Genomic DNA, 288358 nt, shown 5'->3' with positions numbered 1-288358 from the left:
TGTCATGGACAGATACTTCTGCAACTGGCAGATTAGTAAGGCTGTGGTCAAGTATGTATTTTCCTCTTGTTGGTTCTTTCCCCTCCTACTGCAGAACCAGTCGAGCAGTTATATCCTTTGGGACCCGGCCAGCTCGATCAGTAATTCTGTCGCTGAGATACTCTTGGTGGTGAACATTGAAATCCCCCACCCAGAGTAGATCTTGCGTCCGTGCTACCCTCAGTGCTTCCTCCAAGTGTTGGTCTGCATGGAGGAGTACTGATTCATCAGTTGGGAGAGGCTGGTACATGGTAATCAGCAGGAGGTTTCCTTTCCCATGTGCAAACTAATGCCATGAGACTTCATGGGATACGGAGTCACTGTTGAGGACTCCAAGAGCAATTCCCTTCCAACTGTATCCCACTGTGCCACCACTTCTGCTGTGTCCGTCCTGCTGATGAGACAGGAGATATTCGGGGTAGGTAATGGGGTGTCTGCGATATAGTTATACTCACAGAATCATACCTTACAGACAATGTCAGGCTGTTGATTGAAGAGTCTGTTTATTTCTATACACCATTTCCTGCCAGCTGTCCCATTCTGGAAACATAGCCATATATTAGCCCCCAATCCACTCATTTGATTTTGCAAATTGGGCTTGGAGCTTTATCAAAATCTTTCTAAAAATCAACATGTTTTACATCATTGCTTCTCTTTCATTTGTCTCCCATTCTGTTTCTCAAACATAATTCCCATTTCATAAATCTATGTTAGTGTTGCCTATGACCAATACTTTCAGCCACAATAATTTCTCCTCAACCATTTACTTACTATGTTCTATGTTCAATGTAGTCTATCATTTTCCTCCACCAGACTTGGTTTTCCTTGTATTGTTTGAAAGTTCTGTGAAGACAGAACTGAAGTAGTGGCTTCATAGTTCTGCCAATTCCCTGTTTCCCATTCTACTTTCTCTGGTTTCAAACTGTAGGGAAACTGCACTTGTTTTCTCATATTTTTCACATTGACATAATTTAACCAGCTATTACAGTTCACTCTTTTAACCCTTGTGAATACACTCTTCAGAAAGCCATCAATTCCTGCCTTACACTGCTCAATAATTGACCTTCCACACCATACACTCACAGGAGCGTAGACTCTATGCCAACAGAAATGCAACATGATCGATATTAGTCCCACTTTCCTACACCAGGCCCATAGCCTGGAATGTTATGACACTTCCAAGTGCTCATCCAAGTACTTTTTAATGATTGTGAGGTTACCCGTGATAATTCCCCTCTCAGGAAGTAATCCCAGAACCCCACATCTTCGAGGTGAAAAAATATTTAAATCCTCTCTGAACCTCAAACTTTTCTCTTTAAAAGTCTGCTCATTTGTTAATGACCCTCTGACTAAAAGGAACAGCTGCTGTCTATCCACCCTGTCCATGTCCCTCATAATCTTATCCTCCTGAATCACGGACCCCTCAGCTTTCTCTGCTCCAAAGTAAACAACCTGAGCTTATCCAGCCTCTCTCCATAGCTGATAAACTCCATCCCAGGGAACATCCTGGTGAATCACCTCTGCACTCTCTCCAGTACAATCACATCCTTCCTGGAATATGGCTCCCGGAGCTACATACAGTACTCCATTTTGGCCTAACCAAAGCCCTGTATTGCTCTTATAATCTACATCCTGATTAGGAAATGCTACACCCAAGGTCCAATTCTTAACTTGTACATTAACCTGTCCAGTCACATTCAGGGATGTGTGAAGAAGCACAATCTGACCTTCCCAATGTGCTGCCATTCATTGAGTACTCCCCTGTCTGATTCCTTCTCCCAAAGTGCATCACCTCATATTTATCAGGGTTACATTCTATCAGCCATTGATCAGCCCATCTGACCAATCATCTGCATCTTCCTGTAACTTAAGGCCTTCCTCCTCACTGAGAACCACCCAGCCAATCTTTATGTCAAACATACACTTACTTATCACACCTCCCCCACTCTCCACCTATCCCCCTCCACATTCACATCTGTTTTTTTTATGAATAACACAAACAATAAGCGACACAGCACTGATCCCTGTGGTACACCAGGGGACACTGGTCTCCAGTTACACAAACAGCCTTCTCCCACCACCCTCTGCCTCCTGACACGAAGACAATTCTCCTTGTAACCTGTCAAGGTCTCCTTCATATTGTCAGATTTTACATTATTTCTCAGTATCCCAGCTGGAAATTTGTCAAAGGCCTTCCTTCAAAACTAAACAATTGACCTCCTCAAACTAATTCAATCAAATCCATTGGATGTGACTTCCTTCTGATAAAGTCATGATAATTATCCCTGATCAAACCTTGCGACTCTGATTGGAGTTCAATTTTCTCCTTCCCGATTTTAACCAGTAGTTTCCTTAACAATGATCTAATACTCACTCATCTATAGTTCCCTGGTCTATCTCTCCCACCCTTACTGTGAAGTGGAATCGTATTAGCAGTTCTCCAGTTCTCCGGCACCTCCCCCATGGTCAGATTCTAATTAAAATATTCTATCAGGGTCATTCCTCCCTTGACACCAACAGCCGCCTCTGATACAACTCTTTCAGACATGGAGATTGGTCCAAATTTGCACAGAACAAAGCCTCAAATCCCTGCTCGTATTTTACATCAATCTGTTCAAGAGCTTTCCAGTCCATCTTCTTGAATTCTGTACCTGCATCCTCCTTCTCCCAAGTAAAATAGATGTGAAGGTCTCATGTAACAATCCATCAATGTTCTCCAGCTTGACACACAGATTGCCCCTTTGGTTTCTAATGGACACTAACTGTTTGCTGATTATTCTGTTCTACTTGTCCTTGGAGAATATCGTGGGATTCTCCCAGATCTCGCCTACTTGTACGTCCTCATGTCCCTCTGTTATTCAGTCCTTTCGATGTTTCTAAGATTCACTACGATCACCTCTCATGTTTCGAAACTCGAGATTACAGGCTGAGTTACCCCGTCAGACAACCTTGCCAACTTAGGGGTTAATGTGGAGAATACCTTTTGCAGTTCCTCTGTAGTCAGTATATTCTTTCTTAGATTGGAACTCCGAACGATACACAATAGTCTAAGTTTAGTCTCACCATTGCTCGATGCAACTGGTGCACGACATCCTCTACCTTCCAATTACATTCACATGAATGTAAACCTAATTTTTACTTTCCCATTTGCATATGATCTTCCTAATACCTCTCGGTTTATCTTTTCTTATGAGCTCAGTGTATGAGTTCTTTAAAAAAGCTCATGAATATTCAACTATACATTATCCATTGGTTCTTCATTGCCTATGTCCACAAGAATCATCTTCAAACCATTCCAAAAAAATGTTTGCCACTTCTGGTTTTCCTTCCATCGGTACATTCTCACACTCCCCATTTATGTTATTACCTTCTAAATATCTAGTAGCATGTTCTTTGTAATCGAGTCCAACAGATACCTGACTGCGGATGACAGGTTAACTAGTCTGTAGATTGCAATTCTCCAAATTCATCCTTTCTTAAACTGTTGGATAATATTTATAACCTTTGCCTTATCCAGATTGGCTAAATGCCTTTCGGGAATGTGTCGGAAAATAAAGTGAAAATCCGCGATGCAATCAACATGTCTATTGCTGCTTCCTCTGAAATTCTTGTATGAAGTACGTCTAGTCTGTCAGATTTATAAATACACAATCCAGCTTTCTTTTCAAAGATGACCTCAATACTGATAAGAATGATCTTAGACTTTACTTACACAAGTCCCACAGTCACTTGGTATTTCTGGAAGAATTTCTGGACATTCTTCCATGAAGATAGACACAAAGAAACTGTTTCTTTTCCCTGCGATCTCTCTGTTCTCTGCAAAAAAATTACCCTGGACGCACACCAACTATTCCACATTTGAACTTGTTTCTATTTTTTTCATACATTTATAGACGCTTTTTAGCAGTCTTTATGTTTTCCTTTCGTTTGCACGTTTTTTCTCTTTCTGATTTTCTTCTCAGTTTCTTGGTCATCCTTTGCTGGGTCCTACATTTCTCTGAATCCACTGGCCTACTGCAACACCTGGCATTTTTCCAAGCTGCCTCCTTTCATCTAGTAGGTAGATGAAGGTGGGGTTGAAAGTGATAGTCGGAGAGGAGGGTGGCCCAGATTGATAGAAAGGAAGGTGGACACTTAGGAACATTCAAAAGGGCGGTGCTGACTTGGAATTTTGGAGTGAGATAAGGTGGGATTAGGGGAAATGGGGAAATCCACTATGATCCCCTGTGGTTGGAGGGTCCCAAGGCAGATGAGGAGGGTTTCTTCCTCCAGGCTTCTGGTGGTTCTAGTTTGGCGATGGATCAGTCCAAGGACCTTCATGTCCTTGGCAGAGTGGGAAGCGGAGTTAAAGTGCTCAGCCACAAGGCGATGGAGTTGTTCAATGTGGCTGTCCTAGAGATATTCTCTGAAATGATCCACAAGTTGACCTCCTGCCTCGCCAATGAAGAGAAGACCACATTGTCTTTAATGGATGCGGTAGATGAGGCGTTCTGTCTCCCTTCATCACCTTTCACTTTCAACCCCACCTTCATCTACCTACTGCAATCCCAGCTACCTCTCTCCTGCCTCATCCCCTTCTCATTTATCCCTCTGCCTCCTTGGCCCATAAGCTTAATTCCTGATGAAGGGATTATGCCCGAAACATCGATTTATCTGCTCTTAGTATGCTGCCTAACTGTGCTTTTCCAGCACCACACTCTTCGACTCTGATCTCCAGCATCTGTAGTCCCCACTTCCTCCTCACACCTTCAGAACTTGCATGATTCAAATTTATAACGGTTACTTCAACTAAAACAAAAACTATCGTGTACTTAAACAGCATAAAAGAAAACCAATACATTGTGGTCACTGTTCCCAAAAGGTCCTTGACAGCAAAATTTTCAATTAGCTCTTCTGATCACTCAACACCAATTCCTAAATAACTTGATGTCCAGCTCAGTGCTCAACATAATGTTCATGTAAACCATCTCACACGTGATCATGAAATCCATTTTCCCAGCATTAGCATTCACTTGGGTTAACACAGTTTAGATATAATGTAAACAGTACATTATTACTGCAGTACTCACAAATGTGTATATCTCATTTCCTGTTTTATAACATGTCCAGCATTTGTACTGCACCTTTCACTTTGATATATAACTCCCATCAACGTTTGCTCCTCCTTGCTGTTTTTGCCCTCCACCTTACTCGATTCTGTGGAATCTGAGCGATGTGGGCTCTGGAGAGATTAATAGTAGAGATCATCTCGCCACATCATTTATGATCTTCTCAAACTTTAATTTCTCCACATCTCCCGTTATGCTGATGGAGTAGAGAAGGACAATGATCTTCCAACAATGCTCTGTTTCCCCCAGAGAGCTGAGACAGCTCTAACCTGGGTGGGAACCTTACAGCAGGCTGGTAAAGTGTTGCTGCTGCTGTACAGGGTCTTAGTGAGATCACATCTGGTGTAGTGTGTACAGATTTAATCTCTTCAATGAAGAAAGGATGATGTTATATTGGAAACAGCTCAGAGATGGTTCCCTCAACTGATTCCTGCAATGAAGGTGCTAGCTTATAACGAAAGGATGATCAGGTTGACCAGCCATTGGAATTTACAAAAATTAAAGATGATCTGACTTGAACATAGATGACAGTAGGAGTCAACAAGTGAAGTGAATTACACAGATAATGGAGGAATCCATTCCGTTCTCCAGCCTGTTACACAGGAACAACAGAAGAATATTCAGGCCTTCGAACCTGTTACATCAAAGCAGGATGAGGCTATTCAGTCCCTGGAGCCTGATATACATTTACAGAAGGAGGCTAATCAGCCACTCGAGCCTATAACAGTAGGCCATGCTGCACCAGTATCCTGTTAAACAGCAACAGGATCAGTCCATTCAGCCTCCTCAAGTCTGTAACATAGGAACTGGAAGAGGTCACACAGTGACTGGAGATTTGTTACACTGGGATAACAGGAGGCCAGTCAGACCCACCGAGCCTATTGCAAGGGAATTGGATAAGGATAAAAACTATATGAGACTTCTTTCATGAGAAAGGAAAAGGTTATTTCGACACGTGTCTGTTGTATGGGAACAAGAGATGACCAATCACTCCCACACTCCCATCTCCGGTATACATGAGGAGACCATTCAGTGTTTCCACCTGTTATGGAGAAATATGAGAAGACCCATCAGCTCCTCAAAATGTTACACAGCAACAGGAAGATTCCATAATCTCCCAATCCTCTAAAGCATCAACAGGAGGAGGTCATTCTGCCCTTGGAGATGGCAACATGGGAACACCAGAAAGACGTCAGCCCATCGAGTTTGTACACCAGCAGGATGATGAGTCCAGTCAGCCACACAGACACCTTGTACAGCAATTGGAGCAGATCTTTTAAAAACGTGTGCCCATTAAATAGGAATTCAAAGAAAACGTGAAGGTTTTCAAAAGGGAAGAACTTATAATAATGGGATACATTCGGGAGTAAAGTGTAACAATAAACTATTGTAATTGAAGGCAAATTGTTAGAGTCCATTGTTCAGGACATTTGCAAAGTTAAACCACAATCCATCAGAGTCAACATGGTTTTACGAAGGCTAAATCGTGTTTGAATTGTTTGCTTGAGTTATTTGAAGATGTCACAAACAAGGTTGGTCGTGGGAATCCTGGAGATGGAACATATCTGGTCTTCCTGAAGGCATCGGATATGTCGCTTCTCCAAAGAGTAAATGGTAAGATCAGACAACATGGGTTTAGGGGTAATTTATTGGCTTGGATGGAGGATTGGTTAATCAACAAAATGGAGACAGATGGAATAAATGTGTCATTTTCTTTTGGCAAATGCAATTTGTGGGGTGACATTGATTTCAGTACTCATGCCTCAACCATTTGCAATTGATGTTATTACTGTACTTAGTCGACGAGATAGAAAATACAATGCCACATTTTCAGATGACACGAGCATTGGTGGGAAATTACTTCGGAATGATAATGCAAGAGATTTTAAAACTATATGGATAGGTTGGGTGAATGGGCTGACATTTGGCAAGGAAAATTAAAGTGAATAAATATGGGGCTATTCAAGTTGGCCAGCATAATAGAAAGACAAATCATTATCTAAGTGGAGAGAAAGTTCAAAGTGTTTAGGTGCAGAGGGATCTGGGTGTCTGCTTGCATATTACAGAAAACCTGCCTGCGGGTACTGCAAGTAATGAGAAATGCAAGCATAATTTCAGTGTTTATTTATAAAAGGATAGAGTAGAAAGGTAGGGAGTGTTGCTGTAGCTATGCAAGGTATTAGTGAGGCTGCAACTGGAGTACAGTTTGGGTGTCCTGCAGAATGAGGTATTTCCATTGGAGGCAATTCAGAAGAGCTTCATCAGATTGATTCCTTATTTGAAGGCCTATACACTCCAATTTATAAGAATGAAAGGAGATCTCATTGATGTCTGTAAAATGCTAAAAGTAATTGAAAGTGTATATGTGGAGTGGATATTTTTTCATGTGGCACAATCTACAACAAGAGACTAGAGCTTTAGGATGGAGAGATGGCAGGAAAGTGGAACAGAGGCCGCATTGACATCAGCCTCATCGAGGGGTTGGATTCCTCACAGATGCTCCTTGTTCTTATTCAACCCTTCGACTGTGTTGCACAGGAATGGGGGAGGACTGGGTATCATACAGGAGCAGGCACTCAGGTTAAATCAGTCTCAATCAGTTAGTTAGACGTAACCAATCGGGTCACAGAGTAACCAGTACTTGTTTCTCATCTATTTACAGTCTATATTCATGATCAGGAGGATGGAACAGATATACAGATGCTGAGTTTGGTGATGTCGCTGTGGTAAGCAAGAGATTAAATTATCAAGACAGGGTGGAGAGTCTGCAAATAGATTCAGAGAGGTAAAGGCAATAGATAATAGTTTGGCAGGTGGATTTTAACATGATATAACCTGTCATTTCATTTCCAGGAATATAGGAAAGCAATATTTTACTGAAATGGAAAGGGATTTTAGGACTTATTGATACTGTGCACTGGGGGGGGGGGGGAGGGGGGGTTCACTCAGACCCGTTCAGACATGGGAAGTTTTGCTCCATCCCTGATCGTCTGCTCCCAGACACTCCAAGTGACCCCCTTGCTCTCTGTACACATGGAATACTTTAATGTGTTTGATTGGTAGTGGGGATGGTGTTTTGAAACGTGTATCAAGGGGACGGCCTTCATCCAAGATATATTCATTTCTTTCTACAAGAGACCCGATGACGATGGGAATGGCTGACTGCTTCTGAATGAAGAGACCATGAGTGCTGTCAGGACAGTGGGTATTCGCCAACATGATGTACTGTGTATGGGAACACTGTAACATTGATAGAGAGAGAGAGAGCTCCTTCAGTTCCTCGACCTCTCCCCATTGACATGGGTACTCTGCAGATGCCATGCACACCATCGGGAATACCATTATACTGAATACACCCGACAGCTCCTTGCTGTGGGAGAAACAATGTATTTACCTCATCCACCATATATATCCTCCATCACCGAATGGTGACATCAATGTTGAGATACTGGGAAATGATGGATATGTCACCTAGTTCTGTCTGGAAAGTTCTGGATCATCGAAGCTGAATGAAACAGTGGCCCTAACAGCCACTGGCAGCACCATCCTCCCCCTGGTCTGATGCTGCAGGATGTGTTGAAGGAGGTGACACCGCTCTGTGACCAGCTCCTTGTTCAGTCAGGGTCCCCTCACTATCTGCTCCTGGGTTAAGTGGAGCTTGGGAAGCTGTTCATGGAATACTTGGGGTGGATACAGCAGATCCTTTTCCTCACACACACTCACTCCGTGGTTTCAGAGCTTCCACTCTCTGCAGCCTCTGCTCCATTTGTTGTTCATGTTGCAAGCTCAGATGTTGTAACTACTGTCCCCAGGCTCCATTCAAAGTTGGGTCACCAAATCCTCAGGTCTCCCTGAATGTCTGAGGTATCTCACCTCCAGCACAACCTCCAGCAAACCATCCCCAGCTGCTGCACTAAGTTTTCAATTTCAGGAGTCAGTCAGAAACCCCTCTGCTACAAGTGTTGTGGACCAGACGAGATCCCCGCAAAATATTTTAAGAAGGCCGCTTAGACCCAAACCTATTCTTATTTTAAACATAGATGTGAAGTGTGCGTTCCAGATATGTTGTGACTGGTCAAACCTCCCGACATTAAGCAAAATATAATCTATTCAAATGTTTTGTTTAAAATCCAATAGAAGAAAAGAACATTTTGGGATAGCTTATATGTTGGAACACTTACACAAACAATAGATACCGTACCTTCTTAGTATACACTGCTTGACACAAAGATATATTCAAATACAGATTCTTACATGCAAGTTTCTGATCCAGGAGAAATCAACATGAACAGAGATCTCAGAGAGAAAAACAGCTGGGGATCATGTATTGATACTTCCAACCCTTCGAGGATCCCCAACAGCTTCTGAATGCTGCAGATAAAAACAAAACTAGAAAACCTGGTTTGGGAGAGCTGGCAACTGCCATTCCATTGTTAACACCATTTAATAAAACCTAAAGGCCTCCTCAGTTACTTGCTTAAACTGTGTTCAGTCAGCAGTTCTGCACCTCTGCCTTTATAACCTCCCTTCAAAAACAACCTAAGAGAACATAACATCTTTACAGTGATAGTAAACTCACAACTCACCTTTAATAAAATGATCCATCAATATACAAAAATGGATTAATTTTAGACCTGCTTATCATCCTCTATTAGTAGACTGAAATGCATATATATTACACTGACTCTGAGCATACAAATGTTCATAACTAGATTCAATTTCAGTCATTTTACTCCTGCCACAGAATGCCTTTGTCTTTCTTCATCCAAGTCTCCACAACGTGTCAAATCTTAGGTTTATCGCCCTATCAAAGCTACAATTTCAAATTGAATAGCAGCAATAATCAGCTCAATCGAAACAGACTGGTATTCGTCTCCCTAAACTTCTTCAATAACTTTAAGGGGTCACGATCAGTGATAAAGATTTGTTTCAGGTATGTTCTTGGCAACTTAAATGCTGAAATGTTGTAACACCAACATCAAGCTTAAGGCCTCCTTCCCGATTGTGGAATAAATCTGTTGATGTTTCCACTGGACACTCCAACCACACGTTACATAATGGAGCACTTCTCATCTCTCCAATAGTCCTTCTGAATGACATAGCTCCTCATGTCTCAGCATAAAAGGATTACATGCTTCTGTGCCTCTTAATGCTGTTACCCCTTTACCTGCTACCCCTGGCCTATGCCAATAAACCTTACTCTCACAGGGATATGTTTGAAGAAGATCTCGCACATTCTTCTCAATCCCTCACAGAAACCAGACTTTGATGTCTGAACCAAATCATTATCATCAGCCATTTCAGCTTCGAATCTTGCCATTGTAACTCTCTGCTCTTCCACACGAGTTCTCACGACTGCAGGAAGCGAATTGTTGAACTTCTCCAAAACAAGAATCTCTCTAACAGTGCTATAGCTTTGTTCTGTTTTTAATACCCTTCCCCACTTTTCAAAATTACTTTGTTGGATTCTTTCAAACTCAATGTGCGTTTAACCAGGGACACTATTTTAGATTCCTGAAACACTGTCGGCTTCTGGCACAATCTCATATGCACTTCAGATGGCTTTCTTCACCTCCTCCGATAGGGATGCAAATACCTATCGTCTTTGTTTGAATCAACTAAATCCACATGGTCACTGGGCACTGCATTTGTTTAGCCACTTTCTCAAATGAAATTAAAAAGGCTCCCCCATTCTTCTCATCAAATTTAGATAATGCCTGGGCTTATTTAAACAGATCTCCATCAGGCCTTTGGCTACTATGGGGTTGCTCATCCTCACTATCCTCCTTATCCAGCCTACCATCTACCTTCATCTCGACCTTATATGTCAACTTTCCTCTCTAATTACTAACTTTTGAAGTTGAAATTCTCTGCTTTTCTTCTCTCTTTTTCTTTCTTTCTTCTTCATTTCCTTTTTGTTTATTTCTACTTTTCATCATAATTCAAACAGTTTCAATTCCTTCTCATAATCAAGGTGCCTCATTTGAAATTGAATTCTCGCCATTTCCAAAGACTCTGATACCGTTTCCACCAAATGTAATTACCGAGCTCTCGCTGTAATTATCTCTCATTTTCTCACAAACACAACCCCAACTCCAGCTTGTCTGCCAATTCCTACAGCTTTGCCTTCATTACCTTTTGTAAAACCCCCAACTTCATTTCTTCCACACCCAGAGAACTCTCAGTGACTGAAAGAATCTTTATACACAAAACACTGTTTAAACCAATCGAATTCAACATCCAGAACGAATGACACGAACAACTACCATACTTTGAACCCAATACTCTTTCGGTGCATACTCTCCAGTGTCTGCATGACCTTATTCTGGATGCTCTGGTTTCCTCCCACAATCCAAAGATGTGCATGTCAGGTGAATTGGTCATGGTTAGTTGTTCAAAGTTTTCAGGGATGTGTGGGTTAGGTGCCTTAGTTGAGGTAAATGTGTAATAATAGGGTAGAGGAATGGGTCTGGGTAGGTTACTCCTCGGAGGGTCAGTGTGGACTTGTTGGGTCGAATGGCCTGTTTGCACACTGTAGGGTTTGTAATTCTAAACCCAATTTGGTATTATCGATTTAGAACCAGACAAGAGACCCCAATTTGCTATCGACCAACCAGACTGACTCAAACTATTTTAAGAAGGTAGCTTGGATGCCAACCTTTCCTTATTTTAAAGGTAGACGTGAAGTGGGAGTTCCAGATGTGATGCTACTAGTCAAACCACTCACCATTAAGCAAAACACAATATACTTAAAGACTCTAATAAAAATCCATACAAAATGAAGAGGAATTTAGAATTATTTAACTGTTGGAAACCATAACCGAATAATGGATACAATACCTTCTACAAATGAACTGTTCCAATATACCAACATCCCATAAACACATCTCTTGGAAAAATGGAACATTCAGACATGCATTCTTGCATACAGTTCTCCAATTCAGGAGGAAACAACATCAAGTCAGGTTTCAGAGAGAGTAGCAGCTGGGGATAAGTTACTAGGCCGTTGTTACTGCTATTTATTATTAACCTTAAAAGTGTCGTGAGTTATTTACTTGAGCCGTTTTCAGTCGGCAGTTTGGCATTTAAGATCTCTTATTTAAAGAAAGGAGAAAATAATCTTTTTTAAAAAGTGACAGCATTGTCACACACTTTAGATCCCTGGCCCTTTACTTGAGGGACTTCCTCGATCGGAAGATCACCTGAGAGGGACAAATACAGGTACAGACCAAGTTATAAGGATGTATCTCATAACTTCTGAAACACCCCTGTCCATGGACCATCTCATGGGACATACCAGGAAGTGAAACACAGCCTGACACACACCATTTCCCTGTTTCTGAGCTTCACAATGCCACCACTCGATACACTAGAGAGCCATAAACAAAAAGGGCAGGGAAAGATACAGAGGGGCAGAGAGATTCACATTAAAGACAGAAAGAGACAGTTAATTAACTGAAAATATGTTGTGGAAATATGGGGAAAAAGACAGGGCAGTGGGACTAACTGGAGAAGTGAGAATCTTCGAGAGTAAACTTAAAAGAATGAGAACATTGAAGACAGACATTGTCAGATCAGCTGGAATGGTTTGTTACATCAAATTCTGAATCTGCTTCACAGAACACCACAAACAACATAAACTGGGATAAGATGACAGCCCAGCATGGAGAGCTGTGCAGACCATGCTAGTGTGTTGCTCAGTAAACTGCACTATCTGCCCAGCATAGAGAGTATTGCAAACTTTACTGTCATATGGTAACTATACTCGCATCAGATTACTGCAATGTCGACAATGAGAAAGTTTGCCGTGTGTGTGTTCCTCAGAGACTGAGAGAGAGAGTGTGTGTGTGCGGGATTGGCGTGGTTGAATGCGAAAATCATTGTTTGAGAAGGAACGCACATGGAGGAAACTATTTTAAATAAGAACAAATAGCAGGCATTTTGTTAATCAACAGAGAGAGAACGAGAGAAGTTTCATGGACAGATGAGATAAAGTGTTTGAGAATGTTAAAAGAAAGTCATTGTCAGACACAATAGCAATATACATCTGCGTGCACATGAATGACAGATGGATGGGAGTTTGGTGTGAGTTCGAATCAGATTTGCTTCGGCAGGTTTGAAGCCGGGAGTGTCAGCAGCAGATTATTGGCTTCATTAAGACTGTATTTCATAGCTCAAGGTTCAAACAGCAGATGAAATAAACCAGTGAGATATATTCTGGAGTGGTGAGTATTTCAAGTTCGAAATGGTCAGGATATGGTGTCAAGAATCAGCTCATGGTCAAAGGAATCTCCTACAGTTGTGACTTGTCTGCTTCAGTCGCAGATATTGGCCAGGGATGAGATGGAAACAGTGGCAGGAAGTGGAGTTTGTAACCAGAACAGTAGAGAGTGACCTCCCTGCTCTTAATATTTAAATAACAAAGGCAATGATACAGTAAATTGTAGGTCTCCGCTGGAACTGAGTAGGTCAACATAGAGAGTAACACTGCCAGAGCAGAGAGGGAGACAGTCATTGAACACATGCATTGATGTAGTTAGTAGTGGTCTGTAGATTAAATATCTAGAATGAGAGTTTCAACAGTAAAATAATAGTGGCAAGAAGTGTAGACGAAATAAAAGAACAGTAATACAGTCATAATCGTTTTTTAGAACAAAAAAATCTGGACGTTGACACTTACCAGGAATACCAATGATAGCCAGGAAAGGATAATAAAAATATTGAATAATGAGAAGAGCATAATAGATCCACCATGATAATGACAACCAATAAAATGCAGAAAGACGCCAAACATAAATGTATAAACTCCTGTCTATTGTTGGAACATGCCAGTCTAATGTTTCCAGATTCTGATACATTTTTGGAACATTCCAGTCTAATGTTCTCAGATACTGATCTCTCCTCCCCCTCTCTCTGGGTCTGATGTTCCCTGTCAGTGCTGTCGGTGATGCTCCCGCTCATGTTATGGGATACCACATTGAACGGCGCCCATTTATCATTAAAAGATGGAAACCCTCCACTGGGATAATGAGAATCCATGGAGATTGGCATTAAGCACAGTCACTGAACAAACACTGGGAAAATTAGCAAAGGCTACGACAACATACACACACACACACACAGGCACACACACACGCACACAGGCACACACACACACACACACACACACACACACAAACACACACACACACACACACACACACACAGGCACACACACACAGGCACACACACACAGGCACTCCTATACACACACATACGTACGGACACATATGTACACAGACACGTACACTGACACACACACACCCTTACAGACACACACACTCTCACAGGCATCCGCTCAGAGACTTAGACCACTCTATACTCATGCATACACATATACATTTTCTCTCACTGATACTCAAGCCCCCCACCCCAGACACACACACACACTAGAAACACTCACACATGCACCCCTTCACAGACTTAAGACACTCTACATCACTACACACACAGATTCACTCCATCTCACACCCACAACTCCCAGCTCAGAGAAACACACACATACAAACAGACAAAGACCCACATGCACACATATATTTTGTGGGGTGAATTTGTACTTGCAGACTTACATTGTACTTTGCTCAAAAACTGCATGAATTCATGTAAAACTCTGTTATCTCACTTTTCAGATTAGAATCAATCTAAACATTATGGTATAGACAGAGAACACAGGGGCTAACACTTTCAAAATATTGTCGAACTAACACTCGTTGTTACTGCTAACCTGAGAATGCAACTTTAAAAGAAAAAGGTTTTGCGATTTACACATGAAAGAAATGAAACTATCATGATATTCGAACAGATGAAAGACTCAACAGACAATCAAGGTATTTTTCAAGGTATAATTTCAGTTACATCACACTGTAAATTTTGGCGATAAATTCTGTGCCTTAGAAGTGTGTCCTCCGCTATCACCTGATGAAGGAGTGGCGCTCTGAAAGCTAGTGTGCTTCCAATTAAACCTGTTGGATGAAACTCTGGTGTTGTGTGATTTTTAACTTTGTAAACCCCAGTCCAACACCGGCATCTCCAAATCATGACTACACAAACAGGCTCAGTTAACCAGTTCCACACATCATTTTTCATATCACTATAAAAGGGAACATTTATCGGGTTTGGATGGAATGGATGAGGGTTGCTGAGGGATGGACCAAAAATCTTTAAATCTTTTGAATCTTTTTTTAAAACTTGTATATGAGAGTATTAAAAGGCACTGCAGTGGTCTATATGTGTTCCACTCTGTTTATGAAAGGAGGTAGTTATAAAATAACAGATTGGCTGCATAAAAAAATAGTCAGGTGGGCAAGTTTCTAGACACCTTAACCCAAAGTATAATACTTATTGACCAGTGTGAGGCTCCTCCTGGTTTTAAGTGCCCTGTTATCAAATCCTTTCATAACCTTGAGACAGAGCATTGAGACTGCTGCTCAGGAACAGGCCGAAGCAATTCTGTCCCTATGGGCCTCTTACAGAGGGATAAGAGAAGGCCATTCAGCCCATATTAGTCTGTTGCTACTTGAAAAGGTGGAAATCTAAAATATTGGCACATTTTGCCAACAGAATCATTCAAAACGAAGAGATGTGTCACTGCTGCTGTATGAGGTGTTACTGAGAGGGCACCTGAAGTACATTGTGTTGTTTGTGTTTCTGTAACTGAGAAAGGGATGGACCTTCATCAGATACAGATTAACGGCTGCTCGTAATCCACGGGCTGCTGTGTCATTTAATGTCTCGGGTCTGTTACACAGGGACAGGAGGAAGCCATTCAGCCTTTCCAGTCTATTACAGAGGGCCATGAGGAGCCTATTCAGCCTCTCGAGCCTGTTACAGTGGGGCAGGAAGTGTTTATTTAACTTTCAAGTCTGTTACACATAAATATTAGTTTTTAATTAGTTGTGGAATAGGAAAGACCTGATGTAAACATTAAAGTTCTAACTTTGGACAAGGCTAATTTTGAAAGTGTTAGGCGAGCCCTGTGAAAGGCTGATTGGAATACCCTATTCACAGGGAAAGGGATGGTTGGAAAATGCAAGGCCATCAAAACTTGGTTTCAGAGAGTCCAGAGCCAACGTGTTCCCATTAGTGAGAGGGGCAAGGCTGGTGGGTGCAGGGAGTGCTGGATGGCTAGATATATTGATGGATGGTCAAGGTAAGGAAGGAGGCATATGTCAGGTAAACAGAGCTGAGATTAAGTGAATCCCGAGAGGTGTGTAAGGGCAGCAAGTGCATAGTCAATGGGGAAATCGGGCCAGAAAAATGTGGACAGGAGATGGCTTTAGAAATATGGTTAACAAGATATTGAAGAAATTCTAGAAATCATTTAATGTCAAAAGATTAACTAGGGAGAGAATAGGACCCCTTAAAGATCAGTAAGGCTACCTGTGTATGGAACCACAGGAGATTGGAGGGATATGAAACAAGTATTTCTTCTCAGTATTTAATGTGGAGGAGGTTACAAGAGCGAGAGAATGAAGCAATATATAGTGATATCTTGAAAGTGTCTATATTACAAGGAGGTGTTGGATATTTTAAAACACATAAAGGTGAACAAATCCCTGGGACCTGAGCAGTTGTATCCCAAATATTTGTGGGAAGCTAGGAATATATCATTTTGCTGATATATTTGTTACATTGATTTCCACAGGTGAGGTGTCAAAAGACTGGAGGGCTGCTAACATAGTGTCATTATTTAAGAAAGTAAGGAAAAAAGAACAGGTAACTATAGATCGGTGAGCATGACGTCAAAGGTGACTAAATTGTTGTAGGGGATTTCGAGGAAAAAGATCGATATGCATTTGGAAAGACAAGGACTGAAGAGGGCTTTGTACATTGGAGATCACGTCTCACTGACTCAGTGGAATTTTTTGAGGAAGTGATGAAGATGATTGATGAAGGCAGGACAGTGGATGTTGTCTTTATGGAATTCAGTAAGAAAACCAAAATGTTCTACATGGTGGACTGGTTAATAAGGTTAGACTGCCTGGGATCCAGGGAGAGTTCGCCATTTAGATCCAAATTTTTCTTAAATATTGGAGACAGGGCGTGACAGTGGGCATTTGTTCATTAAACCTGGAGACCTGTGCCCAGTGGCGTGCCGCAAAGATCAACAGTGGGTCCACTGCCTTTTGTCACTGCTACAAATCATTTACATTTGAGTATATGAAGTATGGTCAGTAAGTATGTAGATAATACCAAATTAGGTGGTGTAGTCGACAGTGAAGAATGATCTCTCAGACTATAATGGGACTTTGCTTAGGTGAACCGAGGATTGGCAGATGGAGTTTTTTTTATATAAATGTTAACTATTGCATATTACCAAGATAAATTAAGGCAAGACATACAGGTAGGGTTCTGTCGAAAGCTGCCAATCAAGGAGAACTCCATCGAAATTATAGAAACCCTACAGTTAGGAAACAGGCTTTTCGGCCCATCGAGGCCACACTGAACCTCTAAACAGTATCCCACTGGACAAACCCCTACCCTATCCCCCTGAGTCTGCATTTCCCATGGCTAATCCACCTCGCCGATACATCCTTGGGTACTTTACGCAATTGAGCATGGCCAACCTCCCCTTATCTGTATATCTTTACACTGTCGGAGGAAAACATAACATCCGGAGGAAACTCACGCAGACACGGGGAGAATGTGCAAACTCCACACAGGCCGTCATTCAAGGATGGAGTTAAACCCCGATCGCTGCGCTCTGAAGCAGCAATGCGAGTCACTGAGCTACAGTGTCACCTTGTGGTGCAGGTTCTCTGTTCCTTGAAAGTGCCGTCACAGGTAGACAGCGCAGTGAAGAAGGCACTTGGTGATCTTCCCTTTATTGGTCTGTGCTTTGAGTCTAAACATTTTCATGACATGATGCATCTGTCCAGGACATTGGTTTGGCCTCTTTTGTAATATTGTCTTTAATTCTGTTCTCCCTGCTGTCGGAAAGATATTGTCAAACTTGAAAGGGTGCAGAAGAGACTTAAAATAATGTTGCAGATGTTGGATGGTTAGAGTCACAGGGAGAATTTGAATAGGCTGGGACTATTTTCAAGTGTTGAGGCTGAGGGGTGACCTTAAAGGGGTTTATAAAATCATGAGCGGCATAGATAAGGTAAACAGTCAACGTCTTTTACCCAGGATAGGTGAGGCCAAAATTAGAAGACAAAGGTTTAAAGTGAGAGGAGAATGATTTAAAAAGGGACATGAGGGACAACATTTTCACACAGAGACCGCTGTGTGTATGGATTGAACAGACACAAGAGGTGGTGGGGGCAGGTACAGTTACACCATTTAAAAGGCATTTGGATGGATACATGACTGGGAAGGGTTTAGAGGGAGCTGGGCCAAGTGCTGGCAAGGGGGACGAGATTAATTTAGGATGTTTGGTCGGTATGGACGACCGGACCGAAAGGTATTTTTCCGTGTTGTACATCTCTGAAACTCTATTCCCTCTTGAGTGTATGACACAGGAACAGGAAGAGGCAATTCAGCTTCTGAATTCTGTCAGTCAGTTTGTTTGTTCAATTACTGAGAGTAAAATACAAAAATACATCATTCAGATTTTGATGGTGTTTTACAGAAACGGAGAAAGTCTTTTACTCAAGAGAAGCTGTCAGGAATGTGAAGAGGACATTCAGGCCCTCGACACCATTCCACAGGAGCAGCAGGTGAGTACAGAGCTATTGGAACTTGTCAGTCAGTAGCAGGAGGAGGACATCTACTATCGCAAACCTTGGATCAGGAGGCAGTCATACAGCTGCTCAAGACTGGGACACAAAACAGGACGCAGTCATTCAACTGCTTGAGACTGTGACACAGGGAAAGGAGGGAGTCACTCAGAGCTCGAAACTGGGGCACAGGGAAACCTGGAGGTTGTGAGGCCCCAGGATCCTGTTATGCAGGAACAGGAGGAGGTGACTCACTCCCCACCAGTATGGGACACTGGGAGAGAAGGGGGGTTTGCTTGGAACAAACAGAAATATATGAATCAGTTGCATTCGTGGTCCACACAATCCTACCCCAACATTCACTAAGACCACGGCTGATCTGATTGTGATTCCCTCATTCCATTTTACGGAGACTGTCCTCTCTGCAGCCTCTGCTCCGTTTCTTGGTCATGTTGCAGACCCAGATGCTGTAACAACAGTCACCATGACTCATCCAGAAGGATGGGTCTAACAGGATGAGTCAGGATTTGACGGGTCCAATGACAAGAATGAAAACTCAAAATAAAGGCATTGCCAGATGTTTAGTTCTCTCACATTCGCAATCCAACTCACATAACCAGCCCATCCATTACATATTCAGGATGGAGCACTGTGTAGATCCGGCTAGTGTACAGCTGTATGCAACCCAGCAATGTCCAGAGTGAAACACTATGCAGCCCACACCAATGCTTGATTTATAATCCTGGACTAAATGTTCAGTGTGTGGAGCTGTGCAGTCCGCACTGGGTCATTCATATATAAACCCAGGCTGTTGCATTGTTTGGTAACACTGTGTTAGATCACTGCCCAGTGTGGGGAAAAATGTAACCAATGGTGGAAGTGACAGAATGTGCAGTTCCCATCCATTTACAGCTCCATATCTGTACTGTACCTTGACAAAGGGTGCTGTGAATATGAAAATCGATGTGAGGAAGAGATATAAAGGGAAACAATTTAAATACCAATAGTTCTGATTAAGGCGCATATCACTCTAGTATTTAAAGTTGAAATAACTGAGATAATATCCAATGAGGTTTTGTAAACGGTACAAAGAATTAAGAGGGGGATGGTGATGGTTGCACTATAAGACTCCAAATAATCAATGGGAATTATAGGAAAAAAATTTCAGGTACACTGGCGAGACGTGCAGGAGCAATAGGGTTGTCATAATAGGTGATTTTAATTTTCCTAACATAGACTGGGACATCCAGATGGTTAAGAACTTCGATGGAACGTAATTCGTTAAGTGTGTTCAGGAAAGCTTCCACAAGCAATATTGAGAGGTTCCTATTGGGGAAGGGACAAACTCGACCTACTGTTGGGAAATAAGTTCGGATAGGTGACGGAGGAAAAGTGGGCGAGCATTTTGGGAATAGTGACTAGAGCTGTACTAGTTTTAAAATAGTAATGGCAGGGACAAAATTGGTCCACAAAATCAAGTTCTAAATTGGGGCAAGGCGTATGTTGTTGGAATTAGACAGGGGATTGCAGGGGATGATTGGAGTAGTTTGTTTCCAGGTAAAATGATCCCGGGCAGGTAGGAGGGCTACAAAAGTGAGATAGCTCGAGTTCAAGGTCTATATGTCCCTGTGAGGATGAAGGGAAAGGGAGAATGGAAGAGAGAACCCTGGATAACAAGAAATATTGAGGCTCTGACCAGAAAACAAATGAGGCGTGGTTCAGGTACAGGCAGTTGGTATCAAGGGAATCCCTGGAGGTACTCAGGGGATAGAGGAGTTTACTGAAGTAGGAAATCAGCAAGGCGAAAAGGGGGTATGAGATAGCCTTGGCTAAGCAGATTAGTGCGAATCCAAATTCAGTATAGAAAAGAAAAAGAACAACCAGAGAGAGAATATGACGCCTTAAAATCCAAAATGGGCATGCATGTGTAAAACCTCAAGAAATGGGTGAGGCCCTCAATTTCCCCTGTGTGTTTATCATGAAGAAAATCATAAAGACCTGTGACCTTTGGGAGGTTAGTTGTGATATCTTGGTACAGTCCATATCAGAGTAGAGGTGCTGATGGACATATTAGAATTCATAAAGTCAGATAAATCTCTTGGTCCTGACCAGATATATCCAAGAGCACTGCTGGTGGTGAGAGAATACAGTTCAGGGGCCAAGGACGCAGAAGATTGGGCGGTAACAAATGGAGTGCCCTTCTTCAAGGGGGGTTGCAAAGAAAAGCCTGGAAAATATAGACCAGCAAGCTTCACATCTGTTTTCGGTAAACTGCTTGAAAAGGTTCTGAGATATAAGATATGCATGCATTTGGAAAAACAGAGTTTGACTTGGAGCAGTCAGCATAGCTTTGTGCATGGCAGATCATGCCTTAGAATTTTTGTTAGAGTTTTTGAGGAAGTGACCATAAACGTTGACATGGGCAGAGTGGTGGACATAGTCTATATGGATTTCAGTAAGGCCTTTGACAAGGTTCCGCATGGTAGGCCGCTCTGGAAGGTTAGATTACATGAACTCCAATGTAAACTGGCAAATTGGTGACAAAATTGTCTTGACGTTATGAAGCAAATGACTATGGTGGAGGTATGCTTGTCGTACTGGAGGCCTGCGACTCGTGGAGTGCCTCAGTGTTCGGTGCTGGGCCTATTGCTGTTCGTTGTCTTATACCAATGATTTGGACCAGAGTGCACAACGCAAGGTTAGTAAGTTTGCACATGACTCGAAATTAGGAGGCATCATTTACAATGAGAAACATTATCAGAAATTGCAGCAGTACCTTGGTCAGCTGAGGAAGTGGGCTCAGAAATAGAAATTTGAGTTTAATACAGATAAGTGTGACGTCTTACATTTTGGAAAGTCAAATCCAGGTAGAAGTTTAATGATGAATGAGAGGGTCTTAAGGCGTGTAGTGGAACAAAAGGACGTTGGAAATCAGGTGCACGGTTGTCTGAAATTCGAGTCACAGATACACAGGACAGTGAAGAAGGCTGTTGGCACATTGGCCTTCATCAACGCATTGAGTATAGAAGTTGGGACGTTATGCTGCAATTGTACAGGATGTTGGTCAGGCTGCAGTTGGAGTATTGTGTTCAGTTTTGTTCACCTTACTCTAGAAAGGATATTATTGAACGAGAAAGAGCGTAGAACAAATTTCCAAAGATGTTTCCTGGGCTAAATTATAGGCCTCTAAGTTATAGGCAGAGGTTGGACAGGTTAGAACTTATTTCTTTTCAGCGTAGGATACCGAGGGGGTTCTTATTGAAGTGTAACTCTTATAAAATTATGAGAGGCGTGCATGGGGTGAACACTTCAATTTTTTTCCCAAGGTTTGGGAATCGAGGACTAGAAGACATCCATTAATGTTTGGAAAGGAAAAAAAAGTATATAAAAAGGCACGTTTTTATATAGAGTGTGGTATGCATACAGACTGAGCTGCAAGTGGAAGTGATTGAGGTGGGTACAATAACAACATTGAAAAGGCATTTGGACAAATACACAGATAGGTAAGGATTAGAGGGATACAGAACACGGGCAGGAGAATGGGGTGAGTCTGGATGGACATTCTGGTTGCCATGGTCCAGTCATACTGGGAGTCTCGTGCAATATCACTGTAAATGAGTGTGTTTTGGAGTGGAAATAGAGTGGGGGAGACTGAGAAAAAATGTCATTGAACGATATGTTCACAGGTTTCGGAATGCTTAAATGAAGACATTTCGATGGTATCATGCAACACGGGTCAGTACTTTGAAGAATGTTGAGTGAAAGGGATATTGCTGTGAGTTCAGGCGATGGAGAGTTTTGGATGAGCATTTGTTCTGCAGCTTTGTAACTAGGAGTGAGGACAGCAGAGTCTTCGCCTCACTGGGCTGAATCTAACAAAAAACTGTCTCAGTGACATTTTCATTAAGTGTGACAGGGATTGTCTGCACGAGGCTGAACTACTTTCCTGGTGCTATCTTACCAAACTCATCTCATTAACTACCCACCCCAATCCATTGTGTCCCTCTCATACAATGCCAGCTCTATTCTTCCAAAGATCATGACTGGAGGTACTCAAAATCGTCCGGATGCTCCTGGATATTCCATGACCCCTGACACTGGGGCCATCTTTAAAAGGCCAAGGGGCACACGGTTGAGCTTTCTCAGTTTGCAGCTGCCCTGCACAGTTTACCCTGAGCATGGCAGATAAGGGTAAATTACATCACGGTTTGTCAACAGCAGCACGGAGGTCCTGGTGGATGGGCTAGTACAAAAGGGGACCATTCTCTTCCCAGAGGGATCACACCACCAGACCCACCGATCCTGGTCTGAGCTCACCACCCAGCTCAGTGCAGTATCTGCGGTCTGAGTAAATGTCCAGCAAAACAGGACAAGCTTCAATAACCTTCCCCACTCTGTTAGGATAAGGGTCACCATATTCTCTCTGCTCCCTCAGACTCACTCTATGTTTGGTATAGCACCTGTTCCCGAACAGGGCTCATGCTCTTCCACTCTCACTACTGCATACAGCACCATCCCTCTCTTTCTCTCTGCATCTCTAATGCCCCCCACAGAGTTATAGAATACTCTGGAGAATGCCAATTATGGAATTTTCCAGATCATGTTCCAAGTTTCAGTAAAGCGGCTGTGCCCCAGTGTGTAACACGTAAGAGGATGGAGTAGAGGTGTACGTTTTTCAAATCACACACAATTGAAATCCATCATGAGGCCATTCAGTACTTCAAACATGCTCCAACATTCAATACGTTTGGAGTTGAAATGATGGTTTTCTCAGCTCCACCTTACAGGAACTTTCAGTCATTTGACCCGCAGGCTCCTGTTACCGAGCAGACGATTCTCAGAAACTTTTTATCCCATGTTTCTTCTTGCATGTGTTCATCAGGAAGTTTATCAGAAATTGCAGCAGGACCTTAATCAGGTGGGGAAGTGGGCCGAAAAATGGCAAATGGAATTTAATATCGATGCGTGATGGCTTACATTTTGGGAACTCAAATCAAGTTAGGAGTCTCATGGTGAATGGGAGAATCTTCAAGGGTGTAGTGGGCAGAGAGATCTTGGAGTTCAGGTGCATGGTTCTCTGAGAGTGGAGTCACAGGTAGACAGGGCAGTGAAGAAGGCTTTTGGGACATTGGCCTTCATCAGGTAGGACATTGAGTATAGAAGTTGGGAATTTATGTTGCAGTTACACAGGACTTTGGTAAGTCCGCACTTGGAGTATTGTGTTCGGTTTTGTCACGTTGTTATAGGGAGGATGCTATTAAATTAGAAAGAATGCAGAAGAAATTTACAAAGATGTTGCCAGGACCCAATGGTCTGAGTTATAGGGAGAGTTTGGACAAGCTAGGACCTTTTCTTTAGCGTGTCGGAGACTGAGGGAGTCCTTATAGAGCTGAACAAGATCATGATGGTGGGGTTAATGCTCTCAGTCTTTTTCCAAGGTTTAGAGAATCGAGGACGAGAGAGGATCAGTTTAAGATTAAAGGGGAAGGAATAACAGGGAATTTGAGGGGCCAGTTCTTTACACAAAGGCTGATATGTGGATGAGCTGCCCGCAGGTGTGATTGAAGGAGATACATTAACAACATTTCAAAAGCATTTGGATAAATATGTTGATAGGAAAGGACTGGAAGGATATGGGCCAACTCCAGGGAATTGGGGTTAGCATGGATGGACATTTACAAGGTGGACTCGAACCCCTCTGTTATTTAAAACCAAGCACCCAGAAAAGCTTGCCTCACCTTGTAATCTGTAAAAATATGAGCGACACAGATCTCCTACATTCCACTATTTAAACAAAAATTAACAAGTTAGTTTCTTAACTTAATAGTGAACACTAAACAACAACTATTCACAAATACAAGCCCCTCTTTTCTTAGCTACTTAATATCTGACTCCAACTCTGTAAAATATATGCTGTTCCAACAGCCCACATATTAAACATTACAATCTCAAGACCACACAGTGTCTATCTTCTCCGCTGTGTTCACTCTTCCAGCTGCTGATCTCCCTGGGTCATGTTTTTTTTATTGCAAGTAAGTTTGACATGAACATGTATCTTTGATAGAGAGTGTTTGAGATGGTCAGTTAGCACTCTTGCTCTACAGCAGTTACTCTGCTGTTGGATGGCAGTAGCTCTCCCTCTAGTGTTCAAATGCTGGGTTTATATACTCCCCATGATACAACAATTCTCATAATTTGATTGCTTTCCAGATGCCCAAACAATAATATTGAAGTTCCGTTGGCTTCTGGTATCCTGAACGTTATTTAAAATCTTTGGTAGTATTTGAATTGTTGTCAAAACAGCAACCAAAACTCAGGTCTCCATTTCCCAGCTAATTGTGACATGTGGAACAATCTGACATTTAGCTGGCATCTGTGCTGTACTTTCTATTCAACAAACCCCGTTCTGTCTTAAAGTGACCTGACATGCTTTCGGCTTCATAAGACCTCCCTCCTTCAGAAAACAAAAGAACCATCAGAATGAAAAGATGGCTTCGTTTCTTTTCCTCTAATTCTTAATCCCATTATTATGAAATACAAAAGTATTAATCTCAATTATGTCATTCATATTAATTTTGTACACCTATTTAAACCGGAATAAGTCAAATCTTATCTAAACCTTTTTCTTTAAATCTGCGATAACACATCTGCTACATTTTAGGACCCACAGCATGTACATTTTGTAAGTTTAAAGTTGGTGTGATAAGACTCCAATGAAATACTCTCATATTCTGGTCTTCAAATATTCCAAAAAACGTGAGAGGTTTGTCGTTGTCCACAACCATCTCCGACAATTTATTTGTCACATAAACATTAAAATATTGTCAGGTCAGTGCAAAACTTTATCATTCTTTTTCAATAATGGAGAATGTTGTATTTTTCTTTCTGGTGGATATTGCGTTTTTCGACAAGTAGCCAATTAGCCACTCAAATCCATCATAACCTTTCTGTATCAATACATCTCCAACCCCGAAATCCCTAGAAGCAAATAGAATTTTCAAAGGGTTTCAGAATATTTGATGCAGCTAAAACTGGTGCGGTGATTAATCTTGCTTTAAAATTCTCAAATACCTCCTGGCATTGTTCTGTCCACCACAATTCTGTTTCCTTCTTTACTAAGTCCATCAGTGGTGCCAATACGCTGCTGAAGTTTGGAACAAACTTCCGATAGAATCCAATCAGTTCCAAAAATTGAAGCATCTCTTTCTTCGAGCATGGTAGTGGAAATTCCTCAAAGCCCTTCGTCTTTGTGTTCCATGGGGTCAACCTTCCATGGCCAATGTAATGTCCCAAGAACGTCCCCTCTGCCTTCGCGAATTCTGTTTTCTTTAAGTTTATTACCAAGTTTGCTACTTGTAATCGTTCAACATGCTCTGCCAACTGTAACATGTGAACTTGCAATCACTTGCTAAAGGTCACTACATCATACAGATAAACTGCACAATTTGTTCATCTGACCATACCTCTGTTCCTGAGTCACTAAACCTGGCTTTGACGGGAATTCCTATCACTGGTGGCAATACTAATACGTCATCCCCACAGGAAATTGTCAAACTTTCAGAGTTTTTATCTGCCACGTGCTTCATTCTATGCTGAGCCCTTCAGGTACTGTTTAGCGAACTCACCTACTCCATCTAATCTCTCCCTCACCTCACATACATAATCCGAGTGTGTGATCTCTGACTTCGGTCCTGTCCAGTTATATTCAATTAATTCCAAAGGACCTCTCACTTCAAATGTTAACTCAAAGGAGGTAAACTGAGTAGATTTATTTTGGGCAAATAATTTTTGTCTAATGGCAAACAATTCAATGAGACACCTTCATTCCAATCATTTCGGTAATCCGAACAGTACACTGTTAATATGGTCTTCAGCGTCTGATGTTAACTTTCTAAGGCTCCCTGGGATTCAGGATGGGACGCCCTTGATTTAAAATGCTGTATGTCTAAGCTATCCATGACTTCCTTAAACAGCTGAGCGGTAAAATGAGACCTTGGTCTGACTGAATCTCTCTGCGGAGCCCACAGTGAGTAAAGAAAGCGACCAACTCCTCCACCTCCCTTTTTACCTGAACACTCCATAATAGAATTGCTTCTGGAAATCTGGTAGACACATCCATTATGGCTAGCAAATATTAGTTTCCAATTTTTTTTAGATAGGGGAGCTACACAACTCATCATAACCCACGTGAAATGTTCTTCGAATGCAGGAATTGGTAACAAAGGTTCTGGCTTTATTACTGCCTGTGACGCACCTACTATTTAGAATGTTTGACATGTACGTCAAAAAATAACCACGTCCGTGTGCATTACAGGCCACTAGAAATGCCTCTGTACCTTAACCTGATTCTTCTGTACACCTAGGTGACCCCCTGCAGTTATTTTATGTGCTACCCGTAACACTGTACGCTACCTCGAAAACAATCTGGTGCACTTCGGCCCATTTCCCTTCTGCACTAACCTATCGGGGTCTCCATTTTAATTTTAGCATTCTATCTTTAAGTTAATAACGTTCGACAATATATTCTGATTCCTTTTCTGTGAGTGTGTATGTGTATGTGTGTGTGAATGTGTGTGTATATATCTGTTATAAGTCCATTAGCCTTTCTGGACTAAACCCCTCTGCCTGACCCTCTGCCTGTTCAGGTTTTTCCTGCACCGTGACATCAAACAGGGGGTCAGTTCATCGAGCATCAATTCATTTGTCTTTTTATCACGGTTTTCCTTCCTGCTGTAACTTATGACAGTGGAATCTTGTTACTATACAGTCTGGAAAAATCCTGGGTATTTTTCTTTTAATTCCCCCATTCCCTAGTTTTCCTTTTGCCTTCTCCAACACATGGGGTGCCACTCCCACCTTGGATCCTGTTAAATCGTTCACAAGAATGAACTATATTCCTGGAAATGACACTCTGTTACTCACTGTCACTGTTACTTCCCCAACCTTGATTTGGCATTCCATCCTGATGTTACACAAGGGAATACTTAATTTCTAACCCCATTCCACAAATTGTTACGATCTTGATTAATATGTCAGAAAGAGTGAAAATACTTTCATCTCTCACTATTCGAGGCTGAGAGAAAGTGAGGGCTACAGATGCTGGAGGTGAGAGTTGAAAAGTGTGGGGCTGGAAAAGCATAGCCAACTAGGCAGCATCTGAGGGGCAGAAGAGTTGATGTTTCGGGCATAAATTCTTCATCAGGAAAGTGGGAGGTAAGGGAGGGGGAAGGGGGCCGAGAAATAAATAGGAGAGTGGGAGTGGAGCTGGGTGTAAGATAGCTTGGAAGGCAAGAGGTAGACGCAGGTGGGGTGTGATGGTGATAGGTCGGAGAGGAGGGTGTTGTGGATAGGTGGTAGGACAACGAGAACACTCAAACTAGAACCATCATCAACGTTGACTTCACCAAATTCCAAATCTCCCCTCCACCAACCTCTGCCAGATTGAGCCATTCAAACTAGCACTGCCCTCTTGAACCGCCCTAACTGGCCAGCTTCCTTCCCACCTACCAACTCCACCCTCCAAACCAACATATCACGATTACTCCCACCTACATCTTCTTATCGCCTTCCCAGTGACCCTCCCACCAGCCCAGCTACTACCCTCATATTTATCTTTCAGCCCCATTGTCCCCCCATGCCATTCCTGACAATCGCCATATCCTACCTGATATTCGATTGTCCTGCTGTTTGGATGCTGCCTGATCTGTTGTGCTTTTCTGGCCCCTCACTTCTCAACTATTAGAGACTGAGCAGATCCCATATCTCACAAAATTATAACTTCATGTCCTTCTCCCCCTGATCTTTCTAAGTAAACTTTATCTACAGAGGTGAATTCTTTCAGAGATCAGGTACCGACTCCATACCCAGCCCCTGCCTCGGCTGTGCACTCTCCTGCAGCTCCTCAGCTCTACTTGGGGTCTCCTTTACCAGTTTCACTAATGCCACTGGCTCAGCCTCTTCTACCGCATCTTTCCCCAAAGTGCCTTCCTTCAACGACCATCACAGTGTGTCCCAGCTTACTTCAATGAAAGCACCTTTTCCCAGTGCCCTCCTTAAACCATCAGCACTGTCATTTTATGTGTTCCACTCCCTTGTACTGAGAACATCTGAGGCCTTTCACCTCCTTTCAATCCCTTGGGGCTTCTTTTTTCACCTTTGGTAAACTATTGTGCGCTACTGTTCGCTTTGTAATGTGTGAACTTCCCTTCTCCCAATTTCTATCCCTCATAGCATGTAAATTCTCCCGGAAGCTAAATTTCATCTCATGCACCAATGCATATTTACCTGCCATTTCTGCCGCGCTTCTCGCTTCTTGAACTTCCTGTTCGTGCACATGAATTCTTACCAGCTCTGGAAGTGAGTCTTTAAACTTTTCCAGCAGATTAATCTCCCTTCGAGCCTCACAGGTCTTATCTATTTTTAAGTCCAGCACCCATCTAACAAAATGACTGTACTTAATTCTTTCAAACTTAACATAAGTCTGACCTGGTTCCGTCTCTATTTTTATGAATCTCTGTCTATATGCTTCTGATATCAATTCATAGCCAATCAAAATAGCCAATTTGACATCTGCATAATCTCTTGACACCTCATCTGACAGCGCTGTACATACCTCACCAGCTGTGCCCACCAGCCTAGTCTGAACGAGCATTACCCACAAGTTCACTGGACACGTCATCTGCCGAGTCATTTTTTGAAATGATATAAAAAAGGTTTTGACATTTTTCTCATCGAAATATGGCAAGGCACTAACATAGTTGTGTACATCCCGACGTTCTCCCTTCATCTCAATCCTGTTAATTTAACTTTCTTGTCTAATTCCCAACTTCTGAATCTCAAATTCTCTCTCTCTTTCTTTTTCCTCTCCTTCTCTTTTTTCTCTCTCTGTTTCCGTCTCTTTCTTTATCTTCTAACTTCAGTTGCCATATCTGCAATTTAAGTTTTTTCTAACTCGACTGCAGTTGTCTGTTTCTTTGATACATCAAAGTGCTTGACCAACTCCATTATAATTTCTGGTTTCCTTTTCTCCCTGGTTCAACCCAATTCCAACCTATTTGCTAATTCTAAAAAATGTCCTGCTTCTGTCTTTCTAAATTTCTTGGCAAATTTGGGAACCTCTTTAGTAATATTAAAAGCCATTTCCCTCACTTTTAATTTAAACAACCACAAGTAAACAAAATTAAACAGATTTTCCGACTGGTTTTATTTGAAGATCTAGGTCACTAATTGCAACCTGTTGGAATTTACTGGGACATTTTGTACCCGAAATCTGTTCAAATCTGTCCAAGTCCCTTACAGCAGGGCCCCAAACTGTAAAGACATCTATTTCGAACCCTTCTGTTAATTAAAACAACAAACCCTTAAAAGCTCACCTCACCTCGTAATCTGTTAATACATGAGTGACAAAGAACTCCCAAATTCCACTAATAAAAGAAAAATAACAGTTTTTATATATATGCAAGTTAGCTCGCTGTGCTTGAAGGTTTGTTTTCTGATGATTCGATACTATGACTAGGTAACATCATCAGTGAGAGTCTCTGAGTCTCTGCTGAAGTGCTGGTGGTATGTCGCGCCTCTCTATTTATAGGTCTTGGGTTCTTAAGATGGGTGATGCCATTTCCAGTTCTTTTATTTACAAGAGAATGTAGACAGGATCTAAATTGATGCGTTTATTGATGGACTTCTGTTCAGACTGCCATTCCTCTAAGAACATCCTTGCGTGTCTTAGTATGTGTGTGTGCATTGTCCCAATCAAAGTGGTGCCCTTCTTTGTCTGTATGTATGGAACATAGTGATAATGGGTCATGTCTTTTGGTGGACAGCTGGTGTTCGTGTATCCTGGTAACATGACAACAGGACCAGTTCAATGCCGGAAAATGATTTTATATACACTGTTTAATGAATGTGTGTGTGCAGATATGTAACATTTTTCACATGTGCACAACACATTCTAAATGAACAACGGAGTTGCACGAAAAGTGATGCATATGATGTATAAAATTTATAAAACATTATTGGATCCTCATCGAAAGTGATATGTTTCCCCTCCTCTCAACGTTCCCTTCTTCTCTAGAATTCTCTACTCCAATCTCTCCTTCTTATCAGAATGTGTTATAAATGCTTGCTTCTGGTGTCCCAACTTATTTCAGTTAATCCCCTTTCTATCAGAATTCAATATATTGGCCTGTTGTGTTCTTTTCAAAGCTAGTGTCTGTCATATTATTGGAGATAAAAAGTCTGACATCAGAGCCAGCATTTGAACACATTACTCTGTTGTCCATGCACTATACTAAGGACCACAGCACGCAGGAATTACCAAAACACTGAGGGATGTACATCTAATTCTTTCAATGATCTAGTTTTCCCATTTTTCACAGTTCCTCATCTATGTTGTCGCTCTCTTTCTCTCTTTATATCTAGTTAAGAAATTTACCAATTATTCTTTGCGTCCCTTCTCTCAAAGCTCCTTCTTTCGGTTTATGTCTATTGCACTCTTCTAGATGTAATGTGATTATAATTGAGCAATGTAACTGCAAAGACATTCAGGAGGAGCTGGCCAGAGTTAATTGGAAAGGGAGCTGAGCAGGGCAGACCATGGAGCAGCAAAAGCAGGAATTTCTGGGGATATTTCGGAGGCTATCAGAAATTCTCCCAAAGGAGATAAAACATACTCATGGCAGGACAAGGCAGCCATGAGTGATAAGGCATCAAACCAAAAGAGGAAACATACAATATGGTCAAGATGATTGGGAATCCAGAGAATTCATTGGCTCAGAAACTACATAAAGCTGGCATCACTGACACTACAGAGCTCTGAATCATGGTCAGGGAGAGAAACAGAGGAAAAACATTCACTTTAAACACAGAAAATGGTATTACTCAAGGAAAAAAATTGAGGTGAATTAAACAATTGAACTAAAATCAGTTACTTTGTTTTGCAGAATGTGTCAGATTGAAAGCCTGATCCGGGGAGAGACCCTCAGGAGAATGAAAGTATGAAAATGGAAGTGTTACCACACCAGAAACCAGAGGAGGTCACTGAGTACATGACTGATGGGTGAATGGGTCTCGATGTGAACTAAGGGACAGACAGCAGAATTGCATTGCAGATATTGCAGCTCAAAACTGCGTATTTATGTAGTGTTGTAGACTACATCAGCATTCAACTACAACCTGTAACTTTTAGCCTCGAATAACTTCCTCAGTCTGCCATTACCATCAATACGGTCTATGTTTCAGTAATGACTGTGGGTGAACATGACTGGGTCAGAACCACGTGAACCTAAACCTGATGCTAACCCATTAATGCTACCACATTTGACCAACAGATCTGATCGAAGCTCCACAATCCTGTCACATTCTGTCATAAATGGTGATGGATGATTAAACAAATGATGGTGGAAAGGGCTCCACAAATATCCCCATCCTAAATAATTGAACAGTCCTGTACATCAGTGTAAAAGACCAGGATGTGGTAGCTGCACCAACCTCAGCCAAAAGTGTTGAGTTGATGATCCACCTCACCCTCGCCATGATAGCCACAGAATCACAGATGCCCGTCTTCAACCAATTCAATTTGATGTTCGTGACATGAAGAAACAGCTGAACACAGTACGTACAAAAAAGACAATGGTCCCTGACACCATTCCTGCAATAGGACTGAAGACTTGTGCTGCACAACAAGCCGTGTCCCTGGGGAAGCTCTTTCATTCCAGATCCAACTCTGACATCTCCCTGGTAATGTGGAAAATTACTCAACTATGTCCAGTTCCTAAGAGGATTATAATTACAATCTGGCCAGTTACCTCCCCCTCAGACCCACCTCGACAGTCAAATTGGTGGGAGTTCTTTTTGACAGAGTTATTAAGCAGCACAGAAATAACCTGCTCAGTATGATTTCTGATAGGTCCCCATGTAGATATGGTGCTGCTGTGGAAAGGTCACTGGATTACTAATCCAGACCAGGCCAATGCTCTGGCAGCTGGTGTAAGTTAAACACAATTGACAAAATATTAAGATGCAAAATCTGGTGTCCGTAAATAGTGACCTTCAAGCCAATGTCGATTGTACACACCAATTTGCTTCACAAATGTCCTTTCAGGAAGTGAATCTCCCGTGTTTTCCTGGTCTGGCCTAAACGTGACTGCAGACACAAAGACATGTGATAAACTTTGCAATGGTCTCTGAATCCGCCAAACAAGACATTCTATTGTATCAAACTGTTCCGAGGTGTAAAGGATAAAACCAGACAGGACACCCGGCCCCAGCCTCAGTATCGGAAAAAGGGAATGAGAAACACAGTCATGTTGACCCTGCAGAGACCTCCATCCTAACATCTGAGAGTTTGTGACTAACCTTGGGAAGCTATAAAGTAGGAAGTGCAGTAGTCCATTTGGTCTGTCGAGTTTGCTACCCAATTCAATATAATGATACCTGACCCTTTATTTCCACACCGTTTTCCTCCTCTCCCACCATTCCTTTACTGTCTCTAAATCCTTATTTATATTCAGTGTCTTGGCTTTCAGGTTCGAGTGCATTCCTCAGGTTCACCAGTCACTGAGTGCAGATATTTATTGTCATCTCATTGCAGAATGGTCTGTCTGTACCTAATACTATGGACCCTTGTTTGAGACACCACAGCCAGGGGAATTATCATCCCTGCTTCTAATCCGTCTCACCCTGTCAGAGCTTTATATATCTCATTGAGATCTCCACCCATTTTCCTAAACCCCATGGAATACAGGCTCAGTCGCCCCAAACTCTGCTCCCACAACAAGCCTGTCATCCCAGAGATCAGTCTTGTCATCCTTCACTGCTCTCCCTCAATGTCAGGTTTGTCCTTTATTATGTACTGAGACCAAATCTGCACAGAATACTGCACAGTGTTTGAGATAGGGTCTCACCAAAGCCCTCTACAGCTGCAGTAAGACACGCTTACCCCTGGACTCAAATCCCCCTGAAATGAAGGTCAGTTGATCTTCCTAACTGCATTCTGCTCCTGCAATATTGCTTTCAGTGACTGGTCTACAGGGAGATCCAGATCCTTTGCAATGTTACAGCTCCCCACTTGGTAGGTCTATGTGCACTGGGCAGCGTGTGAATGCCATTCCCAGTATTGCCTTGTCGGTTCAGACCTCACTGTGCTGCAGGGACCTCGAAGGGCCGCGCAGAAGGAAAAACAAAAAGGCCCATACGTTGCTTTTCAGATCAACATGTTTCAAAAATCCCTTTTCAAACGAAAAGCTGCCAATCTCTTGTTCCCACCAATGGGCACACTGTCACCTCAACCCACCTTGCTCTCCATCTGCCACGTATTTGCCCATTCACTCCACTTGTCTTAGTCACCTTGAAGCTTTTTTACAATCTCCTCACCCACTCACAATCCAACATCCTTTAGTTCTGTCAGCAGGTTGGGATATATTGTATTTGATTCCTGCAACCAAATGTTTAATGGGCATTGTGAACAACTGGGACCTGAGCACCGATCTCTGTGATATCCCAGAAACCTTCCTCTGTTATTTTTTTAAAATGATATTTATTTCCTGAATCTGGGTGTGACTGGCTGGGCCGGCATTTATTGCCTGTCCCTGGTTGCCCCTTGAGAAGGTGGTGGTGAGCTGCCTTGTTGAACCGCCGCAGTCCACTGTGGATTCAGTGACAGTAACACCATTCAATACCAAGGGGCAGGTTAGATTGTATTTTAGTGGTGATGTTCACGGTCTGGCATTTGTGTGACGTGACTATTACTTGCCACTTGTCAGCCTGGATACTGTCCAGATCTTGTTGTATTTGAACATGGACTGCTTCAGTATCTGAGGAGCCACAAATGTTGCAGAAGATTGTGCAATCATTGGCAAACATCTCCACTTCTGACCTTAAAATGGAGGCAAGGTCATTGATGAAGCAGCCCTGAAGATGTATGGGCCTAGGCCACTGCCCGAGGGACTCCTACAGATTTATCCTGGTGCTGAGTTGACTGACCTTTATCAACCATGACCATCTTCCTACGTGTCAGGTATGATTCTAACCAGCGGGGAGTTTCCCTCTGATACCCATTGATTCCAGTGTTGCTAAGGCCCCTTGATAACACACTTGGGCGAAGGCAGCCTTGATTTAAAGGGCTATCACTTTCACCCCACCTCTGGAATTCAGCTCTTTTGTCCATGTTTAAACCACGGTAATGAGGCCAGGAGCTGAGTGGCCCTGGTGGAGCCCAAACTGGGCGTCATTGACCAGGGTATTGCTGGGCAGGTGCTGCTTGAAAGCACTGAGACCTTCCACCACTTTACTGATGATCGAGAGTAGACTGATGAGGTGGTATTGGCCGGATTGGATTTGGTCTGCTTTTTATGTACAGGAGATACTTGGGGTAATTTTCCATGTAATCGGGGAAATGTTGTTGTAACGGTATTGGAACAGCTTGGTGAGGGCAGTGACAAGGTCTGGAGATCAACGTTTCAGTACTATTGCCAGAATGTTGTCAGGGTATGTACCCTCTGGGGTATCCAGTGTCTCCAACTGAATATGGATATCGCGTGGAGTGAATCAAATTGGCTGATGACTGGTAACTGAATTGTTGAGGACCACTAGAGGAGGCCGAGGTGCATCATCCACTCAGCACTTCTGACTGAAGATTGTTGCGAATGCGTGAATGTTAACTTTTGCATGAAGTGTTGGGCTCTTCCATCATGAAGGATGGGGATACTTATGGAATGTCCTCCTCTGTTGACTTGTTTAATTATCCATAATTATTCTCTACTAGAAGTAGAAGGACTGCAGAGCTTAGATCTGATCCGTTGCTTGTGGGATCACTTTGCTCTGTCTATGACTAACTGCTTATGCTGTTTGGCACACAGGTAGTCATGGTTGGTGACTTCATCAGGCAGACACCTCATTTTCAGGTATTCCCAGTGCTGCTCCTGCCCTCCTGCACACTCCATTGAATCAAGGTTGATCCTCTGGCTTGATGGTAATTGTTGTGAGGGGGATATGCCAGGCCATGAGGTTGTGCTGGAGTACAATTCTGCTGCTATTGATGACGCACAACATATTATCGAAACCCAGACTTGAGCTGCTAGATCTGTTCAAAGTCTGTCCTATTTAGCATGGTGACAGTGCCACCTAAAATGGTGGAGGTTATTCGCAATACGCAAATGTGACTTTATCTCCACAATGACTATGCGGTGGTCACTCTTACCCGATCCTGTCATGGACAGATACTTCTGCAGCTGGCAGATTAGTAAGGCTGTGGTCAAATATGGCTTTTCCCTCTTGTGGGTTCCTTCACCACCTGCCGCAGACAGAGTCGAGAAGTTATATCCTTTCGGACCCAACCAGCTCAATCAGTAATGCTGCTGCTGAACCACTCTTTTTGTGGACATTGACATCCCTAACCCAGAGTACATTTTGTGCCTTTGCCACCCTCAGCGCTTCCTCCAAGTGTTGGTCAGCTTGGAGGAGTACTGACTCATCAGTTGGAAGAGGCTGGTACATGGTAATCAGCAGGAGGTTGCCTTTCCCATGTGTAAACTAACGCCATGAGAGTTCATGGGATACAGATTCACTGTTGAGGACTCCCAGAACAGTTCCCTTCAAACTGCATCCCACGGTGCCACCACTTCTGCTTTGTCTGTCCTGCTGGTGAGAGAGGAGATATCCGGGGAAGGTGATGGGGTGTCAGGGATATAGTCATACTCACAGAATCAGACCTTAAATACAATGTCAGGCTGTTGCTTCACAAGTCTGTTTATTTCTATTCACTGTCTCCTGCCAGCTGTCCCATTCTAGAAGCATGGCCATATATTCTCCCCAATCCACGAAGATTTGAATTTGCAAACTAGGCTTGGAGCTTTACCAAAATCTTTCTGAAAATTCACGTTTTACATCCATTGCTTCTCTTTCATTTGTCTCCCAGTCTGTTTCTCAAACATAATTCCCATTTCATAAACCCGTGTTAGTGTTGTCTATGACCATTACTTTCAGTCCCAATCATTTCTCCCAAACGATTTACTTACTATGTTCTATGTTCCATGTACTATTTCGTTTTCCACGCCAGACTTGGTTTTCCTGGTATTGTCTGTGTACTGTGAAGACAGAACTGAAGTAGTGGATTCATAGTTTTGCCATTTCCCTGTTTCCCATTCTCCATTCTCTGGTTTCAAACTGGAAAAAAACTGCACTTCTTTTTCATACTTCTCACATTGACATAATTTGACAAGCTATAACAGTTCACTCTTATAACCTTTGTGAACATTATCTTCATAAACCCATCAATTCTTGTGTTAAGCTGCTCAATCATTGACCTTCCACATCATATACTCACAGGAGCATAGTCTCTGTGCCAACAGAAATACAGCACGATCTATATTAGTCCCACTTTCCGACAAAAGGCTGATAGCCTGGAATGTTATGGCACTTCCAAGTGCTTGTCCAAGTACTTTTAACAGTTGAGAGGTTAACCTTGATAACCCCCCTCTCAGAAAGTACTTTCCAGACCCCAACACCCTCTGGGTGAAGAAAAAGTCATCTTTAAATCCTCTCTGAACCTCAAACCCTTCACTTTAAAAGTGTGCTCCCTTGTTCTTGATCCTCTGTCTAAAAGGAACAGTTGCTGTCTGTCCACTCTGTCGATGCCCCTTGTTAACTTATCCTTCTGAATCACATCCCCCTCAGCCTCTCTGTCAAAAGTAAACAACCCGAGCCTATCCAGCCTCTCTCCATAGCTGATATGGTCCATTCCAGGGAACATCCTGGTGAATCTCCTCTGCAACCCCCTCCAGTACAATCACATCCTTCCTTATAATTTGGCTCCCAGAACGACATACAGTACTCCATCATGGACTAAACCAAGCCCTGTATAATACTTATAAACTACTCCCTGATTAATAAACGTTCCACCCAAGGTTAAATTCTTAACTAGTCCATTACCCTGTTCAGTCACATTCAGGGATGTGTGGAGAAATACCCTCTGAGCTCCCTAGTGTGCTGCCAATCATTGTGTACACCCCATGTCTGGTTCCTCCTTCCAAAGTACATCACCTCATATTTATCAGAATCACATTCCATCTGCCATTGATCTGCCCATCTGATCATTCCACTTGTATTTACCTTTAAAATCAGAACTTCCTCCTCACTGCCAACCACCCGGCCAATCTTTGTTTCAAACACAAACTTGCTTATCACATCTCCCATCCCTCCACCCACTCCCCCTCCAGATTCACACCTATACCATTTATGAATGCTACAAACAATAAGGGACACAACACTGATCCCTGTGGTACACCAGGGGACACTGGTCTCCGGTCACACAAACAGCCTTCTCCCACCACCCTCTGCCTCCTGACACTAAGACAATTTTCGCTGTAACTTTTCAAGTTATCCTTGATACTCTGAGATTTTACTTTATTTTTTTCAGTTTCCCATGTGGAACTTTCTCAAAGGCCTTGCATCAAAACTAAATAAGCGACCTCCTCAAACTAATTGAATCAACTCCATTAGTGTGACTTCACTCCGATAAAGTCATGATGATTATCCCTGATCAAGCCTTGCCATTCTGATTGGAGTTCAATTTTCTCCTTCTCTATTTTCTCCAGTAGTTTCCCGAGCAGTGATTTAATACTCGCTCGTCTAGAGTTTCCTGGTCTATCTCTACCACCCTTATTGTGAAGTGCAATCATAATAGCTGTTCTCCAGTCCTCTGGCATCTCCCCTATTGTCAGATTCTAATTAAAATTTCCAGTCAGCGTCTTTCCTCCCTTGACTCCAACATTATCCAGACCTGCAGATTGGTCCAATTTTTTTACCAGACAAAGCCTCAAACCGCCGCTTGTATTTTACAAAAATCTCTTTCCAAGAGCTTTCTAGTCCATCTTCTCGAATTCTGTACCTGCATCCTCCTTCTCCCAAGTAAAACAGCTGTGATGTTTGCCTGTAACAATCTATCAATGTTCTCCGGGTTGACACACTGATTGCCCCTTTGGTTTCTAATGGACACGAACTGTTGCTGATTATTCTGTTCTACTTGTCCGTGTAAAATATCCTGGGATTCTCCCTCGTCTCTCCTGCTTGCACTTCTTCATGTCCCTCGGTTATTCTCTCCCCTCTATGTTTCTAAGTTTCAGTAAAATCACCTCTCATCTTTTGAAACTCGAGATCACAGGCTGAGTTTCCACATCAGACAATCTTGCCATTTTAGGGATTAATCTGGAGAATACCTTTTGCAGTTCGTCTGTAGTATATTCTATCTTAGATTGGGACTCCAAATGGTACACAATACTCTCAGTTTAGAAGATGCGCATGGCATCTTCTATATTTCAATTACATTCACATGAATGTAAACCTAATTTTTCGTTTCCTATTTGCTTGTGTTTAGATTACATTGCATTACAGTGTGAAAACAGGCCCTTCTGCCCAACAAGTCCACACAGACCCGCCGAAGCGCAACCCACCCATACCCCTACATTTACCCCTTACCTAACACTCCGGACAATTTAGCATGGCCAATTCACCTGACCTGCACATCTTTGAACTGTGGGAGGAAAACGGAACACCCAGAGGAAACCCACGCAGACAATGTGGAAACTGCCTGAGGCGGGAGTTGAACCCCTGTCTCTGGCGGTGTGAGGTAGCAGTGCTAACCACTGTGCCACTCTGCCGTCCAATTCTTCCCAAGTCCTTTCACTTTAACTTTTCTTATGATGTTAGTAGGAGAGTTCTTATAAAAGATTCTCTTGAATATCCAACTATACGTTATCCATTAGCTCCTCATTGCCTACGTCCACAAGAATCATCTCAAACCATTCCAAAAAATGTTTGCCACTTATGGTTTTCGTTTCATCGATGCATTATCATCCTCCCCAGTTTTCCCATTACTTTCTATATATCCAGTAACACGTTCTTTATAATCGAGCCCAACAGACATCCGACCACGGATGACAAGTTACTGATCTGTAGTTCACCACTCTCCATCTTCATCCTTTCTTAAACTGTTGGATAATATTTGTAACCTTTGCCTTATCCAGATTGGCTAAATATCTTTCGGGAATGTATTGGAAAACAACGTGATAATCTGCGATGCAATCAATATGCCTATTGCTGCTTCCTCTGAAATTCTTGTATGAAGTACTTTTGATCTGTCACGTTTATAAATACTCAATCCAGCTTTCTTTTCAAAGATGACATCAACACTGATAAGAATGATCTTAGACTTTACTTACACAAGTCCCATGGTCACTTGGTATTTCTGGGAGAATTTCTGCCTTGAAGATAGACACAAAGAAACTGTTTCTTTTCCCTGCGATTTCTCTGTTGTCTTCAATAAATTATTCTGTCCGCACACTCACTGTTCCATATTTGACCTTGTTTTTATTTTTGTTTCATACACTGATGTACTTTTTTTTAGCAGTATTTATGTTTTTCTTTTGTTTTTATGCTTTTTCGCTTTTTGATTTTCTTTTCTTGGTCATCCGTTGCTGGGTCCTATATTTCTCCGATTCCCCTGGCTTACTACGGTACTTGGCATTTTTCTAAGCTAATTCCTGTGATCTACTAGATAGTGGAAGGTGAGGCTGAAAGGGTTAGGTCGGAGAGGCGGGTGGACCAGATTGATCGGAAGGAAGATGAACACATAGGAACGTTCAAAAGGGGGGAGGATGCTGAGTTGGAAGATTGGACTGAGATAAGGTGGAGTTAGGGGAAATGGGGAAACTGGTGAAACCTACATTAATCCCCTGTGGTTGGAGGGTCCCAAGGTAGAAGAAGAACCTTTCTTCATCCATGCTTCGGGTGGTTAGGGTTTGGCGATGGAGGAGGCCCAGGACTCTCACGTCCTTGGCAGAGTGGAAAGGGGAGTTAAAGTGTTCAGCCACAAGGCGGTGGAGTTGGTCAATGTGGCTATCCCAGATATGTTCTCTGAAATGATCCACCTGCCTTACCAATGTAGAGAAGACCACACTGGCTTTAACGTATGTAGTAGATGAGGCGTTCTGTCTCCCTTCATCACCTATCACTTTCAACCCCACCTTCATCTACCTATTGCATTTCTGGCTACCTCCCTCCTGCCACACCGCCTTCTCATTTATCTCTCAGCCCCCTTCATCCATAAGCCTTATTCCTGATGAAGGGCTTATGCCAAAAACGTCAATTCTCCTGCTACTAGTACGCAGCCTGACTGTGCTTTTCCAGCACCACACTTTTCGACTCTGATCTCCAGCATCTGCAGACCCCAATTTCTCCTCACACCTTCAGGGCTTGGACGATTCAGATTTATGACAGTTACTTCAAATAAAACAAAAACTACCGTGTACTCAAACAGCATAAAAGAAAACCAATGCATTGTGGTCACTGTTCCCAAAAGGTCCTTTACAGCAAAGTCTTCAATTAGCTTTTCTGATCATCCAGCATCAATTTCTAAATAACCTGATCTCTAGCTCAGTGCTCGACAAAATGTTAATGCCACCATCTAACACATGCTCATGAAATCCATTTTTTCCCACCATTAGCATTCAGTTGGGTTAACACAGTTTCGATATAATGTAAACAGGACATTATTACTGCAGTACCCGCAAATGTGTATATCTCATTTTCCTGTTTTATAACATGTCCAGCATTTGTATTGCAGCTTTCACTTTGACATATAACTCCCATCAATGTTTCCTTCTCCTTGCTGTTTTTGCACTCCACCTTACTAGATTCTGGAGAATCTGAGCGATGTGGGATTTGGGGAGATTAATGGTAGAGATCATCTTGCCACATCATTTATGATCTTCTTAAGCATCATTGTGACATTTTCTCCAGATCTCCCGTTATGCTGATGGAGTAGAGAAGGACAATGATCGTTCATAAATGCTCTGTATTTCCCCCAGAGAGCTGAGACTGCTCTTACCTGGGTGGGAACCTTACAGCAGGATGGTAAATCATTGCTGCTGCTGTACAGGGTCTTAGTGAGATCACATCTGGAGTAGTGTGTACAGATTTAGTCTCTTCAATGACGAAAGGATATTGTTATATTGGAAGCAGCTCAGAGATGGATCCCTCAGCTGATTCCTGCAATGAAGGTGCTAGCTTATAACTAAAGGATGATCAGGTTGATCCAATAGCCATTGGAGTTTGCAAAAATAAAGGATGATCTTATTTCAACACAGATGACAGGAAGGAGTCAACAACTGAAGAGAATTACACAGATAGTGGGGGAATCCATTCCGTTCACCAGCCTGTTACACAGGAACAACAGGAGGATATTCAGGTCTTCGAGCCTGTTACACCAGAATAGGACGACACTGTCAGCCCCTCGAGCCTGATATATATTCGAGGCCAATCAGCCCCTCGAATCTATAACACTGGATCCAGAGTAGGCCATGTTGCACCAGTATCCTGTTACACAGCAACAGGATCAGTCCATTCAGCCTCCTCAAGTCCGTAACATAGGAACTGGAAGTGGTCACACAGTGACTGGAGATTGTTACACTGGGATAACAGGAGGCCATTCAGACCCACCGAGTCTGTTGCAAGGGAAATGTGTTAGGATAAAAGCTATCTGAGACTTTTTTCGTGAGAAAGGAGGAGGTAATTCAGACACGTGTCTGTTGTATGGGAACAAGAGAAGACCAATCGCTCCCTTCGTTCCATCTCTGGGATACATGAGGAGACCGTTCAGTATCTCCACCGATTATGGAGAAATATAAGAAGACATATCAGACCCTCAAAATGTTACACAGTAACGGGAAGATTCCATAATCCCCCACCCCTCTAACGCATCAACAGGAGGCGGTCATTTTGGCCTTGGAGATGACAACACGTGTGGGCGGCACGGTGGCACAGTGGTTAGCACTGCTGCCTCGCAGCGCCGGAGACCCGGGTTCAATTCCCGCCTCAGGCGACTGACTGTGTGAAGTTTGCACGTTCTCCCCGTGTCTGCATGGGTTTCCTCCGGGTGCTCCGGTTTCCTCCCACAGTCCAAAGATGTGCAGGTTAGGTGAATTGGCCATGCTAAATTGCCCGTAGTGTTAGGTAAGGGGTAGATGTAGATGTAGGGGTATGGGTGGGTTACGCTTCGGCGGGCCGGTGTGGACTTGTTGGGCCGGAGGGCCTGTTTCCACACTGTAAGTAATCTAATCTAAACATGGAACCCCAGAAAGACTTCATCCCATCGATTTTGTACACCAGCAGGATGATGAGTCCAGTCAGCCACACATACCGCTTATCCAGCAATTGGAGCACATCTCTTAAAACCTTTTGCCCATCAAACAGGAATTCAAAGAAAACGTCAAGGTTTTCAAAAGGGAAGAAATTATAATAACTGAATACATTAGGGAGTAAAATGTAACAATAAAGTATTGTAATTTAAGGCAAATTATTAGAATCCATTGTTGAGGACATTTGCAAACGTAAACCACAATCCATCAGACTCAACATGGTTTTACAAAAGATAAACTATGATTGAAGTGTTTTCTTGAGTTATTTAAAGATGTGAAAAACAAGGTGGATAGTGGGAATCCTGGTGATGGAATATATCTGGTCTTCGTGAAGGCATTAGATATGTCGCTTCTCCAAAGAGTGAGTGGTAAGATCAGACAGCATGAGTTTAGGAGTAATTTATTGTCTTGGATGGAGGATTGGTTAACTAACAAAATGCAGTCAGATGAATTAAATGTATCATTTTCTATTGGAAAATGCAATTTGTTGGGTGCCATAGATTTCAGTTCTCATGCTTCAACCATTTGGGATCGATATTATTACTCGGTTGACGGGATAGAAAATACATTAGCTACATTTTCAGATGACAGTAACATTGGCGGGAAATTACTTCGGAATGATGATGCAAGAGATTTAAAAACTATATGTATAGATTGTGTGAATGGGCAACATTTGGCAATGAAAACTAAAGTGGATAAATATGGGGTTATTCAAGTTGGCCAGCCTAATAAAAAGGCAAATTATTATCTAAATGGAGAGAAACTTCAAAGTGCTTAAGTGCAGAGGGATCTGGGTGTCTGCTTGCATAACACAGAAAACTTGCTTGCGGGTACTTCAAATACTGAGAAATGCAAGCATAACTTCATCGTTTATTTGTAAAAGGATAGAGTAGAAAGGTAGGGAGTGTTGCTGTAGCTATGCAAGGCATTAGTGAGGCTGTAACTGGAGTACAGTTTGGGTGTCCTGCAGAATGAGGTATTTCCATTGGACGCAATTCAGAAGAGCTTCATTAGAATGATTCCATATTTGAAGTGTTTGTCTTATGAAGAGAAATTGAGCAGTTTAGGCCTATAGTCTCGATTTTATAAGAACGATAGGAGAGCTCATTGAGGTCTGTAAGATGCGAAATATAATTGAAAGTGTAGATGTGGAGTGGATATTTTTTTCATGTGGCGCAATCTCCAACAAGAGACTAGAGTTTGACGATCGAGAGATAGCAGGGATGTGGAACAGACGCCGCGATGACATCAGCCATGATTGTATTCCATGGCGGAGCAGATTCGAGGGGTTGGATTCCTGACTGATTCTCTTCGTTCATATTCAGCTTTTCCACTGTGTTACACAGTAATGGGAGAGGACTGTGTATCAAACAGGAAGTAGGCTCTCCGGATAAATCAGTCTTAATCAGTTTGACATAACGTCACCAGTGGAGTCACACAGTGACCAGTGCTGGGTCCTCCACTATTTACAATCTATATCAATGATCAGGAGGATGGAACAGATATAGAGATACTGAGTTTGGTCATGTTGCTGTGATAAGCAAGAGAATAAATTATCAAGAGAGGTAAAGGCAATGGATAATAATTTGGCAGGTGCAATATAACATGATATAACCTGTCATTTCATTTACAGGAATAATGGAAGGCAGTATGTTACTGAAATGGAGAGGGATTACAGGACTTAATGATACTGTGTACTGGGGGGTTCACTCAGCCCCGTACAGACATGGGAGGTTTTGCTCCATCCCTGATCGTCTGCACCCAGACACTCCAAGTGACCCCATTGCTCTCCGTACACATGGAATGTTTTGAAGTGTTTGGTTGGTGATGGGGATGCTGTTTTTAAACATGTATTAAGGGGACGGCCTTTATCCAAGATACATTCATTCCTTTCTACATGGAGACCCGAAGACGATGGGAATGTTGTCTGCTTGTGAATGAAGGTACTGTGTCTGCTGTCAGGACAGAGGTATTCACCAACATAGTGTACTGTGCATGGACACACGGTAACATTAACAGAGAGAGAGCTACTTCAGTTCCTCTACCTCTCCCGATTGACATGGGTCCTCTGCAGATGCCATGTACACCATCGGGAATCCCATTATACTGGATACACTTGGCAGCTCCCTGCTGTGGGGGAAACGATGTATTTACCTCATCCACCATAGATATCCTCCATCACCGAATGGTTACATTGATGGCAACATACTGGGAGATGATGGCTATGTCACCCAGTCCTGTTTGGAAAGTTCCAGAACATAGAAGCTGAATGAAACTGTGACCCGAACAGCCACTGGCAGCACCGTCCTTTCCCCTGGGGTGAAGCTGCAGGACGCGTTAAAGGAGGTGACACTGCTCTGTGACCAGCTCCTTGTTAATCAGTGTCCCCTCACACTCTGCTCCTGGATTAAGTGTAGCTTGCGAGGCTGTTAATGGAAAACTCGGGTGGTTCCAACAGATCCCTTTCCACACATACACTAACTCTGTGTTTTCAGAGTTTCCCCGCTCTGTAACCTTTGCTCCATTTGTAGCTCATGTTACTGACCCAGATGCTGTAACTACAGTCCCCAGGCTCCACCCAAAGATGGGTCAGCAAATCCTCATGTCTCCCTGAATGTCTCAGGCAGCTCACAGCACAAACCTCCAGCAAACCATCCCCAACCCCTCCACTACATTTTCAATAAGAGTCAGTCAGAAACTCCTCATCTATAAGTGTTGTGGACCAGACCAGATCCCTGCAAAATATTTTAAGAAGGTCGCTTAGACCTTTCCTTATTTTTCAAATAGATGTGAAGTTTGCGTTCCAGATATGTTGTGATTGGTCAAACTACTCGACATTAAGCAAAATATAATCTATTGAAATGCTTTAGTTAAAATGCACTTAAAGAAAAGAACATTTTGAAATAGCTTTTCTGTTTGAACACTTACACAAACAATAGATACCGTATCTTCTTGGTATGCACTGCTTGGCACAAAGATATATTCAAATACAGATCCTTACATGCAGTTTTCCGATCGAAGAGATATCGACATCAACAGAGATCTCAGAGAGAAAAGCAGCTGGGGATCAGGTATTGAAACTTCCAACCCTTTCCGGGATCCTCAACAGCTTCTGAATGCTGCAGCTAAAAGCAAACCGAGTAAACCTGGTCTGGGAGAGCTGGCCGCTGCCCTTCCATTGTTACCAATGTTTTAATAAAACCTAAAGGCTTTCTCAATTATTTACTTAAACTGTTTTCAGACAGCATTTCTGCACCTCTGTCTTTATAACCTCTCTTCAAAAAAAAAAATCCCTAGATAAAATAACCTTTTTATAGTGATAGTATACTCACAACTCCACCTTTAATAAAATGATCCATCAATATACAAAAAGGGATTCATTTTAGACCTCCTAATCTTCCTCTATGAGTAGAGTGGCAGGAATGGCGGGATTACCTTACACTGAAAAACTGAAGTGACTGGGCTTGTATACCCTTGAGTTTAGAAGACTAAGAGGGGATTTGATTGAGACATATAGGATTATGAAAGGATTGGACACTCTGGCAGCAGGAAACATGTTTCTGCTGATAGGTGAGTGCCGAAATCAGAGGACACAGCTTAAAAATACGGGGTAGACCATTTAGGACAGAGATGAGGAGAAACGTCTTCACCCAGAGAGTGGTGGCTGTGTGGAATGCTCTGCCCCAGAGGGCAGTGGAGGCCCAGCCTCTGGATTCATTTAAGAAAGAGATGGATAGAGCTCTCAAAGATAGTGGAATCAAGGGTTATGGAAATAAGGCAGGAAGAGGATATTGATTAGGAATGATCAGCCATGATCATATTGAATGGTGGTGCAGGCTCGAAGGGCAGAATGGCCTACTCCTGTACCTATTGTCTATTGTCTATTGACTGCAATGCATATATATTACATTGACTCTGAGCATACAAATGTTCACGAGATTCGATTTCAGTCATTTTACTCCTGCCACAGAATGCCTTTGTCTTTCTTCACTCAAGTTTCTACAACGTGTCAAAACTTAGATTTTCTAACCCAGTCACATGTATAATTTCATATTGAATGGCGGAAATAATAAGCTCAGTCGACACAGACTGGTATTTTTCTCCCAAAACATCTCCAAAAACTTTAAGGGGTCACGATCAGTGAAAACGATTTGTCTCAGATACGTTATTTGCAATTTAAATGCTGAAATGTTGTAACACCAACACCAAGCTCAAGGCCTCCTTCCCCATTGGGGAATCAATCTGTTGGTGTTTCCACTGGACACTCCAACCACACGTTACATAATGGAGCACTTCTCATCTCTCCATTAGTCCTTCTGAATGACATAGCTCCTCATGTCTCAGCATAAAAGAATTACCTCCTTCTTTGCTTCTTAATGCTTTAACCTCTTTACCTGCTACTCCTGGCCTATGCCAGTAAACCTTACTCTCACAGGGATATGTTCTATGAAAATCTCACACATTCTTCTCAATCTCTCACAGAAACCAAACTTTGATTTCTGAACTCAATCATCATCATCAGACATTATAGCTTCTAACCTTCCCATTGTTACTCTCTGCTCTTCCACATGAGTTCTCATGGCTGCAGGAAGTAAATTGTTGAACTTCTCCAAAATAAGAATCTCTCTCAGGGTCATAGGTTTGCTCTGTTTTAATACCCTTCCCCACCTTTCAAAATTTGTTTGATCCTTTCCAACACAACGTGCGTTTAACCAGGCATGCTATTTTAGATTCCTGAAACACTGTCTGTCAGCTTCTGGCACAAGCTCATATGCACTTCAATCAGTTTTCTTCACCTCCTCATACTCAGCAGATACCTCCTCTGTTAGGGATGCAAATGCCTATCCGCTTTGTTTGAATCAACTAAATCCACATGTTCTCTGGCAACTGCATTTGTTTAGCCATTTTCTGAAATGATATTAAAAAGGCTCCCTCCATCATTCTCATCAAATTTAGATAATACCTGGATGTATTTAAACAGATCCCCATCAGACCTTTGGCTATATAGGGTTGCTCATCCTCACTATCCTCATTATCCAGCCGACTGTCTGCCTTCATCTCCACCTTCTATGTCAACTTTCCTCTCGAATTACTAACTTTTGAAGTTGAAACTCTCTGCTTTTCTTCTCTCTTTTTCTCTCTTTCGTCTTCATTTCCTTTTTTTTATTTCAACTTTTCATCATAATTCAAACTGTTTCAATTCCTTTTCATGTTCAAGGAGCCTCATTTGAAATTGAATTCTAGCCATTTCCAAAGACTCTGATGGCGTTTCCACCAAATGTAATTGCCGAGCTCTAGCTGTAATTATCTCTCATTTTCGCACAGACAAACACAACCCCAACTCCAGCTTGTCTGCCAATTCCTACAGCTTCCCTTCATTACCTTTTCTAAAACGCCTAACTTTACTTCTTCCACACCCAGAGAACTCTTAGTGACGAAAATTGTCTTTATACTCAACACACTGTTTAAACCATCCGAATTCAACATGCGGAACCAAAGACACTAACAACTACCATACAGGACCTTTGAACCCAATACCCTCCCAGTGCATACTCTCCAGTGTTTGCATGAGCTTATTCTGGATTCTCTAGTTTCCTCCCACAATCCAAAAGTGTGCATGTCAGGTGAATTGGCCATGCTAAATTGTTTGTAGTTTTCAGGGATGTGTGGGATAGGTGCCTTAGTCGGGGTAAATGTGTAATAATAGGATTGAGGAATGGGTCTGAGTAGGTTACTCCTCGGAGGGTTGGTGTGGACTTGTTCGGTCGAATGGCCTGTTTGCGGACTGTAGGGATTGTAATTCTAAACCCAATTTGGTGCTACCGATTTAGAACCAGATAAGAGTCTCCAGTTTGCAATAGACCAACCAGACTGACTCAAACTTGTTTAAGGAGCTATCTTGGATGCCAACCTTTCCTTATTTTAAAGGAAGATGTGAAGTGGGTGTTCCAGATGTGATGGTACTCGTCAAACCACTCGCCATTAAACAAAACACAATGTATTTAAACACTGCAATCAAAATCCAGACACAATGAAGAGGAATTTAGACTAACTTAACTATTGGAAACCATAACAGAATAATGGATACAGTACCTTCTACAAAAGAACTGTTCCAATATACTACAATCACCTAAACACACCCCTTGGCAAAAAGGAAGATTCAAACATGCATTCTTGCATACAGTTCTCCAATCCAGGAGGAAAGAGCATCAAGTGAGCTTCCAGAGAGAATAGCAGCTAGGGATAATTTACTAAAACTTACACCCGTTCTGGGACCCCAAGCACCTGGTGATTATTATTGCTACAATGAAAAGAAACCTAGAAAGCCTGGTCTATGCGAGCTGGCCATGGTTACTACTATTTATTAAAAACCTAAAACCCCCATAAGTTATTTACTTGAGCCGTTTTCAGTAGGAAGTTTGGCCTTTAAGACCTCTTACTAAAAATAAGGAGAAAATAACCTTTTATTAAAAAAGTGACAGCATTGTCAGGCAATTTAGATGCCTGGTCCTTTACTCAGTGGTCTTTCTCGTGTTACTGATCGCAAGGTCACCTGAGAGGGACAGCCACAGGTACACACCAAGGTACAAGGATGTATCTCATAACTTCTGAAATACACCTGTCCATGAACCAGCACATGGGACACACCGGGAAGTGAACAACAGCCTGACACACGCCATTTCAGTATTTCGGAGCTACACAATGCCAGCACTCGATACACTAGGGAGACAAAACCCAAGGCCAGGGAAAGATACAGAGGGACAGAGAGATTCACATTAAAGACAGAAACAGGCAGTTAATTAACTGAAAAGATGTTGTGTAAATTTGGGGGAAAAGACAGGGCAGTGGGACTAACTGCAGAAGTGAGATCTTCGTGAGTAAAATTACAACAATGAGAACATTGAATAAAGGCATTGTCAGATCAGCTGAAATGGTTTGTTACATCAAATTCTGAATCTGCTTCACCGAACACCACAAACAAACATAAACTGGGACAAGATGACAGCCCAGCATGGAGAGCTGTGCACACCATGCTAGTGTGTTGCTCAGTAAACTGCACTATCTGGAGAGTATTGAAAACTATACTAACATATGCTAACTATACTTGCATCAGATTACTGCCTATAATGGGAAGGTTTGCTCTGTCTGTGTGTTCATCAGAGACTGAGACAGTGTGCGCGATAGGCGTGGTTGAATGCGAAACTCATTGTTTGAGAAGGAACGCACATGGAGAAAACAATTTTAAATAAGAACAGCTGGCAGGCTTTTTGTTTATCAATAGAGAGAACGAGGGAAGTTTCATGGACAGATGAGGTGAAGTGTTTGAGAATGTTAAAATAAAGGCATTGCCAGACAAAACAGCAATATACATCCGCGTGCACATGAATGACAGATGGATGGGAGTTTGGTGTGAGGTCGAATCAGATTTGCTTCGGCAGGTTTGAAGCCGGGACCGTCAGCAGCAGATTATTGGCTTCATTAAGCCTGTACTTCATAGCTCAAGGTTCAAACAGCAGATGGAATAAACCAGTGAGATGTATTCTGGAGTAGTGAGTATTTCAAGTTAGAAATGTCAGGGAATGGTGTCAAGAATCAGCTCATTGTCAAAGAGATATCCCACAGTTGTGACTTGTCTGCTTCAGCTGCAGATATTGGCCAGGGATGGGATGGAAACAGTGGAAGGAAGTGGAGTTTGTAACCAGAACAGTAGACAGTGACCTCCATGCTCTTAACAGCAAAGGCAATGACACGATGCATTATGATTCTCCCCTGAAACTGAATAGTTCAACATAGAGATCCGTGAGTAACACTGCCAGAGCAGAGAGGGAGACAGGAATTGAACACCTTGATGCAGTTAGCAGTGGTCTGTAGAGTGAATATCGAGATTGAGAGATTGGATTGGATTGGAACAATAATAGTGGCAGGAAGTGTAGACGATATGAAATAACTATAATACAGTCATAGCTGGTTTATAGAAAACAAAATCTGGATAGTGACACTCACCAGGAACACCAACGATAGCCAGGAAGGGATAATAAAAGTATTGAATAATGAGAAGAGCGAAATAGATCCGCAATGATAATGACATCCAATCAAATTCAGAAAGATACCAAATATAATCGGCTAAGCTCCTGTCTATTGTTGGAATATTCCTGTCTAATGTTCTCAGATTCTGATCCATTGTTGGAATATTTCAGTCTAATGTTCTCTGATTCTGATCGATTGTTGGAATATTTCAGTCTAATGTTCTCAAATTCTGATCGATTGTTGGAACATTCCAGTCTGATGTTCTCAGATTCTGATTTCCCCTCCCCTTCTCTCTGGATCTGCTGATCCCTGTCAGTGCTGTCGGTGATGCTCTGCTCATGTTATGGGTTGACACATTGAACGGAGCCCATTTATCATTAAAAGATGGAAACCCTCCACTGGGATAATTAGAATCCATGGAGATTGGCATTAATCGCAGTCACTGAACAAATAGACTCAGTTAACCAGTTCAATACATCACTTTTCATATACTGGATGCAATGGATGAGGGTTGCTGAGGGATGGACCATAAATCTTTCAATATTTTATATCTTTTTTTTCCTTGTATATGAGAGTATTAACAGAACACTGCAGGGGTCTATGTATGTTCCATTCTGTTTATGAAAGGAGGCAGTTATAAAATAACAGATCGGCTGCATAAAAAGCGGGGGGGGGGGGGGGGTTGTGGGCAAGTTTCTAGATACCTGAACACAAAGTACGGTGCTTATTGAACAGTGTGCGGCCACTCCTGGTTTTAATGTCCTGTTATCAAATCCTTTCATAACCTTGAGATAGAGCATTGGGATTGCTGCTCAGGAACAGGCCAAAGAAATTCTCTCCCAATGGGCCTCTTACAGAGGGAGAAGAGAAGACCATTCAGCCCATATTAGCCTGTTGCTACTTGTAAAGGTGGAAAGCTGGAATATTGGCACATTTTGTGAACAGAACCATTCAGAACAAAGAGATGTGTTGCTGCAGCAGCATAAAGTGTAACTGAGAGGGCACCTGCAGTACATTGTGTTGTCTGTGTTTCTGTATCTGAGAAAGGATGGACCTCCATCAGATACAGTTTAACGGCTGCTCACAATCCATGGGTTGCTGTGTCTCGGATCTGTTACACAGGGACAGGAGGAGGCCGTGCAGCCTCTCGAGTGTGTTTAGAACAACTGGAGGAGGCCATTAAGTCTCTTGAGTCTATTACAGAGGGACAGGAGGAGCCTAGTCAGACTTTCGAGCCCATTATAGAGGGGCAGGAAGTGTTGATTTAACTTTCAAGTCTGTTTCGCATAAATATTAGTTTTCAATTAGTTGTGGAATAGGAAAGACCTGATGTCAACATTAAAGTTCTAACTTTGAACAAGGCCAATTTTGAAAGTATTAGGTGACCCCTGTGAAAGGCTGATTGGAATACCCTATTCACAGGTAAAGGGATGGTTGGTAAATGCAAGGCCAACAAAACGTGGTTTCAGAGAGTCCAGAGCAAACGTGTTCCCATTAGTGAGAGGGGCAAGGCTGGTGGGTGCAGGGAGTGCTGGATAGGTAGATATATTGATGGTCTGGTCAATGTAAGGAAGGAGGCATATGTCAGGTAAACAGAGCTGAGATCAATTGAATCCCGAGAGGAGTATAAGGGCAATAAGTGGACAGTCAATGGGGAATTCGGGCCAAAAAATGTGGACATGAGATGGCTTTAGAAATAGGGTTAACGAGGCATTGAAGAAATCGTACAAATCCTTTAATGGTAAAAGATTAACTAGGGGGAGAACTGGGCCCCTTAAAGATCAGTAAGACTACCTATGTATGGAACCACCCGAGATTGGAGGGATATGACACAAAAAATTCTCCTCAGTATTTAATGAGGAGGAGGTTACAAGAGCGAGAGAATGAATAAATATACAGTGAAACATTGAAAGGTGTCTATATTACAAGGAGGTGTTTGACATTTTAAAACACATAAAGGTGAACTGATCAGTTGTATCCCAAATGTTTGTGAGAAGCTAGGAAAGAAATTGGTCAGCATTTTGCTGATATATTTGTATCATTGATTTCCACAGGTGAGGTGTCAAAAGTCTGGAGGGCAGCTAACATAGTGTCATTACTTAAGAAAGTAAGGAAAAAAAAACAGGTAACCATAGATCGCTGAGCCTGACGTCAATGGAGACTAAATTGTTGGAGGGGATTTTGTGGGAAAGGATGGAAATGCATTTGAAAAGACTAGGACTGAAGAGGGCTTTGTACATTGGAGATCACGTCTCACTGACTCGGTGTAATCTTTTGAGGAAGTGATGAAGATAATTGATGAAGACAGGCCACTGGATGTTGTCTTTATGGAATTCAGTAAGATTACCAAAATGTTCTACATGGTAGACTGGTTAGCAAGGTTAGACTGGCTGGGATCCAGGGAGAACTCGCCATTTAGATCCGAAATTTTCTTGAATATTGGAGACAGGGCGTGACAATGGACATTTGTTCATTAAACGTGGAGACCTGTGACCAGTGGCGTGCCGCAAAGATCAATAGTGGGTCCACTGCCTTTTGTCACTGATACAAATCATTTACATTTGAATATATGAAGTATGGTCAGTAAGTTTGTAGATAATTCCAAAATTGGTGGTGTGGTCGATAGTAAGGAATGATCTCTCAGACTATAATGGGACTTTGCTGAGGTGAACCGAGGACTGGCAGATAGAGTATATTTTAGTTACATATGAGGTGTTGCATTTGGGCAAGACAAATCAAGGTAAGACTTACAGGTAGTGCCCTATCGAAAGCTGCCAGTGAAGGAGAACTCCATTGAAATTATCGAATCCCTACAGTGGGGAAACAGGCTTTTCGGCCCATCGAGGCCACACCGAACCTCTAAACAGTATCCCACTGGACAAACACCTGCCCTATCCCTCTGAGCCTGCATTTCCCAATTTAGCATGGCCAATCTATCCTTATCTGTATATCTTTATACAGTTGGAGTAAAATATAGCACCCGGAGGAAACTCACACAGACACGGGGAGAATGTACAAACTCCACACAGCGAGTCATTCGAGGATGGAATTAAACCCAGGGCGCTGCCCTGTGAGGCAGCAAAGATAGCCTCGTGGTGCAGGTTCTCCGTTCCTTGAAAGTGCCGTCACAGATAGACAGCGCAGTGATGAAGGCATTTGGTGATCTTCCCTTGATTGGTGCGTGCTTTGAGTCGAAGCATTTGCATGACATGTTAAATCTGTACAGGACATTGGTTTGGCCACTTTTGTAATATTGCCTTTAATTCTGGTCTCCCTACTGTCAGAAAGATGTTGTCAAACTTGAAAGGGTGCAGAAGAGATTTAAAAGAATGTTGCAGGTGTTGGAGGGTTAGAGTTACAGGGAGAGCTTTAATAGGCTGGGGCTATTTTCAAGTGTTGAGGCTGGGTGGGGGGGGGATCCTTAAAGGGGTTTATAAAATCATGAGGGGCATAGATAAGGTAAACAGTCAATGTCTTCCCAGGATAGACGAGTCCAAAATTAGAAGACAAAAGTTTAAGGTGAGAGGAGAAAGATTTAAAAAGGGACATGAGGGAGAACATTTTCACACAAAGACGGCTGTGTGTATGGATGGAACAGACAAAAGAGGTGGTGGAGGCAGGTACAGTTACACCATTTAAAAGGCATTTGGATGGATATATTCATGGGAAGGGTTTAGAGGGAGATGGGCCAATTGCTGGCAAGGGGGACGAGATTAATTTATGATATTTGGCGTATGGATGACCAGACAGAATGATCTTTTTCCGTGCTGTACATCTCTGAGAGACTATTGACTCCTCAGTGTATAACACGGGAACAGGAGGAGGCTATTCAGCATCTGATTTCTGCCAACCAGCTTGTTTGCTCAATCACGGAGAGTCAAATACAAAAATACATCATTCAGAATTTGATGGTGTTTTACAGAAACGGGGAAAGGCCTTTCGTCAACAAAAGCTGTAAAGAATGTGAAGAGGCCATTCAGTCCCTCACCTCCATTCCACAGGAGCAGCAGGTGAGCACAGAGCTATTGGAGCCTGTTACTCAGGAGCAGGAGGAGGACATCTACTTTCACAAACTTGGGATCAGGAGGGAGCCATTCAACTGCTTGAAACTGGGGCACAGGGACAGGAAACAGTCACTCAACCGCTCGAGACTGGGACACAGGAACAGGAGCCATTTATTCAACTGCTCAAAACTGGGGCACAGGGAAATCTGGAGGCTAGTGAGGCTTGAGGATCCTGTTACGCAGGAACAGGAGGAGGTGACTCAGTCCCCTCCAGTATGGGACACTGGGAGAGAAGGGGAGTTTGCTTGGAACAAACAGAAATATATGATAAGTTGCATCAGTGGTCCACACAATCCTGCCCCACCATTCACTAAGACCACGGCTGATCTGATGGTGATTCCCTCATTCCATTTTACAGAGCATCCCCTCTCTGCAGCCCCTGCTCCATTTGTTGGTCATGTTGCCGACACAGATACTGTAACAACAGTTACCATGACTCATCAAGAGGGTCGGGTCTAACTGGATGAGTCAGGATTTGAAGAGTCCAATCACAAGAATTAAAACAAAAATAAAGACATAGCCGGATGTTTAGTTCTCTCACATTCGCAATCTAACTCACATAACCATTACATGTTCAGGATGGACCACTGTGTAGATCCGGCTCGTGTCTGCTGAATGCAACCCAGCTCTGTGCAAAGTGAAACTCTGTGCAGTCCACACCAATGCTGGATCTATAATCCTGGGCTAAATGTCCAGCGTGGGGGGGCTGTGCAGTCCGCACTAGTTCATTCATATATAAACCCAGATTGTTGCATTGTTCGGGAAGACTGTGTTAGATCGCAGCTCAGTGTGGGGAAACTTGCAACCAATGTTGGAACTGATAGGATGTGCAGCTCCCATCCATTTACAGCTCCATATCTCCACTGTGCCTTGACAAGGGATGCTGCGAATGTGAAAGTCACTGCGAGGAAGAGATGTAAATGGAAACAATTTAAATATCAATAGTTCTGATTAAGGCACGTATCACTCTAATATTTAAAGATGAAATAACTGAGATAATATCCAATGAGATTTTGTAAATGATGCAAACGATAAGAGGGTTTGGTGACGTTATAGTGGTTGCACTATAAGCCTTCAAATAATCAATGGGAATTAGAAGAACATATATGCAGGAAGACTGGTGAGACTTGCAGGAGCAATAGGGTTGTCATAGTAGGTGATTTTAATTATCCTAACATAGACTGGGACTTCCAGAGGGTTAAGAACTTAGATGGAATATAATTTGTTAAGTGTGTTCAGGAAAGCTTCAACAAGCCGCATGTAGAGGGTCCTATTGGGGAAGGGACAAACTCGACCTACTGTTGGGAAAGTAGGTGACGGCGGTAAAGTGGGGGAGCATTTTGGGAAAAGTGACCAGAGATGTATTAATGTTAAAATAGGTATGGTAGGGACAAAATTGGTCCACAGATTCAAGTTCTAAATTGGGGCAAGGCGAATTTTGTTGAAATTTGACAGGGGATTGCAGGGCTTGATTGGAGTAGTGTGTTTACAGGTAAAAGGATCCAGGGCAAGTGGGAGGGCTTCAAAAGTGAGATAGCTCGAGTTCAAGGTCTACATGTTTCTGTGAGGGTGAAGGGAAAGTGAGGCTGGAAGAGAGAACCCTGGATAACAAGAGATATTGCGGCTCTGAGCAGAAAGAAAGGAGGCATCGCTCAGGTACAGGCAGCTGGTTCCAAGGGAATCTCTGGAGGTACACAGGGGTTACAGGAGTTTACTGAAGAAGGAAATCGGCAGGGCTAAAGTGTGGTATGAGTTAGCCTTGGCTGAGCAGATTAAGATGAATCCAAATTCAGTATAGTAAATAAAAAGAACAACTAGAGAGAGATAGGACGCCTTACAATCCAAAATAGGCATGCATGTGTAAAACCTCAAGAGATGGGTGAGGTCTTCAATTTCCCCTCTGTGTTTATCATGAAGAAAGACATGAAGAAAGACATGAAGATCTGTGACCTTTGAGAGGTGAGTTGTGATATCTTGGTACAGTCCATATCACAGTAGAGGTGCTGTTGGACATATTAGAATGCACAAAGTCAGATAAATCTCTTGGTCCTGACCAGATATATCTAAGAGCACTCCACAAGGCGAGAGAAGGTAGTTCAGGGGCAAGGTCTCGGAAGACAGGGCAGTAGCAAATGTAGTGCCCTTATTCAGAAGGGCTGCAAAGAAAAACCTGGGAAATATAGACCAGTAAGCTTCAAATCTGTTTCGGAAACCACTTGAGAAGGTTCGGAGATATAAGATATAGATGCATTTGGGAAGACAGAGTTTGACTTGGAGCAGTCAGCATAGCTTTGTGCGTGGCAGATCATGCCTTACAAATTTTGATCAAGATTTTTGAGGAAGTGACTTGGAAGGTTGACGAGGAAAGATGGTGGATATAGTCTATATGGATTTCAGTAAGGCCTTTAATAAGGTTCCACATGGTAGGCCGTTATAGAAGGTTAGATCGCATGGACTCCAATGTAAACTGGCAAATTGGCGACACAATTGCTTAATGTTCTGAAACAAACGGCTATGGTGGAGGCATGCTTGTCAGACTGGAGGCCTGTAACTAGTGGAGTGCCTTAGTGGTCGGTCCTGGGCCCATTGCTGTTTGTTATCTACATCAATGATTTGGACCAGAGTGCACAACGCAACGTTAGTAGGTTTGCAGATGACACTATATTAGGAGGCATCATTTACAGTGAGGAACGTTATCAGAAATTGCAGCAGTATCTTGATCAGCTGGGGAAGTGGGCTGAGAAATAGCAAATGGAGTTTAATATAGATAAATGTGGCGTCTTGCATTTTGGAAAGTCAAATCCAGGTAGGAGTTTAATGACGAATGATAGTGCCTTAAGACGTGTCGTGGAACAAAAGGACGTTGGAGATCAGGTGCACGGTTGTCTGAAATTTGAGTCACAGATACACAGGACAGTGAAGAAGGCTATTGGCACATTGGCCTTCATCAACGCATTGAGTATAGAAGTTGGGACGTTATGCTGCAATTGTACAGGATGTTGGTAAGGCGGCAGTTGGAGTATTGTGTTTAGTTTTGTTCATCTTGCTCTAGAAAGGATATTATTGAACTAGAAAGTATGCAGAACAAATTTCCAAAGATGTTTCCTGGGCGAAAAGCTCTAAGTTATAGGCAGAGGTTGGACAGGTTAGAACTTATTTCTTTACAGCGTAGGAAACCGAGGGGGTTCTTATAGAAGTGTAGCCCTTATAAAATCATGAGAGGCGTACATGGGGTGAATACTTCAAACTTTTTTCTCATGTTTGTTGAATCGATGACGAGAGGACATCCATTAATGTTTGGAAAGGATAAAAAATATAAAAAGGAAACTGAGGGGCAACTTTTTTACATAGAGTGTGGTACGCATATGGACTGAGCTGTCAGTGGAAGTGATTGAGGTGGGTACAATAACAACATTGAAAAGGCAATTGGACAAATACACAGATAGGAAAGGATTAGAGGGATACAGAACAAGGGCAGGGAAATGGGGTGAGTCTGGATGTACATTTTGGTTGCCATGGACCAGCTAGGCCAAATGACCAGTCATACTGGCAGTCTCGTGCAATATGACTGTAAATGTGTGTGTTTTGGGGTGGAGATAGGATGCGGGGGGGGGAGACTGAGATAAAATGTCATGGAAGGATATGTTCACAAGTTTCAGAATGAAGACATTTCGATAGTATCATGCAACACGGGTCTGTATTTCGAAGAATGATGAGTGAAAGGGATATTGCTGTGAGTTCAGGCGATGGAGAGTTTTGGATGAGCATTTGTTCTGCAGCTTTGTAACTGGGAATGAGGACAGCAGAGTCTTCGCCTCACTGGGCTGAATCTAACAAAAAACTGTCGCAGTGACATTTTAATTAAGTGTGACAGAGGGGTTGTCTGCACAAGGCCGAGCTAGTTTCCTGGTGCTATCTTACCAAACTCACCTCATTAACTACCCACCCCACTCCATAATATCCCTCTCATACAATGCCAGCCCGATTCTACAACCCATCAAGACTGAAGGTACTCACCATTGCCGGGATGCCCCGGATATTCTGTGACCCCTGTCACTTATGCCATCTTTAAAAAGCCAATGGGCACATGGTTGTGCTTTCTCAGTTCAGAACTGCCCTGCACAGTTTACCCCGAGCATTGCAGCTAAGGGGAAATTACACCACGGTTTGTCAACAGGGGCACGGAGGTCCTGGTGGATGGGCTAGTGCAGAGGGAGACCATTCTCTTCCCAGAGGGATCATACCACCAGACCCACCGAGCGTGGTCTGAACTCCTCACCCAGGTCAGTGCAGTGTGCGGTTTGAAGAAATGTCCAGCAAAACAGGACAAGCATCAATAATCTTCCCCACTCTGTCAGGATAAGGGTCACCATATTTTCTCTGCTCCCTCACTGTATATCTGTTATAGCACCGACCCCCGAACAAGGCTCATGCTCCACCACTCTCACTGCCGCATGCAGCACCTTCTCTCTCTTTCTCTCTTGCCTTTCTAATGCCCCCCCCACCCCCCCCACCCCCCCACACACACACACACAGAGTTATAAAATATTCTGGAGAATGCCAATTATGGAATGTTCCAGATAATGTTCCAACTTATTCCCACTTACAGAAAAACGGCTGTGCCCCAGTGTGTAACATGTAAAATGATGGAGTAGAGATGTGTGTTTTTCAAATCACACACAATTAAAATCCATCATGATGCCATTCAGTACTTCAAATATGCTCCAACATTCAATACGTTCGGGGGCGATCCGATGGCTTTCTCAGTTCCATGTTACAGGAACTTTCAGTCATTCAACCCCCAGGTTCCTGATACCGAGCAGACGATTCTCAGACACTTCATACCCTGGGATTCATCTCGCATGTGTTCAGAAGGCATTTCCCATGGGGACGGATTCTCCTTACAATATATTTCATCTGATTTATAAATTCATGCAACAGTCAGTATGCTTTCCACAGCCCAATCAAAAACATGCACTTATTTTATGGTTATCGATATCAAACCACAATTCGTCATTCTGGTTATTTCACTTGTCTCACCTTATTGTATTCAGCCAAAGGCAGCTTCCAAAAACTTGTCTAAATGTAAAATACAATTTCTAGCAGAGAACGTTTTTATCCTCAGCCGTTATCATGACGATTATCTCAAATATACCTTTTACCTTGTCATGAATGTTTCTCTTGCCCTTTGTCTGTGACTGATTCTGTGTGTAATGGTTACACAGTCTCCTACTCAGTTGGCTGGATGGTTGGTTTGTGATGCAGAGGGAGGACACCAGGGCAGGTTCAATTCCCCACACTGACAGAGGTTACCATGAAGGGGATGCTCTCTCAACCTCACCCTGTCACTGGGGTGTGGTGACCCTCAGGGTAAACCACCATGAGTACGCTCTCTAATGAGAGTCCTTTGGGACTCTATTCTAACAATTCTGGAATTTTAATTTCTTAACAAACATTTTTATTGAAAATTAGGTTTTTATTATTATTTTAAACCAATAACAAAACAACTCAAATAACTGAACAAACTTACACTCAATTGCATGTACATACAAAACAAGTTAAAGTCTCTAATTGGACAAAAGAAAAACAAAAAATAAACAATAAACAATAAATAAATAATATGGCTCAGCATTACAAAATGATTGTTCTCGTTCTTCGAGAGCATTACACATTCATATGTTCATTATTCTTCATACTAGATTCATTAGACAATATCGTCATGGCTATGTAAAAGCCCTTTTTAGATTGACAGATAAGCCTGTATCGGGGTAATCCAAAAAGGGTTGCCATATCTTATATAATTCTCTGCTTTTTGGTGCACCATACTGGTGAGAAAGTCCAAAAGGATATTCTCCATGATGAGCTTACAAGGACCCAACAGACCCGGGGGCTTTTCAGACATCCAACATAACAGAATATTTTTCCTCGCACAGGAAGTATGGGGGAGATACTAAACGAGTATTTTGCATCAGTATTTATTGTGGACGACATAAAATATAGGGAAATAGATGGTGACACCTTGCAAAATGTCCATATTACAGAGGAGGAAGTGCTGGATGTATTAAAATGGGTAAAGGTGGATAAATACCCAAGGATGTCTTGAAACGGGTCCCCAGGACCTGATCATGTATACCCTAGAACTCTATGGGAAGCTAGAGAAGTAATTGCTGGGCCTCTTGCTGAGATGTTTGTAATATGGAACGTCACAGGTGAGGTGCCGGAAGACTGGAGGTTGGATAACGTGGTGCTACAGTTTAAGAAGGGTGGTAAGGACACGCCAGGGGACTATAGACTAGTGAGCCTGACGTTGGTGGTGGGCAAGTTGTTGGAAGGAATCCTGAGGGACAGGATGTGCATGTATTTAGAAAGGCAAGGACTGATTAGGGATAGTCAACATGGCTTTGTGCCTGAGAAATCATGTCTCACAAACTTGCTTGAGTTTTTTGAGGAAGTAACAAAGAGGATTGATGAGGGGAAAAGGGTAGATGTGATCTACATGGACTTCAGTAAGGGTTTTCATAAGGTTCCACATAGGAGACTGATTAGCAAGGTTAGATCTCATGGAATACAGGAATAGCTAGCCATTTGGATACATAACTGGCTCAAAGGTAGATGATAGAAAGTGGTGGTGGAGGGTTGTTTTTTCAGACAGGAGGCCTGTGACCAGTGGAGTGCCAGAAGAATCGGTGCTGGATTCACTACTTTTTGTCATTGACATAAATGGTTTGGATGCGAGCATAAGAGGTATAGTTAGTAAGTTTGCAGATGACACCAAAATTGCAGGTGTAGTGGACAGCGAAGAAGGTCACCTCAGATTACAACAGGATCTTGACCAAATTGCCAATGGGCTGAGAAGTGGCAGATGGAGTTTAATTCAGATAAATGCAATGTGCTGCATTTTGGGAAAGCAAATCTTAGCAGGACTTATATACTTAATGGTCAAGTCGCAGGGAGTGTTGCTGAACAAAGAGACCTTGGAGTGCAGGTTCATAGCTCCTTGAAAGTGGAGTCGCAGGTAGATAGGATAGTGAAGAAGGCATTTGATATGCTTTCCTTTATTGGTCAGAGTATTGAGTACAGGAGTTGGAAGATCATGTTACGACTGTACAGGACATTGGATAGGCCACTGTTGTAATATTGCGTGCAATTCTGGTCTCCTTCCTATCGGAAATATGTTGTGAAACTTGAAAGGGTTCAGAAAAGATGTATAAGGATGTTGCCAGGGTTAGAGGATTTGAGCTATAGGGAGAGGCTGAACAGGCTGGGGCTGTTTTCCCTGGAGCTTCGGAGGCTGAGGGGTGACCTTATAGACGTTTACAAAATTATGATGGGCATGGAGAGGGTAAATTGGTAAAGTCTTTTCCCTGCGGTCGGGGAGTCCGGAACGAGAGGCCATAGGTTTAGGGTGAGAGGGGAAAGATATAAAAGAGACCTACGGGGCAATTATTTCAAACAGAGGGTAGCATGTGTATGGAATGAGCTGCCAGGTGAGGTGGGGGAGGCTGATACAAGTGCAACATTTAAGAAGCATTTGGATGGGTATATGAATACGAAGGGTTTGGAGCCTTTTTGGCCGGGTGCTGGCAGGTGGGACCAGATTGGTTTGGGATATGTGGTCGGCATGGATGGGTCTGACCAAAGGTTTCCATGCTTTACATCTCTCTGACTCTATGACTTATACTAATCTCTGTTTTTTGGTGCACCATACTGGTGAGAAAGTCCAAAGGGATATTTTCCATGAGGATCTTACAAAGACCAACAGCCCCGAGGAGTTTTCAGACATCCAACACAACAGAATAAGTTTCCTAGCACAGAAAGCAAGGATTTTGTTCCCATGCGTAAGATACTCAGGGCAGGCCCAGGAAAAGAGAAACCGGGTCCATCTCCAATTCGGTCCCCAAGGCCCACTCTACCACACCGAACACAGTGCTCCAATATATATGAAGCCTGCAGCAGGACATTATGCAATGAGCAAGAGTGCTGTTGTCATTCTGCATTTAGGACATGCTGAAGATAATCCCACTTTGAATTTTGAGAGAAACACTGGTGTCAGATTGACCCTATGAAGAATTTACAACTGCATGCAATGTGTACTGTTGCAGATCAAAATCCTTTGAGCATTTTCACAAATATTCTCAAATGTCTCTGAAGAGATCTAAACCCTCAACTCTCTCGCACAGACGTCACGAAGCTGCATAGTCTTGTCTGAGGGGATATTATCCAACTAATGAAAAAGGGGACTGACAGAGAGTGTATTCTTAGCAAAAAGAACCCACTTCTCTGTATCGGATCTATCAGTCTCCGTTAATTTTTTTAAAAAATCAAATCTCTAATCTGGAAATACAAACAGAAGAAGTCTCTACTAGGTAGTCCATACTTAACGAGTTATTTGACCAAATGATATCATTGTTTCTCCCTCAAGTAACACGTGGTGGCTCAGTGGTTTGCACGGCTGACTCACAACACCAGGGTCACGGGTTTGGTTCCAGCCTTGGGTGACTGGCTGTGTGGAGTTCGTATATTCTCAACTGTGTCTGCGTAGGTTTCCTCCAACAGTTACAAAGATGTGCAGGTTAGATGAATTGGCCATTGCTAAATCGCTCATAATGTTCCAGGATCTGTAATTTGGGGCATTAATCAGGGTAAATATAAGATGGTAGGGGAATGGGTGTGAGTGGGTTACTCTTCAGAGGGTCTAAGTGGACTTTCTGGGCCCAATGACCTGTTTCCACACTGTAGGGATTCTACTAATTCTAAATCACTCAAGCAAGGTATCCCCCTCACTGCCCAGAGTTTAAACCTGGAATCCATTATCCCCGGTTGACAACACGGTATACCAATTATAGGGGTAAGAAACATGTTTTTGTCTGTATTGCCCTCGATCTGACGCATTGTCCTTAAAGTTTTAGCAGTATTGATCATCATTAGTTTATGACAATACTCCATAAACGTTGTCATTTTATCTAAGAACAACAGACTAATAAGGGTTCACTTTGTCTGAGAGGGCTCAATGTCGAACCATATTGATGCCGAGACCACAGTGGCCCAGGCACTCACATAGGATGAAAAAAACCGATTGCTTTTAATCGGGGAGATCAATTCCCCAAAATCTGTGGGGCAGTTGCAATTTTGTTAGCTTGATAATGATCACTTATGGTGCCAAATAAAAGAGCTAAACCAGCCATTTTTTTCTAAAAATCATCTTAGATTACTTAAAGTTTGCAAACAGGCCCTTCGGCCCAACAAGTCCACACTGATTGGGTGAAGCGCAACCCACTCAGACCCATTCCCCTACATTTACCCCAACAGCTATCCGACCTAGCCAGGATATTGGAAATGCCTCCCATCTTTGAAGGTCTTGTTTAATTTTGTCAAACAAGTGGATACAGTTCACGATAAATAAATTATCAAAGACAGATGCAATGAATATACTGAAATAGAGAAACCACCCCAGTGACCATTTAAAAGGAAACCAGGATTTGCCCACAGTATCAGGTATTTCCCTAAGACCTCCCATAGGCATGGCCTCCAATCTTATCGCCCGGAAAGGCAACAAGCGAATCAATGAATTGCATCACATGAACCACCGAAATTGCGGAATTTGACAAAAAACATACAATGTAATTTTATGTGACTTCTATCCTACTTCTGGGGCAAATATGTTGGCATCCCTACGGATGGCCTCCGCCAGTGGCTCAATCCACAACGTAAACAACAATGGTGAAAGGTGTTAACCTTGTCGGCTGCCTGGAGAAATATTAATATTACTGGTTGGCCACACCATTAGTGAGAACCGCAGGCAGAGGATCACGGTAAAGGACCCTCACCCACTTGATAAAAACCTTGCATAGACCAAACCATTCTAATGTACAGAAGAGTTCCGGCCATTCAACCCAAACAAATGCCTTCTCTCATCTAAAGAGATCATTAATCCCTGGACAGATTGTTGTTGACACTCTTGGATCATATTGAGTAAACTCTTAACATTGTAGGAAGATCTGTGGCCCTTTATAAAGCATGCTTGGTCCTCTTTGGTAACGGAAGGCAGCAAAGTTTCCACCTTAATGTACAGGTCACAGACGGGATTTTGAAACCGAAATTTAAAAGTGAGATTGGCGTGTAAGAAGCACAATCCTCCAGGGTCTTCCATTCTTAAGCATCAGAGAGATATGAGCCTCTTTTAAGGATGGAGGGATGGGTTCGTGACTGTATGAGTGACGGAACACGTTAAACATCAGCCCTGACAATAGGTTTATAAATTATTTATAAAATTTACTCAGAAATCCGTCAGGAACGTGCGCCTTTACATTCTGAAGCTGCTTCACGCCCTCCTGCGCTGACAATGGTACATTAAGGCACAACACTTATTCAGGGGTTACTCCTGGAAGATCCAGGTTCTTGAAAAATGACTCCATCTTAATCCATCTATCCTCAAAATGTTCAGGCTGAAACAATTTGGTGAAAAATCTCGGACAGGCTGCATTAATCTTTTTGGAATCGGAGGGAAGGATCCCAGTACATTCCCTAATTGAGGTAATGGCTTGAAGGGGCGCTCATTTTCCTGGCAAGTTAGGTTAAATACTTGCCTGGCTTATCACCATGTTCAAACAGCCTTTGTTTTTCAAAAGTAAGTTCCTTCCTGGATGTCTGTGTGAGCGTGGAATTCACTGTAGACTGAAGCGTTTTGATCCTCTGCAGATTAGGCACTGAGGGGCTATCACAGTATGCACTCTCGGCTGTCCTCAGCTGTGCCTCGAGCCAGCGTTCCTGCTCCCCCTTCTGCCGCTTCCTGATGAATAACTATTTCCTTGGCATGAGCGTCAGTAGTTTCACATAGAATGGATGTGTTACTGGTTCAATCTGCATTAATGGCTAAGAAAGATCTGAAATCTTTACAGAAATACTCAATGAACTAACGAGCCTTAAGAAAAATAAGGATCCATTCGCCAGCGTCTCAAGACTGTGAAACTGCTTCATGGTCAGAAATTGTAATTTTCCCAATTGTGCAGGATGCCACCGAATCTAAGAATGTTGCAGGGATGGAGAAGAGATCAACATTCGTGTGGCATTTAAGTGGGTGATAGGAGAAAATAACATCCCTACTTGTGATGTGGATCTGCCTCCAGACATCCACCAGCTCTCGTTCTGCACAAGAATCAACTAATTTCTTACATTATGACGAGGGTATTGGGGAACCTTTGGACATTCTGTCCACTGTGGGATCCATACGACAGGTGAAATCATCTACACTAATGCACCATGAGACAAGATAACTTAATTTGGAAAATGCATCTACCACGGTTTTAAGAGGGTGCGACGGGAGGCAATAACCATTCAAAATACTGTATTCTTTCCCATAGTTCAAGGGTTTGGGGATTATGAACCTCCTGTGAATGTCCAATGTAATCTAGTAATTTAACTGGAAGATTCTTCTTATCCAATATGGCTTCTCCCCTACTCCTATTATTAATAAAACGAGAAATAAACCCGATCAAATCCGCCCTGCTGTAATATCAAATGGTCCTTGTCATCAAGGTGCATCTCCTGCAATAGGACAACATCCACCCTCTCCTTCCTAAGACTAGACAGTACATTTTTCCTCTTGACTGGACGATGGCTCCGCTTATTGTTCCAGGTACCACATTTAAGCACATCATTATCCATCACACACTGTAGCAACATTTGAGCTCTAGAGAGGAAGAACTCGAATTACACATCACTGATCATAAATGAAAAAAGACTCATAGAGCTTAAAAACAACATGAACTAAGACTACTACATCTAACAAGCTCTCAAAACTTTCCAAAACTAAACACACAAAAAAAAACAAAAAGTGAAACAAAATCCAAAGTGCCAATGACCCTCCCCAACACCTGCCCCCCCACCACGCCCGTGCAGTGAGGACGGTTACATACCCCAAAGCTTCATCTTCTGTCTGCTACCAACATGACATTCAGGGCAATTAACGACAAAAATCGGGCTTCAACTGCCCTTTGGTCGGTATTTAGTCATCACAACTACCTTTGTAACCCGCTCCAGCTTGAGTCGCTCCCCAGACACAAGCAAGGAAAGAGAAAAAGTGTAGTAATACTAATGAAGAAGTTAAAAGTGAGTACTCTACCCATCCCTGACTATAATTTAACACTGGTTAATACCAGAAAAATCCAAGAAAATTTCTTTAAGAGAGAAACGTGATTATCTAAACATCCATCTTACTTTAAAATGTCACAAAGTTTTCGCTTTCTCTGGAGAGTCAGACAAGTGTATGGATCCATTGAAAGCAATACGGAGCACCGCTGGGTATATGAAGGAATACTGACTCCCGAGTTCCCTTACTCTTCTCTTGATATCATCCAAAGATTTTCTGTCCTGAATCACCGCCGTTGAAAAGTCCTGAAAGATCATCATCCTGGAGCCCTCGTGAATTAAAGCCATCAGATCTTTCCCCTGGGTTCTGGAAGATTCCATCTGCCTATGTTTATCCCCATAACTATGTAACCGCACAAGGACAGGGTGAAGGCGCTGGTCTGAGTCTGACCTCCGCACCATAACTCGATTAACTGTCTCAGTCTTCACCTGCCCCTTTTCAGTTTTGAAGTGAAGGAATCGCTGCAGCCAGTTTTCAATAAACTCACTGGCTGACCACCTTCCATCCGGTCCAGCAGACTGACGATGTGAACATTCTTCATCCTATCCCTGTTCTCGACGTCGTCATCATGGTCAGTTAAGGTATGGACCTGCTTTTCAAAGGTGAGGATCCTCTCCTGAAAGGAACTGATCGCGGTCTCTGTCACTGCAGTTCAGCGCTTGGCATAATCTGTTCTGTTTCCAAGGCTGTCAAGTTGCTGCTCATGTTTTTGGAGCACGGCTGAGAGCGGATCTAGCCACTGCTGAACCCTTCTTCAATCATTACTTCAATCATTTCACATAACTTGGTGAACTCAGTGACCAAGGCCTGGTGAGTAACTGGGTCTATGGAACGAGCAGAGTGGGTTAGAGCTACAGCCTCAGGCATGTTCGATGCTTCTGACGGGTGCACTGTGTGTTGGGACTTACTCGATCCTTTCCCATGTTTTGTCATTTCCATATGATAAAACGGGATTAGTAAAGATTCTATCGCTCTTTTAATGTTGAATTTTACGTAAATGGCTGGGATGGGTTGTGTTAGAGAACCACTTTGCCCGTGCTATGATGCAGAGCCCAGCAAAACAGACCTTCCGGATCTCCGGTATCTTGAATTCCCCCTTAATGTTTTATCGATATTATAATTTCATTTTGCATTATATTCCTGGATGTTCCGGACCGGTGTAATTTGACACCACTGTCTACATTTTCCTCTACGCTGCAAATTGCTGCCCATTCCTCGATAATCCTTGACTCTGTTGTTATTCATAAACCTTCTGTCGGTGCCTCAAAAATATTCAATATTTCTGCCTCCAACGGTCTGTGGGGAAGAGAGTTCCAAAGACACTCAGCACCTTGAGAAAACAAATATAAACTTTATGATCTGAGTGTGAGATTTTTTTTGTGTCTCATTATCTGAGAAAGGATATAATTACATTGAAAGCAGTTCAGAGATGTTTCATTTCACATATTCATGGGCTTATATTATGAAGGCTTTAACAGGGTACGCTTGGAATGAGAATGAAACATACAAGACCTTGATAAGTGTGGATTACATGGGTGTTTGTATAGGCCAAATTTGTAGTCATTGTCATAGAACCTCTGCAGTGTGGAGGCAGGACATTCCGTCCATTAAGTCCGCACTGATGCACTAAACTGCATCCTACCTGGACGTGGCCCCCTACCTTATCCATGTAACCCTACATTTCCCATTACTAACCCACCTAACCTACACATCCCTGGGCACTATGGGCAATCCACTTTAAACTGCACATCTTTGGACTGTGGCAGGAAACTGGAGCACTGAGAGGAAACCAACACGGTCACGGGGAGAATGTTCAAACTCCACATGGAGGGTTGCCCGCGGTTGGAATCGAACCCAGCTCCTTGGTGATGTGAGGAAGCAGTGCCACTCACAGATCCACCATACTCCCCCGTTAGTTCTGTTAATAACTTGTGGCTGACGAAAGAAATCTGCCTGACTTCTTATCACTGAACCTAAGCCAGTCTGAGACCTTTATCATCGGCCATATCACCAACCTGGTTACATTTAAAATTTGTTGTGAGCAGTGGAGGATTGGGACTAGAAAAGGAAAGAGTGACACCCTTCATCCTCAGTCACAAATGGAGTGAGAAGAAATTCACAAAGTGGGAATTCACTCAAGTGGAAATCTTCTTCCCCAGAAGTTTGGGAGGGCTGAATCATTATATTATATCGGGGCTGGCTTCATCTGATTTTCCATAGACAGGTGAATCAGGGATAAAGGTGCATGGAGAGAAAAGTGCAGCTGGGACCACAATGAGATGAGCCACGATCTCATTTACTGGTGGGGTAGTGTCAAAGGGCCGAATGGCCCACTCCTATCCCTCAGCCCTGTGTTCTGATGTTCCATTCAGCCCTTCGGACCTGCAAATCGAGGCCACTCCGATGCTTAGGTGAAGTTTTGGAAATGTACTTGGAAAATCTAGCCTGGATCAGGAAGTGACCCTCACCCCCTCTCCCTGTTTCCAGGCTTCCCATCTCTGTAACTTCTGCTCCAAATTTAAGCCATGTCCCAGACCCAGATTCGCTGTAACTCCAGCCCCCATACCCCCCCCAGGGTAAACTCAAACAAATCCTCTGCTCATCCGAATGTAGCATTACACAACACAACTTCCAGGAAAATAACCAGTTACTTTCCAAAAGCATAACATGTGAAATTAATAACAGTAGGAACAAGAGTAGGTTATTCGGCCCCTCAAGCTTGTCCTGTCATTAAATACGAACATGGCTGATCTACTCCAGGACTCTACTCCACTTTCTTGCCGACTCCTTGAGGAGAGTGAATGAGTTATATATACCCGCTGGGTGTTTGTATAGTCCAAATTTGTTGTCCCTTCACACCTTTCCGAGTTAGGGAATTCCAGACATTCACTACCTTTTGAGAGAAGACATCACTTTGCATCTCAGACTGAAATCGATGTTCCATATTCGGTATCTATGTCCTCAAGTTCGGGACTCCACCCAGGAATGGTAACAACTTCTCAACATCTACAGTGTCAACCCCTCTGTGTGTCTTGTATTTTTCAGCAGTATCACTCCTCATTCATTTAAACCCCAATGAATAATCACCTCACCATTTTAGAGATTCTCATTAACACAATCCTTTCGTCCCAGGAACCCATCTTTTGAAACAACCCAGTTACTTGCTGCACCAGCATGCTGACTTTAAAGTTTCATACACGGGAAGAGTCCAATCCCTTTGTACTGCTCCTTTTCTGGAAGTCCTCTCCATTAAATAACAGCCTGCCTTTGGTTCTCAGTGTCAACCATAAATTTGGATGTATGTTGCACTCAACTCCCTCTTTCAGGCTATCAGTATAGATTGTAAATAACTGATGCCATCGGACTCAGAGCTGTGGTACTCCAGCAGATACACCTTTATCATGAAGATTCATTAATCCTGACTCTCCGATTTCTATGTGTGAACCAATCACCATCCCATGTTAATACATTATCCATCATCCTACGACCTTCTGTCACGTGTAAGAACTTTTGTTTTGTAATACCTTGTGGAAAATCTCTGGAAAGCCTCGTGTCTACCAGATCCCCTTTATCAAGTCTGCTTTTTACATTCTCAGGCATCTCCAGAAATACTTTGCATAATTTTACAGGGCAAAGTATAATTTCTCTTTCACAACACCACTTGGACCCTGCATGAAGCTCTTCTAACTGTCCATGCTGGCCAAATTTTCCAAATTAAGCTCGTCCCACCTGCTTTCATTTGGCCCATATGCCTCGAAATGTTTCCCATTCATATGTTTGTCCAAATGAGTTTATAATGTTGTAGTTGTACTGGCACCTACCCCACTTCCTCTGACAGCTCATTCCATACCCAACCACCCTCTGTGTAAAAACGTTGTCCCTTCGTTCCTTTTAAATCTTTCCTCTTACAGCTTAAACCTGTACCTTCTATGGCTGAACTCCCCCATGCCGTTGGAAAGATCTTGGCTATTCACCCTACCCATATCTCGCATGATTTTAGACGCTTTTACAATATCACCACCCAACCTCCTACACTCCATCTGATACTAATTTCAAGAACAAGCATTTAAAGATAAGCACTGCAAATTTAAACAATATTAAACATGACAGGTAAACAATACTCAGCCCAAACTTCATATGCTGATTTGTTTTTTCTCCATATTACAATACTAAGACTGCATGAAATGCTTACTAGTGCCAATAAGAAGTCAAACACTTGGATTCCTTTGTCTAAAGGGGGCGATGATCTCGACAGTGAAAACGTATCTATAGCCAGATCTATATAATGCCACATAGTCAACACTCTCCCTCCTGGCCTCCCTATGACCTTGTGTGGTTGTGTCTTCTTTATCTTGCACTCAATTGAGAGAACCACTTTCCCCCATTCACACTTTAATTTAAACACATTTTACATCATGCACTCGTTCAGCAGTGCTAAAAGCCCGTTAATCATTGCCACACCCTCTTTTCCCTGTCATCCATCCCCCACCTCTGACAAGGGATTAAAAATCCCAGGTTCCAATCCTTTTCAGTTCTGAAGAAGTGTCACACTGGGCTTGAAATGCTAACGCCGTTTCTCTGTCTCTGCAGATGCTGACCGACCTGGTGAGTTTCTCCAGAAATGAATAGGCACAGAACAAATTTTCACTAAAACAAGTAACTGTGGCTACTGGAAATAAAAATACAAAAATTGCTTGAAGAACTGGGCGCTTTGTAAAGGGTCGTTGGACCTGAAAGTTCAACTCTGCATTCATTCCAGAAGATGCTGCAACATTTTCAGTAATTTCTTCAGCAATTTCTGTTTTTGGACAATTTCCAATGAAGGATGTCAATGATGCTGAATCATCCCATCCAACCTGTAGCGCCGTAAACTGGGGACAGAACGATAATGCATGGTGCACAAATTCCTAGATTCTAAAACTGCACAAGACTGACATCATTGACACTGCAGAGCTCTTAGTCATGTCAGGGAGAAAAACAGAGGGAAACACATTCATTTCAAATACCGAAGTTGACATTGTGGAAAAGAAACGATTTAGATTATTACCTTAAATGGATTGAGATAAAGTAACAAATTGGAGGTGTGACACCAGAGAGATGCTCTCAGCAGAATGAGAATATGAAAATGGAAGTGTTACCGCATCAGAAACCAGGTTAGGTCACTGAATACAGGGCTGATGCCAAATACGGTATCACGTGCACCTAAACCTGTTGACAACCCACACGTGACTGGTTGCATTCCAAACAGCAGAAATAACTACTGATGGAGAAGGGGAAATGATCCCAAGACTAACAGATCGGATCTAAGCTCTGTCGTCCTGCCAAATCCAATCATAAATATCGATGGATTATTAAACAATTTACTGGAGCAGAAGACGCCATAAAAATCCTCATCCTAAATATCGGAACAACTCTAAATCAGTGAAAAAAAGTCTGCACTACCCTCAGGTGTTGACTCACACTCACAGTCATCATGATGCCCACAGATTCACAGATGCCAGTCTTCAAGCAATTCGATTTGCTCTATGTGACGTGAAGAAACAGCTCGACACAGTAGATATGACAACGGCAATGGGCCCTGAAACCATTCCTGCAATGGGACTGAAGACTTGTGCTGCACAACAAGCCGCGTCCCTGGGGAAGCTTTTTCATTCCAGATCCAACTCTGACATCTCCCTGGCAATGCGGAAAATTACTCAGCTATGTCCAGTCCCCGAAGAGGAGAATAATTACAATCTTACCAATTACCACCTCGAACTCCCATCACGACAGTCAAATTGGTGGGAATTCTTTTGGACAGAGCTGTCAAGAAGCACAGAAATAACCTGCTCAGTGTGGTTTCCGATAGGCCCCCATGTGGAGATGGTGCTGTTGTGGAAATATCATTGGATTACGAATGCCGACCAGTTCAATGCTCTAGCAGCTGGTGGAAGCTAGAAACAATTAATAAAATATCGAGTCCGAAAATCTGGTGTCAGTAATAGTGCTCTTGTGTCCAATGTTGATTGTAAACATCGATCTCCTTCCCCAATGTACTTTCAGGAAGTGAATCTCCTGTGCTTTCCTGGTGTGGCCTAAAAGTGACTCCAGAGGCACAGATATGTGATCACCTCTTCAATGGTCTCTGAATCGGCCAAGTAAGACACTCAATTGTATCAAACTGCTCTGAGGTCTTAAAGAATAAACCAGGATAGAACACCTGGCACCAGCCTCGTTATCAGAAAAGGGAACGGGAAACACAGTCCTATCGATCCTGCAGAGATCTCCTTCCTAACATCTGAGAATTTGTGACAACATTTACAGAGCTTTCCCACAGACTGTACACAAACAACGGGAAAGGAGGAGGTTATTCAATACGTTGAGCTTTCGTCATGCTAGTTCAGGGCCGCACATCTCCTCAATGCAGTTTTCCTCATACAATGTTCATATCCCAAATAATATGTTTAAACATTGTGAAATATAAAATGAGAACGGATGTAGTGCTTTCGGCCCATCAAGTTTGCTTCTCTATTCGATATACACGCGGTTCTTTGATAACGCTTGTGTATTAAATACGATTTGACTGTTTTCTTTAAAGTGAACTATCATCCCTGCTTCCAATCTGTCTCACACTGTCAGAGTTTGATATATTTCCTCCGGCTGGTGAGGCCAGAAACAAGGCGATAATGGACTTGAACGTGTGGCTGGGGAACTGGCACAGGAAGCAAGGATGTAAATTCTTGGATCACTGGGGTATGTTTTGTGGTAAGCATAAATTATACAAGAGAGACGGTTTGCACCTTAATAGGTTGGGGGACCAGCATTCTCGCAGGCAGGTTTGCTATTGCAACACAGCTGCATTTAAGCTAAGTAGCTGGGGGGAGGGGACAAACTGGATGTTTGAGAAGGAAATTGAAGGGAAAGTTAGAAAAAGGGAAGTCAAGAAAGACAACTGTATCAATGACGCAGAAAACTCAAAAAGGGATCATGCTATAAGGTTGAGTGAAATATGAGTTTTTTTTGGGAAGGGTGAGGACAGTAACAAATTAAAAATACTATATATGAATGCACGAAGCATTACAAATAAGATGGATGAGCTTGAGGCTCTTTTGGAAATTGGCAGATACGATATTGTGGGGATAACTGGGATGTGGCTTCAAGTGGACAGGGCCTGGGAAATAAATATTCAAGGCTACACGTGCTATCGTAAGAACAGACTGACGGGCAGAGGGGGTGGGGTGGCCATGTTGGTAAGGGATGATATTCAGTCCCTTGCCCGGGGGGACCTAGAATCAGGGGATGTAGAGTCAGTATGGATAGAGCTGAGAAATTCTAAGGGTAAATAGACCCTCTTGGGAATTATCTACAGGCCCCAAACAGGTGTCTGGATGTCGGATGTAAGTTGAATCAGGAGCTGAAATTGGCCTCTCGCAAAGATGTTACTACAGTTGTTATGGGGGATTTCAACATGCAGGTAGACTGGGAGAATCAGGATGGTATTGGACCTCAAGAAAGAGACTTTGTGGGGTGCCTCAGAGATGGATTTTTAGAGCAGCTGGTGCTGGAGCCGATCAGGGAGAAGGCAATTCTGGATCTGGTATTGTGCAACGAACCAGAATTGATCAGACACCTCGAAGTAAATGAGCCATAGGAAGTAGTGACCATAATACAATAAGTTTCAATCTGCAATTTGAAAGGGAGAGGGTACAATCGGAAGTGACAATATTTCAGTTGAATAAAGGGAACTATGGATCTATGAGGGAGGAGCTGGCCAAAGTTCAATGGTGCAATACCTTATCAGGGATGACAGTGGAGCAGCAATGGCAGATATTTCTGTGTATAATGCAGAAGATGCAGGATCAGTTCATTCCAAAAAGGAAGAAAGCTCCTATGAGGAGGCATGGGTGGCTGTGGCTGACGAGGGAAGTTAAGAAACATATAAAGTTAAAAGAGAAAAAAGTATAACATAGCAAAGATAAGTGGGAAAACGGAGGAGTGGGAAGCTGTTAAAGAACAAGAGAGGATTACTAAGAAGGAAATACACAGAGAAAAAAAGAGGTACGATTGTAACCTGGCCAAAAATATAAAGGAGGGTAGAAAAAGCTTTTTTACATAAGTGAAAGGCAAAAAAATGGTTAAGACTAAAATTGGGCCCTTGAAGATAGAAACAGGGGAACATATTACAGGGAACAAAGAAATGGCAGAAGAATTAAATTTGTACTTCAGATCTCTGTTCACTGGGGAAGACACAAGCAATCCCCCTGAGGTAACAGTGGCTGAAGGACCTGAACTTAAGGGAATTGATATTTGCCAGGAATTGGTGCTGGAGAGACTGTTAGGTCTGAAGGTTGATCAGTCCCCAGGGCCTGATGGTCTACATACCAGGGTACTGAAGGAGGCGGCTCGAGAAATCGTGGATGTGTTGGTAATTATTTTCCAGAATTTCACAGATTCGGGATCAGTTCCTGCGGATTGGAGGGTGGCTAATGTTGTATCACTTTTTAAGAAAGGTGGGAGAGAGAAAACAGGAAATTAAAGACCAGTTAGTCTGAGCTCAGTGGTGGGAAAGATGCTGGAGTCAATTATAAAGGACGAAATTACGACACATCTGGAGAGTAGTAACAGGATAGGTCAGAGACAGCATGGATTTATGAAGGGGAAATCTAATTTTCTGGAATTATTTGAGGATGTAACTCTGAAGGTGGACGGGAGAGATCCAGTAGATGTAGTGTACCTGGACTTTCAGAAAGCTTTTGAAAAAGTCCCACATAGGAGATTAGTCAGCAAAATTAGCGCGCATGGTATTGGGGGCAAAGTACTAACTTGGATTGAAAGCTGGTTGGCTGAGAGGAAACAAAGTGTGGTGCTAAACGGCTTCATTTCGGAATGGCAGGCAGTGACCAGTGGGGCACCGCAGGGATCAGTGCTGGGACCGCAGCTTTTTACAATATTTTTAATGATATAGAAGATGGTATGAGTAATAACATTAGCAAATTTGATGATGACACTAAGCTGGGTGGCAGGGTGATATGTGAGGAGGATGTTAGGAGATTACAGGGTGACCTGGACAGGTTAGGTGAGTGGTCAGATGCATGGCAGTTGCCGTTTAATGTCGGAAAATGTATGGTCATGCACTTTGGTGGCAAGAACAGGAAGACAGATTACTACCTAAATGGAATCAATTGAGGTAAAGGGGCAGTACAGAGAGATCTGGGTGTTCTTGTACAGCAGTCAATGAAGGTAAGCATGCAGGTACAGCAGATAGTGAAGAAAGCTAATAGCATGGTGGCCTACATAACAAGAGGGATTGGGTATAGAAGCAAAGAGGTTCTTCTGCAACTCTACAGGATCCTGGTGAGACCACACCTGGAGTATTGTGTGCATTCTGGTCTCCAAATTTGAGCAAAGACATTCTGGCTATTAAGAGAGTGCAGAGTAGGTTCTCGAGGTCAATTCCTGGAATGGCCGGACTACCTTGTGCGGAAAGACTAGAGCGACTGGGCTTGTATACCCTTGGGTTTAGAAGACTGAGAGGGGATCTGATTGAGACATATAAGATTATTAAAGGATTGGACACTCTGGAGGCAGGAAACATGTTTCCGCTGATGGGTGAGTGCCGAACCAGAGGACACAGCTTAAAAATACCAGGTAGACCATTTAGGACCAAAGATGAGGAGAAACTTCTTCACCCAGAGAGTGGTGACTGTGTGGAATGCTCTACCCCAGAGGGAGGCCCAGTCTCTGGATTCATTTAAGAAAGAGTTGGATAGACCTTTCAAGGATAGTGGAATCAAGGGTTATGGAGATAAGGCAGGAATAGGATACTGATTAAGGATGATCAGCCATGATCATAATGAATGGTGGTGCAGGCTTGAAAGGCAGAATGGCCTACTCCTGCACCTATTGTCTGTTGTCTATTGTCTAATGATATCTCCACTCATTTTACTAAACCCCATAAAATACAGGCCCAGTCACCCCAAATCGCTGGTCCCACAACAAGCCTGTCAACCCAGAGATCAGTTTGGTCATCCTCCACTGCTCTCCCTCAATGTCCTTTACTAGGCAAGGAGACCAAAACTGCGAACAATATTGCACAATATTCGAGATGGGGCCATACTAACGCTCTATACAGCTGCAGTAAATCATCCTTACTCCTGTATTCAAATCTCCCTGAAATGAAGGTGAATACACCATTTCTCTGCCTTCCTGCTTTCTGCTCCTACAATATTACTTTCACTGATTGGTGTACAGGGAAATACAGATCGTTTTCAATGTTACAGCTCCCCACTTGTTGGTTATATATACACTGGTCAGCGTGCCAATGCTATTCCTAGTATTGACTTCTGGCTTCAGAACTCACTGCCTTACATGGACTCGGAGGGCCGCGCAGAAATAAAATGAAAATGCAGCTTAAGTTCACTTATAGTGCAACATTTTTCAACCGCTCCCTTTGCAAATGATAGGATGCCATTCTATTGTTCCCATCAAAGTGTACAACATCTCATCTCTCCGATTGCTCTCCATCTACCACGTATTTGCCCAGTCTCTCCACATATCTGCATCACCTTGGAATCTTTTTTACATCCTCCTCATCCACTCACAAGCTGACATCGTTTATTACTGTCAGCAGACTGGGGAATATAGCATATGAGCCACTCAACCAAAGATATGATGTGTATTGGGAATATTTGATGTCAAATCTCGATATATCCTTGTTATCTCCTCGAAGTGTTCCATTCAAAGAAAGACATGGTTCTATTCTTACTCATTCTTTCCTGCCAGCTCTCCCATTCTAAAACCATGACCATATATTAGCCCCAGTCCCACAGGATTCGAATTTGCACAATAGGCTTGGGCCTTTATCAAAAGTCTTTCTGAGATTCCAATCGTATTGCATGGATACCTTCTCATAATTTTGTTTAAAGCCACTTTCTCAAATATGATTCCCATTTCATAAATCTCTGTTGACTTTGTCTATGCCCATTAATTTCACTCCAATATTTTTCTCTAAAACTGTTTAGTTGCTAATTTAGTTGCTATTCCCTTTTTCTCACCAGCCTAAAGTTCTCTAGTATTTCTAAGAAGATTTTTTTTTGTTTTTTTATCTTCTGTGAAGGCCTAACTGAAGTATTTGCTCCATTGATCTGCTATTTCCCTGTCCTCAATTCTCTGGTATCAGACTATAAGAAAGCTGCAACCTTTTCTGTTAATTTTGCCATTGTTATATTTTTAGAAGATATTACAAGTTCCCTCTTACATCCTTTGGTAAGATATTCTTCAGAAACCCATCAATTCTTATCTTAAGCTACTCAATGATTGACCTCCCACATCCATACAATAACAGAAGCACAGTCTCTGTTCCATCAGAAATACAGCACGACCTACATTCGGCCCACTTTCCGACACAAGCTTGTAGCTGTGAATCTTATGGCATTTCAACTGCACAACTATGTATTTTCTAAAGATTTTGAGGTTATCATGACAGCTCCCCTCTCAAGCAGTGCATTCCAGACCCCACAAACTCTGGGTGAAAAACAGTCCTCAAATCCTCACTAAACCTCAAACTCTTCACTTTAAAAATGTGGCCCTTTGACTAAAAGGAACAGCTGCTGTCTATCCACCCTGAATCTTATCCTTCTGATTCACATCCCCCCCCCCCCAGCCTTTTCTGCTCCAAAGTAAACAACCCGAGCTTATCCAGCCTCTCTCCACAGCTGATAGACTCCACCCCAGGGAACATCCTGGTGAATCTCCTCTGCACTCCCTCCAGTACAATCATATCCTTCCTGTAATGTGGCCCCCATAACTACACACAGTATTCCATCTTGGCCTTACCAAAGTTCCCCATAGCTCTTATAATCTATGCTTCGATGAATAAAGGCTGTGCTTACGCTCCCCTATGCGTTCCCAAGTTGTGCAATAACCTGTCCAGTCGCATTCACGGATGTGTGGAGAAGCACCCTCTGACCGTCCTAGTGTGCTGTCATTTATTTAGTCCTCCCCTGTCTGGTTCCTTCTTGCAAAGTGCATCACTTCATATTTTTCAGAGTTATATTCCATCTGCCATTGATCCACCCATCTGACCATTTTCTCTGTATTGATGTGACCATCTGACCATTCCATCTGTATCTTCCTGTAACATAAGGCCTTCCTCCACACTGTCATCTACCCGGCCAATCTTCATATCAATAACAAACTTACTTATGACACTCCCCACCGCTCGTCCATATTCACAGCTGCATCCTTTATGATAAGGTTTAAAATCAGAAAACTTCAGCTTATAGTCCAACAGGTTTATTTGGAGGCACGGGCTTTCGAAGCGCTGCTTCTTCATCAGGTGGTTGTGCGCTTTGATGAAGCACTTCGAAAGCTCGTGCCACCGAATAAACCTTTTGGACTATAACCTGGTGTTATGCAATTTTTAGCTTTGTCCACCCCAGTCCAACACCAACACCTCTGAATCAGAAATAATAAGAGACACAGCACTGATCCCTGTGGTAAACCATTGGACACTAGCCTCCAATCACACAAACAGCCTTCTACCACTCTCCTCTGTCTCCTATCACTAAAGTTGATTTGGATGTAGGTTGGCAAGTCATTAATGAGTCCTACCTGTTCCCTGGTTATTCTGTTCTCCTGGAGACACTTGTAGAATGTCAGGACATTCTCCCTCATCTTGCCTGCTAGTAGGTTCCCATCCCCCTGTGTTAGTTAGTCTCCTCCAACTGATGAATTTCCTCCTTATTGCAGTCTTAAGTGACCTGTCCCAGATCCTGCCATTATTTGCCTTGAATGTGGAATAGACAGCGAGGGAAGCGTTCATGTTAATTTTCAACTTGTCATATGTTTTGTGAATATTTTAAATTTCACTGTGACCCACCTGTCATTCTTTGAAACTCTAGCGAACACAGGCCGAGTTTCCTCATCAGGCAATCTCACCATCTGAGGGATTAATCTGGAGAATGTCCATTGCACTTCCTCTGTGGTCAGTATATCCTTTCTGAGATTCGGTCACCAAAACTTTACACAATACTCCAGGTACAGTCCCACCAACACGCTGTGAAACTGCTTCAACATGTCTTTGTATCAATGTTCTGACTCTCTTATATGAAGGCGAACCAAACTTTAACTTTACACTTACATATATTCCTCCAAATACCCTTCACATTCATTGACATTTACAACCTCGTTTTTTGAGTTCTTATAGAAACCCTTCGGAAAATCCAATCTATGCCACTTCTACTGATTCCCCATTATCTATGATGTAAGGAACAACTTCGAACAATTCCGAAGTTTATCAAGTATGATTTCTCTATCAGAAATGCATGCTGATTCTCTCCATTGTTGCTGTTAATTTCTAAATCGCAAAAATGTCACCCTGTGTAATAGATTCCAACAGTTTCCCTACAAATGTCAAGTTAACTGGTCTGCAGTTAGCCACACTATGTCTTTTTCCCTTTGTCGCTGTTTGGATCCCTTCCATTCGTCGGTCGTTCTTGGATCACGTTTATCCACAACAGTTTCCGGTCTCTGCAGAATGTACAGGAAAATAAAACACAGTCATCGATAGGGCAATTAATACTTCTATTGGTGGTTTATTTCTGACATCGTGATAGGACGTACATCTGTTTCGTCAGACTTAGCAATGCTCAATCCAGCTCCATGTTCAAGTACTAGCTTGTTTCTGATATGAATTGACTTTATGTCTTTAGCTCCAGGAGTCCGATATGATCACTTGGTATTACTGGGGGATTTTCTGGCTCTTCCTCCATGAAGACAGATGCATAGTAACTGGTTATTTCTCGGTCATTTCCCTGTTCTGCACAATGACCTCTCCTCTCCCGATTACAAATTTCCACATTTGATCCTGCTTTTATTTTGGTTCCTTTGAAATATAGATCGCAGATTGATGCAGTCTTTGTGTTTCTGTTTGTTAACATGTACGTTCTCTTTTTGATTTCCTTTACAGTTTCACGGCCTTTCTTTTTTGGTCGTTAATGTCTGAGAATTCTCAGGTTTTCACAATAGCTGGAATTCTTCTGAAGTCACTTCCTATGATTAACATATTTTCTAATTTGTGATGTTAACCATCATTGAGTCACTTTCTCACTCTTTGGTGCTTGTACCTGAAATAAATAGATGTATGTTGCAGACTTTACAGTATTTCTAAAAACTCCTGGTCCTGACCAGAATTATTTAGGAACACAGCAGGAGGATAAGAGGATAGAGAAGAAAATGCAGGAGCACTACTTGGCTCTTTTCTATCATCGCTGGCCAACGAATGAGATCCCGGATGACTGGAGCATAGCGAATGCTGAGCCTATGGTCAAGAAATGCTACAAAGATAAACCTGGGAACTAAAGACCAGTAATCCTAAAATCTAGTGGGTAGGTTACTTTAGAAGATTCGGAGAGATTGGATATACATGCATTTGGAAAGACAGGGTGTGGTTCGGACTAAGATTAGAATGGTGCTGGAAAAGCAGAGCAGGTCAGGCAACAATACGAGGAGCAGGATAATCAATGTTTTGGGCAAAAGCCCTTCATGAAATTCAGCACAGGAGTTTGTGCAAGGAAGATCATGACTCACAATTTTGTTGGAGTTCTTTGATAAAGTAACCAGCAATGTTGAGGAGGTCCGGGTGGTATACGTCGTCTGGATGGATTCCAGCAAGGCCTTCAATAAGGTTCCACATGGTACACCGTTCTGGAAGGTTAGGTCTCATGGAATTGAGGGGGAACTGGCAAATTAGGTACAAAATCGCCTAGATGGTAGGAAGCAGAGAATAATACTGGAAACATGCTGGTCAGATTGGAATAGTGGAATGCCTCAGGGGTTAATGCTGGCATCACTACATAATACATCTATGATTTATATGAGAATGTACAGGCATGATTTGTAAGTTTGAAGACGGCACTAAAACAAGCGGCATCATGGAGAGTGAGGAAGGTTATCAGAAATTTCAGAAATTACAGCAGGATCTTAATCAGCTGGAGAAGTGGGCTGAGAAATAACAAATGGATTTTAATATAGATCAGTATAAGTTCTTGCATTTTAGAAAGTCAAATCAAGGTTGGAGTTTCATGGTGAATGTTTGGGTCCTAAGTGGAACAAAGGGAGCTTGGAATTCAGGTGCATGGTTCTCTGAAAGGTGATTCAGAGGTTGGCAGGGGAATGAGGAAAGCTTTTGGCACACTGGCCTTAATTGGTTTATATCATTGTGTATCGAAATTAGGGAGTTATGTTGCAGTTATACAGGATGTTGGTGAGGCCATATTGGTAGCGTAATGTTCAGTTGTGTTCACTTTGCTAGAGGAAGAATATTATTAAACTGGAAAGAGTGCAGAAAAAAAACTTGCAAGGATGTTGCCAAGATCACAATGGTCTGAGTTATAGAAAGATGTTGGACAAGCTAGGACTTTTTACTTTTGTGTGCATGAAGATGATGAGGATCATATTGTAGTTTATAAGATCATGTCAGGCATGGATAGAGTGAATGCACAGTCTTTTTTCGCAGGGTTGGGCAATCACAGACTAGAGGGCATCAGTTTAAGGTCAGAGGGGACACAACAAAAGGGAATCTGTGGAACAACTTTTTAACTCAGTGGCTGTTATGCATATGGAACGAGAAGTTGTTGAGGCAGATACATTGACAATATTTTAAAGGCATTTGAACAAATACATGGATAGTAAAAGATTAGAAAGATACGGGACAATGGCAGGGAAATTGGTTTAGCATGGATGGGCATTTCGGTCGGAATGGAACAGTTTGGGCTGAAGGGCCTGTCTCCGTCATGTCGGACTCTATGACTCTAACAACCATTGCTTGTCTCCCACTGAATGTTATATTGTACTTTCCAAATTCACTGTAGATATATTGAACTCTAGCCTCCAATCTTCAATGATGTTTGACTGGACTATTCAAGCATTCTCTATTGTATGCGGACACCTTGTAAACTGCACCTTATAAATGCCATTATTCCTTAAAAGCTGCTTCAGACCAAAGTTAATAATTCGTCCTTCTGACCACACAACATCAAATCCGAAATAACCTGCTCTCCAGTTTGCTTCGCAACATACTCTTCAACCCACCTCATATAAACTTACAGAACTTATTTTTTACAGCTTCAGCAGTCACTTAGTTAACGTAGTTTAGATACAACTTGTGACCATTCAATGAGACTGCGGTATCCACAATAATTGCCTTTCTAATTTTCAGAACATATGATGCTCAGATTTTCTGCTACCATTTTGGGTTCGATATATAATACACTAATATTTGCTTCTCCTTGCTATCTGTAAATTCTACCTCAAGTGATACTGCGGAACCTGAGGGACATGTCTGTGTCGTTATTAGTGATAGACCTGGACAAAACATTCAGGGAGGCTCACTTCGACGCTGAGATGATCTGAAGGAATGTCCCACAATACTCGACAAGCAACAATATCCTCCTCTCTCTGTTAGGATAAGAGTTACCATATACTCTCTGCTCCCTCACACTCACTGTATATCTGTTATGGCAACGAACCCCGAACAAGGTTCACGCTCTGTCTCCAAATAAGGCTCAGGTACTACTACTCTCACTATTGAATTCAGCAACTCATAACACAATATGGATTCAAAACTGTCGACTGACTCATTCCAGACACCTCACAACTTTCCCCACCTACACCAGCACAAACAGCAGGGTCACCCATACACACTCTCCCTCCATCCCTTTCTCCCATTCCAGGAGAAACAGCCTGGAATAGGATAGAAAGGGCCAAGCCGGGTAGAGGATTGCCCGATATCCGTTCCCTCACTCCCCTCCCCCCGTCATGTGGGAAGGACTCTTAAAGAGCTGGAGAGGACCAGGATGCCTCGTGTGGAGAATCTGAAACATCCACGTCCTACTGACCAGTTAGGGAGCAATGTTCAGTGAAAGACAATTCTCAGTTTAAACCCACTAGCAGTTCCAACAATACTCCTTTCAGTTCCAAAAAAAACCCACAGATACCTCACTGTACAGAGCCGCAGACACAGAAAAACACAGACGAAACACACAATACTTAACAAGGATATAGATATACATACACGTATAAACACACAAATACATATACAGTCACATACAAATCGACGTAAATACAAATAGAAACACAGGCTGAAACACAGACAGACAGATGTAGACACGCAAACACACAGATTACAAGCATTTGGACACACACACGCACACACACACACACATGCAGACACACACGAACAGAGGCACAGACACACATACACACAGACACACGCACAAACACTTACATACAGATACACAGAGGCACAGACACTAGTGTCATTAAGACACAAATCGATGCGTTTTGATTTGTAAGGGGATCAAAGATACTAGGGAGAAGGCAGACGAATGAGGTCGAGGTACATATAAGAATTTATTGCCCGGAATTTCCGACTCGATAGGCTGAATGGCCTCAATCTGCTCATTTCCTTAATGCTCCTGCGGTCTTCTGCTATCAGGCATTCTCTTCCTGAGACAGCAGCAGAGGCTGGGTCCGATACATATTTGATTGGAAAGGGACAGTGGGAATGTGGGATTGGTTTGGAGTCCGGAATGGATTATGTTCCTAATTATTCCAAATTATTCTGTTCTTATGTCTGAAAAGAGGTGGCGATTTGTTGTTTAGTTAACACAGTTTTCGAATAACAGTCCCACAATGAAATAAGGACGTCCCTTCCCCTTTAGTGTTGTGCTACTTGTGGTGTTCTCATCCTCAGGGAGCAGTGAAGACTCAGTTATTGAAGATATTCAAGGCTGAGCTCGACTGATCTTTACTGGACAGAAGTGTCAGTGCTTATTGGGAACAGACAGGAAATGGATGATCAGACACACTCGGATCAGCCATGGACATTCTGAATGGTGCAGCCGAATGGTCAACTTCTGCCCATCCCATGTTTTGTTCCCTCAATCCACTCCTCCAGGCTCTTGCAGAGATAGACTGTTATCCCTACCCCATGTGTTGTTCACTCAATCCAATAGGGTTGGGGACCACTCCATTCAGTCAGACAGGATCATTACAATGACACAGGAGGAGACCATTCCGCCCCTGTCAGGAATTACACAGGAGTATAGAATGAAATAATTCAGCTCGTTCAGTACACTACACAGTCCAGGAGGAGGCCATTCAACCCACCTGAGCCGCTACACAGGAAAAGGGAAGCTGTCCCTAACAGGAAATAGAGAGTAGAGGTAAATGTTTATTTTCAGGCTGTAAATGATGGAGTGCCTCAGAGATCACTGTGGGGTCATCAGTGATCAATAATCTGTATCAAAGATCTGGAGGAAGGGGAGCGAGTGGCTTGGAGCTCAATTAGCTCATCTCCCAAGATGGTCATTTAACGTGTCATCAAATGGAGGTCGTGAGTCTGCAATGTGATACAGACAGGGAAGGTTAGTGAGCAAACCGTCAGCAGAAATAATATAAGGTAAGTTGTCTATTTTGGCGTGAAAGATGAAACAATGGTAAACAATTTAAATTAAGAGAGATTGCCGAACTCTATGATACAGGAGATTTCCAGGTTCTTGCGACATGAATCATATGAAGTCAGTCTGCAGATGCAGCAAGTGATTTGGAAGGTAAGTGGAATGATGCTGTTTTTGGCAAAAGGTTTCAGGGTTAATCGCAGGAATGTTTTACTGCATCTGTACAGGCATTGCTGAGACCACACCTGATGCACTGTGTGCAGGATTGATCCCCTCAACTAAAATAAAAAGGTATAATTATTTTCGAAGATTTTCAAATCGGTTTCACTGTACTCATTCCTGGAATGCCGGCCTTTTGTTATGGGGGATTAACAGTTTCGATCTTAGCTGACAAATAGTATTGAACCATCCATGACTTTCTGAAAAGTGTATCAGCTGGATGCATATTCTCTCCTGTCAGGGAGACTAAAGCTAGAGAAAAAAACTTTAAGAAGAAGATGCATTGATATTAACACACATACTATGAAGATACCTACCAATATTTACAAATTACACAGACACATGTAAGCATGTCATCAAATTATAAATAGGGACATATTTTGCGATTGGAAGGAATTGTGTACAACAAGAGCAGTGACGCACCTGCATATAATCCATATTCAGGTTTTCCAGAGAATGGTCCAGTTTGGTGTTCCGTTGACAAAGTTGTATGTTCCAACACAGAGTGGGAGAAAAATGTTCCCTGTCTGAAAAGGAGCAGCCGATTGATCCCTCTCTCTTACTTTGTTCCGCCAGATAGCAAAGTGTGAGACCATAAAATCCTTGTGTCATCTTTACTACTTGTGAAGGATTCCTGGTGAGGACTCATTGGAATCTCTCCACTGCCTGAAATGAAGGGAATTCAGCCAAATCCCACTGTTCCAGAAAGAAATCCCACTACCAGGAGGTTGTGTGAGCAGAATAACTTCAAAGGCAGAATAACATTTGGGGCACTCTATCATTTTACCATTTGTTATGAGTTCAACTTTCTGTGTCTCACATTTTTCTAGAAAATGCCCTAGTCTAAGACCTAAATCATTGGCCACCTCACTAAACTGGCTGCATTTAAGATGGGTGTAACCAATGGAGGAGTGGGACTGGAAAAGGACATCGTGACACTCCAACATTGGTTGGAACACAAATGAGAAATAATCAAAGGGATGTTCAAGTAGAAATTCCCTTCCCCAGAGGATTGTGGTTTCTGGATGTTTGCATTTATTCAAAGTTGTTTTTAGTATGTCTAAAATGGTATACAGACAGAAACGTACTGCAGAGACTAAAAGCACACAGAGCGGTGACAAAGTATCTAATGGCCCACTCCTGCTGCTCAGTCCTATGTTTCTGTGTTCTATTCAACCCCCGCATCTCCTGCAAGGAGCAGATGGAGGCCACTTGCTCCAAATACCTGGTCAACAGTAACACAGGATCTCATTCAGTCCCTCAAGACTGTCACAGATGGTTTGGTGTCCGTTGGAAAATGTTATTTGGTTCGAAAGACGCCTTTGGTCTCTTTACAGAGTTTTTCCTCTCTGCAACGTGTGGTTCATTTGTTGGTGATATTATAGACCCAGATTCACCGTGAGTACAGTCCCCATACCTCAACAAGAGATGACTCACAAAATACTTTACTCTCTCTGATTGCAACGTTCAATAAAAGAATATTCAGGAAAATTACAGCCATTGACTTTGCAATTGCTGAATATGAGGACAAAAGAAACAGGATCAGGTAATTCGGATGATCAAGCCATTGCATAACATCATGGCTGATCTACTGTTGTCATTAACTCCTCTTTAATGCCCAATTCTTCACCCCGTAGCTCGCTGACAGGTCAAAAATCAATCTAACTCCTCCTTAATTGCTTTCAGTGATATAGCTCCCCTAGGTCTCCAGCCCAGATCATTCCTGACAGTGATTACCCTCTGTGAGAGGAAAACACTCCCTCCACATACACCGTCACCTATTGATATGAACAAGAGGCGAACACAGGGGCTCAGGAAAGCGCGAATGGCCTTGATATCAAGGCAGTATTTGACTGAGGATGGCATCGGGGCCACCGACGTATTTGAGCTGAATGTGGATCAGGTGTAACCTTCCCACTGGACGGGGTCTTTCCGAACACAAATAAAGAGGTTTAGGGTCAGTCACCAACAATCCTCTCAGTCCCAGGACATCTCTGCAGGAGATCCTCAGGTTATACTCCTCAGCACAAACATCTTCAGCTGCTCCTTCAATGTCTTTTCCAATCATAAGATTGGAAGTAAGTATGATGACTGAAGATCACAGAATGTTCAGAACATTTTATCCCCCATCAGCTCCTCAACCATTCTGCGTCTATATGCAGCAAGACCCAGACAGCATTCCGGTTTGTGTTGTTAAAGTGTCGGTAACATTTATGTAACAGCACGGCCAGACACTGCACATTGTCACAGCTAAAAGAGGAGCTCATTCAGCATCTCAAGCTGGTTGAACACAGGTATGAACTAACGTTCAGGAACAGGAAGAGTGACAGCACATTCAATACTCCTGCCTGTTACACAGGAAGAAGAGTGGTCTGTTCATTAAATAGGAGCAGGCAGAACCCAATCAGACATTTATTCCTGTTCCATGAGACGATGAGGAGGCTATTCATCCCCACGAGACAGTTATACAGGAACAAGAGGGGGTCATTGATATTCCAATATGACAAACCAATGAAACCGAGACTGCACTGATAGAGGACTCCATGGTGTTAATCATGGCTCAATTGTTTGTAGAACATGTGCTGCTTTAACATGGTTTGCTGGTAATGAGGAGGGAAGCCAAATGATTTGTGCCAAGTCTCAAGGAGGTATTTTCCATCTCCGAGAAGACACACCCATGTTCTCCATGGAGGTCAGAATCTGGTGGGAATAGTTAACTGTTTTAGCATGAGGGTATTGTGGCTGCTGTTGGGATTGCGGATAGCGAGACTTTCAGTGCAGGAATACACAGGAAATGAACTGTATTAATGTGGAGAGAGTTTATTCAATTACTGGCCCTCTGTCTCTCTCATGCGACATGGGGATTGAGTGTGGAGTGAGGGGAATATTCTCAGAGGCTCTTAAACTATCGACAATAATGCAACCCGAGTAAAAAATAAGCCATGGAATTTTTCACCGTATCAGTGTCTATTTAGCACATCGTCAATGATTGTCCCTCCCCCTCAAGTTTCAATGCAATCGCCTCTAATTCTCTCACAACGCCAGAGATTCATCTTCACTGTCTCCTCATGGTACCAACATCCCAGGGATTAGTCTGGTGAAAGTCCATTGCACTCTCACTGTGGCAAGGCGATCATTCCTTATAAAGGAGAGAAAGTCTCTCCACAATATCCCAACAGCAACAGCAACACTCTCAGCGATGATCACAACAACTCTTTTTCCTCTTAGACATCTCCGTTTCTTTCCTGTAATGTAAAAATTACTTTCCTTCTCTCTATACTGCTGGAAAGAGTTAACACTTTTATAATGAAGGTATTGTTGCTGCTGTCAGGATTATGGATAACATGACGTTCATGGCAGGATCACGCACCAGTTGAACTGTATTAATGTTGGGAAAGTTTATTCAAAAGCCTGAACCTCTCTCTCTCTCTCTCTCTCTCTCTCCTCTCTGCTCTCTTTCTCTCTCTGTCTCAGTTGAAATAGGGAGTGGGTGGTTGGGTGGAACGTTCTTAGAGGCTCTTAAACTATCGAGAAGCATGCAATCTGAGTGGAAAAAAAGCCATGAAACTTATCACCATATCAGTGTCTGTTTAGAACATCATGATTGACTGTCCATCCCCCTTAAGGTTCAATGCAATCACCTCTTATTCACTCACTGAGCTTCACTCACTGCTCATGGTGACATCATCCCAGGGATTAGTCTGGTGAAACTTGAGAGAAAGTCTATCCACAGTACCCCAAATACTGCCTCAACAACACTCTCAGGGATTGTCAAAAACATATTTTCTCTCACTTAGACATCGCCATTTCTTTCCTGTGCCACAAAAAGCCATTCCTTCTCTGTGCACTATGACTAACATGGAATTTATAAGTCCCTTACATCTGTACGTCAGCATCAATAAAGCCAGCACCAGAGATACCTATGGAGATGTGCATCACTCTCGGGGAGAATTTCAATGAGATTGAACCTAAAATAGGGGATGATCACGGACCTGAATGGAAATGAGATGGAGCAATACAGAAAACAGGCAGAGAAAGGGAGCTATCTCTACCTGTGTTCTTTTCTCACAGGATGTATGAAGCCCTGGTCAGGGCAGCATGTTATGCAGATCTTGAACTGAGCGGCTGATTCAGCTTTTCCACAGTATCGTAAAAAGTAAAACGCATATCTATGGGTTTGTAGTGTTACAACACAGGATAAATCTTCCTGATTAATTAAATCCAGCAACAGAGAAAAGATTTATCCCATTCAGTAATCTGGGATAATTCTAGAGTCCAAATCTATTTTAACTAAAAATTAACAACTCTATTTCTTAAAGTATAACAGAGAATAATAAACGAACGACTATTTACAACTTCTTCCTCTAACCTGTCGTTTACATTCCCCCTCCACAATACTAGTCCGATAAGACACCTAATTAAGATTTACAAAACAAAACTTCTTATCTCAAAACTAGGAAACTTTCGGTTCTTCTCCATATTCCTGTCTTCTTTTCTTCTTGGGGACTCTGCTTCACCAGTTAATAATCAATAAAGGTACCTGTAGGAGAGCTATTTTTACGGCTGTCTTTGGATGCTGGTAGCTTGGAAGTTCTCCTCTCAACTGTTCAATTTTCCATGGTCTTGTACTGCCAACCTATTGGATTGTTCATTGGCTGTTAAGATTGGCAATATAAAAAATTGAAACTTGGTATGTGGGTATTTTGGGTTATAATTTAAAACGTTTTGCTGAATTTGTTTTCATGCAATGAGCTAATTGGGTTGTTTGACCAAATGTTACGTTATATCTATTTTTCAGAACTCTTGGTGCTGTCAGGTAGTTAGTGTTGGTTTTTAATTCTCTCAAAGGTACAGTACACCCACGTGTTCATCACAGAAGTCACATGGAAACTTGACGATGGAAGAATGACACATTAACTTCCCTAAAGGACTTGAAGCAAGTAGATTGGTTTTATAACAAATGATAATGGTTGTTTTTAAACTCCCCAATTTCCTTCAGGAGATATCATCAGACCATTATTCTGTGGCTCTAGATTTTGAGCACCATAAACTATCTTCCCTTATGTGCAGAGAACAAGTTAAACATTCTGAACAGCAATTATTTTGTGACAGATGTGTGGTCACAAAGAACGTGAAACTGTTGCATCTGGATTGAACAAAGGCACAAATGGTTTATTCAGATATCGCACTGAGACTGACGACAAGACTGGGATATCATGATGGTGATATTGGACAGGATTGGTGAGTGGGGAGGACATGGAGATGTAAATCTGTGAAGGACAAAATGGATTATGGAGTTTCAGAAGAGTCTGGTTCCTTCTCGCATATCAGTAATTTATAAATCGTGGTTTCTTTGTTATAGTTTATAAGGAAATGAATTTTGGTTTGGAACTGCACTTGCACTTTCCAGAATGTATATATCATGCGCAGAAATTCAGTTCAACCCGGTTTAGTAGACAAATATAATGACTTACCAGGAACACCAACTATTGCGAGGATGGGATAGGAACCACCTCGAATAATCCAAAGGATATCCTGGATCCAATATGCTAATGATATCCAAGGCTGAGAAAGCCATTAAAGACTCAAGGATAAACTCCTATCCATTGTTGGAGCATTTCATTCTAATGTTCTCAGATTCTGATCCATTGTTGGAACATTCCAATCCATGGTCCTCAGATTATGAGCAATTATTGTAACACTCCTGCCTAATGTTCTCAGATTCTGATCTCTCCTCGCCCTCTCTCTCGAGCTGCTGATCCCTATTAGTGCTGTTAGTGATGTTCCTACTCAAACTCTGGGATAACACATTGAATAGAGTCCATTATCTCTCAATGATGGAAACTCTCCAATGTGATAATGAGGATCCATGGAGGTGGACATTAATTACAGTCACTGAACAAATAGCTTCATTTCAGCCCTTTGAGTTCAAAATTTAAAAAGTTAAAATTAAAAAAAAATGTTTAAAAATTACTCATTTAGCTTAGGATATATTGGGGGTGACTGAGGGAAGTAATATTGGAGATGGTAGATTGATTGCGTGTATTCATTGAATCTGCCTTGGATATAGCAGTAATGTCAACGGATTGTCAGGATAAACAAGTTTCTCCGTTTATAAATGGAAACATACAGTCTGTAACTACTGATCAGTGATTATAATGTCAGTAAAATACGGAGACAACTTTTCTAGTCCATAATCCGACAGGCAAATGTGCCTACGACAACATGGGTTATAACAGACAAATGGCATGGTTATGTTAACAGAGAATATGGTTTGACACACAATTCAGATGGTTAGTCGAGGATCAGAGAGGGCAGGTGAATGTCATGCTGTTAATGTTGTCGATTAAAATCAACTGTGATTAATTACCATGCACTGGTTTTCAATTTGAGTGTGATTATGATATTGGGGACATGGCTGCAGAGACTGGAGGGAGGGAACATGATATCTCCCAGTCAGCAGTATTGGGATGTTACTCTTTATAAAGCATAAGAAGATCAAAATCCAGGTTACATCTCCAATGAGGAATGAGGAGAGCCAATATTAACATACGACCAAAAGACAATGGAGCAGAAATTTGGCCTTTCAGCCCATTGAGCCTGCTCCACAATTTAATGATGGCTGTTAAGCTTTTCAACCCCAATCTTCCGCTTTCTATCTGTAACCTTTCATCCCCTTTACAATCAAGAACCTATCTGTCTTAAATATACTCAATTAACTGGCCTCGACAGCCTTCTGTAGCAGTGCATTCCCTGGATTCACCACTCTCTGGCTGAAGAGGTTCGTCTTTATCTGTGTTTGAAAAGGTCTTCTCTTTACTCGGTCCCCTCGGGTCCTAGTCTCCCCTCCATTGGAAATATCTTCCCAAAACCCACCCTGTCCAGGTCATTCAATATTCTGTAAGTTTCAAGTAGACCTCCAAACATCCTTCTGAACTCTATCAAATATAGACCCAGAGCCCTCAGATGTTCTTCATATGTTAAGCTTTTCATTCCTGGGACCACTTTCGTGAATCTTATCGGAATATGTTCCAGATCCAGCACAATAATGCAAATGTAGTCTGACCAAAATCTTATAGAGCCTCAGAATTACATTCCTGCATTTATATTCAAGCCCTCTTGAAATAAATGGAGTCATTTTATTTGCCTTCCCAACTGCTGACAACCTGCAGGTTTACCTTTCAAGATCCTTGGACTAGAACCCTCCCACTGCTCCCCCCCCCCACCCCAAGTCTTCTGAATTTGCTCGCTGTTTAGAAAATAGTCCACGCTTTTATTTTTCCTGGCAAACTGCATGACCTCACACTTGCCCACGTTATACTCCACCTGCCACTTCTTTGCTCACTCCTCTAACCTGTGCAAATCCATCAGCAGGAGAAAGTGAGGACCGCAGATGCTGGAGATCAGAGTCAAAAAGTGTGGTGCTAGAAAAGCACAGCCAGTCAGGCAGACCGAGGAGCCGGATATTCGATGTTTCCGTCATAAAGCCTTTATCAGGAATGAAGTGGGTGGGCGGAAGGCGGTTGAGAGATGAATGGGAGAGGCTGGGACGAAGGTAGCTTGGAAGGCGATGGCTAAATGAAGGTGAGTGGTGAAAGTGGAAGGTGGAGTGGATAGATGGGAAGGAATATATACAGGTAGGATAGTTCAACAGGCGCTGCTCATTTGGAGGGTTAGATTGGGATAAGGTGGAGGGAGGGGAGATGAGGAAACTGGTGACATTGTGCTGAATACCATGTGGTTGAAGGGTCCCAAGGTGGAAGTCGATGCGCTGGTGGCTAGAATATGGCAGTGGGGGAGGCCACAAACTTGCATGTCCTTGGAGGAGTGGTAGGGGAGGCCAAGTATTCAGCCACAGGGAAGTGGGATTGTTGGGTTTGTGATGGAGAGTGTTCCCTGAAACGTTCTGCAAGTTGACGTCCAGTCTCCCCAGTGTAGAGGAGACCAGGATCAATGGGCACAGTAGATGAGGTGTTTGCATTCACAGTATCTTCTCTGCCTGACTGGAAGGATCCTTTGGGGCCTTGGATGGAGGTGTGGAGGAAGTTGTTGGCACAGGTTTCATACCTCTTGCAATGGCAACAGAAAGTGCCGGGAGTGGAAGGTGGCTTGTTGGGGTGTGGGAGGGAGGACGTGTGAACCTAATGAGGCAGTCGTGAAGGGAATGGTCTCTGCAGAATGCTGATAGGGGTGGGAGGGAAATATATCTCTGGTGGTGTGGTCTGACTGTTGGTGGCGGAGGATGATGCGTTGTATCCTGAGGTTGGTGGTCTGGAAGGCGAGCATCAGAGTGTGTTACTGCACCCTCCTGCATCCGAACAACGTCTTCTATGCTACCTATCCCTCTATTCCATCTTTGCACTGTTTGAAAACTTAGCCAGAATTCCCTCAAGTGCCTTCATGTAGACCATTAATGCACAAAGCGAATTTTGTGCTCCCAACACTGAGTCTTGAGGAAAACCACTTGTCACTGGATACCATCCTGAGAAGGACACTTCTATCTCCACTCTCTGCTTTCTGTCATACAGCCATGCATCTATCCAAGCTAGCACCTTGCCTGTAACACCAGGGGCCCTAATCTTTCTCAATAACCTCCTGCATGGCACCTTATCTAAGGAATTTAGAGAAGCAGGTGGATAACATCTACTGGTTCTCCTTGGTCAAATCTGCCCGTTACTCCCTCAAAGTATTCCAGCAGGTTTGTCAGGCATGACCTTCCATTGATGAAACAATGCTGACTTTGAACTATTTTACTAAATACTTCCAAGTATTCAGAAATCCCATTCTTCACGATGGATTCCAGGATGTTACCTACAACCAAGGTTAGGCTAATCAGTTTGTAATTTTCCATATTCTGCCTAACTCCCTTATTAAATGGAGTATCACGTTCGCAATTTTCCAGCCTTTCCTGATTTTAGTCATTCCTGAAAGATTACCACTTTCACTTTCACTACTTCTTCAGCTATCTCCCTTACAATGCTGGGATGTAGTCCATTTGGTTCAGATGATTTATCCAAATTCAGGCCATTTAGTTTTCTAGCATGTTCTTCTTGATGATGACCACCATACTCAGCTCTGTCCTCTCACTGTCTTCAATTTTTGGGAAATTACTCGTGTCTTGCATCATGAACATTGATGCAAAGTTCCTCATTCATTTCTTTGTTTTCCGCTACGGTTTCTCCAGCATCATTTTCCAGTGGTCCATATTCACGTTTGCCTCTCTTTGTTCACTTTATATATCTAATGAACCTCTTACAGTCTCCTTTCTACTACTGGTTACCTTACCTCCATATCTAATCTTCTCTGTCATTTTTTGCCCTCTGTTAGTCTTTGTAAGATTCCCAATTCTCTCGTTTCCCACTGAACCTCACCATATTATAAGCTTGCGTTTTTGCTTGTATGCAATCCCTCACTTCCCTCTTCAGCCCTGAATGTCTCATCCTCCCTGTACTATCCCTCAATTCCTCGGCAAGAATCTCTGCTGTGTCTCCTGAATTAATCTTGGAATCTGCTGTCATTGCTGTTCCCCTGTCTTTCATGCTTGACCCCTGTCCCAGTCAATTCTACCTAGCCGCTCACTTGTGCCTCTGCAGTTGCCTTTATTCAGCTGAAATACCGTTACCTCTGATTCTATCTTCTCTCTCTCAAATTATAGAATAAATTCGTCCATGTGCTGATGATTGCCTCCGAAGTTGACCTTCACCCTAATCTCCCTTACGAATCTTAAGTCATTAAGTCCAGTATCATCTGTTGCCGAGTGGACTCCACTGGAAGTTGCTCCAAAAAGCCATCTCGTAAACATTCCTAAATTTCATTTTCTTGCGAACCACTACCAATCTAATGTTCCCAGTTCCCCTGCAAACTGAAATCACCCATGATTACTGTACTTTGCCTTTCCTACACATCTTTTCTCTCTCCTGGCGTATCTTGTGACCTAGCTCCTGACTACTCTTTGGAGCCCTGCACGAGACTTCAACTGTGGTTGTCTTACCTCTTGTGGTTCCTCAATTCTGCGCCATCTGACCTAACTTCCTTTCTTACTATTGATTTAATTTCATTTCTTACTAATAATGCAAATGCACTCCCTCTGCCCGCCTGCCAATCTTTTCGATAGGATAAATATCCGTAAATATTCAGATCCCCTTGCAGCCACATCTCCGTGATGCCTATCGCTTCATACCTGCCGATTTAATTCTGCACCACAAGCTCATTTACCTTAATCCTTATATAGCATGCATTCAGTTATAAACCCTTCAGTCCTGCATTAACCATCCCTCTTCTCATTGTCATTAATTTGTGCAGTGTACTTGAAGTGTGATATGTTAAACATTTCCAGATGCTCTGTCCTATTTGTGTCTGTGCTGGAGATTTTAATAACCTCTCCTGAGTTCTGTACTCTTACCTCCTCTTTTAATTCGGCTTTTCTAAATACACCCTATAACTGCACCCCACCACACACACACACACACACACACACACACACACACACACACACACTAATCTGTTTAAAGCTCTGTCTACAGCCCTGGTTAGGATTCACTCGGATTCTGATCCTAGCACGGTTCAGGTGACGACTGTCCAATCGGAGCAGCTCCTTTCTTCCTCAGTAATAAGATGTATTTATTCAACACAAAATACAAGAGTAAAAAAGCTTTTCTGTGCATACCAAAATATGAAAACAACAAAAAGACAATAATGTTAAAATACACTTACTATGTGGAGCTATATAAATTGTAATGCGAATTACCAAACCATGGAACTGGTGTGCAAACTTTATCAATCATTATTTGACCCAGAGCTGAGATCCTGATTACCCCTCTGCCAGTGATGCCCTTCACTGAGATTCCACCCTGCCTCTCACACAGTGTCTGGAGGGGCTACAAGTTCCTGTTGGCCCAGAATATTTAAATTAATCCACCTTCTCCCTGGAACCAATCTATTGGTCTATTGGATTGTGTTTAGCTGTCAGCAACTCAGCTCTGTGATGTTATTGGCAATAAATGATCTGGGATGACAGCCAGTATCAGCATGTTGTTCACAGGGTATGGCACCAGACCAAGGGCTTACAGTCTGTGAGAGTTTCTAAGAAAAGTTTCAGTGCATTTCTCTTCATGCTGTCTCTTGATCTAACTTCACATTCGTTTGACACCACTTTCTCTCACTCACTCCGTTGCTGTTTTTTTTTTCACTGTCTTTATCTCACTTCACTGTCTTTCTCTCTGTTTATTTCTCTCCCTCTCAGTCTAGCTCCGATCATTCCCTCTATTTTCAAGTTGTCAATTTGAAGAGCTCATGGATGCATGGTGGGCTGAATGGCCTCCTTCTGTGTTGCATTAACTCTGACGTTGTCCGACCCACAGTAACAAATTTTGGTGATTGGAGAGACAAGCTGGTCCAGTGAAGGACACAGTGGACAATTAACCATTATCTCTTCCTATTTTCTGACATGCAGCGACATCGATATATCTGTTCAAACAAACAGATTCCTCATATTAAAATCAACACACTTCAGACTGCCAGGCCACTGAACACAGTGGCCTCTGTTTTATTTTTTGGTGGTCTTATTGTTATGGGCTTAGTCTCCAACTCCTCCTCAGTCACTGTACCTGTGGACCTACTGCTGTGGTTCTACACGCCCCTCCCACACCGCCGACACACACTAGCTTAAAACCTCGTAAAGGACAATAGAAATCTGCCTGCCAGGAGATTGCTGCCAGTTCAACTCCATCTCGTCCATCTTGTGTATATCCTACCAACCCAGGAATCCCAATGATCCACATATCGGAGATTGTTATCAGTTCATGTGCATCCCGTCCTTCTTGTGTGTATCCTACTGACCCATGAATCCCAATGATCCCCATATCGTAAATTGCTGCCAGTTCAGGTTCATACCGTCCTTTTTGTGTATCGCCTACCGACTCGGGAATCCCAATGATCCACATATCGGAAGTGCTGCCTCCCCGACCAGCACTTTGATCGTGTATTTAACTGTGCTACCTTACGATTCCTAACCTCACTCGCACGTGACATTTTCTAATGTCTCCAAAATTCAAATATCCTTTCAGCATAACTCCAGCAAGGCCTTTTCTTTAAACTGGATAGACTTGATAATAAAAACTTAAGTGTGACATCAGGAAAGTGGGACCACTGAAACAGTCCAATGACTACCGGATCTGATATCTATCTCCACCACCAAACCTGCTTGACAAGGTGTACACATGGACCATCTATTTGCAGATGGCCGAGGATAAACAGAATATTAGAAAATGTCAGCGCAGATGGATGTAATTCAGCCTGTTTACTCAGCTTTGCTATTCAATTGGATTCTAGTTATTCTGTTCCTTTCAATTGCAGGGTCTTTACCCAGCATCCCCAGCGGGTCAGAAAGTTCCCAGTGTCGTTGTGTACACAGTCCTTTAGATTAGATTACATTACATACAGTGTGGAAACAGGCCCTTCGGCACAACAAGTCTACACTGCTCCGCTGAAGCGCAAGCCACCCATACCCCTACATCTACCCCTTACCTAACACTACGGGCAATTTAGCGTGGCCAATTCACCTGACCTGCACATCTTTGAACTGTGGGAGGAAACCGGAGCACCCGGAGGAAACCCACGCAAACTCCACACACGCAGTCGCCTGAGGCGGGAATTGAACCCAGGTCTCTGGCGCTGTGAGGCAGCAGTGCTAACCACTGCGCCACCGTGCCGCCCACCTGCGAAGGGAGTATCCAGTGCCAGGCAATGTGGTGTGGGGAGTCCAGGGGTGGCACAAGGAAATGCTGCATGTAGTGACGATGGACTGAGGGAACTGAGCGAGAAGGAATGGGCATCCAGGGACACTGCACTCAGAGAAGTGGCCGGGCAAGATTCCTAAATACCCAGAGGAACCCGCGAACCACGGCTTCTTTTACAAAATTACTGTCACATTTGCTGCATTTCTCCATCGAACAAAAGCAAAATTCCATAGATGGTAGAAACCTGAAGCAAACATAGAAATGTACTGTGGAGAGAGAAGAGAGTTAATGCTCCCAATGCAGACACTGGAAGAATGTTCAAAGTCCACCCAGACAGCGTCCAGAGATTGGAAATGTCCCAAATGTCCTCAGCACTGTGAGGCAGCATTGTTGTGTCACCACGTTGCCCAATGATGGATAATTGGGGATAGTATAGTTAAAAGCATAGATACTGTTCTCTATGATCAGGGTTAAGACTCCTGAAGATCGCGTTGCCATTCGCGTTTGGGATATATCATCTGGGTTGCAGAACTTGGAGTAGGAGTTAAATGATCCAATGGTCAGGGTCTGTGTAGGTACCAAAGGCTGGACAATCAAATGAAAATGAGAAGAGCGACGGGTAATACAGGACTGAACAATAATTTCGGAATGCATGCAGTTTAATTAAGTGAGCTTGTGACTTATCCATAAATTGGTAGGTACGACATAGTGGGCAGAACAGTGACATCACTGCAAGAGGATCAGGATTGGGAGCTGAATATTCAAGGATATTCATCCTGTCGAAAAGATACGCAAGTGGGCACAGAGACAGAGTTGGCTCAGTATTAAGAATGGAATTGAATCAATAATCAATAATAAGAAATGAAATAAAGTCAGATGGTGTAGAATTGAGGAATCAAAAAGGTGAAAAAATGCAGTTGGAGTTATATACAGGGAGCTGGTGTGTCAGATACACCAGGCGCTCGAAAGATCTGTTGGAAAGGCAAAGTTATAGTGATCATGTGGGATTTTATTATGCAGATGGACTGGGAATTCAGACTGATGGCGGTTGGCAGGAAAAGGAATTTGTAGAATGTCTACGCGATGGCTTTTTGGAGCAGCTTGTGCGGGCAGACTAAATGAGGGGAGCTTAAGGTGACAGTGATCATAATATGATTGAATTTACTCTGCAATTTCAGATGGAGAAGTTCGAATCAGAAGTAACGGCATTACAGCTGAATAAAGGCAATTACACAGATATGAGGGAGGAGCTGGGTAGAATTGACTGGGAGACGGGCCCAGCAGGAAAGACAGTGCAACAGCAATGGCAGGAGATTTTTGGAGTAATTCAGGATAGAGCAGAGATTTATTCTGAGGAAAAAGACGCTTGTACAGTGAGGATGGGACAATCATAGCTGACTAGGGAAGTCGGGTATAGCATAAAAGCAAAAGATATAATAAAGAGAAAGGATATAATTTTGGAAAGTGCAGTGGGAAACCTGAGCTTACAAAGACAAAACTGAGGGCAAACAAAATAAACTAAGGAGGGAGATTATTGAATATGGGTGTAAGCTCGCCAGTAAGATAAAAGAAGACTGTAACAGTTTCTTTCGATATATAAAGTACAAAAGAGCGGCAAAAGTGAACACTAGATTGCTGGAAAATGATACTGGAGAAATAGCATGGGGAACGAGAAAATGGCCAAGGAACTGAATTATAACTTTGCATCACCTTTCATGGTGGAATGCATGAGTAATACCTTAAACACTCAAGAGATTGAGGGGCCAGTGCGGAGTATGATGGCCCCCACCATGGAAAACAGGCTAGAAAAAGATGTAATGGCCCAAAGGTGGGTAAATAACCTTGACCAGATGGACTACATTCCAGTGTTATAAGGGAGATAGCTGAAGAGGGAGTGGAGGCAATGGTGGTTATCTCTCAGGAATCACTAGAGTAAGGAACGATCCCAGAGCTCTGGAAACCCACTAACGTGACACTACTTTTTAACGAGGGAGTAAGGAAAAAAGACAAAAAAAATTCCCACCATGAATAGTTTAACCTTTGTCATGGCTAAGATCCTGGAATCCATTGTGAAGGATGAGATTTCTGAATACTTGAAAGTATTTGGTAAAATAGGGCAAAGTCGGCATGATTTCATCAAGGGAAGTTAATGCCAGACAAATCTATTGGAATTCTTTGAAGAGGAAATTAGCAGGCTCGACCAAGCACAGCCAATGGATGTTATCCACCTGTAATTCAAGAAGGGCTTTGACATGGTATCACACAGGAGATTACTGAGTATGATAAGGGTCCATTGTGTTAGAGGCAAGGTAGTGGCATGGATAGAAGCTTGTCTGTCTGGAAGAAAGCAGAGAGTGGGGATAAAAAAGTACTTCTCAGGATAGCAGCCGGTGACAAGTGGTGATCCGGAATGCTCAGTGTTGGAATCATAACTTTTTACTTGTTACATTAACAATTTAGATGAGGAAATTGAGGGCACTCTGGCTAGGTTTGCAGATGATACAAAGATAGGCACATGGTCGTATTGAAGCGGAACGGCTGAACAAGGATTTGGACAGGCAAAAAGATCGTCAGATGCATTCCAACGTTGGAAAGTGTGAGGCCATGCACTTTGGCACGAAGTTTAGAGGCATGGTCTATTTTCTAAATGGCGAGAAAATTCAGAAAACTGAAGTGCAAAGGGACTTGGGAGTTCTCGTGCAGGGTTCTCTCAAGATCAGCTTGCAGGTTGAGGCAGTAGTTAGGAGGGCAATTGCAATTATGATTGGGAGCATTTACTACGAGAAGAATTGAATACAAGAACTGACTCTATACGGCTTTGGCCAGACCATATTTGGAGTATTGTGCTCATTTTTGAGCTCCGTACCTCAGGAAGGATGTACTGGTCCTGGAGCGTGTTCAGAAGATTTTTACGAGAATGGTGATAGGAATGAAAAGCTAATTGCATGAGGAATGTTTGAGTACTCTGGGTCTATACTTGATAAAGTTTGAAAGCATGAGAGGGAATGTAATTGTAATAGACAGGATACTGAATGACCCGGAGAGAGTGGAAGTTGTTCAGATGTTTCCATTGGATTAGAATCCGAGGGCACAGCATTAGATGAAAGGGAACACTTTTTAGAACAGTGATAAGAAGAAAGTTATTTAACCATAGAATGGTGAATCTTTGAAAGTTATTGACACAGAAGGCTGTGGGGGCAGGCCATTGAGGATATTTGAGGCGGAGATAGATAGTTCTTGATTATCCAGGAGATGAAGGGTTATGGGGAGAAGGTCGGAGAATGGGTTTGAGAAACCTATCAGTGATGATTGAATGACGGTGCAGACCCGATGGGCTAACTGCCCTAATTTATGCTCCAATGTCTTATAGTCTTCTGGTCTGAACCTTAAGGAAGTACCTTGTATCTCTGAGAAGATAGATTCATGTTCTTCATAAAGGTCAGAAACTGTTGGGAATAGTTAACTGTTTTAGAATGAAGGTATTGTGGCTGCTGTCGGGGTGGTGGATAATATGACATTCAGTGCAGGATCATACACCAACTGCACTGTATTAATGTGGGGAGAGTTTATTCAAAACTTGGAGCTGCCCATCTCTCTCAATGGGGATTAGGGGTTGGGGTTGGTGGGCGTAACGTCCGCCCAGGCAATTTAACTATCCCGAAGCATGCATCCTGAGTGAAATAGCAGTCATGTAAATTATCACCTTCTCATTGTCTGTTTAGAATATAAGGAGTAATTGTCCATCTCTCTCAGGGTTCAATGCAATCACCACTTATTCTCTCACAGCGCTACAGATCAACCTTCGCTCACTCTTCATGGTGCCATCAGCCCAGGGACTAATCTGGGTGAACTCCTCTTCACCCTCTCTGTGTTAAGGAGATCACTCCAGATAAAGGAAAGAAAATCTGTCCACAATATGCCAAATACTGCCTCAACAACACTCTCAGGTTTGATCACAATAATTCCTTTCCCTCACTTAGCTGGCTCCATTTCTTTCGTGTGACACAGGAAACCATTCATTTACAATACACTGCCATTGATGTAGAATTTAAAAACATCCTTACATCTGTAGGTCAGCATCAATAAAGCCAGCACCAGAGGTGCCCATGGAGATGGACATCACTCTTGGAAGAGACTCAGTCACAAAGAATACACCTAAAAGAGTGAATGGCTACCTACCTGAATGGAAATGAGCCATTGGAATATGGGATGCAGGCAGAGGAAGGGAGCTACCTTTCCTGTTATTCTGCCCTCACGGGATGTGTGCAGCCCTGGTCAGGCCAGCATGTTATGCTGATCTTGAACTGAGTGGCTGTTTCAGCTGTTCCACAGGACAATAAATAGTAAAACAAATTGCCGTGGGTTTGCAATTAAACAGAGTATTGACCAGAGAATGATGACCCACTGCCTTCTCTAATGGGCATAAGGCAAGCCGATATCAACAGATTATCATTCTGTGGCTCTAGCATACGAGCCAATGACGTGATCCACCATACACTGTCTGCCCATCTTTCATATTTTGTGAAGAGAACAAGTCAAACGTCTCAAGTGCAATTATTTTGCGATGGGCACGTGGTTAGAAGGGACTTGAAACAGATGTATCTGGAATTAACAAAGGCACAAACGATGGTTTATTCAGGAATTGACGTGAGGCTGAAGAGGAGACTGGGACGTCTTAGTGGTGGTACTGGACAGGATTGGTATGTGGGGAGGATATGGAGATGTACACTTTGCAGGAGAAAATGAATCAAAGAGGTTGAGAACAGTGTGTTTTATCCTCGCGTATTAGTGAGTAATTTGTAAATAATAGTTTGCTAGTTATAATTTCTAAGGACTGGAATCTTTGATTGGAGCTGAAAACGTTGGAGTGCACCTTTCCAAAATCGGCATATCATGAATCTGTTCAGACCATTTCACTAAACACACAGAGTGACTGACCAGGAACACCAACTACAGCAAGGATAGGGTAGTAACCAGCTTGAATAACCATCAGTACACCCTCAGTCCGCGATACCCATGATATCCAAGGTTAGGAAAGCCAGTAAAGACCATAGGATAAACTCCTATCCATTGTTGGAACATTCCAGTCTAATGTTCCCAGATTTCCATCTCTCCTGCCCTTCTCTCTGAAGCTTCTAATCCCTATTATTGGTTTTGGACATGCTCCCGCTCACACTATAGGATATAACACTGAAAGCATTCCCTTATTAATAGAAGAGAGAAACTCTCTAGGGACGCATACGATCCACGGAGACTGACATAATTACAATAGCTGAACAAATAGCTCCAGTTAACCCCTTTGAATTCAAAGCTACTTTATTGAAATTCAAAATAATGTTGAACATTTATGCATTCTGGGTGTGGTATGCGAGTGTGACTGAAGGAAGGAATGTTGAAGATGGCAGATTGATTGTGTGTATTCATTCAGTCTGCCTTGGGTATGGAAGTAATGCCAGAAGTTTAACGGAACATAAACATGCTTCTCTGTAAATAAGTACAGAAATGAATACCGTAACTACTGATTACTGATATCATTGCAAATTCTGTAAAACATTGAGAAAATATCTATCATCCATGATCTGATCGTAAAATGTGCCAAAAAAGAAACGTGGGTTACAACAAACAAACGGCATGGATACGTTAACAGAGAATTGCACATGGCAAACACAGTGCAGATTTTTATTCCAGGATCAGAGAGGGCAGGTGTGGGTCAGGCTGTTGATGTTATCGATGTTAAGGAACTGTCATGAAGTGTCATTTAATGGACTTCAATTACATTGTGATTATGATATTGGGGAAAAGAGAGAAGACGGAGAAGAGTGGAGAACATGGCTGATTAGACTGGGTGGAGGGACAGTGATGTTCCCCATTTACCAGTATTGGAATGTTACTCTTTATTACTCATATGAAGAACAGATTCAAGAATACATCTACAATGAGGAATTAGCAGAGACAATATTAATGAAATGTGTTTATGCAATATAAAATACAGGAACAAAATGAATTTCTGCACACACCAATATATGCAAAGTACAAAGAGATAAGTTTGTTAAAATATGCTCCTGATATTGAGCTATATAAATTGAAATGTGAATTACATAACTAGGAAAGTGGTATGCAAACTTTATCAATCATTATTTGACCCACAGCTAAGATCGTGATTTTACCTCTGTCAGTGAATCCCTCACTGAGATTCTCTGGCCTAGTCTCTCATACAGTATCGGTGTGGGCGGGCGGGGGGGGGGGGGGGGGGTCGTGGAGGCGGAGTGGTGGTTGTCATTTCCTGCTGCTCTTGGCAGAGTCTATTTAAAACCTCTGCTTTCTCCATCGAACCAATCTATTGGCCTAATGGGTTCTGTTTAGCTGTCAGTAACCCAGCTCTGTGATATTGTTGGAAATAAATAGTCTGGGATGACAGCCAGTACCAGCACAGTGCTGACAGTGCATGGAGCCCAGACAAAGGGCTTGCCGTCCAGAGGAATTTCTAAATAAAGCTTCTAACTTCTGTCTGTTCATATTTATCTATCGTAATGCAGTCTTCTGATTTATCTGACTTCACCCTCATCTAACACCTCTTCTACTCACATTCAGTCAGTCGCTCCCCTTTCAATCCTCTCTGATTATCTCCCTTCACTTGCTTTCTCTCTGTTTATTTCTCTCTCACACAATCTCTCTTAACACACTCTCTCTATATCCAATTGTGCAGTTGGAGAGATTGTGACTCCACGATGGGCTGAATGGCCTCCATCCATGCCATAATAATTGACGTTCTCTGACCCACAATAAATACTTCCTGGACAGACATGCTGGTCCGATGACAGGTACAGTGCACAATCACCCATTCTCTTTTCCTGCTCTTCTCTGGTGTACAGGTGCTTTGAAATATCTGTTCAAACAAAACAGACTGAATGAAATTCGAGCAGTCGAGAAGACGTTCATGAGTGTGTATTTCAATCAGGATTTTATGAAGGATGAGATTCCAGAATAACATAAGCAATGAATTAAAAACAGGGTAACACAAGAAAAGGCAGCTAAGTACAACATGTGGTTCCAAGTAGGTCTCATGGTATTACCAAGAGATTATCAATCCAGAAAAATCAGCTCCTGTTCTGGGGATCCAAGTTGAATCCCGCCACCGCAGACGGTGGAAATTCAATTCAATAATGTAAAACATATCCCTGGAATTAAGAATCTTCTGATGAGAATGAAGTCATTGCTGACTGTCAGATAAATCTATCTGGTTCACTAATATCCTGCAATGAAGGAATCTTCCGTCCTCACCTGGTCTGGCTGACATATAACTCCAGACCCAAAGCAATGTCATTGACTCGCAATCGCCCTCTGAAACGGTCTAATGTGTCATTCAGTTGTTCCAATCGCTACAAAGTTTCAAACAAATGAAACTGGATGCACCACCTGGCATCGAAATGGGCACCGGAAAAGTCAACATTAGAAACATCACTATAGAACCTGCAAAGTCTTCCTTACTAATATCTGAAGTCTAGTGCCAACATTGGAACAACTGCCTTACAGACTAGTTAAGCAACAGCCTGACATAGCCATACTCGCGGAATCATACCTTACAGAAATAACAGAAATTAAACATGGACAAAGGAGTCTCTCACTGATTACCACGTAACGTCGTTCCTCAGTTGAATCAGTCCTCCTCCATGTTAAACAACACTTGGAGAAAGCATTGAATGCGGCAAGGGCACAAAGTGTATTCTGGTTGGGGGATTTCAAAGTCGACTTATAAGAGTGGTTTGGCAGCATTACTACTGATCATGCTGGTCGGCTCCTAAGGACATAGCTACTAGATTGGGTCTGCAGAAGGTGGTGACGGAATGAACGAGAGAGTAAAAAAGCATACCTGACCTCATCCTTACCAATCTACCAACTGCAGTTGTATATGTCCATGACAGTATCGGTAAAAGTGACCACCACACTGTCCTTGTGGAGACGATGTCTATTGTCTCCATAAACTCTATCGTGTTGTGTGGCACTATCACCAAGCTAAATGGCACAGACTTTTAGCAGATCTAGCAACTCAAGACTGTCCGCCCATAAGAGAATGTGGACCATCAATAGCAGCAGAACTATTATCCAGCACAATCTGTAATGTCACGGCCCAGCATGTCCCCCAGTCAACCATTACCATCAATCCAGAGGATTAACGCTGGTTCAATGGAGAATGCAGGAGGGCATGCCAGGAGCAGAACCAGGAATATATAAAGATAAAATGTTCATCTGCTGAAGCTCCCAAACAGAAATACTTGTGTGCCAGATAGCATAAACAACAAGGGACAGACAGAGCTTAGCGATCACAGAACCAATGCATCAGAATTAAGCTCTGCAGACCTGCCATTCCGATCGTGAATGGTGGCGGACGATTAAACAACTCACCGGAATAGGAGTCTCCACAAATAGCCCCAACCTCAATAATGGGAGAGCCCAGCTCATCAGTGCAAAATATAAGGCTGAATCTTTCGTTGCAATCTTCAGTCAGAAGTTTTGAGTGGATGATCCAATTCGGCCTCCTCCAGTGGTCCCTATCATTACAGATAACGGTCTTGAGCAAATTAGATTAACTGATATCAAGAAACGGTTGAAGGCACTGGATACTGCAAAGGCTATGGGCCCTGATAACATGCCGGCAATAGTCCTGAAGACTTGTACTCCAGAACATCCCGCTCCCCTAGCCAAGCTGTTCCAGTATGTTTACAAACCGATAATGGGGAAAAACTGCTCAAATATGTTCTGTACATAAAACGCAGGACAACTTTGAACCGTCCAAATACCGCCTAATCAGTCTACTCTCCATCATCAGTAAAATGATGGAAGGTGTCATCAACAGTGTTATCGAGCAGAACCTGCTCAAAAATAACCTGCTCAGGAACGCCCATTTTGTGTTCCACCAGGGTCACTCAGCTCCTGAACTCGTCACAGCCTTGGTTCAAATATCGAAAAAGGAACTGAATTCCAGCCTTGACACCAAGGCTGCATTCTGCAAAAGTGGCATCAAGGACCCCAAGCAAAAACGGTATCGCGGGCCAACACTCCATTATTGGAGTCATACCTGACAGATAGGAAGATGGTCATTGTTTTTCGAGGTCAGTCATCTCAGCTCCAGAACATCTCCACAGTAGTCCCTTAGGCTAATGTCCTCAGGCTAAACATCTTCAGCTGCTTGAACAATGACCTTCCTTCCATCATAAGGTCAGAAGTGGGGATATTCAATAATGACTGCACAATGTTCAGCACCACTCGCAAATGCTCAGATACAGAAGCAGTCCATGCCCAAAGCAATAATATCTGGGCAATATCCAGGCTTGGGCTGGTAAGTGGCAAGTAACATTTGCGCCACATAAATTCAGACAATGACAGTCATCAATAAGAAACAATATAACCACTTTGTATTCAGCAGCATTATCATCACTAAACTCCCCCACTATCAATATCCTGGGGGGGGGGGGGGGGGGTTCATTGACCAGAACCTCAACTGGGCTCGCCACATGAATGTAAGACCAGATCAGAGGCTAGAAATACTGAACGAGAAACTCGCCTCCTGACTCCCCAACGCCTGTCCATCGTCTACAAGGCACAAGTCAGGAATGAGATGGAATATCCTCACTTGCCTGAATGGGTGTAGGCCCAACAACACTAAAGAAGCTTGACATAATCCAGGACAAAACAGCCCATTTGATTTGTATCACATCCACAAGCATTAACTCCCTTCACCATGGTCACTCAGGAGCAGCAGTATGCACTGTCTACAAGACACAATGGAGAAATTCCCCAAAGATCCTCAGACAGCTCCTTCCAATCTCTAGAACTCTTCCATCTGGAATGACAAGGGCAATAGACTTTTGGGAACACCACCACCTTCAAGTTCCCCTCCAAACGAGTCAACATCCTGATTTGGAAATGTATTGCCGTTCCTTCACTGTTGCTGCGTGAAAACCCTGGAATTCCCTCTGTAATCACTAGTGGGCCACCGCACAGCAGGTAGATTGCAGCAGTTCGAGAAGGCATCTCAGCACCACCTTCTCAAGGCAACTAGGGACGGGCAAGAAATGTGAGCGGTTTCATCCAGCGATGCCCACAGAAAAGAGAAGAACTTTTTAATGAATAGTTCGAAGTTGAGCATCTCGATGGGACAGGTTATCTGATTTGAACACGAACAGGAAAGCAGTGTTTCTAATATTGAACATTTTAGACTTTTCTGTTATTAGAAGAGTATTCAGTATTCGATGACATATTGTTGCTGCGTGCTGTGATAAATTACATCTGATTTGTTTACATCAACAATACTGGTGTAACAGGATCAATCCTTCGAAAATACCAGACAGAAAATGGCAATCATCGTAGAGAGAATGTCCTCCCGCCAGATGAGACTCACTGATAGTATTTCATATTCAAAACATTAATGGAGTCCTGGCTGACACTGAATCTTCTCACCGTCCATATCACAGGGGTTAACATTGACCAGAACGTGAAGTCAAATCGACATACAAATGCAGGGTTACAAGAGCAGGTCAGAGACTTACAAGTCTTTACTGAATAATAGATCATATGACCGAAACAAAATGAGATATAGCAATAGATTTAGGCCATTTAGCCCATTCCTTCATTCTGATACTGTGCCATTTTGTCATTGTCTCTATGAAAAGTGGCAATATTTTCTACACACTGACTGTAGTATCAATCTTTGCAGTAATCCATTAGTTTCAATCAGACCCCCAAACCCCCACCACCCACAATTCCTCTAAATTCCATCGTGTACACACACTGCAGCTCATATGACAAGCCACCGTCCCCAGGATGGATCACCTCCAACACCAGCAGATCTTTCCCCAGAGATAGTGTCCAAAACAGCTCACAATTGGCCAAATGCCGTCTGCCCATAGCCCATTACATTCTCAGCAGTATGTCTCCCGTCTTGCATTCTTGGTCTCTTGAAATGAATGCGAACATTGTTTTTGCTTTCCTAACTGCCCACTGAACATGCACATTAACCATAAGAGAGGACGAGTGCTTCAAAACCTTTTGTACTTCAGATTTAATGGATCCCATTGGAACATAGTGTCTCGTCTATTCCGCCCACCAAAGTGCATATTCTCACACATTCCCATATTGCGTTCCATCAGCCACGTTTTTTCCCACAGTTCTAAACTGTTCAAGCTTTTCTCCAGCTTCCCCACTTCCTCAATATCATCTGCAAACTTAGCAAAACTGCCCTCAAGTCCTTTGTTCAGATTGTTCTTATATAATATATTTCCTGGCTCCCTAAGGACCGCCCACCATCTACAAGGCACAACAGTCAAGATGCTTGACTCCATTCAGGTTGAAGCAATGGCTTCACTTGAATTACACCTGAAAAGTCTTCACTCCCTGCGCCACTGACTCTCAGTAGAAGCACACTCTACCACCTTTTGTTGTGAGTTTACTTCATTATGGCGCACAATCTCAGTCTATTGATGTCACTCCATCTCAACACTAACTGAGTGGTGCTCACACCAACCATGTCACTGTGTATTGATGACGATGGAGGGAGGTCAGCGAGGAGATGTCTGCGATGAATGACTGTGTGACTGCCCGGCTGAAACCTGCCCCGACAGCCTCGGATGTGCCTGTGCCCGCTGTCACCGCTGCAGACATAATCAGTCTTCCTGCAGGTCAAATCACGGAAAGTGACGGGCCTGGATAGTGTTCCCGGCTGAGCACTCAGATCCCGGGAGGACCAACTGGAAGAGGTATTCATATACAATTTCAACCTTTCCCTCCCACAAGCTGAAGTCCCAACCTGCTTCAAGAGGACCTTGTACATCAACCTTGTAAGTGAGAAATCTCATGCTTTAATGACATAATGATTACCGCCCAGTGGCTCTAACCTCAATAAACATGGAGTGATTTAAAAGGCTGGTTATGGCCCTTTTCACCTCCAATCTCCCAGCCTGATTGATCCCTTATAATATGCCGACTGATGTAACGGGTTCACTACAGACGCCATATCCCGAGCCCTGCACTCATCCTTAGGACATCTGGACACCAAAGACACCTACACCAGACTCCTGCTCATTGACCTCTACCTTAAAAATCATTATCCCCTCCAGACTGATCTCAAAATTCTGTGACCTTACTCATGGCTCCACCCTCTGCAACTGGATCCCCTGGTTTCTGACCCACAGACCACAATTAGTGAAGGTAGGTATCTGCACCTCCGCCACAATAACACTAAACACTGGTGCTCCTGGAGCATGTGTCCTCAGCCCCCTACTGTACTCCCTGTACACCCACGGCTGTGTCCTCAGCCCCCTACTGTGCTCCCTGTACACCCACGGCTGTGTCCTCAGCCCACTACTGTACTCCCTGTACACCCACGGCTGTGTCCTCAGCCCCCTACTGTACTCCCTGTACACACATGGCTGTGTCCCTCAGCCCCCTATTGTACTCTTTGTACACCCACGGCTGTGTCCTCAGCCCCCTACTGTACTCCCTGTACACACATGGCACTGTCCCTCAGCCCCCTACTGTACTCCCTGTACACACATGGCACTGTCTTCAGTCCCCTACTGTACGCCCTGTACACACAGGGTTGTATCCTCAGCCCCCTACTGTACTCCCTGTACACATACGGCTGTGTCCTCAGCCCCAACTGTACTCCCTGTACACACACGGCTGTGTCCTCAGCCCCCTACTGTACTCCCTGTACACACACGGCTGTGTCCCTCAGCCCCCTACTGTACTCCCTGTACACCCATGGCTGTGTCCCTCAGCCCCCTACTGTACTCCCTGTACTCCCTTGGCTGTGTCCTCAGCCCCCTACTGTACTCCCTGTACACACACGGCTGTGTCCTCATCCCCCTACTGTACTCCCTGTACACCGACGGCTGTGTCCTCAGCCCCCTACTGTACTCCCTGTACACACACGGCTGTGTCCCTTAGCCCCCTACAGTACTCCCTGTACACACATGGCACTGTCCCTCAGCCCCCTACTGTACGCCCTGTACACACACGGCTGTGTCCTCAGCCCCCTACTGTACTCCCTGTACACACACGGCTGTGTCCTCAGCCCCCTACTGTACTCCCTGTACACACAGGGTTGTGTCCCTCAGCCCCCTACTGTACACCCTGTACACACACGGCTGTGTCCCTTAGCCCCCTACTGTACTCCCTGTACACACATGGCACTGTCCCTCAGCCCCCAACTGTACTCCCTGTACACACACGGCTGTGCCCTCAGCCCCCTACTGTACTCCCTGAGCACCAAAAGATGTATCCTCAGCCCCCTACTGTACTCCCTGTACACACACAGCTGTGCCCTCAGCCCCCTACTGTACTCCCTGTACACACACGGCTGTGTCCTCAGCCCCCTACTGTACTCCCTGTACATACAACATAGAAAATAGAAAAATGCAGCGCAGTACAGGCCCTTCGGCCCTCGATATTGCGCCGACCGAAGCCGACCTATCCTACACTAGCCTAATAACCTCCATATGCTTGTCCAATGCCCGCTTAAATGACCATAAAGAGGGAGAGTCCACCACTGCTATTGGCAGGACATTCCATGAACTCACAATCCGCTGAGTAAAATATATACCCCTAACATCTGTCCTTTACCTACCACCCCTTAATTTAAAACTGTGTCCCCTAGTAACAGCTGACTTTATTAGCGGAAAAATGTTCTCACTGTCAACCCTATCTAAACCCGTAATCATCTTGTACACCTCTATCAAATCTCCCCTAAACCTTCTTTTCTCCAATGAGAACAGCCCCAAGTGCCTCAGCCTTTCCTCATACGATCTTCCTACCATGCCAGGCAACATCCTGGTAAACCTCCTCTGCACTCGTTCCAATGCATCCACATCCTTCCTATAGTATGGCGACCAAAACTGTACACAATACTCCAGATGAGGCCGCACCAGAGTCTTATCCAACTGCAACATGACCTCAGGACTCCGGAACTCAATTCCTCTACCAATAAAGCCCAGTATGCCATATGCCTTCTTCACAGCACTATTTACCTGGGTGGCAACTTTCAGAGATCTGTGTACATGGACAACAAGATCCCTCTGCTCATCCACACTTCCAAGTAGCCTACCATTAGCCCAGTAATCCATCTTCTTGTTACTCCTACCAAAGTGAATGACTTCACACTTTGCTACATTAAATTCCATGTGCCACCTTTCTGCCCAGCTCTGCAACTTATCTATATCCCGCTGTAACCTGCCACATTCTTCTTCACTGTCCACAACCCCCCCGACTTTCCTGTCATCTGCAAACTTGCTCACCCAGCCTTCAAGCCTCTCCTCCAGGCCATTTATAAAAATGACAAACAGCAATGGTCCCAAAACAGATCCTTGTGGAACACCGCTAGTAACTGCACTCCAAGATAAACCTGTACCATCAACTACTACCCTCTGTCTCCTTCCAGCCAGCCAATTCCTAATCCAAACCTCTAATGCACCCTCAATGCCATACCTCCGTAGTTTTTGCATTAGCCTGCCATGAGGTACCTCATCGAACGCCTTGCTAAAATCCATATACACCACATCTACCACTTTACCCTCGTGCACTTCCTTGGTCACCTTCTCAAAGAATTCAATAAAGTTGTGAGGCACGACCTGCCCTTCAAAAAACCATGCTGACTATCCTTGATCACATTATTCCTATTCAGATGTTCATAAATCCTATCCCTTAGAAATCTCTCTAAGACTTTGCCCACAACAGAAGTGAGACTCACTGGCCTATAGTTACTCGGGCTATCCCTGCTCCACTTCTTGAACAAGGGGACCACATTCGCTATTCTCCAGTCTTCTGGCACTATTCCCGTAGACAACGACGACATAAAAATCAAGGCCAATGGCTCCGCTATCTCCTTCCTAGCTTCCCAGAGGATCCTAGGATAAACGCCATCAGGCCCAGGGGACTTATCCATTTTCACCCTTTCCAGTATTCCCCAGACGTCTTCCCTACGTACCTCAAGGCCATCCATTCTAATCACTTGTGACTCAATATTCACATCAGCAACAGTGTCCTGTTCCTGAGTGAATACTGACGAAAAGTAATGATTTAGTGTCTCACCAATCTCCTCCGCCTCCACGCACAACTTCCCACTACTATCCTTGACTGGACCGAAACCTACCCTAGTCATTCTTTTATTCCTGACATACCTATAGAAAGCCTTTGGGTTTTCCCTAATCCTACCAACCAAGGACTTTTCATGTCCCCTTCTCGCTGCTCTTAGCTCTCTCTTTAGATCCTTCCTGGCTAACTTATAACTCTCAATCACCCCAACTGAACCTTCACGCCTCATCTTTATATAGGCCGCCCTCTTCCCTTTCACAAGGGATTCCAATTCCTTATTAAACCACGGCTCCCTCACTAGACCCTTTACTCCCTGCCTGACTGGTACATACTTATCAAGGACACCCATTAGCCGTTCCTTGAACAATCTCCACATATTATTTGTGTTCTTCCCTTGAAGCCTATTTTTCCAATCCACGCATCCTAAGTCATGCCACACCGCATCGTAATTTCCCTGCCCCCAGCTATAACTGTTGCCCTGCAGTGCACACTTATCCCTCTCCATCACTAGAGTAAAAGTCACCGAGTTGTGGTCACTGCCCCCGAAGTGCTCACCTACCTCCAAGTCTACACCTGGCCTGGTTCATTACCTAGAACCAAATCCAGTATAGCCTCACCTCTGGTTGGCCTGTCTATATATTGTGTCAGGAAACCCTCCTGCACACATTGGGCAAACACCGACCCATCTTACGAACTTGAGCTCTAGCTTTCCCAGTCAATATCTGGGAAGTTAAAGTCCCCCAGAACAACCACCCTGCTACTTTCACTCTTATCCTGAATCATCCTCGCAATACTTTCCTCTACTTCTTTCGGACTATTAGGAGGCCTGTAGAAAACTCCTAACAGGGTGAACTCACTTTTCCTATTTCTAACCTCCGCCCAAATTACCTCAGATGGCAAGTCTTCCTCCATCACCCTTTCTACTGCTGTCATACTGTCCTTGACAAGCAATGCCACACCTCCCCCTCTTTTACTCCCATCTCTGACCCTACTAAAACATTTAAACCCTGGAACCTGCAACAGCCATTCCTGTCCCTGTTCTACCCACATCTCTGTAATGGCCACAACATCGAAGTCCCAGGTATCAACCCATGCTGCAAGCTCACCTACCTTATTTCTTATACTTCTTGCATTAAAGTATACACACTTCAAGCCACCTTCCTGTTTACAGGCACCCTCCTTCGAGATCGATGCCATGTTCCTAACCTCCCGACACTCAAGGTCCTGTACCCTAAAGCTACAGTCCAGGTTCCCATGCCCCTCCAGAGTTCGTTTAAACCCTCCCATAGAGCACTAGCAAACCTCCCCCCCAAGGATACTGGTGCCCCTCAGGTTAAGGTGTCGACTGTCCTGTTTATAGAGGTCCCAGCTTCCCCAGAAAGAACTTCAGTTGTCCAGAAACCGGAATTCCTCCCTCCTGCACCAACCCTGTAGACACGCATTTAACTCTTCTCTCTCCCTATGCTCGACTCTCTATCACGTGGCACGGGTAACAAACCAGAGACAACAACTCTGTTCGTTCTAGCTCTGAGCTTCCAACATAGCTCCCTGAAAGCCTGTCTAACATCCTCACCTCTCTTCCTACCTACGTCGTTGGTGCCAACGTGGACCACGATCTGGGGCTGCTCCCCCTCCCCCTTAAGGACCCGGAAAACACGATCAGAGACATCACGTACCCTTGCACCTGGGAGGCAACATACCAATCGTGAGTCTCTGTCGCCCCCGCAAAACCACCTATCTGTGCCCCTCACTATTGAGTCCCTAATAACGATCGCTCTACCTTTCTCCACCCTTCCCTTCTGAGCAACGGGGACAGGCTCCGTGCCAGAGGCCTGAACCTCGTTGCTTACCCCAGGTAAGTCATCCCCCCCAGAATTATCCAAAACGGTATACTTGTTCTTGAGGGGAATGACCGCAGGGGGTCCCTGCACTGGCTGCTTCCTCCCACTCCCCCTCACTGTCGCCCATCTCTCTATAACTTTCGGAGTAACTACTTCCCTAAAGCTGTGCCGTCAACCCCCCACTGTACTCCCTGTACACCCACTTCAGTATCCTCAGCCTCCTACTGTACTCCCTGTACACACACAGCTGCGTCCGCATCACCTACTTTAGATCCTGTAAACCCACGGCTGTGTCCTCAGTCCACCACTGTACTCCCTGTACACACACAGCTGTGTCCTCAACCGCCTACTGTACTCCGGTACACACACGGCTGTGTCCTCAGTCCCCTACTGTACTCCGGTACACACAGAGCTGTGTCCTCAGCCCCCTACTGTACTCCGGTACACACAGAGCTGTGTCCTCAGTCCCCTACTGTACTCCGGTACACACAGAGCTGTGTCCTCAGCCCCCTACTGGACTCCCTGTACACACACAGAGCTGTGTCCTCAGCCCCCTACTGTACTCCCTGTACACACATGGCTGTGTCCTCAGCCCCCTACTGTACTCCCTGTACACACACGGCTGTGTCCTCTGTCCCCCTACTATACTCCAATACACACACGGCTGTGTCCCTCAGCCCCCTAATGTACTCCCTGTACACACACGGCTGTGTCCTCAGCCCCCTACTGTACTCCCTGTACACACGTGGCTGTGTCCTCAGCCCTCTACTGTACTCCCTGTACACACACGGCTGTGTCCTCTGTCCCCCTACTATACTCCAGTACACACACGGCTGTGTCCCTCAGCCCCCTAATGTACTCCCTGTACACACACGGCTGTGTCCTCAGCCCCCGACTGTACTCCCTGTACACACGTGGCTGTGTCCTCAGCCCTCTACTGTACTCCCTGTACACACACGGCTGTGTCCTCTGTCCCCCTACTATACTCCAGTACACACACAGCTGTGTCCTCAGTCCCCTACTATACTCCAGTAGACACACAGCTGTGTCATCAGTCCCCTATTGTACTCCCTGTCCACACACGGCTGTGTCCCTCAGCCCCCTACTGTACTCCCTGTACACACACGGCTGTGTCCTCAGCCCCCTACTGTACTCCCTGTACACACGTGGTTGTGTTGCCAAATTCCAAACAATGCCAACTGTAAGTTTGCTGATGACATCACCAAAGCAGGAGGGATATCAAACAACGATGAGTCTGAACACAGAAAGGAGATAGTGGGTTTGGTAGCATGGTGGAATGATAATAACCTCCCTCTCAAATTCGCCAAAAGTAAAGAACTGATCATTGATGTTAGAACGAAAGGAGGTGAACAAGCCCCTATCTACATCAACGTTCGAGACAGTGCAGAGCGTCAAGCCCTCGGAGTGATGATAATGGCAATCTACCCTGGACCTCTCACATGGGTGTGACAGTCAAGATGGTTCAAAAACGTCACTGCTTCCTCACTAGGCTCAGGATAATTAGCATGCACTACTTCTACAGATGCACTATTGTAAACGTACTGTCCGGGTGTGTAATGGCCTGGTACAGCAACACTCTGCCCAGGACCATAAGAAACTACAGAAGATTGTGTTCACAGCCCAGACAAAGGCGGTCTCATGTCTCCCAACCATTGACTCTATTTACACGGCCTGTTGCCGCAGAAAGGCTGCCAACATCTATCCAAAATTACTGAGGGAAGGGAGATAGGAAATAGCTAGGGCCTTAACAGATTTCTTTGTAACATCCTTGAACACAACTGAGGGCCCGTAGGACAGGAAAATTTCTAATCCCCTTGTTAAGAAGGGGAGCATGAATAATCCAGTTAATTATAGACCGGTGAGCCTGACGTCTGGGGTAGGGAAGCTGTTAGAGAAGATACTGAGGGATAAGATCTATTCTCATTTGGATGAAAATGGTATCATCAGTGAGAGGCAACATGGTTTAGTGCAGTGAAGGTCATGTCTTACCAACTTAATAGAATTATTTGAGGAAGTGACAAAGTTAATTGATGAGGGAGGGAATGTACATGTCATGTACATGGACTTCAGGAAGACGTTTGATAGGATTTCCCATGGTCGGGCTATGGGGAAAGTGAAGTCACGTGGTGTCCAGGGTGTGCTAGCTACATGGATAAAGAACTGGCTTGGCAACACGGGACAGAGTGTAGTTGGGGAAGGGAGTTTCTCAACATGTAGTACTGTGACCACTGGTGCTCCATTTAAGATGTTTCTGGAAATATACATGAACGGGCAGGGAGCATAGGGATACAGACCTTTAGAAAATAGGAGACAGGTTGAGATGGAGGACTTGGATCGGCGCAGGTTTGGACCGCCAAATGGCCTGTTGCACTGGAATGTTCTTTGTTCTAACATTACCAATGTCCCATCATATGCCTGTAAAGGTCTCCCACAACCTCTTCCATCAGGCTAAAAGATACAGACGCTTGAACACACAGAGCAGTAAGTTCAGGAACAGCTTCTTCCTAGCTGTTATTAAGCTGATGAATGGACTTTCTAATCTCAGATAATGCTGATTTTGTTCATATTGATCTCGCCTAGCGCACGCCCTGTGCAGCGTAGCCAATATGCCTCTCAGACATGTTTTACAGCCATCATTCAATACAACCATTATTACCATGATCTTCCTGGGCATCTTGGCACAGGACAAAATAAATCCGCACTCCCTACCCCCATCTCCCTCCAGTGCTCACGCCCAGGTCTCTCTGGTCCTCAGCGTCAGCTCCTTCCATTTCCCCCAGCTCCCCTTGACCCTATCTCCAGCTCACTGTGACCTTTGTCTCTCACTGTTTCTCTCACACTGCCTATTTCCCTGTGTTAGCCTTCTCCCTGTCTTCTGTTTCTCTCCCTGAACCTATTATCTTCCCTTCTCCCTGCACATGTGACTGTTTGTTTCCTTGTTTTGTTTCCTTTCTCTCTTTGACTGACTGTCCATCTGTTTCCCTCGCTGTGTTCTCTCTCTCCTTCTCTTTGTTTCTGTCTCTTTCTCCTTCGTTGGCTTCTCTATTCATTTGAACCAGGTGATGGCTCATTGGTTTGATGTTGGCAATACAATACACTCAACAAGGGTTTGTTATAGAGGACATAATGTAAAATTATCAGTTACATTTCAATTGTTGTCAAAACAGCAACCAGAACGTGTGTATCCATTTAACAGACAATTGTTATATCTAACTATTTTGAAACCACCCATCCCCCAGTGCTCTGCATACTGGAAACTGAAAACATTTTATTCGGGTGCGTGATGGCCTGGCATGGTAACTGCTCTGCCTAGGACCATAAGAAACTACAGACGGTTGTGTGCACAGCTCAGACCAACACGGAAGACAACCTTCCGTCCATTTGTACTTGTCATTGTCGCAGAAAGGCTGGCAACATCAAAGATCTCTCCCAAACTGGTCATGATCTCCTTCAACCTCTTCCAACAAGGAGGAGACACAGAGGCTTGAAAACATGGACCAGCATGCTCAGGAACACTTCCTTCCCTACCATTATTAGACTGACAAATTGACATCTCTCACTTTTCAAATAATATTAATCTTGCTAATGTCGATCTTACTTTTCACACCTCCTGTGAAGCTGTAACCTTGTATGACTCAATCTGTGTAAGTACCCCACGATCTCTGTTTTCTTGTTTACTATCAGGTGCCTGCACTACAATAAAAACAAACCTTTCCATTGTACATTTGACTAAAATAAACGAAACCAAATCAGATCAAACACGTGGACTGCAGTGGCTCAAGGTCTTCTCAAGGGCAACTGGGAAAATGAACTAATGCTGCCCCAGTCAGAGATACCCATGTCTAATTAATGAATATAAGAAGGTTACCACACTTAAGGAGGACAGACAGAGGGAATCAAATTGCTTTAAACATGATCTTAGATATATACAGGTTTCCGTCACTATTTGTAAGCAGAGTGTTCCTACGAAACCGTTCGCAAGCTGATATGGTATAAAGTGCAGGAGCACTAACTTATATGGGAAAAAAATCGGCTTTCTTCGTAAAAGTGAAAATCCTGTTCGGATATCTTATGGTTAGCAAAACAATGTCCTAATTTAATTATTCAGAAAGGGAAGTGGCGAAAAGCGAACTTTTGAAAAGCGGGGATACCCACATTTGCAAGGGCATGATATTCAGGAAGATGGGAAAGGCGAAAAATAAATGAGGTGAATCTCACATTTTATTTCCAGTCCAGCTGATCATCATTCTCTTTGTTTGCTCTTTTTCTTCTATATCTCTCTTTCACTATTGATTCCTCCTCCTCTTCAAAGCAGACTTCCCTGTCAATGGTATTAATCACACCCCTTTCCAGCTGTTTTCAATTCAGGAAAGTTCCCCAGCCCTTTCTATTCGTTTCTTTGCATTTCTTTCCATAATTTCAAATTTTCAGCATCTTCCTTTATTTGATTTCACCTTCAATTTTGTTATTTCGTAGGATGTTGGCATCTCTGCCAAGGGCAGCAATTAGTGACCATCACTAATTGTATTGATTATGAGGCCATCCACAAGCCAATATAAAGTTAAGCACATTGTCATGGGTCTCAAGTCACAATTAACCCAGACCAGGTAATAACATGAGATTTGTTTACCGAAGGTGATCAGTGAAAGAAAAAGGTTTTCAGACACAATGTTGTTTTATGTTTGTTTTTCGTGAAATTCACTTTTATTCCGATTCTTATTATTTTTATTTTGGTTCTGTCATCAGCTGTGGTGGACTTGAAACAATATCTTTCGTTTATTAAGCTTTGCCTCACAATTACATCTAGCGACATTCCTACATTCATACATTGCCCTAATCAAGAAGTAAAGTCCGAGACAAGAGCAATTTTGTGATTGAAGTATTTGTAATTGGAAAAGTGGTCAGAAGAGAGCTTGAAACATTAAGTCTGAATTTTACCAACGTGCAGCCAATGGTTTGTTCAGCAACAATACTGACACAGAGATGGAGATTGGGGATATTAGGAGCTGGGAGTGGACAGGTTTGGTGACAGAGAGAACACCAGACAAAAATCAGTTCAGGACAAAAAGGGATCTCGAGGTTTTGCACATTTTTGTTCTCAGATGTTTGTGAGGGAGTGGTCTGTAATTCATGGGTAGTGAATGGAGACTGCAATTGAAATTGAAGACAAGAGTTTCTTTCTCTGACAAATATAGATAACAGAAATTACAACGGAGTTCAAACTTGTTTATGGGATTAATGAATGGACAGAGGTAGAGAACACCAACAATAGCGAGAATAGGTTAGTAGCACGCCCTCCACCCCGCCTAGAATAACCATCAGCACTGCTGATATCCGATATGGTAGAAATTCCCAAGAGAGGGAAATATTGAAAAGACTCAAGGAAAACCTCCTCTCCATTGCTGTAATGTTCCAGTCCGCTATTCTCAGATTCAGATCTATGCAGCTGTTGATCTCTGCTACTGTTGGAGCTGATGCATCTGTTACTACAGTGGGATAGCGCACTGAATGAAACCTCTTCCTAATAGGAGAGGGAAACCCTCCAGTGACACAGTTGCATTGCATGGAGACTGACATCAATCACAATCAGAGCAAACAGTCCCTGCTTTCAATACAGCACATTCAGTTCACAATATATCTGGAATGGACTCCATGTTGACATTGCTCGCTATTGGTCACATCTCCCATCATCAATCGCTCTAGTGAAGTCAGTTGTGAGGGAGAATAAGAATATTTTCTTTTCGTGGGCGACATGATTCTGCTCTCTTGTCCGTTTACTATGCTGTAACCATCTCTCCAAAAATCCCTCCACCACCCCCAAAAGAATCACAATCAGGATTTTGTTACTGTGCTGATCTCTCCTCCACGGGAACAAACGCTAGCGAACAGACTGCCATTCAACACAGTCGCCCTGGATTTCTCGGAATGTTCCTCTCACTGCTCTAATAAGGAAGCTTGGGACGTCCAAAGGGAATATGCTTCAGTAATTTATTTATATAAATTGACAGACTTCTAAGTGCAGTTTTATTTGCTGTAAACCGTATTTTTACACACTTTGGCCTCAGTCCAAAACTAAAAGTGATAATTACAATGAACGTATTCATTAAGACTTATGAATTAATGAGTCAGGTTCGAATGAACATGACATTGGCTGGGAGACAGGGCGGAATGGAAGCAGTGGCTGTGGAGACTGCATGGGGAGTACAATGATATTCCCCTGTCATCATCTCTCTTTCGGATAGACAGAATTAAATGTAATGCATTACAAGGAAACAGCCAACATTTGGGAGATGCAATGCTGAATAACAATGCGAACTAAAAGGATAATATTAAATATGATAAAGTGAACTACATTTTATATACACACATTTAATCATTGGAAATACAGATTGAGTAGGGTCACCGGACCTGAAACATTAACTTTGATTTCTCTTCACAGATACTACCAGACCTGCTGAGCTTGCCCTTTAAGTTCTAGTTTTCTTTTTGTTTGAGATTGATAATATTGTTCATATCTGGCAGGATACTTACAATTAAAAGCAGACACAAAAACAAAATGTGAAGGGCAATGGGGACAATACAGGAGACTAACAGCAGAGATATAGTCATTCCAAACTGGAAGAGACAATGGGCTGAGTTTCCCCCACTTTTGCTGTAAATAATTCTGTGTAATCAAAGCCTTTGGAGAGGGGGTAGACAAGCTAGTTCAACGAAGGACACAGAGTGCTCCACTATCAATACTCTATTCCTATTATCTCATAAAAAGTCAGCTGCCTCTAAAATGTCTTTTCAAACAAAGTGGAGTTCCTGAGATTTACAGGATAATCAGAAAAATATTATTTTTTTCCTTTGAATCTTAAAGAAGAAACAGATTTCGGCCGTAACACAGGTGTCACAGACACTGCAACTGTAATAGGAACGTGAAATGACTACATTGTCCACATATAAACAAATTCAGCATGTAGCCCTGTCAAAAAACATGAAATAGAGTGATACGGAAACATGAAATACAAACAGACAATGATGGTAGAAGCGCAACAGATGAGGAAGTATCTGCAGAGAGAAACAGAGTTAACATATCGAATATGATGTGACACTGTTCTGAAAAAGTCATGTTGAAATCAAAGGTTAATTCTGTGTATCTCTGCTCAGAGAGTGCCAGACCTGCTGAGTTTCCCTCTGTCGATTTCTTTTTCTTTCTGAACTGTGACAAATTGACTGATCTGAACGATATAAGCAAAGCTGCTATCTCAGTTGAATCTCGAATATTTGTTTATGGACATTAAATGAGAAATTACAAAGTTCCTATGTTTGACAGAGCTCCAAATAGCCATGACGCATTGCATTGTTATACAAAAACATTGTGAGACATTGTTGAAACAAAACCCGAAGTTGCTGCAAAAGGTTTGCAGCATCTGTGCAGAGAAATCAGAATTAACGTTTCTAGTTCAGTGGCCCTTCCTCAGAACGTAAAGTAGCCCTGAAAATGTTGATTAATATACAGCAGAGGCTGAATAGCTGTTCACGGAGACTGTTAGTAGCTAACAATAGGGAGTGAGTAATGGAAGGCCTCGTGAGAACTCGGCCTGGTGCATGGGTAGGGGGCATTGAGGAGTTCAGTCCTTAAAATTATTGAACATTATCTTGAGTCTGAATGGCTGCAGGGTCTACCCGCGGAAAAGGAGGTGTTGTTTTTCCAGCTTGCGTTGAAATGTCCTGGAACACTGCAGCAAGCCTGACATTGGTCAGGGAACAGGATGGGGTATTAAACTGGCAGGCAACTGGAAAGTCAGGGTCTTTTGCATAGGTACAGTGATGTAGTCACTCAGTCTACCTTTAGTTTCCCCAATGTAGAGCAGACCTCAATGTGAACAGCGAATGTAGTAGACCAGATTGTGGGAAATGTTGGTAGGATGCTGCTTCACCTGGAAGGTGTGTTTGGGCCCTTGGTTAGAAAGGAGGGAGGAGGTAAATGGGAAAGTGTAACACCTCTGGCAGGGTAAAGTGAAGTATACCTGTGGTGGGGGCTGGTGGAGGTGATGGGGGGGAAGGTGTGGGTAATGAATAACGAGCGGACCAGGGTGTCCTGGAGAAAATGGTCACTTCAGAAGGCGGAAAAGGGAGAGGAGGCAAATATGTGTCTGGTGGTGGCATCTCGCTGGAGGTGGGGGAATGCAGACTGATGATCTTCTGCATGTCAATGCTGGCGAAATGGTAGGTAAGGACTGGGGGAACTCTTAACGCTGTTACAGGAGGGAGGAGAGAGGGTGAGGGTAGAAGTGCAGGAGATGGGTCGGAACTGGTTGGGGGCCTGTCAAGAACAATTCTGGGGAGTTCTTGGTTGAGGACGAAAGTAGACATTTCAGAGGCCACATTTCTGAGGTTGACATCATCAGAAGCAATGTCGTGGAGACAGAGGAACTGGGGGAATGGAATGGAGTCTTTGCAGGAAACAAGGTGTGAGGATGTATACTCCAGGTAGCTGTGGGAGTCGGTGGGTTAATACTGGATATCAGTGACCGGTCTATCCCCAGAAATAGTAGCAGAGATGTCGATGAACGTAAGGGAGGAGTCAGAGGTAGACCAGGTGAAAGTGAGGGAGAGCTGTAAATTGGAAACCACGAACTTTTCCAATTATGGACAAGAGAGAGGAGCAGCAGCGATGATATCATCTCCGTACCAGGCAAAGAGTTGTGGATGGGGGCTGGAATAGAACTGGAACAAGGAATGGTCTACGTACCCAGGAAGGAACAGGTATAACTTGGGTCCACGCATGTATCCATACACCCCCTCTGTATGGCAGGAGCAACATGAAGCAATGGGTCTGACCAGGCAGTTCTGTTTGTGGATTTTCAGGAGGAGATAAAAGCGAGCTCTACTATCAGAGGACCATCAGCTTTGGGACTGTTAGGTGGGGGTGAGTGGGGGGGGGGGGGGTGCTGGTGGGCGAGTAAGTGGGAATCTCCAGATGAAATGTGGTCAGATTTAGTAAATAAAATAGCCTGATATGCCATGGAAGGGTTATGGGCCAGTAGGTGATATGTGGAGGTATCTGAGAGCTGGCACTCAGCCTCTGAAATGTCGAGGTGAGTCTACCAGACTGCAGCAGCACTACCCTTATCGGCACAGGCTGAATAACATAGTCAGGGTTGGATCGAAGCATACAGCATACAGTCTGTTCAAAGGGTGATAGGTTGGATAGGGTGAGGGGGATACAGAGAATTTAAGACAATCAAACTCCCATGGAGCGTCCTCAATGACCAGATTGAGATCAGGTAAACGCCAGAGGAATGTATCCAGCTGGAGGGAGAGTGTTGGAGCTGGGTGAAGGGGTTATGGGATGGGGAGTGGACTCTTGCCCAAAGAAATGGACACAGAGGAGAAGATGGTGGAAGAAGAGTTCAACAATATGTCGTTCCTGAAATTCATTAAAGTGGGGCACAGAGGGATAAAGCTGAGACCTTTTCTGAGTACAGAACATTCAGATTTAAAGCGTGGAAGGTTAGGAGGGATTGTGAATACACGACAGGCTTGGGGGAGGGGATGGACTCAGATTGCAGGGCATGGGTGGAGTGGCAGGTTCCAGAGGCTCATAGGCATCTCTAAGTTATTCCATCTTGAGGGCCTCATGTAGCTGGCGAGCATGGTGAATGAGCTGGAGAATGAAGTAGAATTGGGGAATGGTGCAGTCTTGAGCCAATGTGATGTGATACTGTTGAACTGAGAAAATATTGAGCTCATTGGCAACCACGCTGCTAACAAGTCCTCAGAAAGTAAGAGATTGAAAATAATCGAAATTGTTGTTTTATTGTGATGCTCTGATTTAACTGAGGTGACACTCAACTGGTAAGGTCTTACTTTTCTGAGACTTTAGACCAAACTGTGAAAGCTGAATGTATCTTGATTTTATTAATAAGACAAATCCATCCATGGTTTTGGAAGGCACTAGCAAGGGCAGAGTTTATTTGTCATTCCCAATAGCTCTGGGGAAGGTGTCATTGTTCATTGAGGAAATTATGAGCACGGAAGTTCCTCTGATTTCCAATAACCACAGTTTGCTGAGAGGGAATGATGCTACATGAGTCAAATGCTACTTTGATGGCAAGGGAAGTTACTCTGATCTCACCTCAACTGACATTGGAAAATCAGTTAAAATACTAAAGAGAAAAAGGATAGAAGACGGCTTATTGAACAATGTGGTCACTGTCCTCGAAACGTTTAAGGACAAACAGATGCATGGACTTCTGATTCTGAGGAGAGGTGTTTCCTATTTGGGGTGAGGCTGTTTGGTTAAGCGCTGTGACAGAGAGAGACAGAAAAAAAGTTCCACTCTGTATGGGGGAAAAAAACCCTATTCACGGTGCATTGGACAATGACAGACATACACTATTGTCTGTTCCTATTGGGCATTGATCATCTCATTCTCACCAATAGCAGCACAGAAGCCAGGAGCTCCCATCACCCCAGTTGGAAAGCAAAAAGGGGTAAGGGATGGCTAGTGGAAGTGGGAGTAACGAGGGAACTGGTGTAACTTACAATGGGAGTGGCAGAAGAATGGTCTGAAGAGATATCATCAGTCGAAGAGTATGTGACATCAGCAGGGGTAGTTCAAGGGAAGTAGGAGTGTAAAGAAAGAGTAGGAAGGGGAGGAAGAATGGCTAATGAAGTTTAAGTGACTGGGTAAAGCTTGTTTTTGGAAAAGTGAGATTGGGCAAAAACCACCACTGTTCAGGAAAATTGGGATCTAATTCCATTGAAAATTAAGATTTGATGTACTTCTTTTTCTATCACTTGATTCTTTCTCAGATTGTATATTGACTCTGTGGTTTTGTATCTCCATCAAAAGCAGGTGACGTGTTTTTTTTTTCTCTCCTGGTGTTGTGTCTCAACATTTTTGATTTTTTTTAACAGAATGTATTTGCTTCCAATTCAAGGTAGAGATGAGAATATGATTTGATCTCCTGCAGTTTGTCCATAACATAGAATTTAATTGAGTATTTATCCTCATCACATCAACTGATTCAAGACTGAGGCGGCAATTGAACCCGAGTCTTTGGCGTTGGGAGGCAGCATTGCTAACCATTGTGCCACCCAACATCTTTCTCCTCTCATCCTAAACCTATGCCCTTTGGTTCTGGACTCCCCGACACCAGGGAAAAGACTTTATCCATTTATCCTCTCCATGCCCTTCACAATTTTTTACATCTCTAGAAGGTCACCCCTCCGCCTCCAATGCTCAAGAGAAAACAGCCCAATGATGTACAGCCTCTCCTGATACCTCAAATCCTCCAAACCTGTCAACATCCTTGTAAATCTTTCCTGAACCCTTACAATTTTCACAACATATTTCCGATAGGAAGGAGACCAGAATTCCATGCAATATTCCAACAGTGGCCTAACCAGTGTCCTGTACAACCGCAACATGACCTCACAACTCCAATACTCAATACTCCAACAAATAAAGGAAAGCATACCAAACACCGCCTTAACTATCCTACCTACCAGCGACTCCACTTTCAAGGACCCATGAACCTGCACTCCAAGGTCTTTTTGTTCAGCAACACTCCCCAGGACCTTGCCATTAAGTGTATAAGTCCTGCTAAAATTTGCTTTCCGAAAATGCATCGCCTCTTATTTATTTGAATTAAGCTCCATCTGCCACTTCTCAGCCCATTGGCCCATCTGATTAAGATCTTGTTGTACTCTGACGAAACCTTCTTCGCTGTCCACTACACCTCCAATTTTGTTGTCATCTGCAAACTTACTAACGATACCTCTTATGCTCGCATCTAAATCTTTTATGTAAATGATAAAAAATAGAGGAACCAGCACTAATTCTTGTGGTACTCAACTGGACACAGGCCTCCAGTCTGAAAAACAACCCTCCACCTCCGCCCTCGGTCTTCAACCTTTGAGCCAGTTCTGTATCCAAATGGCTAAATGTCCCTGTATTCCGTTTAGATTTTTTAAAGTGTGGAAAGAAGTCCACACTGACCTGGCAAAGCGCAACCCACCCAGACCCATCCCCCTACATTTACCCCTTAACCTAACACTATGGGCAATTTAGCATAGCCAACTTGATAATCAGTCTCCCATGGAGAATTTTGTCGAACGTGTTACTGAAGTCCATATCGATCATATCTACCACTCTGCCCTCTTCATTACTTCTTCAAAAAACTCAATCAAGATCGTGAGATATGATTTCCCACGCACAAAGCTATGTTGACTATCCCTAATCAGTCCTTGCCTTTCTAAATGCATGTACATCCTGTCCTTCAGGATTCCCTTCAACAACTTGCTCACCACCGACGTCAGGCTCACCGGCCTATAGTTCCATGGCTTGTCCGTACCACCCTTCTTAAACAGTGGCACCACGTTTGCCATACTCCAGTGTTCTGGCACCTCTCCTGTGACGATCAACGGTACAAATGTCTCAGCAAGAAGCCCAGCAATCACTTCTCTAGCTTCCCAGAGTTCTATAGTACACCTGTTCGGGTCCTGGGGATTTATCCACCTTTACACGTTTCAAGACATCCAACACTTTCTCCTCTGTAATATGAACATTTTTCAACGTGCAACCATCTATTTCCTGACATTCTATATCTTCCATATCAGTTTCCACAGTAAATACTAATGCAAAATACTCGTTTAGTATCTTCCCCATTTCCTGCAGCTCCACACAAGGGCTGCCTTGCTGATCTTTGAGGAGTTCCATTCTCTCCTTAGTTATGATTTTGTCCTTAATGTATTTGTAAAAACTCTTTGGAGTCTCCTTAATTCTACTTTCTAAAGCTATCTCATGTCCCCTTTTTGCCCTTCTGATTTCCCTCTTACATATACTCCTACTGCCTTTATAGTCTTCTAAGGATTCGCTCGATCTATCCTGTCTATACCTGTCATATGCTTCCTTCTTTTTATTAATCAAACCCTTTAGATAGCCAGCAATCCCTATACTACCAGCCTTTCAATTCATCCTAACAGGAAATACTTTCTCTGGATTCTTGTTTTCTCATTTCTGAAGGCTTCTCATTTTCCAGCCGTCCGTTTACCTATGAACATCTGCCCCCAATCATGTTTTGTAAGTTCTTGCCAAATACTGTCAAAATTGGCCTTTCTCCAATTTAGAACTTCAACTTTAAGATCTGGTCTATCCTTTTCCATAATTGTTTTAAATCTAATAGAATTATGGTCGCTGGCCCCATATTGCGCCTCCTCTGACACCTCAGTCACCTGCCCTGCCTTATTTCCCCAGAGTCGGTCAGGGTTTGCACCTTCTCTAGTCGGTCCATCCACATACTGAATCAGAAAATCTTCTAGTACACACTTAATAACTTCCTCTCCATCTAGACTCTTAACGCTATTGCAGTCCCAGTCTATGTTTGGAAAGTTAAAATCTCCTACCATAATCATCCTATTTTCTTACAGATAGCTGAGATCTCCTTGCAAGTTTGTTTCTCATTTTCCCTCTGACTATTAAGGAGTCTAAAATACAATCCCAATAAGGTGATCATCCCATTCTTATTTCTCAGTTCTACCTAAATAACTTCCCTGGATGTATTTCCAGGAATATCCTCCCTCAGTACAGCTGTAATGCTATCCCTAATCAAAAACTCCACACCCCCTCCTGTCCAGCCTCCCTTTCTGTCTTTCCGGTAGCATTTGTATCCTGGAACATTTAGCTGCCAGTCCTGCCCATCCCTGAGCCATGTTTCTGTAATTGCTATGATATCCCAATCCCATGTTCCTAACCATGCCCTGATTTCATCTGCCTTCCCTGTTCGACCCCTTTGCATTGAAATAAATGCAGTTTACTTTATTCGTCGTAGCTTGTCCCTGCCTGCTCTGACTGTTTGACTCGTTTCTGTTCTCACTTGTACTAATCTCAGATTGATCTATTTCCTCACTATCTCCCTGCCCCCTGCACCCCCCCCCCCCCCCGTGCTGTACTAGCATAAAGCCTCCCGAGCCGCTGTAGCATATCTCCCTGCCAGCGTATTCGTCCCCTTCCAATTTAGATGCAATCCGTCCTTCTGGTACGGGTTCCTTCTACCTCAAAAGAGATTCCAGTGATCCAAAAATGAGAATACTTCTCCCGTACACCGGCTCAACAGGCATGCATTAATGTGCTCTATCCCTCTATTCCTGCCCTCACTAGCTCATAGCGCCGGGAGTAATCCAGATATGACCACTCTGAAGAACCTCCTTTTTATATTTCTGCCTATCACCCTGCAATCTCCGTTCATAATCTCAAACTTTACCCTTCCTATGTAGTTGGTTTCAATTTGGACAATGACCTCTTGTTGGCCTCTCTCCCCCGTGAGAACATTCCGCACCCTTTCTGAGACATCCTTGATCCTGGCACCAGGGAAGCAACACACCATTCTGCTTATTTCTCTGCTGTCCACAGAGTCGTCTGACTGTACCTCAGACTAGCAAGTCCCCTCATACAATTGTCCTCGTGGAATCCGACGTATCCCCTGTTGCATTAGAGCCAGTCTCCATACCACAAACTTGCCTGATTGTGCTACGTTCCCATGTGAATCCATCACCCGCTAACATTTTCCAAACTGCATATTTGTTTGAAATGGGGACAGCCCCAGAAGGCTCCTGCACTAGCTACTTCATTATCTTGCCTTTCTTGCAGTTAACCCACCTATGTAACTTTATCTGAGACTTTTCCCCCTTCCTATAACTACCATCCATCACATACTGTTGCTGTTACCAATTCTTCATTGTCTTAAACTGTCTCTCCAAAGGATCGATTCGATCTGATAGAATTCGCAACCAGAAGCATTTATTACAGATATAATCCGCAGTAACCCTTAAATCCTCTTTAAACTCCCACATCTGACAAAAAGCGCATATGATTCTACTAAGGCCATTTGTGCTCCTTCACAATCTACAGACCCAGAAAAAGAAAACTGTCTTATTCCTCTACAAAACACTGCCCAAGTCTATATTAATATTTATGGCTTATATTTTAAGATTAAGCAAAAGACATATCTCAAAAATATATTAATAAGGATTAACCCACTCTACTTCTGCAGACTTTCTGTAGGACACATTTAAAACAATCCACTATCTAACTGGGAACTTTGCTCAAACAGTTCCTCCAAACCAGTTGTAAATTTCACTGTTTGTTAATTTTCCTGAAGGCACTCCGATATCTAGTGATACATGAATTCAAACAGCAAAGATAGTAACTGTGTGGTACGCTGTCCTGTCAGTTTCTTCCCCTCACCATGTGCTTCCTTTATCCGTTCTTTTCCCTCTTAAAACTGCTGTTTCTTTGACTTTTTTTCCCAAAGTTCCAAAACAATGCAAGATTTACAAAACAGTAATTGCTGCTCCTGGAATTCGAGGAAATCACCTCGAACACCTAAATTACCTCAAAAAAGGAGCAGCTGCTACAACAAGACATTTTTCCCGCCCAGACGTCTGATAATCCAAATACACTACTTCCACTGGTTGTCTGTGGTCTATGCTGCAAGAAACAACTTCAAATAGTTCCGAAGTTTGTCAGGCATGATTTCTCTGTCAGAAATGCATTGTGATTCTCTGCAATTTTGCTGTTCATTTCTAAGTACCCAATATCACATCTTATATAATGGATTCCAACTGTTTCCCTACATATGTCAAATTAATTGGTCTGCAGTCCTCCACATTATCTCTTCTTCCCTGTGTACATAGATGGATCATGTTTACTACCTTTCAGTTATCTACAATGGCTATGGCCATTGCAGGATCTGCAAAAAATAAAACAGTCACCGACAGTTCAATTAATATGCTCTTTTATTTCTGACATTTTGATATGAAGTATATCTGGCCCATCAGACTTAGCAATGATCAATCAAGCTCCATTTTCAAGTACTACCTTGTTGCTGATATGAATCGACTTTATGTCTTTAGTTTCACAAGTCCCATGTGATCACTTGCTTTACACGGAGATTTCCTGGCGCTGTCTCCATGAAGACAGATACAAAGTCGCTGGTTAGGTTCTGTGCCATTTCCTTGTTCCCCACAATAAATTCTCCATTACCTTACAAATTTCCACATTTTGGCCTTACTTTCGATTTCTTTGGTGTATGGATCGCAGATTTAAGCAGTGTTTGTGTTTCCTGTTTGTTTATATTCATGTTCTTTTTGATTTCGTAAACACTTTCTTCGTCCTTATTATCAGAAAAGTAAATCTCTCAGAAAGTTCAGGTTTCCACAATATCTGGAATTCTTCTGATGCTGCTTCCTTAGATTTAATGTAATCATTAATTTCTTACGTAAACTATTAATGAGTCACTTTCCTTTTCGTTGGTGTTTGTAATGAGTGATATGTACGTATTTTTCAGACTTTACAGTATTTCTATCACTAACAGCCAATGTATGTCTCACACTAGATGTCATATTGTATTTTTCCAATTCACTTGACCGTCTAGCCTTCGGGTTTCCATGATATTTGAGTGTAATGTTCAAACATTCTATATTGCTTGCAGGCGCGGTGTAAAATGCAACATATTAATGTCACGATTGCCCAATAGCTGCTTCAGTGCACGGTAAGTAATTAGTCCTTCTGACCACACAACATCACGCCCGAAATAACCTGCTCTCTACTTTGGTTCACAACATACCCTTCAGCCTACCTCATATACACATGAAATAGATTTTTCACAGCATTAGTAATCATTTAGTTAACGCAGCTTAGATGCAATTTTAGATCATCCAGTATTACTGCAGCACCCACGATATTTGCATATTTAGTTTCAGAGAATCGGATGCACAACAGTTTTGGTTTAGATATGAAAGGCACGAATGTGTGTTCCTCCTTGTTGTTTGCAAGATCCACACAAACATATTCTGAAGAATCTGAGGGATGTGGTGTGTGGTGTTATGCGTGATAGACGTCGACAAGACATTGGGGAGGCTCACCCCGATGCTGAGATGATCTGAAGGAATGCCAATCAATACAGGACAAGCATCAATAACCTTCCCCGCTCGGCCAGGACAAATCTCTCCCTATTCTCTCTAGTCCCTCACACTCTCTGAATATCTGTTCCAGCACCTGTACCCGAACAAGGCTCTTGCTACACCACTCTCACCTTTGCATGCAACACCCTCATTCCTTCACTCTCTCTGTCACTGAAAGCTAATCGAAATTGAATTTATTGTTTTCCAACATTGAACCAGTGAGACAATTTGATGCTGGGGACATAAAAATGCGAACATTTTGAAAATTGGGGAGGCAGCAGATGCCATCGAGAAAGAAGAAGCTTGGGCATCAACCATTTTGCTCCGCAAGAAATTAGGAAATACTCACTAATCATATATATTTTTTCATATGAAACATATTCACAGTAAACAGAAATACGACGACCCAGGGAATTCAGCAGCCAGAAGAGTAACATCACAGAGGACGGCAGTGGCTGTGTGGTTGTGAAATTAAGTTGATGTAATCTTCATAAGCGTCTAATTGAAACAGCATATTTTTATAGAGTTGGGGGCAGTTGTGTGGTGGGGGGGGGGGGCTGGATAAAGTTATAAATAGTTGTGGTGTAATGTTCACTTTTACACTTAAAAATAAATTGGCGTTATTTTCTTTAAATAGTGGAACTTGGGAGTTCTCTGTCACTCATATTGCAACAGATTTCGAGGTGAGTTCAACTTTCCTGGGTGTTTTGTTTAATTAATAGAGGCGTTCACCACCATGTCATAACATTTGTAAAGACCAACCGAGAGCAAAAAAATAACACACAAGTAAGGAGTGAGAAGGTTAAATAGTAAAAAAAACATTGTCAGAGCTTCTTTCGATATGTAAAATGCAAATGAGAGGCAGAAATGGGCATCTGATTGGTAAAGATTGACACAGGAGAGATAGTAATGTGGAACAAGGGAATGGCTGAGGAGCTGAAAAATTCCTTTGTGTCAGTCTTCACGGTTGAAAACACGAGTAATATCCCAAAAGACTTAGTGGACAGACCTGAGTAAGGTGGGCATCACCTAGGAGAAGGTGCTGGAAAAAAACTGAATGGCCTGATGGTAAGTAAATCACCTGGGCCAGATGGACTCCACTCCAGATTTCTAAGGCAGACAGCTGATGAGACGGGGAGGCGTTGGCGGTGTTCTTTCAGGAATCTCTCGAATCAGGGAGATTCCCAATGGACTGGAAAATCGCTAACGTAATACTTCTGTTTTAAAGGCGAGTAAAGCAAAAAAGGGAAAATCACAGACTGACTAATCAAAACTTGGCTCTCGGTAAGACCCGGGAATGCATTGTGAAGGATGAGATTTATGAATACTTGGATGTGGATGGTAAAGTAGGACAAAGTTACCATGGTTTCATCAAGGGGACATGCTAGAAAACATGCTAGAAAACCTTGAGGACGTAACGAGTAGCTTAGAACAAGGAGAACCAATGGATGTCATTCACCTGGACTTCCAGAAGGTCTTTGACAATGGCTACGGAGTAAGGCAAGGGCCCATAGTATTAGAGGCAAAGTGCTAGCATGGATAGAAATTTGGCTGTCTGGCAGGAAGCAGAGAGCGTCGATAATAGTGTCCTTCTCAGGATAACAGAGCCAGAGACCCGGGTTCAATTCCCACCTCAGGCGACTGACTGTGTGGAGTTTGCACATTCTCCCCGTGTCTGCGTGGGTTTCCTCCTGGTGCTCCGGTTTCCTCCCACAGTCACAAAGATGTGCAGGTCAGGTGAATTGGTCATGCTAAAATTGTCCGTAGTGTTAGGTAAGGGGGATATGTAGGGGTATGGGTGGGTTGCGCTTCGGCGGGGCGGTGTGGACTTGTTGGGCCGAAGGGCCTGTTTCCACACTGTAAGTAATCTAATCTAAAAAAAAAGCCAGTGACAAGTGGTGTTCCATAAGGCTCAGTGTCGGGACCACAACGTTTCACTTTATACATTAACCAACCAGATGAAGAAGTTGAAGGCATTCTGGTTAAGTTTGAAGGTGATACAACGATAGGTATAGGGACAGCTAACGTCAAAGAGGCATGGAGGCTTAAGAAGGATGTGGGAAAGGTTAGGATAATGGACAAAGACGTGGCAGATGGAGTACAAACTGGGAAATTGTGGGAACATGAACTTTGGTAGGAAGAATAAAAACATGGACTATTCAGATGCCTGAAGTGCAAAAGGACTTGGGAGTTCGACTCCACGCTTCTCTCAATGTAAACTTGCAGATTGAGTCAGTGGTTAGGAAGGCAAATGCAGTGATGGAATTTATTTTGAAAGGATTTGAATTTAAAAGCAGGGATGTATTTCTAAGGATCTATAAGGCCCTGGTCAGACCATATGTGGAGTATTATGTGCTGTTATGAGCCCCATGTCTCAGGAAGGATGTGCTGACCTTGGAATGGGTTCACAGCAGGTACACGAGAATGGTCCCAGGAATGAAAAGCTTAACATATGAGAATTTTGAAGATTCTGGGTCTGTTCTTGATGGAGTTCAGAGGGATGTGAGTGGATCTAATTGAAACATACAGAATACTGAATGGCCTGCACAGTGTGGATATAGAGAAGACTTTCATTGGTAGGAGATTCTAGGACCCAAGGATACAACCTTAGAGTAAAGGGAGATCCTATTAGAAAGGAGGTAAGGGGAAATGTCTTCAGCCAGAGAGTGGAAAATCTATGGAATTCATTTTCACAGAAGGCAGTGGAGGTCAGATCATTGAGTATATCTAAGATAGAGATAGTTTGCTTCTGGAGTATCAAAGGGATCATGGGTTACAGGGAGAAAGCAGGAGAATGGGGTTGAGAAACTTGTCAGCATAACTGAATGGCGGAACAGACTTGGTGGGCTCAATGGCGTCATTTATGTTCTTATTTTCGATGATCTTATGGTCGTAAGCTGCAGTCTGATGCTCCCGTTCTCTTACCTTGACCCTCCTGACAGCAAAGTGTGAGATTAAAAAATCCCTGAGTAATATTTAACAAGCGTGGAGCATTCCTTATGAGGATTCATGGGAATCGCTCCACTACTTGAAGGAAAGTAAATTCTGCCAATTCCAACTGTTCCACGAAGAAGTCTCATACCAGCAGCTTGTTTGAGTAGAATAACGTCGGAGACAGAATAGCAGTTGAGACACATTATCTCTTTTTCCATTTGATATGAGTTGAAATATTATGAAACTCTGGAAACCATTCCTTCTTCTTTATCATCTTCAGACATGTGCGATTGTGTATGTGTCTGTATGTGTATGACTCTGTGTCTCACATTTTTCGAGAAACTGACCTAGGTTACACTCCGAATTTGATGTAACCAGTGGAAAAGTGGTGTTGGAAAAGGAAGCAGTGACCCTCCAACAGAGCAGGAATGAGAAATTCTCATGGGGCTGTTAAAATGGGAATTCTCTTCTATAGACGTTTATTCCCAAGATGGCAGGTCAACACCACTATTTCCAGCGTAATTAAACATGGCCCATAAAAGTTGGCCTATCAACAACACCCACATTCCAAGAATAAATAAAAAAATGATAAACTGCAGCAGAATTAATTGGATGGGAACAAGACTGTTAGACCACTGCCTGGTGCCATCCAGAATTGTGCTGCCTGTGTACTTTGACTTTGTGCAGTTCCCTAGTATTGTGCCTGGGTGCTTGCATTTATTCAAAGTTGTGTTTTGCAACATTTGACAGACAGGTGAATGGAGGAAAATTGTGGACAGACAGAAAAGTGCTGCGCAGACCACACTCAGATCAGCCACGATCTTACCCCGTCTGTTCTAGCAATGACAAAGTGTCTAATTACCCACTGCTGCTCCTCGTCCTGTGTTCCTATGTTCCATTCAGTCCTTAACACCACCAGAACAGGAGTAGATAGAGACCACTTGCACCAAATATCTGGTCCACAGTATTACAGGATTTCATTCAGTCCCTCAACACTGGGTGATTTGGTGTGGGTTGGAAAATGTGATGGGAAATCCAGGCTGGATACAAAAGAGGCCTCTCACCTCTTTACAGAGTGTCTCCTTGCTGCAACTGGTGCTTCATTTGTTGGTCATGTTGTCGACCCAGATTCACTGTGAATATCAGGTCCATATCTCGCCCAGAGATGGCTCACCAGATACTTTTCTCTCACTGTCCTCAACATTCAATAACAGCACTTCTCGGTAAATTACAACCATTCACTTTCCAATGACAGAATATGAGTGCATAAGAAACAGGAGTAGATAATTCCGATGCTCTCGCCATTGTATGCGATCATGTCTGACCTACTGTTGGCATTAACTCATCTTTAATGCCCAATTCTTCCCTCCCCTCAGCTCTCTGACAGATTAAAAATCAATCTACCTCCTCTTTAAATACTTGCAGTGATCTACCTCCCCTAACTTTCTATACCTGAGAATTCCTGACATTCACTACCCTCTATAAGAAGAAAACACTCTCCACACAGACGCCATCATGTATTAACATTAACAAAAGTTGTTAACTGACCTGCTCAGGTAAGAGGGATTGACCCCGATATCAAGGCAGGATTTGACTGAAGTTTTTATCCTCAGAGGCACTTAAATATTCAGAATCATGCATCCCGAGGGAAATAAAAATACAAGCCATGGAACTTATCATCTTCTTAGTGTCTGTGTAGAAGATAACGTGTGATTGTCCATCACCATCAAGGTTCAATGCAATTACCTCTTATTCTCTGACAGTGCTACAGATTAACCTTCACTCACTCCTCTTTTACCATCAGCTCAGGGATTATTCTGGTGTAATTCCTTGACACTGTCTCTAGAGCAATGAGAACATTCGTTCTCAGGATAAAACATTTGTCCATAATACCCCAAATACTGTCTCAACCACACTCTCAGTGATGATCATTATAATTCCTTTCCCACACTTACGGTCTCCGTATCTTTATTATGACATAAAAACCCATTCCGTCTCTATGCACTGTCACTGTTGTGGAATTTAAAAGTTCCTTACATCTGTATGTCAGCATCAGTAAATCCAGCACCAAAGGTGCCTGTGGAGATGAACATCACTCTTGGGGAGAGACTCAGTCAGAAAGATTGCACTTGAAATAAGGAATGGTCACCTACCTGAATGGAAATGGAGTGTAGGAATAATGGAAGCAAGCAGAGGAAGGGAGCTAACTTTACTTTAGTTCTTCCCTCACGGAATGTGTGCAGCCCTGACAAGGCCAGCATGTTATACGGATCTTGAACTTAGTGCCTTGTTCAGTTGCTCCACAGCACAGTAAAGAGTAAAACATATTGATTTGGGGTTGCACTGACATGACTGGGGAAGAATAACCATTGACTTCTCTGAAGGACAGGAATTAAGCAGATGGGCCTTTTTTTTATCACAAATGATGATGTTTTCACTTCAATTACATCAATTTCCTTCTTGGGTATCAACAGATTATTATTCTGTGCCTCTCGATTATGTGTCAATGATTTAAGCTGCATGCAGTGTCTGCCTGGCTGACAGAATCTGTGTAGTGAACAAGTTCAACATACTCAAGAGCAATTAATCTGCCAATGACGTGTGGTGAGAAAGGACTTGATAAGTTGTATCCAGGTTTAACAACGGCACAATTGATGGTTCTGAGGCTGAGGAGGAGACAGGGATATCATGATGGTGATATTGGACAGAATTAGTGAGTGGGGAAGATATAGAAATGTAGATCTGTGCAGGGCTAGAAGGATTATGGAGTTTGAGAAGAGTCTGGTTCCTCCTCGCATATTGGTGAGCAATTTGTCATGAGTAATTTGCACGTTATAATTTGTGAGGAATAGAACATTTCAGTGGAATTGAAAATATTGACGTCCACCTTTCTAAATTTTAAATAATATGAGCAGCAATTCAGTCCAACCTGGCTTTATGAACAGATAGAATGACTTACCAGGAACACCAACTATAATGAGGATGGGATAGTAACCATTTTGAATAACCATCAGTGCACCATAGAACCACAATGCTAATGAGATCTAAGGTTGAGAAAGCAAGTAAAGACCATCGGATAAACTCCTGCCCATTGCTGTAACATTCCAGTTTAATGTTCTCAGATTCTGATCCATTGCTGTCACATTCCAATCTAATGTTCTCAGATTCTGATCCATTGTTGGAACATTCCAATCTAATGTTCTCAGATTCTGATCTCTCCTTCCCCTCTCTCTAGATCTGCTGATCCCAGTTAGTGCTGTCGGTGATGCTCCCGCTGATACTATGCGATAACACATTGAACTGATTCCCTCATTAATAGAAGAGGAAAGTCCTCCAGTGACATATTTAGGATCCACGGGAGACTGACATCAATCTCAGTCGCTGAACAAATATCTCCAGTTAACCCATTTCAATTCAATACTTCTTATTAAAATTAAAAAAAAATATGATTAAAATTTACGCATTCTGGGTGGGATATGTGGGCGTGACAGAGGGAACAAATGTTAGGGCTGGTAGATCAATCATGTGTAAGTATTCAATCTGCCTTGGATATGGGAGCAATGCCAGGGGTTTATTAGAACATGAGCAAGCTTCTCTGTTTATAAATTGAAACGTATGCTCTTTAACTACTGATCAGGCATTACAATATCAGTAAAATGTTAAAAGAACTTTTATCGTCCGTGATCTGAGAAGAAAATGTCCCTAAGACTACGTGCGGTTGTAACAGACAACAACACGGTTATGTTAACAGGGAATTGTACCTTAGAGATAATGGAGACTGCAGCTGTTTGAAAATTCAGAGTATGTAAAGCATGGCGGTGGAAAAGGCACAGTAAGCCAGGCAACATCCGAGAAGCAAGAGAGTCGATGTTTCAGGCAGAACCCTTCTTCAGGACAGGCGAGGGGAAAGGGGGTTAAAGGAAAATGGGTGATGGGATGAGGCTTGGGGAAAGGTAAGTAATAGGTGAGCGAAGGGAGGAGATGATAGTGATAGATCGATGGGGAGTGTGGGACGGAGCGGCGGGAATGAAGATGGACATTAGGTCTCCTCTGGAGGGCAGATGTGAGTTTGTGGGTTGGATCTGGGATCTGGGTTGGCCAGGGGAAATTTTTAAATCAGTGGATCCGATGTTCATGCCGCGTGTTTGTTGGCTCCCGAGGCAGAAGATGATGTGTTACTGGTGACATCCTGGTACATCTCTTCTGAACCCACTTCAGCTTAACAATCTCCTTTCTATAACAGAACTGCACACAGAACTACAGAAGAGGCTTTATCAATGTCCTGAACAATCTCAGCATGCCTGCTGAGCTTCTAAACTCAATGGTCTGAGCACTGAAGTAACCTGAAACACCCTGTGCCACAGACTTCAAAGCATTACACCTGCACCTGGGAAGAGAAATATTTGAAAGAAAATGAAGAGCAACATGGTTTTTCCTGCAGAGGGTGGTGCTTCTATGGAATAAGCTGGCAGAGAAACTGGTAGAGGCTGGAACAATTACAGCATTTAACAGGCAACTGGGTGGCTTTATGATTAGTGGGATATGGGCCAAATGGTGGCAAATGGGAGTGGATTACTTTAGAATATTTGGATGGCATGAACGAGTTGAAGGGTCTGATCCCTGATGCACATCTCTATAAATCACTGATTTAATTAATGAAGGTCTCTTTGTAATCCTCCGTTGTTCACCATTATACAAACAATGTCCACTGTACACCCAAACTTGATGTCATCCTCAAATTTGCGAAATATACCTTCTATAATTCTCATCTAGATCATTTATATAAATGACAAACAAAAGTGGACCCAACAATTTTGCCTCTGGATCATCGCTGCCCACAAGCTTCCAGTTCAAAAAACAACCATCCACCACCACCCTGTCTCCTGCCATTAAACCGATATACACAGAAACACACACGCAATCACACACACATACAGAGACATTGATGCAACCATGTTTTTTAAGACAAAGGTTAGATTAAAGCCACGATCAAGATTTAAGTGAGAAGGCAGGAAAATTGTGTTGAGATACACACCAGACAGTATCAAACTGCAAAGTAGACCTGATGGGCCAAATGGCCTAATTCCGATTCCCTATGCTCTGCAGCCTTAAGGGGTCAGGATTATTTTCCAAGGGTGCAGTAGAAGCCAAGTTTGATAAATACTTGACTCGACAGTCAATGGGACTGTGGGATACGTTTGACGGGCTGAATGGTATATGTTTGTTCCTATTTGCTGTGCCCTTGTTTCTGAAAAGAGTAAGTGATTTGCTGTGAGGTTAACACGCTTTACTGTAAAAGGTGTCTCCCATTTCCATTTGAGATAACGTTGCTCCTTTTTGGATTGTGCGATCTGTGGTGTTCTCATCCCCCGGGAACAGTGAAGTTTGGGTCATTGAGGATATTCAAGGCTGACCTTGACTGACCTTTGATGGACAGAGGAGTCAATGTTTATTGGTAACAGACAGAAAAGGGGTATTCAGCTACAATCAGACCAGCCATGATGTTTCTAAACTGAGCAGCAAGTTGGAGGGGACGAATGGCCAACTGCTGCTCCTACCTCACTCGTTCTTCTGTCAATTCACCCTTCGAGGCTGTTACAGAGGGAGAGAATGATCCCATTGAGCCAGTCAGCATCGTGACAATACAGCAGGGGGTGGCCATAATGAACTTCCATGGGGTTAAACAGGAATAGAATGAAGTATTCAAATCATTTCAGTAAATTACACAGCACAGGAAGACGCCATATAAACACCCCAGGCTGTTACGCAGGAGCAGGGGCACCTTGGGCAGCCTCAGGAAATACAGAGAAGAGATCATTACTCATTTTATTTTTGGCAATCTGTAACTAGTGGAATTCTTCAGGGATCTGTGTGAGGTCATCAACAAATTACAATCCACACCAATGAGTTGGATGAAGAGGATGGAGCTCAGTTTGCTCATACATCAGGATAGTCAATCAATAAGATGTCAAATGGAGACAGAGCGTCTCCAATGAGACACAGACAGGGGGAGGGCAGCACGTCTGCAATGGGATACAGACAGGGGAAGACATAGCCTCTACAGTGGAATACCGACAGGGAAAGGGCAGACCGCCTACAATATGATACAACAGGGGGAGGGCAGAGCGTCTGCAATGGGATAGAGATGGGGGGAGGGCAGAGCGTATGCAATGTTACACTAACAGGGGAAGGACAGAGCGTCTACAATGGGATACAGAGACGGGAAGGGCAGAGCGTCTGCAGTGGGAGACAGACAGGGGGAGGGCAGAGTGTCTGCAATGGGACACAGAGAGGGGGAGGACAGAGCGTCTGCAATGGATACAGACAGGGGGAGGGCATAGCGTCTGCAATGGGATAGAGACTGGGGGAGGGCAAAGCATCTGCAATAGGACACAGAAAGGGGGAGGGCAGAGCATCTGCACTGGTACACAGACAGGGGGAGGACAGAGCATCTTCAATGGGATTTAGACTGGGGCAGGGCGGATCATCTGCATTGGGACACAGGCAGGGAAGGGCAGAGCGTCTGCAATGGGATAGAGACAGGGGGAGGGCAGAGCATCTGCAATGGGACACAGACGGGAAAGGGCAGTGTGTCTGCAATGGGATACAGACAGGGGGAAGGCAGAACGTCTGCAGTGGGACACAGACGGGAAATGGCAGAGCATCTGCAATGGGTTACAGACAGGGGGAGGGCGGGTCCTCTGCAATGGGATACAGACATGGGGAGGGCAGGTCCTCTGCAATCGGATAGAGACAGGGGGAGGGCGGATCATCTTCAATTTGATACAGACAGGGGGAGGGCGGGTCCTCTGCAATGGGATACAGACAGGGGGAGGGCAGAGCATCTGCAATGGGATAGAGACAGGGGGAGGGCGGATCATCTTCAATTTGATACAGACAGGGAGAGGGCGGATCATCTGCATTGGGATGCAGACGGGGGAGGGGCAGAGAATCAAGCAATAGCATACAAGACAGAGGACAGTTTTGAGCAAACCTTCAGCAGAAAAAAAGTACATTTCTGTGATGGGAATTTTCTGTTTTGGGGAAAAGACAAAACAGCAGAAAATTATTTAAATGCAAGGAGAATGCAGAACAGAGTGGTACAGAGGGATTTGTGTGTCTTAGTACATGTATCACATCAAATTAACCTGAAGATGCAGCTGGTGATTTGGAAGGTAAATGGAATTATTCTGTTCCGTGCAAGGGGTGTTGTGTTTGATCTTAGTGATGATTTTTTGCATCAGTACAGGGCATTGCTGAGATCACATCTGATGTATTATGTGTCGTTACAATTGCCTTAACTGATAAAAACAAAATTGCTTTCGAAACGTTTCATAGATTTTTCTCTTTACTCATTCTTGGGATGAAGGCCTTATGTTACGAAGAAGGAACAGTTCGACCTGAGAATGAGAGATGTTTTATTGACCATATAACATCTTGAGAAGAGTGTAGTTGGTGAATACCGGATGGATATTTCTTCTTATGTGGGAGAATAAAATTGGGAAAATAATTTAAGAACAAGTCAGGTTCAAAGGAAAGGTCATTGGACCGAAAAATTGAATTCTGATTTCTCTTCATAACTGATGCCAGACAGGCTGAGCTTTTCCAGCAATTTCTGTATTTGTTTAAGAATAAAACATATTCATCTTAACACAAATATTGTGAAGTCATCAAACGCTTATGTTTACACTATGCAGGCACATATTAACACATCTTCAAAACAAGTAGGGCCATTTATTGTTAATGAATTGATTTGGTGTATGACAACAGCAATAATGCACTGACCTGGAGTCGAGAATGTAATGGAGCCACATAGTTCAGACAATATTCAAGGAGAGCTCACATGGTCCCATTTGGGGCCTGATAACATTAGTGATTTAACTTACAGATAGAAAAATGTAGCCTATCTGTGAACGAACAGCCTATTGCTCACTTTCTCCCTCCCTGCCGCTCAGCACAGCAATGTGTGGGAGTGAAAAAAAGCCTAGTCGCCTTTTCTACTCATGGAGGATTCCTGATGATGATTCATTGGAATCTCCCCACTACCTGAAGCAAAGCAATTCAGCCAAATCCAACTGTTTCAGGAAGAAATCCCATTGTCAGAAGGTTATGCGTGACAAATAACTTCAGAAGTAATTATTCAGACTCGATATGTGAGGGGATCAGACAAGAGATTGTATGGCTGCAAATGGGAATCCAAGATGATGTATAGCATTCTCCGTGCCAGGGTTCAGGATGTCTCATACCGGCTGCAGAACGTTCTCACCGGGGTGGGGGAGCAGCCAGAAGTCATTGTGCACATTGGTGCAAATGACACAGGTAGAAGTAGTGATGAGGTCATGCAGAGTGATTATAGAGAGCGAGGAAAAAGGGTAAAAGACAGGACCACGACAGTGGTAATATCCGGTTTATAAAACATAGAACATAGAACATAGAACAATACAGCGCAGTACAGGCCCTTCGGCCCTCGATGTTGCGCCGATCAAAGCCCACTTAACCTACACTAACCCACTATCCTCCATATACCTATCCAATGCCCGCTTAAATACCCATAAAGAGGGAGAGTCCACTACTGCTACTGACAGGGCATTCCATGCACTTACGACTCGCTGAGTGAAGAATCTACCCCTAACATCAGTCCTATATCTACCCCCCCTTAATTTAAAGCTATGCCCCCTTGTAATAGCTGACTCCATACGTGGAAAAAGGTTCTCACTGTCAACCCTATCTAACCCCCTAATCATCTTGTACACCTCTATCAAGTCACCCCTAAACCTTCTTTTCTCCAATGAAAAAACCCCAAGTGCCTCAGCCTTTCCTCATAGGATCTTCCTACCATACCAGGCAACATCCTGGTAAACTTCCTCTGCACCCGTTCCAGTGCCTCCACATCCTTCCTATAGTATATCGACCAAAACTGCACACAATATTCCAGATGCGGCCGCACCAGAGTCTTATACAACTGCAGCATGACCTCAGGACTCCGGAACTCAATTCCTCTACCAATAAAAGCCAGTACGCCATATGCCTTCTTCACTGCACTATTTACCTGGATGGCAACTTTCAGAGATCTGTGTACATGGACACCAAGATCCCTCTGCTCTTCCACACTACCAAGTAGTCTACCATTAGCCCAGTAATCCATCTTTTTATTACTCTTACCAAAGTGAATCACCTCACACTTAGCTACATTGAACTCCATTTGCCACCTTTCTGCCCAGCTCTGCAGCTTCTCTATATCCCGCTGTAACCTGCCATATCCTTCCTCACTGTCTACAACTCCTCCGACTTTCGTATCATCCGCAAACATGCTCACCCAACCTTCTAACCCTTCCTCCAGGTCATTTATAAAAATGACAAACAGCAATGGTCCCAAAACAGATCCTTGCGGAACACCGGTAGTGACGGCACTCCAAGATGAAACTTTGCCATCAACTACTACCCTCTGTCTTCTTCCAGCCAGCCAATTCCTAATCCAAACCTCCAACTCACCCTCAATGCCATATCTCTGTATTTTCTGCAGTAGCCTACCATGGGGGACCTTATCAAACGCCTTACTAAAATCCATATATACCACATCTACCGCTTTCCCCTCATCTACCTCCTTAGTCACCTTCTCAAAGAATTCAATAAGGTTTGTGAGGCACGACCTGCCCTTCACAAAACCATGCTGACTATCCTTGATCACATCATTCTTATCCAGATGTGCATAAATCCTATCCCTTACAATTCTCTCTAAGACGTTGCCCACAATAGAAGTGAGACTCACTGACCTATAGTTACTAGGATTATCCCTACTCCCCTTGTTGAACAAGGGAACTATGTTTGCTAGCCTCCAGTCCTCTGGCACTACTCCTGTAGACAAAGAGGACACAAAAATCAAGGCCAATGGCTCTGCAATCTCCTCCCTTGCTTCCCAGAGAATCCTAGGATAAATGCCATCAGGCCCAGGGGACTTATCTATTTTCACCCTTGCCAGTATTTCCAACACCTCTTCTCTACATATCTCAAAGCCATCCATTCTACTTATTCGTGCCTCAGCATTCATATCGACAACAATGTCCTGTTCCTGAGTGAATACTGACGAAAAGTATTCATTCAGTGCCTCCCCAATCTCTTCAGCCTCCACACGCAACTTCCCATTGCTATCCTTGATTGGACCTATTCCTTCCCTAGTCATTCTTTTATTCCTAACATACCTATAGAAAGCCTTGGGGTTTTCCCTAATCCTACCAACTAAGGACCTTTCATGTCCCCTCCTTGCTGCTCTTAGCTCTCTCTTCAGGTCCTTCCGGGCTACCTTATAACTCTCAATCGCCCCTGTTGAACCTTCACGCCTCATCTTTACAAAGGTCGCCCTCTTCCATTTAACAAGGGATTCCAACTCCTTATTAAACCACGGCTCCCTCACACGACCCTTTCCTCCCTGCCTGGTAGGTACGTACTTATCAAGGACACTCAATAGTTGCTCCTTGAACAAGTTCCACATATCAATTACTTCCAGTGTTCCATGCTAGTGAGGGTAAGAACAGGCGGACGTGGCAGAGGAATGCGTTGCTAAATAAATGGTACAGGAGGTAGGGATTCAGGGTTTTAGATCACTCTGATGTTTTGTGGGGCAGAGGTGACGTGTTCAGGAAGGACGGGTTGTGCCTGAATTGGAAGGGGACTAATATCCTGGCAGGCAGGTATGCTAGTGCAACAAGGGAGGGTTTCAACTAGATTGGCTGGCGTGGGGGGCGGCGTGGGATCCTCAACAGCAGGGATACAAGTGCGAGGCTGGAAGGAGGTACCGTAATCACAAACAGTAAAGTGCAGAGACAGGTTCGGCAGGAACACGACAGGGAGCAAGGAATGCCTGTTGGATTAAATTACATCTATCTCAATGTAAGATGGCTGACAGGTAAGGCCGATGAACTCAGTGCGTGAAGAGGTACGTGGGACTGCGATATTATAGCCATTACAGAAACATGGCTAAGGGAGGGACAGGACTGGCAGCTTAATGCACCAAGGTACAGGTGCTTTATGCGAGACAGAGATGGTGGAAGGAGCTGTGGGGGGTTTCAGTTTTGATTAAGGCGAGTACCACAGCAGTAATCAGAGATAAAATAAATAATGGATAATCCATTGAGGATTTGTGGGGGAAGCTAAGAAATAAAAAGGGAATTATGATATTATTTGGGTTGTACTATAGGACCCCTAATAGTAAACGGGACTTAGAATAATTAAAATATGTAGAGAGATTGGGGAGACTTGCAGGGCCAATAGGATTGCCATAGTCGTAGATTTTAATTTTCCTAACATTGACTGAGAATTACATAGAATTAAGGATTGAGATGGGGTGTATCTATTAACTGTATTCAGAAATGTTTCCTCAAGCAGTATGTACAGGGAGCAATTCGGAAAGGGGTAAAGCTTGACCTACTCTAAGAAATAGGGCAGGACAGGTGACTGAGGTGACAATGGGGGAGCACGCTGGGACCAGTGACCCTAGATTTAAAATACTTATGGAGAAGGACAAAACTGGCCTGTGAGATCAATTTCTAAATGGGGGGAAAGTGAATGTTGATGGAATTAGATAGGAGCTTGTTGGGGTTGGTTGGAGGAATTTGTTTAGAGGTGAAGGGACCTCCGGCTAGTGGGAGGCCTTTAAAAGTGAAATGACTGGAGTTCAAGGTCTATATGTTCCTGTGAGGGTAAAAGGCAAGGTTGGCAGGAAGAGGGAATCCTGGATGGCAGGAGATATTGAGGTTTTGACAGGCAAAAAGGAGGTGTGGCTGAGGTCCATGCAGCTGCGATCAAGGGAATCCCTGGCGGTGTGCAGGGAATACAGGATTTTACCGAAGAGGGAAATCAGAAGGGCGAAAAGGGCGCACACGATAGCATTGTCTGAGAAGATTAGGGTGAATCCAAAGAGGTACTTTAAGTATATTAAAGTTAAATGAATAACTACATGAGAATATGACCCCTCAAGGTCCAAACTGGACATGCATGTCTAGAACCATAGGAGATGTGTGAGATTCTCAATGGATATTTCTCCTCTGTCTTTCCTATGGAGAAATACAAGAAGACTTGGGAGGTTAACAAAGGTCGTGGTGATATCTTGGGGTGAGTCAATATCACAGGAGAGGACTTGCTGGATGCATTAGAATGTATGAAGGTGGATAAATCTCCTTCTCCTAAACAGATGCATCCAAGAATACTGCAAGAGGCTCCAGAAGAAACTAAGGGGACCTGCGTGATATTTTTGCATCATCGTTAGCCGCAGGTTAGGTTCCAGAATATTGAAGTGTAGCAAACGTTGTGCCATTTTTCAAGAAGGGAAGAAAAGAAAAAATTTGGGAACTATAGACCGGGAAGCCTAACATCTGCAGTAGGTAGGTTACTTGAGAGGATTCTGAGGGATAAGATATGCACACGTTTGGAAAGACAGGGTTTGATGAGAAATAGTTTATTTTTTTCAATTTCCTACAGTACAGAAACAGGCCATTTGACCCAACAAGGCCACAACGACCCTCTGAATAGCAACCCACCAGGTCCCATGCCTCTAATCTATATTTATCCCTAACTAATGCAAATAAGGCGGTGGCCAATTCACCTGACTTGTACATCTTTGGATTGTGTTAGGAAAATGACGCTCCCAGAGAAAACCCTCGCAACCTCAGGGAGAATGTGCAAACTCCAAAAGAGAGTCACGCGAGGGTGAAATCAAACGCGGATCCATGGCACTATGAGGAAGCAGTGCTAACCACTGAGCCACCATGCCACCCTTGCTTTTTTCAACGCAGTTCAATGACACAGGTACAAAATCTATTCTGTGTTGCTGGAAAAGTGCAGCAGGTCAGGCAGCATCCAAGGAGCAGGAGAATCGACTTTTGGCATGAGCCCTTCTTCAGGAATCATCCTGAAGCACTTCCTGAAGAAGGGCGTATGCCCGAAAGGTCGCTTCTCCTGCTCCTTGGATGATGCCTGACCTGCTGCGCTTTTCCAGCAGCACATTTTCAGCTCTGAACTCCAGCACCTGCAGTCCTCACTTTCTCCACAAAATCTATTCTGCACGTTCGAATGCCACAAACCATGGATAATTTATTGTCCATTGAAAATGTCATCTTACTATTATTTATTATTGATTGTTGTTATTTATTTTAATAATTATTGTTGATAGTTGTTTTTAGACTGGAACGATTGCATGACTTTGTGAGTTGTAGGTCATGCCTCACAAATTTGTTTCAGTTCTTTGATGAAGTGACCAGGAATGTTGATGAGGGTAGCGCAGTAGACATAGTCTGTATGGTTTTCAGTAAGGCCTTGGACAAGATTACTCTTGATAGGTGGGTCTGGAAGGTTAGATTCGCATGGAATCCAGAGGGAGATGACAAATTGGATGCACAATTGGCTTGATGGTAGTAAACAGAGGGTTATAGGGAACGATGCTGTCTGACTGGAGGCCTGTAACACATGAAATGCCTCAAGGGTCAGTGCTGGGCCCATTGTTGTTTATTATCTATTTCAATGATATTCTTCAGAATGTATAAGGCATGATTAGTACATTTGAAGGTGACACTAAAATTGGTGGTTTTATGGACCAACAGCGCATGTTCAATTCCCCACACAAACAGAGGTTGCCACGAAGGGCACACGATCTTAACATCATCCTGTCACCCGAGTTGTGATGACCCTTAAGATAAACCATAATTTGTGGTCTCACTAACGAGAAAGTGGTCCTTTGGGACTCTATTCTATCCATGTTAATATTTTAATTTTTTCAAAACTATTTTTATTCAGAGAAAATCTTTTTAATGCTTCGATGAACGAATAAGTACCCAACTCAAAAAACAATGCAAATTGAACACAATTACACCCATGTGCATGTACATAAAGAAAAGGTAAATCAACGGACCGAAGAAAAATAAAAAAAAATTAAAAATCGAATAGTAGAACTCAGTGTAAAAAAAACTATAGCTCTCAACCTTCAAGAGCATTAACTAATACAAGTTCATTTGTTCGTAATTCCTCCTCTCTGGACATTAGATTCATTAGTCAAGTTCGTCATAGCTATATACAAGTCCTTATTAGAATGACAGATCAGACTGTACCTTGGTAATACAAAAAGGGCTGCCATGTCTTATAAAAATCCTCTATTTTATGGTGCAACATACCTTTTAAAAAGTCCAAAGGGCTATGCTCCATGACGAGGTTATGACAAACCAATAGACCCAGGAGGTGTTCAGACACCGAATGCAACAGAACTTTTTTTCTGAACTCAGAGAGTGAGGGTATTGAAGTATTTTTTCTTATGCACATCTGAGTAAGGTAGACTGGGCAGGCCCAGGAAAAGGGAAACCTGATCCATCTCCAATTCGGTCCGCAAGATCCTCTCCATCCCAGCGAGCACACCGCTCCTATAGCGCCGGTGGAAGTTCAACAAGCAATGAGTAAGAGTGTCCATAGTCATTTTGTATTTAAGACATACTCCATCTTGAATTTTGAGAGAGTGTCTGGGGCCAGACAGACTCTATGAAGAATCTTCAACGACATGGCAAGAGTCTTCTTGCAGATTGAAATCCTTCTTGCATTTACACAAATATCCTCCCCTATGTCCAAAGAGATCTGAATCCCCAACTCTCTTTGTAGACCTCAGAAAGTCACAATATCTCGTCCGAGAGGTCACTCTCCAACAAATGATAAAGGGTACTGACAGAGAGTGTGTTCTTAGCAATAAGCACCCTCTTCTCTGTATCGGATCTGTACGGGTCTGTTAAAAGCGTGGTTCTTTTCTGAATAACATCTCTGATCTGATAAAAAGAAAACAGAAGAGATCTCTACTCGGTCGTCCATAGTTACGACTTATTTGATCAAAGGACATCCTTGTTTCTACCTCAGATAAACAATCAAAGGAAGATACACGCAGGAGTTGTCCATAGTTTAAGCATGGAATCCAGTATTCCCCGTCGGAAACATGGTACACCACGCTTTGGGGTAAGAAATGAGGTTTGGCTATGTTGCCCTCTATCGAACACATTGCCCTCCCTACTTTAAAGTTGTTGATATTTATTGGGAAATGGTAATACTTTGTAACTGTCCTCATTTTGTCTATGAATAGCAGACTAATAAGGGAGCACTTTGCCTGAGAAGCTTCAATATCTAACCATATTGACACCGAGGCCTCATTAACATCGTGTAAAGAAGAGCTTAATTGATAGCTCATAACACCCTGGAGATCTACTCCCCACAAACTGTGGGGTTGTTGTAATTTGGTTTTTTTTATAAGGGGTCGCTTATGGTGACAAATCAGAGCTACATCATCCATTTAATCTCCTAAATGTCTGTCTGAGAAACATCAAAGAAAGCATTCACACGGGGTATAGCAAACAAGGGAGGGAATTCATGTTAATAAGAGCTATCTGACCCAGCCAGGATATTGGAAGTATTCAAAGATCTTGTTTAATTTTGTCAAACAAATGGACAAATCACACTTTAAATATAAGTCCAAAGATAGGATTAATGAATATACCCAAATAGGGAACATCCCCATTACCCCCTGGGGCCATTGAAAAGGAAATCAGGATTCTCCCACGGCATCAGGTGTTTCCCTGTGTTTGCCCAGAGGCATGGCCTCTGACTTCGTAAAATCAATATTATAGCCAGAAAAGGCACCAAACGAACTGATGCATTGCATGAGGTGAGGTACCAAAACTGTGGGATTTAACAAAAATTTAAGACCATCATCTGCAGACAATGTAATCTTACGTGACTTCTATCCCACTTCTGTGGCAGATATGTTTGTGTCCCTGCAGATGACCTTCACCAGTGGCTCCATCACCATCGTAAACAACACTGGCGTAAACAACATTGTCGACTGCCTCTAGAAATATTAATTTTACAGGATCGCACACAGAGGGTCATTTTCAAGGACCCTCACCCACTTGATAAAAACTTTGCCGAGACCAAACCATTCTAACGTATAGAAGAGATACAGCTACTCAACCCAAGCAAACGTCTTCTCTGCATCTAAAGAGATCATTAATACCTGCATAATTTCCTGTTGACACGCTTGGATCATATTGAGTAATCTCCTAACATTGTTGGAATATCTGCAGCCTTTTCTCAGCCGGTATGGTATACTTTGACAATGGAAGGATAAATAGTTTCCATCCTCAATGTAAGGGACTCAGACAGAATTTTGAAATCAACATTTAGATGTGAGATAGGCCTATAGGAAGCACAATCTTTCGGTGTCTTCCTTTTCCTCAGAATAAGAGAGATATGAACCTCTCTTAAAGATGGTGGGATGCAGTCGTGACTGTGTGAGCGACGACCATAGTAAACATCAGATCTGACAACAGGTTTATAAATTCCTCATAAAGCTCACGTGGACATCCGTCAGGACCGGGTGCCTTTCCGCCCGGAAGCTGCTTTACACCCTCCAGCACCGACAATCGTGAATGAAGGCAAGACGCTTATTTGGGGGTTACCCCTGGAAGGTCCAAGTTCTTGAAGAAAGATTCCATCTAAATCCATCTATCCCCATAATGCTTAGTCTGATATAATTCGGAGAAAAATCTCCGAAATGCTGCTTTAATCTTTATGGGATCATAGGAAAGGGTCCCAGTACCTTCCCGAGTTGAGGTAATGGCTTTGGGGTTCTCTTTTTCATTGCAAGATAGGCTAACTACTTGCCCGGTTTATCACCATGCTCAAACAGCCTTTGCTTTGCAAAAGTAAGTACCTTCTTGACTGTCTGTTTGAGCGTGGAATTCACTGCAGACAGAAGCGTTGTGATCCTCTGCAGCCTAGCCACTGAGGGTCTATCAAAGTATGCCCTCTCGGCTGCCTTTAACCGTGCTTGGAGCAAGTGTTCCTGCTCCAGCTTCTGCTGCATTCTAAGGAATAATTATTCCTTTGGCATAAGCCTTAGCAATTTTCCATAGAATGGATGGGTTACTGGTTGAATCTAAATTAATGGCTAAGAAAGATCTGAATTCATGACAGAAATACTCAATGTACTTACTATCCTTAAGAATAAAGGGATTCGCCAGTGTCTCGAACCTGCTATATTGCCCTTCATCTTAACCAATAAGTATACTGCTGCATTGTCACAAATGGTAATATTCCCAATTGTACAGAACACCACTGAATCGAAGACTGCTGCAAGGTGAGGAAGACATCAACACTAGTGTGGCATTTCTTTGGTTTAAATAAGAAAGTAAAATCCCTATTTATGAGGTGGATCTGCCTCCAAACATCCACCAGCCCCAGTTCCACACAAAAATCCACTAATTGCTTAGATTGGAAAGATGGTACTGGGAGCTTTGGGGCATGCTGTCCGCCATGGGTGCAAAAGACAATTGAAATCTCCTCCTACGATAATGTACTACGAAGAAAGATTGCTTAATTTGGAAAATGCATCGATCAGGAATTTATGGCAGTGAGCCAGGGAGCAATAAACATTCAAACTACTGCTTTCTTCCACATATATCTTCGAGGATTATGATCCTCCCGTGGGTGTCTAATACAATCTACTAATTTAAATGAAAGATTCTTCCTCACCAGTATGGCTTCTCTCCTATTCCTAGTGTTAAAAGACGAGAAATAAACCCGATCAAATCCACCTTGCTGTAATGTCAAATGTTCCTTGTTATCAAAGTGCATCTCTGCAATACGACAATATCCACCCTCTCCTTTTTCTTAACTGGCGAATGGCTCCCCTTAATGTTCCAGATACACCAGTTAAGCATGACATTAGCCATTACACACTGAAACAATATTTGAACTCCAGAGAGGAAGAACTCGAATTACAAATTACTGAGCACCAATGAAAAAAGAATCATAGAGCTTAAAAACATACAAACTAATGCTACTACAACTAACAAGCTCTCAAAACGTTCCAAAACTAAATACATTCTAAAACAAAAAAAAATACAAAGTGCCAGTGGCACTCAGGAGGGGCATTTACCCCCTGCCAACTGGGGGCATTTGCATGTCACAAATCTCTATCTTCTGCCCCATTATCAATACTGCATCCAGGGCAATTAATCACAAACATCAGGACAGAACTGCCCTTAGGTAGGTATTCAGTCATCACGATCACCTTCATAACTCTCTCCAGCTTGAGCCGAACCCGACACACAAACTAATCAAGAGAAAAACGAGTAGTATTACTAATGAAGAAGTTAAAAGTGTGTACTCTACCCACCCCCGACTATAATTTAACACTGCTTAATACCAGAAACGGTCAACAAACTTTCTTTTTAAAAAGGGAAACAAGGTTATCGCTTTCCATTAACGCATCCAGCCTACTTTAAAGTGTCCACAAAGTTTTCGCATCTTCTGGAGAGTTAGTGGATCCATTGAAAGATCCACGAGTGCATACGGAGAACCGCTGAGTCCATTAAGGAATATTGAATCTCAAGTTACCTTAATCTTCTCTTGATATCATAAAAAGATTTCCTTTTCTGAATCACTGCCGCTGAAAAGACCTGGAAGAACATAATCCTGGAGGCCTCTTCGGGTCTCTTCCCTGTGTTCTGGAAGCTTCCATAAGTCTTTGTTTGTCCCTGCAACAATGTAATCGCACAAGGACAGGGTGAGGGCATTGGACTGAGCCTGACCTGCGCACCGTAACCCGATGAACTGTCTCACTCTTCACCCATCCCTCTTCAGCTTCGAAGTGAAGGAATCTCTGCAGCCAGTTCTCTCAAAGAAAATCTCACTGACTGATCACCTTTTGTCCGGTCCAGCAGACGGATGATATGAACACTCTTCATCCTGCCCCTTCTCTCGAGGTCGTCACCTTGTTTAGTTAAGGTACGGACCGATTTTTCAAGGGTGAGGATCTGCTCCTTACAGAAATCGATCACAGTCTCTGCATCTGCAGTTTGGCTCTCGACCTCATCTGTTCTGTTTCCAAGGCTTTCAAGTTGCTGTTCATGTTTTTGGAGCAGAGAGTGGTTCTATCTTCCTGCTGAGTGTTTCTTCAATCAAGTTTTCAATCATTTCCTGTAACTTGGTGAACTCGGTGACCAGGTCCTGATGAGTAACTGTGTCTATTGAATGAGCAGAGGGTGTTACAGGTGCCGCCACAGGCATGCTGAAAGCTTCTGACGGGTGCGCTGTGTTCTGATGTTCCATTCAGCCCTCCGGACCTGCTACAAACAGGCAGATCGAAGCCACGCCGATGGTTAGGTGTTGTTTTGGAAATGCACTTGGAAATTGCAGGCTTGGTCAGGAAGTGGCCCGCAGCCGTAATCCCTTTTTCCATGCTTCCCCACTCTGTAATTTCTGCTCTGGAATTGCTTTGAATGCAGTTCCCATATCCCATCCAGGGTTAACTCAGGCAAATTTTCTCCTCTCCCGAATGCAACATAGTACAACACGACTTCCAGGAAAACAACCAATTACTTTCCAAAAGCATGACATAAAAAAACTAAGAAGTAGAAACATGAGACGGCTATTCGGCCCCTTGAGACTGGATTGTCATTCAATGAGAACATGGCTGATCTATTTCCGGGCTCAACTCCACTTTCCTACTCAATTTCCTGCATCCCTCCACAACTCCCTGGGTTAGGGAATTCCAGACATTCACTACCTACTGAGAGAATGCATCATTTTTCACTTCAGATTAAAATCGATGTCCCTTATTCAGTATCTACCACCTCGAGTTCGAGACTTAGGGGAAACACCTTCTCAGCATCTACCTTGTCAAGCCCCCTCTGTATCTTGTACATTTCAGTAATATCACCCTCATTCATTTCAACCACAATGAATAATCTCCTCACCATTTTAAATGTATTCAATAATTCAACCCTTCCATCTCAGGAAGCCGCCCCATGAACCAAACTAGTTACTTGCTGCATCAGCATGCAGACGTTACATTTCATACTCAGGAACACTCCAATCTCTTTGTACTACTCCTGTTTTGGGAGTCCTCTTCATTAAATAGCAGCCTGCATTTTGGTTCTCAAAGTCATTCACAAACTCCAATGTATATTGCACTCAGCTCCCGCCGTCAGGCTATCAGTATAGATTGTACATAACTGATGCCATTAGCCTGATAATTGTGGTAATCCAGTAGATACGTCTTTATCATAAAGATCCATTAATCCTGACTCTCTGATTTCTATGTGTTAAGCAACCATTATGCAAATATATTATTCATCATACTACAAGCCTCTGTCTTGTGTCGGAACGTTTATTTTGCGATACCTTGTGAAAACTTTCTGGAAAGCCTCATGTTGACCAGTTCCCTTTATCAAATCTGCTTGTCACTTTCTCAGGGATTCCTGATGAACGGCTCCTGCCCGAAACATTGACTTTCCTGCTCCTCGGATGCTGCCTGACATGCTGTGCTTTTCCAGCATGACTCTAATCTTGACATTCTCAGGGGTCTCCAAAACAGAATTTGTATGATTTTACAGAGCAAAAATAGTTTCCCGTTCACAAAACCATGCCAACTCTGCATTAAGCTTTTCTAACTGCCCTGCAATGCCTTCCTTAATAACAGGCTCTAGCAGATTCCCAGCAATAATAGTTAAGCTAAATTGTTCCTGCGTTCTGTCTCATTCCTTTCTTGAAGGCAGGCACCACATTGGAGGTTCTCCAGTTTCACTAGAACACTCCTGGAATCCAAATTTCTATGGAATATTTCACACAATGCCGCTAGTCACTGTGTGACCACTTCTTTTAAAATTAACTATGAATTACTGCTCACCTGCCTACCCTTATTCTTATCTGTTAGGTAAATACCTTATTCCTTTTGTTAGAGACAGTTCAATAACTTCCCTCCTGTTACCACTTTGTTTATACCATTGACATGCTTACACTACTTTCCTCATGAGGAGTGATTTAAAATACTAGTGTAAATTATCTGCCTGTTCCCTGTGGCCTGTTCTCCAGTAACACCCTCCTAATGGCCTCAATGTATGTTCCTCACTTCACTACTGCTTCATCTCACATACACATCTTCAAGCTTTTTTTTATGTTGACAGAAAAGCTCATGATGTTTGTTTTCATATTTCTTACCAATTTATTACATCATATCTTTTCGTACATTTTCCTCAGTTTCTACATCCAAACAGTCATATCGTGCACAAACAGACCCTTTGGTCCAACATGTCCATGCTGACCAGGTTTTCTAAATTATACTAATCCCATCTGCTTGCTCATGGCCCAAATGCCTCTAAAGTTTTCCCATTCATATGTTGTTCCAAATGTCTTTGAAATATTGTGGCTGTACTTGCATCTCCCACTGTCCCTCTGGCAGTTCATTCCATAATACATCACACTCTGTGTAAAAAAAGTTGTCCCTTTGTCCCTTTCAAGTTTCCCTCCTTCCACTTTAAAGCTATGCATCTGTGTTTGAACTCCCCAATCCTGCAGAAAAGACCTTCGCTGTTCACTCTATCCATGCCTCCCATGATATTATAAACTTCTAGAATGCCACCCTTCAAACTCGTACACTCCATCTGATACTAACTTCAAGATCAAATGTTTAACAATAAGCACTGTAAATCTGAAAGAATATTAAAAATGAAAGGTGTAGAAAACAGCTCAAACTTCATACTGTTAGTTTTGCTCTATGTTACAAAACTAAGGCAGCACGAAACTCTTACTCATGCCAATAAGAGCTCAAGCACCTGAATTCCATAGTGTGATAGCAGTGATGATGTATACTATGAAAATGTATAGATCTAGATCAATTTAATACCATATGGTCAAATTCTCCCTCATGTTCTCCCTATGGCCTTGTGTGGTTGTGTCTTCTTCATCTTACACTCAACGAGAGAGAACCCCTTTGCCCCATTCACACCTTAATTTAAACCCATTTTGCATTATCTTCTCGTTCACCACTGATAATAGCCCGTTTATCTTTTGCCACGCCCTCTTTTCCAAGTCGCCCATCCCCCATCACCGGCAAGGGAAAATAAAGTCATCCCTTTTCATTTCAGAACAAGTCACATTGGACTTGTTACGCTAACACTGTTTCTCTGTCTCTGCAGATGCTGCCAGACCTGCTGAGGTTCTTCAGAAACGGATAGGCACAGCACAAATTTTCAATGAAACAAAATAACTATGGATACTGGAAATAAATACAAAATAAATACAAAAATTGCTGAAGAAACTGCGGGCTTTGTAGAGGGCCACTGGACTCAAAGCATTAACTCGACATTCACTACAGAAGATGCCGCCAGAGCTGCTTTATTTCTTCAGCAATTTCTGTTTTTGAACAAGTTCCAATGACGTGTTTGAAAGCTGCTCAAACATCCTGTCCAACACTGAGCGCCCTACACAGGGAACTGAAGTGCACACATTAATTCACTCAGAAACTGCATAAGGCTGACATCACTGACACCACAGCGCTCTTAATCATGGTCAGGGAGAAAACCAGAGGGAAACACATTTAATTCAAATGCAGATGGCACGACAAGCAAGGAAAAGATTCAGATGAATATGTTAAAGGGTTTGAGTAATGTAACAAATTGGAAGCATGGAACCAATGAGAACCATCAGCAGAATGAGAATATGAAAATTGAAATATTACTGCATTAAAAACCAGGAGCGGTCACTGAGTACACGGCTGATCGGTGAATGAGGTCTCGATGTGAACTGGGGGAGAGTCAGTAGAATTGAATTGCAGATATTGCAGCTCACACTGGGATTTCACGTGATGCTGTAGACAACAGCAGCAACAGAAGCAGGATTGTATTCAAACATAATCTGTATCATTTTCCCCAGGATATTCCATCAGCCTACCATTACCATCAAACCGAGTGATGGTTCAGTGACAAGTGTGGGTGAACATGCCAAGGTCAGAACCATGTGTACCTAAAGCTGATGACAAACCATCAAAGCTACGGCGCTTGAGTGGTTTCATTCCAAAGAGCAGAACTGACATCTGATAGAGAGGACGAAATGATCCCAAGACCAACAGATCAGATCTAAGATCTGCAGTCCTGCCACATCCAGACATAAATATCAGTGTAGTATTAAACAACTTACTGGTGGAGAGGACTCCATAAATATCCCCATGCTAAATAATGAAACAGCCCTGTACATCAGTGAAAATGACAAGGATGTAGTATCTGCACCATCCTCAGCCAGAGGTGTTGAAAGGATGATCCACCTCATCCTCGCCATGATATCCACAGAATCACAGATGGCAATGTTCACCCAATTCGATTCGCTGTACGTGACATGAAGAAACCGCTGAACACAGTAGATACGACAAAGACAATGGGCCATGACACCATTCCTGCAATAGGACCGAAGACTTGTGCTGCACAACAAGCCGTGTCCCTGGGGAAGCTGTTTCATTCCAGCTCCAACTCTGACAACTCCATGGCAATGTGGAAAATTATCGAGGAGAAAGTGAGGACTGCAGATGCTGGAGATCAGAGCTGAAAATGTGTTGTTGGAAAAGCGCAGCAGGTCAGGCAGCATCCAAGGAACAGGAGAAGAAGGGCTCATGCCTGAAATGTCGATTCTCCTGCTCCTTGGATGCTGCCTGACGACTGTGCTTTTCCAGCAACACATTTTCTGCAATGTGGAAAATTACTCAACTATGTCTGGTCCCCTAATAGGTGAATAATTACATTCTGACCATTTACCACCCCCTCAGTCCCTTCACGTTAATCAAATTGGTGGGAGCTCTTTTTAACAGAGCTGTCAAGCAGTCCAGAAATAACCCGCTCATTGTGGTTTCTGATAGGTTCCTATGTGGCGATGGTGCTGATGTGGAAATTTCACTGGATTACTAATCCAACACAGGATAATGCTCTGGCAGCTGGTGGTAGTTAAAAACAATTAATAAAATATCAAGATCTAGAATCTGTTGATTGTAACAGTGACCTTGCATCCAATGTTGATAGTAAACTACGATCTCATTCCCCAACGTACTTTCAGGAAGTAAATCTCCCTTGCTTTTCTTGTATGGCTCCAGACACATAGACATGTGATAAACTCTTCAATGGTTCCTGAAATGGCCAAGCAAGACACTCAATTGTATCACACTGCTCCAAAGTCTTAAAGGATAAAAGCAGACAGGATACCCGGCACCAGCCTCGATATCAGAGAAGGAAACTGGAATCACAGTTCTGTTGACCCTGCAGAGCCCTCCTTCCTAACATCTGAGAGCTTGTGACAACATTTACAGAGCTTTCCCACAGGCTGCACAAAAACATCGGGAAAAGAGTAGGTCATTCAACACATTGAGCCTTCCCCATTCGAGTTCATTGAGAAAATCTCCTCAATGCAGTTTTCCCGACACAGTGTTCATATCTATTAATATGTTCAAACATTGTGAAATATAAAATAAGAACTGTGGTAGACCTTCAGTCCATCAATCTTGCTCCTCGATTCAATATACAGGCAGTTCTCTGATAACGAATGTTTATTAAACTGATTTGACTGCAATGCGAATCGTGAATTGCGCACCTTTTTTCCATAAAATTAACTCCCGCTCACTGTGACGCGACTCCTTGCCAGGCACCAGCTGAACGCGAAAACCCAGCTTCAGGATCCTCTGTCTGCCAAATGCACCCTCTGAGTGTTCAGCTAAAACAGGAATGCAATCCGCTCTGCAAGCTTTGAACATGAGCTTGGAATGGGGAATTGCTCTCTCCAATTAGAAAGAACTTTATTTGAAACCGGAGGAGAATCTTCAGGAGAACTGCAATTCCATGTTGGCATCACGTGGTCAGTCAGTCCTGCGCACTTTCTGGTGAAGAGCTTGGTGAAAGGTGCAGGGATGTAGCCAGTGACTGAATTGTCATTATTAGCACTATTTCATTACAAAATATGATTTAAAGGTTTAATTAGACTGTGCTAGTGTGTGTTAGACTAACTTTTATTTTGGTTTTTTACTGATATTTTGCAGTTCGCCCATATCCGCATTTCCCCATAAACCACATCATTAATATTACAAGATTTTCTGCAACACAGTGATGCACAGGAACACAGCTACCACGTTATTGGAGAACAACCTGTAATGGTATCTGATCCTCTATCTTCATACCATACCCTGCTGTCTCCCTATCCCTTTAGTTTCCAGAAATCCATATTTATATTCAGTGCCTTGGTTTCCACAGCCTGATCTGGGAGATAGTACCCCAGGTTCACCAGTCTTTGAGTGCAGACGTTTAATCTCATCTCAATGCAGAGTGGCCTGTCTGTACATAATACTGTGGCCCCTTGTTTTGAAGCCCCAGCCAGGGGAATTGTCACCCCTGTTTCCAATCTGTCTCACCCTAACAGAGTTTTATATATTTTAATGAGATCTCCACTCATTTTCCTAAACCCGATGGAATACAGGCACAGCCGCCCCAAACTCTGCTCCCACACAAGCCTGTCATCCAAGGAATCAGTCTGGTTATCATTTACTGCTCTCCTTCAATGTCAGGTTTGTCTTTTACTGGGTAAGGAGACCAAAACTACACACAATACTGCACAATGTGCGAGATGAGGTCTCACCAAGGCCCTGCTCAGCTGCAGTAAAACACCCTTACTCCTGGATTCAAATCCCCCTGAAATAAAGGTGAATACACTATTTATCTGCCTATCTCTTTTCTGCTCATGCAAAATTGCTTTCTGTGACCAGTGCACAGGGATATCCAGATCCTTTTCAATGTTACACCTCCCCACGTGTTGGGTCTGTGTATACTGGTCAGCGTGCCAATGCCATTCTCAGTATTTACTTCTCGATTCAGATCTCATTGCCCTATACTGACCTCGGAGGGTTGCACAGAAGGAAACAAAAATGCAGCTTAAGTTCCTTTATAGATCAACATTTTTCAAACAATCCCTTTTCAAATGATAGGCTCCCGTTCTGTTTTTACCATCAAAGGTCACAATATCATATATCTCCCATAGATCATATCCCCCATCCCCCATTGCTCTCCATCTGCCATGTATTTACCCAGACACTCCACTTGTTGCAATCACCTTGCAGTTTTTTTTTGACATCCTGCTCACCCACTCACAATCCGATATTGTTTAGTGCCATCAACAAACTTGGAAATATTAAATTTGATCCATTCAACAAAATATATGTTGTGTATTGGGAATAGCTGGAGCCCAAACCCCGATCCTCACTATATCCTCCAAGCCTTCCTTTCAAATAAACCCATTGTTTTATTCCTACTCACTGCTTTCTGCCCGCTCTCCCATTCTAAAACCATATTAGTCCCAGTCCCAGAGGATTTGAATTTGCATAATAGGCTTGGGGCTTTATCAAAAAATCTTTCTGAAAATGCAATTATATTGCATTGATTGCTTCTCCATAATTATGCTAAACGTCACTTTCTCAAATATGATTCCCATTTGATCAATCTCGGTTGACTTTATCTGTGCTCATTACTTTCAGTTCCAATACTTCCTCTAAGACTGTTTGGTTGCTAATTTCATTCTATTATTTTTTTCTCAACAGACTAATGTTCACTAGGATTGTTGTGAAGTTTTCTTTTTTGTTTTGTTTTCTTCTGTGAAGACATAACTAAAGTATTTGCTCCATAGTTCTGCCTTTTCGCGGTCCTCAATTCTCTGGTATCAGACTGTCAGAAAGCTGCACATTTTTCCACTTAATTTTGCCATTGACATATTTTCAGAAGATATTACAAGTTCAATCTTAAAACCCTTGTTAATATACTCTTCAGAAACCCATCAATTCGTATCTTAAAATACTCAATGTTTGACATTCCACAGCCATACAAACACAGAAGCACAGACGTTGTACCATCAACAATACAGCACGGTCTACATTAGTCCCATTTTCGGACACAAGTCCCGTGTCCGTGAATCTTATGGCATTTCAAGTGCACAGCGGTGTATTTTCTAATGGTTGTGAAGTTACCATGACAACTTCTCTCTCAGGAAGGGCATTCCTGACCCCAACACACTATGGATGAGAAACAAACCTCAATTCCCTTCACTTTAAAATGTGCTGCATTGTTCTTGGCCTTTTGACTAAAAGGAACAGCTGCAGTCTATCCACCCTGTCCATGTCCCTTAGAATCCTATCCTTCTGAATCACGGCCCCCTCAGCCTTCTCTGCTCCAAACTAAACCACCTGAGGTTATCCATCCTCTCTCCATAGCTGATATGTTCCATCCCTGGGAACATCCTGGTGAATCTCCTCTGAGCCCCTTCCACTACAATCAGATCCTTCCCGTAATGTGGTTCCCAGAACTACACACAGTACTCCATCTTGGCCAAACCAAAGTCCCGCATAGCTCTTATAATCTATGCCTTGATGAATAAAGATTATGTTTATGGTCCCTTATGCTTTCTCAAAATTGTGCATTAACGTATTTAGTCACATTCAGGAAAGTGTGGAGAAACACCCTCTGCGCTTCCTCGCGGGCTGCCATTCATTGAGTACTCCCTGTCGAGTTCCTTCATCCAAAGTGTATCACATCATATTTATCAAGGTTACATTACATCTGCCATTGCTCTGCCCATCTGACCTTCCATCTGTATCTTCCTGCAACATAAGACCTTCCTCCTCACTGCCAACCACCCGGCCAATCTTTGTATCAAACACAAACTTAGTTGTCACACTCCCAGCACCCCCGCCTATATTCACAGCTGCATTATTTAGGAATACCACAAATAATAAGGTTAACGATCACACAACACCAGGTTACAGTAAAACTGGTTTATTTGGAGGCACTAACATCGAAGCGCTGCTTCTTCATTATGTGGTTGTGTTCTTTGAAAGCTCGTGCCTCTGAATAAACCTGCTGGACTATTGTTTGGTGTTATGTGATTTTTAGATTTGTTCACCCAGTCCAACACCAGCATCTCCGAATCACTGCACTGATCCCTGTGATACACCATTGGACATCGGTCTCGAATCACACAAACAGCCTTCAACCACTACCGTCTGTCTCCTAACACTAAGATGATTTGGATGCAACTTGGCAAGTCATTAATGACTCGTACCTGTTCCCTTGTTATTCATTTCCGCTTGACACACTTGCAGAATATCTGGAGATTTTCCTTAATCTTACCCTGCCAGCAGTTTTCTATGACCCTGTTTTAGGCAGTTCTCACCGAGTGATGAATTTCCTCAAAGTTACAGTCTTAAGTGGCCAATCCCTTATCTTGCCATTATTTGCCTTGAATTTGGATTGGGGAGTCAGGGAAGCGTCCTGTTAATTTCCCATTTGTTATATGTTTTGTGAATTTTGTAAATCTCACTGTGACCCACTTCTCATTCTTTGAAACACTGGAGAACATAGGCCGAGTTTCCTCATCCGACAATCTCGCCATCTGTGAGATTAATCTGGACAACGTCCATTGCAATTTTATTGTGCTCAGTATATTCTTTCTCAGATTGGGTCACCAATACTGTCCATAATGGATGCAGGTTTGCTCGCTGAGCTGGCAGGTTCATTTCCCGACGTTTCCTTACCTTACTAGGTAATATCTTCAGTGGACCTCTAGCGAAGCGATGCTACACATTCCTGCTTTCCTTTTAAGGGTTTCTTTGGGTTGTTGATGTCATTTCCTGTGGCGAAGTCACTTTCTGTTCCTTTTCTCAGGGGGTGGTAGATGGGGTCTAACAACTAACAGCATATCGAGTTAGACATCTGCCAGAAATACATGTGGATTCTCTCCATTGATCCTATTAATTTCTAAATATCAAATGTCACATGCTGCATAATAGATTACAACAGTTTCCCTGCAGATGTGAAGTTAATTGTTCGACAATTCTCCAAACTATGTCTTCTTCCCTTTATAGATGCTTGGATCCCTTCTATTAATCTATCGTGCTTGGACCACGTTTAATAATTTCCATTTATCCGGAATGGCTTGCGGCCTCTGCAGAATGCACAGGAAAATAATACACAGTCATCGACAGTGCAATTAATACTTCTGTTGATGAGTTATGTCTGACATTTTAATATGAAGTACATAAGGTTTATCAGGCTGAGCAATGCTCAATCCAGTTACACTTTCAAATACTACCTTGTCACTGATATAAATTGACTTTTTGTCTTCAGTTGCACAAGCGCTACATGATCACTTGGTATTACTGGCTGATTTTATGGATCTTCCTCCTTGAAGACAGATACAAAGCAGCTGATTATTTTCTTGCCCATTTCCCTGTTCTTCACAATAAACTCTCCTCTCCCAATTACCAATTTCCATATTTGACCTTGCTTTCACTTTGTTTCCTTTGAAATACAGATTTTAGATTTATGCAGTGTTTTTGTTCCTGTTTGTTAGCATTCATGTTCTATTTTTGATTTCCTTATCAGTTTCATGGCCCTTGTTTCTGGATCGTGAATTTCAGAGAATTCTCAGGTTTCCACAATGACTGAAATTCTTCTGAAGCCATTTCCTATGGTTAATACATTTTCGAATTTGTTATGTTCAACATCATTGTGTCACTTTTCCTTTCTTTGGTGTTTGCACCTGAAATAAAAAGACTTTGCAATATTTCTATAAATTTCCTCGTCCTGACCAGATATATTCAGGAACACTGCAGGAGGACATAGAAGGAATTACCGAAACCCTAGCTGATATTTTTGTATCATCGCTGGCCAACGGGCGAAGTCACGAAGGACTGAAGGACAGCGAATGCTGTGTACTTACTCAAGAAGGGCTACAAAGAAAAAAACGGGAGCTATAGACCAGTAAACGTAAAATCTGTTGTAGGTAATTTACTTGAACAGGTTCTGAGAGATAAGATATAAATGCAATTGGAAATACAGGGTGTGATTAGGAGCAAGATTAGAGTGGTGCTAGAAAAGCACAGCAGGCCAAGCAGCATCCGAGGAACAGGAAAATCAACCTTTTGGGGAAAAGCCCAACATCAAACTCAGCACGGCTTTGTGCATGGGAGATCATGGCTCACAAATTTGTTCGAATTCTTTGATTAAGTGACTAGCAAAGTTGAGGAGGGCAGGATGGTGTATGCAGTCTTAATGGATTCCAGTAAGGCCTTCAATAAGGTTCCAAATGGTACACTGCTCTGGAAGGTTAGATCGCATGAAATTGGGGAGGAGCTGCCAAATTAGATACAAAATTGCCTTGTTGGTGGGAAGCAGAGGGTAATAATGGAAGTATGCTTGTCAGCCTGGAGGCCTGTGATTAATGGAAAGCCTCACGGGTTACTGCTTCGTCCACTACATATTACATATATCTATGGTTTAGATGAGAATGAACAAGCAGATTTGTAAGTTTGAAGACAACACTAAAATAGGCAGCATCATGGAGACTGAGGAAGGTTATCAGAAATTTCAGAAAATGCAGCAGTACCTTGATCAGCTGGAGAAGTGGCTGAGAAATGGCAAATGGATTTTAATATAGATCAGTGTAAGTTCTTGTATTTTAGAAAGTCAAATCAAGGTTGGAATTTCATGTTGAATGGTTGGTTCCTAAGGAGTGTAGTGGAACAGAGGGACCTTGGAATTCATGTGCATGGTTCTCTGAAATTTGATTCAGAGGTAGACAGGGCAGTGAAGAAAGCTTTTAGCACACTGGCCTTCATCAGTGTATATCTATTACAGGATGTTGGTGAGGCCATACTGGGAGCTTTATGTTCAGCTGTGTTCACTTTGCTTTGGGAAGGATGGTATTAAACTGGAAAGAGTGCAGAAGAAATTTACAAGAATGTTGCAAAGATCTCAATGGTCTGAGTTATTGGGAGAGGTTGGACAAGTTAGGTCTTTTTACTTAAGATGTATGAGGCTGAGGGGGAATCTGAGAGAAGTTTATAAGGTCATGGGAATGACGGACAGAGTGAATGCACTCAGTTCCTTTTTCCAGGGTTAGGCAATCACGGACAAGAGGGCATCAGTTTAAGGTCAGAGGGGAAACAATAAAAGGGAACCTGAGGACCAACTGCTTTTCACACAGGGGTGATACGCATATGGAATTATGTGCCCGCGGAAGAGTTTGAGGCGGGCACATTCGCAACATTTAAAAGGCATTTGTACAAATACATGGACAGGAAAGGATTAGAAAGATACAGGACAACAGCAGGGAAATGGGGTTAGCGTGGATGGACAGTTTAGTCGGAATGGACGTGTTTGGGCCGAAGGGCCTGTCTCTGTGTTGCCTGACTCTATGACTCCCACAAACATTGCTTGCCTCCCACTGTATGTTATATTGTACTTTCCCAATTCACTGGAGGGAACTTGACCCTTTAGCCTCCAGGCTACCATGATTTTTAACCAGAATGTTCAAGCATTCTATATTCATGCAGACACCGTGTAAAATGCACCTTATTAACGTCTCTATTCCTTCAAAGCTGATTCAGATCAAGGTTATTAACTCTTCCTTCTGATCACACAACAAACCCAAAATAAACTGCTCTATAGTTTGCTTCACAACATACTCTTCAACCCACCTCACATACACGTACAGAATTTATTTTGCACAGCATAAGCAGTCACTTAGTTAATACAGTTTAGATGCAATTTGAGAACATCCTACAAAACTGCGGTATCCTTGATACTTGCATATCTAATTCCCAGAGCATATGATGCTCAGATTTTCTCCAACCGATATATAACACACCAATATTTGCTGCGCCTTGCTCTTTGTAAGTTTTCCATAAACTGATTCTGTAGAATGGGAGGGACAGGTCTGTGTCATTATTAGTGATAGACTTGGAAAGGACATTGGGGAGGCTCACCTCGACGCTGAGATGATCTGAAGATATCTCCATCAATACAGGACAAGCATCAATATCCTCCCGGCTGTCTCCGGATAATGGTCACCGAATTCTCTCTGCTCCGTCACCCTCTCTGTATATCTGTTATAGCACCTACCCCCAGAAAATCCTCATGCGCTATCTCCAAATAAGGCTCAGGCACTACCGCACTCACTATTGAATTCAGCAACTTCCTTCCCACACTTTTTCTGTCACCTACGCAATACGCCCACACATTAATAATACTATATGGATTCAAAACTGTCGACTGTCTCATTCCGGACGACTCACAATTCCTCCCAGATACACCTCCACCAGCACTAACAGCAAGGCCATCCACTCCTGCCCTCACTCCATCCATCCCTTTCTTCTATTCCAAGAGAAAAAGTCTGGAATAGCACAGAAATGGCCAAGCCGGGTGGTGGAATGCCCAATATCCATTCCCTCACCCCTCCCCCACACCCGCCATGTGGGAGGAACCTAGTACAAGATGAATGGGATGCCTCGCTTGAAATTTCTGAAACATCCATGTCCCACTGACCGATTAAGGAGCAGTGTTCAGTGAAAGACAATTCTCACTGTAAACACATTGGCATTTCAAACGACAGTACTTTAACTCCCACACCCCCCACCCCCAAATACAGTTACCTCACTGCACAGAGATGCAGACACAGAAATACACAGAATTATTGGTATCACCCCATTATACGAAGAAACACAATACATACAAGGGAATAGACATACACACACGTAGAAATACACGCAGACATATAGAGTCACACACAAATAGACACAAACATAGATAGAAACAAACAGGCTGATACACAGAAAGACAAACATAGATGCACAAATACCCAGATGACAAGCAGATGGACAAACATACGCACACGTAGACACAGATACAAATTGATAAGTTTTTGTTTTATAACGGGATCAAGGATTCTTGGGGGAAGGCAGGAGAATGAGGTTGAGGAACAGAAAAGAAATTATTGAATGACAGATCAGACTAGATGGGCCGAATGGCCTCATTCTGCTCCTTTTTTCATGTGGTGCTATGCTAACAGGTATTCTCTTCCTGAGACAGCAGCAGAGACTATGTTTGATACATATTCGATTGGAAAGGTTCAGTGGGAATGTGGGACAGGTTTGGAGTCCGGAATGGTTTATGTTTATTCTTAATTATTCTGTCCTTAATTCTGCAAAGAGGTGGTGATTTGATGTTCAGTTAACAAAGTTTTAAAATAACAGGTTCTACAACGAAATAAGGACGTACCTTTCACTTTAGTGTTGTGCTACCTGTGGTGTCCTCATCCTCAGGGAGCAGTGAAGACTCGTTTATAGAGTCATAGAGATGTACAGCATGGAAACAGACTTTTCAGTCCAACCCGTCCATGCCGACCAGATATCTCAACCCAATCTAGTCCCCCCTGCCGGCAACTGGCCCATACACCTCCAAACCCTTCCAATTCGTGTACCCATCCCAAATGCCTCTCAAATGTTGCAATTGTCCCAGCCTCCACCACTTCCTCTGGCAGCTCATTCCATAGAAGTACACCCACTGGGTGAAAACCGTTGCCCCTTAGGTCTCTTTTGTATCTTTCCCCTCTCATCCTAAACCTATTCCCTCTAGTTCTGGACTCCCCGATACAAGGGAAAAGACTTTGCCTATTTACACTATCCATGCCCCTCATAATTTTGTAAACCTCGATAAAGTCACCCCTCAGCCTCCGATGCTCCATTTAAAACAGCCCCAGCCTGTTCAGCCTCTACCTATCGCTAAAATCCTCTAACCCTGGTAAAATCTTCGTAAACCTTTTCTGAACTCGTTCAAGCCTCACAACATCTTTCCGATAGGAGCGAGAACAGAACTGCACGCAATATTCCAACAATGGCCTCAACAATGTCCTGTACAGCAGCAACATGACCTCCTAACTCCTGTACTCAATACTCTGACCAATAAAGGAAAGCATACCAAACGCCTTCTTCACTATCCTATCTACCTGTGACTCCACTTTCAAAGAGCTGTGAACCTCCACTCCAAGGTTTCTTTGTTCAGCTACACTCCCAAGGATCTTGCTATTAAGTGTATAAGTCTTCGCTTGAGTGATCTTTGTTGGACAGGAGAGTCAATGTTTATTGGGAACAGACAGGAGACGGATGGACAGACACATTCGGATCAGCCATGAGCATTCTGAATGGTGCAGCCAAATGACCACTGTTACCCCTACCCCGTGTGTTGTTCCCTCAATCCACCCTCGAGGCTATTACATGGTAGGGGACCATCCCATTCAATCAGACAGGATCGATACAATGAGACAGGAGGAGCCCATTCTGTCACTCTAAGGAATTGCACAGCAATATAGAATGAAGTAATTCAGCTCGTTGAGTACATTACACAGCCCAGCAGGAGGCCATTCAACCCGCCTGAACGGCGACCCAGGAGCAGGGAACATTCACTCTCCTGTCCAGCAAAGATCAGTCGCTAACATGAAACCGAGAGTAGAGACAAATGTTTATTTTCAGGCTGCAAAGCTGTAACTGATGGAGTGCCTCAGAGATCACTGTAGGGTCATCAATGATCAACAATTTGTATCCAAGATCTGGAGGAAGGGGAGGGAATTGCTTGGAGCTCAATTAGCTCGTAATCCAAGATGGTCATTTAATGTGTCATCAAATGAAGGTCGTGAGTCTGCAATGTGTAACAGACAGGGAAGGTTAGTGAGCAAACCTTCAGCAGAAATAGCATAAGGTAGGTTGTGTATTTTGCATGAAGAATAAAACAATGGTAAACAATGTAAATGCAGAGAGATTGTAGAACTCTGTGATTCAGGCGGTTTCCATGTTCCTGGGACATGAATCATATGAAGTCAGTCTGCAGATGCAGCAAGTGATTTGGAAGGTAAGTGGAATGATGCTGTTTTTGGCAAAACATATCAGGTTTAATCGCAAGAATGTTTAACTGCATCGGTACGAAGGCATTGCTGTGACCACATTTGATGCACTGTGTGCTGTTTTGATCCCCGAAACTAAAATGAAAGGATTTAATTCTTTTCGAAGATTTTCAAAGAGGTTTCCCTTTACTAATTCCTGGAAGGCCGGCCTTTTGTTATCGGGGATTATCAATTTTGATCTTAGCTGAGAAATGGTATTGAACCATCCATGACTTTCTGAAGAGTGTATCAACTGGATGCATATTATCTCTTGTCAGGGAGACTAAAGCTCGAGAATAAACTTTAAGAAAAAGATGCATTTATATTCACACACATACTATGAAGACACCTACCAATATTTGCAAATTACATAGACACATGTAAGCATGTCTTCAAATTATAAAGTGGGGACTTTTTTGCGATTGAAACAAATGCACTTGCATATAATCTATAATCCGGTTTTCCAGAGAATGTTCCAGAAGAGCACACCTGGTCCAGTTTGGTGTTCAGTTGACATTATCGTATGTTTCAACACAGAGAGGGAGAAAAATGTCCCCCGCCTGAGAAGCAGCAGCCTATTGATCTCTCTCTCTTCCGTTGTTCCATCCGATAGCAAAGTGTGAGACCATAAAATCGCTGTGTTATCTTTACCACTTGTGAAGGATTTCTGGTGAGAATTCACTGGAATCTCTCCACTGCCTGAAACAAAAGGAATTCAGCCAAATTCAAAAGTTCCAGAGTGAAACCCCACTACCAGTAACTTGTGTGAGCAGAATAACTTCAAAGGCAGAATAACGCTTGGGGCACTCTATCATTTTACCATTTGTTATGAGTCCAACGTTCTGTATCTCACACTTTTCTAGAAAATGACCTACTCTGAGACCTACATCATTGGTCAGATCACAAAAATGGTTCCATTTAAGATTGGTGTAACCAGTGGAGGAGTGGGACTGGAAAAGGACGGAGTGACCTTCCAACATTGGTTGAAACACAAATGAGAAATTTTCAAAGGGCTGTTCAAGTGGAAATTCCCTTCCCCAGAAGTTTGTGGTGCTGGATGCTTGCATTTATTCAAAGTTATATTTGGTGACATTTGACAGACAAGTGAATGCAGACAAATGGCATACAGACAGAAAAATGCTTTTGAGACCACATGCACATCACCCATGGAATTTGTGAGTGGTGAAGCGGTGACAAAGTGTCTAATAGCCCACTCCTGCCGCTCAGTCCTATGTCCCTATGTTCTATTCAGCTCCTCACAGCTCCTGATATTAGCAGATGGAGGCCACCTGCTCCAAATACCTGGTCCACTGGAACACAGGATGTCATCCTCAAGACTGTCACACACGGTTTGGTGTGGGTTGGAAAATGTTATTTGGAAAACTAGGCTGGTTTCGAAAGACAGCTCTGGTCTCTTTACATAGTATCTCCTCTCTGCAACTTGTGCTTCATTTGTTGGTCATGTTGGAGACTCAGATTCACTGTGAATACAGCCCCCATACCTCACCCTGAGATGACTCACAAAATACTTTACTCTCTGTGACTGCAACATTCAATAACAGAACATTCAGGAAAATTACAATTATTAACTTTATAATTACAGAATATGAGAACATAAGAAGCAAGATTAGGTGACTCGGATGATCAACTATTGTATACCATCATGGCTGACCTACTGTTAGCAATAACTGGTCTTTAATGTCCAATTCTTCACACCCTTTAGCACTCTGACAGGCCAAAAAATTCATGTACCACCTCTTTGAATACTTTCCGTGATGTAACTCCCCTCACTATCTAGCCCAGATAATTCCTGGCATTGATTACCCTCTATGAGAGGAAAACACTCCCAACACAGACACCATCATCTATTGATGTGAACAAGAGATGAACACAGGGGCTCAGGAAAGAGTGAATGGCCTTGATGACAAGGTAGCATTTTACTGTGGATGACATCAGGACCATCTACTTATTTGAGATTAATGGGAATTAGGTATACCCACCCCACTGGTTTGGGGTCTTTCAGAGCACAAAGAAAGATGTTTATGGTCGGTGACCGACAATCCTTTCAGTCCTGGGACATCTCTACAGGAGATCCTCAGGGTAGCTGCCTCAAAACAAACACCTTCATAAGATCAGAAATGGGGATGGTCACTGAAGACCACCCAATGTTCAGAACAATGTGCCACACCTCAGCTCCTGAAACAGTCTGTGTCCATGTGCAGTAAGACCTGGACAGCATTCAGGTTTGTGCTGTTAAAGTGTCGGTAATATTCATGTAACAGCAAGGCCAGACACTCTACATTTCCACAGTTAAATGAAGAGCTCATTCAGCATCTCAGGCACATTAGAAACAGATATGTGGAAGCCATTCAGCCCATCGAAACTACTGAACAAAGAGAGGAATAGCCGATTCAATCCTCCTGCCTGTTCCACAGGAAGAGAAGGGGTCTGATTACCACATCAAGCTGTTAAACAGGAACAGGCAGGGCCAAGTCCGACCCATGAACCTGTTCCATGGGACATGGAGGAGGCCATTCAGCCCCTCGAGACACTTATACAGGAACAGGAGGGTGTCATTGATGCTCCAACCTGACAAATCAATGCAGCAGAGAATGCACTCTGAGACGGATCCACGATGTTCTTCATGGCTCCATTACCTGTGGGACACTTGAAACTTTAATATGGTTTGCTGCCAGTGAGGAAGGTAGCCAGATGCTTTGTCTGAAATCTCAGAGAGGCATCTTCCATCTCTGAGAAGACAGACCCATGTCCTCCATGGATGTCAGAAGCTGGTGGGAATAGTTAACTGTTTTAGAATGAAGGTATTGTGGCTGTTGTCGGGATTGTGGATAACATGACGTTTAATGCAGGATCACACCCTAAATGCACTGTATTAATGTGGGGGAATTAATTCAAAGACTGACCCTCTGTCTCTCTCAATCAACATATGGAGTCGGGGTGGGATGAGGGGAATGTCCTCGGAGGCTCTTAACCTCTTGAGAATCACTTAACCCGAGTTAATAAAACCCATGGAATTTATCACCGTATCAGTGCCTGGTTAGAACATCATGAGTGACTGTCCATCCCCCTTCAGGTTCAATGCAATCACTTCTTATTCTCTCTCTGAGCTTCACTCTCTGCTCATGGTGCCATCATCCCAGAGAATAGTCTGGTGAAACTTGAGAGAAAGTCTATCCACTGTACCCCAAATACTGCCTCAACAACAGTCTCGGGGATGATCGCAATAATCCTTTTCTCTCACTTAGACATCGCCGTTTCTTTCCTGTGCCACAAAAAGCCATTCTTACTCTATGCACTACGACTGACATGGAATGTATAAGTTCCTTACATCTGTACGTCAGCATCAATAAAGCCAACACCAGAGATGCGTATGGAGATGTGCATCACTCTCGGGGAGAATTTCAATGAGATTGAATTCACCTAAAATAGGGAATGATCACCGACCTGAATAGAACTGAGCTGTAGGAATACGGGAAACACGCAGAGGAAGGGAGCTATCTTTACTTCTGTTCTTCTCTCACAGGATGTATGCAGACCTAGTCAGGGCAGCATGTTATGCCGATCTTGAAGTGAGTGTTTGGTTCAGCTGTTCCACAGGACAGTAAAGAGAAAAGCACATTCCTGTGGGATTGTAGTGTTACAACACAGGATACATTCTCCAGCTTAATGTAAAACCAACAACAGGGAAAAGATGTATCCACTCCAGTAATCCATGATAATTCTAGAGTCCATAACTATTTGAAGTAAAAATTAACAACTTTATTTCTTAAAGCATAATAGGGAATAATAGATGAATGAATATTTACAGCTTCTTCCTCGAAGCAATATTTTATCTTCCCCCCCCCCCCACTATATTAGTTCGATTAGACTCCTAATTAAGATTTACAAAACAAAACTTCTTATCTCAAAACCGAGAAGCTGTCGGTTCTTCTCCATATTCCGTTCTTCTTTTCTTCTTCGAGATTCTGCTTTTCCAAGTTACTAATCAATAAAGTTACCGAGAGGAAAACTATTTTTCAGGCAGTCTTTGCATGCTGGTAACTTGGCAGATCTCCTCTCAACTGTCAATTTCCCGCGGTCTTGTACCCCCAAACCATTGGACTGTGTCATTGGCTTTTAAGATTATCAATATACTAAATTCACACTTGATTGGAGGTGGGCACTTTGGGTTATAACTTAAACAGTTTGGCTGAATTTGTTTTTGTCTTGAGAAAATAAACTAATCGACCAAATGTTACATTAAATCTATTTTTCGAAGACTTGGTGCTGTCAGGTAGTTATTGCTGGCTTTTCATTCTGTTAAAGGTGCAGAACACCCACATGTTCCTCACAGAAGTCACACTGAAACCTGACTAGAGAAGAATGACCCATTGACTTCGCTTAAGGACATGGGGCAAGCAGATGGGCTTTAATGGCAAATGAAAATTGTTGCTTTTAATTTCCCTCATGAGATTTCAACAGACTATTATTCTGTGGCTCCAGAGTATGAGTCTTGAACACCATAAACTGCCGTCCCGTATGTACAGAGAACAAGTTAAACATCCTCAGAGCAATTTTTTTAGTGATGGACATATGGTTAGAAGGAACTTGAAACTGTTAAACAAAGGCACAAATTCTGGTTTATTCAGAAGTTGCAATGAGACTGAGACGGGACTGGAGTATCATGACGGCGATATTGGACAGGATTCGTGCGTGGGGAGGAGATGGAGATGTAAATTTGTGAAGGACAAAATGGGTTATGGAGTTTGAGAACAGTCTGGTTCCTTCTTGCATATCAGTGAGTAATTTAGAAATAGTAGTTTGACACTCATTAATATAAGGAAAGGAGGTTTTGTTTGTAACTGAAGACATTGTCTTGCAATTTTCAAATTTTATATATCATGAGCAGAAATTCAGTTCAACCCAGTTTAGTAGAGAAATATAATGACTTACCAGGTACACCAACTATAGCGAGGATGGGATAGTAACCACCTTGAATAATCCAAAGGATATCCTGGATCCGTGATGCTAATGATATCCAAGGCTGAGAAAGGTAGTAAAGACCCAAGGATAAACTCCTGACAGTTATTGTAATATTCCAGTCTAATATTCTCAGATTCTGATCCATTGTTGTACCATTCCAGTTTACTAATCTTAGATTCTGATCCACTATTAGAACATTTCAATCCAAGGTCCTCACATTCTGAACCATTATTCTAACGTTCCAGTCTAATGTTCTCAGATTCTGATTTCTACTCCCCTTCTCTCTCGAGCTGATGATCCCTGTTAGTGCTGTCAGTGATGCTCCTTCTCATACTATGGGATAACACACTGAAAAGAGCCCACTTATCATTCAACGATGGAAACTCTCCACTGGGATAATTAGGATCCACGGAGATTGACATTAATCACAGTCACTGAACAAATAGCTCCAGTTAACCCCTTTCAATTTAACATTGATTTTATTAAAATTCTAAAGAACGTATAAAATTTATACATTTGGCATGAGATATGTGGGAGTGACTGAGGAACGGAATATTGGACATGGTAGATTGATTGCATGCAATCATTCAATCTGCCTTGGATATGGTAATAATGACAAAGGATTGTCAGAACATAAACAAGTTTCTACGTTTATAAATGGAAACATACAATCTGCAACTACTGTTGAGGGATTATAATGTCAGTAAAATATGGAGAGAACTTTTCTAGTCCAGAATCTGACAGGAAAATGTGCCTCCGACAACATGAGTGATAACAGACAACTGACATGGATATGGTAACAGAGAATATGACGTGACACACAATTCAGATGAGTATTCGAGAATCAGAGAGGGCAGGTGAGGGTCATGCTGTTCATGTTATCGATGTCAATCAACTGTGATTATTTTCCGTTGGATTTCAATTGCAGTGTGATTATGATATTGGGGACATGGCTGCTGAGACTGGAGTGAGGAAACATGATATTTCCCACTCATCACTAGTGAAACGTTACTCTTTGTAAATCAGTTGAAGATCAAATTTCAGGATACAGCTCCAATGAGGAATGAGGAGAGCCAATATTAACCATACAACCAGAAGACATTGGAGCAGACATTTGGACATTAGGCCCCTTGAGCCTGCTCCACCATTCAATGATGGCTGTTTAGCTTCTCAACCCCATTCTCCCGCTTTCTACCTGTAATCCTTGATCCCCTTTACAGTCAAGACCTATCTGTCTCACTCTTAAATGTACTCAATGATCTGGACTCGACAGCCCTCGGTGGCCTCTGTGGCAGTGAATTCCATAGATTCACCACTGTCTGGCTGGAGATGTTTCTCTTTATCTCTGTTTGAAAAGATCTTCCCTTTACTCTGTCCCTTTGGGTACTCGTCTCTCCTACCATTGGATATCTCTTCCCAAAATCCACTCTGTCCCACGGCATGCAGTATTCTGTAAGTTTCAATTAGACCTCCTAACATCTTTCTGAACTCTATCAAATACAGACCCAGAGCCCTCAAATATTCTTCATATGTTAAGCTTTTCATTCCTGGCACCATTCGTGTGAATCTCCTCTGAAAACGCTCCAGGACCAGTACATCCTTCCTGAGATATGGGACCCAAAGCTGCGCACAATAATCCAAATGGAGCCTGACCAAAGCCTTGTAGAGCCTTAGAAGTACATCCCTGGTTTTATATTGAAGCCTTCTTGAAATAAATGCCATCATTGTATTTGCCTGCCTAACTACTGACAAACTGCAAGTTTACCTTTCAAGACTCCTGGACTAGAACGCCCTAGTCTTTTTGCACTTCAGATTTCTGAATTTGCTTGCTATTTATAAAATAGTCTATGCCTCTATTCATCCTGGTAAAATGCTTTCCCACACTTTTCCACATTGTACTACCTCTGCCACTTCTTTGTTCACTCTCCGAACCTGTGAAAATCCTTCAGCAGGTGAAAGCGAGGACCGCAGATGCTGGAGATCAGAGTCAAAAAGTGTGGTCATAGAAAAGTAGAGCCTGGCAGGAAGCATCCGAGGAGCAGGAGATTTGACGTTTCAGGCATAAAGCCTTCATCAGGAATGTGGGGTGGGCGGAAGGTGCCAGAGAGATAAATGGGAGGGGCTGGTGCTAGGAGGAAGGTCGCTTGGAAGGTGACAGCTAGATGAAGGTGGGTGGTGATAGTGATAGTTCAGAGTGGAAGGTGGAGTGGCTAGATGGGAAGGAAGATGGACAGCTAGGACAGTTCAAAAGGGCGGTTCTGAGTTGGAGGGTTTAATCTGGGATAAGGTGGAGGGGAGATGAGGAAACTGGTAAGATATTTCACCCAGGTAAATAGTGCAGTGAAGAAGGCATATGGCTTACTGGATTTTATTGGTAGAGGAATTGAGTTCCGGAGTCCTGAGGTCATGCTGCAGTTGTATAAGACTCTGGTGCGGCCGCATCTGGAATATTGTGTGCAGTTTTGGTCCCCATACTATTGGAAGGATGTGGAGGCACTGGAACGGGTGCAGAGGAAGTTTACCAGGATGTTGCCTGGTATGGTAGGAAGATCCTATGAGGAAAGGCTGAGGCACTTGGGGTTGTTTTCATCGGGGAAAAGAAGGTTTAGGGGTGACTTGATAGAGGTGTACAAGATGATTAGGGAGTTAGATAGGGTTGACAGTGAGAACCTTTTTCCACGTATGGACTCAGCTATTACAAGGGGGCATAGCTTTAAATTAAGGGGGGGGGGGGTAGATATAGGACTGATGTTAGGGGTAGGTTCTTCACTCAGCGAGTCGTAAGTTAATGGAATGCCCTGCCAGTAGCAGTAGTGGACTCTCCCTCTTTATGGGTATTTAAGCGGGCATTGGATAGGTATATGGAGGATAGTGGGTTAGTGTAGGTTAGGTGGGCTTTGATCGGCGCAACATCGAGGGCCGAAGGGCCTGTACTGCGCTGTATTCTTCTATGTTCTATGTTCTATTGTCCTTGATACCGTGTGTTGGAAGTGTCCCAAGGCAGAAGATGATGCGTTCTTTCTTCAGACGTCAGGTGGCTAGAATTTGACAGTGGATGAGGCCACAAACCTGCAAAGCCTTGGCGGAGTCGGAGGGGGAGTTGAAATATTCAGCCACAGGGCAGCGGGGTTGTTGGGTGTGTGTGTCTGAGAGTGTTCCCTGAACTGTTCTGCAAGTTGACGTCTTGTCTCGCCAATGTAGTGGAGACCAGGAGCAATGGACACACTAGAAGAGGTATTTGGATGCACAGGATGTTATCTGACTGATGTGGAAGGATCCTTTGGGGCCTTGGGTGGAGGTGAGGAGGGAGGTGTTGGCACAGGTTTCATACCTGTTGTAGTGGCAAGGGAAAGTGCTGGGAGTGGAAGGTGGCTTCTTGGGGTTGCGTGGACCTGATGAGGGAGCTGTGAGGGAATGGTCTCAGCAGTATGATGATAGGGGTAGGGAGGGAAGTATATCTCTGTTGGTGAGGTCTGACTGTTGGTGGCAGAAATGGCGGAGGATGATGCGTTGTATCCTGAGGTTGGTGGGATGGAAGGCATGCACCAGAGAGGTTCTAACTTGTTGTAGTTGGAAGGGTGAAGCTCAAGGCCGGAGTTTTGGGCAGTTGAGGAGATGCGCCAGAGCACCCTCCTGCAGCCAAACCACCTCTTCAATGCTACCTGTCCCTATATCTATCTTTGCACAGTTTGAAAGCTTAACCCAAATGCCCTCAGTTCCGTCATATAGATAATGAATGCACAAAGTGAAAAGTTGTGGTCCCAAAACTGAGTCTTGTGGAACACCACTTGTCACTGGCTGCCATCCTGAGAAGGACACTTTAATCCACACTCTCTGCTTTCTGTCAGACAGCCAAACCTCAACTTCCACCTTGCCTCTAACACCATGGACGCATATCTTTCTCAATAGCCTCATGCATGACACCTTGTCAAAGGATTCTTGAGGTGCAGATGGATAACATCTATTGGTTCTCCTTCATCAAATCTGCACATTACTCCCTCAATGTATTCTAGCAGGTTTGTCAGGCATGACCTCCCCTTGATGAAACCATGCTGACTCTATCCTGTTTTACCAAAGACCTCCAAGAATTCAGAAATCCCATTCTTCACGATTAATTCCATGATGTTACCCACAACCAAGTCTGCAAATCAGTCTGCAGTTTTCCATCTTCTGCCTAACTCCCTTATTAAACCGGGTGTCATGTTAGCAATTATACAGCCACTTGGCCCTTTCCTGATTTTAGTCATTCCTGAAAGATTACCACTTTCGCTTGTACTAACCCTTCAGCGATCTCCCTTACAAGGCTGGAGGGGGAAATCCATCTGGTCCAGGTGAGTTATCCTGGACAACGGAACGAGGACATTCCGCAACCCAAAGGACTAGCCACACTACCATACATAAAAAAACATTTCTGAACTGACAGCCAGACTACTGCGACCACTAGGACTCATAACAGCACACAAACCAACAGCCACTCTCAGACAACTCACCAGGACGAAGGACCCGATACCCAGCATGAGCAAAACCAATGTAGTGTACAAAACCCCATGGAAAGACTGCACAAAACACTACATAGGACAAACAGGAAGACAGCTAACGATCCGCATCCATGAACACCAACTAGCCACGAAACCACACGACCAGCTATCCTTAGTGGCCACACACGCAGATGACAAGCAACATGAATTCGACTGGGAGAACACTACTATTATAGGTCAAGCCAAACAGAGAACAGCCAGGGAATTCTTCGAGGAATGGCACTCATCCACAGATTCAAACAATAAGCACATCGACCTGCACCCAATATACCGACCACTGCAATGGACAGCTGGAACTGACAACCGGAAGCGGCAGATTCAAACCACGATAAATGCCGGAGGAAAGATCACAGACGCGCTTCACAGGATGCTCCCAAGCACTGAGGATATCACTTAGACAGGGGACAAAAAGTCTGCAACATAAATTCCCAGCTCGGCGAACAGAACCACAACAATAAAATGTGTTTATTCAACACAAAATACTGGGACAAAAAACAAGCGTTTCAGCACATACCAAAACATGAAAAATACAAAGAGACAAGTCTGTTAAAATTCACTTCCGATGTGGAGCTATATGAATTGAAATGTGAATTACAAAACCACGGACGAGGTATTCAAGCTTTATTGGTCATTACTTGACCCACAGCTGAAGTACTGATTTTCCCCCAGTCAGTGATCCACCTCACTGAGACTCTCTCGCCCTGTCTCTCACACATTGTCTAGAGTGACTACAAGTTCCTGTTGGCCCAGAATTTTTAAATTAATTCACCCTCTCCCTGGAACCAAACTATTGTTATTTTGGAACTTGTTCAGCAGTCAGCAACACGGTTCTGTGAAATTATTGGCGATAAATGATCTGGGATGGCAGCATAGTGCTCACAGGGTACGGCACCAGACAAAGGGCTTGCAGTCTGTGGGAATTTCTAAATAAAATTTCTGTATGTTTGTCCTCATGCTGTCTTCTGATCTAACTTCATACTCGTCTGACACCCCTTACTCTCACTCACTCTGTCGCTCCGTTTTCCCTCCATTCCTTTTATCTCTCTTCACTTCCTTTTTCTCTGTTAATTTTTCTCTCTCTCACGCACACACAGTTCACTCTGTTTTCAAATTGTGATGTTGGAGAGTTCATCATTGTACAATTGGCTGAACGGCTTCGTTCAGTGCTCTATTAATTCTGAAGTTCTCTGAACCACTATGAAGACTTCAGCACAATAAAGACATCAGGTGCCTGGAGAGACAAGCTGGTCCTGCGAAGGACACAGTGCAGAATCATCCTTTATCTCTTCCTGTTGCCTGTTGTGCAGTGGCCTTGAAATATCTGTTCAAACAAAATAGATTGAAATTCGTGCAGGCGGGAGGACGATCACCAGATGATTATGCTGTCAGGATTTAACAAGCAGATCCCACATACAAAATGTGGATTTCCCCATAAAAAAAAAACAAAATGTGGATTTGCCTGATAGCAGCTCCTCCCAATTGAGACGGCCTAGCTCTGCCTGATGCTCACGTAATTTGCCTTCCGCCAATTCAGTAGCTTCACACAATGTCCTGACTTATCCATGTTCGTAACTATCTTAAATCTGAAGGAGCTGTGACCACTGTTTCTAAAATTATGTCCCACTGAAAGGTCAGTCACCTGGCCAGGCTCATTAGCCGATACGAGGTCCAGTATGGCGCTTCCTCTGGTTGGACAATCCACCAACTGTTGCAGTTAATAAATTCTGCCCCGTAGAAGCCTCTTGCTCCAAGGGGCTCCAGTCATTATTGGAGATATTAAAGTCACTTACTATGACCACTCTGTTTTTAATACACCTTTCCTTAATCGACGTACATTTCTGTTCCTCAATCCCTCCGTGGCTGTTGGAGGGATTCTCGTAACGCAGTGCTTGCAGCCATCTTATTTTTGAGCTTTAACCATATTGCTGCAGTGGATAGTCCCTCCTGTATGTCCTCTTCAAGTACAGATGTAGCATTCTCCCGATTATTAAAACACCTCGTCCACCTCTTTTACCTTTCTCTCCATCTCGCATAAAACAATGAAACCCTGGAATGTTAAATGGCCAGTCCTTTCCCTCTCTCAACCAAGTCTCTGTAAAGCTGCAACATTATAGTCCAATGCACGGATTCAGGCTGTCAGTTCATCGGTCTTAACCATAATATTTCTTCCATTGAAATAAAAACACTTCAGCCCAACTCCATCAGATCCTGACCTGATATTTGGTTTGAGTTTCCCTGATGTAAATTCTCGTTGTCTATTCTCTGGTAATAGGAGATTAGAAAAGACTGTCAGTAAAGCAGAAAATATTGCAAACAGACAATTTCTGTTTCCTCCATTGTCCCTTCTATATGAACATTTCATCACACACTGTCCAATTCCAATAAACTACTGGATAATTATTATGCTTCAAACAACAGTCTCCAGCCTCTCAATACACATTCTTCAACTCTCTCTGAACCCATTGGATTGACAGTTTTCTGTTCCCTCTCTCAACCAAATCTCTGTAATAGTTATATCATAGTTATATATACTCATTCAAACTCCAAACTCCAAGCTCATCTGTCTTGCCTGTCATACTGCTCATATTAAAATCAGCATACTTCCGACTGCCAGTCCCATTGTGTTCACTCCACACTGCCAGTTTGTTGCTGGTCTTAGCTGTACTGGGATTAGTCGCCACCTACTCTTCAGTCATGTGCCTGTGGACGTTCTCCCCCCCTACCACCACCCCCCCCCACCACACTAGTTTAAACCCTCCTGAGTGACAATAACAAACCTGCCTGCCAGGAGATTGCTGCCAGTTCACGTCCATCCCGTCCTTCTTGTGCATTTCATACTGACCCAGGATTCCCAATGACCCACATATCGGAGATTGCTGCCAGTTCAGATGCATCCAGTCCTTTCTGTCTATATCCTACTGACCCAGGAATCCCAACGATCCACATATTGCAAGTGCTGCCTACCCTACCAGCTCTTTGGCCATGTTTTTAACTATACTGCCTTCCTATTCCTAACTTCACTGGCACGTGGCATAATCTAGTCTCTCCAACATTCAAAAATCCTTTCAGCATAACTCTGGCACGATCTTTACTTTGAAATGGATAGACTTGACAATAAAAACTTCGTGTGATCTCATTAACTATGAAAGTGGAGCCCAACGAATCAGTCGCAATGACCAGAGGATCTGATATCTTTCACCTTCACCAAACCTGTGTGACAAGGTATACATATGGAGTATCTATTTGTAGATGGACGTGGATAAACAGAAATTAGTCTAAAAGACCTGAAAATGTCATAGCAGATGGCTGTCATTCAGCCTGTTTGCTTTGCTGTTCAATTGGATTTTAGCTATTCTGTTCCTTTTTTAATGGCTGGGGCTTTACCCCAGATCCCTAGCGTGTCAGAAAGTGCCCAGTGTCTTTGTGCGCTCCTTGCGTAGGGAGCATCCAGTGCCAGGCGATGGGGTTTGGGGAACCCCGGGATGGCTCGGTGAAAGGCTGCATGCAATAACGGATGGACTCAGGGCTCGAGAGAGACGGAGTAGGTCATCAGAGACATGCACTCACATCAGTAGCTGGGCAAGATTCCCATGTACTCGGGGAGCCCGAGCACCAGTGCCACTTTTACAATAAACCCGTCATATTTGCAGCAATTCTCCATCAAATACAAGTAAATATACTGCAGATGGCAGAAACCTGAAACAAACATAGAAACATACTGTGAAGAGATAAACGAGTTAATTCTCCCAATGCAGACACGGGGAGATTGTAAAAAACTCCACAAAGACAGGGTCCAGAGATTGGAATTATTCTTATTTGAATGAAAATAGTCTTATCAGTGATAGGCAACATGTTTTTTTGCAGAGAAGATCATGTCTTACCAAATCAATAGATTGTTTGAGGAAGTGACAAAGTTGATTGATGAAGGAGGCACTCTAGATGTCATGGACGTGGACTTCAGGAAGGCGTTTGGTATATTTCCCCATGGTCGGGGTATGTCGAAAGTGAAGTCACATGATGCACGAGCTGGTGGATAAAGAACTGGCTGGGCAACAGGAGGCAGAGAATAGTAAGGGGAGGGAGTTTCTCAAAATGGAGAACTGTGACCAGTGGTTTATTTTAAGATGTTTCTGGAAAGATACATGAATGGGCTGGGAACAAAGGGATACAGATCCTTAGAAAATAGGCGACAGGTTTAGATAGAGGATTTGGATCGGCGCAGGCTCGGACCACCGAATGGCCTGTTTCTGTGCTGGAGTGTTCTTTGTTATAAGATTAGCAATGACCCATCAGACCCCAGTAATGGTCTCCTCCAACCTCTTCCCTCAGACTAAAAGGTACAGAAGCTTGAAAACACTGAGCAGCTGGTTCAGGAACAGCTTCTTCCTGACTGTTATTAGACTGATGAGTGGACTCCCTAATCTCAGATAATGCTGATCTTGTTCCTGCTGATCTCGCCTCGCACACGCCCTGTGCATCGTAACCTGCATGGCTCTCAAACATATTTTATAGCCATTGTTCTGTACATCATTGTTTACTATGCTTTGTCTGCATTTCTTGGTAAAGGTCAAAGTAAATCCTCACTTCCCTTCCCCCAGTTACTACAGTGCTCACTTCCACCTGTCTCTGGTCCACAGCCCCAAAACCTCCCATTCACCACCCCCAGCACAATGTGACCCCATCCCCACTCCCTGTGTGCTTTGTATCTCACTATTTCTCTCACACTGTCTGTTTCCTAGTATTTTCCTTTTATCTGTCTTCTGTTTCTTTCCCATAACTTACTATCTCCCCTTCTCCCTGTTCTTGTGAATGTTTGTTTCTTGTTTTGTTTCCTTTCTCTGTTTTACTGACTGTCCTTCTGTTTGCCTCGCTGTGTTCTCTCTCTCCTTCTACATGTCCATATCTTTCTCTCTCGTTGTGATGGTGATGGCTTCTCTATTCTTTTGAAGCATGTGATGGCTCTTTGGTTGGATGTTGGCAATACAATAAATTCAATTATGTTTTGGTATCTTAAACATAATTTAAATTTATTGGTTATATATCAATTGTTGTCAAAACAGCAACCAGAATGTAGATATCCATTTAACAACCAATTGTTACATGTAAATATTTTGGAACTGCCTTCTCCCAGTGCTCTCCATACTGGCAACTGAAAGCATTCTATTCACGTGCATAATAGTGTGACGGTAACTGCTCTTCCCAGGACCATAAGAAACTACAGACGGTTTTGTGCACAGCCCATACTATCATGGAGGACAATCTTCCATCCATTTATACTTCTCACTGTCAGCGAATGGCTGGCAACATCAAATATCTCTCCCAAACTGGTAATGATCTCCCACAACCTCTTCCAAAAGGGAGGAGATACAGAGACTTGAAAACATGGACTAGTATGCTCAGGAACACCTTCTTCCCTACCGTAATTAGACTGACGAATTGAAATCTCTAACTTTTCAAATAATATTAATCTTGCTAAATTCGATCTTGAATCGCACTGCTCCTGTGTTGCTGTCACCTTGTGTGCCTCACTCTGTGTAAGTGCCCTGTGAGGCTCAAGGTCTTCTCAAGGGCGATCAAAAAAGTGAACTAATACTGGCCCACCCAGTGATACCTATATCCCATTAATAAATATAAGAACATGACGACACTCAGGGAACACAGACAGGTGGGATCAAATCGCTTTAAACATGATCTTAGATACATAGAGATTTCCCTCGGTATCTGAAAGTAGAGTGTTCCTACAAAGCCTTTCATAAACTTATATGGCATAAAGTGAGGTATCATTAATTTATGTGGGGAAAATTTACTTGTTAAAAGTGAAAATCCTCTTCGGATTTCTTTTGATTAGTGAAAACAGGACGTAATGGAGGTTTTTTGGAAAGGGAAATGGCAAAAAGCGATTTTTTTAAAAGCGGGGGATACGTGTAGCAGCATGGGCGTGATATTCAGGAAGATTTGAAGTTAAAAATAAATGAGGTGATTCTCACATTTTATTTCCACCCCAGCTGATCATCATTCCCTTTGTTTGCTCTTTGTCTTCTATCTCTCTCTTTCTCTATCGATTCAACTCACTCCTCCTGCCCTTCAAAGCTGACTTCCCTGTCACCAGCATTGTTCACACTATTTTCCAGCTGCTTTCAGTTCAGAAAAGCTTCCCAGCACTTTCTGATCTTTTCCTTGCATTATTTATGCGATTTCAGATCTCCAGTATCTTTCAAATTTGTTTAACCTTCAAATTTGTTATTCCATGGGAAGTCGGCATCTCTGCCCAGGGCAACATTTGTTAAGCATCACTAATTGTCCTGACTCTGACGACATTCCACAAGCCAATAGAAAGTCAAGCACATTGATATGGGTCTGAAGTCACACTTAACCCAGAACGGGTAGTAACATTAGATTTCTTTACCGAAGGTCATCAGTGAAACAGGAAAATGTTCAGACAAAATGTGGTTTTATAGTTGTTTTTCGTGAAATTCACTTTTATTCCAATCCTTATCATTTTTATTTAGTTCTGCCATCAGCTGTGGTAGGACTTGAAACAAATCGCTTGAAACAATGTCTTTCGTTTAATAAGCTTTGCTCCTGAATTACATCCAGCGACATTCCTACTCTGATACATTGTCCTAATCATGAAGGAACGTCTGAGACAAGAACAATTTTGTGATTGAAATACTTGTAACTGGAAAAGTGGCCAGAAGAGAGCTTGAAACATAAAGTCTGAATTTTACCAACGAGCAGACAATGGTTTGTTCAGCCACAGCACTGACGCAGAGATGGAGACTGGGGATATTATGACCTGGTAGTGGACAGGGTTCGTGACAGAGAGAACAAGATACATAAATCAGTTCCGGGCAATAAGAGATCTCGAGGTTGTGCACAGTTTTGTTCTCAGATGTTTGTAAGGGAGTGGTCTGCAATTCATATGAATGGAAACTGCAATTGAAATTGAAGATAAAAGTTTTTTTCATTGGCAAATATAGATAATAGAAATTGCAATGAAGTTCAAAATTGTTTATGGGCTTAATGAATGGACAGAGGTAGAGAACACCAACAATAGCGAGAATAGGTTTTGATTTGGAGATGCCGCTGTTAGACCGGGGTGTACAAAGTTAAAAATCACACAACACCAGGTTATAGTCCAACAGGTTTAAATGGAAGCACACTAGATTTCGGAGCGTCGCTCCTCCACCAGGAGTAACACACTCTCCACTCCGCCCAATCAGCACCACTAATATCCGATAAGGTAGACATTTCCGACAGAGGGAAATGTTGAAAAGACCCAAGGAAAGCCTCCTCTCCATTTGTGTAATTATCCAGTCCATTATTCGCAGATTCAGATCTGTCCTCTCCACGTCTCTCCAGCTGCTGATCTCTGTTACTGTTGGAGCTGATGCATCTGCTCCTACACTGGGACAGCGCACTGAGTGAAGCCCCTCACCAATAGGGCACAGTTACAATGCATGGAGACTGACATCAATCACGGTCACTGAGCAAACAGGTCTAGCATTCAATACAGCACAGTCAGTTCACAATATAACTGGACTGGATTCTGACATTGCTGGCTATTGGTCACATCTCCCATCGCCAATTCCTCGAGTGAAGTCAGTTGTGAGGGAGAATGATGGAAGTTTTCTGATCGCAGGCTAGAATACTCTGCCTTGATGTACGTTTGCAATGCTGTCGTCCTCATACCCGGAATCTCTGCCCCTCCACAAAATAAAGAAACACAGTCAGGATGTTGTTACTGTGCTGATCTCTCCTTCACGGGAACAAACCCCAGCCAACAGACTGTCACTGGGCACAATTGCCCTGAACTTAGACAGGAAGTGTGGACTTCTCTGAATGGTCCTCTCACTGCTCTAATAAAGAAACGTTGGACTTTCCATATAGAATATGCTTCAGTAATTAATTTATACAAATTGACAAACATCTTAATGCAGTTTTATTTGCTGTAAAGCAATAATTTTTCACCTTTTTTCCCCTCAGCCCAAAACCAAAAGTGAACTTATTCATTAAGACTTATGAATTAATAAGTCAGATTTACCGAGTAAATCGGGAGGAATGGGGATAGTGGCTGTGGAGACTGCATGGGGAGTACAATGATATTCCCCAGTCATCATCACTCTTAACGTCAGACAGAATTAAATATAGTTCACAACAAGGAACGAGCCAACGCTTGGGATATGTAATGCTCAATGACAATGTGAACTGAAACGGATAATTTTAAATGTGATAAAGTGAACTATATTTTATATACACACCATTTCATCATTGGGAATACAGATTGAGTAGTGTCACCGCATCTGAAGCATTAACTTTGATGTCTCTGCACAGATACAGCCAGACCTGCTGAGCTTTCCCTCCAACGTCTGTTTTTGTTTGAGATTGATCATGTTGTTCATATCTGGCAGGATGCTTACAATTAAAAGCAGATGCTAATAACAAAATGTACAGTGGTGTGGTGACAATACAAGAGAATGACAGTAGAAATATCGCTCATTCCAAACTGGAAAAGACAATGGGCTGAGTTTTCACCACCTTTGCTGTAATAATTCTATGTTATCCATTGAAAGCTTTTGGAGATTGGGGAGACAAGCTTGTTCAATGAAGGACACAAGTGTTCCATCATCAAAAATCTATTGCTATTATTTCATGAAGTTCAGCTGCCTCTAAAATGTATTGTCAAACAAAATAGATTTCCTGAGATTTACAAGATGTTGAGATTTTCTTTTTACTTTCGATCTTAAAGAAGAGACAGATTTCGGCTGTAATTCAGGTATCACAGACACACCAACAGTAATAGAAACATGAAAGTACCACATTGTCCAAACATTACCAAGGTCAACATGTAGACCTGTCAAGAAACATGCAATAAAGTGATAATGGAAACATGATATGCAAACAGAAAATGCTGGATAAACAAAAAACGTGAGGATGTGTCTGCAGAGAGCAGCAGAATTAACATATGTAATATGATGTGACACTGTTCTGAAAAGTCCTATTAGAATCAAAGGTTAACTTTTTGCATCTCTGTTCAGATGTTGCCAGATTTACTGAGTTTCACTCCAGCTCTTTTGATTTCTTTCTTCTTTCTGAACTGTGACAAAGTGTCTGATCTGAATGATAGCAGCAAAGCTGTTATCTTAGTTGAATCTCGGGTAATTTGTTATTGATTTTAAATGAGAAATTACAAAGTTCCTATGTTTGACAGGGCTCTAAATATCGATGACGTATTGCATTGTGAGACCTTGCGATGAAAATGTTGAAACAAAACAGAAGTTGCTGTAAACGCTCAGCAGGTCTGGCATCATCTGTGCAAAGAAATCAGAGTTAACGTTTCAGGTCCAGTGCCCCTTCCTCAGAACTGATAGTAACACGGAAAATGTTGGTTTATATGCAGAAGAGACTGGATAGCTCTTAATGGAGACTGTTAGTAGCTAACAATAGGGTGTGAGTAATGGAAGGCTATGTGACAACTCGGACTGGTGTATGGATAGGGGGCTCGGACTTTGGGGATTTCAGGCCCAAAAATTATTGAACTTGATTTTGAGTCTAAAGGACTGCAGAGTCCGCACATGGAAAATGAGGTGTAGTTCTTTTAGCTTGCGTTGAATTTGCCTGGAACACTGCAGCAAGCCTGACACAGCGATATTGGTCAGGGAACAGGATGGGCTGTTAAACTGGCAGGCAACTGAAAGCTCAGAGTCATCTGCAGCGGTCCAACTTGGATGTTCTGTGAAGCGGCCACCCAGTCTACCCTTCATTTCCCCAATGTAGAGGAGACCACATTGTGAGCAGCGCATGAGGTAGACTGGATTGTGGGAAATGTTGGTAAGGTGCTGCTTCACCTCGAAGGTATAGTTGGGCCCTTTGATACTGATGAGGAGGGAGGTAAATGGGCGGCACGGTGGCACGGTGGTTCGCACTGCTGCCTCACAGCACCAGAGACCCGGGTTCAATTCCCAACTCAGGCGACTGACTGTGTGGAGTTTGCACGTTCTCCCCGTGTCTGCGTGGGTTTCCTCCGGGTGCTCCGGTTTCCTCCCACAGTACAATGATGTGCAGGTCAGGTGAATTGGCCATGCTAAATTGCCCGTAGTGTTAGGGTAGATATGGATGTGGATGTAGATGTAGATAGCTTCGGCGGGGTGGTGTGGACTTGATGGGCCGAAGGGCCTGTTTCCACAATGTAAGTAATCTAATCTAAATGGGAATGTGTCATACCTCCGGCAGGGGAAAGTGAAGTGGACCTGTGGTGGGAGTGAATAAGGAGTAGACCAGTGTATCCTGGAGGGAATAATCCCTCTAGAAGGTGGACAAGGGAGGAGAGGTGAATATGTGCAGGTGGGGCATCTCGCTGGAGGTGGGGGAAATGTGGGCTGATGATCCTCTGCATGTGAATGCGGCTGGGATAGTAGGCAAGCGCAAGGGAAACTCCGTTGCGAGAGGGTAGGGGAGGGGCAGGCTAGAAGTGCAGGAGATGGATCAGACTCAGTTGAGGACCCTGTTGACAACAGTGATGGGGAATCCCTTGATTGAGGAACAAGGTGGACATTTGAAAGGCTTCCTTATTGAATTTAGTATCAGCAGAAGCAATGCGGTGGAGACGGTGGAACTGGGGGAATGGAATTGACTCTATGCAGGAAACCAGGTGTGAGGATGTATACTCCAGGAACCTGTGGGAGTCGGTGGGTAAATACTGGATATCAGTTGCCTGGCTATCCCCAGAAATGGAAGCAAAAATGTTGAGGAAAGGAAGTAAGGAGCCAGAGATCGACCAGGTGAAAGTGATGGAGAGTTTCAAATTCCAAGTCAAATCGGTGAACTTTTCCAATTCCGGACAAGAGAGAGATGCAGCAGCGATGATATAATCTGTGTATCGGACAAAGATTTGTGGATGGGTGCTGGAGTAGACCTGGAACAGGGAATGGTCGATGTCCCCCAAGAAGAAACAGGCATAACTGGGGCCCAAGTGTGTATCCATGCACTTCCGCCGTGTGGCAGGAGTAGGCTGAAGCAATGGGTCTGCCCAGGCAGTTCTGTTTGTGAACTTTTGAGAGGAGATAGAAGCGAGCTCTGCTATCAGAGGATCATCAGCGCGGGGGCAGTTAGGGGCGTGGGGCGAGTGGGGCAGAAATCTCCAGATGAAATGTGGTCAGTTATCATAGTTGATACAATTGCCTGATGTGGCATGGTAGGGTCATGGTCTAGGGGGAGATTAGAGGCAGTACCTGAGAGTGGGCGTTCAACCTTTGCAATGTCGAGGTCAGTCCACCAGACTATAGCAGCACCACCCTTGTCAGCACAGGCTGAATAACACAGTCAGAGTTGGACCTAAGCACATGGAGTATAGGCTGTTCGGACATTGATAGTATGGATTTGGTGAGGCAAGTGCAGAGAAATTACGACAACCAATGTCAAGTTGAGATTTCTCAACGAACCGATTTAGTTCAGGTAAAGGCCAGAGGGAGGAGTCCAGGTGGAGGGAGAGTGTTGGAGCTGGGTAACGGCGTATTTGGAACAGGGAGAGGAATATTGCTGAAAGAAATGGGCACTGAGGCGAACGCAGTGGAAGAGCTCAACTAAATGTCATGCCTAAAATTCCTTAAAGTGGGGGCACAGAGAGGTAATGTTCAGATATTTGGTGAGTACAGAACATTCAGCATCGGAGAGTGGAAATTAAGGAGGGATGGTGAATAAACGATAGGAGGTGGAGTTGGGGGAGGGCATGGAGTCAGTGGGCAGGTATGAGTGGGGAGGAAGGTTCTAGAGGGTCAAGGGCATCTCTACCTTGTTGCAAATTGTGTGCCCAGTGCATCTGTTTAGCATGACGAATGAGCCGGTGAATAAATTAGAATTGTAGAGTGGTGCAGTCTTTAGACAATATAATGCGATTCTGCTGGACAGAGAAAACGTTGATCTCAGTGGTACTGATATCGCACGATCAGACCTCAGAAAGTAAATGATTGACTATAATTGGGAAGGTATACTTATTGTAACATCCTTATTTCAATGGAGTGACGCTCAAGCAGCAAGGTCTTATTTTTTTCGGAGACTTTAGACCAAACTTTAAAATATAATAAGTCTTGATGTTATTAACAAGAAAAAATTATCAATGGTTTTGGAAGGCACTAGCAAGGACAGAGTTTATTTGGCATTCCCAATAGCTCTGGGGAAGGTGTTATTGTTCAGTGAGGAAATTACCAGCGCAAAATTTCCTGCGATTCCCAGTTTTCCACAGTTTACTCAGGATCTCTGATGTCACAGGAGTCAAATACTACTTTAATGCAATGCAAGTTACTCTGATCTCACCTCAACTGATATTGGAAGATCAGTTAAATGAATAAAGAATAAAAGGCCAGTACACAGCCTGTTAGAACAATGTGCTCACTCTACTCACAACGTTTAAGGTAAAACTGATGCATGGATTTCTGACTGTGAGGAGAGGTTTGTCCTATTTGTGATGAGGCTGTTTGGTTAAGCGCTGTGACAGAGAGACAGAAAGACACTCCACTCTGTACCATGGGGAACAAAACCACCCTGTTTACGGTGCATCCGACAGTGACAGAAACAACTATTGTCAGTTCCTATTGGACATTGATCATCTCAATCTCATCATTCACTGATGCTCAATAGCAGCCCAGAAGCCAGCGGCTCCCATCATCCCAGTTGGAAAGCAAAATGGGGAAGGAATGGCCAGAGAAAGTGGGAAAAACTGGGGAATTGGTGTAACTTACAGGGGAGTGGCAGAAGAAGAGTGTGAAGGGAGATCATCAGTGGAAGAGAATGTAGCAGCAGGAGGGGCAGTGCAAGGGAAGTAGGACTGTAAGAAAAGAGTAGGACAGAGGAGGAAGAAAGGCAGATGAAGTTTTAGTGACAGGGAAAAGCTTGCTTTTGAGGAAGTGAGATTGGATGAGAAAACATCACTGTACAAGAAAATCGGGATCTGGTTTCCATTCAAAATTAAGAAAGGATTTCTTGTACTTTCTCTTCTATCACTTGATTCTTGTTCATGTTGTACATGTACTATATATTTCTATATCTCCATCAAGTACAGACGACATGTTTCTTTCTGCCCTACGGTGGTGTTTCAATATTTTTGATTTTATTTTTACACTATGTATTTGCTTCCAATTCAAGGTGGATGTGAGAATATGATTTGATCTTCTGCAGTTTGCCCATAATATAGAATTTATTTGAATATTTATCCTCATCACACTCGCTGATTAAAACAAACAATAAATGAGTGCATGTCCATCATGCAGATGAAAAATTTCTTCAGCTCTGGCTATTGCAGGGAATGTTACAAAGAACAGTGCCACACAAAATGCTAATGTTCTACCGCAAAATGCCAAATCCTAGTTTATCCTAAATTATTTACAATGTTTATAAACAAAACATGCAGAGGGGCGGAGTGTAAAAGGTGAATTCAACTCTGTGTCGAAAATGTTAATTGTGGATCCCTCATAAAATGCGTTAACTACATCACTCATAAATTCACCAAAATAGGAAAAGCAAGAGACTGTAATTGTCCAATCATCATCTAAATAACATCTGGCGAACAGGAAGGAAATCACTGGTTGTTTGTGATATTCAGAAATGACGATTGTGAGAATGTGGAGGTGGGGAGCAGTGGAATGATGATCAATGGTATAGATGACACTAAGATGGGCTGGGTGGATCACAGTCAGGAAGAAAGTGTTAGGCTACAGAAGAATAGAAACAGATTATTCAGATAGCCAGATCAATGGCCTGATGAAATTTAACACCGATAATTTGGGAAGATGCAAGTCAGAAGTAACAAGACAAGTGAGGACTCAAAAGTGAGTATGAAAGAGGAGGGCTAAATTTGCTCCTTTTTTCTTTGCAGCAGGGAAAGTTAAGGAGGGAATATGGTACAGGTGTACAAGAGCAAATGGGGTATGAAGGGGATGAACAGACAGCAGCTGTTTTCCTTCGTCAAAGGATCAAAAACAAAGAGACACACTTTTAAAGTGAATGTCAGGGGATTGAGAGAGGATTTGTGGAATGTGTTTCGAACTGAGAGGATGGTATGAATCTGGAATGCTTTGTCTCGATGGGTGGTTGAGGCAGGTAACCTCACAAACGGTTAAAATGTCTTTGGATATGCACTTGCTGGCACAGACGTGATAGGCCTGTTTTTCATTGCATGATTCTTTGCAGTGGCAGCCATGAACACTCTGGTATATTCTGAAACAATTAACAATGGCAGTTGCTGCTTTGTTCCTTTGACTGTACTCAGTAAGTGGCTATATTACAAACCACCATCATCTCATGCAACTTCAGCACTCACTCATCCAAAGGCAGCCCAGCCATCTCTGGGACCATCCAGTGGAATTCATATTCTCACTGGATGCTGTCCAACAACAACACTGACACTATTCTAGCTGTATGCAACCATTAGTAAAGCTACAGCCATAATATGAAGACAGCTTTTCCTCCATTATAATACAGACCTCTAGCAATAAGGGTGTTCTTTATCTGAAGCATAATAAATTCTTTCCCAGGTATTCACTTTTACAAGCAGCAAGTTTTCCTGTGTTTTGCTGCCAGTTGTTTATCATGGAATTTCCCAGCCCAACCTCTTTCCCATTTAACATTTTCTTGTGCACTGTCTCCCTGATCCCACACACCTCACTCCCTCACATCCCCCACACTCTCCATCCTTACTTGTTAATCTCTGAAAAACCTGCGCCTCCTCTCGATAATTTATTCCAACTCCCAACTCACTGTTTTGATTCCTTCTCTCGGCATGGTCATTAGACTGGCCGTGCCTGATGTCCTATTCACCTGGACCTTCTGCTCAGTTCCTGATATTCTGCTTTGGTTCTCACTCTCCTGGTTTATTCAAATCCATCTGACTTGTACTAGAAAACATCCCCACAAGGATGATGGTGCTTGTACAGTTAAGATACAATCTGTCTTTTTTGTACAGGTCCCCACCTGTCCTGGAAGAGATCCCAATGACACAACAATCTGGAATTCTCACCCCTGAACTAGATTTTTAACACCATGTTAAGCTTTAGTGTCTTCCTCATCCTTCTCTCTTTTCCACATGGCACGGGGAGTAATCCAGGGATTACAGAGGATTAGTCTTTCTCTTTCTCGCTCGCTGTCTCTCTCTCTCTATCATATACACACACACACTCAAACACACACAGAAAGACACTATATTACTTTGCAAAAGAATGCAAATAACCTTAAAATAATCGGAATGACAAGTGGAATGAAGTATTTAGTTAAAGGGAGGATGAGAGAAATTGTGCTTCTTCTGGATGTCAGTTTGCTCGCTGAGTTGGAGAGTTCATTTTCAGATGGTTCATCACTGTACTAGGGAACATTATCAGTGAGCCTTCGGTGAAGTGCTGGTATTATGTCCCATTTGCTATTTATGTGTTTAGGTTTCCTTGAGTCAGTGATGTAATTTCCAGTATTGGTGATTTTATGTCCAGTTCTTTTTGTCAGAGAGTGTTCGATGGAATCAAAATCGATATGTTTGTTGATAGAGTTCAGGTTGGAATGCTATTTTTCTAGGAATTCTCGTGCGTGTCTCTGTTTGGCTTGTCCTAGATGGATATGCAGACCCAGACTAAATCGTGTACTTCCTCATCTATAAGTAAGGATACCAGTATAGTGGGTCATGTCTTTTTCTTCTGGCCAGTTGTTGTTCATGTATCCAGGTGGCTAGTTTTCTGACTGTTTTTCCGATGTAGTGCTTGTAACAGTTCTTGCAAGGATTATTTTTGCTTGAGCAGAACAGACAAATATGTGAACTTATTGCAGTGCTCAAAAGTATGAAAAAACGTTGTAGAGTAAAACAGGAATACTCTGTTTCCGTTAGTTGGCATTACAGCATCAAGGAGTTCTAATTTCAAGCTTGTCAGCAAAAGAGCCAGGAATGAGATAAGGAAACACTTCTTTATTGAGAGAGTTGTTAGGATTTGGAATGGAACTGCCTGGGAGAGTTGTGGATGAACATTAAAAAATAGAACTGGATATGCATTTGGAAATATGAATTTAACAGGCTGCAGAGATAGGGCTGGCAAATGGGAGGGGCTTGGGAGACATTCCTGGAACTGATGCACACACTGTGGCCAATGGCCTCCTCCTGTACTTTAAGGTTTTGCACTCTATCATGTGTCTGATGCGAATTAAAGTCAGGATCCGATTATTTCCCATTGTAAATACTCACGAATATCTGAAAATTTAGTGCAGCATAAGCATTTAAAATGCAACTACTGCAAGGTCAGCTTCATTAAATAATCTCATTATTACTCAGAATATGAATATTTCAAATGTTGAATTCCAATTACGAAAACAAATCTGTCATTGCTTTGGCACAAATCTCTTTGGAAAGGTTTGACTTTTCACTTACACGATAATATGCTAATCGTTTTTGTTCACTGTCTGCATTTCAAATTAAATGACATTCTTTCTAAAAGTTAAACGTTTTCAAATTGTCGTTCACTAAAATTTGATAGCACAAATCATTTAGTTAGTTTAATATTCACAGAGCATTTTGAACTATAGCCATTTCTAATTCGCTGACAAATAGCTGAAGCTTGTACATTTTAGTGAGAAATTGAACTGATTGATGTATATAAATATATAAGAATGCTAATTCTATTTGATTATTCAATCGTTAGCTCACCCTGAACATGTAATCACTCAGAAGCCAACCACTTTCAAAATGTTGGAGTGACAATGCATTGTTTTGAATCCTGACATTGTGTGTGTAATTCTGATCACCAAAAGAGTTACATCCATGTTGTTTGTTTGATACAAAATAGAATGTACATTCTTTATTTCTGTGTTAGAAAATCTTGACAGGAGTTTATAGTTTTGTTCCATAAATATAGAATCAGCCTAATTCTTTTCAGAGATTATAGTTCAGTCGAATAATCATAGTTGACGTCTTATTTTTTGCGCAATTCACGAAACATAGCAAACATCTGATTAATACATGGGTCACCCAACAGATTGTATCTGAAGAAAACAGCAGCAAATGACAAGTCAAGAATTACGTTAATAACTGAACTTGGCGGAGCCTGTCTGGTGTAGGACACGTCACATATTGCACTGGCAGTCAGGTGAATGGAACAATGAACAACATAACTGGAAGTTTTGGGCTAACGCCCCTCCCCAGCTTCCTAATCTCACTCAGATCACTCCCTCACACATTCAACAATTGAAAAGAATCCAGAGGCTGGGTGAAACATAAAACACAGAACAGTACAGCTTAGTGCAAACCCTTCAAGCCTTCTTGTCCTGCCGAACGTTTATCCTACTCGAAGTTCAGACTAACTGATATACCCTTCATTGTACTATCATTCATGTGTCTATCCAATAGTCACTTAAATATCCGTTATGCAGCTGACTCCACTAACGCTGCTGGCAGTGCATTCCAAGCACCCACCACTCTCTGTTTAAAGAACCTACCTCTGACATCTCCTCAAACCTTCTTCTAATCATACTAAACATATGCCCGCTCGAGATAGCCATTTCCACCCTGCGAAAAAGTCTCTGGCTATGAATTCTGCCTATATCTCTCATCATCCTATACACGTCTATGAAGTCAACTCCCATTCTTTATTGCTCCAAGGAGGAAAGCCCTAGCTCCCTCAACGCTTCTTTGTAAGACATGCCATCTAGTCTCGTAAGAATCCTGGTAAATCTCCCCGGCACCCTCTCCGAAGTCTCAACATCTTTCAGTAATGAGGCGACTAGAACTGAATACAATATTCCACGTGTAGTCCCAAGAGAGATTCTTGGCGCTGCAGCGTAACCTTGCGGCTCTTAAACGCAATCCCTGGCTAATGAAAACACCAGACATCTTAACAACCTTATCAGCTTGGGTGACAATATTGAGCATGACAACATGACAATATGGACCACACGATCCCTATGGTCCTCCAGTCTACCAATAATCCTGCCTTTAAACCTGTATGCTGCATTCGAATTCGACCTTAAAAAATGAATCGCTTTACACTTATCCAAGTTGAACTCCATCTTCCATTTACCAGCTAATCCTGTCAATGTCCAATTACAACCTAAGACAGCCCTTAACAATATCCATAACTCTAACATCTTTATTACATTGTAAAACTTACTAAAGCACCCTTTCACTTTATCATCCAAGTCATTTGTAAAAATCACAAAGAACAGCAGACCCAGAACCGATTCCTGAAGAACGCTACTGGTCACCAACCTCCAGGATGAATCCTTTCCATGTTCTACCACCATCAGTCTTCTGCAGGTCAGACAATTTGTTTCTACACACACAGGTTTCCGTTTCCTTGTACCCCATGCTTCCTTACTTTCTGAATGGGCCGATCTTATGGTAACTTTATCAACCACCTTGCTAAAATCCATGTACATCACATCCACTGCTCTAGCTTCATCAATGTGGTTGATCCCATCCTGAAAGTATTCAATAAGTTCCTTGAGGCATGATTGTCTCTCAAAACGCCATGCTGACTATCTCTAATCAAACTATCACTTTCCAAGTAATCATAAATTCTGTTTCTCAGAATCCTCTCTTATACCTTTCCCAATACAGAAGTAAGAATGACTGGCCAGTATTTCGCAGGATTATCCTTATTGCCTTTCTTGAACAAGGGAATAACTTTTGCCACCCTCCAATCATCAGGCAATACTTCAGTGGACAGTGGGGACGCAAGGATCATCTCCAAAGGCGCAGCAATCTCTTCCCTCACTTCCTCTGGTAACCTCGGGTGCCTCCTGCCTGGTCCAGGGGACTTATCTATCCTTATGTTTGTACTTCAATCAGTCTGTACTCACCTGACTTTGTCTACCCCCTGTCCAAACAACTGATTGACTGCTTTCCATTTCAGGGCTATATACAGTGCTGCCCTCCTGAGCAAGTAACTTTCCAAATTTCCCATGGAATGGAAAAAATGTGAATGCACCAATGTCTTCCTGATGAAGGGACTGTGCTCAAAGTTTTCACTCTCCTGCTCCTCGGATGCTGCCTGACTCGCTGCGTTTTACCAGCACCATACTTTTCGACTCTGATCTCCAGCATCTGCAGTCCTCACTTTTTCCATTACTGAGGGCTGACCCCTCTGCACACGAAGCAAAGTAAGGTATTTGGAGCTGACTGTTCAGTTCTGGAACGTTGCATTTGATTAACACATAAATTAAAAAAGAAATTACAATTCAACAATTATTCATTCAGTCCCAGAGTTACAGTTTTAGTTCATGGAAAGGCAGTTTGATAACAAACAGTAAATGACTGAAGAACTGCGAGGTACAGAGTATTCCGTGTGCTATATTCCAGGCTGGATGTCCTTTACCTTAATGTTGGGAATATTATCGGACCGACAGGTGTGATAAGGGAATGAGATGACATTTTTGCAGTGTGACATTTTTGCCATCACAGAGATGTGTTTGAGGGTGGTCAGGGCTGACAACTCAATATTCTGTGGTATAAGAACTATGGACAGCACAGGAGAAGGGTAAAAGAGAAGGTGGCGTTGCCTTATTAATTATGGAGTCAATGACTGCAGTTAGCTAGCATCATGTCTTGGAAGGGTATTCAAATGACGCTTTGTGGGTTGAGGTTAGGATCAAAAGGATGACAAATGCACTGCTGGGGATATATTACCGACTCTCAGATAAAAGAAAATACAGCAGCAGATATATAACCAATTCACTGAGGTGTGTAAAAACAATAACAGGATTTTTATATTTAGACATTTCAATTCCAAATATTCATTAGGACAGTGATTTTTTTTAAAGAGGGGAAGATGACTTGATATTTATTCCAGAGAGACTCTTATATCAACATGGAGCAGATACAACGATGGGCGGGGCAGTGCATAGGCGTGACTGTGGGGAGCGAAGCCAGTCAGGTGCCAGGCAGGTTTGGGAGAGCATTGCAGGACCAGTGACCGTGACTCAAGCATTTTTAGCTTGTTAAGGAAAAGACCAAAAGAAAAAGGCTTGAAAATTAAAAATAATTTTGATGATGGAGGCAGATCTTACCAAGAGAAAGACAGGATCTGGCCACAGTACAGTTACTTCTGGGTGAAACTGTAACAGAACAGCGTATAGGTGGGGGGGGGGGGGGGGGGGGGGGGGATCACATGCTCACAATGGAATTGATGAGAGTGTCACCACAACATGTTACACCAAAGATGAAATGTAGGAAAACCAGCCCGGAGAGCCTGGGATATCTCCACATATTCAGTTTGGAATTAACAATGAAAGAGAAGCTTAAAACAGGCATAAAGGGAGCAGGTCAATGGAGGTCCCAGAAGAGGAGAGAACGTGAAGGTCGAAACTCAAGAAAGTAAGTAAAAGAGCAAAAAGAGGGTGGGGGTGCAGCGGTGATAAAAATATTAGTGGGCAGTATTTTCAAGACTCCAAAGACATTTTATCGATTTATTAAGGGTAAGGGGGATAACAAGAGAAAGAATAGGGAGTATTAGGATCCGAGGAGGCAACCTGTGCATCGAGCCAGAGAATATGTCAAAGACCTATTACATATTGGTCTTCAATTTGGAGGAGCAGTTACTGTATTCAATGTCTGTTCCTGACAGTGTGACCTTGAGCAAATTTACACAGAAGTTGAGGAAGAATTGGAAGTTGGTGTATGATAAAATGTGGCCAAATCCCTTGATCCGGATGAACTGTATCTTAGACTGATGTGGAAGATGAGGGAGGAGATTACAGGTTCTTAACCGTTGTGTTTCTTTTTTTTTAGTTTTGCCTCTGGCCACAAAGTTGGTATTATCGAACATGATAACATCTAATGTAGGTTTAACTTCCACACAGAGTGCTAGAAAAAAATCCATGGGATTAAAGACCACCAAGTCTCACATCAGTGGGAGGGAAACAATTGTAAAAAATTGAGATAGCTGTTGAGGAATGATCACTAAATATGTTCAAGGCTGAGATGGACAGAGTTTTAAACAAGGGTTACAGGGAAAATGCTGGAAAATGGAATTGAAGGTTATCAGAATAAATGTACCCTAATTGAAAGGAAAAACAGAGTCAGCGAGCGGATGGGCATTATATCGCTCATATGTCTAATGGTAAACCTTTTCAAATAGCCTGTATTCACTGGAACACCAGCATCTCTCCCTCCAGAATGAGACACAGTTTGGAAAGCAATCAATAGATTCAAGGAATTCACGAATGCAGTATTAACAGACAGAAAAGATCAGAGGACTGCGACAACGTGGATTGGCAGTCAGGGTGAATATTTGCATCTGTGCAGTCACCACGACGAGAAAGAAAACCTCAGCAAGACACTCTCCAAATCCAAGTATGGGTCTGGTGTCAAGGGGTGCTTAAGTCCCAAACAATGCATCATTGCAGTGTTTCCCTCCTGCCTTAAATAAAACTAAGTGTAGCGTGGTCTATTGACGTGCTGTTAGTGGCAGAATAGGTAGTAATGCTTTGGTTCCAGAGGCTTTAGTGAGCAGAGGCTCAGCAAAAGGTACAGGTAAGGTCTTTTTAATGCTAGTTTGACAACAGTTGAGATGGCAGTTAGGGCAGTTGCACGTTCCACCTGCGGGATGTGGAGCTCAGGGAGATTTCCACTGTCCCTGATGACTACACGTGTGGGCAGTGCAACCAGCTGCAGCTCCTGGGAGACAGTGTTCAGGATCTGGAGTTGGCTGTTCTCCGGATCATCCAGATACAGAGCACTTCAGAGGTAAGAGCTTTAGTGAGGTGGTCACACCCAAGTCCCTCCCTTAGCCGTGTTTCTTTAAAGACTGTCATATCCCAGTCCCATGTAAAGATCTAATTCATGAGTTCGTCAGCCGTGTTGCATTTAAATAAACGCAATTTAATCCAACAGGCGTTCCTTGCTTCCTGTCGTGTTCCAGGCAGAGAGTAGCTGGACGACAACCAGGAATGGGGAAGGGAGTAGGCAGAGAGTGCAGGAATCCCCTGTGGCATTCCTCTCGAAAACATGTATACCATTTTTGATACTGACTTTGTGGTGTTGGGAAATGGGTGTTAGGAAATGACCGTTTAGGGGAAAGCAGCAGTAGCCAGCTTAGTTGCATTACGACTGGGTCTGGGAAGCAATGGGAAAGGAAAAAGGTAAACAGGGTCTTAGAAATGAGAGATTCTGTGGCCTCAAACGGCAAATCAGGATGGTGTGTTGCTTCTCAGTTGTCAGTGTCCAGGATGTCTCTGAGTGTCTGCTGGAGTTGGGGGGCGTCGGGGGTGGTGTGAACTGTTAGAAGTCATTGTGCACGTTGGCACAAATGACACAGGTAGACATAGGAATGTGGTCCTTCAGAGTGATTACTGAGAGCTCGAAGAAAAGTTAAAAAAACAGGACCTTGACAGTCACCTGATGACTTCCATTGTCATGAGCTCGTGTGGGTAAGAACAGGAAGATATGGCGGATAAGTATGTGACTAAAGAATTGGTGCAGGGGGTGGGATTCATATTTTTTGATCATTAGGAGGTTTTCTGTGACAGAGTTGACCTGTTCAAGAGGGACTGGTGGCACATGCACTGGACAGGGGACCAATATCTTGGCAGCCAGTTTTGCTCGTGCTACAAGGGAGTGTTTAAACGAGATTGGCAGGAAGTTGGACCCTCGAGATCAGGGAGGCAAGTGTGAGGCTGGAAGGAAATACAGTATTCATGAAATAGTACGTTGAGGAGACAGACCAGGCTGGAACACGATAAGGAGCAAGGAATGCCTGTTGATTAAATTGCATTTCTTTCAATGTGAAAGAGCTGACAGGGAAGGCCAATGAATTCAGGGTGTGGATAGATACTCGGCACTGGATAGTCTAGCTATTACAGAAACATGGCTGAGGGATGGATAGGACTGACCTTTAATGTAAAAGGATAAATGCATTAGGAGGGACAGAGATGGTGGAAAGAGGGAGGGGAGTAGCATTTCTAATCAAGGGGTGTAGAAAGCACTGATCAGAGATAAAATAACTGATGAATCATCCAGTCAGGCTTTGTGGGTGGAACTAAGAAATAAGAAGCGGATGGTAACTTTATTAAGGTTGTAATATAGGCCCCGAAACTGTCAACAGGAATTACAGTAACAAAACTATCTAGCGAGTTTGGGGAGACTTGCAGGGAACATTCGGGTTGTCATAATAGGGGTTTTAATTTTTATAACACAGACTGGAACTGCCAGAGCATTAAGGGATTTGATGGGATGTGTCAGGAAAGTTTCCTCCAGCAGTATATAGAGGGTCCTAATCGGGAAGGGGCAATATTTGACCTACTCTTACGAAATATATCAGGATAGGTGAGTGAGGTGACAGTAGATGTGCACTTTGGGACCAGTGACCATAGTTCTGTTAATTTGCAAAAAGTTATGGAGAGGGAAGAAATTGGTCCATAGATTCAAGTTCTAAATCGGGGCAAAATTTGATAGACTCAGACAGGCGTTTGCAGGAGTTGATCAGAGTAGTCTGTTTGCAAGCAAAGGGACCTCCAGCAAGCGGGAGCTTAAGATCTATATGTTCCTGTGAGGATGAAAGGAACGTTGACAGGAATGAGGAACACTGGATAATAAGAAATGTTTAGGCTTTGACCAAACAAATTGTGGAGGCGTGGCTCAGGTAGAGGCAGCTTGGATCACGGAAATCCCTGGAGGTGTACAGGGGATATCGGAGTTTACTGAAGAAGGAAATTAGGAGTGCGAAAAGGGGGTATGAGATAACCTTGACTGAGAAGATCAGGGTGAATCAAAAGAGGCACTTTAAGTATATTAAAGGAAAATCATTAACTAAAGAGAGAATAAGACCCCTCAAAGACCAAAGTGGACATGCATGTGAAGTACCATAAGAGATAGGCGATGTCTTCAACAAATATCTCTCCTCTATATTTACAGTGGAGAAAGATATGAATATATGGGAATTTGGGGAAATTAGTGGTGATATCTTAGGGACAGTCTGTATCACAATAGAGGAGGTAATTGATGTACTAGAATCTTTGAAGTTGGAGAAATCTCATGGTCCTTACCAGATATATCCAAGAACACTGAAAGGGGCTAGAGAAGAATTTGCGGGGGCCGTGGCTGATAATTTTGATCATCAGTTATCACAGATGAGATCCCAGAAGACTGAAGGATAGCAACTGTGCACTTAATCAAGAAGGACTGAAAAAATAAAGCATGGGAAATACAGACCAGTCAGCTTAACATCTGTGGTAGGTAAATTACTTGAGAAGATTCTGAAGGATAAGATGTACATGCATTCGGAAAACGGTTTGATTAGGAATAGTAAGCATGGCTTTTTGAGTGGAGGTTCATGCCTGAAGAATTTGTTAATTTTCTTTGATGACATGACCAGGAAGGTTGACTAGGGCGGGCCAGTAGATGTCCAAATGTGAGGTGCTGGACAAGAACAGCAGATCAGGCAGCATTGGAGGGGAAGGAAAATCGATGTTTTGGCATATGCCTATCATCAGGAATGTCCAAGATTTCGATACTCCTGCTTCTTGAATGCTGCCTGACCAGCTAGGCACTTCCAGTGCCACACTTTGCAACTCTGATCTCCAGCATCTGCAGTGTTCACTTTCTTCAAGAGTGGTAGATCTGGACTATATGGATTTCAGTTACACCAGAACAGGATGAGGCTTTTCAGCCCCTTGAGTATGATATACAGTTACAGGAGGAGGCCAATCAGCCCTCAAGGCAATAGAACTAGACCCATTCTAGATCATGCAGCAACATGATCAGGCTATTCAGCTACTTGAAGTCAATAACACAGGAAATGGAAGAGGCAACAAAATGACTGGTCTATGGGGTACACTGGAATAACACCAGGCTATATAGCCTGTAAAGCCTGCCCTTCCCTTCAATAAGGTCAGGGCTGATCGCTTCCGGCATTAATTTCTCTTCTCTGCCCAATTCTTTGTAGCCCTAACTCCCTGATGTGTCAAGATCCATTAACACCATTCTGCTCCCCAAACTTTTCAGGGATGTTGCTGTCTGAGATAGAGAGGCCAGAATAGTCACTACCCTCTGAGAGAAGGAAACAGTCCCCACGGATCTACCTTGACCTTTGACATGAACAAAATATATGAGCACAGTATCAGAGTGACTGGCCCTGACATCACGGCAGGGCGTGACTGAGGAATGTGTCAAGGAAACTGAATAACATTGAACCTAATGGGAATCAGTTGTAAACTAGCAAGTGGTTGGGCCATTCAGGACACCATGTGGCTGGTGCAGATAAATCCTCTCAGTCCCTAGATATCTATGTTGGCGATCTTCAAGGTAGCTTCCTCGGTACAAACATCTTCAGCTGGTTCATCAACGTCTTACCCTCCATCATTAGATCAGAAGTGAGGATGCTCAGAAAATATCGCATAAAGCATCAAAACCTGGTCAACATTCAAGCTCATGCTGTTAACGTCTAGGTAACATTAATATAACAGTACTACTGGACCCTGAACATTTCCAAAGAACTAAAAAAGAGCAGCTCATTCTGTATCTCAAGCTGGTGTCACAGAAATGTGAGAACACCATTCAGCCCATTGAAGCTATTGGATAAGAAGAGGCACAGCCCATTTACTATCTCTTACCTATTGCACAAGAAGAGTTTTTAAAAAACTACAAATGTTGGAATGCAGGAGACTGGAAGAACGCAATAGGCCAGGCAGCATCAGGAGAAGAAGTCCACTCCTTGGGCATAAGCTTTCTTCATGACTGGGGTGGGGGTAACGGTACAGATAAATAGTCGAGGTGCAAGAGTAGGAGGAGGCGGTGTGGTGAGGTGGGAAACACAGGTAGCGGGTACCACCGAGTTGGTCAATGGGAGGAATGAATCCAGTTGACAGCTGGAAGATGGGTTGATCAGAGGAAAGGAAGGAGGAGAGGCTGGGAAGGGAGTCGGGGTATTGGAAGGGAGGTTATTAGAAATTGGAAAACTCAATGTTGAGTCTCCCGGGCTTCAGGCTGCACCGGTGGAATATTCAATGTTCCTCCAGATGTGCTTTGGTTCGTTGTGGCAATGGAGGAGGTCAAGGATGACCATGTCGGAAATGGAGTGGGAGGGGGAATTGAAATCGGAGGTGATTGGGAGGTCAAATCTGCCCTTACAGGCCCAGCTGAGATGCTCAGCAAAGCATTCCATTTAGTTTACATTTGGTCTCCCTGATATAGAGAAGACCACATCAGTAGCACCAGATACAGTTAACGAGGTTGGATCCCATCACCTGACACATCTTCCACAAGGACCAATCACTTCACTAATTTTGGTTCGTCCCACACTCCCCACCAAACCCGCCAATCCTCACTGGCAACTGACCCTGCAGATGAAAATAATGCATCACCTGCTGGAACACCACCTCCCTCATCTCATCCAAGGCCCCAAACAGTCCTTCCATGTTAATCATAGGTCACATGCCTCTCCTTCAACCTAGTTTACTGCATCAGGTGCACCTGATGTGGTCTTCTCTCCATCGGGGAGAGCAACGTAAACTAAGGGCTCATTTCGCTGAGCATCACGATAGGGCCCACAGCGGCCGACCTGAACTCCCAGGCACCACCCATTTCAATTCCCTTTCCCAATTCCTTTCCAACATGACCTACTTGGCCTCCTCTGTTGCCACAGTGAGTCAGACCGCAAATTGGACGAACAACATCTTACCTTCTGCCTGGTTAGCCTACAACCTGGAGGACTCAACATTAGGTTCTCCAATTTGGAATAAACTTCCCAGCCATGGCCCTACTCCCTTTCCAGTCCCGCCTTCTCCCTTCCATTTCACCAAATGACCCCACCTTCTAGCTCCCAACCAGATTCATCCCTCCCATCGACCAACCAGGTTGCACCCACCACTTGTGTCGACTTATCTGCTACCTCACCATCCTGCTGCTCTCCCCACTCCAACCACTCCATTCCCTCTTTATCTGCAGTTCCCCCTACACCCACTCACAGTCCTGAAGAACGGGTATATTTGAAATGTTGACTTCTCCACCTCCTGATGCGGTCTGACTTGCTGTTTCTTCCAGCCTCTTGTTTGTTTAATGTTACACAGGAAGATAAGGAATCTAGTCAGCACAACACGCAGGTAAGCAGCTGCCACCGGTCACCCAATAATGGACCTCTTCCCTGGAACGAGGAAGAGGACATTCAGCCACCCGAGACATTGACAAATGAACAGAAGAAGCCATTCAGCCCGTCCAAACTGTTACACTGAAATAGGAGGATGTAATTGATGCTGCAACACCACAAACTAATGAAGCAGAGGCTGCACAACCAGATTGCTCCATGTTGTGCCTCCTGGCTCCTTTGCTAATGTTTCACACGTGTTACATTAACATGGTTTGCTGATGGTAAGGAGGCACACCGGATGGTTTGTGGCACATCTCATGGAGGCATCTTCCATCTCCGAGAAGACAAGGCTAGTCTTCTGTATGGATGTCAGAAGCCTTTGAGAATGACCAACCCTGTCAGAATGTGGCTGCTGACAAGTTTGTGAACAACATGATGCTCAGTGCAGGGTCTCACTCCAACCGTGCATTGAGACGGAGAGAGTTTGGTCAGAGCCTGGAGCTGTCTCTCAACAACATGGGGGCTCCACAGGGACATGTAAGCTGTCACAGAGTCATAGAGTTCAAGGTGCCCTTTAGTCCAAACTGGACCATTCAGACTAAAATGTCCATCCATGCTAACTCCATTTTCCTGCACTTGGCCCATGTCCTTCTTAACATTCCCTATCATATATTTGTCCAAATGAGAAAACATAAATTGCGGGAAACACGGAATATTTAACGGTATCAATGCTTAGTTTTGAAAATAATGAATATTGGTCCATAACGCTCAAGTTTTATTGCAATCAAATTTTATTCTTTTTTCGCATTACAGATTAAGCACTCGTTTCCTTCACACTCTCCTTGTGGTACTTTCAACGCAGGGATTACTCTGGCGAATTGCCTGTATTCTGTCTCATTGTGGCAAGGAGATCATTCCTCATGAAGGAGAGAAAATCTGTTCACAGCGTCCCAAGTACTGTTTCAATAACACTTTACAAATTCAGTAAGGTGTCTTCATACTTATACTTCCATCATTTTGCAATGAAGGACACTATACATTTACTGGGCTGATTACCTACTGCTCCGTATGAATTCTATCAGTGGCTCATGACCAAGGACATCCACCTCCTTTTCACCAAGAACACTTGCCATCATCTCACCTTCGCATAAATACAAACTGGGAAGGATGGTATGTTTTGCCAAATCATTTTGTTGCCTTGAAAAACGCTATGCTTTAAACACAGCCACGCCTTCAACAACACCATTATTGCCATTGGAGATAGTTGCAGATGCTGCGGAGGTGATGGCCTAGCTGTATTTTCTCTGGAATAATAACCCAGAGACCCAGGTGATAACCGAGACCCCGGTTTCGAATCCCACCACGGCAAATGTTGGAATTTGCATTCAATTAAATATCAGGAATGGAGAATCTAATGAAACCATTGTGTTTGTCCTACCTGGAACACGAATGCACTTCAGAGAAGGAAATCTACTGTCTTCACTCGGTCGGACTTACATGTGACTCCAGACCACAGCACTGTGGTTAACACACAGTTGTGGTTTGAAATGGCCATGCCAGCCGCTCCGTTATATCACTCACTAAAATTTTCAAATAAATGAAACCAGGCTGACCACAACACTGACTACTTACAGCTCACAGGCTGCAGTGGGTCAGGGAGGCGGCTCCCCAACACCTTCTCAAGGACAATCAGGAAATGAATTAATTACTGGCCCAACATCCCATTCCTGAATAAAAGAAGATGATGACACTCAAGGAAGAGAGACAAAGGGACATAGCTCACTTCAAACTGGGACATGGAGGTACACCTCACATGGGCATGCATTTCAGTCATATGGGAACAGGAGAAAAATAAATAAGATTAGTCTGGACTATTATTTCGACTCCAGCTAATCATCAACAGTCCCTCTGTTTGTTTCTTTCTCTCTACCTCTCTCTTTCTCTATCTATTCCACTCACTCCTTCTCCCTTTCACAACAGCCATCCCTGTCATCACCATCAAACACACTATTTCCCTGCTGCATTCAGTCTGATATATGGTGATTGGACGCAAAACTTCACTTCTATTTTTCTCTAGACCTGAGGCTGCCAAATCTGTTCAGTTTCTCTGGCATTTACTCGTTCCTTTTGTTTCTGATCTCTAGAGGCATTTTTTTCCTCTACCTTTCATGGGATGTCTGCATCACTGACAGGGCAGCATTTGTGGACCTAACTAAATGCCTTTTACTATGAGGCCATTCCTTAAGGTATTGGGCCTGACGTCAGTCTTAATTCAGACCAGGCAATAATGTGAGATTTAATCACCAAAGGACAACAGTGAAATAGATAAACTTATTGACAAAGTGCTGATGGGATTATACTAGTAAAATTCACTTTTATTTCCAGTTCCTGTCATTTGCATTTAAGTTCTGTCATCATCTGTGATAGGATTTGAAACAGTGTCCACAGTGTAGTTACCTGGGCCACTGAATTACGTGGCCAGCGACATTACTACTCTGACACCGTGTCCCTGTCATGAATTTACTTTACAGACAAGAACAAGATTTTGATGGAAACATTTGTAACGGAAAGAGTGATTAGAAGAGAACAGGAACCATAAAGTCTAACTTTTACCAAGGTATAGATAATGGTTTATTTAGCACTCGCACTGACGTCAAGATGGGGTCTGGCGATACCATGGAGCTGGGAGTGGGTAGCTTTGGTGATGGAGAGAATACCAAGACATAAATCAATTCGGGAAAAATAGGTACATTGTGATTGTGAACAGTCTTGTTTTCAGATGTTTATGTGTGCGAGTGTGTGGGTGGTTCTGAAATTTGTGGGTAATGAATGCATTTGCATTTGAAACTGAAGACAATAGTTTCAGTATTTACTAAATATAGATAACAGAAATAGCACAGAAGTTCACCATGGGATTAATAAATCGATAGTGATGGGGAGACTTACCAGGAACACCAACAATAGCCAGAATGGGATAGTAACCAGCCTGAATAATCAGCAGTACACCTAATATCCGATCTGGTAATATGTGCCAATACCAGGAAAGATACAAAAGACCCCAGGATAAACTCCTGTCCATTGTTGCGTCATTCCAGTCGACTGTTCTCAGATTCTGATCCATTGTTGGCATATTCCAGTCTAATGCTCTCAGATTCTGATCCATTGTTGGCATATTCCAGTCTAATGCTCTCAGATTCTGATCCACTGTTGAAACATTCCATCTACTGTTCTCAGATTCTGGCCCATTGTTGGAACTTTCCAGTCTATGGTTCTCAGATTCTGATCTCTCCTTTCCCTGTTTCTGCAACTGCTGATCCTTGTCAGTGTTGCTGGTGATACATCTGCATCAATAATGGCATAAAGCATTGGAGGAAGCCCCGTACAAATAGAAGAGGAAAACCATCCAGTGACATAATTAGGATCCATGGAGAGTGACATCAATCACAGTCATTGAACAAACAGACCCAGATTACTCCTTTTGGAATACGACCTTCAGTTCAAAATAACAACTGGATTGAATTGAATGTTGACATCGCTGGCTAATGGTCAAATCTCCCATTTCCATTTGCTCTCGTGAAGTTAATTGTGAGGGAGAATTATTGACGTTTTCTTATCGCGGGTTAGATGATTCTGCTGTGTTATTCATTTGCAATGCTGTAACCACCTGAACGCTCCACCATGACCATCCACAAAAAAAAATCACAATCTAGATGTGGTTTCCATGCTGGTCTCTCCTTGACTAGAACAGGCGCCAAGCAACAGATTCTCAGTGGATATATTTGCCCTGACCATACACAGGAAGTGTGGATATGTCTGGACATTCCACTCGTGACAATGCTGAATCTTCAACACACAATATGATTGAGCACTGTTTTATGTAAACTAACAAACACCTTAATACATTATATTGGCTTCAAAGCGGTAAGACTTACAGTTTTGGAATTCAGTCCAAAGCCAAATGTGGCATGTTCTCACAAAGCCAGTCCTTTTACAGGGTTATGTTGTCCTTGGTTCTTTTGAAAGAGGGTCTAAAGGACCCAAGATTCCAATATGTCAGAATTTTGAAAGGTTCTTTGGGGTCCTTTTGTTAATACCTAACAGATAATGCCTCATCCAGAAGCCTTTCAAGTCTCTAAAAAGTACCCTGTATAATCAGGAGGACCTGTCCTGCTCCCTAGGTGGACAGGTTGGATCAGTTCAGGGGTTTGTTGAGTCAGGGTCACTGGACGCTCTCTGCCTCCTTCTGCCCTTCCGACATTATAACCTGTAAGCAGTTGTGTCAGTTTTATTCTTGGTGCTAAGGGGTTTTGTTTATTGGGATTGTTGCAAGTATAATGGAACAGCATCTTTAAATCGGGATAGCCTGTCAGGTTCGGATACGATACATTATTCAGGTATTCTATTTTCGGTTCCTTATGTTTAATTTGGGAATTTGGCAAATAAATGTCATTTGTTGAAAACTCGGCAGTCTGACCAGCTAATTCTCTCTGGGAATATCAGCTATACACGAACCTTCAACAAGTAGCAAATTTATCGTACGGCTACCTGCTTAAAATGTTTTGAGGGTTCGGGTCTGGTCCATAACAGATTAGGGGCCTTCGCGGAATTTAGACAGCGAGTGGCAGGTGATATTGTCTCTTACTTCGTGTGTTGATTAGGTGAGTAAACAGACCTTCAGATAGCAATGGTTCCTGCAGGAACAAAGCTTGTTTTGGAGGTGGAGAAAGTGACCTTGGGGGTTTTACAAAATGCACATAAGTCCAAGCCACAAGAATTAGTAGACAAAGGGAGTAAAAGCTACCGTCTGGTGTGAGGAAAGATGAGATGAATGCAGCAGTACCTCAGCATTCCAATTTGCTGGAAACTCCATCAGGATCTGTGGAGATGAGTAAGCTTCAATCGCAAAAGAGGCAGCTTGAGTTGGAAGCAGAGGTGAAGCAGTTTGAGCTACGACTATAAAAAGAAGAGGAAGAAAGATAACGAATAGGTTTAACGGAGGAAAGAGAAAAAAATAAATAGCTTCAGCAGGGGAGAAAGAAAAAGAGGGAGCATTTGAGCTTCCGAGGTGGACACTTAGAATGGAAAGTCAGCTGAAAAGGATAAGGATGAAGGTTGAAGGTAAGCTTCATGAGGAACAGACTGAAGATGGGTAAACCCATGGTCGTCCAAAGCCTGGTGAGAAATGTGTTTCAGTATATTCACAGCTTGCCTAGATTAATGAGTAGGGAAGTGGCTAAAGAATTTCAGTGGGCAGTGACCATGTAGGTTTTGTTGACCCAAACAAAACTTGTAGGTAGAGCTAGTGAGGTATGTACAACACTATCAGAGGAGGGATCCGGGGAGTATGAGAAGGGGAAAATGTACATATGAGCACGTGCCAAAAGCCTACAGACAACGTGAGGAATTTAAGGAAGGATCCTGTTCGAACCCATATTGAGTTTGAAAGAATCAAACAAAGTAATTTTTATGGATGGATAAGAGCTTTAAAAAGAGAGCAAACCTACAATGCTCTGAGAGAGACAATTACTTTGAAGGGGTTTAAGCATTCACATAGTGCAAACTCATTTGGAAGATACTAGAGTAATAAAGGCAAGGCTGGCAGCTGAAGAGGCTGATGATTATGACTGGTGATTATTGTTATAAAACTTGTTTTGGCTTCCAGAGTCAATTTCAGTCGATGATGGATAGAAATTGGGGCAAAGAGAAATCCCCACGTAGAAAGGGAGACGTAGATCTCGGTGAAGGCAATACTTGAAGGAGGCAGAGAAGATTTTTTAAAAGCCTCCGGTGTTTTCATTGCAACAAATTAGGTCACGTGAAATCACTGTTTTGGTGGATTCAGAAAAAAACACAGACGTAGGAAAAAGGAATAAATCTGGGAGTTTTGATGGAGCGGTAACAGAATGCACAGTGGAAACTAGAAAGCTGCATCAGAGTGTATAATCTGATTGGAGGTTTGTTACGGAGGGAGTACCAGATCTGCTTATAAAATATACCTGCAAAGGGAAAGTTTATTCACATAGGGCAGTTAAAGAGAATGCAATATTAAGAGACACCGGATCCTCTGTGAATAGATAAGGAGATATATACTCCTGAAGGAATATTTCCAGAAAAGGTACAGTGAAAGGCAATTCACCATGAGACAAAAGGTGCAAAATCATGTAAAGTGAGCATAGCGTGTCCAGAAAAGTGTGGGGAAATTGTGGTAGAGGTATTGGACAAACTCTCAGCTCCAGGAATACAATTTGTCCTTGCGGAAAATATAGCTGATTCAGTGGTAGGATAACTGCTACTCTCGTTGAAAAGCCAGTGGATATGCAGACAAATGAATCAATGTAGGAATCTTATCCTGGAAAGTTTCCTGATTATGGGTAATAAAGTCCCAATATTACCAGTTGAAACAGAAAATACCAAAAATGTAAAGATAAGGAAGCTTAAGTGGCATGAGCAGATACTTTGTTCCATCAGAAAGTTGAGACAAAACAGGAGCAAATAGGTGATCATGTAAATATTTTTGCTCAGCTAAACTAATTGAGTCACAGCAGAAAGATAAAAGTTTAAAGCAGTTGTATCAAAAAGCACATACGTTAGGAATTTTGACTGTATCCCTGAGCTTTATTACCTTAAAGATAATGTCCAAATGAGGAAATGGAGGCGATCATATATTCAAGGAGATGAGAAATGAGAAGAGATTCATCAAATCATATTGCCAATGTGGTACAGAAACGAGGTGATGCGAATGGTGTATGAGTTACCACCGAGAAGTCAGTTCGGAGTGAGGAAAAAAAACAGACTGAATACAGAGACATTTTACTGGCCTGGACTGCAACGGGATGCAGTTGAATTTTGCCAGATGCATCATACATGTCAGGTAATTGGAAAAACACAAGCGATAATAAAACCTGCACCTTTCTTAACTATTCCGGCATTTGAGGAACCTTTTACAGGAGTCCTAATTGATTGGCTCGGTCCCAGACCACAATCAAAAGAGTGGGCATCAGTATTTTTTTTAACAATAATGGATGCATCGACTAGATTTCCAGAGGACATCCCAAGGTGCAGTATCACAGCTAAAAGAATTGCAAAGGAATTACTCTTTTATAAAAAATAGATACGGACTACCAATGAAGATACAGTGAGATCAAGGTTCAAAGTTCACATCTAATTAATCACGATAATGTCTTAGGAATGAAGCAATTCAAATCTACTGCAAACCATCCACAATTGCAGGGAGCACGAGAAAGGTGACATTAAACATTAAAGACCATGTTGAGGGTTTATAATCAGGATTGTCCAGATGATTAGCGTCGGGGAATTCCATTTGCACTTATTGTGATCAGGGATGCCCCCGATTAACAGAGCAAATTTGTTCCATTGGAATTATTTTGGGGGCATTAAGTGAGGGGACCATTAAAATTGATTAAGGAGAAAATAGTAAATTAGAGTTCAAAGGCCACACATTGGGACTCGGTCTCAAAATTTAAGGAACGATTAATAGCGCTGGGAAGTTGGCTAGACAGCATTTAAAAGAAATGCAACATACAATAAAACAGGAAGCGGACAGGAAATTTCAAAAAGTGCAATTTTGTTATCGGGGATAAGATTTTACTGTTACTTCCAGTTATAGGTGAACCTTGAAAAGCAAGGTTTAGTAGACCTTATCAAACACAACGGATATTGAGTGAGAGTAACTACTTGATAGGACTCCAGAAAAAAAGAAATCTCACAGCGTATGTCATGTGAATATGCTCAAAATGTACTTTGACAGGTAAGGACAGCCAGAGAACTAGGTGTTAATGATTATGGCACAGAAGGAAAAAACAACTTCAGAGGATTCTGAATCGGACATTCCTAAAATTAAAGTGGACAATGAGGTAGTTGTTTTAAAATGTGTTGCTGGAAAAGCGCAGCAGGTCAGGCAGCATCAAAGGAGAAGAAGAATCAACGTTCTGGGCATAAGGCCTTGTTCAGGAATGAGGAGGGTGTGCCAAGCAGGCTAAGATAAAAGGTAGGGAGGAGGGACTTGGGAGAGGGGCATTGGGAATGAGATAGGTGGAAGGAGGTTCAGGTGAGGGTGATAGGCCGGAGAGGGGGTGGGGGCGGAGAGGTCGAGAAGAAGATTGCAAGTCAAGAAAGCGGTGCTGAGTCTGAGGGTTTGGACTGAGAAAAGTTTGGTGGAGGGGAAATGAGGAAGCTGGAGAAATCTGCATTCATCCCTTGTGGTTGGAGGGTTCCTAGGCAGAAGGTGAGTCGCTCTTCCTCCAGGCGTCGTGTTGCCATGGTCTGGTGATGGAGGAGTCCAAGGACCTGCATGTCCTTGGCGGAGTGGGAGGGGGAGTTAAAGTGTTCAGCCACGGGAGAGTTGGGTTGGTTGGTGCTGGTGTCCCAGAGGTGTTGTCTGAAACGTTCTGCAAGTAGGTGGCCTGTCTCCCCAATGTATAGGAGGCCACATCGGGTGCAGTGGATGCACTAAATGATGTGTGTGGAGGTGCAGGTGACTTTCTGATGGATATTGAAGGATCCCTTGGGGCCTTGGAGGGAAGTGAGGGGGGAGGTGTGGTCGCAAGTTTTTCATTTTTTGCAGTTGCAGGGGAAGTTGCTGGGAGTTGAGGTTGCGTTGGTGGAGTGTGTGGATCTGACAAGGGAGTCACGGAGGGAGTGGTCTTTCCGGAACGCTGATAGGGGTGGGGAGGGAAATATATCCTTGGTGTTGGGTTCCGTTTGGAAGTGGCAGAAATGACGAAGGATGATACAATGTTACTGAAGGTTGGTGGAGTGGTAGGTGAGGACCAGTGGGGTTTTGTCCTGGTGGCGATTGGAGGGGCGGGGTTCAAGGGCGGAGGAGCGGGAAGTGGAGGAGATGCGGTGGAGAGCATCATCAATCACGTCTGAGGGGAAATTGCGGTCTTTGAAGGAGGAGGCCAGTGGATTGTTCGGTATTGGAATTGGTCCTCCTGGGAGCAGATGCGGTGAAGGCGAAGGAATTGGGAATATAATCCCACCTTTTCCTCCACTACATTGATGATTGTATCGGCGCTACCTCGTGCTCCCACGAGGAGATTGAACAGTTCATCCACCCAGACCTCAAATTTATCTGGAGAGTCTCAGACTCCTCCCTCCCCTTCCGAGACCTCTCCATCTCTATTTCGGATTACCGACTCAACACGGACGTATACTATAAACCGACTGACTCCCACAGCTACCTAGATTACACCTCTTCCCACCCTGCCCCCTGTAAAAACGCCATCCTACGTTTCATTCCAGCTCCAACTCTGATATGACCCTGGCGATGAGGAAAATTACTCAACGATATCCAGTCCCTGCATAGGAGAATAATTACAATCTGACCAATTACCACACCCTCAGTCCCATCTCGACAGTCAAATTGGTGGGAATACTTTTCGATAAAGCTGTCAGGTAGCACCGAAATAATCGGGTCAGTGTGGTTTCTGATAGGTCCCCATGTGGAGATGGTGCTGCAGTGGACATATCATTGGTTTACGAATCCAGTCCAACCCAATGATCTGGCAGGTGTTGGAAGTTAAAAATAATTAATAAAATATCGATACCTAAAATCTGGTGTCAGTAATACTGTCCAATGTTGATTGTAAACATCTGTCTCCTTCCCCAAGTGATCTCCCGTGCTTTCTTGGCCTAAAAGTGACTCCAGACACACAAACATGGTCTCTGAATCGGCCAAGTGAGACACCCAATAATATTAAACTACTCTGAGGTCTTAAAGGATAAAACCTGACAGAACATCTAGCATCAACCTCGTTATCAGAAAAGGGAGTGAGAAACACAGTTCTATCGACCCTGCATAGACATCCTTCCAAACATCTGAGAGCTTATGACAACATTTACAGAGCTTTCCCACAGACTGAACAGAAACATCGGGAGAGGGGGAAGTCATGTAGCACATTGAGCTTTCCGCATGCTATTTCATGGCCGAACATCTCCCCACAGAATGTTCATATCCCAAAATATGTTGAAACAATATTGAAATATAGTGCCTTCGGCCCATCAATATATAGGGAGTTCTCTGATAACGCGTGTTTATTAAGTATGATTTGACTGCAATGTGATTCGTGAACCATTTTCTAGAAAATGAACTAACATCCCTGCTTCCAATCTGTCACACCCTGTCAGAGTTTTACATATCTCACTGAGATCTCCACTCATTTTCCTAAAGCCCATGGAATACAGGCCCAGTCACCCCAAACTCTGCTCCCACAACTAACTGTCATCCCAGAGATCGGTCTGGTCATCCTTCACTGCACTCCCTCAATGTCAGGTTTGCCCTTTATTAGGTATGGACACCAAAACTGCACACAATACTGCACAATGTTCGATATGGGGTCCCACCAAGTCCCCGTACAGTTGCAGTAAATGACACTTACTCCTGTATTCTAAATCACCCTGAAATGAAGTTAAATAAACCATTTATCTTCCTACCTGCTTTCTGCTGCTGCAATATTGCTTTCAGTGACTAGTGTACAGGGAGATCCAGATTCTTTTCAATGTTACAGCTCCCTACTTGCTGGGTCTACGTACACTGTATACAGCGTGCCAATGCCATTCCCAGTATTGACTTCCGTGTTCAGAACTCACTGCCCTACATGGACTCGGAATGCTGCGCAGAAATAAACAAAAATGCAGCTTAAATTCATTTATATATCAACAAATTTCAACCAATCCCTTTTCAAAGGATAGGCTGCCATTCAATTGATCCCATCAATGTACACAACCTCTCATCTCTGCCATTGCTCTCCATCTGCCAGGTATTTGCCCAGTCACTCCACTTGTCTCAATCAATTTGGAGCCTTTTTTACGTCCTCCTCATCCACTCACAAGCTGACATCGTTTAGAGCTGTCAGCAGTCTTGGGAATATTGGAATTGAGCCCCTCAACCAAAGATATGATGTGTATTTGGAATAGTTGGATGCCAAATCTCGATCCTTGTTATATCCTCCAAGCCTTCCATTCAAAAAACATGGTTTTATTCCTACTCACTGTTTCCTGCCAATTCTCCCATTCTAAAACCATGACCATATATTAGCCCCAGTCCCATAGGATTCGAATTTGCACAATAGGCTTGGGGCTTTATCAAAAATCTTTCTGAAAATCCAATCGTATTGCGTTGATACCTTCTCCATAATTTTGCTAAAAGCCATTTTCCCAAACATGATTCCTATTTCATAAACCTCTGTTGACTTTGTCTATGCCCATTAATTTCAGTCCAATATTTTCTCGAAAATGTTTTAGTTACTAATTTCATTCTATTCCCTTTTTCTCACCAGACTAAAGTTCCCGAGTATTGCGAGGAAATTTTATTTTTGTTTTTTCTTCTTCTGTGAAGGCATAACCGAAGTATTTGCTCCATTGATCTGCTAGTTCCCTGTCCTCAATTCTCTGGTATCAGACTGTAAGAAAGCTGCACCTTTTTCTCTTAATTTTGCCATTGGCGTATTTTCAGAAGATATTACAAGTTCACTCATATGCACTGTGATAAGATATTCTTCAGAAAACCATCAATTCCTATCTTAAGCTGCTGAATGATTGACCTTCCACAGCCATCTAATCACAGAAGCACAGACTCTGTACTATCAGAAATACAGCACGGTCTACATTAGCCCCACTTTCCAACACAAAACCTGTCGCCGTGAATCCTATGGCATTTCAAGTGCACAACCATGTATTTTCTAATGGTTTTGAGGTTACCATGACAATTCCCTCTCACGAAGTGCATCCCAGACCCAAACATACTGTGCTTCAAAAACAGTCCTCAAATCCTCACTAAACCTCAAACCCTTCACTTCAAAAATGTGTCCCTTTGATTAAAAGGACCAGCTGCTGTCTATCTACCCCATCCATATCCCTCGTAATCTTATCCTCCTGATTCAGGTCCCCCTTAGCTTTCTCTGCACCAAAGTAAACAATTCGAGCTTATCCAGGCTCTATCCATAGCTGATACGCTCCATCCCAGGGAACATCCTGGTGAATCTCCTCTGCACCCCCTCCAGTACAATCACATCCTTCCTGTAATGTAGCTCCCAGAATTGCACACAGTATTCCATCTTGGCTAATGAAAGTTCCGCATAGCTCTTATAATCTATGCTTCGATATGTGAAGGCTATGTTTACGCTCCCGTACGCCTTCTCAAATTGTGTGTTACCCTGTCCAGACACATTCAGAGATGTGTGGAGAAGCACCCTCCCAGCTTCCTAGTGTGTTGCCATTCATTGAGTCCTTGCCTGCCTGGTTCCTTCTTCCAAAGTGCATCACCTCATAGTTATCAGGGTTACATTCCATCTGCCATTGATCCACCCATCTGACAATTCCATCTGTATCTTCCTGCAACGTAAGGCCTTCCTCTTCACTGTCATCTCCCCGGCCAATCTTTGTATCAAACACAAACTTACTTAAGACACTCCCCACCCCTCGTCCATATTCACAGCTGCATCCTTTATGATAAGGGTTAAAATCACAAAATATCAGCTTGTAGTCCAACAGGTTTATTTGGAGGCACGAGCTTTCAAAACGCTGCTTCTTCATCAGGTGGTTGTGCGCTTTGATGAAGCACTTCAAAAGCTAGTCCCACCGAATATACCTTTTGGAGTATAACCTGGTGTTATGCAATTTTTAGCTTTGTCCACCCCAATCCAACACTAACACCTCCGAATCACAAATATTAAGAGACACAGCACTGATACTCGTGGTGCAGCATTGGACACGAGCCTCCAATCACACAAACAACCCTCTACCACCACCCTCTGTCTCCTAACACTTAGGTTCATTTGGTTCCAATTTGGCAAGTCACTAATGAGTCCTACCTGTTCCCGAGTTATTCTGTTCTGCTGGAGACACTTGTAGAATATCTGGTGATTCTCCCGAATCTTTCCTACCAGTAGGTTTCCATGCCCCTGTGTTAATTAGTGGCCTACAAGTGATGAATTTCCTCCTTATTGCAGTCTTAACTGTCCTGTCCCAGATCCTGCCATTATTTGCCTTGAATGTGGAATAGACAGCGAGGGTAAACTTCTGTTAATTTCAAACTTGTCAAATGTTTTGTGAATTATCTAAATTTCACTGTGACCCACCTCTCATTCTTTGAAACTCTAGCGAACACAGGCCGAGTTTCCTCATCAGGCAATCTCACCATCTGAGGGATTAATCTGGAGAATGTCCAATTGCACTTCCTCTCAGGTCAGTATATTCTTTCTGTGATTCGGTCACCAAACCTGTGCACAATACTCCAGCTACAGTCCCTCCAACACGCTGTCAAACTGTTTCAACATGTCTTTACATCAATGTTCTAACTCCCTTAAATGAAGGAAAACCAAACTTTAACTTTCCACTTATATATATTCCTCCAAATACCCTTCACATTCATTGTATTTACGAACTCACTGAGATCTTATAGTTTAAGGTCAGAGGGGAAAGAATTAAAGGGAACTCGAGGAATAACTTTTTAACACAGGGGCTGTTACGCATATGGAATGAGAAGTGGTTGAGACGGATACATTAACAATATTTCAAAGGCATTTGAACAAATACACGGATTGTAAAGGATTGGAAAGATACGGGACAATGACAGGGAAATGGGTTTAGCGTGGATGGGCATTTTGGTTGCAATTGACCAGTTTGGGATGAAGCACCTGTCTCCGTGCTGTCTGCCTCTATAACTCTAACAACCATTGCTTGTCTCCCACTGAATTTTATATTGTACTTTCCAAAATTATTGAAGATATCTTGACATTCTAGCCTCCAGTCTTACGCGATGTTTGATTAGAATATTCAAGCATTCTATATTGTATGCAGACACCTTGTAAACTGTACCTTATAAATGCCATTATTCCTTAAAGGCTGCTTCAGACCAAGGTTAATAATTCGTCCTTCTGACCACACCACATCAAATCCGAAATAACCTGCTCTCTAGTTTGCTTCACAACATACTCTTCAACCGACCTCATATACACTTACGGAACTTATTTTTCACAGCTTCAGCAGTCACTTAGTTAACGCTGTTAACCATTCAATAAGACTGCGGTATCCACAATACTTGCCTATCTAATTTTCAGAGCATATGATGCTCCGATTTTCGGCTACCGTTTTGATTTCGATATATAACACACCAATATTTGCTTCTCCTTGCTATCTGTAAGTTCTACCTAAACTGATTCGGTGGAAGCTGAGGGACAGGTCTGTGTCGTTATTAGTGATAGACTTGGACAAGACATTCAGGGAGGCTCACCTCGACGCTGAGATGATCTGGAGAAATGTCCCACAATACTGGACAAGCAACAATATCCTCCTCTCTCTGTTAGGATAAGACTTACCATATACTCTCTGCTCCCTCACACTCACTGTATATCTGTTATAGCACCTAGCCCCGAACAAGGTTCACGCTCTGTCTTCAAATAAGGCTCAGGCAGTACCACTCTCACTATTGAATTCAGCAACTAATAATAATATATGGATTCAAAATTGTCGACTGACTCATTCCAGACACCTCACAACTTTCCCCACCTACACCAGCACAACAGCAGGGTCACCCATTCACACTCTCCCTCCACCCCTTTCTCCCATTCCAGGAGAAACCGCCTGGAATAGGATAGAAATTTCCAAGCCGGGTAGTGGAGTGCCCGATATCCGTTCCCTTACTCCCCTCACCCCGCCATGTGGGGAGGACTCTTAAGGAGCTGGAGTGGATCAGGATGCCTCGTGTGGATAATCTGAAACATCCACGTCCTACTGACCAGTTAAGAAGTAATGTTCAGTGAAAGACATTTCTCAGTTTAAACCCACTGGCAGCTCCCACAACACTCACAACAGTCCTTTCATTTCCAAAAAAAACAGCCACAGATACCTCACTTCACAGAGACGCAGACACAGAAATACACAGACGAACACACACAATACTTACAAGGAGATAGGCATACACACACGTATAAACAGACTGAGACATATACAGTCACAAACAAATAGACATAAATACAGACAGCAACACAGGCTGAAACACAGACAGACAGATGTAGACACGGAAACACACAGATAACAAGCACACAGACACACACACACAGGCACACACACACACATACAGACACACAAAAACACAGGCACAGACACACACATCCAGACATAAAAAACACAGGCATAGATACACACACACATTCAGATACACGCACAAACACTTACTCACATACAGACACACAGGGGCACAGACAATAGTGTCATTAAGACACAAATCGATATGTTTTTGATTTGTAAGGGGATCAAGGATTCCAGGGAAAAGGCAGAAGAATGAGGTCGAGGTACTAATAAGAAATTATTGAACGGAATTTCAGACTCGATAGGCTGAATGGCTTCGATCTACTCATTTCCTTAATGCTCCTGCGGTATTATGCTATCAGGCATTCTCTTCCTCAGACATTAGCAGAGGATCAGCGTGATAAATATTTGAATGGAAAGGGTCAGTGGGAATGTGGGATAGGTTTGGAGTCCATAGTGGTTCATCTTTATTCCTAATTATTCTGCACTTATGTCTGAAAAGAGGTGGTGATTTGATGTTCAGTTAACACAGTTTTAAAATAACAGTTGTCCCACAATGAAATAAGGATGTCCCTTTCACTTTAGTCTTGTGCTACCTGTGGTGTCCTCATCCTCAGGGAGCAGTGAAGACTCGGTTATAGAAGATATTCCAGACTGAGACCTTTACTGGACAGAAGGGTCAGTGTTTATTGGGAACAGACAGGAAATGGATGGTCAGGCACACTCGGACCAGCCATGAGCATTCTGAATGGTGCAGCCGAATAGGCAACTTCTGCCCCTACCCCATGTGTTCCCTCATTCCACCACTCGAGGCTGTTACAGAGATATACTGCTGTCCCTACCCCATGTGTTGTTCCCTCAATCCACCCCTCGATGCTGTTACAGGGTAGGGGACCACTCCATTAAGTCAGACAGGATCGTTACAATGAGACAGGAGGAGGCCATTATGCGCCTGTAAGGAATTACACAGGAATATAGAATGAAGTAATTCAGCTCGTTCAGTACACTACACAGTCTAGGAGGAGGCCTTTCAACCCACCTGAGCTACGACACAGGAACAGGGAAGCTGTTGCCAACAGGAAATAGAGAGTAAAGACAAATGTTTATTTTCAGGCTGCAAATCTGTAACTGATGGAGTGCCTCAGAGATCATTGTGGGGTCATCAATGATCAATAATCTTTATCAAAGATCTGGAGGAAGGGGAGGGATTGGCTTGGAGCTCAATAAACTCGTACACCAAGATGGCCATTCAATGTGTCGTCAAATGGAGGTATGAGAGCTGCAAAGTGATACAGGCAGGGAAGGTTAGTGAGCAAACCTTCAGCAGAAATAATATAAGGTAGGTTATTTCTTTTGGCATGAAAGATGAAACAATGGTAAACAATTTAAATGGAGAGAGATTGCAGAACTCTGTGATACAGGAGGTTTCCATGTTCTTGCGACATGAATCATATGAAGTCAGATGTAGCAAGTGATTTGGAAGGTAAGTGGAATAATGCTGTTTTTGGCAAAAAAAACATCGGGTTTAATTGCAGGAATGTTTTACTGCATCTGTACTGGGCATTACTGAGACCACACCAATACACTGTGTTCAGGTTTGATCCACTAAACTAAAATAAAAAGATATAATTCTTTTCGAAGATTTACTCATTCCTGGAAAGCAGGTCTTTTGTTATGGGGGATTATCAGTATTGATCTTAGCTGAGAAATAATATTGAACCATCCATGACTTTATGAAAACTGTATAAACTGGATGCATATTATCTTCTGTCAGGGAGACTAAAGCTAGAGAATAAATTTTAAGGAAAAGATACATTGATATTAACACACATACTATGAAGACACCTACCAATATTTACAAATTACACAGACACATATAAGCATGTCATCAAATTGTAAAGTTGGAAATTTTTGGGACTGGAAGGATTTGTGCACAACAAGAGCAATGACGCACTTGCATATACTCCATAATCAGGTTTTCCAGAGAATGTTCCAGGAGATCGCACATGGTCCAGTTTGGTGGTCAGTTGACATAATTATTTGTTCCAACACAGAAAAGGAGAAAAATGTTCCCTGCCTGAGAAGCAGCAGCCGATTGATCCCTCTCTCTTACTTTGTTGCGCCCGATAGCAAAGTGTGAGACCAGAAAATCCCTGAGTTATCTTTACCACTTGTGAAGGATTCCTGGTGAGGGTTCATTGGAATCTCTTCGCTGCCTGAAACGAAGGGAATTCAGCCAAATCCAACTGTTCCAGAAAGAAATCCCACTAGCAGTAGCTTGTGTGAGCAGAGTAACTTCAAAGGCAGAATAACATTTGGGGCACTCTGTCATTTTACCATTTGTTATGAGTTCAACTTTCTGTGTCTCACATTTTTCTTGAAAATGACCTACTCTGAGATCTACATCATTGGCCACATCACTAAACTGGCTGCATTTAAGATTGGTGTAACCAGTGGAGGAGTGGGACTGGAAAAGGACATAATGACCTTCCAACATTTAGTGGAACACAAATGAGAAATTCTCAAAGGGCTGCTCAAGTGGAAATTCCCTTCCCCAGAGGATTGTGGTTTCTGGATGTTTGCATTTATTCAAAGTTGTTTTTGGTATGTAGTAAAATGGCATACAGACAGAAACGTGCTGCTGAGACCAAAAGCACATGAGGCGGTGATAAAGTATCTAATGGCCCACTCCTGCTGCTCAGTCCTTTGTTTCTGTGTTCTATTCAATCCCTCACAGCTCCTGCAAGGAGCAGATGGAGGCCACTTGTCCCAGATACCTGGTCCACAGTAACACAGTATCTCATCCAGTCCCTCAAGACTGTCACACATGGTTTGGTGTAGGTTGGAAAATGTTATTTGGTTCAAAAGACGCCTCTGGTCTCATTACAGAGTGTTTCCTCTCTGCAACTTGTGATTCATTTGTTGGTCACATTATAGACCCAGATTCACTGTGAATACAGTCCCCATACCTCAACCAGAGATGAGTTACAAAATACTTCACTCTCTCTGATTGCAAAGTTCAATAAAAGAACATTCAGGAAAATTACAAACATTAACTTTACAATTACTGAATAGGAGGACAAAAGGAATAGGATCAGGTAATTCGGATGATTAAGCCATTGTATACCATCATGGCTGATCTACTGTTGACATTAACTCCCCTTTAATGCCCAATTCTTCACCCCTTAGCTCTCTGACAGGTCATAAATCCATCTACCTCCGACTGAAATGCTTTCAGTAATGTAGCTCCCCTAGCTCTCTAGCCCAGATAATTTCTAACAGTGATTACCTTCTGTGAGAGGAAAACACTCCCTACACATACATTATCACCTATTGATATGAACAAGAGGCGAACACAGGGGCTCAGGAAAGAGTGAATGGCTAAGATACCTATGCAGTATTTGACTGAGGATGGCATTGGGACCACCTATGCATTTGAGCTGAATGGGAATCAGGTGCAACTTTCCCACTGGACGTGGTCTTTCAGAACACAATAAGGTTTGGGGTCAGTCGCCAACAACCCTCTCAGTCCCGGGACATCTCTGCAGGAGATCCTCACGTTAGTCTCCTCAGCACAAACATCTTCAGTTGCTCCATCAATGTCTTTTCCCATCATAAGATCGGAAGTGGGTATGATGACTGAAGATCACAGAATGTTCAGAACATTTTGTCCCCCATCAGCTCCTGAACCATTCTGCGTCCATGTGCATCAAGACCCGGACAGCATTCCGGTTTGTGCTGTTAAAGTAACGGTAACATTTATGTAACAGCATGGTCAGACACTGCCCATTTCCGCAGTTAAAAGAAGAGCTCATTCAGCATCTCAAGCTGGTTGCACACGGGTATGAGCTAACATTCAGGAACAGGAAAAGTGACAGCACATTCAATACTCCTGCCTGTTACACAGGAAGAAGAGTGGTCTGTTCAGTGCATCGAGCTGTTAAACACGAACAGGCAGAGCTCAATCAGACCCTTAAACCTGTTCCATGAGACCAGGAGGAGGCTATTCATGCCCACGAGACAGTTATACAGGAACAAGAGGGGGTCATTTATATTCCAACACGACAAACTAATGAAACCAAGACTGCACTGATAGAGGAGTCCATGATGTTAATCATGGTTCCATTGTTTTTAGAACGGGTGCTACTTTAACAAGGTTTGCTGGCAGTGAGGAGGGAAGCCAAATGATTTGTGCCAAGTCTCAAGGAGGCAACTTGCATCTCCGAGAAGACACACCCATTTTCTCCATGGGGGTCAGAATCTGGTGGGAAAAGTTAACTGTTTTAGCATGAGGGTATTGTGGCTGCTGTAGGGATTGCGAATAACGAGCATTTCAGTGTAGGACCACACACGGAATGCACTGTATTACTGTGGGGAGGGTTTATTCAAAGACTGGTCCGCTGTCTCTCTCATGCGAAATGGGGATTGGGTGTGGAGTGAGGGGAATATTCTCAGAGGGTCTTAAACTATTGACAGTCATGTAACCCGAGTATAAAAGAAGCCATGGAATTTTTCACGGTATCAGTATCTATTTAGAACATCGTGAGTGACTGTCCTTCACCCCAAATTTCAATGCAATCGCCTCTCATTCTCTCACAACGCTGGAGATTGATCATCATTCTCTCCTCATAGCACCACCATCCCAGGGATTAGTCTGGTGAAACCCCATTGCACTCTCTCTGTGGCAAGGTGATCATTCGTTCTAAAGGAGAGAAAGTCTGTCCACAATATCCCAAATGCTGCCTCAACAACACTCTCACCAATGATCACAATGACTCTTTTTCCTCGTAGACATCTCCGTTTCTTTCCTGTAGCGTAAAAAAGACCCTCCTTCTCTCGATACTGCTGGAAAGAGTTAACACTTTCATAATGACGGTATTGTTGTTGCTGTCGGAATTATGGATAACATGACGTTCATTGCAGGATCACGCACCAATTGAATTGTATTAATGTTGGAAGAGTTTATTCAAAAGCCTGAACCTCTCTCTCTCTCTCTCTCCCTCTCTCTCTCTCCTCTCTTTCTCAGTCGAAATAGGGAGTTGGGGTGGTGAGGTGGAAAGTTCTCAGAGGCTCGTAAACTATCGAGAATCATGTAATCTGAGTGAAAAAAGCCAGTGTCTGTTTAGAACATCATGAGTGATTGTCCATCCCCCTTAAGGTTCAATGCAATCACCTCTTATTCTCTCACTGAGCTTCACTTACTGCTCATGGTGCCATCATCCCAGGGCTTAGTCTGATGAAAATTGGGAGAAAGTCTTTCCACAGTACCCCAAATACTGCCTCAACAACCCTCCCCTGGATGATCACAAAGCACCTTTTCTCTCACTTAGACATTGCCACTTCTTTCCTGTGCCACAAAAAGCCATTCCTTCTCTATGAACTACGACTGACATGGAATTTATAAGTCCCTTACATCTGTACGTCAGCATCAATAAAGCGAACACCAGAGTTGCCTCTGGAGCTGTGCATCACTCTCAGGGAGAATTTCACTGAGATTGAATACACCTAAAATAGGGGAGGATCACGTTCCTGAATGGAAATGAGATGTAACAATACAGAAAACAGGCAGAGAAAGGGAGCTATCTTTACTTCTGTTCTTCTCTCACAGGATGTATGAAGCTCTGGTCAGGGCAGCATGTTATGCAGATCTTGAACTGAGTGGTTGGTTCAGCTGTTCCACAGGACAGTAAAGAGTAAAACGCATTGCTGTGGGTTTGTTGTGTTACAACACAGGATAAATCTTCCTGCTTAATTAAAACCAGCAACAGAGAAAAGATTTATCCCATGCAGTAATCTGTTATAATTCTCGAGTCCAAATCTATTTGAAGTAAAAATTAACAACTTTATTTCTTAAAATATAACAGAGAATAATAAACGAGTGACTATTTACAACTTCTACCTTCCTCCCCTTCCACAATACTAGACCGATAAGACTCCTAATTAAGATTTTAAAAACAAAACTTCTTATCTTAAAACCAGGAAGCTTTCGGTTCTTCTCCATATTCCTGTCTTCTTTTCTACTTGGGGACTCTGCTTCACCAGTTACTAATCAATAAATGTACCAATAGGAGAGCTATTATTCAGGTAGTCTTTGCATGCTGGTAGCTTGGCAGTTCTCCTCTCAACTGTTCAATTTTCTATAGTCTTGTACCGCCAAACTATTGGGGATTGTATCATTGGCTTTTCAGATTGTCAATATAATAACTTCATACTTGGTTGGAGGTGGGTACTTTGGGGTATAATTTAAAATGTTTTGCTGAATTTGTTTTTGTTTCAAGAAAATGAGCTAATCGGGTTGTTTGACCAAATGTTACATTATATCTATTTTTCAGAACACTTGGTGCTATCAGATAGTTGTTGCTGGCTTTTAATTCTCTCAATTGTACACTACACCCACTTGTTCATCACAGAAGTCACACGGAAACCTGACAAAGGAAGCATGACACATTGACTTCTCTGAAGGTCTTGAGGCAAGCAGATTCGTTTTTATAACAAATGATAATGGTTGCTTTTAAACACCCCAATTTCCTTCATGAGATACCAACACACCATTATTCTGTTGCTCTAGATTATCAGTCAATGGCTTGACCACCATAAGCTGTCTTCCCGTACGTGCAGATAACAAGTTAAACATTCTTAAGAGCAATTATTTAATGATGGACATGTGGTTAGAAGGAACGTGAAACTATTGCATTCGGATTGAACAAAGGCACAAAAGGCTTATTCAGAAGTTGCACTGAGACTGAGGACGAGACTGGGATATCATGATGGTATTGGACAGGATTGGTGAGTGGGGAGGACATGGGGATGTAATTCTGTGAAGGACAAAATGGATTATGGAGTTTGAGAACAGTCTGGTTCCTTCTCGCATATCAGTGAGTAATTTATAAATAGTAGTTTGATAGTTATAATACATAAGGAAAGGAATTTTTGTTTGGAACTGAAGGCACTGAGTTGCACTTTCCATAATGAGCAGAAATTCACGTCAACCCGGTTCAGTCGACAAATATAATGACTTGAAAGCTGAAAGATGTGTTGCTGGAAAAGCGCAGCAGTTCAGGCAGCATCCAAGGAGCAGGAGAATCGACTTTTCAGGCATAAGCCCTTCTTCAGGAACCTATGCCTGAAACGTCAATTTTCCTGCTCCTTGGATGCTGCCTGACCTGCTGTGCTTTTCCAGCAACACATTTTTCAGCTCTGATCTCCAGCATCTGCAGTCCTCATTTTCTCTTATTAAATATAATGACTTACCAGGAATACCAACTATAGCGAGGATGGGATAGTAACCACCTTGAATAATCCAAAGGATGTCCTGGATCCGCCATGCTAATGATATCCAAGGCCAAGAACGCCAGTAAAGACCCAAGGATAAGCTCCTGTCCATTGTTAGAACATTCCAGTCTAATGTTTTCAGATTCTGATCTCTCCTCCCCATCTCTCTCTCTTTCGAGCTGCTGATCCCTGTTAGTGCTGTCAGTGATGCTCCTACTCATACTATGGGATAGCACATTGAACAGAGCTCATTTATCTTTCAACGATGGAAACTCTCCATTGTAATAATTAGGATCCACGGAGATTGACAGTAATCACAGTCACTGAACAACTAGCTTCAGTTAACCCTTTTGAATTCAATATTGATTTTATTAAAATTCAAAAAAACGTTTAAAGCTACACATTTGGCATAGAATATATGTGGGGGAGGGTGAACAGAGGGAAGAAATATTTGAGATGGTAGATTGATTGTATGTAATCATTCAGTCTGCCTTAGATATGCGAATGATGTCGAAGGATTTTCAGAACAGTAACACGTTTCTCCATTTATAAATCGAAACATATAATCTGTAACTACTGATTAGTGATTCTGATGTCAGGAAAATATGGATACAACTTTTCTAGTCCATAATCTGACAGGAAAATGTGCATACAACAACATGAGTGATAACAGACAAATGGCATGTATATGTTAACAGAGAATATGATGTGACACACAATTCAGATGTTTATTCGAGGATCAGAGAGGGCAGGTGAGGGTCATGCTGTTCATGTTATCGATGTCAATCAACTGTGATTAAGTAAATTTCACTGGATTTCGATTGCAGTGTGATTATGATATTGGGGACATGGCTGCCGAGACTGGAGGGAGGGAATATGATATTTTCCAGCCATCAGTATGGGAATTGTATTCTTCATAAATCATATGAAGATCAAATTCCGGGATACAACTCCAATGAGGAATGAGGAGAGCCAATATTAACCATACAACCAGAAGACATTGGTGCAGAAATTTGGCCATCAGGCCCATTGCGCCTGCTCCGCCATTCAATGATGGCTGTTAAGATTCTCCACCACATTCTCCCGCTTTCTACCTGTAACCCTTGATCCCCTTTACAATCAAGAACCTATCTGTCTCACTCGTAAATATACTCAATGACCTGGCTTCGACAGCCTTCTGTGGCGGTGAATTCCATAGATTCACCACTCTTTGGTTGAAATGGTTCATCCGTATCTCTGTTCTGAAAGGTCTTCTCTTTACTCTTTCCCATCGGGGCATAGGCTCTCCTACCATTGGAAATATCGCCCCAAACTCCACTCTGTCCAGGACATTAAGTGTCCTGTAAGTTTCGAGTAGACCTCCTAACATCTTCTGAACTCTACCATATATGGACCTAGAGCCCTCAGACTTTCTTCATAACCGACAAATGGGACCATTCTCGTGGATCTCCTTGGAAAACGCTCAAGGACCAGTTCATCCTTCCTGAGATATGGGACACAAAACTGTGCACAATAATCCAAATGTGGCCTGACCAAAGCCTTATACAGCCTCAGAAGTACATCACTGCTTTTATATTCAAGCCCTCTTGGAATAAATGCCATCATTGTATTTGCCTTCCTAACTATTGACAACCTGCAAGATTTCCTATCGAGACTCCTGGACTGCAACTCCCTCGGCTTTTTGCACTTTTGACTTCTGAACCTGCTCGCTATTTAGAAAATAGTCCATGTCTGTATTCATCCTAGCAAAGCGCATGATGTCACTCTTGCCCACGTTATACTCCATCTGCCACAACTTTGCTGAACTCCCCTAACCTGTACAAATCCTTCAGTAGGAGAAAGTGAAGACAGCAGATGCTGGAGATCAGAGTCAAAAAGTGTGATGCTAGAAAAGAACAGCCAGTCAGGCGGCATCCGAGGATCCGGAGATTCGATGCTTCAGGCATAAAGTCTTCATCAGGAATGAGGGGGTTGGGCGGAAGGGGGCTGAGAGACAAATGGGAGAGGCTGGGGCTGGGAGGAAGGTAGTTTGGACAGCGATAGCTAGATGAAGGTGAGTGGTGATAGTGAAAGGTCAGAGTGGAAGGTGGAGTGGATACATGCGAAGGAAGATGGACAGGTTGGACAGTTCAAGAGGGCGGTACTGAACTAGAGGGTTAGATTTGGGATAAGATGGTGGGAGGGGAGATGAGGAAATTGGCGAAATTGCCTTTGATACCGTGTGGTTGGAGGGTCCCTCGGTGGAAGATGATGCATTCTTTCTCCAGACGACTGCTGGATAGGAATTGGCCATGGAGGAGGGCAAAAACATACATGTCCTTGTTGTAGTGGGAGGGAGAGTTGAAGTGTTCAAGGATAGGGAAATGGGGTTTTTGGGTGTGTGTGTCCGAGTGTGTTACCTGAACCGTTCTGCAAATTGATGTCCTATCTCCCCAATGGAGAGGAGATCCGGTGCAATGGACAGAGTAGATGTGGTGTTTGGATGCACAGGATGTTCTTTGCCTGATGTGGAAGGATCCTTTGGGCGTTGGATGGAGGTGAGGAGGGAGTGATGACATAGGTTACATACCTCTTGTAGTGGCAAAGATGGTGTCAGGAGTGGAAGGTGGCTGGGTGGGGTTGAGGGTGCATGAACCGCACGAGGGAGATGTGAAGGGAATGGTCTCTGTTGATATGGGTGGGGAGGGAATTATACCTCTGGTGGTGGTGTCTGACTGTTGGTGGCGGAAATGGTGGAGGATGATGCGTTGTATCCTGTGGTTGGTGGGATGGAAGGCGAGCACCAGAGGGGTTCTGTCCTTGTTGTAGTTGGAAAGGTGGAGATCAAGGACGGAGGTGCGGGAAGTTGAGGAGATGCGCTAGAGCATCCTCCTGTAGCCGAACCACCTCTTTAGTGCTACCTGTCCCTCTATCTATCTTTGCCCTGTTTGAAAACCTAGCCAGAATCCTCTCAGTTCCTTCATGCAAATCATTAATGCATAAAGGGAAAGGTTGTGGTCCCAACATTGAGTCTTGTGGAACACCACTTGTCCCTGGCTGCCATCCTGAGAAGGACTCTTTAATCCCAACTCCCTGCTTTCTGTCAGATAGCCATGCTACTATCCATGTTCGTACATTGCTTCGAACACCATGGGCCCTTATCTTTCTCAATAGCCTCCTGTGTGGCACCTTATCAAAAGTTTCTTGTGGAGCAAGCGGATAACATCTATTGTTCTTCTATGTCGAATCTGCTTGTTACTCTCTCAATGAATTCTAACAGGTTTGTCTGGCCTGACCTCCTCTTGATGAAACCATGTTGACTCTGTTCTATTTTACCAAAGACCTCCAAGTATTCAGAAATCCCATCCTTCACGATGGATTCCAGCTTGTTACCCACAACTAAGGTAAGGCTAATCAGTCTGTAATTTTCCATTTTTTCCCTTATTAAACGGGGTGTGACATGAGCAATTTCCAGCCTCTTGGCCCTTTCCTGATTATAGTCATTCCTGAAAGATTACTACTTATACTTGAACTACGTCTTCAGCTATCTCCCTTCCAAAGCTGGGGTGTAGTCCACCTGGTCCAGGTGATTTATCCAAATTCAGGCCATTCAGTTTTCTAACATGTTATTCTTGATGATGGCCACCATACTCAGCTCTGCCCTCTCACTCTCTTCAACTTCTGTGAAATTATTCATGTCTTCCACCATGAAGACTGATGCCAAGTTGCTCATTCATTTCTTTGTTTCCCACTACTAGTTTTCGCGCATCATTTTCCAGTGTCCAATATTACTTTTACCTCTCTTTTGCACTTTATATATCTCAAGAACCTCTTACAGTCTCCTCTATATTGCTGGTTCGCTTACCCCTATATTTAATCTTCTCCCTCCTTATTTCTTTGTCCTCTGTTGGTCTTTATAAGTTTTGCAATTCTCTCGTTTCACACTGCCCTTCACCACATTGTATGCTAACACTTTTGCTTGTATGCAATCCCTGACTTCCTTCCTCAGCCCTGGTTGCCTTATCCTCCCTGTATCATGCCTCTATTCCTCAGCATGAATCTCTGCAGTGTCTCCTGAATTAATCTTGGAATCACCTGCCATTGCTGTCCCACTGTCTTTCCTGCTATACCCCTCTCCACATATCAGAGATTGCTGCAAGTTCAGGTCCATCCAGTTTTTCTTGTTTAGGTCCTACCGACTCGGGAATCCCAATGATCCACATATCAGAAGTGCTGCCTTCCCTGCCAGCTGTTTGGCCATGTATTTAACTTTGCTACCTTCCTAGTCCTAACCTCACTCGCATATTCTGGTGTCTCCAAAATTCAAATATCCTTTCAACAGAACTCTCGCAAGGCCTTTTATTTAAAGTGGATAGACTTGATAATAAAAACTTAAGTGTGACCTCAGGAAAGTGGAGTCCACTGAATTAGTCCAATGCCCAAAAGATCTGATATCTATCCCCGCCACTAAACCTGTTTGACAAGGTATACATATAGTTTGGTGGTGATGGAAGAGCACCACTGAACTGCTGTCCTCTTCCAGCACCACTAATCCAGCATATGGTTTCCAGCATCTGCAGTCATTGTTTTTACCAAGGTATACATATGAACCATATAATTACAGATGGAGGAGGATAAACAGAAAACTAGAAAATGTCAGAGCAGATGGATGTCATGCAGCTTGTTTACTCTGCTTTGCTATTCAATTGGACTTTAGTTATTCTGTTCCTTTCAATGGCAGGATCTTTATGCAGCATCCCCAGTGGGTCAGAAAGTGCCCAGTGTCGTTGTGTGCACAGTCCTACGAAGGGAGTGTTCAGTGCCAGGCAATGGGGTTTGGGGAGTCCCAGGGGTGGCACAAGAAAAGGCTGCATGTAGTGACGATTGACTGAGGCACTGAAAGGGATGGAATGGGTATACAGGGACACTGCACACAAGGAAGGGGCCGGGAAAGATTCCTAAACAACCAGGGAACCCGCGATGCACGGCTGCTTTTACAAAAACCTGTCACGTTTGCTAGATTTCTCTGTCGAACCAAAGCAAAAATACTGTAGATGGTAGAAATCCGAAGCAAACACAGAGACATACTGTGGAGAGACGAAAGAGTTAATGTTCCGAATGCAGACACGGGAAGAATTTACAAAGCCCACACACAAAGGGTCCAGAGATTGAAATTGAACCCGAGTCCCTCGCACTTTGAAGCAGCAGTGTTGTGTCACCGTGCCGCCCAATGATGGATAATCAGAGTTAGAGACAGAGCTACTGTTCTCTGTGATTGGGATTGAGAGTCCTAAATGATGTGTTGCCTACCTGGTACTTGGGTTTGGGATATATCATCTGGGCTGCAGAAGAACTTGGATTGGGCGGGGAATGATCCAGTGGACAGGGTCTGTGTAGGTACCAACGGCTGGACAAACAAATGACAGTGAAAAGAGCAACGGGTAATACAGGACTAAACTATCATATCGAAATGCATGCAGCATAAGGAATAAGGTAAACACGCTTGTGACTCATTCACAAATTGGCAGGCACGACATGGGCATTACAGTGATATCACTGCAAGAGGATCAGGATTCGGAGCGGAATATTCAAGGATATTCATCCTGTCGAAAAGATAGGCAGGTGGACGGAGAGATAGAGTTGTTTCATTATTAAGATTGGAATTGAATCATTAATCAATCATAAGAAATGAAGTAAAGTCAAATCATGTAGTATCTGTGTTGGTAGAATTGAGGAATCAAAAAGGTGAAAAAATGCAGTTAGAGTTATGTACAGGAAGCTGAGGTGCAAGATACACCAGGAGCTAGAAAGTTCTGTTGGAAATACAAAGTTACAGTGATCCTGTGGGATTTCATTATGCAGGTGAACTGGGAATTCAGGTTGGTAGTGGTTCGCAAGGAAAGGAATTTGTGGAATGTCTATGAGATGGCTTTTTGGAGCAGCTTGCAAAGGTGAAATAAATGAAGGAGCTTAAGGTGAAGGAATTCTTAGCAGGCAGTGATCATAATATGATTGAACTTATACTGCAGATTCAGATGGAGAAGGTAGAATCAGTAGTAATGGTATTACAGCTGAATAAAGGCAATTACAGGGACATGAGGGAGGAGCTGGGTAGAATTGACTGGGAGACAGGCCCAGCATTAAAGATAGTACAACAGCAATGGCAGGAGATTTTTGGAGTAATTCAGGGCACAGCAGAGATTTATCCTGAGGGAAAAAGAGGCTTATATGGGGAGGATGGGGCAAACATAGCTGACTACGGAACTCAGGTATAGCATAAAAGCAAAAGAGAAAGGATATAATGTGGCAAAGTGCAGTGGGAAACCTGAGAGGATTGGGAAGCTTACAAATACAAAACAGAGGGCAAATAAAATAAAATAAAGAGGGAGATTATTAAATAAGGGGGGTAAGCGAGCGATTAAGATAAAAGAAGACTAACAGTTTGTTTCGATATATAAAGTTCAAAAGAGCGGCAAAAGTGAACATTGGATTGCTGGAAAATGATACTGGGGAGATAGTAGTAGGGAACGAGAAATGGCCAAGGAACTGAATAATTACTTTGCATTAGCCTTGATTGTGGAAGGCACGAGTAATACATTAAACATTCAAGAGATTGAGGGGCCAGAGCTGAGTATGATGGCCACTACCATGGAGAACATGCTAGAAACAAATGCAATGGTCTGAAGGTGGTTAAATAACCTTGACCAGATAGACTACATCCCAATATTATAAGGGAGATAGCTGAAGAGGGAGTGGAGGCGATCGTGGTGATCTTTCAGGAATCACTAGAGTAAGGAACGATCCCGAGCACTGGGAACCCACTAGTGTGACACCCCATTTTAAAAAGAGAATAAAGAAAAAGACAAGAAAAACCCACCATGAATAGTTTAACCTCGGTCGTGGGTAAGATCCCGAAATTCATTGCGAAGGATAAGATTTCTGAATACTTGAAAGTGATTGTTAAAATAGGGCAAAGTCGGCATGATTTCGTCAAGGGAAGTTCATGCCTGACAAATCTATTGGAATGCTTTGAAGACGAATGAGCAGGCTCGACCAAGCACAGCCAATGGATGTTATCCACCTGGACTTGAAGAAGGCCTTCGACAAGGTATCACACAGGAGATTACTGGTTTTGTTAACGGTCCGTGGTGTTAGAGCAAGGGTAGTGGTATGAATAGAAGCTTGTCTGTCTGGCAGAAAGCAGAGAGTGGGGATAAAAGAGTACTTCTCAGGATGGCAGCCGGTGACAAGTGGTGATTCACAATGTTCAGTGTTGGAATCATACCTTTTTACTTGTTACATTAACAATCTAGATGAGGGAATTGAGTGCACTCTGGCTAGGTTTGCAGACGATACAAAGATAGGCAGATGGCCAGGTCGTATTGAGTAGGCAGAGAGGCTGAACAAGGATTTGGACAGGTAAAGAAATCGGCAGATGCATTCCGACGTTGGAAAGTGTGAGGTCATGCACTTTGCAACGATGAATAGAGGCATGGTCTATTTTCTAAATGGCGAGGAAATTCAGAAATCTGAAGTGCAAAGTCACTGGGGAGTTCTAGTGCAGTGTTCTCTCAAGGTAAGCTTGCAGGTTGAGGCAGTAGTTAGGAGGACAATTGTAATTAGGATTGGAAGCATTTACTCCGAGAAGAATTCAATATAAGAACAGGATGTATATGGCTCTTATCAAACCACATTTGGAGTATTGTGCTCACTTTTGAGCTCCATATGTCAGGAAGGATGTACTGGTCCTGGAGCGTATTCAGAAGACTTTCACGAGAATGGTCAGAGGAATGAAAAGCTTATTGTATTTAGAAATGTTTGAGGACTCTGTGTCTATAGTCGATAAAGTTTAAAAGGATGAGAGGGAATAAAATTGAAATATACAGAATACTGAATGACCTGGAGCGAGTGGATGTCGATAAGATGTTTCCATTGGACTAGGATCCGAGGGCACATAGGAACACGTTTTAGAACAGTGATATAGAGAAAGTTATTGAACCATAAAATGGTGCATCTTTGACATTTATTGCCACAGAAGGCCGTTGGGTCAGGTCATTGAGTATATTTGAGAGGGAGGTAGATAGATTTTGATTAGGGGATCGAGGGTTACAGGGAGAAGGTCGGAGAATGGGTTTGAGAAACCTATTAGCGATGAATGAATGACGGAGCAGACTCAATGGGCTAACTGCCCTAATGTATGCTCCAATGTCTTATAGTCTTCTGGTCGAAAACTTAAGGAAGTACCTTGCAACTCTGAGAAGATAGATTCATGTTCTTCATGAATATCAGAAGCTGTTGGGAATAGTTAACTGTTTTAGAATGAATGTACTGTGGCTGCTGTCGGGGTGGTGGATAATATGACATTCAGTACAGGATCACACACCAACTGCACTGTATTAATGTGGGGAGAGTTTATTCAAAACTTGGACCTCTCTGTCTCTCTCAATGGGGAGTAGGGTTTGGGGTGGGTTGGCGTAACATCCTCCCAGGCATTTCAACTATCCTGAATCATGCATCCTGAGTAAAACAGCAGTCATGAATTTATCACCTTCCCATTGTCTGTTTCGAATATAAGGAGTGATTGTCCATCTCTCTCAGGGTTCAATGCAATCACCTTTTATTCCCTCACAGCGCTGCAGATCAACCTTCACTCACTCCTCACGGTGCCATCATCCCAGGGATTAATCTGGTGGAACTCCTCTTCACTCTCTCTGTGGTAAGGAGATCACTCCATGTGAAGGAAACAAAATCTGACCGCAATACCCCAAATACTGCCTCAACAACACACTCAGGTTTGCTCACAATAATTCTTTTCCCTCACTTTGCTGGTTACATTTCTTTCGTGTGACACAGGAAACCATTCGTTTACAATGCACTGCCACTGATGGGGAATTCAAAACGTCCTTATATCTGTAGGTCAGCATCAATACTTGCGTGTGGAGGCTGAAGAGATTGGGGAGGCGCTGAATGAATACTTGTTGCGTGTGGAGGCTGAAGAGATTGGGGAGGCGCTGAATGAATACTTTTCGTCAGTATTCACTCAGGAACAGGACATTGTTGTCGATATGAATACTGAGGCACGAATAAGTAGAATGGATGGCTTTGAGATATGTAGAGAAGAGGTGTTGGAAATTCTGGCAAGGGTGAAAATAGATAAGTCCCCTGGGCCTGATTGCATTTATCCTAGGATTCTCTGGGAAGCAAGGGAGGAGATTGCAGAGCCATTGGCCTTGATTTTTGTGTCCTCTTTGTCTACAGGAGTAGTGCCAGAGGACTGGAGGCTAGCAAACGTGGTTCCCTTGTTCAAGAAGGGGAGTAGGGATAATCCTAGTAACTATAGGCCAGTGAGTCTCACTTCTGTTGTGGGCAAAGTCTTAGAGAGAATTATAAGGGATAGGATTTATGCACATTTGGATAAGAATGATGTGATCAAGGATAGTCAGCATGGTTTTGTGAAGGGCAGGTCGTGCCTCACAAACCTTATTGAATTCTTTGAGAAGGTGACGAAGGAGGTAGATGAGGGGAAAGCGGTAGATGTAGTATATATGGATTTTAGTAAGGCGTTTGATAAGGTCCCCCATGGTAGGCTACTGCAGAAAATACAGAGATATGGCATTGAGGGTGAGTTGGAGGTTTGGATTAGGAATTGGCTCTCTGGAAGAAGACAGAGGGTAGTAGTTGATGGCAAAGATTCATCTTGGAGTGCCGTCACTAGTGGTGTTCCGCAAGGATCTGTTTTGGGACCATTGCTGTTTGTCATTTTTATAAATGACCTGGAGGAAGGGTTAGAAGGTTGGGTGAGCAAGTTTGCGGATGATACGAAAGTCGGAGGAGTTGTAGACAGTGAGGAAGGATATGGCAGGTTACAGCGGGATATAGAGAAGCTGCAGAGCTGGGCAGAAAGGTGGCAAATGGAGTTCAATGTAGCTAAGTGTGAAGTGATTCACTTTGGTAAGAGTAATAAAAAGATGGATTACTGGGCTAATGGTAGACTACTTGGTAGTGTGGAAGAGCAGAGGGATCTTGGTGTCCATGTACACAGATCTCTGAAAGTTGCCACCCAGGTAAATAGTGCAGTGAAGAAGGCATATGGCGTACTGGCTTTTATTGGTAGAGGAATTGAGTTCCGGAGTCCTGAGGTCATGCTGCAGTTGTATAAGACTCTGGTGCGGCCGCTTCTGGAATATTGTGTGCAGTTTTGGTCGCCATACTATAGGAAGGATGTGGAGGCACTGGAACGGGTGCAGAGGAGGTTTACCAGGATGTTGCCTGGTATGGTAGGAAGATCCTATGAGGAAAGGCTGAGGCACTTGGGGTTGTTTTCTTTGGAGAAAAGAAGGTTTAGGGGTGATTTGATAGAGGTGTACAAGATGATTAGGGGGTTAGATAGGGTTGACAGTGAGAACCTTTTTCCGCGTATGGAGTCAGCTATTACAAGGGGGCATAGCTTTAAATTAAGGGGGGGTAGATATAGGACTGATGTTAGGGGTAGGTTCTTCACTCAGCGAGTCGTAAGATCATGGAATGCCCTGCCAGTAGCAGTAGTGGACTCTCCCTCTTGATGGGTATTTAAGCGGGCATTGGATAGGTATATGGAGGATAGTGGGTTAGTGTAGGTTAGGTGGGCTTTGATCGGCGCAACATCGAGGGCTGAAGGGCCTGTACTGCGCTGTATTGTTCTATGTTCTATGTTCTAATACAGTCAGCACCACAGGTGTCCATGGAGATGGACATCACTCTTCGGTGAGACTCAATCACAAAGAATCCATCTAAAACAGTGAATGGCTACCGACCTGAATGGAAATGAGCCGTTGGAATATGGGATGCAGGCAGAGGAAGGGAGCTACCTTTCCTTTTGTTCTGCCCTCACGGGATGTGTGCAGCTCTGGTCAGGCCAGCGTGTTATGCCAATCTTGAACTGAGTGCCTGTTTCAGCTGTTCCACAGGACAATAAATAGTAAAACAAATTGCCGTGGGTTTGCAGTTAAATAGAGACTTGACCAGGGAAGGATGACCCACCGCCTTCTCTAATGGACATAAGGCAAGCCGATATCAACAGATTATCATTCTGTGGCTCTAGAATGCGAGCCAATGACGTGACCCACCGTACACTGTCTGCCCATCTTTCAGATTTCGTGGAGACAACAAGTTAAACATCTTGAAATGGACACGTGGTTAGAAGGGCGTTGAAACAGATGTATCTGGATTTAACAAAGGCACAAACGATAGTTTATTTAGGAATTGAACGGAGGCTGAGGAGGAAATGGGACGCCTTAATGGTGGTACTGGACAGGATTGGTATGTGGGGAGGATATGGAGATGTACACTTTTCAGGAGAAAATGAATCAAAGAGGTTGAGACCAGTGTGTTTTTATCCTCGCGTATTGGTGAGTAATTTGTAAAGAATAATTTGTTAGTTATAATTTCTAAGGAATGGTATATTTGATTGGAACTGAAAACGTTGGCTTGCACCTTTCCAAAATCTACATATCACGACCATCAATTCAGTTCAAACCATTTCACTAGACAGACAAAATGACTTACCAGGAACACCAAATATAGCAAGGATAGGATAGTAACCAGCTTGAATAACCATCAGTACATCTTCAATCCGTGACGCTAATGATATCCAAGGCTGGAAAAGCCAGTAAAGACCATAGGATAAACTCCTATCCATTGTTGGAAAATTCCAGTCTAATATTCTCAGATTCTGATCCATTGCTGGAACATTCCAGTCTAGTGTCCCCTGATTCCCATCTCTCCTGGCCTTCTCTCTGATGCTGCAAATCCCTGTTACTACTGTTGGACATGCTCCCGCATTCCCTTATTAATAGAAGAGAGAACCTCGCTAGAGGCGCATAGGATCCATGGAGACTGACATATTTACAATAGCTGAACAAATAGCTCCACTTAACCCCTTTGAATTCAATGCTAATTTATTAAAATTCAAAATACCTTTGAACATTTATGCATTCTGGGTATGATATGTGAGTGTGACTGAAGGAAGGAATGTTGAAGATGGCAGATTGATTGTGTGTATTCATTCGTCTGCCTTGGAAATGGAAGTAATTCCGGAGATTTAACAGAACATAAACATGCTTCTCTGTTCCTGAATACAGAGATAAATCCCGTAAATACTGATCACTCATTGTAAAATCAGTAAAACATTGAGAGAACATCTATCATCCATGATCTGAGAGCAAAATGTACCAAAGAAAACGAGGGTTACAACATACAAATTGTGTCGATATGTCAACAGATAATTGCACATGGCAAACACAGTGCAGATTGCTATCCCAGGACCAGTGAGGGCAGGTTTGCGTCATGCTGTTGATGTTATCGACGTTAAGGAACTGTCATGAAGTGTAATTTAATGAACTTCAATTACATTTTGATTGTGATATTGAGGAAAAGACAGAAGACGGAGAGGTCTGGGGGACATGGCTGTTTAGACTGTGTGGAGGGACAGTGATGTCCCCTCCCTTACCAGAACTGGAACGTTACTCTTTATAACCCATATGAAGAACAGATTCAAGAATACATCTATAATGAGGAATTAGCAGAGATAATATTAATGAAATGCGTTTATACAATATAAAATACAGGAACAAAGTGATTTTCTGCAACACTAATATATGCAAAGTACAAAGAGATAAGGTTGTTAAAATACACTCCTGATATTGAGCTCTGTTAATTGAAATGTGAATTACATAACGAGAGAAGTGGTGTGCAAACTTTATCAATCATTATTTGACCCACAGCTGAGATCGTGATTTCCCCTCTGTCAGTGAGTCCCCTCACTAAGATTCTCTGGACTAGTCTCTCATACAGTATCGGGGGCGGGGGGGGGTCGTGGAGGCGGCGTTTTGGCTATAATTTCCTGCTGCTCTTGGCACAGTCTACTTCCAAACTCTGCTTTCTCCATGGAACCAATCTATTGGCCTAGTGGGTTCTGTTTAGCTGTCAGTAACCCAGCTCTGTGATACTGTTGGAAATAAATAATCTGGGATGACAGCCAGTATCAGCACAGTGCTCACAGTGTATGACGCACAGACAAAGGGCTTGCCGTCCAGAGGAATTTCTAAATAAAGCTTCTAACTTCTGTCTGTGGTCTTCTGATCTAACTAACTTCACCCTCATCTAACACCTCTTCCGCTTGCACTCAGTCTGTTGCTCCCCTTTCGAGCCTCTCTCAGTTTATCTCACTTCATTTGCTTTCTCTCAGTTTATTTCTTTGCAACACAATCTATATTCACACACTATCTCGATCTCCAATTGTGCAGCTGGAACGCTTGCGACTCCACGATGGGCTGAATGGCCTCCCTGCATACCAAAATAATTCTGAGGTTTTCTGACCCACAATAAATACCTCGTGGGCAGACCTGCTGGTCCGGTGTCAGGTGAAGTGCACAATCACCCATTATCTTTTCCTGCTCTTCTCTGATGTACAGCTGCCTTGACATGTCTGTTCAAACAAAGCAGACTGAGTGAAATTCGAGCAGTCGAGAAGGCTGTATATTTCAATCAGGATTTAATGAAGTATGAGTATCCAGAATAACATTAGCAATGATTGAAAAACAGGGCAACCCAAGAAATAGCAGCTGAGTTCAACATGTGGTTCCAAGTAGGTCGCATGGTATTCCCAATAGATTATCAATCAAGAAAATCAGCTCCTGTTCTGTGCACCTAGGTTGAATCCCGCCACTGCAGATGGTGGAAATTCAATTCAATAATGTAAAAATATCTCTGGAATTAAGAATCGACTGATGAGAATGAAATCATTGCCGATTGTCAGAAAAATCCACCTGGTTCACCAATATCCTGCAATGAAGGAATCTTCCATCCTCACCTGGTCTGGCTGACATGTAACTCCAGACCCAAAGCAATGTCATTGACTCCTAATCGCCCTCTGAAATGGTCTAGTGAGTTATTCAGTTGTACCAATCGCTACAACGTTTCAAACAAATGAAACCGGATGGAACACTTGACACCAAAATGGGCATCAGAAAAGTCAACATTAGAAACATCACTATAGAACCTGCAAAGTCTTCCTTACTAACATCTGAGGTCTATTGCCAACATTGGAACAATTGCCTTACAGACTAGGTAAGCAACAGCCTGACATAGCCATACTCACGGAATCATACCTTACAGAAATAACAGAAATTAAACAAGGGCAAAGGAGTCTCTTACTGATTACCACCTAACGTCGTTGCTCAGCAGAATCAGTCCTCCTCCATGTTAAACAACACTTGGAGAAAGCATTGATTGTGGCAAGGGCACAAAGTGCATTCTGGCTGGGGGATTTCAAAGTCGATTGTCAAGAGTGGTTTTGGCAGCAGTACTACTGATCATGCTGGTCGGCTCCTAAGGACATAGCGACTTTTTGGATCTGCAGAAGGTGGTGAGGGAATGAACGAGAGGGTAAAAAGCATATCTGACCTCATCCTTACCATTCTACCAACTGCAGATGTATATGTCCATGGCAGTATCGGGAAATGTGACCACCACACTGTCCTTGTGGAGACAAAGTCTATTGTCTCCATAACCTCTATTGTGTTGTGTGGCACTATCACCATGCTAATGGCACAGACTTTTAGCAGATCTACCAACTCAAGACTGAGCTTCCATAAGACACTGCGGACCATCAATAGCAGCCAAACTATACGCCAGCACAATCTGATACGTCATGGCCCAGCATGCCCCCCCCCCCCACTCAACCATTAGCAGCAAATCAGAGAATTAAACCTGGTTCAATGGAGAGTGCAGGAGGGCATGCCAGGAGCAGAAGCAGGAATATATAATGATAAAATGTTAATCTGCTTAAGCTTCCAAACAGAAATACTTGCGTGCCAGATATAATAAACAGCAAAGGACAGACAGAGCTTAGCAATCCCAGAACCAATGCATCAGATTTGAGCTCTGCAGTCCTGCTAATCCGATCGTGAATGGTCGTGGACCAACTCACTGGAGTAGGAGTCTCTACACATATCCCCATCCTCAATGATGGAAGAGCCCAGAACATCAGTGCAAAAGATAAGGCTGAAGCTTTCACAGCAATCTTCAGTCAGAATTTTTGAGTGAATGATCCATTTCGGACACAGCCCGTGGTCCCCGTCATTATAGGTAGCAGTCTTCAGCAAATTAGATTAACTGATATCCAGAAATGGTTGAAGGTACTGGATATTGCAAAGGCTATGGGGCCTGATAACATGCTGGCAATAGTCCTGAAGGCTTGTGCTCCAGAATTTACCGCTCCCCGAGCCAAGCTGTTCCAGTATGTTTACAAACTGCCAATAGGGAAAAACTGCTCAGATATGTCCTGTACATAAAACGCAGGACAAATTCAAACCGTCCAAATACCGCCTTATCAGTCCACTTGCCATCATCAGTAAAATGATGGAAGGTGTCATCAACAGTGCTATCAAACCGCACCTGCACAAAACTAACCTGCTCAGTGAGGCCCAGTTTAGGTTTTGCCACGGTCACTCAGCTCCTGAACTCGTCACAGTCTTGGTTCAAACATAGGAAAGGGAACTGAATTCCAGCCCTTGACATCAAGGTTGCATTCTGCCAAATGTGACATCAAGGAGCCCAAGCAAAGATGGTATCCCGCGCCAGCATTCCATTATTGGAGTCATACCTGACAGATAAGAAGATGGTCATTGTTGTTGGAGGTCCGTCATCTCAGCTCCAGAACATCTCTGCAGTAGTCCGTTAGGATAATGTCCTAGGTCCAAAAGTCTTCAGCTTCTTCAACAATTACCTTCCTTTCATCATAAGATCAGAATTGGGGATATTCGATGATGACTGCACAATGTTCAGCATCATTCACAAATGGTCAGATGCGGAAGCAGTCCATGCCCAAAGCAACATGATCTGGAAAATATCCAGGCTTGAGCTGACAAGTGGCAAGTAACATTTGCGACACAAAAATTCAGACAATGACTATCACCAATAAGAAACAATATAACCACTTTGTATTCAGCAGCATTATCAACACTAACCCCCCCCCCCCCTCCACACCCGCACACTATCAATATCCGAGGGGGTATCATTGACCAGAAACTCAACTGGACTCGCCACATGAATATAACAGCAGATCAGAGGCTAGGAATACTGCAGGAGAAACTGACTACCCAAAGCCTGTCCATCATCTACAAAGCAGAAGTCAGGAATGAGATGGAATATTCTCACTTACCTGACTGAGTGTAGCCCCAACAACACTAAAGAAGCTTGACACCATCCAGGACAAAACAGCCCATTTGATTTGCACCAAATCCACAGGCATTCACTCCCTTCACCACGGTCACTCAGGAGCAGCAGTGTGTACTATCTACAAGACACAATGGAGAAATTCCACAAAGATACTCAGACAGCTCCTTCCAATCTCACGAACACTTCCATCTGGAATGACAAGGGCAATAAACGTTTGGGGACACCACCACCTTCAAATTCTTCTCCAAACCAGTTAACATCCTGATTTGGAAATAGATCGCCGTACCTTCATTGTTGCTGGGTCAAAACCCTGGCATTCCCTCCGAAATCACTAGTGGGTCAACACACAGCAAGTGGATTGCAACAGTTCGAGAAGGCAGTTCGGTACCACCTTCACAAGGGGGCAACTAGGGGCGGGCAAGAATTGCTGGGCCCATCCAGCGATGCCCACATCCAAAAAAGATTTTGTACAAATAGTTCCAAGTTGATCACTTCGATGGGACAGGTTATCTGGTTTGAACACGAACAGGAAATCAGTGTTTCTAATATTGAACATTTTAGACCTTTCTGTTATTAGAAGGGTGTTCAGTATTCGATGACTTATTGTTGCTGAGTGCTGTGATAAGTTGCACCGTTTTGTTAAATTTAACAATACTGGCGTAGCAGGATTGATTCTTCAAAAATACCAGACTAAAAATGACAATCATCATAGAGACAATGTGCTCCCGCCAGATGAGACTAACAGATGGGAGCTCATATTCAAAATATTATTGGATTACTGGCCGACACTGAATCCTCCCACCATCCGTATCACAGGTGTTAACATTGACCAGAACGTGAAGGCCAAACAACATACAAATACCATGATTACAAGAGCAGGTCAGAGACTTACAATTCTGCACTGAATAGTAGACCATATAATCATAACGGCATGAGATATAGCTAGAGATTTAGGTCATTCAGCCTATCCCTTCACTCTGAAACTGTGCTATTTTGTCATAGTCTCTATGACTAGTGGCAATGTCTTTTAAATGTTGACTGTATCAATCTTTGCAGTAATCGATCAGTTTCTATCAGATGCCTCGCCTCCCATTCTTCTAAATTCCATCGAGTATGGATAAAAGAGCCCTCAAATGTTGCTCATCTGACAATCTGTCATCCCCAGGATGGATCACCTCCACATAGTCCATTGCATTCTCAGCAGTATCTCTTCAAACTCTCTCGAAATGAATGCTAACATTGCATTTGCTTCCAAATTGTCAACTGAACCTGCGCATTAACCATAAGACAGGACAAATGCTTCAAAATCGTTTTGTGTTTCCAATTTAGTGGATCCTATAAGAACATAGTGTTTGCCTGTTTTCCGCCTACTTAACTGCATAATCTCACACGTTCCCATATTACGTTCCATCAGCCACGTGTTTTCTCACATTCCTAAACCGTCCAAGTCTTCCTGCAGCCTCCCCACTTCCTCTATATCACTTGCACATCCAACCATTATTGTATCATCTACAAACTTAGCAAAAATTCCCTCAATCCTTGGGCCAGGTGGTTCTTGCATAAGATGTTTCCTGAATTCCCGAAGGACTGTCCACCATCTACAAAGGACAACATTCCAGGTGTTGACTCCATTCAGGTTCACATAGGGGATTGATTGGAATTATATCTGTAAAATCTTCACTGTCTGCGCCACTGACAATCAGTAGGAGCACATGCTTCGCCCCTTTTGTTGTGTATTTACCCAATATTGGTGACACAGGACTTGATGGTGCACAATCCCAGTGTATTGATGTCACTATCTCGACACTAACTGTGTGGCGCTCACACCGACCAATGTCACTGTGTCTTGATGACGACGGAGCGAGTTGGGGGAGGGGTTGGCTATGATGAATAACTGTGTGACTGTTAGGATGCAATCTGACCTGACAGCCTCGGATGTACCTCTGCCCTTTGTCACCGCTGCAGGCATGATAAGTCTTCCTGTGAGTCAAATCAAGGAAAGTGATAGGCTTGGTTGATGTTCCAGGCTGAGCACGCAGATCCTGTGTGGATCAACTGGCAGAGGTAATTACATACATCTTCAGCTTCTCCCCCCTGAAGCCCACGTCCCAACCTGCTTCAAGAAGGTGAAGAAAGTAAGTGAGAACGCTCATGTAACTTTCTTTTATGATTACGGCCCAGTGGCTCCGAACTCAATAAATATGAAGTGATTCAAGAGACTGGTTATGATCCACACCACCTCCAGTGTCCCAGCCTGGCAAATCCCGAATAATTTGCTGACTGATGTAATGGGTCCACAATGGATATCATATCCAGAACCCTGCACTCATCCCTGGAACATGTGGACAACAAAGGCACCTACATCATACTGCTGCTCATTGAGTACAGCTTCATCTTCAACATCAATATCCCCTCCAGACAGATCACAAAACCCCATGACCATAGTCTCATCTCCTCCCTCTGCCACTGGATCCTCAGCTTTCTGACACACGCATCACTATGAGTGAAGATAGGTAACTGCACCTCTTCCAAAATAACACTCAACACAGGAGTTCCAGAAGGATATGTCTTCAGTCCCCTACTGTATATCCCATACACCCACGGCTGTGACCACATCCCCCTACTGTAATCACTGTACAACCCTTTACCATCCACCCTGCATACCCACAGCTGTGTCCTCAGACCCCGACTGCACTCGCTGTACATCCACGTTTGTGTCCTCAGCCCCCAACTGTACTTCCTGTACACCCATGGCTTTGTTGCCAAATTTCAAACAAACGCCATCTACACGTTCGCTGCTGACACCACCATAGCAGGACGGATATCAAACAACGAAGACTCAGAACATAGAACGGAGATAGAGCATTTGGTGGCGTGGTGTAATGATAATAACCTCTGTCTGCAATTCAGCGATAGTAAAGAACTGATCATTGACTTCAGAAAGAAATGAGGGGAACACACTCCCATTTACACCGATGGTTAAGAAAGTGCAGAGTGTCAGTTTCCTCTGAGTGATGATAACTGACAACCTGTCCTAGACTTCTCAAATAAGTGTGACAATCAAGAAGGTTCAACAACGCCTCTCCTTCCTCAGGTGGCTCAGGAAATTCAGCATGCACTATTTCTACAAATGCACCATTGAGAGCGTATTGTCTGGGAGCATAACGGCCTAGTATGTCAACTGCTCTTTTCAGGACCGTTAGAAACGACAGAAAATTGTGTGCAAAGCCCACACCAGCACGGATTCCAGCCTCCCAAACATTGACTCAATTTACACGGCTCGTTGCCGCAGAAAGGCTGCCAACATCTGTCCCAGATTACTGGGAGAAGTGAGGGAGGAGGGCTTTAACAGATATCTTTGTAGCATCCTTGAACACAATGAGATCACGGAGGACTGGAGAATTGCTAATCCCCTTGTTTAAGAAGAGTATCAGCGATATTCCCGTTAGTTATAGACCGGAGAACGTGACGTCAGGTGTAGGGAAGCTGCTGGAGAAGATACTGAGGGATAGGATCTATTCTCATTCGGAACAAAATCGGCTTATCAGTGATAGGCAACACGGTCTTGTGCGGGGAAGGTAAAGTCTTACCAACTTCATAGAATTCTTTGAGAAAATGAGAAAAGTTGACTGATGAGGGAAGGACTGTGGATGTCAAAAGAGAAAATGCTGGAAGATCTCAGCTGGTCTAGCAGCATCTGTAAGGAGAGTAAAGAGCTGAAGTTTCGAGTCTAACTGACCCTTTATAGACGTCATATACATTTAGTTCGACAAGGCATTTGATAAGGTTTCCCATGTTAGGGTTATGGAGAAAGTGAGGTCGCATGGGTTCCAGGGTATGCTAACTACATGGATAAAGAAGTGGCTGGGCTCAAGGAGACAGAGAGTAGTAGGGGAAGGGAGGTTCTAAAATGGAGAACTGTGACCAGTGATGTTCCACAGCGATCTGTGCTGGGACCGCTGTTGTTTATGACACATGTAAATGATTTGGAGGAAAGTATTGGTGGTCTGATTAGCAAGTTTGCAGATGACACTAAGATTAGTGGAGAAGTAGATAGTCAAGAGGAGTGTAAGAGAATACAGCTGAATATAGATAGATAGGAGAGTTGGGCAGAGAAATTGCAGGTAGAGTTCAATCCGTTCAAATGGGAGGTGATGCATATTGGAATATCAAATTCCAGTGTAATTATACAGTGTGCGGAAACACCCTAGGGAAAATTGATGTGCAGAGAGAGCCAGATGTTCAGTTCCATTGTTCCCTGACGGTGGCAATGCAGGTTAGTGGAGTGGTCAAGAAGGCATATGGTATGCTTCACTTCATTGGACGGGGTAGTGAGAACAAGAGTTAGCCGAACATGTCACAGTTGTATAATACTTTGTTTCAGCCACAATTGGAATATTGCGTCGAGCTCTGGTCACCACATAACCAAAAGGATGTGGGTGCTTTGGAAAAGGGTGCAGAGGACACCAGGATATTGTCTGGTATGAAGGACGCTAGCTGTGAAAAGATCTTGAGTCGACTTTAATTATTTTCATTAGAAAGACGACAGTTGACAGAGGACCTGATTGAAGTCTATTGAAGACCTGATTGAAATTATAAGAGGTGTAGACAAGGTGAATATTAAGAAGCTTTTCCCCAGAGTAGGGGATTCAATTACCAGCGCTCACGAGTTCAAATTGAGAGGGGAAAAGTTTATTGGTGATTTGTATGGCAAGTTCTTTACACAGAGGGTGGTGGGTGCCTGGAATGCGTTGCCAGCGGAGGTGGTAGGGATGGGCACGATAGCACCATTTAAGATATTTTTTTTTGGACAGATACGTGAATGAGCAGGGAGCAAAGGGGTACAGAGCCTCAGAAAATTAGTAACAGGTTTAGACAGAGGATCTGGATCAGCACAGGCTTGGAGGGCCAAAGGGCCTGTTCCTGTTCTGAAATTTTCTTTGTTCTTTGTTCTAACATTATCAAAGTCTCATCACACCCCAGTAATGATCTCCTCCAACCTCTTCCATCAGGCTCGACGATACAGAAGCCTGATCACACGCAACAGCAGGTTCAGGAACAGCTTCTTCCAAGCTGTTGTCAGACTGATGTATGGACTCTTTAATCTCAGATAATGCTGATCTTGTTCATGTTGATCTCGCCTTGCGCACGCTCTGTGCAACATAACTTAATGCCTCTCAGACATGATTTACAACCATTGTTCTGTACATCCTTGCTTACTAACATCTGCCTGGACATCTTGGTACAGGTGACAATAAATCATCACCTTCCTCTCTCAAGCTCTCACTGATCCTCACTCCGAGCTCCCTCCAGTCCTCACTTCCAGCTTCTCCCGATCCCCAACCCAAGCTCCCCATATCCTTTGTCTCTGACTGTTTCTCTCACTCCGTTTTCCTGTGTTTTTCTTTTCTCTGTTTTCTGTTTCACCCCCTGAGTTTACTCTCTCCCCTTCTCCCTGTCCATGTGACTGTTTGTTTCCCTGTTTTGTTTCCTTTTTCTCTTTGATTGACTGTCCTCCTGTTTCTCTCGCGAACTATTTTGGAACTGCCTGTCTCCCAGTGTTCTGTATATTGGCAACTGAAATCATTCTATTCGAGTGCATAACCGTCTGACATGGTAACTGTCCTGCCCAGGACCATGAGAACCTACAGAAAGTTGTGTGCACAGCCCACAACATCACAGAAGCCAACATCCCATCCATGAACACCATTTATAATTCTCATTGTCGCAGAAAGTCTGGCAACATCAAAGATCTCTCCCATCCAGATAATTATCTCCTGCAAACTCCTGCATTATACTGATGAATTAACCTCTCTAACTTCAAATAATATTAAATGTGCTAATGTCGATCTTGCTCTGCACGTCACCTGTGTGATGCATCCTTTTATGCCTCACTCTGTCTAAGTACCCTGTGATCTCTGTTTTCTTGGAGAAAGTGAGGACTTCAGATGCTGGAGGTCAGAGATTAAAAACGTGTTGCTGGAAAAGCGCAGCAGGTCAGGCATCATCCAAGGAACAGGAGAATCGAGATTTCGGGCATAAGCGCTTATTCAGGAATGAGGAGGGTGTGCCAGGCAGGCTAAGAACAAAGGTAGGGAGGAGGGACTTGGGGGAGGGACGTTGGGAATGTGATAGGCGGAAGGAGGTTCAGGTGAGGGAGATAGGCCGGAGAGGGGGTGGGGGTGGAGAGGTCGGGAAGAAGATTGCACGTCGAGAAGGCGGTGCTGAGTCCGAGGGTTGGGACTGAGAAAAGGTGGGAGGAGGGGAAATGAGGAAGCTAGAAAAATCTGCATTCAACCCTTGTGGTTGGACGGTTCCTGGGCAGAAGATGAGGCACTCTTCCTCCAGGCGTCGTGTTGCCATGATCTGGCGATGAAGGAGGCCAAGGACCTGTATATCCTTGGCGGAGTGGGAGGGGGATTTAAAGTGTTCAGCTATGGAGCGGTTGGGTTGATTGGTGCGGGTGTCCCAGAGGTGTTAACCCTCAGACTCAGCACCGCCTTCTTCACCTGCAATCTTCTTCCCGACCTCTCTGCCCCCACCCCCTCTCCGGCCTATCACCCTCACCTTAACCTCCTTCCACCTATCGCATTCCCAACGCCCCTCCCCCAGTCCCTCCTCCCTACCTTTATTCTTAGACTGCCCGGCACACCCTCCGCATTCCTGAAGAAGGCCTTATGCCCGAAACGTCGATTCTCCTGCTCCTTGGATGCTGCCTGACCTGCTGCGCTTTTCCAGCAACACATTTTTAATCTCTGTTTTCTTGTTTATTATCACGTGCCTCCACTTCTCACAAAACAAAACCTACTACTGTATATGGGATTAGGAAGCGTGTACTTTTCTGAGTGTTCCTCTCACTGATCTAATAAGGTAAATTTGGAACTTCCATACTGAATTTGCTTCAGTAATTTATTTATATAAATTGACAAACATTTTAATGCAGTTTCATTTGTTGTGAAGCAGTAATTTTTACGCTTTTTGGCCTCAGTCCAAAACCAATATTGATAAGTACAATGAACTTATTCATTAAGACCTATGAATTAATAAGTCAGGTTGAAATGAATATGATATTGGCTGGAAGATGGGATGAAATGGGGGCAGTGGCTTTCCTTTCTCTCTATTTGACTGATTGTCCTCCTGTTTCTCTCGCGAACTATTTTGGAACTGCCTGCCTCCCAGTGCTCTGTATACTGGCAACTGAAAGCCATGGGGAGACTGCATGAGGAAGTACAATGGTATTCCCCAATCATGATCACTCTTTCTGACACATAGAATTAACCATAATGCACAAGGAAACAGCCAACGTTTGGGAGATGCGATGCTGAATGGCAATGTAAACTGAACAGGATAATTTTAATTGTGATAAAATGAACTATATTTTTATACACATCATGTAATTAATGGGAGTACAGCTTGAGGAAGGGTCACCGGAACTGAAACTTTAATTTCAATTTCGCTTCACAAATACACCAGACCTGCTTCTCTTTCCCTCCAATTTCTATTTTTTTTTTAATTGAGATTGATATTATTGCTTACATCTGGACAGGATACTTGTATTAAAAACAGACACTGATAGCAAAACGTGAAGGGCAATGGGGACACTACAGGAGAACAGCAGTAGAGGTACAGCTCATTCTCAGCTGGAAGACACGATGGACTGAGTTTCTGTCACCTTTGGTGTAACAATTCGGTGATATATATTGAAAGGTTTTGGAGAGTGGGGAGATAAGCTTGTTCAATGAAGGACACAGAGTGTTCCATCATCAATAATCTATTCCTATTAGTTCATGAAGTTCAGCTGCCTCTAAAGTGTTGTTTCAAACAAAGTGTCCTTCCTGAGATTTGCAGGATATTCTGATAAAGATTTTTTTTCATTTTAAACTTCAAAAAGAAACAGACTTCAGCTGTAATACAAGTGTCACCGACTCACCAAATATAATAGGAATAGGAAAGGACCAAATTGTCCAAATATAACCAAGTTCAACATGTAGACCTATCACGAAACATGAAATATAATGATATGGAAATATGAAATAAAAACTGAAAATGGTGCAGAAATGCAACAGATGAGGAAGTATCTGCAGAGAGAAACAGAGTTAACATATCGACTACGATGAGACACTGTTCTGAAAAGTCATATTGGAATCAAAGGTTAAGTCTGTTCATCTCTGTTCAGATATTATCAGACCTGCGAAGTTTCGCTCTAGTTGTTTCGATTTCTTTTTCTTTCTGGACTGTGACAAATTGTCTGATCTGAATGATAACAGCAAAACCGTTATCTCAGTTTAATCTCGAGTAATTTGTTATGGACATTAAATGAGAAATTACAAAGTTCCTACGTTTGACAGGGCTCTAAATATCGTTGACGTATTGCATTGTGAGAACGTGCCATGAAAATGTTGAAACAAAAGTAGAAGTTGCTGCAAAAGCTCAGCAGGTCTGGCAGCTTCGGTACAGAGCATTCAGAGTTAACGTTTCGGGTTCAGTGACACTTCCTCAGAACTGATGGCAGCTAGGAAAATGTTGTTGATATGCAGAAGAGGCTGGATAGGTGTTCATGGAAACGATCAGTAGCTAACATTAGAGAGTGAATAATGGAAGGTCATGTGAGAACTAGACCTGTTGTATGGGTAGGGGGCAAGAATATTGGGGAGTTCAGGCCCTAAAATTATTGAACTTGATTTTCAGTCTGAAGGGCTGCAGGGACCGTACGCGGAAAATGATGTGTTGTTCTTCCAGCTTGCTCAGAGCTTTCCTGGGACATTGCAGCAAGCCTGACACAGTGATAATGGCCAGTAAACAGGATAGGATATTAACGGGCAGGCAACTGGAAACTCAGGGTCTTTTGCAGATGTTCAACATAGATGTTCTGCGAAGTAGCCAAGTAGCCTACTCTTCACTTCCCCAATGTAGAAGGCGACCACATTTTGAGCAGCGAATGTAGTGGGCTAGATTGTGGAAAATGTTGGTAAGGTGCTGCTTCACCTGGGAGGTAAGATTGGGCCCTTGGATAATGAGGAATGGGCAGTAAGTGGAGAAATGTTGCACCTTCGGCAGGGGAAAGTGAAGTGGACATGCGGTGAGGGGTGCGGGGAGGTGTTGGGAGTGAATAAAGAGCAGACAGATGTGTCCTGGAGGGATTGGTCCCTGCAGAAGGTGGACAACGGAGGGGAGGGGAATATGTGTCTGATGGTGGCATCTCACTTGAGTGGTGGGGGGGTGTATGCAGCTGATGGTCCTCTGCATGTGAATGCTGGTGGGATGGGAGGCGAGGACAAGGGGAAGTCTGCAGCAGCAGGGAAGTGGAGGGGGAAGCTGAACGTGCAGGAAATGAGTCAGACCCGGTTGAGGACCCGCTTGACAACTGTGCTTGGGAATCTTGTTTGTGGAACATTGTGGGCATTTAAAATGCATCCATGTTGAATTTGGCATCATCAGAAGAAATGCGGTGGAGATGGATGAACTGAGAGAATGATTGGCGTCTTTTCAGGAAACAGGGTGTGAGGATGTCTACTCCAGATAGCTTTAGGACTTGGTGGGTTAATACTGAATATCAGTGGTTGGTCTATCCCCAGAATTGGAAGCAGAGACGTCGAGGAAAGGAAGGGAGGAGTCACAGGTGGATCAGGTGAAAGGGAGGGGTGAAAACCCAAAGTGAAATGAATGAACGTTTCTAATTCTCGACAAGAGAGAGAAGCAGCAGCGATGATAACATCTTCGTATCGGAGAAAGAACTGTGGAAGGGGTCTCGAATAGAACTGGAACAAGGAATGGCCTATGTACGCCATGAAGAAACAGGTAGAACACTGCCACGTGTGTATCCATGCACCCCCTCTGTGTGGCAGGGGCAGGCTGAAGCAATGGGTCTGCTCAGGCAGTTCTGTTTCGAGATTTTCAGGAAGAGATGGAATCGAGCTCTTCTATCAGACAGCCATCAGCTTGAGGCAGTTAATGGAGGAGGGGTCAAGTGGGGCGGTAATCTCCAGATTGAATGCGGTCAATTTTCGTAGAGGAGACAATGGCCTGATGTGCCATGTTGGGGTCAGGGTCCAGGGGAAGATAAGAGGAGATATCTGAGAGCGGGTGCTCAGCCTCTATAATGTAGATGTTAGCCCACCAGATTACAGCAGCACCACCCTTATCAACACAGGCTGAATAACACAATCAGGGTTGAATATAAGCACATGGAGTGCAGTTAGTTCAGAGGGGGATAGGTTGGATTCCGTGAGGGGGAGAAGAGAAATGAAGACAATCAATGTCACAACGAGAGTTCTTAATGAACAGATTGAGTTCAGATAAAAGGGTAGAGGGACCAGGTGTAGAGAGAGTGTTGGAGTTGGGTGATGGGGTCTATTGGATAGGGAGAAGAGTCTTGTCCAAAACAATGGGCATTGAGGCGAAGACAGCAGATGACCAGGTCAACATCATGTCGAGCCCAAAATTCATTAAGGTGGTGGCACGGAGCGGCAAAGTTGAGATATTTGGAAAGTTCAGAAAAATCAGTATCAGAGAGTGGACGTTCAGGAGGGATGGTGAATATACGACAGGAGGTCGAGTTGAGGGAGGGCATGGAGTCAGTGGTTAGGGTATGGGAGGACAGGAGGCTTCCAGAGTATCATGGGTATCTCTACATTGTTGCAAATTCGGGGGCTTACTACATCTGGTGTGCATGGCTAATGAACTAGGGAATAAATTAGGATAGTTGAGTTCTGCAGCCTTGACCCAATTTGATACGATGTTGTTGGACAGAGAATATGTTGCTCTCAGTGGTACTGACATTGCACGATCAGTCCTCTGAAAGTAACTAATTGAAAATAATCGGGATCATAATCTTATTGAAACGTACTGATTTCTTTGGGGTGGTACTCAACCTGCAAGCTCTAATCTTTCTGACAGTTTTGACCAAACTGTAAAAACATCATATGTCTTGATGTTATTAACAGGACAAATTTATCCATGGTTTTGGAAGGCACCAGCAAGGACAGAGTTTATTTGTTATTCCCAATAGCTCTGGGGAAGGAGTCATTGTACAGTGAGGAAATTACCAGCACAGAACTTCCTTCGGTTCACATTGACCACAGTTTACTCAGGGTCCCTGATGCCACATGAGCCAAATACTACGTTGATGAAAGGGAAGTTACTCTGGTCTCATACAAATGACATTGGAAAATCAGTTAAAATAATAAAGAGCAAAAGGATCGAACACGGCTTGTTTGAACAATGTGTTCACTCTCCTCACAATGTTTAAAGCAAAACTGATACATGGACTTCTGATTCTGAGGATAGGTTTGTCCTATTTGTGATGAGGCTATTTGTTTAAGCCCTGTGGAACTCCACTCTGTACTATGGGGAACAAAACCACCCTGTTTACGGTGCATTAGACAGTGACAGACACACACTATTGTCTGTTCCAATTGTACATTGATCATCTCAATCCCATTATTAACTGATGACCAATAGCAGCACAGACACCAGCAGCTCCATTATCCCAGTTGGAAGGCAAAAAGGGAAAGGGATTGTCAGAAGAAGTTGGAGTAACTGGTGTAACTTACAGTGGGAGCGGCAGAAGGGTGTGAAGGGAGATCGTCAGTGAAGAGAATGTATCAGCAGAAGAAATAGTGCAAGGGATGTAGGCTTGTAAGGAAAGATTAGGAAGAAGAAGGACGAATGGCAGATGAAGTTTTAGTAACAGGGAAAAGCTTGTTTTGGGGGAAGTGAGATTGGGTGCGAAAACATCACTGTTCAGGAAAATCGAGATCTAGTTTCCATTGTAAATTAAGAAAAGATTTCTTGTACTTTGTTTTCTATCATTTGATTCTTGTTTACATTATACATGTAATCGATATTTTGGTATCTCCACCAAGTGCAGACATTTTTTTTTGTCTCCTCTCGTGTGGTGCTTCAACATTTTTGAATATGAATATTTTTGCGGTATGTATTTGCTTCCAATTCAAGGTAGACATGATAATATGATTTGCTCTCTTTCAGTTTGTCCGTAACGTAGCATTTAATTGAATATTTATCCTCATCACACTAACTGATTTAAACAAACAATGAATGAGTCCATGTCCATCCTGCAGATGAAAAATTTCTTCACCCCTGGCAAATGCAGGGAATGTTAAAATCACAGTGCCAGGCAAAATGCTAATCTTCCAGCGCAAGATGCCAAATCCTACTTCATCCTAACTTAGTTAACGCTTTATGAAAAACGCTGTGGAAGGGCAGAGTGTAAAATGTGAATTCAACTCTGTGTCGAAAATGCTATTTGTGGCACCCTCATAAAAGATCTGAACTACATCACTCATGCATTCACCAAAATAGGAAAAGCAAGGGACAGGAATTCTCAAATTTTCCTATAAATAACATCTGGAGAACAAGACGGAAATCATGGTTTCTGTATGATATTCATAAATGACGATGGTGAGAATATGGAAGATAGGGGGCAGTGTAATTATAAAACATGTGGATAACACAAGGATGAGCAGTGTCGTTCACAGTGAGGAGGAAAGGGTTAGGCTACAGGAAGATTAAACAGATTATTCAGATAGATAGATAAAATGGCTGATGAAATTTAACACTGATAAATGTGGGATGATGCACGTAATAAGACAAGTGAGTACTCAAACTATGAGTAGGGAAGGCTAAATTTGCTTGTGTTTTCTTTGCAGCAGGGAAGGTTGAGGAGAGAACTGGTACAGGTGTACAAAAGCATAAGGGGAATAGAGAGGATGAACAGTCACCAGCTGTTTGCCTCACTTGAAGAATCGAAAACAAAGGGCCACACTGTAAAACTGAAAGGCAGGGGATTGAGAGAGGATTTGTGGAGTCTGTTTCGAACTGAGATGTTGATATGTGCCTGGAATGCATTGCCGAGGAGGGTGGTTGACGCGGGTAACCTCACAGACGTTTAAAAAGAATGTAGATTTGCACTTTCTGGCGCAGACGTGATCGACCTGTTTTTTGTTGCATGATTCTATGCGGTAGCAGCCATGAACACTCTGATATATTCTGAAGCCATAAGGAATGACAATTGCTGGTTTGTTCCTTTAACTGTACTCAATAACTGGCTATATTACAAACCAGCATCATCTCATGTAGCTTCATGAGGGAGCGACGGTGAAGGAGGCCCAGGACCTCCATGTCCTTGGCAGAGTGGAAGGGAGAGTTGTAATGTTGAAATGAAATGTTCCCTCACACCAGACGCCTGGAGGAAGAACGCCTCATCTTCCGCCTCGGAACACTTCAACTCCAGGGCATCAATGCAGACTTCAACATTTTCCTCATTTCCCCTTCCCCTACTTCAATGCAGTTCCAAAGTTCCAGCTCAGCACTGTCCCCATGACATGTCCTGCCTGCCTATCTTCTTTTCCATATATCCACTCCACCCCCTCCCCCCTCGTCCTATCAACTTCATCCCCTCCCCCACCCTCCTCTCACTTATCTATCCACTCTTCAGGCTCTCTGCCTGTATTCCTGATGAAGGGCTTTTCCCTAAACGTTGATTTTACTGCTCCTCGGATGTTGCCTGAACTGCTGTGCTCTTGCAGCACCACGAATCCAGAATCTGGTTTCCAGCATCTGCAGTCATTGTTTTTACCATGTCTTTTTTGTGGCGAGTTGATGTTTGTGTATCTGAGTGACTAGTTTCCTGCTTTTTTTTTCCGATGTAGTATTTGTTACAGTTCGTGCAAGGCATTGGGCTTATTCGTCCTGGAGCAGAAAAGAAAAAAAACGTGAACTTTTTGCAGTGCTCAAAATTAAGAAAAGAAAAAGTTGCTGAGTAAAACAAGAATACTCTGTTTCCAATAGCTGGCATTACAGCATCAATGAGTTCTAATTTCAAAATTGTCAGCAATGGAGCGAGGAGTGAAATAAGGGAAAAAAAAGTATTTATTGAGAGAGTTGTTTGGATTTGGAATGCACCGCCTGGGAGAGTAGTCGATAAAGATGCAATGGAGAACTGTATATATTTGGAAATTATGAATTTAACGGGCTACAGAGATATGGCTGGCAAATGGGAGGGACGTGGGAGACATTTCTGAAGCTGATGCACACACAGTGGCAAATGGTCCCCTCCTGTACTTTAAACTTTTGCACTCTGTCATGTGTCAGATGCGAATACAAGTCAGTATCAGATTATTTCCCATTGTACATGTTCGCAAATATTTGATTATTTGGTTCAACATAAGCATTCAAAATGCAAATATTGCAAGGTCAGCTTCATTATAAAATCAATTATGACTCAGAACATGAATACTTTAAATGCTAAACCAAATATGCCATCACTTTTGCACAAATCTCTTTGAAAATGTCTGACTTTTCACTCACATGATAATAAGTTCATCGTTTTTTACACTGTCCACATATATTATCAAATTTCATTCTTACTAAAAATTGGAAGTTTTCAACTCATTGTTCGCTAAAATTTGATAACACGGATCATTTATTTAGTTTAATTTTCACAGTGCATGCCGAATTAATACCATTTCTAAACTGCTGGCAAATAGCTGAAGCTTGTATATTTCCGTGAGAAATTAAACTGATTGATTATATGCAAATATAATCATATAATTGATTATATGTATAAGAAAGCTAATTGTATTATTTTGTTCAATCGTTTGCTCATGCTGAACATGTAATCATTCAGAAGCCAACCACTTTCTAACAATTGGAGTGAAATTGCATTGTTTTGAATCCTGACATTGAATATGTAATTCTGGTCACCAATATAGTTAGATACCACGTTGTTTTTTACGATATAAAATAAAATGTACGCTCTTTATTTCTGTGTTAGAAAATCATGACAGGAGTACATATTTTAGTTCCATAAACATAGAATAAACTTAATTGCTTTCAGGGATTATAGTTCAGTTGAATAATCATGGCTCACATCTTATTTTTGACCAATTTACGAAACATAATAAACATCTGATTAATACATGCGTCACCCAACAGATTGTTTCTGAAGAAAACACTAGCAAATAACAAGTCAAGAATCACATTCATAACTGAACTTGGCGGATTCTGTCTGGTGTACGTCATCACACACAGATATTGTACTGGCACTCAGGTGACTGTATGCTCCATAACTGGATGTTTTGAGCTAATGCCCCACCCAGCTTCCTGATTTCATATACATCACTCCCTCACACGTAAAACAATTGATGAGAATCCACAAGATGGGTGAAACAGGAAACATGGAACAGTGCAGCACCGTACAGGCCCTTCGGCCCTTGATGTCCTGCCAACCTTTAACCCTTTTCGAAGATCAGACTAACTTGCATACCCCTCATTGTACTATCATTCATGTGCCGGTCCAATCGTCGCTTAAATATCCCTAATGCAGCTGGCTCTACTACTGCTGCTGACAGTGTATTCCACGCACCAACCATTCTCTGTGTAAATAACCTACTTCTGACATCTCACCTAAACCTTCCTCCATTCATCTTAAGATTATGCCCCCTCGAGATAATTTTCTGGATATCCACTCTATCTATGGCTCGCATCATCTTGCACACATCTATCATGTCACCTCCCATTCTTCTTTGCTCCAATGAGAAAAGCTGTGGCTCACTCAAAAATCTTTGTAAGACATGACCTCCTGTTAAGGCACCATCTTGGTCAATTTCCTCAGCACCCTCTCCAAAGCATTGTCTTTCCAGTAATGAAGCAACTAGAAGTGAACACAATATTCTACAACTAGTCTCAGTAGAGTTTTTTGAGTTGCAGTACAACCTCGTATTTGTTAAACTAAATCCCCCAGCTAATCAGAACACCATACGTCTTAACAATCTTATCAACTTGGGTGGCAACTTTAGGATGCTATGACATGGACCACAAGATCCCTATGGTCCTCCACACTGCCAAGAATCCTCCCTTTACTCCTGTGTTCTGCATTCAAATTCCACCTTCCAAAATGAATCACTCCACACTTATTCTGGTTGAGCTCCACCTGCCATTTATCAGCCCAGCTCTGCATTCCATCAATGTCCCATTACAACCTACAATAGCCCTCCACACTATCCACAACTCCAACAATCTTTGTTACGTCATAAAACTTACTAAAGCATCCTTAAACTTTACCATCCAAGTCATTTATAAAAATCACAACAGCAGATGTCCCAGAACCGATCCCTGCAAAACACCACTGGTCACCAAGCTCCAGGTTGAAAACTTTCCATGTACTACCATCCTCGCTCTTCTATTGGCCAGATAATTCAATATCCGCACAGACTGATTTCCCTGTATCATATGCCTCCTTACTTTCTGAATGAGCCAAGGGGAACCTTGTCAAACACGTTGCTAAAATCCATGAACATCACATCCACTGCTCTAAATTCACCAATGTATTTTGTTCCATCCTGAAAGAATTCAATAAGATGTGTGAGGCAAGATAGAACATAGAACATAGAACAGTACAGCACAGAACAGGCCCTTCGTCCCACGATGTTGTGCCGAATATTTGTCCTAGCTTAAGCACCCATCTATGTACCTATCCAATTGCCGCTTAAAGGTCACCAATGTTTCTGACGCTGCCACTCCAACAGGTAGCGCATTCCATGCCCCCACCACTCTCTGGATAAAGAACCTACCCCTGACATCCCCCCATACCTTCCACCCTTCATCTTAAATTTATATCCCCTTGTAACACTCTGTTGTACCCGGAAAAAGCTTCTGACTGTCTACTCAATTCCTCTGATCATCTTATAAACCTCTATCAAGTCACCCCTCATCCTTCGCCGTTCAATGAGAAATGTCCTGGCACTCTCAACCTATCCTCGTATGACCTATGCTCCATTCCAGACAACATCCTGGTAAATCTTCTCTGCACCCTCTCCAAAACTTGCACATCTTTCCAAAAGTGAGGCGACTCGAACTGCACACAGTACTCCAACTGTGGCCTAACCAAGGTCCTGTACAGCTGCAACATCACTTCACGACTCTTGAATTCAATCCCTCTGCTCATGAACGCTAATGCACTATATCGTCCCTCATAAAACCATGCTATCTCTAATCAAACTATCATTTGCCAAATAATCATAAATTCTGTCTCTCAGATCCTCTCCAATACTTTGTCCAAAGCTGTAATTCCCAGGATTATTGCTATTCCCTTTCCTGAACAAGGGATTAACATTTGTCGCCCCCCCCCCCCCTCCCCCGCCAATCATCTGGCAATACTTCAGTGGAGAGTGAGTATGCAAAGATCATCGCCGAAGGCGCAAATTACAGTGATAACCTCGGATGTTTCCTGTCTGGCCCAGGGGTTTTATCTATCCTTATATTTGCACTTCAACCAATCTGCACTTCACCTCACATTGTCTAATCCCTGCCCAACCAATTGACTGTTTGACTGATTTCCATTTCAGGGCTGCCCTCCCGAGCAAATACAGTTCACAATATCCTGTGAATCACGGAATGGAAAAAATGTGAAGGCATCAATGACTTCCTGATGAAGGACTTCTGCCCATAGTTTTCACTCTCCAGCTCCTCGTGATGTTTCCTGACTTGCTGTGCTTTACCAGCGCCACACTTTTCGACTCTGATCTCCAGCAATTGCAGTCCTCATTTCTCCATTATTGAGGGTTGACTGCTCGCACACAGAACAGGGAATTAATCACCAGGTTTTCATCGTATGTGCAGCTGCTGTTCAGTTCTAGAATGTTGCATTTGATGAATACATTAATTAAAAAATAAATTACAATTCAACAGTTCTAGAGTTACAGTTTTGTTTCATGGATTATGCAGCTTGATAACAAACAGTAAACGACTGATGAACTCCGAGTTACAGAGTATTCCACGTGTGATATTCCAGGCTGGATGTTCTTTGCATTAATGCTGGGAATATTATCAGATAGACAGATGTGATAATGAAACAAGGTGACATGTGGAAGTGTTACATTTTTGCCATTACAGAGACGTATCTGAAGGAGGCCAGGGCTGACAACTCAATATTCAGTGTTACAAGAACGAGAGGCAGGGCAGGAGAGGGGAAAAAGAGGAGGTGGGATTGCATTGTTAATTATGGAGTCAATGACTGCAGGAAGAAGGGACGATACACTGGAAGGATCTTCTAATGACGCTTTGCATGTAGAGCTCATAATCAAAACCATTACAGATACACTGCTGGGGATATATTATAGAACCCCACATAAAAGAGAGTACAGAAGCAATATAAAACCAATTTTCTGAGGTGTGTAACTACAATAGTAGGATCATTATATTCAGGTATTTCAATTCCAAATATTCATTAGGGCAGTGAAAGCTTTTTAAGGTGGGGAAGATGTCTTGAAATTTAATCCAGACAGCTTCTTATATCAACATGGAGCAGGTACAACAATGGGCGGTATAGTGCTGGGCATAACTGTGGAGAACGAAGCCAGTTAGTTATTGCAGGCAGGATTGGGAAAGCATTGTAGCATCAGTGACTGTTACTCATGCATTTTTAGCTTGTTAAGGAAAAGACCAAAAGAAATAGCTCCGAAAAATAAAAGATTTTTGGACTGCTGAGGCAGATTGTATTAAAAAATAAGTCATGATCTGGCCATAGTACAGTTATTTCTGGGTGAAACTGTAGCAGAAGAGCGTGGGGGTCACATTCTCAAAATGGAATCGATGCCAGTGTCACCGCAACATGTTACACTGAAGATGAAATTTAGGAAAACAAGACAGGAGAACCTTGAATGTCTACAAATATTCAGAATGGAATTCAAATTATAGATATGCTTAAAACAGTTCTAAAGTGGGCAGGTCAATGGAGATCCCAGAAGAGTAGCGAACATATCGGGATAAACTCAAGAAAGTAAGTAGAAGAGCAAAAATGGGAATGATAAAAACATTAGCTGGCAATATTTTCAAGAATTCAACGACATTTAATCGATGTATTAAGGGTAAGAGGGTAACAAGACAAAGAATGGGGTGTATTAGGGACCAAGGAAGCAGCCTGTGCACAGAACCAGAGAATATGTTAAACACGTACGACATATCAGTCTTTGCTTTGGAGAAGCAGTTCCTGGATTCACTGTCAGTTTCTGACAGTGTGTCTTTGAGCAGATTGACACTGATGCTGAGGAAGAATTGGAAGTTGATGCAGGACTAAAAGTGGGCTAATCCCAAGATCCAGATGAACTGCAAATTAGACTAATGTGGAAGATGAGGGAGGAGATTACAGGCTCTTAAATTTTGTGGGTTTTTTTTGTTTTGCATCTGGCCACAGAGGAGGTGTGATTGAACAGGACAAAATCTCATGAAAGTTCAACTTCCATGCAGAGTGCTAGAAAAAATCAATGGGGTCTAAAGATCACCAAGTCTCACATCAATGGGAGGGAAACCATTGTGCAAAATTGTGAAGGCTGTTTTGGCTGGATCACTAAATATCTTCAAGGCTGAGATGGACAGATTTTTAAACAAGGGTGACATCTGTTCTTATTAGAACGACAGCAAAGACCGGAGGAATGCGACAATGCCGATTGGCTGTCAGGGTGAAGATTTGCATCAGCGCAGTCAACACTACCAGAGGGAAGACCTCAGCAACACATCTTCCATGGGCACGCATGAACCTGGTGTCAAGGAATGCTAAAGGCTAAATATTCCATCACTGGTTTCCCACCTTCCCTAGCAGGGGAGATGACATGATCAATAAGGTGGATCTTCCCAAGATGAGACTAGGATCAAGTGTCTGTTCTTATTAGAATGGGTGTCGAGTTGCGAATCATCAGAGCTAGTTGAGATCATCGCTGGATTGTGATTGGAGGACAGTTTGTTTGTGCTGATCTGCTCTTGGTGGATCCTCATGCTGGTTTCAGCCTAACACCATATCAGGGACCTGACAACCTAGGAGCTATGGCCTCAGCAACCACTCAAAGCCCAGGCCAGGGCATTCACAGCACAGTCAGGGCTACTGTAAAGAAGATGGAGGAATGTACACCGGTCGATCGGACTGTGTCCCTCAAGAAAATTATGCTCGAGTGCTGCGGGTTTGACGCAGCAAACGTGTACTGCCTGCAGGATTTCCCTTAGGCAGGCTATTTCGATATGACCGTCGGGAGCATGAAGCATTGCGAGCAGCTCCAGAAGGTGTTTAAAGAGAAGCAAGGGGGGGATCTGTTCTCCATCTGGTGGGTGGTCGCTTTGGATGTGCTTCCTGCACAGAGGAGTAAGGTTGTTATAATTCATATGTACAACACCCACGTCCCAGCAGCTGATGTCCTGACCTTCCTGAGAAGATGTATCCAGGTCGAGGGAGAAAGCACTAATGTGGTTGACCATTTCGGGATCTTGACCAGCAAGCGGCAGGTCAGGGTAACTCTGAGGGCCGATGCCAGTGGGAACATCCTCCACCCACACTCCAGCTTTGCAATCAGAGGGAGCCGAGTTACATGATGGTCAGAGGGCAACCGAAAGTGTGCCAAAACTGCAGAAGGTCAGGAAACTTGGCGGCAGACTGGAAGGTGACTCTGTTGAAACTGCAAGCAGGAGGGTCACCCAACCAAGGAAGGCAAAGAGGATAAGAACTGTAATTGTGCTGAGAGGCAGAACATATGTACAAGGCCTGCCCAAGATGAGCGGCCGCCACGTACTCTCAGATGGCCAGAGGTGGACGGCAAAAGATCAGCAAGGCACCACAATTCAGCAAGGGAACGGTGTTTGGTGGAACCCAGAAGGAAAGACAGGCTGGAGCATAGTAGGCCGCAGTCAGCTGAGATGTGCAGCATCCAATCCAAACTCCTACAGGTCAGGCAGAGGTAATGGAAGAGGAGGGAACCAAGGGGGGGCGAGGAGTGGATTCCTGTAAAAAAAAGGAAGTGGAAAACTCTACAGGTCCCCAAAAACACCCAGCAAAGGGGAAACGACACCTGCAAGAGGAGGAAATGGGCAGCTCTTCGGATGTTGAGGACGGGTGTAAGGAGAGTCGTCACCACCAGAAGAAACAAAGCGCCGTGGGTAGAAAGGAGGGCAGCACCCCCCCACCCCCCCAAACAGGAAAAGACGAACCCTCTTTGGGGACTGGTAAAGACCAACCCCCACCCAGTGAGAACCAGGAGGTATACACACCGCCCCACAGCCCCAGATAATTGGTTTCAGCGATCCTCTGACAGCCCCGTGGTCAGACGGAGACCTGGGTTGTGCGGACCCTCGGCCCAGCCTGATGACACCAGAGCGGGGAAATGTCCTCAGCGTGGAGTCGGAGAGCTACCTCAGCCCTGCAAGGGTCCAGCAGTTCGCTTACACCACAGGGATGCAGACAGCTACCCCAGAGAGGCACAACCAAGAGCAAATGGACACTGGTAACCTCATAAACTGTTAAAATGCGTATAAAATTGCCAGCATTAATGTGCATAGCATTAAATCTGCTATGCAATGTGTTTCTACGTTGGCCTTCTTAGCCAATGTGAAAGCCAATGTCCTGTTTCTGCAGGAGCGTGGGATACCACACCTCACTAGCTAGAGGAAATGGTAGAGCTTGTGGGCCCATGGGCCGTCGGTTTGGTTGGGGAGCAATGATAACAGCGCCTCCGGCCTGGGTATCCTGTTACGAGGAGGCAACTTCACCATCTCCGTGGTTAATCCTCGTCACCGACGTCATGGACAGGAATGCTACCCAGAGACTGATCAATGTGACGCCCCAGTGGGTAAGAGTGATCGATTGGCCGTCCTGCAACAGCTTCAACTTTGCTGTCTACGTCCAGGTCGGTCATTCTGACAGGAGATTTGAACGGTATCATTGATGCAGATGGACAATCCGGCGGCGGGGGGTGGGGGTGGGGGTGGTGGGGTAAGGGGGAGGGTGTGGCAGTAAACTGGACGCCACTTCCAGACCCCTGATGGTAATGGTAAAAGATGCCAAGCTGCATGACGTCTTCAGCACCCCTGCAGACTGAGCACAGTATAGTTATACTTTTTCACGGGCAGACGGGTCTATGTGCTCAAGGATAGATTACTTGTTTGAGTCCCGAACATTCTTCATCAGATACAGCGACGTCAAGTAGGTGTTCTTCTCTGACCACTGCCTCCTGCTGGCTGACTGTCACCTACAGGACGAGAAGCAGTCTGGTAAGGGAACGTGGAAGCTGAACACAAATCTGTTGGCCCCAGGAAACATTGAGGAGCTCAAGAGGGACTACACAGGTTGGAGAAACATGAGGCTCCTCTTTGAGTCTCCAGCAGACTGGTGGGAAACAGTAAAAGGGAACACTAAGAGGTTCTTGATTCTCAAAGGTGTTCAGGATGCGATAGAGAGGCGGGCAAGACTGTCCCAACTCCAGGAAAGCATGCAAAACTTGCTCCTGCTGCAGACGATGAGGGTCAATGTCATGAACGATCTGGAGATGAAGGGCCAGCAAGACTCGCTCTTTACAACGGAGGCCTCTAAGAAAATCTTCCAGTCCAGGGTTCGCTCCATGGAATCGTGCTCAATTTTCTTCTTCCAGAAGGTGCACAAAGTAGGAAGAAGATTACTAACTCCATAAGGATCAGCAAATCCTTCTATGCCAGTCCATATGACTCGAGGCCAACCGACAGCGCTGCCTCCCAGTCCTTCCTGTCCTCTATCACCGAGGTCTTTGACGACAGAACACGGGAGAGGCTGAATCAGCCGTTATCTCTGGATGAGCTAACCAAGGAACACGAGTCCTTTGAAAAGAATAAAACTCCCGGAAGTGACGGCTTACTGGTTGTGCTCTATTCTGCTCTATGGGACTTGATTGGCAAGGAACTGCTGAAGGTGTATGTCAGTATGTTTCTGGCAGGTATTATAAGTGAATCCATGAGGAAAGGCATCATCACCCTCATCTACAAGCGGAAGGGGGATGGAGGAAATCAGAAATTGGAGACCGATCTCACTATTGAATGCGGATTACAAAATCTTGTCAAAGTTCGTCGCCAACCAGGTCAGGTCTGCTCTGGGGTCGGTGATTCATCCTGACCAAACCTGTGCTGTACTGGACAGGATAATCGCTGAGAGTCTCGCAATCCTCAGGGATACGATCGGCTAAATGCAGGACAGGACGTTTAACACCTGCCTCTTCAGACTGGACCAGGAGAAAGCCTTTGATAGGATATTTCATACGTGTATGAGAGATATTCTATCCAAAATGGGCTTTGGTGAGGGAATCTACAATTGGATCAGACTGCTCTACACCAACATTGTCAGTGCAGTCTCAATCAATGGGTGGGAATCAGTTAGCTTCCCAGTAAGATCTGGAGTCAGGCAGGGCTGCCGTCTCTCTCCTGCCTTGTTTGTGTGCTGCATAGATCCGTTTGCGGAGTCCATCAGGAAGGATGCGAGCCTGAGAGCGGTGAATATTCGTGTCAGCAGGGGCCTCCAGGTTAAGGCCTCCCTCTATATGAATGATGTCGCCGTTTTCTGATGGGATCCTCTGTCCGTGCACAAACTCATGTGCATATGTGACCAGTTCAAACAGACCTTGGGGACCAAGGTAAACCGAGGCAAGAGTGAGGCCATGCTCTTCAGGAACTGGACTGACCAATCCTCCATCCCCATCACCGTCAGGACTGACCACCTGAAGGTGCTGGGTATTTGTTTCGGCTTGGCTGGGGCGTGTGCCAATCTCGGGAGGAGCGCATCAGGAAACTGAGTAAGAAACTGGGCAGATGGAAGCAGCGGTCGCTCTCCATCACGGGAAAAACTTGGTCGTCTGGTGTGAGACACTATCATTACTGTTATATGTGGCACAGGTCTGGCCAATTCACAGAACCTGTGCCTTCGCAGTCTCCCGGGACATCTTCCAATTTATATGGAGATCAAAGATGGACTCGACGTACAAAGATCCGGGCAACTGGGGAGAAAAACGCTCCCAATGCCACACTCACACTGATGGCAACCTTTGTGTGCGGCTGTGCGTTGCTCCCCGATACACAAAAAAGAAATGTCACTACGTACTGAGATTCGACCTGCCCCCGGTGTTGCAAAGGAGGGGCCTGATCTCGCAGCAAGTTGTTGGACCGTTCTGTAAAACCTGTCCTTGGTGGAGAAATTTCTGAAGAATAACACCTTTGACCACAAGTCCATCAGGAAATGGTCAGCACATAGTGTCCTTGAGACCTGTCGGGAAAAGGAGAGGGTGGACCCTGTTGAGCGGTTCCCTGAGCAGACTGTCAAAGCCATTTGGCAGAATGCCTCATCGCCAGAACTTTCCAACAAATACCAAGACATGGCTTGTCTGGTGTTGAGAAGGTCTCTGCCTGTGAGATCCTTTATGCACGCCCAGTCTCTCAGCCGCACCACACGCTGCCCTTGAAGCGGGTGTGGAGGGGACAAGACTGTCAGACACCTCCTTCTGGAATGTGCATATGCAAAGGAAATCTGGAGAGGAATGCAATGGTGTTTGTTGAGGTTTGTTCTGAGCAGCACCGTGATGCAGGACTCCATCCTCTATGGTCTGTTTCCTGGGATGCACACTAAGACGATCATCAACTGTGCATGGAGGATCATCAACTTGGTCAAAGACGCTCTTTTGTCTGTCTGAAACCTTTTGATATTCCAGCTGAAGGAGTTGCCCCCGAATGAGTGTTGCAGAATGGCACATTCTGAGGTACAGGACTACGTATTGAGGGGTGCGCTGAATCTTTGGGCAGCTGCTGCCAAGACGCGGTGTGGAAAGACCACCATGCCATGTCTGTCCACCAAAGAAAAACAGGGGACCCACTCATTAAGTGGGCTCCGCTGGCAACTCAGTTAAATATATGGATGGTAAACGTACAGACTTCTATATGCGAAGGATTAATTCCGATCTCTGTGTGTCAAGAAATGCAATGTGCACATATGAATTGCATCATCAATTGTATAGATCAACAAAATATTTTATGAATAAAATATATTTTTGAAATAAAAATAAGTGTTTCCCTCCTTCCCTAACCATAACTAAATGTGGAGTGGTCGATTGACATGCTGTAATTTGCAGAGTCGGTAGTAATGCTTTGGTTTGAGAAGCTTCAGTAAGCAGCAGCTCAGCAAAATGTGCAGATAAGCTCAGATAAAGTCTCTTTAATGCTTGTCTGACAGCAGTCGAGATGGCAGTTAGGGAAGTCACATGTTCTACCTGCGGGATGTGGGTCCTCAGGGAGACTTCCACTGTTCCTGATGAATGCACGTGTGTGGGAAGTGTTTGGGCACTGTAGCTGGCTGCTCCCGGGGTCATCCGAGATACGGAGAACTTCGTTTATAAGACCTTTAGTGAGGTGGTCACACCCAAATCCCTCCCTTAGCCTGTTTCTGCAATGACTGTCATATCACAGTACCATGGAAAGATCCATGTCCTGAGTTCATCTGCCTTCCTTGTCAGCCCTGTTGCCTTTAAATAAACGCTATTTATTCCAACACGCGTTCCTTGCTTCCTGTCGTGTTCCAGGCAGAGAGTAGCTGGGCGACCACTAGGAATGGCAAATGGAGTAGGCAGAGAGTGCAGGAATCGCCTGTGGCTATTCCACTTGAAAACAAATATACCATTCTAGATACTGATTTTGGGTTTGGGGAGTGGGTGGGTGTCGGGAAATGAACGTTCAAGGGAAAGCAGCAGCAGCCAGGTTGGTTGCAGTACAACTGGCTCTGGGGCACAGCGGGAAAGGGTAAAGTTAAACAGGGTCTTAGAGGTAGGCGAGTCGATTATTAGGGGGACAGATTGTAGATTCTGTGACCTCAAATGGGAATCCAGGATGGTGTGTTACATCTCAGGTGTCAGAGGACAGGATGTCTCCGAGTGGCTGCAGAACGTTCTCAAGGGGAGGCTGACCAGCCAGAAGTCATTGTGCACGTTGGCACAAATGACAGAGGTAGATATAGGAATGAGGTCCTACAGAGTGATTACAGAGAGCGAGAAGGAAAGTTAAAAACCAGGACCTTGACGGTGGTAATCTTCTGATTACTTCCAGTGGCATGAGCTAGTGTAGGTAAAAATAGGCGGATATGGCAAATAAATATGTGGCTAAAGAATTGGTGCGGGACAGAGATTCAGATTTTTCGATCAAAGGGAATTTTTTGACAAAGGTGACCCGTTCAAGAGGGACAGTTTGCAAATGCACTAGACGGGGGACGAATATCTTCGCAGCTAGTTTTGTTAGTGCTACAAGGGAGAGTTGAAACGAGATTGGCATAGGGGGTGGGATCCTCAAGAGCAGGGAGGCAACTGCGATGCTGGAAAAAGATACAGTAATCAGGATTTGAAATGTGAAAAGTTAGGTCAAGCTGGAACAAGACGGGGAACAAGGAATGCCTGTTGGCTTAATTTCCATTTATTTAAATGCAAAAGGGCTGATCGGTAAGACTGATGATCTCCGGGTGTGCATATGTACATGGGACTGAGATAGTATAGCTATTACAGAAATATGGCTGAGGGACAGATAGGATTGACAGCTTAATGTACCTGGGTAAAATGCATTAGGAGGGACAGAAATGGTGGAAAGAATGGTAGGGGACTTGTATTTCTGATGAAGGAGAGTATCACAAAGCATCAGAGATGAAATAACGAAAGGAACAATCAGGGTGTCTTTGTGGGTGGAATTAAGAAATAAGAAGGGGATGGTGACATTATTGTGCCCCCAAATAGTCAATAGTAATTACAGGAACAAAAATGTGTACAGAGATTAGGGAGACCTGAAAGAACAATAGGGTTGTCATAATGGTAGTTTTAATTTTTATAACACAGATTGGGACTGCCAGAGCATTAAGGCATTTGATGATATTAAATTCATTAAGTGCGTCAGGAAAGTTTCCTCAAGCAGTATGTAGAGGATCCTAATCGGGCAGAGGCAAAATTTGACCTATTCTTAGGAAATAGTGCAGGACAGGTGAGTGAGGTGACGGTGGATTCGCAGTTTGAGACCTGTGACCATAGTTCTATTAATTTTAAAATAGTTACATAGAAGAAAAAAAAAACTGGTCCTCAGATTCAAGTTCTACATTGGGGCAAGGTGAATTTTGCCGGAATTGTACAGGAGTTTGCGGGGTTGACTGGATTCGTTTGTTTGCAGGCAAAGGGACCTCTGGCAAGTGGAAGCCTTTCAAAGTGAGACAGCTAGAATTCAAGATCTATATGTTCCTGTGAGGGTGAAAGGAAAGTTGACAGGAATGGGGAAACTTGAATGACAGGAGATATTGAGGCTTTGACCAGAAAAAAATGTGGACGTGTGGCTCAAGTCCAGGCAGGCGGGATCAGGGGAATCATTGGAGGTACACAGGGGATACTGGAGTTTAGTGAAGAAGGAAATCAGTAGGGCGATAAAGGGCCTTGACTGAGAAGATCAGGGTGAATCCAAAGAGGTTCATTTTGAATATTAAAGGGAAAAAAAACATTAACTGCAGAAAGAATAGGACCATCAAAGACCAAAGTGGACATGTATGTGTGGAACCATAAGAGATGGGCGATGTCTGTGTTTACCGTGGAGAAAAACATGAATACTTGGGAACTTGGGGAAGTTAGTGGTGCTATCTTAGGGAAAGTCCATAGCACAGTAGGTGAGGTTTTGAATGTACTGGAATGTTTGAAGCTGGATAAATCTCATTGTCCTTAACAGATTGATACAAGAAAACTGCAAGGGGCTAGAGAAAAAATTGATAGGCCCTGGCTGATAAATCTGATCATCATTAACCACAGCTGAGATCCCTGAAGACTTGAGGATAACAAATGTTGTATCTTATTCAAGAAGGACTGGAAAAGCAAATATCTAGAAACTATAGACCAGGAAGTTTAACATCTCTACGTGACTTGAGAAGATTATCAGGGATACGTTGGACATGCATTTGGAAAATTGAATTTGATTCGGAATAGTCAGCATGACTTTATGAGTGGAAGTTTGTACCTGACGAATTTGTTAAAGTTCTATGATGACGTGCCCAGGAAAGTTGACGAGGTCTGGCCGGTACATGTCGAAACATGTTATGCTGTCAAAGCACAACAGGTCAGGCAGCATCGGAGAGGCAGGAAAATCGACGTTTTGGGCATCAGCCCATCATCAGAAATGTCCAAATCAGCGATTTTCCTGCCTCTCAGATGCTGCATGACCTGCTGAGTGTTTCCAGCACCACAATTTTCAACATCTACCGGCCAGGCCGAATCAACTTTCCTGGTTACGTCATCATAGAATATTAACTGATCTCCAGCATCTGCAGTGCTTACTTTCTCCAAGGGCAGTAGATTTAATCTATATGGATTTAAGTTACACCAGAACAGGATGGTCCTTTTCAGGCCTTGGACACATACACGGTAACAGGAGGAGGCCAGTCAGCCACTCGAGCCTGTAAAACTGTACCCAGAGTAGATCATGCAGTCTATTCAGCTACTTCAAGTTAGTAACACAGGAAATGTAAGAGGCCACCAAGTGACTGGACAATAGGAAGACTGGAAGAAGACGATCTCTGTATAGCCCCGCAAACCTGCCCTTCCTTTCAGTAAGGGCACAGCTGATCCGCTCTCAGCCACAATTTCTCTTTTATGCCCAATTCTTTGTAGCATTCAACTCCCTGATGTGTCAATTTTCATTAACACCACGCCGTGCTCCAAGCATTTCAATGATGTAGCTCCCCCTAACTGTCTGGGATAGAGAGCCCCAAACATTCACTACCCTCTGAGAGAAGGAAACACTCTCCACACATATACCGTGACTTATTGAAATGAACAATAGATATGAACACAGCGTCAGATTGACTGGCCCTGACATCACGGCGGTATTTGACTGAACAAGGTGTCAAGGAGACTGAACAAAATTGAACTTAATGGGAATCAGTTGTAAACTCCCCATTGGCTGGATCATCCAGAACACAGTGTGACTGGTGGAGACCAATCCTCTCAATCCCTGGATATCTCTGTGGATGAGCCTCAGGGAAACTTTCTCGGCACAAACTATTGCAGCTCGTTCATCAATGTCTTTCCCTCCGTCATACCTTCAGAGCTGGGGATGTTCAGTGAAGATCACACAATGTTCAGAACAATGTGTCACCTCCTCAGGAGCTAAAGTTTCAAAACCTGGACAACATTCAAGCTCATGCAGTAAAACTGTCCGGAACATTCATGCAACAGTCAGACCAGACCCTGCACATTTCTTCGTTAAAAAAACGAAGCTCATGCAGCATCTTAAGCTGCTTTCACGGAAATTTGACAGAGCCATTCAGCCCATCAAAACTATTGGATAAGAACAGACACGGTCCCTTTCGCTTTCTCCAGCCGATTACACTGGAAGCGATTAAAAAAAAATCGACAAATGTTGAAATGCGAAGTAGACAGGCAGAAGGCTGGAAGAACGCAACAAGCAAGGCAACATCAGGAGGTGGAGAAGTTAACTGCTTGGGGATAAATATTCAGGACTGGAGTGGGGTAAGGGAGCTACAGATAAAGAGGCAGGACGAGGGAGGAGGAGACAGGGTGGTGAGGTGGGGATAGATGAACAAAGGTTAAAGGGGTACCACTCGGTTGGACGATGGGAGAACTGAATCCAGCTGAATCTGAAAGAAGGGTAGCTAGAATGGAAGGAAGGAGAAGGAGGTGGGAATGGAGTTGGGGGATTGGAAGGCAGGTTATTTGAAATTGGAAAACTCAATGTTGTCTGACTTGCTGTGTTCTTCCATGCCCCTGCTTTCCTGCTATTACATAGGAAGATAATGAGCTCAGTCAGTACATCACGCTGGTAAGCAGGAACCAAGGGTCGCCCAATAATGCCCGTGAACCATTTTTCCCTGGGACCAGAAGAAGGACTTTCTGTCCCTCGAAACACTAACGCATAAAGAGAAGAAACTATTCAGCCCCTCCAGACTCTATAGGATGTCACTGATGCTCCAACATTGCAAAACCAATGAAGCAGAGACTGCACAGACAGACTGGCCCATGTTGTTCCTCCTGGCTCCATTGTTAATGGTGCACACCCATTATATTAACGACACCATGGTTTGCTAACAGTGAGGAGGGACTGCGGACAGTTTATGCCAGGTCTCAAGGAGTCATCTCCCAGAAGGCAGGCTAGTGTCCTCTATGGAGGTCAGAAGTTGCTGGGAATGGCGAACTCTATCAGAGTGTGGCTGCTGACAGGTTTGTGAAAACATAACGTTCAGTCCAGGATCACACACCAACTGCTCATTGAGACAGTGACAGTTCATTCAGAGCCTGGAGCTCTCGCTTAACCAACATAAGGTCCCACGCAGGTACGTATAATATCATAGAATCGTAGAGTCTAACTTAACGGAGACAGGCCGTTCAGCCCAAACTGGTCCATGCTGACCTAAATCTACATCCAAGCTAACCCCAATTCCCTACACTTTACCCACATTCGTCTAATCGTTTTCTCCCTATATAGGCGGCACCTGTGGGCGGCACTGTGGCACACTGGTTAGCACTGCTTCCTCACAGCACACGAGGCGGGTTCCGTTCCCGCCTCCAGCATATCTGTGTTTGGAGTTTGCACATCCTCTCCGTGACAGCGTGGGTTTCCTCCAGGTGCTCCGGTTTCCTCCCAAAATCCAAAAACGTGCAGGTTAGGTGAATTGGTCCTACTAAGTTGCCCAAGGTGCTAGGTAAAGGGGAAAATGTAGGAGGATGGGTCTGGGTGGGCTGTGAGTCGGTGTGGACTTGTTGGGCCGAAGGGCCTGTTTCCACACTGTAAGTAATCAAATCTAAGTAAAATATTTGCCTATGCGAAAATACATACTTTATTTAACACTATCAATGTTTTGTTTTGAAAATAATGAGTTTTGGTCCATTACGCTCAAGGTTTAATGCAATCACTTTTTTTTTCTTTTGTAGTGACATAGATTATTTCCTTCGCAGTCTTCTCATGATACCATCACCACACGGATTAATCTGGTGAAACTCCTTTACACTGGCTAACTGTGGCAAGGTGATCGTTCCTTATAAAGGAGAGATAATCTGTACACAGTGCCCCAAGTACCTTCTGAACAACACTCTAGCACGGCAGGAAAGTATTTCACTCCAATTCTTGAATCGTTTTGCAAAGAAGGACAGTATACAATTTACTGTGTTGATTACTTGCTGCCTGGTATGAACTCTGTTTGTGACTTCTGACCAAGGAACACAGCTCATTTTCGCCAAAGGCCGTTCTGATTCTTTAACGTTCTAATTAGTTCAAAATGAAGAAGGATGGTATGTTTTACCAAATCATTATTTTGCCTTGCGAACAGCTGTGTTTCAAGTACAGCCACACAAACAGCAACACCACGATTGCCATTTGAGATGGTCAGAGATGCCAGGAAGGCGATGTCCTAACAGTAGTATCTCCAGTTTATTAATCTGGGGACCCGGGTGCTGACCCCATCCTGGATTCGAATACCACCATGATAAAAGGTGGCATTTGAATTCAATAAAATCGAATGAAGCTATGAAACCATTGCCGATTATCAGAAAATCCTACCTAATGATATTTACCACATTCAGCTGGTCGGACTGACATGTGAATCCCGCAATGTATTTGACTCTGAATTGCCCTTTGAAATAGCCAAACCAGCCGCTCAGTTAGTTACTCACTAAAAACATCGAAGAAATGAAACCGGACTCAACGAAGCACTGACTACTCACAGCCCACAGACAGCAGTGGGTCAGGAAGGCAGCTCACCAACACTTCTCAAGGACAATGAGGAAAGGGAATTAAATACTGGCCCAGCATCCCACTAATGAATAAAGGCGGATGATCACACTCAGGGAAGACAGACAAAGGGACATAACTCACTTTAAACAGGAACCTTGATTTATACGCTACATGGGCATGATTTTCGGTAATATGGGAACAGAAGAAAAAAAATAAGATTAACCTCGTTTTTTAATTTCCATTCCAGCTGATCATCTTCAAACCCTTCGTTTGCTTATTTTCTTTGATCTCTCGTTTATCTGTCTATTCAACTCACTCTTTGTCCCCTTCATCATAGACATCCCTGTCACCAACATCAATCACCATATTTTCAAGCTGTGTTCAGTTATGATGGTAGGTCAGCGAACTCGAAATGTCAATTCTATTTTGCCCTCGACCCACGGGTGCCAAATCTGATCAGTTACTGCGGCAGCTTCTCGTTCTTTTTTTTGTTTCTGATCTCTTGCATCATTCTTTGTTTTATTTAAACTTCCATAATATTATGACATGGGATGTCTGCATCGCTGGTAAGGGCAGCATTTATTGACCTCACTAAATGCTCTTTATTGTGAGGTCATTCTTTGACACAGTATAGAGCCAATCACATTGTTGTGGATCTGACGTCAGTCTTAAGACAGTTCGGTAATAATGCTAGATTTCTTTACCAAAGGATATCAGTGCTATAGATAAACGTATTGTCAAAATGCTGGTGCTGTTATTGAAATATTCGTGAAATTATCGTTTATTTCCAATTCCTGTCATTTGAATTTAAGTTCTGACATATCTGAGGTAAGTTTTAAAACAGCGTATTTTGTGCAGTAACCTGGGCCTCTGAATTACATATCCGCTGACATCACTTCTCTGACACATTATCCCTGTCATGAATTTACTTTAGAGACAAGAACAAGGTTGTGATTGACATATTTGTAACGGAAAGTGCGCTTGTAAGAGAACTGGAACCATAAAGTCTGAATTTTATCAAGGCATGGATAATGGTTTATTTAGTATCCGCACTAACGTCAAGGTGGGGACTGCTGATATTATGGAGCTGGTAGTGAGTAGATTTGGTGATGGAGAGAATACCAAGAAATAAATCAATTCGGGTCCAAAAGGTACTTCGGGATTGTGAACAGTCTTGTTCTCAGATGTTTGTGTGGACGAGCTTGTTGGGCAGTTCAGAAGTTTGTAGCAATGAATGGAATTTGCATTTGAAACTGAAGACAAAGGATTCTGTCTTTGCCAAATGTAGATAACAGAAATAGCAATGAGGTTCACCATGGTTTATGGATTAACACATGGATAGAGATGAAGAGACTTACCAGGAACACCAACAATAGCGAGCATGGGATAGTAGCCCGCATGAATAATCATCAGTGCACCCATATATCCGATGTGATAATGTGAACCCAGACCAGGAAAAATAGGCAAGATACCAGGATAAACTCCTGTCCATTGTTGCAGCATTCCAATCTAGAGTTCTTAAAATCTGATCCATTAATGGAACATTCCAGACTATTCTCAGATGTTTATCTCTCCTCTCACTGTCTCTGCAGCTGCTGATCCCTGTTAGTGTTGGAGATGATGCATCTGCTGAGACAATGGCATAAAGCATTGCATGAAGCTCCTTACTATTAGAAGAGGGGTGCCACATCTAGTGCCACAGTTAAAATACATGGAGACTGGCCTCAATCACAGTCACTGAAAAAACTGATCCAGTTGACTCCTTTCAGTGTGGTACCTTCCGTTCACAATACGAACTGGAATGGATTGAATGTTGGCATCACTGGCTGTTGGTCACATCTCCCACCACCAATTGCTGTCGTGACGTTAGTGGTGAGGGACAATGAGGATATTTTCCTATCACAGGTTAGATGATTCTGATGTGTTGTCCATTTGCAATGTTATAACCACCTGAACTTCCCATCACCATCACCCCCAAAACAAACAACCTAGATGTAGTTACCGTACTGATGTCTCCAACACAGAATAGGCGCCAGCCAATAGATTTACAGTGGGCATATTTGCCCTGACCATACACAGGAAGTGTGAATCTGACTGGACATTCCTCTCATTGCTCTAATAAGCCAATCTTGTATCTTCAATACCCAATGCCCTTCAGCACTGTTTTATATTAACTCACAAACACTCATTTTTTGAATTCACTTCAAAGCCAAATGTTACAAATTATCACAAATCTGCTCCCTTTACAGGGTTATGTTGTTCTTGATCTTTATTTTCAGGGATGCTCTAAATGACCCAAGGTTTCAATATGTCTGATTTTTTAAAAGGTTTATTAGTGTCCCTTCATTTATACATAACAGATAATGCATCAGGCAGAACGCTTACAATTCTTTAAAAAAAAACCCTGCATAATCAAAGGATGTGTCCAGCTCTGTAGCTGGGCAGTTCTGTTCAGTTTGGGGGCTAGTTGAGTCAGGTCACTGTTGAAATTGGATGCTCACCCCCTCCTTCTGCACTTCTGACCTCATGAACTGCAAGCATTTTGTGTCAGATTTACTCTTTGTGCTAAGGGGTTTGTTCATTGCGATTGTTGCAAGTATTTTGATGCAGCATCCTTAAGTCCGGATAGCCTGTAGGTTGGATAGGATACGTTATTCAGCTATTCTCCCTTCAGTTCATGCACTTCTTTCTGTAATTTGGGAAACAAATAATGTTTGTTTAAAATACTGCAGTCTGACCAGCTAATTCACTCTGCGAATATCCACTACACACTTACCTTTAACAAATAAAAAGTTACGGTCTGGGCTACTTGCTTAAACATTTTTGAGGCATCGGGCCTGGTCCATAACATATTGGGGGCCCTTTGCAGGATTTAGGCAGCGAGTGGCAGGTGTTAGTGTCTCTTATTTTGTGTGTTGATTTGTCTTGGTAAACAGAGCTTTAGAGAGCAATGGCTCTTGCAGGAACCAAGGATGTTTTGGAGGTGGACGAATCGACCTTGGGGATTTTACAAAATGCACATAAATCCAAGCTGCAAGAATTAGTAGACAAGCTGCAGTTGAAGCTGCCACCTAATGTGAGGAAAGTTGAGATGATTGCAGCAGTCGTTCTGCATTCAAACTTGCTGGAAACTCCACCGTGATCTGCACAGAAGATTAAACTTCAATCGCAAATAAAGCAGCTTGTGGTAGAAGCAGAAATGAAGCAGTTGGCGTTGCGACTAAAGTTAGAAGGAAAAGAAAGAGGACGAATAGATTTAATGCAGGAAAGAGAAAAAGAAAGCAAAGTAAATGTTTATCAGAAGAAAAAGAAAAAAGAGAGCGCGTTTGCGTTTCAGAGATAGACATTTAGAATGGAAGGTCAGCTTAAAAGGATGGAAATGAAGGCTGAAGTTACGCTTAGGGATCCGGGGAGTATGAGGATGCAAATCAAATGCACATGAACTTGTTCCAGAAGCCTATAGACAACATTTAGGAAACTAAGGAGTGGCCCGGATCAAACGTATATTGAGTTTGAAAGGTTCAAACAAAGTAATTTTGATAGATGGAAAAGAACTTTAAAATTCAAGCAAACCTATGATGCACTTAGAGCGTAACTATTTTGGAGGAATTCGAAAATTCACTGCCTGAAGTAATGCAAACTCCTGTGGGAGAGCAGAGAGTTTAGATAGCAAGGTTAGCAACTGAAATGGCTGAAGATTATGAATTGGTCTCTAAAACACAGTTTGGCTTCCAGACTAAATTTCAGTCCATGAGGTAAGTAAACTGGGGCAAAGAGAAATCCTCACGTGGGAAGGGATATGTAGATCTCAGTGAAAATCATAAGGATAACTTACGACAGGGGTAAAAAGGAAATCCAAGAAGAGGACAAAGAAGTTTAAAAAACTCTGATGTTTTCATTGCAATAAATTAGGTCACATGAAATCACTCTGTTGGTGCGCTAGGGAAAAAAAGATGTAGGAAAACAGGATAAGCCTGGGAGTTTTGTTGGAGTGGTAACAGAAAGCACAGTGGAGGCGAGAAAGCTTCATCAGAGTGTACAAGCTGATCGGAGATTGGTCAAGGAGGAAGTGCCGAATCTTGCTTATAAAATATACCTTCAAAGGGAAAGTTTATTCAGATAGGCCAGAAGTAGCAGGTACAGAGGATGCAATATTAAGGGACACAGGATCCTCTCAGTCTGTGATGCTGAAAGATCAGGAGATATATATTCCTGAGGGACTATTTCCAGAAAAGTTACTATTAAAGGGAATTCACTGTGAGACTAAAAAAAATCACATGGTTATGTTAAGCGAGGATAGAGTGTCCAGTGAAGAGTGAGGAAATTGTGATAGGGGTACTGGACAAACTCTCAGCTCCAGGAATACAACTTTCCCTTGTAAAGTATGCAACTGATTCACCGGTAGAAGTGCTGCCTGCTCTGGTTAAAAACCACTGGAGACACAGCCAATTGAAGCAATGCCTTATCTTGGAATCTTTTCTGAATGTGGGGTAGCAAGGTCCCAGTATCACGAGTTCAAACAGGAGAGATAAAAAAATGTAAAGGTAAGTAAGCTGAAGTGGCATGAGGAGATACTTCGTTCCATTAGATAGTTGTTACAAAACAGGAGAAAATAGGTGATCATGCACATATGTTTAGTTCAGCTAAACTAATTGAGTTACAGCAGAAAGATGAAATTTTTAAGTAGTTGTATCAAAAGGGCATATACATTAGGGATTCTGAATGCATCCCTGAGTATTATTACCTTAAAAATGGTGTCTGCATGAGGAGATGGAAACGATCACATACTGAAGGAGATGAGAAATGGGCAGAAATTCATCAAATTGAATTGAAAATGGGGTACAGAAAGGAGAAGCTGCAAGTGAAGCATGAATTACCACGTGGAGGTCATTTTGGAGTGAGGAAAACACAGTCTAAAATAGAAGGCATTCTTACTAGCCTACACTGCACCATCATGTTGTTGAATTTTGCCAGACGTGAAATACACGTGAGGTAATTAGAAAACCAGAGGTGTTAATAAAACCTGCATCTTTAATAACTATTCCTGCAGTTGAGGAACCTTTTACAATCGTTTAATTGATTGGCTAGGTCCCCTATATCAAACAAAAAAAAAGTGTGAATCAGTATTTGTTAACAATAATTGATGTATCCACGAAATTTCCAGAGGCTATTGCATTATGCAAAGTCACAGCGAAAAGGATGGTAAAGGAAATACTCTTTTTAAAAATATATACGGACTACCAATAGAGATACAGTGCGACCAAAGTTCAAACTTCACATCCAAACAGTTCAAAGAAGTTAAGGGCAGCTCTGTAATAAATCAATTCAAATCTACTGTGAACCATCTAAAATCGCAGAGAGCACGAGAAAGGTGACATCAAACTTTCAAGATCATGTTGAATGCTTATGGTAAGGATTATCCAGCTGATTGGCGTAAGGGCTTTTAGTGATCAGAGATGCACAAAATGAATTGACCAACTTCTGTCCATTTTAATTAGGTTATTAAGAGGTAGGACCGTTAAGGTCGATTCAGGAGTAGTTAGTAAATCAGAAGTAAAAGGCCACACTATTGGACTATGTCTCAAATTTTCCGGAATGATTAAAAAACGCTGGGGAGTTGGCTAGATGGCATTTAAAAGTATTGCAGAATGCACCTAAACAGGAAGTAGACAAGAACTCAAAAATTTGCAATTTTGCTCTCGGGGATAAAGTATGTATGTTACTTCCAGTGATGAGGGGATCTTGAAAAGCAAGGACTGGTGAAACTTATCAAATGCGAAAGAATATTGAGTGAGGGTAACTACTCGATAGGGACTCCAGGCAGAAAGGAATCTCACAGAGTATGTCATGTGAATATGCTCAAAAGGTATTTTGACAGGGAACGGACAGCAAGAGGAGAATGTGTTAAATGATTACAGTACAGAAGGAAAAACTAAGTTCAGAGGATTCTGGATTGAACGTTCCTCAAATTAAAGTGGACAATGAGGAAGGTTTCTAAAATTGGGATAAATTATTGAGTAACCTCCCTGAGGAAAAATAAAATAAAATGACTGATAGAGTTGTTAGTATTATATGGGGAGATATGAGGAAATTAAATGGGAAATATTACCTAATTGTGCATAAGGTAGATAAAGGACATGCGGTTCCGATTAAGCATCATCCTTATTAGCATAATCCTCTAATGTTGGCACAGGTTCAGAAGGGGATTGAACACATGCTCCAAGATGACATAATCCACCTGAGTTACAGTGACTAGAACTCATCCTAAGTCATGGTACTGAAACCAGATGGTACCCAACGATTTTCTGTGGACTATCGCAAAGTCAATGCAGTTAAATAAAGGATGCATATCTAATTCCGCAGTTGGAAGGCTTTCGTTGGAAGGTGGGACAAGCAACTTCCATTTGGTTTGAGCTCCATCTGATTAAGCAATGCCTTTCAAGGTAGGTATAAATGCGAGTGATGTGGGTGTCGGTGCTGCACACCTGCTGGAAGACGACGAGAAGACACAAAGACTTATTGGTATTTATCCAGCAAGTTAAACATTTATTGGTAGAAATATTCAACAGCTAAGAAAGAGACTTTGAGCTTCGTGTTGGCACGACAACATTTCAGTTTTTTTATTATTAGCAACGCATCTGTAACAATAACCCATTGAAGCTTTTGGAGAAATTTAAGGACAATAATGCGAGTCTGTTTAGCTCGACCCTGTAATTTCAGCCACACAATTTGAAAATTGAGCCTCTGGCAGGTCTTGAAAACATGATTGCCAAAGCATTGTCGAAACTTTAATGACAGATAGACACACTCAGTGGGAGGTGTATCACACACTGAATTTGGATGTAGCTCTGCAGGTTTGCATTTTTATACTAAGTGAAGGCATATGTGTGTTTTTGTGTACTAACCACTACTTTTGGTGATTTTGAGAACTGAAGACATCTTTAGATATTAATGATTCAGTTTTATATGGTCCGTTCACAAGGTTATGTTGTGTTTGATTTTTTTTTTCAGAGAGGTTCGAACCGACCCAAGGTTCCAACATGTCTCATTTTGAAAGGCTCATTGGGATCCTTTGGTTTATACCAAACTGGTAAAACCTCAAGAACAAGGTCTTCAAGTCTTAAAAACAAACTGGTATAATCAAGGGGACATGGACAGCTCTCCGCCAGCGTAGTTCAGTCAGTTCGAAGGTTATTTAAGTCAGAGTCACTGTTGAAACTGGGCGCTCTCCCCATCCTTCTGTCCTCTACATTTGTAACCTGTAAGCTTGGTTTGTGTAATTTTTAATCTTTGCGCCAAGGGGGTTGTTTATTGGGAATGTTGAAACCAATTTGGAACAGCATCATTAAGTAGGGAAAGCCTGTCAGGTTCGGATCGGATGAGTTATTTGATTATTCAATATTCGGTTGGTTGTGTTTCATTACTTAATGCTTTAAATAAATTCTTTTTGTTTAAAACTCGGCAGTCTGACCAGCTAATTCACTCTGGGGATATCCACTATACAGTTACTTTCAACAATTAGCAAATCTACGGTCTGGGCGACCTGATTAAAATGTTTGGAGGAGTCGGGCCTGGTCCATAAAAATGTAAAAAATAATCTTGTTCATCAAAAGTTATGATTTAACAAGTAAGGGAAGGAATGAATATGATATTGGCTATGACACAGAAAGGATTGGGGCCAACAACTGAGGAGACCTCCTCAGATTACAAAAAGATCTTGATCAAATGGGTCAATCAGCTGACAAATAGCAGACAGAGTTCAATCTGGATGAATGCGAGGTGCAGGCAGTAGTGTGTGTTTGCTGCTGTCTGCTGCACCAGGAATGGGATAATTTTATACCCCATCTCCTGGGTTCAGCACATCGATGTCCTTCGTGATCTTTGAGAGGCCTTACTCTCGTGGTTAAGTCTTGCTGTTAATGTAGTTACACAATATCTTTGAATTACCATTAACCTTATCTGCCCATGCTATCTCATATCTCTTTTTGGCTTTCCTTATTTCTCTCAAAATGGTGCTCCACTCTCTTTATATTGATTAAAAGATTCAATTCAATAAAGTTGTCTGGATCTAAAGTAAGTATGTCTTTTATTTTTGAGTGGCACCTCAGTAACTTTAGTCATCCATGGTTCCTTAACCTTACCAGCTTTACCCTCACGCTAACAGGAACATTATGCCTCTCAACTCACGTCGTCAGTCTGTTGACTGCCTCCCCCTTGTCAGACATTATTTTATCTGCGAAAAGTCTACTCCCATCAAACTTGGACAGTCCTTGTCCCATGCCATTGAAAATTATGGTACTCCAATGAAAAAGATAATATTAATGGAAGGCGTATTATTTTCCACTAATAGTTATGATTGCAAGACCCAAAAGTATTCTCCCATGTTCACTTCAGTCACTTGCCCTGCCTATTTCACAAAACCTGGTCTCGTTTTGCTCCTTCTTGATTAGGATGATCCACTTACTGATGAAGAAAATTTTCTTCGACACATTTGACAAATTCTTCATGATTCAACCTTTTAACACTATGGTAGTCCCAATCATTTCTTTAGTAAATTAAAATCCCTATTACCACAACCTTATTAAGCTTACATATATCCGAGATCTCCCTACATGTCTGTTTCTCAATTTATTTCTTACTGTTGGAGAGCATATGGTGCAATAACGTCAACATACGCTTTCCTCTCTTATATTTAATTTCTATCAATATATTTTGATTGGACGATTTGTCATAAATGAGCATATAGTGCAATCTCTTCAAAGTGATCTTTACTTTCTTATTTTTAACACTACCCACGTATTTCACCTGATCATTTTTGAGAAATCGCTTCTCCAGTAATACCAATAATTTATCCCTTAATCTAAAATGGCATGCCTCCCCCTCTCCACTTTTTCTATCCATTCTATGACACCTATCACCTGGAATGTTGAATTGACAATCTTGAACATCTCTCAGGCGAAAGTGAGGACTGCAGATGTGGAGATTAGAGTCGAGAGTGTGGTGCTGGAAAAGCACATCAGGCCAGGCAGCACCCGAGGAGCAGGGAAATAAACGTTTTGGGCAAAAGGCCTTCAACAGCCCTTTCCTGAAGAGGGGCTTTTGCCTGAAGCCTCGATTTTCCTGCTCCTCGGGTGCTGCCTGGCCTGCTGTGCTTTTCCAGCACCACACTATCCACTTGAGCACCTCTTCACCAACTTTCAGTAATAAATATGATATCCCAATCCTATGCTCTTAAACATGCCCTGAGTTCATCAAAGTTCCCCATAAGACCCCTTGCATTGAAATAAATGCAACTTAGTGTTTCAGAATTACTGTGTACTCTGACTCTCTCATCTTTCGTTTCTAATGGACATGCTCTATTCACATTCATAACTTTCTCCATCATCCGTCCATTAACACTGCCAATAAGAATAACCCCCTTGCCTTCTCTATCAATATAATGCCTCCCTATATAGAGTGAGCAAATCTCCCTGCTAAGATATTGGTTGATTTCCAGTTTAGATTAGAACAATCCTTTTTGAACATGTGTTTTCTATTCCAAAACAAATTCCACTTTTCCAAAAATCTAAATCCCTCAACAACAACCCAGCTCTTCAGCCATTGATTTTTCTCCTTTAACCTTTCGTTCCTCCACCGGTTGGGGCTGGCATTGGCAGTAAACTACAAATTAATATTTTTAAAGTTTTATTTTTAATCTACCTCACCTCTTAAAATCACCCTGTACTGCTTTAATATTTTCCCTAAAAAGTCATTCCTACCAATATGTACAGCAATCTATGACTACTCAGTCTCACCTTTAACAATGTGCTTGAAAAGTTTAGAGCCATTCTTAAGGCTAGCACAAACCACCCTAAACTCATGCTCACTGCCACAGAATCTCCTGCTGATGCTCCTGATTGAAAATCCCACTGCAGCAATAATTCTTCTAAATTTTCTCTAACCCTGCCTAATATAAAAATCGTGCCATCAGTCCAATAACTGACGGCTCTTCCATTTTCCTCAGAAAGACTACCTTCTTCAACAGTTCCAAAAAGTGAAAATCTTTTTGGTAGAGGAATAGTCACCAGAGACATTGAAGTACCTTCTTACCTTTCCTGACAGTCACCATTTATCTGACTGCTTTGCTGGGTAGTACTTTTTTTCTAAATCTTCTCTCCAAACTCTCTATGGCCTGAATAACATTATGCCTAGAAGCAGGATTTTTCACAACACCTTATTTATATGTTACCTTTCATTACCTACAGATAATAATGTTAAAATGGAAGCAAAATCATATACACATCAAACATATAAAAAATAGATAAAATCAAACCTTTAACTAATTAACTCAATATAAATATTCATCTTCAATATATTCCTAGCAGAAAAGTATTCTCCTGAGCAGAAAACAGACAAGACTCTCTGATATGAAGGCGCAACTCCTTATTTTTTTTTTAAAAAATGTTTAATTTTTCGAAACGGAAACAAACTTTCGCAGCATTAAAAAAGAAACCTTAAAAACCATAGGAAAACCGGAAGTGTTGGTTTTGCCTATGCCATTTCTGAGTTTAATATTATTATCTCATGGCATGGTGGCACAGTGGTTGGCGCTACTGCCTCACAGCGCCAAAGACCCGGGTTCAATTCCCACCTCAGGCGACTGACTTGGTGGAGTTTGCACGTTCTCCCTGTGCCTGCATTGGTTTCCTTCAGTTTCCTCCCACAGTCCAAAGATGTGCAGATCAGGTAAATTGGCCATACTAAATTGCCCGTAGTGTTAGGTAAAGGGTAAATGCAGGGGTATGGGTGGGTTGCGCTTCGGTGTGGTGGTGTGGAATCGTTGGGCCGAAGGGTCTGTTTCCACACTGTAAGTAATCTAATCTCGCTGCTTTCATCCTCTAAGACGCCAATATTTAATTTTAACATTCTTTTCCTTTTTGTCTTCTGCGAGAAATGTTATTTATCAATTCTTATGCTTTCTACACATTTTGCTTCATAGCCATTTTGATGTTGTTTTTAGTAACCGTTTGCTGGTATTTAAAGCGTTTTTCTTTAATTTATTCATAGGATGAGGGAGTCGCTCGGTTAGACTGAACTTATTGTTCATCCCTAGAGGGCAGTTAAGATTTAACCAAATTTGTGTGGGTTTGAAGTTATACACAGGTGAGACCTGGTAGGAATGATGGGTTCCGTCCCTAAAGGACACTCGTGAAATATATGGCTGTTTCTAACAATAAGCAATGCTTTCATGATCATCAATAGACTCTTAATTTCAGGTTCATATTGAATGTGACAACATTTGAACCTGAGTCCCAAGAACAATATCTGGATGAGCAGTCGGCGATAATACAGCCAGGTCATCACTGTCTTGTTATTGTTGACTTCCTTGTTAAGCTATGGATCACTTTTCAGCTTTTTACCATTCCTTATCCACTAAGGATTGCACTTCAATTGAGGTGTCTTGATTATCTCCTGAAGTAGTTAGCACTGTTATTCAACTGTCCTGCACTTTAATGTTTTTGCCAAGTCTACTTGGGCAAATCGCTTCCTCAGGCCAGTAAAGTTGTCATTGCCCAACACTAAACCTCTCGTATGTGACTGTCTTCACTGTTTCAATCTGAATGTGAACCTCCAGCATGCTGTGCCACT

Source organism: Chiloscyllium punctatum, chromosome 47, assembly GCF_047496795.1.
Source record: "Chiloscyllium punctatum isolate Juve2018m chromosome 47, sChiPun1.3, whole genome shotgun sequence".
NCBI lineage: Eukaryota > Metazoa > Chordata > Chondrichthyes > Orectolobiformes > Hemiscylliidae > Chiloscyllium > Chiloscyllium punctatum.
The sequence above is the reverse complement of the archived record's forward strand: the minus strand, read 5'-3'. Positions refer to the sequence as shown.